The 288,358-nt window shown below is 37.7% G+C and overlaps 1 protein-coding gene across 2 annotated transcripts; it reads left to right on the top strand.

Moving 5' to 3' along the window:
- Positions 1-56,591: 56,591 nt before the first annotated feature.
- On the top strand, positions 56,592-190,966 carry PDZRN4 (PDZ domain containing ring finger 4). Of its 2 annotated transcripts, XM_045873622.3 has the most exons (8): positions 56,592-56,660; positions 124,873-125,129; positions 128,208-128,310; positions 170,418-170,516; positions 173,160-173,222; positions 180,226-180,327; positions 184,917-185,033; positions 188,840-190,966. In XM_045873622.3, exons 1-8 carry the CDS (start codon positions 56,592-56,594, stop codon positions 190,364-190,366), a joined length of 2,337 nt encoding a protein of 778 aa, XP_045729578.1. In that variant the 3' UTR covers positions 190,367-190,966. The 2 variants fall into 2 exon arrangements, with proteins under 2 accessions (XP_045729578.1, XP_064446416.1); XM_064590346.1 differs by lacking the exon at positions 56,592-56,660 and having other exon boundaries at positions 124,904-125,129.
- The last annotated feature ends 97,392 nt before the right edge of the window (positions 190,967-288,358 follow it).

Raw genomic sequence — 288,358 nt, 5'->3', positions numbered from 1 at the left:
GTTATATACACACACACTTTGAACAGAGGCTGTTAGCTATTGTTATTATTACTATTCTAATAACTTAATATAAAACCACTTTGATCCTGAGCACAGGACACCATCCTGCCTTCTCTCTTTCCTTACCTGTAAGGTTTCCTTTGGAGGCCTGTGGCATCTGGTCAGCAGATTTCAGTAGGTGTTCTGTCAATCCATTTGAAGGATTCTCATACTCTTAGTACTTACAAGGGAGGTTGAGATCTTGATCTTTTCCACCCAGATGCTCCTATATGTTCTCATCGTCCTCGTAGTGACTAGCAGTACAGATGGGAGTAAGAGGCTATTCTTGTCAAGAATGTAAAGCCCCAACTGCACTTTTCTCTGGGTGTCTTACTAGGACATGAGAGCCTACTGGTTTTATATCTATATAACTGAGAGAGATTACTCAGGATTCAATTGCAGAACCAATCTTTAAGGTAACTTTCCATTTTCACTTTCAAGAAAACCAGCCAAGCACTTTCAAGTATCAACTTCTCTTTTTTGTTTACTTATTTTTTATTTTTCTCAAGTTTTTATTTAAATTCCAGTTATTTAACATACATGTGATATTAGTTTCTCGTGTACAATGTAGTGAGTCAGCACTTCCATGCAACACCCGGTGCTCATCACAAGTGAACTCCTTTATCCCCATCACCTATTTCATGCATCTCTCCCACCCACCTCCCCTCTGGTCAGTTTGTTCTCTCTAGTTAAGAGTCTGTTTCTTGGTTTGCCTCTCTTAAAGTGTCAACTTCTCTTGCTAAGAAGTATTGTCCGCATTGTATTCACTTCCTGTTATGAGAAATTTTCTGGAAAGATAATTTTCTTTTCTTACAATTAAACTTTATAACTAATTTGTCATATAAAAAGGGTATTGGGTAATCTAATGATTCTATTATGACCGTGAAAATAATGTTTCTAGGTACTATAAACAGTACTTCATTCTATCTGCACAACCCTCAAGGGAAATAGTATTATCCTGGTGTTTCAGGTTAAGAATCCATGTTCAAAGAGCTTGTGTTACATGCCCAGAAGTCATGTGGCTTGCACATACAAAAACTAGAGCTCAAACATAGGTTATTGAATAATTTTAAGAGTTGGATTTCCTATGCAATGAATTTGCTGAAATCTTTAATCTATAAATTTGTAGACTCTCCTAAATTTTTCACTTATACCATTAGACTGCAAATAAGATTTTTGTTTCTCCCTTTCCAAGTCTTTTAGCTCTTATTTTATATATTTTATTATATATGTACAAAATATATGGCATTATATAATTATATATATAGCCCTGACTAGGGCTTCTAGCGCAGTGTTAAATACATTGCAATTACAAAAAGTAATGACAGGGGTGCCTGGGTGGCTCAGTTGGTTGAGCGACTGCCTTCGGCTTAGGTCATGATCCTGGAGTCCCGGGATCGAGTCCCGCATCGGGCTCCCTGCTCAGCGGGGGGTCTGCTTCTCCCTCTGACCCTCTTCCCTCTCTTGCTATCTGTCTCTCATTCTCTCTCTCTCAAATAAAAACTTAAAAAAAAAAAAAAGTGTACATTTGTATGAAGCACTTCCTAAAAAAAAAAAGTAATGACAAAAATTCCTCTCTTATCCTTGATTTCATTTTTATTTTTATTGTTTTATAGATTTATTTATTTATTTTAGAAAGAGTGTCGGGGGCAGAGGGAAGAGGGAGAGAGAGAGAATCTCCAAGCAGACTCCCACTGAGCACAGAACCCGACAGAGGGTTCAATCCCAGGACCCTGAGATCATGACCTGAGCTGAGATCAAGAGTCGGATGCTTAACCAGCTGAGCCACCCAGGCACCGCTTATTCTTGATCTTAAAGAAAAACTTTCAGCTGGAGGGGAGGTGGGTGGGGGGGATGGGGTAAGTGGGTGATGGGCATTAAGGAGGGCACATGGTATAATGAGCACTGAGTCTTATATGCAACTGGTGAATCACTGAACCCTACCTCTGAAACTAATAATATATGTTAATTAATTGAATTTAAAGAATGAGCATTGTAAAAGACAATGGTACTCTACAGAACATCTTAAAGGGTCTGTCTAATTGATTATGACTAAGTTCCACTGGGACTCCAAATTTTAAAGATAGTGTCATGTTCCTAAGAGAATTTTCTGAAAGACTGTGTACATTTCAGCAGGCTAAGAATTCAGATTTCTGCCACAGTCAATGTCAGGGATTGGCACAAGTTGATGGAGAGAACACGAAGCCCTTGTGTTCTGAGAGACAACTTGTGGCAGGAAGAATTTGCTGGGCTTCCTTACAGTGTGACTAAACATGCTGCCCATGTTTTGTGGGCAGAATCTCTATTATTTGTTTCCCAGGAAAAACAATTGTGTGTGTATATGTGTGTACGCATATACATATATTGTTTAACATATATTGCTTACAATATATGTTGTATTGTAATACCATATTGTAATTGTAATACAATATATGTAATACATATATTGTTTAACATGTTAAACAATATATCTCTTATTCTTTAAACAATAAATCTCTTATTCTTTCATGAAGAAAAGCTTCACCTTTCAACATTTAATTCTAAGAATGGTAGGTGCTGTATATTTTCATAGATGAGGAACTGGATTTTTTTCCTATTTTTAAAAGATTTTTAATATAAATAAACGTGACTTTAAAGAATTTTAATATTCACTGAAATCAGCATACAATACTAATTTGCTAATGAGGTATATTATTAAAAGATTATTCTAATGATAAAACAATTTTGCATTCCTAGGATAAATGCTACTTGTTCATAATCTGTAATTTTTTATACATTTCCAGGCTTGCTCTTGGCATCAGATTATACTGTATTTTTTTCTATTTTCTGCACTAATTTGCTAAAGGTAGAAATTAGCAAGTTTGGTAAAAAATGCTCCTGTAAAAGGGTGGCTGGTGATTTTTGAGTGGGTTTTTGTTTTTTTCCTAGTGATTCAATTTCATTCATGTTTAGAGTCTTAGTTAAGATTTCTGTTTACTGTTAAGCCAATCTATGTGATCAATATATTCATTTCATCAAGAATATATGTAGTGTTTACAATGTCTATGCTGATCTGATATTTGTAAAATACCTACTTTATCAATTACATAGAGAAATGTACCCACCTTCCTTTCTACCATTCTGTATTTTTTTCTTATTTAGTCCAATATTGTCAACAATTTGTCCACTTTGCTAGCTTTTTCATATTGCTTTTATTGAATACCTCTTTGTTTTCTGTTTCAATAATTTCTATTCTTACCTTTATTTTTCCCCTAATTCTGCTTCCTTTTGGTTTAATATGTTGATGTTTTCCTTAATTCATAAGTTAAATACTTTACCTGTTACTTATTCTTTGTTTTCTACTCTCCATATATGCTTTCAAGACTACACATTTCCTTTCATATACTGCATTAGCTGCATCCCATAAGTTTTAATATGGAGAATTGTCATTGCTATGACACATAAGTATTTGTTTTTTAGAACTCATTCTTTCATCATAAATTTTTAGAAGTTTTTTCTTTCTCAGACTAATGGATTGTGCCCTCATCCATTCAAATTTGTTGTATTTTTGTCAAAAAACATGGTCTGTGTTGTATTGATCCTTCTATACTTATCGATAGTCTCTTAGTTATATAATATACCTATAACCATTTGTGGGTTTTTTAGTGTGTTTTTAAAAAATGTTTCTATAATTTGAGGGTATAAAATTCTTTCTTTTTCTGTCTCAGTTGGGTACATGTGAGCATAAATGTGTGTATGTATATATACAATACATGTATTCATAATATACATATATTCATACATATATGTGTTCCTATATACACGCATACACACACATATGGTAGATCAGTCTTGTTAGTTATGTAATTCTATTTTGTAATACCCACAGTACTTTTTGTCTGTTATCAGTTTCTTAGAATGGTATGATAAAAGTTTACAGTATGATTATAGATTGATGAATTCTTTATAATTCTCTTAAATTTTTCCTGTATGCCTTGTGAGGAGATATGATGAAGTGCATACATACTCAGTATGGTTGGTTACCTTTTCCTCTTGCACTGTTCCTTTCATTTGTAAGTAAAATTGCTATTTTTTGTTTATAATATTTTACCTTAAAGTCTATTTTGTTTGCCATCAATATTATTAGATCAGTTCTTCTTTCAGTTTTCATTAGACTGAGATCCCTTTATCATTTCCTTTTCAGTCAACCTTTTTATGTCATTATGTTTTTAAGTGTGTATCTTTTAAACAATATATGACTGGATTCTTATTTATTTATTTTAAATCTAATGTCAGAATCTCTATTTATTTATACCATTTTATTTTTTTATTATTATGTTCAGTTAGCCAACATGTTTTTTTATACCATTTTAAAGAAAAATATCAACATAAACCAAATGTCCAAAGCACTATACTCAATGCCTTACAAATACTAACTCATTAAATATAACAATCCTGTGAGCTGGCTAGTATTATCCATCTTTTATAAATGAGGTGTTAAGACCCAGAGAAGTTAAGCAACTTGATCATGATCACACAGCTAGTTAGTAGCGGAGGCTCCCAAGCCCACAGTCTTATCTACTATGCATTGAACTAAGGAATGGCTCAAGCAAAGGAGTAGCCAGGGTAAGGAATTGCAAATTCAGGGAATAGAACCTCATTGAGTTTTGCTGGAACAGAAGGTTCTTTCATTCATGCCTTTATTCACTCATTTGTCAAATATTTATTAAAGGCCAGCCCATATTCTCACTACAATCTTGATTCTTCTTAGAGGCCTACCTTGCAAAGTAGGCTTAGCCTTTATACAGAAGAGGATAGAAGGACTCTAAATTACTTGGCGAAGTTCACAAAGCTCACAAATGTAGTGATCGGCAGTCTCTCCGCTTCTCAAAGGTATACTTTTTCTGTTATACTCTTTGGCATCTTTGTAGAAACCTGGGTCAAAAGATGGGGGAGCTTAGTGTAAACACACTGTTCTTTTTTTATACAGGTCATGTTTTTCTATAACCATTTATATCTCTGTTTGTAACTTTATAGACAAAAGCATGGTAAGAAAAGGTTAACAATAAATATAAGAAAGTACTCAGTTCGTTGGCTAACAAACGCATTTCTACTGACAGAATGAAGCTCATCTTGTTTGGTCAGTTATCATTTTGTAAACAAACAAAACAGGTGATATCAACTTTTCCTTGTATTTCTCCCTCTTGGGGTTTCCACCCGGAAACAAAGTAAACGAACCCAACATATTTGTTTAAGGGCAACCTAAATGAATTCCACTTTAATGTTGTGATTTCATAATGCATTGAGTATATTACATTGAGCCTCAAATAGGACTACTCAGGCATCTGATTATGCCTTTAGGTCATCAAATGTGTGAGACCAATGAAAGAGAACCTTCGGTGCCTTTCTACTCTTTAGAGCACCAAAGGAGGACTTTGGGTACCTAATCTAAAAATTCGTAGCACAATATTTCTTCAGTTTTTGCCATGTAGATGCTCCAGAAATGTGCCTCCTTTCTGCCCAGGACATGACCCCAGCAAAGCTTTCTGTGGAAGAACTCTGAAGGAAAAAGACCAAAAAAAAAAAAAAAAAAAAAAAAATGGAATCTGAAAAACATTGTGACATACTGAGCATTTTAAATTAGTTAGTTGGTAGAAATAAACACTTTCATATATTTAGGGCTAAGGGACCAAATTCAATATTTATGGCTGTTCAAATTGCATTCGTAAGCACCAAGTTATTAGCAAAGATCCATATTCCAGAGAACTTTAGAGCCCAAAAGGATCTGGATAAACTCCTTCTCCTCCTTCAAGGTAAGCTCAAATAACTCCTGCTTTGTAAAGCTTTCTCTCTTCACATGGATTAATCACTCTTTTATCAGTGTTATTGCTTTGTACATAATACATGTTTGCATAATATTTCTTGCATTGTATCATAGATAAATATCTCCTCGTAGATGTTAATTTTGCCCAGAATGTACTGAGACCCTTTGAGATGATTTATGCTAGCCCAAATGAAAAGATTGATACATACACCAAGATGTTATTTTATTTTCTGAAGAGTATTAGGGATGTGTGGAAAACCTTTTTCATCCAGTGGAATACTCAATATCTAGTCATTACAGTAGCTCCTGGAAGAGTCCCTTAATGAACAAAGTATTTCTTGGTGATGAAAGAACCAGAATTTTAAGTGGCTCATATTGGTTTCAGAATAGGGACTGTTTTAAGGATATTTCTTCCAGGCTATAGAAAGATATGGTGAGCATTTCTCATGTCATCCACACCAGAATAAACAACACTATTAACCTCCTCCTGACACTACTTTTCTCCCATTATAAGGCTAGATTTAACTGTGCCAAAAAACTTCCTTTTGGAGACTTCCTGTTCTATTAACTCAATATAGGTGGAGAGAATACAATAGTGCTGAATAGGGCGCCTGGGTGGCTCAGTTGGTTGAGCGACTGCCTTCGGCTCAGGTCATGATCCTGGAGTCCCGGGATCGAGTCCCGCATCGGGCTCCCTGCTCAGTGGGGAGTCTGCTTCTCCCTCTGACCCTCCCCACTCTCATGCTCTCTCTATCTCATTCTCTCTCTCAAATAAATAAATAAAATCTTAAAAAAAAAACAATAGTGCTGAATAATTTTAAATTAGTTACTTTTCTGACTGTATAAAATTGGTCTTGGAGGAGTCCATATGTCCTATGCTCTTGCAGTGACCATCCTACCTACTGTGGTTTTATTATAACTGCTGTCGACCTTATGTCTTGGCTTGAGGGGCTTTTGCTTTGTGCTGTAAAGATTGTATAGTCTAAGGGAAAGAGGGCAGGGACAGCTTAAGTTGTCAAATACAGATTAGAATCTTGCATCTCCTGTTTAATCATCTGTGTGCTGTGAGGGAAACTCCAATTTCCTCATCTGGAAAAGCAAAATAGTAATACTAGAAGAAATAGCAATGCTCAACTCCAGTGGGGTTTAAGAAGAATAAAGGTGATATATGCTAAGTACCTAAACTTCTGCCGGGTGCCTAGCAGGAGCTCAGGAAATAGAGGCCTCCCTGTTATGCAACAGATACCTGGTTGCATTAGAGAATATCATATGCATCCTTCATTCACTCATTCATTCAATAAACTACCTATGTGATGACAGACAAGATTTGAAACACTGATTCTATGGCATTTAATGAATGAAAAGTACATTCTACCAGGGGAAAACAGACCATGAACAAAATAATATTCTATAGTAGAAAATGAGAAATGCTGTGAAGAAAAACAAAACAAGCATAAGAAGATAGGGAGTTTTGGAGAGGGGTTATATATATAAAAAGGGACATCAGGTAAATAAGAGATGACATTTAAGTAAGGGAATGAAGGAGGTAAGGGACCCAGCCATGCAGATGTGTAGGGGAAGGATATTCCATGTAGAGGGAACATTCAATGCAAAATGAAGTGGGCATAGACTTGTTGTATCTGGAGGTCAATGTTTTAGAACAGAGTGAACAGGGAAAATGCAATAGAAAATGAGGTCAGAGAAGTCACAGGGAGCAAACTGTGAGGAGCTTTGTAGGCCATTGTCAAGACTTTGGCTTTTACTTTAATTCAGATAAAAGCCATTGGAGGTTTGTACAATTCTGCTGTATATCTACTCTACCTTTTATCTCTCTGACTGCTCTTTTGAGAAATGCATTCTAGAGAAACAAAGATGGAAGCAGGAGAACATTTAGGAAACTATTGCAATAACCTAGGTGAGAAATTACCAAGTGGCAGTGAATGGTGGTAGTGGGAAACATCCAGATGCTAGATATATTTGTGAGAGCCAACAGGATTCAGATGGATTAGATATTGTACGTGAGATGGGAAAGGTCAAGGATATCTACAAAGGTTTTGACCTGAGCAGCTGAACAGATGGATTTTCCATGTAAAGGGCGAGGATAGTGTATTACTTCTTTTTCGTGTGCACTAATGATACTTTTCTCTCCGTATGGTAATCAGCAACTATTGATGACTGACTGATTGTTTATGGCCTGTCAGTAGCACTGATTAACCTCGTCATAAATTGGGTGTGATGGTTGAGATAATTCCACATGTTGTAGCCATAGATGGTTATGGTTGGATTGTTAAATATCTCTGCAGATACTTAAAATTATATGAAAAAAAAAGAGGAGCAATAAATGTTTGTTCATACAAAGAAATCTGACTCTCTTTAAAAATACTCAGGTCTAAAATGTAGTAAACGCAAAGGGCTCTGTGATTTTATATAAATAGTACTATAAATTAGGAAGTTAATACCCTCCTAAGTGAAGCAACATCCAATTACAACCAGTGAATCTAAATGAACGTTTAAAGATGAAAACCACATCTTGTTGTATTACAGAAATCTTTTAAAGACTTTCTCCAAGCTTTTAAATTAAACTAAATGAAGCCCTAATTTAGAACAAAAGATAGTGTTTAAATGTAAACAAGTATACCTATACCTCTCCGACAGTCCAGCATTTATAAATGAAAGACATTTGGAAAGCATCTAGTTTCACCTCTTAATTTTTCCATCTGAGATACTAAGATAAAGAATCAAACTGAGTTGGCCAAGCTCCCAGGAGTAATTAATGGCTAAGGGAGATGCAAACCCGCATTTACTTGTTCCTGGCCCACTGGTCTACTATACCTCGTGTTTGTTTTTATTTTAATTAGTCTTTCTTAATTTTCAGGAAAATTAGAGATTTTCAAACACAATTCTCTCAATCTCCCAACCGTGTAGACATAATTTTAGAGATAAAGTGAGCCAAGTGAGATACTTCACTATCTCTGTTACGCTACATGGACACAGGTTTCCAGATACTGTTCTCTAGTGACGGACTGGGACTAGTACGTTCTCAACCACCCCACCCTCCTCTGACATCGCCTTTTGTGCGGACCACACAGAGGTCAAAGAGAAGCTGCCTTCTCCAATGGTGTGATCAGACATTTCCATTTCTGTATTCTTCTGGGTTTTGGCACTTTTTACAAAAAGGCTGAATGTAATCCTCACATTTGCCATGTTTACACTCAGAGTACAAAGTAATCCAGTCTTGAGCGTGTGGGGATTTCAATAACATCCAATGTTAGGTAACGTTGAAAATGATAGATTATTCTTCAAAAAAGATAAATAAATGGCTCGAAGCCAATAATTCAACACTTTCATGTCAGCTGTAAAGAAAGGATGGTAAATCTTGGTTAGATGTCTGAGATTAAAACCCTTTTTATAGTTGAAGACAGTGATATTTTTAACGACATTAATTTACAGTGGACAAACTGTGGATTTTTAACCCTGATAATCTCACCATTTATTAGACTTGAAGAGTAGGGATAATTAAATATTACTGCCCAGAAGAGTTGCTGTAGTGTTGTTTATAGGCACAATGAGTATAAAAAACTTAACTTTTTATGTTCAAATGAATATTAATTCTTGCTTCATTAAACGCAGACTAGAAGATTTGCATTGATGCTTTCCCTCTACCATTTCATTTTCCAAGTTGTTTGGTTGCTCATTTGTCTTCATTGTTTTATTTTGCTTTGTTCCCAACCCCCAAACAACCCATAAAACCTCCCAAGTGTTGAGAAGGAGCCTGAGGGTATTTTCTGGAGGAATTGTACCCTACGCTCTCTAAGCAAAATAGAATTTTTGCTTGGTAGCCTGGTGATTGGAAAGAACTTCTGCACAGGAAAAGGAAAAGGTTTTTTGATATTTCCAAACTGATGATTCATGGGGCTCAGATCATACATATCCTTCTAATCAGGCTAAGTAACACATCATTATCACATCGATATTTGACATACTCATATTGCAGTAAGTCCTTTGATAAGAATAATGTGACAGTGGTCTGCAGGAGGTTAAATTTTATAAGCCCCTGTGGTGCAAGCAATTTCAGAAGCAAGTAAAACCAAATAACCAATGCAAACAGCTTAGCAATAGTATTTATTGTCATTTATTTTAAAACAACAAAAAGGTAGCACGAACAGTCTTGTTTTTTCTAGTTCTAAGCATAAGTTGCAGATGCACCAAGGAAATATGATTCCATCATGAACAATAAAACAAATGTTGCAAATTCTACGCTGTAGTTACAGTTAGGGTCTCCCTCCACCATTAGCCCATAAGTGGATGTGCAATTTCAAATGTCTTGGGACTATTGCAACTTCCTTCCTTTCAAAAGAGTCCAAAGACTCAGTTTCTTATTAAAATTCCATGCCTTTATGCTTCATATTTCTTATGCCTCCACCTGTTATGTCACCCTGACTCTTGATAGAAACTTATTTGGATAATGTCTGGAAGCAAAGCGTTCTCCCCTCCAAAAAGGTTAGGGATGGAGGCACTCTGTCAATACCTGACAGGTGTAAATTTTTTAATGTATGAGCAGTATATGAAAATACAAATCACCTCGGAGAGCCAGCCTAAAGCAGACTGAAAAGCTGTCATAAGCAATTTTCAAAAGGCATGAGTTATTTGGTTCGTTTCCAAGGGGAACAACTCCACAGGCATAAATTTGTGAATGGTACTTGGCAATCTTAACAAGTCCTGCTCTCCCCAAGCTTCCTGCATGGCCAACATTTGATGTGGGCTTTCTGTTCACCTGCACTCTGAGACCAACAGGATATCAACGTGAGAACTGGGGAGAACTTGAGCCACCTCACTTACTGAGGCACCCACACATCAAGGGACAAATTAAATAGCCTCCCAATCTGGGGCATTTTGAAGAAGTTTGCCAACAGATTCTGTACAGACTCTCCTAAGACACACCAACTCATTAAGTGTCATAATATTGGGGAAAATGATAGTCTTTTCAATGAACCCTCCCCCCGTCACTAGTGTATGTGCTGCAACATTATAAGATTTTTTTTTTTTTTCTTTTTTGGCCCTGGGTTCATTGAAAAATCTTTACTAACTGAATCTCCTTCCCTCTGGTGTGAGAAGGCTGACTTTAGCAAAGGAGTGCATGATTGGCAAGTCGGTTCTAATTGAATAAGTGTCAAGGTCAAAATCCAACAAGTGATGAAGATGAGGAAGCCCTGGAGTGATGTTTGTTTCAAATTATATTATATATTTTTTAGTAGCACAGGGCTTCAGGGAGAATATGTAAAATTGAAAAAGCAAGGAAGTTACAGTATAGCTTTATGTTCTGTCCACTGAAAGAAAGAAACCTATATTTTGTAGTTCTTAATAAAATTAGTCCACATAAAATGTACTGATATCAGAATTCAGCATTTGGAGATGAATTAAATCATGAATGTCTCCCAAAGGATTCGCTTTGATGGAAGAATAAAATAACGGCTTTGGTTCCTGTAATTCAGGATTCCCCATTGGCTCCTGCTGATGTTCCCCTAGGACAGTGGTTCTCCAAACTACTTTGATCATGACCCAGAGAAAGAAAAAAATATTTATTGGGACTCAGTATACACAAAGATACACACAACCACAACTTAAATATGATTCAAAGGAGACCTACTCTTATTTCCTGTGGTGTACTTTGTTACTCCTATTCTATCTCAAGATTTCATTTAAAGGCTGATAATACCATACTAATTTGATGACACAGCCTACCAGTGGTTCACAAAAAGCTGTTTGAAATACATTGCACTGAAAGCCTTCTTATTCCCAGAATATGCTGTGTGTTACTCCCATTGGACCTACATTTATGCTGGTATTCCTTCCAGAATGTCCTCCCTTTACCTAAGTCCTAATCATCCTACAAGTGTCCAAGGAGAACTATCACCTATGGAATCCTGGAAACACCCTTCACCAGCTATTTCTTTCCACAAGGTTCCTAATGGAGGTACATGACCAACAGAGCTGCAAAAGAACATTTTATTATTGGCTGTGGCTTTCACACCAAGCCACAAGGTGAGGTAGCCCAGATTGTTGAGAAAAATTGCTTTATCTAAGTTTAGAGTTAGCCTAGAAGCAAAAATCAAAGCAATGCTCTTAGTTACTGTATTCTCATACCATATGCTATAGGCATTCATTGAACGTTCGTTCGTTCATTCATTCATTCATTCATTCATTCAGAAAGATTTACTGTGCACTTGCAATGTCCCAGGCATTATGACGCTGTGATGGTGGCCTATCACCAATACTTGTGCAGTGAAAAAATTCTGTTCCACTAAATCCTTCAGCTCCTCTCTTTGGTTCCTTAATTGATTGCTCATCCCAATAGATAGTACTTCCCACATAGTGGGTATTTAGAGGTAGTAGTTTCCCCTCTTTATTTTTGGTTTTGTTTTAGAGAGGGAGTGGATGAGCGGGGTTGGGGGGACAGAGGGAGAGGGAGAGAGAAAATCTTAAGCAGGCTCCACGCTGGGCCCAATGCAGGGGGCTCGATCTCAGGACCCTGAGATCATGACCTGAGCCAAAATCAAGAGCTGGATGCTTAACGGACTGAGCCACTCAGGCACCCCTCCCCTCTCTTAAAATCATGTTAGACTGTTCTATGTAGTACCTACCACAAAAAAAATTATTCTTTAACAATGATTTTTTTCCTCAACACTATACAGTTGGCCTGAGACTAGTAATTAGTTGTTGGGTAAATGCATGAACCTATTGGATTTATTTAAAAGGATTACTTTGTAATCCTTCCTATTTGTAACTATTGCGTAACCCAGTTAATTGCAGCAAGTACATATTTGAAAACTGAGTGGTAGGATGCCTACTCCTAATGAAAACAAAAAAGTGGGTTTCTATGGGTCTTATGAACTCAGGAAAGAGTCTATAACTCTTCAAATAACTATGGAAATGGTAGCTTTTCTGGTTACATATTGCTGTAACAGAATGTTTATCCTAGAATACAAATGGTAATTATTCTGGTCACCTATCACTGCATAGCAAGTTCTCTAAATTTAGTGACTTGACACAATAACCATTTTATCTTATCTCATGATTTTTGTGGGGCAAGTATTCCGGCAGTGCCTGAAGAGTAAATCTTCTTTCTGTATTTGGCTGGAAGATGGGCTGATCTGAAGGACACAAGACCACCTCACTCCCATGTCTGGTGCCTCTGCCTTGGCAGGGTTGGTTGGGCTCCTTGAGGGCTGATCACCAGCCACCTAGCTGGGGCATCTTCATAATGGCAGTTTTAGGGTAGTCAGATTTCTTACATAGCTTATCACGACATTCCCAAGGACAGTGTTCCATGAGTGAGTCTCAGAGGGATAAAGCAGAAGCTGTAAGACTTTGTATGCTCTTGACTCACAAGCCCCAGAGTACACTGTTTCCACCTTCTAGGAACAGTGTATTGGCTTTCTATTATTGCATAATGAATCACTCCAAAAGGTAGCAACTTAAAACTGCAAACATTATTATCTCACTGTTTCTGTAAGTCAGGAATGTGGCAGCATTTTAGCTGGCTGAGGCTGGCTCTGAGTTTCTCCTGAGATTGCAATCTATTGGCCAAGGCTGTAGTAGTCTTACTTCAAGACTCAGGTAGGAAGACTTTGCTTCCAGTGTCACTTACATGTTTGTTAGCAGGCCTTAGTTCCTCACTGACTGATGACCAAGGATTTCAGTTCCTCACCAAATGGACTTCATCATAGGTCCCCTGGGTAATTTCATAACCTTGCAGCTGGCTTCTCCCAGAGCAAATGATGGGGAAGGGGGCGGGGGGAGAGGGGAAGAGAAGAGGGGGGAGAGAGAGAGAGAGAGAGAGAGAGAGATGCACCCAAACCAGAGCTGTGGTTTTTTATAATCTAATTTAGGAGTGGCAGAGTGTAACTTATGTCATATTTTATTCATTAGAAGCAATCAGTTAAGTCCAGCCTACAGCCAAGAGGAGGTAAACTGTGTTCCACCTCTCAAAGGGAAGAATATTGAAGAAATTTTGTAACCAACACAGTCCACTTTCTGTCCATAAACGTGTTTACATTACTCCCCCAAGCAAAATACACTCACCTCTTCCACAACCTCCAAAAATCTCATCCATTACAGCATCAGGTCTAAATCCAAAATCTCATTATCTAAATCAGATCTAGGTGTGGATTAGTCTCCTCTGTGATAGGTTCTTAAATCTTCTTGAGTACAGTTCCTCCTAATATGTAGATCTGTGAAACTAAAGATGCAGATTATCTGCTCCCCACACACCCAAAATACAATGGTATTACAGGTACCAGATGGCTAATATAGACATTCCCGTTTAAAAAAATAGGAGAAATGGGAGATACAAAGGAATGACTGGTGTATAGTAATGGTGAAGTCCCTTGATTAAGTCTCCAAATCTGAGAATGATTCTTCGTAGCTCTCAGCCCCACTTTGCAGCTCTGAGTCATCCTTCATTTTCAAGAAAGTCCACATACACTTGCAGCTGGTAGTTTTCTTTGCCTGCTTCCAGCAGGTAGAACTGTGGACGTTCCAAAGCCACATTTCATTATGTGCTATCTCTGTCCCTTTCAGTCTAAGATGATGATGTGTCCACATAATATAATTCTTTTAAAACTGTGAGTCTCCTATGAATCTTACTGGCCTCTATTCTATTCAGCAAAGGCTACACTCAAAAATATCTTTCAACTGTGAACACTGAAGAACAACAAACACCCTTAGTCTTTCTAGAGGTATAATTGTTGAGTTCGAAGAGCCATGTATGGGAGCACTTCCGATCTCCTTAGAGGCCTTCTGTTTGGCTAAAATCCTGAGGCACCCCCTTGGATCTTTCTGAGATCTTTATAGCACATCTCACAGGTATACCCTTCGCTTCATCTTTGGGCCATGTTTTCTTGGCAGTACCCTGGATGTCATCTTTTCTCAGAAGGCATGTCTTGATTTTAGTATCATGTGCCATACAGAAATGGTAAGAATTTTCAAGACTATCAATTCTCACCTCCCTTTTACTAGTCCTTCCTTCAGTTCATCTTTATTCTCTTGTATTTTACCATAAGCAGCAAGAGGAAACCAGAAAGCAACTTTAACACTTTACTTGGACATGCCCTTAAGTGGATCACCCAGTTGATAAGGCAATTCACTTATTTCCAAGTCATCTCAGGTAACCAGGTTGCTAAACTTTACTGCCACTCCATGAGAAGGATCTCCTTCCCTCCGGTTTTCAATAACATTTACCACACTTTCCTGCATGTCCTCCACTACCGTCCTATCAAAGATCATGAGACAGTTTCTTCAAGGTACTTTAGGCTTTTACCACCACTATCCTAAAAAGCTCACTGCCTGGTTTCAATGCTATTCACATATTTGAGAGTTTTTTGTTTGTTTTCTGTTTTTTATTTTATGGCAACATTCCACTCCTAGGTATCAAAGTACTAGTTTTCTACTGTTGAATAAGAAATTAACCAAAATCTTAGAAGTTAAAAACAACAAACATTTATTATCTCACAATCTTTGTGGGTTAGGCATTAAGAAGCAACCTAGGGGGCTGTCTTCTGTCCCAGAGTCTGTTGAGAGATTATGCTGATGTAATGGGGTGGGCCACAGTCTCACCAGAAAGCTATCCTGGGGAAGATCCATTTCCCAGCTCACATTTGTAAGTAAACTACATGGCTCTTTAAGTCCATGGCATTTTCCATTGTCTATTTAGATGCTGTCTTTTAGCTAGAAGATCTAGAACATATTTTAAGAAAATTACAAAACATTATATGAGTGCACAGTGAGAAAAGTATTTGAAAACAAATTTTAAGGCCAATCTCACTAGCAGTTATCTTATGGTGAAACATACTAATTAGAAATTATTACAGTGTAATACAAATAAAAACTTTCCAAATACAGTTTTTTTATAATAATTACTTTTTATTCTTTTGCTCATGGGATGCAGTTTTAAAGCGGCATGTGTGGTTTGGTGGGTATATACATTCTACTAAGCATTAAGTGCTTGCTTTAAAGTATCTCTTTTTGGAAGTTCTACCTTTAAATCATTCTCATACTTGACTTTGTTAATTAAAAGAAAACACTAATGAGGGCGCCTGGGTGGCTCAGTTGGTTAAGCGACTGCCTTTGGCTCAGGTCATGATCCTGGAGTCGCGGGATCGAGTCCCGCATCGGGCTCCTTGCTCAGTGGGGGCCTGCTTCTCCCTCTGACCCTCCTCCCTCTCATGGTCTCTGTCTCTCATTCTCTCTCTCTCAGATAAATAAATAAAATCTTTAAAAAAAAAAAAAAGATACAGTTTCAAAAAAAAAGAAAACACTAATGAAATATTGGAATTACTTTATTAACTTCCTCTTCCTTTACTTTAGATAGAGTTGTGATTTAAGGGCATGTTTAGTTCTGTGCTCTAATATACCTCCATTCTATTTTTCAGTCCAAAAATAGGCTCAACAAAGGATTCTTTCTTTGTCCCATGTTTGTAAATGACTGGCAAAGTGAGTATATCTTTTGAAAGCAATTTCTACTGTTATAACAAGCTGGAATCAAAATGGCCAATCTGTAGTAAGCCAACCCTTATTAACTTGCACTAAATTATTTTCATTTGGCAGATAAAATAACCACTTTTCCTCTCTTAATTAGAGTTTGGTCTAATAGGATTGACAAGTCAAATTAGAGGGAAAAAATGCTATATTTAATTGCCTTTAGAATTCAGTATTTTTTAAAATAGATTCTGTTTTGAGAAGGTTGCCAAGAAACTTGGAGAATGCACATTTTGTTTACTCTCTTAAAAATAAAAACAACTCTAGCCAATGGATATCCCTAAGTTGTACTATTATATATTACTGTCTGTGCCCTTATAGAACTTAGACTGTTATTAGAAAGTGGTAATGTATTTTATAAGGCACTTATGTTCTCTTTTTACTCTTCTATTTCATGAAAGGAAGTTATTTTGCCCCTTGGGACTCTATCTTTTGGTAGAACGTACACAAAATTGCCATTTATAAAGAAGAGAGGTAATGTGGTTAAAACACACACACACACACACACACACAACAACAGGCTTTAGAGCCATAAGTACTCAAGTTCAAATCCTGACTCAGTTGCCTACTGGCTGGGTAAGCTTGGGCATGTTATTAACCTTGTCTGTCTCTGAGATGATGTGAAGAGTGGTGGTATAAATATGTAATGCTTCTAGTAAAATACCTGGTACATAAGATATGCTCTGTAAATCTTGGTTGTGATTACTGTTACTACTCTGTTCTCAATATCACACTACATTTTAAAATACAGCCACATTGACAGACCCCATCTCCTCTGTGTCCAGGTCCCCAGGTCACAAACCCAGCTGGCATTGAGAAAAAAAAAAGAGAGAGAGAGTGAATAGGTTAAGCAGTCATGAAACTAGAGTTTTAAATTAGCTTATATAGATTGAGAGAAAGCATGAGCGGGAGGGACAGAGGGAGAGGGAGAAAGAATCTGAAACAGACTCCAGGCTAAGTGCGGAGCTCAAAGTGGGGCTCGATCTCATGACCCCGAGATCATTACCTGAGCCAAAACCAAGAGTCGGACACTTAACTGAGCCACACAGGTGCCCTTAGAATTTTTACTAACACAGGTGACTGGAAAATGATGGGGCTTGCAGAAGTGTCATTGACGGATGGGACCCTAGGACAAAAGTTGTATGAAGTCAGTGATTAGGGAAAAATAACTAGTTCAAATCTGGGAAGGAAGTGAAGGGAGAGATAGGAAGGGAAGAACCTTGATGTGATGTCCCTTTACTTAGAAAATCATAGGCCATCCCTTGAAATGAACAGATCAAGTCATAACCAAAAGATACATGATGATATCTTTAGCTGTTCTAATTTGAATCAAGAACTAATGACTTACAAATGCCCAACCTTATAACTACTGTGTGACTTCCACTTAGTAAATTTTTGAGACTCTTGTCAAACATTGAATATTAGACAATTTTAATTTATATTGAAATTGAAGTCTAGTCAATTTCCCAAGGGGTAGAAATTCAAGGATCTAGATTATCCTCCCCATTTCTTCTATACGTAGTATAAATAAATTATATTATGAAGGTATTTATTCAAGAAATTACAACAGTGACTGACATAGTAGGTGCTCAGTACTTTTTTGATTACACGAAAATTGACTTAATTCAGTTGAGCATCTTCCCTTGTGTACTAATTCTAAGGTAATTTTACTAGCTTAAATTCAAAGAAACTATTTTCATCTCATCTACATAAATTTATCCATAAAATATTCTCAGCTATAAAACAAGCACTTACAAAAGACAACACTTTTCAGTACTTTTACTTATTTGTATTATTATTAAGGATTTGAGTCATTCATCTTAGGAAATATTAGAAACCTAGCAAGGCCTAAAAATGAAGGGTTTACTTTATGTACCAGCATATGCAATTCAGGAATACTGATATTTTATTTGATCCACTAAAATTCAGTAATTTTTTTTATTACACAAATAAGACACGTTGTCAGAAATACAAACGACCAAAGTATATAAAAAGAAGTAAGAAAAAGATTATCTATAGTTATTCAAAAAAATCACCATTAACAGACGTTATACGCATAAATAACCACGTAGGCTCACATAAAAAAGACAAAAAGAATGTTAAAATTCATATGGCAAATTGGGTCCCTTTATCCTGTTTCTTATTTCTTTTACCTATTTTACCATCCTATGACAGTTGTCTTCCTGGGGTTTTTTTTCTATCCAACACACTTAAATTTTTACAGAACTATGGGTTTTTAAAGGTTTTATTTATTTATTTGAAAGAGAGCGCAAGCACAAGCAGGAGGGAGAAGCAGACTCCCTGCTGAGCAGGGAGCCCGATGCAGGGCTCAGTCCCAGGATCCTGGGATCATGACCTGAGCCTAAGGTAGACACTTAACTGACTGAGCCACCCAGGTGCCCCTAGAACTATGGGTTTTTTAATTATTTCAACCCATAGTGACATATGATATTGATGTCAACAGAAGAGAAAGAAAAAAGCAATCGTTTCCTCTTGTATTTTTTTCTTAATTGTTTCATGGGCCTTTCATTTTGGAGTAAAATACTATTACTCCTGCTTGGGTAGATGCTTCTACTCCCTGTGCCTAATAATGAGGACTCCCTGCATCCTGCAAAGGGCACTGCAATAAGGAGAAGGCTGTCAGAGGAAGAGAATGTCCTGGCCCTCTGTGGCCGCTTCATATGTAAAATGGCGTTCTCTTTGAAACTCAGGCTCTGGTGCAACTTTTCTAAAGGGATACTGGAGCAGCCTTCAGTTATGAAGCAGTTGTCAGATAACTCAGGTTCTGGTTGCAAGACTAAGAGAGCAATACGCAAATACATTCTCTTTGTTTCTATATCTACTGAATCTGCAGTTTCTGAGCAGCATTCTTCTCCTTGTTGTGCATTTAACTTAAATCTGACATAAACCATGGATGAATTTTGTAATAGTCACTACTGGTACTTAAGTCCCAGAAAGGCATTTTGGATAGGCTAATATCAGCAAAATTTTAGTGGGTAGTCAGGGAATGATACAGAAAACATGTAATTGGCCTCCATGTGAAACAGTCGACTAATACTCTTCTGATGGGGTTTCAGATTCATCTAAATTTGAATAATCTGTGTTAAGTGATTTACAACACATTTGAGGCACCATCGAGGGTGCATTTTGGGCAGAAGGCATAGTTTAGAAATTAAGACTTCATGGGTTTTTTTTTTTTTCTTTCTGTTGGAAAATATACTACATATGTTCTGTTTTGTTCTGGGATTGTCAGCCCTAAAATGTTTACAGGTTTCAGCCAGGAGGAGAAAGAGAGGGTGAGTGAGGGGGTGTAGCCAGGGGAAGACAACTCCATAAAACTGCCCCAGTGCATCATTCTACCTTTTCTTACAGTGGGATCTAACCTAACTCTCACTGAAAAATAATTTCATTAAGACCTATCCTATAAAAGTGCCTTTGCAAGTCATATAAAACCATCTTTCTATAAACATGTCCAAGAGCTAAAATAGTTCTGGAGAAGTATAACCTCGTTGGGCAATTAGACCTCCCTTTACCAGCACCAGTACCCTTTGTATTTTTGAGGTAGAGCTGAATTTAACAGTTGTTAGGCTTTTTTTGTTGTATTCTTGTGATTCTGGATTGTATAATAGAGTTGTCTTTCACATATATTTAGGATCTTAGTATTTTAAAAATTCTGCCTAATGACTAAAGTGTATGCATTATAAATAGGTGGCTAACCATAATGTGCTTCACATGTAGCAAAAAAACACACAAAAATCAAGCAAACAAATAAAAAAAAAAAACCCTCACTTGCAATTCAAATGTTCTGTGTAAATGGTAAAAATTTTTCCTTCTGATTCCTTTGATCTGCTTGCTAGATAAGTTTAAAATATTCATGAAGCCACAAATTGTCACCACTTAACACTGTGCCTGACTATAGCCAAACAAATAAATATACCATTTCCCTCACTCAGGAAGCAGTTCATGAATGTCTACTGAGAACGAAGGGAAGCTATTCAAAATTGAAAGTTTCTCTCCAGTAGCTCATGGTAATAACATCAGTTTCTCTAACATCTATAATAAACATGTTTCAGTTGTTTTTTTTTTAACTTGTTCTTGTATTGGGCTGTGTGTTAGATTTAATAGTTTTATTATGAATGTGTGATTTATAAAATGTTCTCTTCCAGTGTATTTGCTATGAATTTGTAATCTAGTCAGAAACCTCAGAATCTGGGGCACCTGGGTGGCCACTGTGTCTCTCTCTCTCAAATAAATAAATAAAATCTTAAAAAAAAAAAGAAAAAAGAAAAAGAAACCTCAGAATCTGCTCCCGTTTCTGTCTCTTTTGTCTCAGCTTTCTCCATAGCTTCTTGAATCCATCCCCTCTTTGCCATTCCTGCTTCCTACTGTGTCTAGTTTGTTATAATGGCCTCTTTATGGGCTATTCAGTCCACTATTCAGTATTGCCAGAATTTCTCCTTTCCAGAATTTCTCCTTTCCAGAATAAACCCAAACATACTACTTCACTTGATACCAACTATATTATCTGCAAGATGAAGGTGAAAGTCCAGAATGTATCACAAAAAGACTTTACAATCTATTTCTGATCTTCATCCTAAAATCTAATCTCCTACAGTTCTTCCCAAACTCTTTGTCAGCCAGAAATAGTTCTCTTCATTTTGTGAACCCATAAATTCCTCTGGGCCCTTGCACATTCTATACTTTGCATCTACAGGGCCTCTTCCTCTTTTCTCTCTATGTAAAAACAGACAAGTTTGGTACCCAGTTTGTGCGCCCCTCCCTTATTACAGTCCCACCTTTCCCACCCATGGGGCAAGTTTTGAGTTTGTTGAGCAATAATACTCTCTCAAAAATCAGAATCAACCATGATTTTTTTTTATTCTTATGTTAATCCCCATACATAACATCATTAATTTTAGATGAAGTGTTCCATGATTTATTGTTTGTGCATAACACCCAGTGCTCCATGCAGAATGTGCCCTCCTCAATACCCACCACCAGGCCAACCCATCCTCCTACCCCCCTCCCCTCTAGAACCCTGTTTGTTTTTCAGAGTCCATCCTCTCTCATGGTTCGTCCACCCCTCCAATTTTCCCCACTTCATTCTTCCCCTCCCGCTACCTTCTTCTTCTTCTTCTTTTTTTCTTAACATATATTGCATTATTTGTTTCAGAGGTACAGATCTGAGATTCAACAGTCTTGCACAATTCACAGCGCTTACCAGAGCACATACCCTCCCCAGTGTCTATCACCCAGTCACCCCATCCCTCCCATCCCACCCCCCACTCCAGCAACCCTCAGTTTGTTTCCTACAATTAAGAATTCCTCATATCAGTGAGATCATATGATACATGTCTTTCTCTGTTTGACTTATTTCGCTCAGCATAATACCCTCCAGTTCCATCTACGTCGTTGCAAATGGCAAGATCTCATTCCTTTTGATGGCTGCATAATATTCCATTGTATATATCTACCACTTCTTCTTTATCCATTCATCTGTCGATGGACATCTTGGCTCTTTCCACAGTTTGGCTATTGTGGACATTGCTGCTATAAACATCGGGGTGCACGTACCCCATCGGATCCCTACTTTTGTATCTTTGGGGTAAATACCCAGTAGTGCAATTGCTGGATCATATGGTAGCTCTATTTTCAACTTTTTGAGGAACCTCCATACAGTTTTCCAGAGTGGCTGCACCAGCTTGCATTCCCACCAACAGTGTAGGAGGGTTCCCCTTTCTCCGCATCCCCGCCAACATCTGTCGTTTCCTGACTTGTTAATTTTAGCCATTCTGACTGGTGTGAGGTGGTATCTCGTTGAAGTTTTGATTTGGATTTCCCTGATGCCGAGCGATATTGAGCACTTTTTCATGCGTCTGTTGGCCATTTGGATGTCTTCTTTGGAAAAATGTCTGTTCATGTCTTCTGCCCATTTCTTGATTGGATTCTTTGTTCTTTGGGTGTTGAGTTTGATGAGTTCTTTATAGATTTTGGATACTAGCCCTTTATCTGATATGTCATTTGCAAATATCTTCTCCCATTCTGTCAGTTGTCTTTTGGTTTTGTTGACTGTTTCCTTTGCTTTGCAAAAATTTTTTATCTTGATGAAGTCCCAATAGTTCATTTTTGCCCTTGCTTCCCTTGCCTTTGGCAATGTTTCTAGGAAGAAGTTGCTGTGGCTGAGGTCGAAGAGGTTGCTGCCTGTGTTCTCCTTTAGGATTTTGATGGAGAATCAACCATGATTTTTGATCACAATGATCAGAGACTGAAAGGTTGTTTTCTATTTTGTCTAAGAAAAACATCAAAAGAAATTACTAAGCCCTTTGAGGGCAGGGTCAGTGTCTTATGTATTATTTCTCTGTGCCCACACAGCACCTCCTGTAGTGTTTTGTGTATAACGTGAACTAGATTGAAGAGAAAAGTTATTATTATGTCCTCAGATTTAGGGACTTGATATCTTCCATGTCGACTTGGGTCTTGTTGTTGAGTGATACTTATTTACTTAATAATTCAAGTCATAATTGTTCCTGTATGAAAAAGTCTAAAAAGGAAAGCCATAAGAAGTTTTAAAAATTTTTAAATTGATGGCATGTCTTCCCCATTTTACTCATTCAGTTGAACTAAAGCCAGCTTGCTAGGGACAGGCAGCATATAGCCGTCTAGCCATGTCATGAGAACTTATGATCCCAGCATACTTGATACTGAGAAGCAGCAGCTGGTAAACCTCAGGATGAATGTTTGGGAAAATATCTGCTCTTTTTTTGTTTGGTTGGCTTTTCATTGCCTTTATTTTCTTTTTATTTCTATCATCTTTTTGTATCATGATTTCATTTTTAAAGATTAGTTGTGAACTAGGAATGCTCTTTTTAGCAGCACAATTAAATCAGGAGATTTTGAGTCATATTCTGTTCCCTTAAATACTTGTCAGATACAAGATAGTTCCATCAGGAACAGGAGGAAAAGGAGAGGGAATACTTTGGTTATCTTGGAAAAAATGTAAATAAATCACAAATTAAAAAAAAAAAATCACACATGTCCCTAGCTTCAAGGTTTAAAGCCACTGAAAAAAAGATATAGTCCAATTTTATGATAAAAATTATTTTGGATTCTAAGAGTTCTTGATGTGATAAGTAGATAAATGTACTAGAAATATAAGGTTGGTTATGGTGGTGAGTGGGATGACAAGGGGTAGAGAATAACTAAATATATTGACAAATGTCAGTGAAAACTTTCACTTAAAATTTCAATCAGAACACCATGAGGGTGGGCACCTGGGTGGCTCAGTTGGTTAAGCGACTGCCTTCGGCTCAGGTCGTGATCCTGGAGTCCCGGGATCGAGTCCCACATCGGGCTCCCTGCTCGGCGGGGAGTCTGCTTCTCCCTCTGACCCTCCCACCTCTCATGCTCTCTCTATCTCATTCTCTCTCTCAAATAAATAAATAAATAAAATCTTTAAAAAAAAAAAAAAAGAACACCATGAGGTTGTTTTTCTGATAACAACTCAGAGAGAAAGAGAGAGAGTCTTTACTAAAGTCTTCTGAAATGGTAGGTAAATTTTACTTAATACTGGCATATAATTCATTCACTCAGACATTTTTGTTAACTACTTTTTATGTGCCAAGCACAGTGACAGTCATCAAAAATGTAACACTGAATAAAATATAGACCCAGAAGTAGACAACTAGAAAGATAATCTGCAATAAGCCAGGCATGGTATGAAGGGAGTAATTGTGGGTTCCGAGATGTGGGTAGCATGGCATCTCTGTGATGCCTTGTCTTACTGTATAAGGAGTTAAATTGTATAAGTTGACGAGTCCAGTAATTGTCAACTCTGGCTGCCAGTCCATACCACTTAAGAAGCTTTAAAACAAGTCAGGTTCCTGGGCCCCATCCCTGAAACTCTGGTTCCATACATCTTTGATATTACTGACTTTTTTCAACTTATCATTTTTTTTTAAGTTTCCCAAAGTATGAATTGATGATTGCTATAGGTGAGTACTAGGTATAGGGGGCTCATTGGACTATTTTATTTTTATGCACACTTGAAGTATTCCAAAATAATTAAGATTTAGAAAAGAAGAAGAAGGGGGCGCCTGGGTGGTTCAGTCGTTAAGTCTGCCTTCAGCTCAGGTCACGATCCCAGGGTCCTGGGATCGAGCCCCGCATCAGGCTCCCTGCTCAGTGGGAAGCCTGCTTCTCCCTCTCCCACTCCTCCTGCTTGTGTTCCCTCTCTTGCTGTCTCTCTCTCTCTGTCAAATAAATAAATAAAATCTTTAAAAAATAAATAAATAAAAAGAAAAAAAGAAAGAAAAGAAGAAGAAGAAAAACTCTCCCAGTCACTCGGATGTACTGTCAGTTTTGGGGCTCACTGAGGAAAGGCAGGGAGGAGGTTAAAGGGAAGACAATCTAGATACCTGACAGGTACAAATATCAGTACATGAACTCATGGATTAAGGTAACTGTCTATTGCCTTTGAGAACAATTAATTTGTTTAGCACTCCTTTCTTTTATTAAGATATTTTTATTTATTTTAGAGAGAGAGAGCATGCGTGTGAAAGGGGGGAGAGGCAGAGGGACTGGGAGAGACAGAATCTCAAGGGCTTGATCCCACAACCCTGAGATTATGACCTGATCAAAACTAGAGTCAGATGCTCAACCGACTGAGCCACCCTGGTGCCCCACACTCCTTTTTTATTGTATTCTGGAAACTTAATTTCAGTTAATTAAGGGCCCTGACCCACTTTCTCAAGATTTTGGTCTTTGTTGGAGCTCCTATTAGTATAAGGCATCAGAAATGGGTATCTGAAGGAAGTGAAAGATCTATACACTGAAAACTATTAAGACTTTGATGAAAAAAATTCTTGAAGATAGACAAAAAAAATGGAAAAATTTTCCATGCTTATGGATTGGAAAAATTAATGGTGTTAAAATGTCCACATTACCCAAAGCTATCTACAGATTTAGTGCAATCTCTTTCAAAATTTCCATGGTTTTTCTTGCAGAAAAGAAAAAAAATCCCACAATTTCTGTGAAACTATAAAAGATCTCAGATAGCCAAAAAAATCTTGAGAATGAAAAACAAAGCTAGAGGCACCACACTTCTTGATTGCAAACTATATTGCAAAGCTATAGTAATCCAAAGAATATGGTATTGGAATAAAAACAGCACATAAATCAATGGGACAGATTCAAGAACCCAGAAATAAACTCATTCATAAATGATCACTTAATTTTGGACAACAGAGTCAAGAACATGCAATGGGGAAACAGTAGTCTCTTCAGTAAATGGTATATTGGGAAACTGAATTGCCATATGCCAAAGAATGAAAGTGAACCCTTATTTTATACTATTTACAAAGATCAACTCAAAATGGATTAAAGACTTGAATGGGGATCAGAAACCATAAAACTCATAGAAGAAAGCAGGGAGTAAACTCCTTGCTATTAGTTTTGGTAATGATTTTTTGAATTTGACACAGAAAGCAAAGGCAACAAAAGCAAACATAAAGATGATTTCAAACTAAAAAGCTTCTGCTTAACAAAGGAAACCATCAACAAAATGAAAAGACGTCCTATGGATGGAGAAAATATTTGCAAACCATATACCTGATAGGGGTTAATATCTAAAATACATGAGGAATCTTACAACTCAATAGCAAAAAAACAAATGAACAAACAAACAAACCCAAATAAGCCACTTAAAAAAATGGACAGATAACCTGAGTAGACATTTTCTCTAAGAAGGCAGACAAATGGGCAACAGGTACATGGAAGGGTGCTCAACATGACTGATCATCAGGAAAGGCAAATCAAAACCACAATGAGATATCACCTTATACCTGTTAAAATGGCTATTATCAAAATGATACATGTTAACAAATGCTGGTGAGGATATGGAAAAAAGGAAACTCTTGTACACTGTTACTGGGGATATAAACTTACATAGCCATAGGGAAAACAGTATGGAGTTTCCTCAAAACATTAAAACTAGAACTACGATATGATCCAGCAATCCACTTATGAGTGTATCCAACGGAAATAAAACCATCATCTCAAAGAGTTAGCTATACTTCCATGTTCATTACAGCATTATTTACATTAGCTAAGGTATGGAAAGAGCCTAAGCGTCCATCAGTAGATGAATGAATCAAGAAAATGTGGTGTATATACACAGTGGAATATTATTCAGCCTTAAAAATGAAGGAAATCCTCTCATTTGTGACAACATAGATGAACCTGGAGGATATACTAATTGAAATAAACCAGACAGAGAAAGACAAATACTACATGATACACTTATATGTGGAATCTAAAAGCAAAAGTCAAACTCATAGAAACAAAGTATGGGAGGATGGATTAGCCTGGTGGGTGGGTATTGAGGAGGGCACATTCTGCATGGAGCACTGGGTGTTCTGCACAAACAATGAATCATGGAACACTACATCTAAAACTAATGATGTAATGTATGGGGATTAACATAAGAATAAAAAAAGAAAAAAAAAACTCATCCCCTTTGGTGGAGTCATTAGGGTTTCTATATATCATATCATGGACTCCTATTAAGTGAAAAAGTAACTGGGAATGCAGGATAGTGCCATCTCATTTAGATGAGAGTATACAGATATATTGAAAGATAATTTTCAAATTTTCTAAAATGTTTTGCTGTTAATGTATCAAAGGAATTCTTAAATATGGTTTGTTTTCAAAAAAAAAAGAAAAGAAAAGAAACAGAAAGTAGAAAAGTGGTTGCCAGGGGCTGGAGAGTGGGGGAAATGGTGAGAGGTTGGTAAAAGGGTATAAAATTTCAACTATAAGATGAATAAGATCTGAGAATCCAGTGTATAACATGGTGACTATAGTTGATAACACTGTTTTATACAATTGAAATTTGTTAAAAGAGTAGAAATTAAATGTCCTTACCCCCCCAAAAAATTTAAAGGTGAATATGTGAGGTGATAGATATGTTAATTAACCTGATTGGGGAGAGAGAATCCTTCCAAAATATATACACATTTCAAGTCATCATGTTGTATACTTTAAGTATCTTACAATTTTATTTGTCAATTATACTTCAATAAAGCTGAAAAAAAGAAATGAAATGAATGTCTGATCTTCCATGTCTTCTCCTAGCTACCTGTCACCTACTGAAAAATCCTCATTCTGACCTGGTTTTCAGGTGACAGTTCAGGTAAGTCATTGTTGAGAATATCCTCATTCAACCTGATAGGCCATTTCAGGTATAACTCAGTTTCATTTACTTCCCTGCTGCTCTTCAATGAATTCTCTTAAAATACATTGTCTAGTTCCTGATTGTTTTCCCCCTCTGTTTACTGTCAACCACATCCCCAGGGTGAAGCTTTTGAAATTCAAATGACAAGAATTTGCTCTTTAAAAATTTTTTTTAACTTCCTGATCTACTGTTTCATTCCTTCTTGACAGTAAAAAAGGGGGGGGAATTCTATGTTAATTAAAAGGTGGGGGTAACAAAGAGGTAGAAGGGGTTGGGGCAAACAGAGACTCAACATTGATATTTTAAAATTCCTGCGCCATAAAACAGTGTAAGAAAAGACCTAGAAACAAAAGAATTCATGTACTGATCAGGAACCTAAAAAAAATAATTCAATCTGGCCAGAGTTTTGAGGAAATGAAGTGGCCAAGAATGACACTAGAAAGATAAACGGTGAAGTTTGGATTATGAAGGGGCTTGCATGTTATATAAGATGATTAAACTGTATCTTGAAGGCAATGAAGAGGCATTAGAAGGTTTAAAGCAGGAAGGTGACCTGCCCAGATTTATGTTTTATAAAGATTAATTTAGTTGCCTTATAGAGTCTGGATAGGACGAGACTGAATGCAAGTAGACAGTCTTCCACTGTAATCTAGGAAAGATCATGATGGCCTTGGACTAGGACAGAAAAATGGAGCAATATGAAAGATATTAATTAGATAAGATTAATAGCACTTAGTGATTGATAATATAGATGACTCTCCAGTTTCTAGCATGGGCAGTTGGGTAAATGGTGTTACCATTTTTTAATAAAGACAGTAGTTGGCTTAGGGAAATGGTAGGTGCACAGAGAAGGAATTCAATGAATTGAATGAGTTTAAGATTGAACATGTTAAATTTGAAGGGTCTTTTGGCCATCCCACTAGAAATATAAAAACATCCAGTAGACCTTTGGCTATATAGGTCTGGAGCTTTTCATAGAAATCTGCAGAGGTATAGATTTGTCTGTTATGGGCATGTACAAAGGGAAAATTGAATTTCCCATGATTCAGGTTAATTGAAATCTGGAATATCAAAAGCTTTGCCACAACGATCCTAATAGTTAAATTCGGTTAAAACTACATAGTACAAAACGATTGGAACTATGACATACTATCATTATTTGCTGGAGTTTACTTGTTATATCTCCCTCCTCTACATAACAAGAAATGTTGAATGTATATGGTTTTTTAGTTTAAGATGAATTAAAATCAGTTTTGGATCCCTTCCCTTAAGATAATAGAATATCATAAAGCTAGGGCTGGGTATCTCTGGCCTTTAATAGTCACTAGAGAATTTGGATAGAAACTTGAAGATGAGTTGCTCCTACAAGTAAAGAATGTGACCTTTAGTATCTATTCCTATAGGATTTCTTCTATAAAGTATTGAATGGATGCAAAATCCACCTTCTGTTCTCTTTGAGTGATGATACATTCTGTAGAAAGACTAAAATACCAGTATTAGATAAGTCTAACAAAGTATTCTTGGTAAGAATATGAAATACTAAATACTTAGTAAGAATACAAAGTATTCTTTAATAGGAATACTAAAACTCTTGATTTCCAGAATGGTTTTTTAAGAGCAATCTTTATTTATCAAGAAAAAAGAGAACAAGGAAATGGAGCAGTTGAAAAAGGAAAAGAAGGAAAAAAATCAAAGCCTACTTGTAGATAGCAAGGTGGCTCCCTTCATCTTGACCAGGTTATTATGATGTTCTCAATTTGTTTTGATATGGTATTATTGTTCTACACTCATCCAGGACAACTCATTTTAACCGTACCAGCTTATAAACCTCTGCTGAGTGTGGAGCCAAAGTTAGGAAGATACTTGTCAACTTTAAAAATACTTTATTTAGAAAGATAATTTTAATTTGAAAACATCATATATATGTGTGGGTGTCTGTATGTATATAGATAGAGGATAGATGATAGATAGATAGATAGATAGATAGATAGATAGATAGATAGATAGATAGATAGATAGGTAGATAGATAGATATAGTATGTGTGGCAACAAAAAATATATATATAAAAGAAAAATGCAACCCCAACTCCATCTTCACAGTGTGAATATTGCACTGATAAATGCTACAACCTTTAGTCATTCGAGAAATGCCTGATTTGTGAGTATCGTTCCTCCTAATGAGTTGTGTGTTGTAAGGCAGAACTTATATTCCCCATGGACCCGGCACTCTCGGAACTATTAATTTATCTTTTATGAATTAACACCGCCTTTGTTAATAGTACAGGGACCAGGCCTTGGCAAAGTCTTCATCCACTTGGGGAAAATACTGAGCTAATGTATCTCAATGTCATTTTAGGTTAGTACTTTGGGTACCAGAATGGACTCACTCTGAAAACCCTCTTCTTTATAAGAAAGCTTCTAAGTTCTGTGATTTAGCATGAGCCTGTAGTAAGCAGAGAGCTATTTGATGCTGAATTCTGAGCAAAGGGTTCTTTGTGGGAAGGTCTGTCAAACAGCGTAGTTACCATGGCAACCCTGGCTAGATAACCCATTTGGGAAAATACTTGTAGAACCTAACACTCTATCATCTGTCATCCAATAATTTCATGTTCATAATAACTAGAAAATCAATGGCTATCCTCTGAGACAGTTTGTGGAAAGGGCAGGCATGGTATTGGCAGCGCATGGCTTACATTTGCATCTATGTGTTGTGATTCTCGTGCCGGGTTAGGAGTGTGAGAAAGAACTTGTTTGGACTGGCACAAAGATTAAAGGCAGATTCAGTTCTGCAACCTAATTACAACCATAGTGTTTACATGTACAAAAGAGAAAGAACCAAATGGCATATTAACAAAGCATTTGCTAGACTGTTAGGAAGTAAGGTCCACCTATTATTAACATTTCACATTTTAAAGTTCTGCAGGAAAAGACCAGTCCAAGTTACCACGTGACTGGCATGTACAAATTTGGTAATGTAAAAAGCATTTTTCTTATCTTTGCTTTCTAATTAAACTGCTTATCATTGTAGAAGCTGTGTTACCTGGATGTTATGTATAGAATATAAAGTGATCATAGAAAAGTAATTAAAATTCTTAAACATGCAGCCCGTTGACTTTACATACAATTAGTTTTTAGAGTGTGAGGTTTAATAAAAAGGCAAGTTAGCTGAGTAGAGAAATATACACTTAATAATTACCGTGACAGTATTTATCAACTGGAAAAAATGCCAGGAATAATTTCTGTAAATGGATATTATAAATAAGAAAGCATGATGAACTGAGAGTATGAAGTGAGTAGAAGAGAAAATTAAGCATTTTGCATTCTATAAAGGGATATTTCACCTTTGTGGAAACATCTAGAAGATACTGATTCATACATTATGAAAAGCTTGTTGTTTTCAATTTAAAAAAAAGAAGATGTTTGTAAATTGCTTTTCTTTCAACACAACAGGTTTTTATTTTAAGCTGCTCCTGGTGATGTACTAGCATATAGGGGAGTTGTATTTCTGTGAGTTTACAGAGTTCAAGTTTTGTCAAAGTGGAAGGGTGGAGCTGGTTAAAACATAACCTTTTTCAAAATAAGAGATGAACTCTTCTAAAGTGAAAATGGTATTTTATCCAAAGGAGGAATAGTTCTTTAAAGAGCAATGCTGAGGGGCGCCTGGGTGGCTCAGTCGTTAAGCCTCTGCCTTCAGCTCAGGTCATGATCCCAGGGTCGTGGGATCGAGCCCCGCATCGAGCCCCGCATTGAGCCCCACATTGAGCCCCACATTGAGCCCCGCATTGAGCCCCGCATCGAGCCCCGCATCGGGCTCCCTGCTCTGCAGGAAGCCTGCTTCTCCCTCTCCCACTCCCCCTGCTTGTGTTCCCTCTCTCGCTGTGTCTCTCTCTGTCAAGTAAATAAATAAAATCTTAAAAAAAAAAAAAAAAGCGCAATGCTGAATGTGAGCCTATTAAATGGGAAGATTATATGGCCCTTCTTAGTCTAAAACCTGAGGTCAACAGAAGACTTTTCAAATCAGAATTAAACTCATTTTGTTTTCCATAAACACTTTGGTATTCTTGTTGAATTTTCAAAGATCTGGTTGAGCAAATTTACTGTTTCTCCTTTTCATCTTATTTTCTCTTCTGAACTTTCTCCTTTCTCTCTCTTCATGTCTTTTCTTTCTTATTACCTTTTGGATTAAAGGATATTGATTTCTATTATTAATGCTTGCTTGAATGAAAAATGGAAACTTTTGATAGCTTTTAGTTTTAAAATTTTCTGCAGATGTTCCAAACTACTTGAGTGCATAAGTGGAATCCAAGTGGTATCAAAGGCAAAACTATTTCTATTATGGAATTAATTTTGGCTCCATAAAGTTTTACTTTTAAAAGAGCATTGATTACATTTTTAACAACAGAGATTTAAAAACTGAAAAAGTTGAAAATGATAAAAATTTTTTAAAATCATCTGTCGTCTTTATTTTTTTTTTTTTTTTTAAGATTTTTTTATTTATTTATTTGACAGAGAGACAGCAAGAGCAGGAACACAAGCGGGGGGGGGAATGGAAGAGGGAGAAGCAGGCTTCCCGCCGAGCAGGGAGCCCGATGCGGGACTCGATCCAGGGACTCCAGGATCATGACCTGAGCCGAAGGCAGTCGCTTAACGACTGAGCCACCCAGGCGCCCCTCATCTGTCTTTAAATAAAGGGATTTACCATACTTTAGTTTTAGGAAACAAAATTTAAATACCTCTTAAAAAAAAAAAAAACCTGTTATTTTCCTAAAAGGTTAAAAATCTATACTATTTTGTTATTCCTTTATTCATGTGTTTATTACATATATTTATTGAGTCCTTATTAGGGCCCCAGGCTCTCTGCTGAGTGTAGAAGTTACAAAAAGCCCAGAGTTCTATCCTCAAGTACTTGTCAGGCTGTTGGGGAAAACAACAGGTCGACAGAGGGATTCACAGTGTGCTATGGGGGCACTGAGGGGAAGTATTTCATCTATCATTTCTTTTTTTTTTTTTTTAAGATTTTATTTATTTATTTGAGACAGAGAGAATGAGAGAGAGACAGCACATGAGAGGGGGGAGGGTCAGAGGCAGAAGCAGGCTCCCTGCCGAGCAGGGAGCCCGATGCGGGACTCGATCCCGGGACTCCAGGATCATGACCTGAGCCGAAGGCAGTCGCTTAACCGACTGAGCCACCCAGGCGCCCTCATCTATCATTTCTTAGATGCATTTTCCCCTTATTTTAGAACTTACTGAGATGAGGTCATTTCTGACAATTATTTTTCGGCACTTCAACTATTTACCACTTTATAAATGAGATGCAGAAATACCAACATGTGGAAAATTTCTCTGTATTCTCAATAAAATTCGGATATTAAAAAAAGATTATTTTTCGGTATTCTCAGTGACACTCAGAGACAGCTAGTATCGGCATACGTATTAATTTTGTGGGCTGTCTTAATGAAATACCACAAATCCAGGCGGTTTCAAACAACGGAAATTTGTCATCACTGTACGGTCTGCAAGGCCAGAAGTCCAAAATCAGGGTGTTCTCACGGAAGCCTCTGGGGAAGGAACTTCCTTGCCTCTTCTAGCTTCTGGGGGCCTCCGGTGTTCCTTAGCTTATGGCAACATCATTCCAGTCTCTACCTCTGTCTTCTTATAAGGACACTAGGAGTCCTAACACTCTTTTTTTTCATTTTTTGTTGGACATGGGAATGTGCAGCCTTCTTTAGTATTTTTGTTTTAAAACCACAGGCATAAAGACTTCCTAAAAACAGGGGCGCCTGGGTGGCTCAGTCGTTAGGCATCTGCCTTCGGCTCAGGTCATGGTCCCAGGGTCCTGGGATTGAGTCCCAGATCGGGCTCGCTGCTCGGCGGGAAGCCTGCTTCTCCCTCTCCCACTCCCCCTGCTTGTGTTCCCTCTCTCGCTGTGTCTCTCTCTGTCAAATAAATTAATTTTAAAAAATCTTTAAAAAAAGACTTCCTAAAAACACTCTATATTCTCATGTACTGGAAATACACACACACAATTGCAAAGATAAAAACAGCTATTTTGAAATTTGAAATTTTTGCATGATAATTCAGCCTTTAAATACAAGCCACTGCTTGGGATTCTTTACCCTGGGCAGTTCTGTCATTAACATATCTACGCTACACCATTTTACTATTGAGCCTTCTGATACTGTCCTGGCCCAGGCTGTAGTGAAATATTGTCATATTCGTAATTTAAATGATGTAGTCTTTTCTTTAGCATTTAGAATGTCAGAAAGTATATTCTGTTGCCCTATGTAGGAAGAAAAATGCTGCAGTGAGATGTAAAGGAAGACAGATTTAATTTGGAATCCTGTTCTGGCTTAATGGTTCTGACTGTTGAGTCTGTCGTGGGTGGTCTTAATTTCCTCATCTTTAAAAATGAGAGGGCTATTGTCAGGACTTACGAACATAACATGAGAAAGGGCCTCTTTCATGGCTGGGCACCTAGGAGCTACCTGGGAAAGTGTTGGTCAAATCCAGTTGGGAATTTGCAATAAGTGGAGCTTAGGCTTGTAAAACCTCATGTCCTAGAATGTGAGAATAAACAAAACCAGTGTGACCTGCAGATATAACTACAGCCACTCTATTTGCTGCACCCTCCTTTCTAGCACCACTCCCTTAATCTTCTCACTGAAGATAGGAAACATGAACAGGAAGTGGAAGATGGAAGTCCCCATGTGCCACAGTAGAGATACGCGAACTTCCCTGGTATTTATCTTCAGTCATGGGTTGGGACAGTAAAACTTGTACCTGTGACAGAAGTAACATTGATCAGACTGACTTCTCTGGCTGAGTGGAAGACAAAAAAATCAATTGATACAGGATTCCTTGTTTATTGGGCACTCATCAACAAAAGCACAAACACTGCATCATGGGTTTGACTTTTTAGCATGGTAAAGAACTTGGAGGATAAGCAGATTCTGGCTCATTGTATCCTACTGGGTTATTGTTTCACTGGGCACTGCTTAATTGAAGCAAGAATGCTACTTCAAGTAAAAGATATCAAAAGACATTTCATTTAGAGCTAGTTAATTCTTTACAAGGCCCTATAGGTAAACAAAATAGAACAGTGATATACTTCTCTTTTCTCTTCCTTCCCCTATTAATTTCAGTTCTTAATGTGATCAGCAGCTTTTTCTCCCAGGTTATAATAGCTGAGAAGAATTCTGCTTGTTAACAGGAGACAAGGAAGTTAAGAAGGTTAGAAAAGACGGCCAAGAGCCCAAGATCTCAGGCTAGTTGGATATATCCTATTTGTTTCTATATGATCTTAGGTAAGACAAGCTCTCTCTCTGGGGCAGTTTTCTTTAGCTGTAAAATAAGGAGATTGAACTAAATCAACTTCAATTCATATCTTTAGGGTCAGGGTCCCCTCACTGAAAATCTGATAATTCCTATAGATTTTTTCCTACCATATCTGGATATACAAAAATACAATTTTATGTGTAATGTAGTAATCACAGAACCCCTTGAAACATATATGGTCATAGCCGGTCTCCATTCCCAAGGTCACTTCATTGTCCAAATGACTGCTTCACCTCCAGTCATCATGTCCACTTTATTTCTGCTGGGAAGACAACAGAAAGGAGAAAGGCATGATGAAGAAAATGAGCGAAGGGCATGCGCCAGCAGTGATTTATGGAAGGTTCCTGGGAATTGCCACATGACATTTTACTTACATCCCATTGATCAGAAACATGACTACACTTGAGAAATGGACTTTGGGTAATCATGTACCAAGTTAAAAATTGGGAATTCTTTTATTTTGGAAAATGGGATATGTGATATAACAACATCAAAAAGTTAGAAGGGGGTAAAGAGCTAAATTGTCATTATCTATTATAGAATTTCAATACTTAATATCTAAAACTTAAAAAACCTAGGCGTGGGTGCCTGGGTGGCTCAGTTGGTTAAGCAACTGCCTTCGGCTCAGGTCATGATCCTGGAGTCCCGGGATCAAGTCCAGCATCGGGCTCCCTGCTCGGCAGGGAGTCTGCTTCTCCCTCTGACCCTCTCCCCTCTCATGTGTTCTCTCTCTCTCTCTCTCAAATAAATAAATAAAATCTTAAAAAAAAAAAAAAAACCTAGGCGTAGGCACTTAGTTAAGAAGATTAGCATTAATCAAATTTCCAGAAAAGTAATTAAAACTATGATAACTGCTATGATGGAAAAATGCAGAATTCTACAAAGATGTCTAGCAAACAGTCTCATCTTGAACTTCAAGAAAGGTGGCTTTGTAAGGTGAGTAGGCATTTATGAGACAAAGAAAAGCATTCTTTATTCAAAAAGACATGCATAGCCAAAGGTCCTGAGGTAGCAGGGAACAGGGCAGAGCACATTTGTAGACCTAAATGGAGGCTAATGACTGAAGAAATTGCACCAAGAGCTGAGACTGGAAAACCACAGATCTAATCACTGCTAGGCCTTGCAAACGGTATTATGGATTTAGATATTTAACCTTAAGATACCAGGAATTCACTAAAGCCTGAAAGCAAGGATATGGTGTGATTCAGTGTGTATTTGAAAATATACCTCTAGTCTAGATGAACTATAGAAAATTTGTGGAAGGTGTTGGAGGGGGCAGGACATATGCCATGAGACTACAGTTCATATAAGAGATGATAATTTCACCTTGGTTGGTTGCAGTAAAAAATGTAGACATGTGAATGGAACTGAAAGATACATAGAAGGAAAAGTCAATGGGACTTTCACATATACATATATGTGTGTGTATATGTGTGTGTGTGTGTGTGTGTATGTATGTATATGACTATAAAATTCAGTTACTGGTTTAGAACTTTGCTTTTTCTTCTTAAGGTCTAGCAGTATATGCTGCCCATATATAAATAAAAGTTGAATGAATAAATATCTTAGCCTATAAATAGGAAAATAATGATACCATCATACTTATAAAGCTAATAGCCTTTGTTGTAAGGTATCCAACATTTTTGGTGAAATTTCAACTTTGGGAAAGTATCGTAGTTAAATACAGAAACATTTTTCTTCTGTATTTAAAGGAAGAAATTGGCTACCTTATGGTAGATAAAACATAATTATTTGGAAACAAGGAATTGTGTCCAGAAGGCATGTTTACCATAGCAACCTTAACACTGAGTTACAGTATGTCTTTCAGTTTTATAAGGGGTAATTTATCATGGTAAGAATGTGCTGAATATGTCACATTTTACTATCTGCTTATTTAGTTAGATAATCAAGATCTTGACTCTCAAAATAGAATTATTCTCAGTTTTGACTATTTTCCTGCTTGCAAATATAATGTGTGTATACTTGATACTCATTTTAAATTTTAAACAGATTGAAACCAACTAAGTCTAGCTAGCACATATAGGACCTAGAAGCAAAGCCATATTTCAGTTTTTTTCCATGACTTTACAACTGTGTGATTGATGGAGACCCAAATATTTCCTCTGAGATTGAAACAAATTTTTTTCCTAAACTGAGCCATTAAAATTTGAGAATTTAAACATAGTATAAATTGGAAAAGAGTATTTGAATTAAAACATGAGCAAATGTATTAAATTTATTTTCATAGTTGTTCCTATTTTCCCCATATACATATGTATCTACAGTAGTTTAAAGTTTGGTAACTAAATTTTTATTTTAGAGATAATCATTTTTCTTCTGTTTTACATAAAAGAATTTTTTTTCTTCTTTCTGAAAAACAAGAATGGCAAAAGAGGGACTTTCTTTCTGATTAAAAACATTTGGGTTTTTCCTTTCCTCAACATGTATTTTTTATATACAGCTGGAAATTTGGACAGATTTAGCCACAGGAGATGGCTACAGGGCCTAGAATGAATTGTTTGTTTGTTTTTCCCCCCTGGGTAGACGTTCTACTTTTGTGTAGGTTGATCTGAAAGTGTGTGTCAGATTAGGCCTGTTCTTTTATATTGCAGCAAGGTGCTCGAGTTGAGTCCAAATATATGTAAACTTTTCCTAAAATACTATCATTTTAAGCAAGGGTACTTGCTTAAAATCATCATGGGCCTTGATGTTTAAACTCAGTGATCAAATCATCTGTCTTCTTCTGCTCCAACTGCTATAACTTGGTGGCCTGTATACAACAGGAATTTATTTCTCACAGTTCTGGAGACTGGGAAGTTCAAGATTAAGGCACTGGCAGATGCGGTGTCTCATGAGGGCCCACTTCCTGGTTCATAGATGGCTGTCTTCTCACTGTTTCCTCACTTGACAGAAAGGGTGAGGGAGCTTTCTGGGGTCTCTTTTATAAAGGTACTAATCCCTTTCATGAGAATTCCACTCTCATGACCTAATCACCTCCCAAAGGCCCCATCACCAAGTTCCAACACATTGGGCTTGGTTTCAACATGGAGGGGACACAAGCATTCGATCTATAGCAGCATCTAAAGAATATGTTCTGAAAGAGATCAAACTTTGACTTTCTATATGATAGCCTGATTCTGGTGTTTAATAAAACAAAGAAAGATGTAACCTCTGTTTATCACTTTCAGAGATGGGATATTGAGATTGAGTGCTATAGTCTGACCAAGAATGATTTCTTGGTTGGAAAGGAAATTGCCATATTTCCTCAATTCTAAAGAAATACATTTTTAAAAAAATATTTTAATGTTTTTGGAAAAGGAAAAGGAAAAGAAAAAGCCTTGTAATTCATATACACCTTTAATGTTGTAGTATTTTCTTTTCTCCTCCCCCCACAGAAGCTGATAGTAAATTTATGGTCATTTTATGGGCAATGTATGTTTGGCCAAAGGAAATCTGGTATGTGCCATTGTCAACACAAGCCAGATAGCATTAGCTACTTTCAGAGAGGAGCAATTGGCCCATCCATTGACAAGGCTAATGGTTTAAGAGATTTATGTATGATGTTCTTCCTTAATTTGGCCACTATTTTAATTTCACATATTTTATTCAATCATCCATTACTACTTATTGAGTATCTGTTGTGTGCCAGGCAGGATTTAAGATACCAGAAAGGCAGAGAAAGTGCTTGTCCTCCGAGAGGTGACAGTCACCAGGCAGTGAGGATGTGTTGTCAGAATTCTTGTAAAAGCAATAATCAGAAAGGGGTCTGGAGGTACAGAAAAGGGAGCTTCAGAAAGAAGGGAAAAGCTCACAGAAAGGGGAAAATTTGAATTCTCGGATAATGATATTCAAGGTAAAGGAAAAAACATGAAAAGTATACAGCGTTAAAAGTGTGCAAGTGCATGAGAATGTTGTACAAAGGCAAGACTGTACAGTGTTTGTTGGGTGAGTAGAGGAAGTTGAAGTTTGAAGCTGTAAAGCACTTTGTGTGGGTCTTATTAGCAACACTATCATATTAACACATATGTGTGTAATATTATAAATTTAACACATATTATGTGTGCAATATATACATTCATTCTACTATATATATTGACATGTATATATTATATTGACATACACACACACACACACACACACACATATATATATAAAAGATGACAATCTTAGTCCAACATGTTAACTCCCGATAGACATGTAACACAAACCCCAATCCAATTAATTTCTTAATTACTCACCCTTGCTACAGATAATAAACAGTCTTTACCTTTTATATATGTGGTATATAACTAGTGTAATTACAGATTCATGTATTTTTATTTTAAAAAACTGAATGTTGAATGACAAAGTAAAATTTATGCAGTTCTAATAGGGTTGTTGTTTTTTTTCTTCCTGATTCTGTGAGCATTCTTCTGCAGCGGGTTATCATTTATTTGAATTTGTAAGTGACATTGACAAACAACAAAAATACATCGATCCTTGCATGTATTCACTCTTTTTAAAATAGAAACATGCTTTAAAATCTAAATTGAAAAACTTGGAAACATTGCTTTCATTCTATGGAACATTAATTGAATGTAAAATGTCATCCTAAATGAATCATTGGTATCATTTCTGCTGGTACATTATCTGGAAAGAGTAACTGGAAGAGAGATCCTGTGATACACATTTTCAAACACTAACAAAGGCATTCTAGCTTACATCAAAACAAGGAAGTAATCATAGTTACTACATATAGATACCAACTTTAAAAACTGCCCTTAAGAAATTTTATTCCTAGTAAAAAAAATCCCTGACTTTTAAAAATTGTGAGATCATGTTTCATGCAAATCCAAAAGCAAGCTGCCTCTCTATAAATAGTCATGACTTTGTCCTACTTTAAATGGTTAAACCAGAGATTCTGTGAGATTCGCTGCATTTTGCCTATGGCTACTTTTCTACAATGAAATTTCAGAGTTGGCTGTTATGTAAAACAAAGCAATTTCCCTGCAGTTCTCCTTGGAGGACAGCTCTGATATATGAAGGAAGCATTCATCTATTGCCACTTCCCTGACTGGACACAGCAGCAGGCAAGGGAAGAGGGCTTGGCTGGAGAAGAATAGTTGGGTGACCAGCGTAGGGTGTAGGTATCAGTGGTGGGGTGACTTCTGTCTCAGATCCGCATCCAGCTGACGACCCCCAGTCTGAAAACCAGTCAAATGTGACAAATCTCCCCTTGCAGTTTGATGGGATGCCCTGCTTGACTTCTTGTAGCCAGAAGAAAAGCAGATTTCAGATTAAGGCTATGTAACTCCTTTCAGAGAGAAAGCAGGATTTTCCATGCTAATTTGTATTATTTTCCATAGGAAATGAGAATAAAAGAGAAATCCTTTGTTAAATGGGGTTTAGCAATAACCGTGTATTAGGAGCCTTCCTGTTCTCCTTGTCTTCTCGTCTTGAACCCTGGTGTTTATATCCGTTGTTTTGGTTTTGTGCTTTTTTAAAAAGCATGGCTTCTGTGAGCGTTGCCATAAAGCTGTGGTTGGACTACAAAGTGCTGGCTGCCAAGCTAGTGGTTGCGAGTGCTGTAATCCTATTAAGTACCTGTACAATAGTAGAGCCTCTGGTGCAGGCTGCAGTCGGTGTGTGTTCGTGTGCTGTGTTGGGACCTGGGATCCATGCACACAATGAGCCGGGGCAGCTTAGAACAGACCTAAGACCCCTCAAACAGCTGGCCCAGTAACTATACACTAGTCAGTCTTGGGAGAGAGACTCGTGGAATAACATTAATTTTCTTCTCTAGCAGACGGTAAGGTAACCGAAGCCAGGTTGATTGTGCTGCCTTGGGATTTTTACCTAATGATCTTCTGGAAAGCAGGTGCATTGGCAGGGATTTTAAGCTTATGAAAACCCAACTAGTATTACAGAGTAAACTTTTGCTGCTGTGGGGGTTTATGGGAGTGGGGTGCATTAGTGTTAGATCATTACAAAGCATTTTGCTGACTACTGCAGAATTAATGGCACTTTTATGGCTCGCGGTTAATGACTGTCAAGAAATAAGAGTTTATATCTGTTCAAATTGTAATTTTAAATCAAACTAGCCAGTTGTCAGATGCACCCAGTACAAGAGGAGTCCTTCTTGGTAATATTTGGTGTTTCTCTTACATTTATCATGTTACTAGATCGTTGCTTGGAACCTCCGTTGTTTTGTAGATGCTTGATGTTAAGTTTTATCATGACAAAAGCAAAGCAAGTTGTCACTTCTAAGAGGCGATTTCCATGTCCCTGTGGAAACTTAGTTTTCTTCAGCATTGAAATACTTGAAATTCTTGCTATTTTTTTGAGTACCTGTTTTTTAAAAATTTAACTTCAAGAAAACCGTAACCTTACTTCATACATCACTGTATGCAGGGACATCTGATATGAACTCATTCAACTCTTCTTCCCTCCCACACTTCTAAGTTGTCCATATCTTTCCTTATCTTTGTCTTCTGTCTGAGAAAACAAAAATCTCCGTCCACTCAATGCCTGTTGCCCTTCTGTGCCTCTCATCCTCTTCGCTCTTAGCTCCTCCACATTTGCATCCCTCTCTTCAACATCTTCAAACTCTTCTTTCTTGGATTCACTCCTACTTGAAAACAAGCAAACCCTTCCTTGATCCTGCTATCATCCTACAGTGTCATTTTAGCTCCCTCTTCTTTCCCTCATAACTTCCGGAAGGAATGGTCTTCATATGCTGTCAGCACTTCATCCTTTGCCCCATGCTTGTTTTCCCTGTGCAGCCTGTCCTGCCTTACTCTAAGTAACTCTCCAGACGACTGATAGATTCCAGTCAAGTCCAGCATTCCCCACACAGCACCCCTGCCTGGAATTCTCAGCCACACTTAACCCTCCCGACAAGCCCATTTTTGAAACCGTATTTCTGTGGCTTCTCGGCTCCCTTGACTCCTGTCTTTTTTCTCTGACCCTTCCTCTTCCAATTTCTTTACCAAGAGATATGCAGAGTGCCAGGGTTTTTGTTTTGATTTTGGTTTTGTTTTTTTTTCCCCACATCTTTGAATGCCTAGCTCACTACCTCTGTTTCAAATCTATATTAGTGACTTTCACATCCATATCAGTATCTTTGTTCTCGCTAGTAAAAACTTCAACTCCATGAAGGATAGATACCCTTATTCTTAGAAGGACCTCAGTGGTTGTACCCAACTCCAATCTGTTGACGTGGTGTCTCTTTCTCCTGACTTCCTTATTTCTATTAATTACACAGCCTTTAGCCCAGACATCCAGTCTTACAAATGTACTCACTATTGATTTCTTCCTGCCCCTTTCCAATCACTTAGCAGGGCAGCTTTTTCCTATCTCTGGAACATTTCTCTCATTTCCTCTGTACATCCCTTCTTTCCATTTCTTTTTTCCAAGACAACTCACACATTATTGTAAAGGGTTTCATTATTATTATTAATACTGTTAAAGATTTCTGTTTGTTTCTTCCAGTTCAGAACTCTTGAGAAATTAAAATAATGACCTAGATATTGGCGTGCCCTTGCGTAGAAATCTCCACTAGCTCTTCATTACCCATTGCAGAAGAAGCAAATACCAACTCTCAAGATGCTTCACCTAAAAAGGTCAAGTTCATTTCTCCTGAGAGGTCTCCACACTTCACCCTGCAGACTAAATACTACACCATTCCCTAATGTCCTCATGCTTCCTTAAGTGTTCATCTTTTCTTCACTATTCCTTCCCCTGACAATTTTTCTTCAGCTCCTCCATGGCCACCTGCTAAAGATATCCTACCTCGTGATATTTTTCTGAGACATAGTCAAAAATTACCAGCGATAAAATACATATACATGTATCACATCTTTATAAGTAAATGATATGTAAAGTAGATCTCTCAACTAGCTAATATCCCACAGTGATTAGTATACTATATCCCTACTGAGGATTCTGTTTGAATGATTTATTTATTTAATTATTTAAGGTTAGTAGAGTACCCATGTGTATCAATAAATACTTGTTGAAGGAATAGATGAATTTAACTGTTTTTAATTAGGATCTCTTGGCTCATTACCTTGGTATTTCTTGGGCCTGACAGAATTATCAATTTTGCTTTTATTTGTAATTTTATCCTCTCTAATTTGTATGCCATTTTATATGCTACACCTATGAAAATAGTTAAACACGTTTATCATTAAAGCAAAAACTGAGGAGTCAACACAAATATAACTCATGTTCATATTGCTAATTATTATTAGAAGAGAGCATTGTGTATCTACCATTACATGACAGAAATTATAAAATACATTCTCAGTCAAATGAGCTGTATGTCACAGGTACCTAGCAGATTGTTTGGCACTTTAATGAACTTTTGCTGCTTATCATTATTGTAATAAATTTCCAGTAATAAACTCCATTAGAAATCATTACTAGTGTCCAAAATTTTATAAATATATGTGTATATATAAACATATATACACACACAAAATAGAAACACATATATCTTACATACAATGGAAATTTCTTTTGTCAATGTGACATTTATCTAAGACATTTACAATATGATTAGCCAAGTTTCTGTCTTCCAGTATCGTACTCCCTTTCATGTATGTTTATTCTGGCTTTCCTGAACTATTATATCCTGATTTCATTTGTTCAACAACTCCTTGTTGCTGGTTAAAAATTGACAACATAGGCTCAACTCTGTTTTTTTAATGGTTTTTTGTTGTTCTTTTGCACTTCTTAGCAGTAATTTAAGTTAGATACATCTTTAAGCTTCATTCTACGAGGACAATTTTCCCCCAAATTTTGCTGAATCTGTGTAATCCTGTCCCTCTGAACTTTTGCATATAATATTGTATACTTAACAGACATACTGCCGTGAAAATTTGCCCAACTTCTAGTATTAGTTCCATACTCACAAGTCCCCAGATCAGTTTTTACTTTACCTTGCTGTTGGACTCCCACCCCTGCAGCAGTTAGAAAGTTGCTATTAACATTCTTAGCTGTTAAGACTTTGAAAGTTAGTAATTATAAATTGGTCAAATCATTCAGAAAGTGGTAAGAGTCTTTGGGAGCTGGGCTAGGAAAACATGGTCTTCCATGAGGAATAGTCATTTCACATAATCCCATCAACCGTGCCATGAGACAGAAGCTATTCACTCCATTTCACAAATGAGAAGCAAAGACTCAGAAAGTTAAGCATGGTTTTATAGTTCAAATTGTAGAGCTGGGACTTACTTAACTCCATGATTTTCTGATTTTGAAGTCCATGTTGTTCCATTACTTTTTTTGTGTTGAGAAGTTCCTCATGCTCTTTCTAGAAATTCTTATTCTCTAAACCACACTAAAACTATTCCATCCTGTGACTGGTTTCCTTCAGGCCGTACTTTTCTTTATTTAAAAATAATTCATCACTTGATTAGGAATCAGCTTAACCTACTTATGCTATTTTTGTTTGCTACAGATTTGATGTCTTCACCCAATTAAGATGCAAAATCCCTCTGAGCATCAGAATTTCTGAAATGGGCATGGTTTTTGCTCCAAGGGATCATTAGCTCTATATGACCATACCATGCATATATACTTAGACTGCTTATGTAAAACTGTCCTCATGTTGGATTTATTCTCCCTTCACTCAAAAACAACAACAAAAATACTGCTTATCTTACGGTTAAACAAATGATCTGATGAAAATCTGAATGGCTTCTAGGGGAAACTTGACAATTTTTATACTAATATTTCTGAATATTCATTTAATTTTGCTAGGTAATGTCACTATATTTCTTCATACAGAATTGCTTAAGAGGTCCCTAGAAGCCATCATGACCTGTTATTAAGTCATGATGAGTTGAGCTCTTTCATGCTAACTATATTTGTTTCAATACATGAATTCATAATTGTTGTATTTGAATCTTAGTCATGCTAAGCTATGCTGAGGTAACAAACAGTTTTCAAATTCTTAAAGGCTTATGAAGTAAAGGTGCATTTCTCCTTCATACAAAGTTGGATGCAGGTCTAAAAGCTCATCTGAAGAACTTTCTCAAAGTAATGAGTCAGGGATCTAGGCTGTTTTTCCCATGTGATTCTACTACATTGGTATCTTTTGCTTACAAGCATGTGGTGGATACATACGATCCTTTCCCGTTGGATTTAATCACCAGACTTATGGGTCTAGTCAACCTAACGAAGAAGGAGGCTTATATGTAGCTGGTGAAAAACAATTTTAAGAATTCCAACCTGAGGGGTGTCTGGGTGGCTCAGTTGGTTAAGCAACTGCCTTCGTTGGCTCAGGTCATGATCCTGGAGTCCCAGGATCCAGTCCTGCATCTGGCTCCCTGCTCAGCGGGGAGTCTGCTTCTCCCTCTGACCCTCCCCCCTCTTATATACTCTCTCTCTCTCTTTCTCTCTCTCTCAAATAAATAAATAAAATCTTTAAAAAAAAAAAGAATTCCAACCTGAAACCACAGTTTCTTAGGTTCACCCTCCATTACCATTCCTTTGATACCATAAGGTTTATGACCTCAACTCCCCTAACTACTTGCTGCTTCTTGTGAAACAGATTTCAGATGGCAAAGCTAAGCTCCAGACAGGTTGAACTTGGTGTCTAGAGATACTGAAAATTGGATTTACACTTTTATTCAGATCAATTATGGTGCATTATAGAAAGTTGTCTCATTAACATAGAATACAGTAAGCAGTCACTTAATTCTCTTCGCCTGGCACCAATACCTAGAACCTGGGCCACTGACTGTCCCACTAGGGACGGTGGATTCCTCATGCTTAGTCATATATCTGATCCCAGAAGCTGAAAATCAGCCTCCCCACAGGTCTAGTAAAAATTTGTTCATGGGTGCAGCCTATAGGTAGGACATGTCTGGTGAACTGCAAAAGGAGGCAATGACTCTGATCCAAGCCTGAGCCTACCACAAATTCCATTCACGGGACACACGGCTAAAGACCCTGTACTATATGAAGTGGGTCTTGCTGCCTTACTTCCTGAGAGAAGTAGTGTATTTTTTCAGAAAAGGCAGAATCTTAGAGTTAGGCCCATTTCAATTTAAATCTCAACCTTTCCACTTACCTATGTGACTTTGATCAAATTACATAGTATCCTGAGCCTGAGTTTTTATGTATGTGAAAAAAGCCACATAGATCTCACAAAATTTTGTGAGACTTACAGCACCTTTGATATAGTAGGTGCTTTGTAAATGTTACTTCCCTTTTAAAATTAGTAACAAAGACCCAGTGATCTTCATAATCATATAAGTAACCATATCAGAAATTTAACTGATCAGAGGCATTCAAGAGTGTCTGGTTTAACATATGACATCTATATTTGGAGGAGGGAAAGGGATGAAGATATACATTTATGTAGACTTTCTGTGCATTATTTGAAAACGCATAGTCTCAGACCTCATCCCTGATTTGCTGGCTCAGAAGCCCTGGGAATAGGGCCTGGACATGTGTAACTTGAAAACAAGCTTCATGAATGATTCAGATGCATACCCCTAGTTAAGTACCATGCTAGAGGCTGACACGGGGCCTGGTAAATAGGAGGTGCTCAACAAACATTGATGGAACTGAGGGGGTCTGTATTTTGGCCCAGTTCCTACCTCTTATAACCATTAAACCTCTTTCTTCTCTTTCTGCCTGCCAGTCCCTATGATATCAACTATTGTTTATCTTAGAGAAATTCAGCCCTTCCCAGAGAAAAAGCGATGTTTCAAAGTATCCAGCCATTTGCGGAAATGTAGACAAAACAGTAATATAGCTACATGCTTTTTAAAATATCTTCACAACAACAGAATTTAGAAACTTCAGCAACAGTATATTGTAAGCTGTAATAATATAGCTAGTATTTGTTGAACATCTACATGGAGCAGGCTAGAGGTAAAGCACATGTTCTCAAAATCCTGTGGTAGGTAGTGTGAATATCTCAATTTCACAGTGAGGAAATGGAAGCACGCAAAGGATGTGTAACTTGTTCAAGCTCATACAAAAAAAGTTTTTGAGTAATGTTCAAAGATATTCCTAGGTGACTTTGAAGTCTAAAAGAACTCAGGGGCTCATTCTGATGATTGTGGTGTCCTGGGCCAGAATTTGTATATAGTCAGGCATTCTATATTATTAGTTCACAGAAACTGATTGATATGATATTAACATATTGATTTGTAGTGCCAGTGTTTCAGACAACCATATTAGGACCATTTCCATGATAGAAAAATGTGGCAATGAAATGGGAAAGTTCTGAAGGCACCAAGACCACAATAGTTAAGTGATTTTCTAGGACCCTGAAGGTGGCAAAAACTTTAGACCTTGAGCAGTGTATTAAAATATCTCATCTCTTTGCTTGCTATCCACTTACCTGTTTTATTTATCCTTATATTTACTTGGTTATGTATGCATATAAATAAGCATGCAAGGAAAGAATAGATAATCCAGGCTCTAGAATATCCAAGAAGGACGAGCCGGTTACCACTCCCTATCATACCATCCTGTGTTAATTCCCTACATAACCCCTATTATTGCCTGGAGAGTTTATGTAATAGTTATCTCTTTATTTGTTTACTGCTTTCTCTCACCAGTTTTCTCCATGAGCTCTGGGACTTTGTATATCTTAAATATCATTATAATCACTAAATAGGTGAGCAAAGTCCAAAGATGAGGGAGGCATGATCATGTATAATAATACCAGATAGAAAAATAGAGTCTGGAGACTGTTAAGGTCAAGACAGAAAGAATTAAGGGTGCCTGAGTGGCTCAGTCAGTAGAGCATGTGACTCTTGATCTTGGGGTTGTGAGTTCAAGCACCATGTTGGGTGTAGAGATTACTTAAAAATAAAACCTTTAAAAGAGAGAGAGAGAGAGGTAGGTAGGGAGAAATATACCAAAAGACATAAAGAGTGGTGCTAGAAGAATTGTGATCTCTGCACCTAGAGTAGGAATAGTCTGTTTTATGTTCTCTTTTGCTTATGTGTGTGTCCTTGTGTCTGTGTGTTGGAGAGAGACAGAGAGACAGAGGTAATAGGTTAGGGGCCAGGAAAGTGGGATTATAAATGTGTGTTTGTAGATAGAGTAAAGCAAGAACCCAACAGTTGCTTCCTTATACTATTGTAAATTCTAAAGGTTCATGAGTGAATGAAGGGTCTAGCTGAGAATAAACAGTAACCTAACATAGGAGAGTGGTCTGGGAAGGGAGAAGGGAGAGATTGAGCAGTTCCAAATGACTGTGCTTGGTCATTAGATGAAAGGGAAGAGGCAAGGCAGACTTGACTTCCTGAGGATAGTCAGCCCATTCTTTGATAGGGAGCACATGTAGAGCAGTCTTGGTGGAAGAGCATTATGACTTACGTTTTGGTAAGTTGCATTTAATGTGCTATGGCCAACCCAAATGTTAATGTAGTAGTCGATGAATAAGTAGGTCTGAAGGTTAGGAGAGAAATTAAATCTAGAGTTTTAAATTTGGGAGTTATCAGCAAATCTATACCTTCACCTTTCTCAAAATTTCCAAATTTACCTGTCTTATGTAACTGTTGATGATTATTCCTTAGTATGGAGATATGACTGCCCTACTCTCAATGCATATATTCCCTACTCTAACAAATATTAAGAAGGAAAAGTTATTGGTACATATTCAGTGCAGCGATACCCCATCACCAGTGGAGTGGAGTAAGGTTATGAAATTGCTTAGATTTATTCAATCTATTTTATGCAGCCATGCTTGAGGACGCAACTTGGAACCTGGGAGTTAATTTTAGACTCCACTCCTGGTCCTCAGGGAAATTCTTACATCTCAGTGTGCTACAGGCATCACCAGAATGCCTTCTTCTAGCCATCTAGGAATTTGTCATAATGATAACTATCTCCGAGTGACAGGCAATAAAAAATACTGTTTAAACAGTGGATCCAGACTGCTTGGTTTAAGTCCTGGTTCCTCAATTTACTACCCATGTAACCCATCTGCAACCCATGTCAAGAGGAGATATTGATAGTACCTACCTCAGAGGGTTGATTTGAAGATTCAGTGAAATTAATAATATATGGTGCTAGAACAATGCTTGGTATAGAAAAAATACTAAATAAGCATTAGCTCTTATTTTCAAAAATATTTAGGAATTTTCACCATGTTCTACTCATAGTACCATTTAATAAATGCTGGCTAAACAGAAGTATTTACTGAGCATTTTCTTTTTTTTTTTTTTAAGATTTTATTTATTTGTCAGAGTGAGAGAGAGAGAGCACAGGCAGGGAGAGTGGCAGGCAGAGGGAGAAGCAGGCTCCCTGCCAAGCAGGGAGCCTCATGTGGGACTCGATCCCAGGACCCTGGGATCATGACCTGAGTGGAAGGCAGACGCTTAACTGACTGACCCACCTAGGCACCTCTACTGACTGTTTTCTAGACTAGTTTTGTAGAACTGAAAATGGTGATGGTAGTGTTCTGGGGAAACCCTAAATATTACCTATGATGTTGCTGAACAGTGTGACATTACCAAAACATGATACCTTGGCAAGTGTATGGCCAGTTGGCCTATAGATGACCAAATCAAGAAAGTTAGTATTATTCTGGGATAGATTAGTAGTCATTAAAATTCCTCAAAGAAATAATATGGGACTACCTACTTCATAATTATATGAATCTTGCTTCAGATGTTATCATTGGCTTATTGCACAGTTATGTCCACATTATTTATACATTATCAATTAAAATAAATAAAGAGAACATCAAGGTTATTACTCTGAATATATTACATTACATCCTTCACACAGGGTATGTGTGTACCCCATTTATACACATAATGGGTACTTCTGTGCTGATGTCTTTTATATAAAGTGTGGGGAAACAATCTTTGAGGTGCTCTTGAATGACCAACATAAGTGTACACTAGCAAATGATGTAGACAGAATATGACTATAAAATATCAACCAAGTGAATTTCAAATAATGTAATAGAGATTTATTATGACTGAAAAACTATAATGAGATAACCTGGAAATCTAAAATAGTGATCATTGTTACCATTATCATACTACTTGTATTATTACTCGTAGCCAATACGTTACTGGGCATGTACTATATACCAGGTGTACCTGACACATAAGATCATCACAACAACTATAACCCTTGCTATAACTGTTTGGCAGCTGCCATTATTATCCTCATTTTAAAGATGAGAAACCAAGAAACAGGGAAGATAAGCAAAAATAACTTGCCCAATATCACATAGACAGAAATTAGGGAACCTGGAACTTCAGGGCAGACTGGCCCTAGAACCCATGCTGAACCAGCACACCAATATGGACAAGATATTTCACAGTTTACGAATCCCTTATGGATTTTTTTTTAAAGATTTTATTTATTTATTTGAAACAGAGAGAATGAGAGAGAGAGAGAGAGAGAACACATGAGAGGGGGGAGGGTCAGAGGGAGAAGCAGACTCCCTGCCGAGCAGGGAGCCCGACGTGGGACTTGATCCCAGGACTCCAGGATCATGACCTGAGCCGAAGGCAGTCGCTTAACCAACTGAGCCACCCAGGCGCCCTCCCTTATGGATTTTATTGCATTTCATCTTCACAATCAGCCTTCAAGGTGAGTATTATGTCAGAGTGTAAAGCCATACAGATAATAGTGACAAGTCTCAAATGGAAATCCTAGTCATCTTCCTTGCGATCCATACCTTTTTTCCATTGGAGTCTCATCTACTAACTTGACAATTCCTAAGAGTTCATAAAGGGGCAAAGTACTCTTAGTTCTGCAAGCCACAATTGTAGATACAAAATCAACGTGGTCAGCTAGTGAGTACAATGTGAAAAGGATGCTGGGTTATACACTGATATTTTGAGCTATAACCAAGCAAGTGGATGACACATGGGCACTATCAGCAGGAGCAATTTTGTAAATTCATGAGAGTAGTTGATGTTGCACAGTGTTGTGAATAAACACTGGATGAAATCAAAGGGCAAAGGCTCTAGGTCTCCTGGCATTGGCAATTCTAACACCTAATGATTTCTTTATTAATAAAGAAAGGATAATATCTGACATATTTACCTCAGAGACATTGTGAAAATCAAATAAAAGGATGTGTCATTCCAGACACCTGGAAATCCTACACTACCAGGCTGGTGCCCAATAAATATCATATGTATTCAATAAATGAATACATGACTCATATGTGGAACAGAATAGAACTTTAAGGGTGTATATTATATGTATGCATAAGTGCACAAATAATTGATAAAACACATGTGATCATACCTCATTTATTTGTATACTTGTCACAGAAATTTTTACCTCATAAACTTTTAATTTGATGTTTCTAGAACTAAACTAAATTAAATATCTTATGCTTATGGTTCTTCAGTCCTTTGACTTAATATTCTTGAATTAGCCCTATTGGGGAAAAAATTTTACCTAGCAATGGGGTATAGAAACACAAACACAAAATTATGTCACTTTGCCAGAATCAGGTCTGTTTTAATCTCCCAGTCACACTCATTGGTTCAATATGCCTCTATTGAAGACCTGCAATATGAGAGACACCGCACTAGGATTTTGAGGAAGTCAAAGGGCAATTGACCACTTCATCCCAGTTTGCCCAGGACTTAGATTACTACTGCTCTCACATGTCTTAAAGTTTAACCAGCGGGGTAAAGCATGTATATAAAGATGATGTGAAGTAGAAATGATGTGTAGTTTGAGATGGGCGTGGATAAAATCCACTGAGCATTCAGTTCAGTAGTGAAGAGATCACTGCTTCAACTTCATGAGACCAGGGAGCAGAGCACATTTCAACTGGACCACAGAATGTCAACAGACTGATTGTGAAGTTTCTGAAGAATATGCAGCGTGAGGTACAATCTGTAGCAAAGCTAGGAAGACGGGGACCTGTACACAGCAGTTCAGCTTTGCTGGAGCTTGAAAATAGAAGTATGCACTCAAGTGACCAGTTTGCCCAGGACTGAGGGGTTCTGGGATATGGAATTTGGGGAGCTAAAGCCAGAAGAGTCCTGGGCAAACTGGGATGAGTTGGTCATTCCTAGTATGCACTCTAGTACAGTGTCCAGTGATTGATTATCAAGGTGTATTAATAAGTGAAGGTATTTAGCTGTGACCTATAAAAAAAGTCAATGCTTTGATAAAGTTTAATTTTAGTTTAGTTATTTATCTAAAACATAATAGAGTTTTTTTAAACAGAAATAATCACTTCCCTTTAGACTAGATCTATCTTTTTAAAAGTCAATCTCTTGTTCTCCCGCTCCCTCTCTCTTCACTACTTTGAAATACTACTCTCCATGTCCTCAGTCATCAGAATCAGGGAAAGGCATATTGATGTGGCTCTAACTTGATCTGCAAGAGAGATAGCTCAGCAACTTATCTATTGAATTCAATCACAGAATATGTCATTGGAGAACTGAGTTCAGATCTCTTTACTCAGTTTGATCTTGGGTAAGTCGCTGTCTCTCTGAGCCTCAGGCTCTTCATCTTTGTGTTTGCATATAAAACCTTAGAAAATGTTAGGCAGCTAAGTGTCTACTCAGAAGTGCCCAAGCATTCCCTAAAATGAATGCAGGATTTTTATCACTCAAAACAATGTGCATACCAAAAAATGTAGTTTAGTAATGCCTTTTTAAAAATGTCATTAAAGTCTCCTTTAATCTGGAGACTTCCTCTCCATAATATTTCCCTTTCTCTCTCCCTCTCCCTCTAAGAAATGGGAATATGTATCTGTCTATGTCAGGTTACTCAGTCTGAATTTGGCTGATTGCATCTCCAGTGCATACTTCTATTTTCAAGCTCCAGCAAAGCTGAACTGCTGTGTACAGGTCCCCGTCTTCCTAGCTTTGCTACAGATTGTACCTCACGCTGCATATTCTTCAGAAACTTCACAATCAGTCTGTTGACATTCTGTGGTCCAGGGTATAGTTTAATATTCTTCTCTGTTCTCTGCATTCCCTCTAATTTGCTCACTTTTGGAAATGTTCTTTCAAGAGTGGTATCATTTTCTTCTGTCAGATTGTGTGTGTGTCTGTGTGATGTTAGCAGCCATTAATTCTCAGTACCTAGATCCATTAATTAAGGATTTCTGGCATGAGCATGTTCTATCATTCTTTCTTCACTTATTCGATGGAATAATTCTATAAAGAGAAACTCCCTCTCACCTACTCTAGTTAGTGTTACCGTTTATTTGGAGAAGCAAGATAAATTCTGTATTCCTTCCTTTCAGTTACTGCTGGTTTAACCCTCTTATATGCCAGTCTAGATCTTGATGATCGTATGTCCAATTTTGTAAGCCATTGCACTTTGGGAGAATAAACTAACACAAATTAAAGGCAATAAAAATAAATAAGTATATTTTGAAATACATACCCAACAAATGATTTTGCACTTCGGAGAGTATTTTTGTATGGATACTTGGAAAGATGGTCGTCTATTCTCTGCTTACTTTTATTTTTATTTATTTTTTTTACCATTTAATTTAATTAATTATTTATTTTTTAAGTAGGCTCCACACCAAACATAGGGCTTGAACTCATGACCCTGAGATCAAGACCCAAGATCAAGAGTTGTATGCTCTACCGACTGACCTACCCAGGCACCTCTCTGCTTATTTATAAGCCACATTATCCCATATTATTACTACCCAAGACAGGTAGTATCTAATCCATTAGTATTTTTAAGACATTGGATTCACTCATTTGTCCCTATCTACTTCAGACTTTATGTTCCAACATAAGATTCTGCAGTTTAGTCATTGGAAATCCTAAAGCCTCATATTCTAATTAAATTTAGAGAACTTTGGGGCACCTGGGTGGCTCAGTCGGTTGGGCGACTGCCTTCGGCTCAGGTCATGATCCTGGAGTCCCGGGATCGAGTCCCGCATCGGGCTCCCTGCTCAGCGGGGAGTCTGCTTCTCCCTCTGACCCTCCTCCCTCTTGTGCTCTCTGTCTCTCATTCTCTCTCGCAAATAAATAAATAAAATCTTAAATAAATAAATAAATAAATAAATAAATAAATAAATAAATAAATAAATTTAGAGAACTTTGGAATTATGTGTTCCCTTTTTCTAAACACCCTTCAATTTAATGGGATGAGCCCATTAGTAGCAGAAGATGGAATCCTTCCAGAGTATATGGGCCACGGGCAGCATTTGATAAATGATTAGAGAAGCTGCCCTTGCTTCTTGAAATAGAAACAAAAGAACAGGGGCACTAGTAATGAATACAGCAAACAGCCAAGAGAAATTGCTGAATGAGTAACTTCAATTTGAAATTGCTGACTTCACTGGAATGCTCATTCTTCACTTTCTGATGACTAAGAAAATATTTTTTAAAGTTATAATTGTTTCTTTTTTTCTTTAAAAGCTGACTACAAAATATTCTGGGAAGAAAGCTCCAATAAGCAGCAATAGCTTTAATAATTAGGTTTCCTACTTAGCTTTCAAAACCTGTCTCATAAAGAAGTTTTATAAGCAGAGGAAGCAGACACTTTCATTGATGGATGGGTGAACCATCCTTGCCTTACTGCATTCTAATTCCTTTTAAAGTACAGAATTTAAACATTTGAAACTCATTAACTCTTTCGTGGTTCAGCAATACAGAATCCTCCAAAGAAATAGGCAATGCTCACTTTAAGGATGTGGACTCTAGCATAAAACACCACCTTGGAAGTGGTGCTAGAGACTCAGAGAAAATTAACATTTTTTAAAGCATCAAATATGTATAATCTACCACAGCACCTATGGAAGATTGCTTCTGTTCATCACTACCCTTGATTCCCATAAAAGGTCCTTTCAGATACCTCCTTGAAAACATTCTTTCCGTAAAGGAATCGCAATAGTTAATATCTACTACAAGTGATTTCAAATTTGCAGGAAGTCCTGGTGAACTTTGGTCACATGCGGTATTCCCCATTATGATGCCACTTTCATGTAGGTCTCTCAGCTTGGCTTTCATCCAGGCTGTTCGGTGAAATTAGGCCCAGAAAATCGGATTATTACATCCCAAGGGAAACCACTGATAAGCAGCAGATGATTGCTCATCTCCTTGCTACTTGCTGCTGTTGAGGTGTTACTAGTTGCAAAGCCAATTTGTTAACAATTAGTACTCATTAGAATCATTTCCTGCTATCGATCCTAAACATTTGACAAAGCGCTTTTAGGAAATTGGACCCAAAAAAATAGCTCTCCATAAGTGATGAGCAATTAAAAATCTTCAAGATCCAATGTAATTCCAAACCACAGTCATCAGTTTCCAAGTAATTATTTTTGCTTTGGAACCCACCTGCTATCCTGTCCAGTTTAAAGATGTGCTGGAACAAGGACATACTTCTTAATTAGCAGAGGTTGTGTTTAAGTCAGAACAGGAACAAAAGGAATTTTCTTTGATTATCTGCTTTAGCTGTTTGTAGTATTCCTATAAAGGACAAAAACTGCCAGCTTGCAGTACAATATATGTATTTGTGAGAGTGTGAAATTAAATGCATTACTTCTATTATCTAAAGATCTAAGCTTAGTTTTTAAGTCTGTGTTCACCTTTGTACATTATGAACTCTAAACATAGAATCATAAATGGAGTCATTGTGCATTACATTAGAATTTAAATATTTCCATTGTCAGCTCTCTGAAAAATTATATATGACTTTAATAAAATTAACATAAATACTATATGCATTTGAAATTTTTCTCAGAAAAGGCATTGTATTTATCTGATTTTTAAATATAGACCCACATGCATTATAGTGCTGCAAATTCATATTCAATAGATATGCCCTTATTATCTAATTAAAATATTTATTATCTGTACAAGTATCACCTCCTCATACTTGCCTAAATGTTCTTTATTTAGACTAAGAAAATATGTTTTATTTCCTCTCTGGTAGGTAATGGTCTTTACACATAAACTATTCGGTGTTTTCTATTGGATCAGAATTAAAACTGAATGATAGCCCCCATCTTCTGTTCCTTTCCCACATCACTCCCAAAATTCTCCTTTGCTTCTGTGTTTATTTTGTAAATTTAAATAACTGCTCCTATTCCTCTTCCCCTAGACTTACTAATCCTGCAAATATTTCTTCTAATTGTTGCAAAACATGGAGATGTGAACTAAGTATATTTCTGTTTCTGAATTTCTTATTCCCATATTAAAACCTTACGTCAGTAGAGAAATTAAGTGTATGTTCTTTTTTGAAATGCCCTATGCTCAACCCCTCTATCCTTAATAAACAGAGAGGGTATTGACACAAGTGAATTTTGTTTAACCACACTACATTTGCTTCTTAATTAGTGAATATTCATCTGTCATCAGCAGCAGCTATGACACCCCTCCCTGCTAACATGTTCTGTCATAAATAATCAATGAGGCACTATTAATATTCATGAGCTGGAATCTGTGTAGTCATGTGCACTGATGCAGAGACAGGGGGAGTGTTGCCATGAACTGGCTGGAAACTCTGTGTGTGTATCCGTGAGTGCAAGATACTTAGGGAAAGCGAAGAAGAGCATGCTGCTACACAGCTCCCTGGCTTGTGCTTCCAGCTAACAGCGGTTTTTCTGTGTTTCTGGACTGAAGTGACTGATGAAAAACAGTAGTCAAGTCTGGAGGGTGATTCCCTTTCAGTTCACTTGCCTTTCAGTTCTGGGGAAATTAGAAGATTTGCTCTCTCTCTCTGCTTCTTAGAATGGGCTGCAATTTGTGCACTTTTCAGAAAAGAGAGGAACACTACAAACTGCTGTATGAAGTTTCCCAGGTGAGTGCAGGGTCTGATACCAGCAACTCAACAGCCAGGCTTTGTGTTTGTCTGCAAGATGGTAAATGCATTGTGGCTAGCTTTATTTTTTCTTTCAGTAGATTTCAGAATTGAGGGCAGACTTGATGGTTGAGGGCTTTTTATTTTGGCTTTGGGCAGCAGTTTTTGGCTTCCTTGCCACTCCCCCTCCAGATGACTTCCTGTGGGATTCTTTTTAACATTTTTTGTATCTGCTGCCAAGATGTCAGTCAAGTAAAAGGAGTAACACTGTAATATTTTGAGACACCTCTTCATTTTGGAATAGTGTTGACATTTGAAAATCAAGTGTATCATTGCTACATTAATGTTGGGATTTAATAGGTCTGTGATCTCAGTTATTTTGAATAGACAGGAAAAGTTTCTTGCCAAATCTTGTTAGCCAGAGAAATTATTTGATTAATTAGGAATTTTTGCTTTGGGTTAAGAGAAAGACCTGGTATATTTGTATTATATGAGAATATATATATGCCTTGGCTTAAAAAAGAGATAAAAGGATTTTCTTATCACTTGTTCTTAGATCCTTTTTAAATTTTTTTTGTGTCTCTTTGGTGTTAGAAATTAATTTCAGGAGCTTATTACAATATCTGCTTGTGTCTTAGGGAGAAGTGTGAAAATTCAGTTGTCCTTTAATATATATCCGAGGGCTTTTCAGAATAAAAATGAGAGAAACTGTATCCCTAGCCTTTGTAGTTTTCACAGAATTCTATTAATTCACCATTTTATTTAAGCAGGTTTCCCTGGGGTGCATGCTCAAGTCCAAATTTGTTGTTTGGCAAAATAAAGTTTATTCCGTCCTTTTTCCAGTTTGTCCCAGATGTGAGATACTGCTACTTTTGTTTTTAGACAATTTTGCTGATGAAAGACAATGTTTGGGATGTTGGTGGTCTGTGGGCACAGCAGTAGCCAAGTGCCCACTGCCTACTGGTTCCCTCAGATTTCCCCCTGACGTGATTCATTTCACAGTGGGCTAATTACAAAGTGGATTTGCTACACATGAAACAGCCTCCTCAGTTGCAACGTTAATGCACATTTTCATGGTAATGTGATCAGAGGCTCATTAGCCAGTTTCCAAAATGATTCTCTGCATTAATTAAATATAAAAATGACTCCTTTATCACCATAGAGAGGAAAAAGAAGATTAACATTGTTAATTACACTAGGGGCAATACCTTTTGCTTAATTTTTTTTTGCTACAAACTTGCAAGGATAGGCTAAAATAATATTCATTTCCTAGATAAGCTCTCATCCACTTTGACTCATGAAAACAGTCTCTAGGTGGAACACTTTCCTTTAGTTTGGAGTGTTGGAGTTTGAGTTCTAGTGTTGATTTTCTTTGGGTGGTAGAAGAGCGGGGGAGTGGGTTAATGAATCTATTTTTTGCCCTCTGAATTACTAAATTGATATAAAAGTACAATATGGAGGAAGTAGTAGGTGACATCCTTCCTGATTTTGCCTAGGTTAAGCTGTTTACATTCTACTAAGAAATCAGGCCGGCTTGCTGCAACCAGGAAGGACTACTGTATTTGTTAAGGAGCAAGAGTCTTTGTTGTGGATTTTTAAAATGCTTGTCTGTGAGTTTTGCCTTTAAGTGCTTCCTAAATCTTGAGAAAATAGATAAGCCGTACTCTTCATTGCCTCCACCTATACTTCTCCATATATTTATTTTATTCTCTCTACTACTGAGTTGCAGTACTTGTGATCTTTAATAAAGGGGGTGAAAAATGAAGTATTAGCTTCCATTTAACTGGCTTTTATTAGATAAGTTAAAACCCCAGCTTAAAGGTCTTGCATGTGTTTTCCAGGGGGAGCCCTCCTACAGTTTGTCCCCAGCTTTGCGTTCTATTTTATTGAGTTAATGGAATAGATAAGATATCAAAGGAAACCAGTGATAGGCTCATATAATATACACTGGAGCCCCGTGTGGTGCTGCAAACTAGTTCCTATTTTTATTTGGAGGAGAGGCAGCTCAGAGCACACATCAAAGTGAGCATGTTCTTAACCAGGTGTTCAGGAGGGCACATAGCTGCCCCCATAAGAGCGGATACTATTTACAAAAGTGATTGAGTTTAGAAGCCTGAGTATTTCTAGCTGGTATATTAAAATGAATTAGCTCACACAAACATTAACACCTGATTCTCCAAATCCTATTTATTTCTAGACTTGTAATCCTCAGGTCACCTACCTTCTTGTTTCTTTTGTTATTATTTCTTAAAAGCTAAGGCAAATTAAAGTTTAACCAGGACATGTGAAAATTTAAGATTAGCAGTGAATCCTAAACACATGGCCAAGAGCAAAATATGTATTTCTGTGTAATGGAATCAGTATGAGATTGAACTTTTTCACATTTCCTTTCTATATTTAGCAATCTGATAACATGGGCCATGTAGAATACAGTTTTAGGTTTATAAATGTAGTAAACAAAAGCAAATGTGCTCACTGAGGAGTCTAGAGAAACTATCAGAATGTTGTGCTTAGGTGTGAAATGAGGTCAAGTTTGTATTTTGTTGATATTTTTTGCTCCTACAGAGGAGCTAAGACTTTCAATTGGCAGAAGAGAGGGAATGTCGTTTCAAGAAAATTATTTTCGGCTGGAGTTGGGCCAATCAGGCTCCAGTATGAACACAGATGGGAAGAATCTAGGGTTTGGGTAGATCCAGTAATCACACCAAGCAGTTTTCATGCATCTTTATGCGTCTATTAACTTTTATATGTGCCTGGGACATAATTGCTATCTGCAGTGATTTATTTTTTTCCAAGTAGGTTATTTATTAATCTCTAAAGAATTAATAAATGAGTAATTTGAACAGTGCCCTTCTATGGACATGAACCAAATTACCTGTTTCATATTAATCTGATTCAACAGCCCTCCTGGACCAAAAGAGCTTCAATAGCTTGTCAGTCATTTCTGAGCTAGTGACAGATTTATTTCTGAGTGGAGATTGTAGGATAATACCTAAATCTTTTGACTTCTTAGTTTGATTTTTTCATACATAAATCAAATATAACTTTTTGAGTGGCTAAATAATAGAAATTATCAATGGGGTGTTAATTGGTGTTGAATAACCTGTTCAAAATATGGGCAAATATTTAAAAGCTCATACTGTTAACACAGAACTATTTATAAGATTTCATTAAGATTTTCTAATGTGGTATGTAAGATTCCCCTCTTACTCACTTGCCAAATTAGAGAAAAGAAATTGCTTTCAGTCTCAGGAAAACCACAAGTAGAATGGTGCTAGCTAACCAGGCTGTGTCGTCTTCTAAGAGGACACTGTTGCATGACACTGAGTTCATTGACTCAGTTGACTGTTCTGGCACAGCTCGAAGGTCTCCCCACAGCCTGCATCCATGAATTAGCAACATGAACTGCAACAGACCCTGCACTAAAAGTAACAACAATGGTAATATTGAGAGTGGCTGATAGTGAACACTTACTATATTCTAAGCACTATGTTAGCACTTTTTTCCTAAGCATTGTCTACTTTCATCTTCGCAAAAAACCCAATAGGGAGTTATAGGATCGCTTCCCATAATTTTTAAATATGTGAAGATTTCCTTTACCCTATACTGAGTTTCTTAAATCTCACTTAATCTCTCTTCTCTAGTTACTGTCCTGTATCCCTCAGAAATGTCTTTTGTCACATGCTATGTAAACACAACTCATAAGGTCGTAACCTCTTTTCCCAAACTTCATCCTGGCCCCACATTCCTTAACACCAGTGAAGGTCTCACTGTCCTTGCTATCAATAAAACACAAAAACACTGAATTAAAATGGTACTCCTGTCTTCTTGATCCACACAGTGACTTTCTGGTGATTTTCCTTTTGCACATTCCCCAGCATCATTTCCAGCCTTCCCAGAATCACAGTTCCTTCTAACTCTCTCTAACATCATGGTAAGAACTTTCCCACTTAGAATTTGTCAGTGTGCTGGTCCACCCTGATTGCTGTTGCAGGAATAATATTCCTAGAAAGTACCCAGTGGCTCCCGGTTACTATAAAATAAAGTACAACTTCTTATTCCAGTATATTCAAAGACCTCATGAGCCTACCCTAGGTTCTTTCCCATCTTTCTCTCTAACTGATCTTCCCAAAATGCAATTTATAATACCCCAACACCAGTCTTTTAGCTTTTGTTTTTAAGTCATCTTTCCAGCTTGGCTCCTTATAGCTCAGCTCTTTTTCTTTAGCTTCTATGGCACTCCCCCCACATCCACTCTTTTCTTCCATCACTGGCTGTACCTACCCTGCCCCTTTGGCTCAAATGTCTCCTCAGGCCAAGAGCTTTTTGCAATTAATTGATTTTTTTAAGTGTATATCTTTCCACCTTGGAACTCTTGCAACATTTTATTCTTTTTTAGGGTTCCTTTTTCATGTTCATGCATCTAGTATTATAGTCAGTTCCTTGTGACTGGGTTGTGAGTTCCTTGAAGGCAGGTCGGGTGCTTGTCTGTCCTTTGACCCCCACCTGCCTGCAGATGCTCACTGGGGTCAGCCACGATATCTTGCATACCCGCAGCCTCTTTAGAGTAAACTGCCCCATCCATAGCTTCTGGTAAAGGACCATATCTAACTCAGCCTTGTTTTCTGCCCCATGCCTAACAGCTAATGAAACCAGGGCCAGTCACCTGGTGCATAAAGTTGAGGGTTCCATTAGGTTGTTTCAGTCTCAGAAATTTATGCTGGGAAACAAGCTGTAGTAATGGGATTAGGCTGAGAGGATGACAGAGAGAGGATACTGTAAGCAAGTTGGGGTCTGTGAGGCAGCCCTACAAGAGAATTGGAAACATGTAAGAAATAAAGCACATGGGCCATGAGAGAGAGAAGCATAAAGAATAAATAGGTCCTCAGAGTAACCTCATTTTTCCAGTTCTAATACATTCCTATAATAAATCCACATCTCATTTATTTGAATGAGGTGTCTATTCCTTACAATCAGAAGAACAAATGAGGACACATCACAATAGCATCTTGTTTTTGTCAACTACCTGGCACATGCCTGAAACTCTAGACATGCAGTTCAGTTCAATAAACTTTCAGTAAGCCCTGATTGCCTGATATGGGCCAAGTCCTGATCTTTGTCATGGAATGCAGAGACAAATGTCACAGTGCTTGCTTTTGAGAAATGCACAGTCTGCAGCAAAGACGCATGAGCAGAGAATGTTCATACAATGTGATTAGTGAAGCACTGAATCAACAGAGATGTTGCCAGACTGCTACAGGAGGGCAGAAGTGCTCAACATGCTGGCGACTTGAGGAGTAGGGGAGGAAAAGGAAAGGAAACCAGAAAGACAGAAGGGTAACAAAGGTGGCAAGCAGATGATAGGTGTGAATGGACTTGGACTAGGAGAACTATACTCTGTGTTACTAAAACCTAAAGCCGGAGACAGGCTCCCGGGACAAGACCAAACCCTAGAGAGTATTCCATGTCTGGATTTTCTGTTTGTTTTTGTTCTGAAAGGAGAGATCACTCTGAAAACAGGGAAGCATGTGGACTTGGTTCTGGTGTGTGTCCGGGGGCAGGTGAGCTTGAGTTGAGGATGGTGTTCTACAGCAAGACTACAAGGGAGACCAATGTAAGGCTGTTGCAGATGTGAGTTAGTGGTAGAAAGAATGTAAAAGGGAGGAAAGGATTGACACCCATTAGGAAGTAAATTTCAGTAAGTTTCTGGCTTGTGAGACTGGGTAGGTGCAGCGAAATTTACCTAGAGAAGAGAAAGGGAGGAGAGTCCTGGGAAAGGGAGAGAAGAGAAGGCTGTTGGTTTCCTTTCTGGGCTACCTAAGCAATGTCTGGCAGACAGCAAATGTGCAAAGCAAAAACTTGGCACATATATATGTGTGTTAGATGAGATCACCCAGAAAGATATAAAAAGTGAGGAGGAAAACTAAGAAGTATTGAGAAACAGGAAAAGGGAAAAGAAAGGAAGAAAAAGCGAAATTGTTACAGAGTGAGAAGGAGACTGAGCAGAAAGTTGTGGGAGAAGCCAACAGGAGTTTTAGAAAGGAGTGGCCACGGTGGTCAAACACACTAGAATGCATGAGAACCTCAGCCTCTTAGAATTCGAAAACACATCATGTGCTCCCCCAGCTGCTCAGAGTGCTGTCAATGAAAAACTTGAACCATCAGCCCCTTCAGGGACTATCTTAGCTGCAGAGAGTTCCTCACCCAAGGTTATTCCCCTCCCAGGAGGCCCCCCTCCAGTGACAGACTGATGCAGGTGTATAACACCTGGCCATCTTAGCCTGGACTGGGACACTCCAGGGTGGGGGTGGGGGGGTGGGGGGCAATTCCAGCTCTAGAGCTCCCTGCAACTGGCACTGGGCCTGCATCCTAGTTCAGTTCTCCTGCCCACACCTGCTGCCTTCTTTTCCCTTCCACAAAGGCAACACTCCTTAGCAAACATCTTGCACACTAACTCTATCTCAGCTGGCTTCCTGGAGAGCCTAACCTGGACAGAAGTCAGTGATGATGATTACAGAGCATTGCAAGACAAAAATGTGGACAAAATCCTGTAAGCACTGGCTTCAAAGAAGAGTTCTGCTGTACCCTCAAGAAGTTTCTCTGAGATAAGGCAGATGATCAAAAATAGAGTTGCTGCTAACATTGGAGTATAGATTTTCTTAGCCTTTTTAAAAATATATAAAATTACTTAAAATTGTGAATGTTAAAAATTAAAGTCATCTTTACTTTTACTTTCAAAAGTAAGATCAAGTGATTTCACATATTGAGCCATGTTATTCAGATAGTGATGATAATATAGTGATTAAGAAATAAAATATGTCCAGTTAGCTAGAATCTCTCCTTATCCAAGACTTTTGAAGAAAACCTTAAATGGTAGAGTGTTTTTGATGTGCAAAAGGCCTGTTATAAAAGTAAATAGTTTTAATGATTATAATTAATGTAGGTAATTTTAGTAAGGAAGTGGCTTTCCCTACTGGAAGGATCAGAATATCACATATTAAAATGTCTACATTTAATTTCTCCATACTCTCACCACTTATTGAATTGATCTAGACCCAGGAAAAGGTCAACCATCTCTAATTGTCTTTCTATTTAGATGAAATGCTGTAGGAAAACATTTTCACTGACTCTGTGTTATATGCAAGAACACATGTTGCTGAAAACGTAGCTAATAGATAGGCTGAGATATTTGACTCTTCAACTCAATTTGCTGGTTAAGTAGGATAATCTGATTAACAAATTCTTTAATTTCTATTTTTGTTGAAAATATTTCTAAAATACATGATCTTATTTACATAATTACTTAACATATACACATTTGTTATTCATTTCCAGTCATGTTAGATAGTAACAAATGAGCCACATTATCTTTAGCAAACAGTGGATCCTGAACTTTACAAGAGAAACTGTTTCTGAAGATTGATAGGGAAAAAAATCCTTCCATGACAGCCAATCACTGTCTGATACATTCATTTTATAGAAGTGGATTTTCATATATTGAATTTTCACAAGTCGTTTAATAGGTATTCATTTAATCTTATTAAATTATTAAGAAAGCACAAAAATTAAATCACTAGGTACTCAAGAAGTGGCCCTGAACTGTGGTTCTGGGAAGGATCCCTGTCTCAGAAACATTTATAATTTGTGGAGAAAAGGTGAGCAGGGGCCCAGAACAGGATCCGTCTCAAACACCTAGTCTTTTGTAAAACTCTTTTCTCTTTTCTCCTATGATCCATCCTAGGGCACACACTATGAGAATTTTAGGTGTTACTCTTAATAAATGTCTTCTTGTGGCTCATGAGGATTTAGGTATCACGGGATAGTAGTTTTGTCTTCAGATTCAGAAGTCTAGATAATTCTTTTCTTTTTTAAGATTTTATTTATTTATTTGACAGAGAGAGACACAGCTAGAGAGGGAGCACAAGCAGGGAGAGTGGGAGAGGAAGAAGCAGGCTTCCTGAGGAGCAGGGAGCCCGATGTGGGGCTCGATCCCAGGACCCTGGGGTCATGACCTGAGCCGAAGGCAGACGCTTAACGACTGAGCCACCCAGGCGCCCCAGAAGTCTAGATAATCCAAGTGCAGCTGTGATTTTCATATCTAAATGCAACATTTCCAAAGTCATCAGTATAACCTGTCTCATCTCCATCTCCCTTCCAGCTGTACTCATTTCTTCATTTTTACTTCTATCAATCTCAATGTGGAATAACAGCTTTAAAAGCGTTATTATGAAAAGTTCATTGTTTCCTTCAACAAAAAGCTTAAAAGGTAGCAGCCCCATATTCTCCTGTGTTTTCACATATAACATCTAATTGCTAATTTGTGCCATTCTGTAACAAGCTGTAAATCTTGCTTTATGGTTGTTTGGGTCCTAGTGAAGCATCCCCCACCCCCACCCTCCGCCGCACACACACACACTTCTGCTTTATGTAGCTTTTTAGAAATATTATAGGAAATTTTTTTTTAGAAACTTGCTCTCATCTCAGTGGAAATTAGATTTTTCTGAACTAACCTCTCACTTCCAAGCCTCTTAAGCATCTGTTTCAGGTACCTTTATTAAAACAGCACAACTCTTTCAAGGATGTGTGAACAGAGAATTTCTAAAATACTTACTGTTGTTTTAAAAATAATAACTCCACAGATGAAAGACCACTATTATAATCAGTGATAGTAATTTTTCCTATAATTGAATCATGGTAGAATTCTGATATGAATATTTTTTAAAATAAAAAAGTTTGGGAAAGAATATTTCTCATTGAATAACCACAAGTAATTACTCTGGACCCGCTCTGTGTTCAGTACTAGGCTAGATAGCAAGAGAGGAGACAAAAGAAGCACAAGAGGCCAGTCTTCAAGGTGTATTATTATGAAGCAATTAGAAAACAAATGTGGAAATTTATGACCCTAGCACCGTGGACATTGCAGAGAAAGGACAGTTCTGTATGGGGAAGGATAACCTAAGGGTCTTTATGAAACAGCTTAGCAATGGTTCTTATTTCAAATGGCCTAGGTTAGGAGCCAAAGTTCATTTTTTAATTCAGCAAAATTACCATATATCCATTCAGTCAAAGGTAGTATGTTTGGTGTCCAGGATGTATTGTAAAAGCAAAGTCATAGAATATGACTAGTAGGACATATTCGGGGGAAAGTGGGAAGAACAGCCTGGCTAAAGCAGGATATGGGATGAGGATAGTTGAGTGTCTCGATCTCCAAGCAAACATGAGTGGATGTGGTGCGATCCTCACTGCAGGGCATTGTATACCCTATGGATACAATCAAAGAAAGTGTCTGAAGTCAACTTAAATAATAGAGTATGTGTAAGTATTGTTTGCTTGGCACTTTATTTAAAAGAGCACAGCCATGGTTTCACCTATAGTGTGGAATTCAAAAAAACACAACAAACAAAAAGCAGAAACAGACCCATAAATACAGAGAACGAACTGATGGTTGCCAGAGGAGAGGGGTGGAGAATCGGCAAAATGAGTGAAGGGGAGCAGGAGATACAGGCTTCTGGTTATGGAATGAATAAGTCATGAGGATAAAAGGTACAGCATTGGTAATACAGTCAATGGTACTGTACTAGTGTTTCATGGTGACTAATGGTAGCTATGTTTGCATAGCATGAAGTATAGACCTGTGAAATCATTATGTTGTACAATTAAAATTAATGTAACATTGTGCGTGTCAACTATTCCTCAATAAAAGAATTGCATATATTATATAACATTACAGTTGTTTGCAGATATCTAGAAATATTGTTTGTACTCAGTGTGACTTAAAAATTTGAGTAATTCTTAAGACTTGTTATTTAATATGTTAATTTAAAAGCTCATATATGATTTTTAAATGTTTTTATAAATATATATCAATATAATTAGAAAAAAAAGAGCATAGCTTGTTGAGTTGATGCATAATGGATAGATTTTGCCATTCATTCCCTAAGTATGCTCTGTGTTTCCTTCGTGACTCATGTTTATCATGTTTGAAGTTGGTTTTGCTTATGCAGCTGAATCTCCGTGTTAAGACAACATGAAAAATAGTGAAAACGTTTTACTCAGTTGGCACATGGGGTGTTACTGTTTGATGAGTGTGTGCTAAATACCAAGCACAATGTGGTACAAAGGAGAGACATTGTGCACAGAAGAAAGAACACAGGCTTTGGAATCAAGCAAGAAAACACCACTCATTTCCTCTCTGAGTTAATTACATAATTTCCTTGTAATTGTTTGTTTAATCGATTAGTATCAACCTTGAAATGTGTTGTTGGGGATTAAATTAGATCCTATATTCAAAGGGCATAACCCATTACAGGAATACCATAAATGGTAACTTTTGAGATTATGATCTCATTTCAGTCCAACAGTGACCTTGTGAAATAGGTAACATCTCCATTGTCCCCATTTCACAAATGAGAAAATTGAGGCACAACGTAATCAAGTGACAGATTCATATTGTCAGCAAGTGGAGCACCTGGAATTCAAATCAGGACCTGCCTGATGCCAAAGTCCCTGTTCATTTTATTATAAATACCAAATATCTCTCCCCTTGAGCTTTCCATATTTATCCACTGGACTGATCCATAATACTGAGTACCTAGCCCAGAGTAGTCTTTCAATAAATATCTGATAAAGGAAGAAGTGGAAGAGAGGGAGGAAAGGAAGAAGAAAGGAAGGGAAATAATAGATGCCACTTGTAGTTCTCCTTGTAAGGGTCTATAGAGATGCCCTTTTTATTATAAGGAAGAGAAACAGGTCCTTCTACTACCTCTTTCCCACTTAAATCAAATTATCTCACCTATGAGAGCCCATCAGTATGGGAAAGTGGCTTGTCATTCCACTTTTGAGACCCTGAAAATCTTTTCCCATCTTTGCATAAATCCATGCCTGGCATGAAAAATCTTTTTCAATCTGCTATCTCTCCTCATATTCTTCTTATATGAAAACAATGTGGTTTTTCCCATCTCTTTGCCTTTTGATACAATGTCCTTTTTGCCTAGAGTGCTTTTCACATCCCCATGCATATAAAAACCTTAATCCCTTGTGACTCAAGTCAGGGTTTGCTATCTGGGAAAGCAAGACAAGGGAAGTCACTCTTCCCAATGCTTTTATTCAATGGTGTTTCACAATTTGAAATACAGTCACATGCTTCTGGATTTATATTTAGCTTTTCTCCATCTCCATGATTCTATGATATCGTATAGTGCCTGGAAAAGAGCAGGTACTTCAAGCAGTTGACTCAAGGAATAAGAGCGGGGGTGGGGGGTGGGGGGTGTTTAGCTACAACTGCATTCACAAAAGAAATCTCAATGTATTATTGTCTCCAGTATTCACTGAGTTCTTTTTGAAAACAAGATAATTCAAGAGACTACATGTTCTGCATTTTCTTGATTTTGAAGATGTCATCTATTTTAAGGTATTGTTAATTGTAAGGCTCATCATCAAATTTAAGAACAGCTGTGGGCATGCAGGGTTGACAAGCTACCACCTTTAATATGCATATTGATTGCAAGCTGCATCCCAAATTCAGAAAGAAGAAGGTATGGGGGAGAACTTTGTGTCTTGGAATTGAGGAAATTTGGTCATTGCTTTTCTCAAAACAAACAAACACTATTGGCCCTTCCTGCACAGTAGGGACTGTACTCCCATTCCTTGACCTCTTCTCCTAAACTGAGGATTTTATTACCCAGGTGGACCCAGCATATCAGGTTCTTATTTCAAAGTCTCCAGTCATGATGGATAGTGATAGAACTTTGATTTCTCAACTGTCAAACCAGCCAATAAACCTAGCCGTTGTTGCTTCCTAGAATTTGCCCATTGTCCTTCTACTCACTTAAGTTGTAGCCCTCCTGAAAGCTTGGGTCAGGTGTTACCTTTCCCATCTTCCCAGAGTCTCTGAACTTGAGCAAGCCCCCTCTTTTGTCTTCCCAAGGTACCCAGTGCTTATCTCTGTCATAACATATACCAAATGGTATTATTTCTTAGTTAACTTGCTTATGATTTTCATTGGTTTCTGAATCTCTCTGGTAGGCAAAAACCCTGTCTTCAATCTAACCCAGTGCCCACATGGACGTTTCTTGAATAAAAGATGAATGACTCAATGCTAAATGAATTCTGTGTCGAGGCCAATATGATGAAGGCTACATAAAAGCGAAATAAGGTGGAATCTCTACCCTCAAGGTGTTTACTGTCTGGGAATACACTTATTCCCAGTTAGCTATAGTGCAAGGTGCAATATTAGTTGAGAGAGAAGAACAAAGTATCATGAGATGTCATGTTAATGATGATTTGCTATAACATAGATGAAAACTAAAATACTTAAAATAGAATGTTATATATACATTGTATAAAGCAAAACAGTGTTCTGTGTGTGATTAAATGAATCAATTATTGATTTAGTAACTGTCATGTTTCTAAATTTGTTGCCTTCTATGTTGTAAAATTGAATTAGCTATTTTATGTAAAAATGGCTGAATACATACTTCTGTTTATTTTACATGATTTATATCCATCACTGACATAATACAGTATGGCAAAATTATTAAACTATTCATTTTACATACGTTCCTCCTTAGTATAAAAAGAATTCAAGGTGATGATTGTAAAATGTACTGGAAAATGCCTAAATTTTCCTTGATGATGATTTCTTTGGGTTTCATAATTACTTTAGCACTAAAATGAAAATTTCTCAAAGTGCAGATATCCCAATTAAGATCATATAAAGCAAACAGTAGCCTAAGAAAAACATAAAAATCATTTTTAAAACTTTAAGCTCTAAATAAAACCTAGTCCAATTCAATAATATACTAAAGATATTTTCCCCGTAACTCAAAAACCATATTTACTTTACTCATTATTCATTATTACTTATAAAAGTTAGAAGATTCTTTGAGCCATGAGAAATATAATGAGAGTAAAGATAATCCCTCTCATATACCCAGTATCGGTGAAGCTTTTCAAGAAACTATCTAACTCAGTGACCCACAGGTAATTCGAGATAGAAAACTCAGAGAGGGGAGAAGTTAAGTTTTTGAATTTGAAAAAATTCTTTTCAAACCAGGATTAATTTCCTATTCCCATAAACATTAGTTCTGAACCATGACAGAAATGCTCTGGCACATTCCATGTCAAACAGAGTCTTGTCCAGATTCTAGGGTAATCTGAAGAGGGAGGCAAGAAGGGAGGGTATTATTACTGTCTTGCTTATGATGACCATTTAGGAAATATATATAAGGGTGGTGTCTCTACCTGAGGGTCAATCATTCAACCTTCAGGAATTTGTAAAAATTAAGTAAAAATTTTGAAAACTTTTCAGAATTTCACCATATTATATTTAATGCAGTAAGTAGAATTGAGAGAAAGGGAGACAGTGACAGTATTGCTTTTAATATACTCATATTTCACAGGTTGTGAAATTTAGACCAAAATATCTTAGAAAGATATCCTCCTGAATTGGTGTAGACTTGATGGCTTAATTTAGTCTTTTCCATTTTCATCTTCTGAAATATAATGTCACCAATAAATACCCATAACCTTAGCAAATGTATAAAAATTACAGATTCATTTATATGATGTTCCTATGCACAGTAGATTATTCACAGATATATTTAAGTGGAGTCTGTAACTGTCAATTCATTTTCAGGTTTGTGGGATCCATTTGGATACTAACATCCTAAAAAGTTGTTCACAGTACATTAAATATTAATATAAAGAAGCGGCCTTACCGATCTTTCATATTGTCATTCCAGCCTCTTGAAAGCAAAGTAGGTCCTAGATTTCAGGAAAATGAAATTGTGGTTTTATAACCGATTAAAAACAATAGTGATAAAAGCATTTAGAGCAATGGGTAGAGATAAATAGCCTCCCCAGCAATTTCCATGTAAGATCACATTCATGAATTGATCTTCTTGATGGATTATCATTTTCTGACCAACTGACACTTTGTCTGTGACCGATGGACATGACCTGTTGGTATCACTGAACGCACCCAGCAACAATATTATCAATGCGTTAATGATGGCTTCCCAGTGCTTTCCTCTTCTTCCTCCCACCATAAATACCTGGTTCTCACCTTGCACAGCAACCAGAAAAATCATTTTAAAACTGGCCCCTCACTTTGAAGTTTGCTTTGATGGCTTTGAAGTATTCACAGGTTTCTGGCCAGTATTATCTCTGTTTCATACATCACAGAAAATCCTGAGAGAGGGAAAAACATTTATTAATTTGAGATGTCGAATCTTCTGTTGATATTTTTCAAATAGGCTTAGTTTTCTTTTTTAATATCCTGTTATAAATTATTGCTTTTAGAAGGTGCATATGAGACAAATGGCTAACAGGACTTTAGGGAAATATCTACTTATATTATTAATAATATCATAGTATTCATAAGTGGGGACCAATGGGTGGTCATATGATGCCTAATGTTGCCTGGAATTCCTCAAAAAGGAAACTGGCAGGCCAAGCAAATGGTACCTTAGCCCATGAGTGCGTTAATATGCTTTGACTGGTTGCTGGATACACGAGGATATAGAGGCCCACTAGAATCAAACTACATTTAAATTATTAAATGTAATATGCTTTAAACTTTAGGTTATATAGAAAACATCTCCTTGTGTCAGTCCTAACAAAGTAATAGTATATTACCCCAATTGTGAACCTCAATATCCATAGTCATTTCATCCAGCCAGCATTTAAATTATCTTAGCTCTCTGTGAAGAAAAATGGCTGTTTGGTTATATATACTGTCTTAGGTTTTGTGGCCTGGGAAACAGACTCTGAGAGAGACATTTGCATGAGAGATGCTGGGAGAGTTAGTTGTCTCCAGAACCACACCTGTGTGGAAGTGAAGGTAGAGGAAAAGCAGCCTGTGGTACAGTCTCAACAGAGACCTCAGCTGATGACAGGGGGCGGGAGGAAGCCAGGATGGCCCTTGGGAGTTGTTCTCAAGTGAGGCAAAGCCGCCATGCTTTGTACTCCTGCATTGGGGAATCTTTGGATGTGGTGGCCCCTGGGGAGTGGGCGTAGGTTTGAACAAGGCAATTTGCTTTGACTGAGCACAGGTCCCAGAGCGGGACGAAGCTGTGAGACTGCAGCACCCAGTGTCCCCGGGGGGCTGGGAGAGTGAGTGTCTTGGTCCTGAAGGGGGGATTTCAATGCACAGCAAGCATCCACCGCATCCACCCATTCATCTTGTGATATGTGAACATAATTTCTAGGCTATAATAAAACTCCCTCTTCAAAGGAGTTTTAATCACTTTTAAGACAAGGTCAGGTTCCTTAAGGTTAGATTGTTCTTCTCCTCTTTACCCACTTTGTTGCTAGATTAAATCATTTTCTGGAATTAAGAGTGTCATTGAAGCATATTTTGAGAATGTGACTTTGAAAGTCTGACCTGTAGAAATGTGATAAATTGTGTCTGGAGATTGATTTTGCTGAGTGCTAATACCAAATCATGTAGCAACATAGTTGCACGTACTAAATACTGCCCAGGCCATATTGTTGAACTCTGCCTGCCACGGTCACCTCATCAGGATGTTTTCTGTCCTGTGACTAGTGGCTTCAGATGTACTCATCCATCTTCTTGCCCCATTACAGTTTGTGTGACTGATGTTCTGTACCCATTAAAATTGATGGAAAAGAACAAAAAGAAGAAAAATGTGCCCTTCAATTGATTGCTTCTCTGAAAGAGCAAATGAGAATTCTCTAGTACCAACAAGAGATTTAGAGTGGTGGGTTTTCCCCCATTTATTAAGTGCTTTAATTAGCTAGGTTTACTAAACAGAGTCTCCTATTTATAAGAGCCCATTATTCAGTGTGCTTTAAAATTCAACCTCCTGAAATGTTTGATCTTTATAAGATGAATTTAATGGCTGTAACATTGTTTATAGTCAGGAGTTATTTTGGTGAATTCTCAGTACTAGAATCAATTAAATCAGATGCCTTCCATGTCAGACTTTTTTTTCCCCATCTAATAAGCTATCATAATGGCTCATTTTATGTTCTGTGATAGCCAGTAATTAAATTGACCATTATTGTAAACTGAAGCCAAAACCATAGTGATTTTGGAAGACCCAATCTTTTTAGGTTTTTCTTGGATCTATCGTACATTATCTTGGTGTTCAACAAATTGCAGAATAGCAAAATATTTCTGCAGTGCTCACAAAACATTTGTTTAATTACAATATTTAATGTGGCGAGAGGGAGAAACCTGCCCACTGGCAGTTACCAGGCTTTGGCCCCACACCTCGTTCCCACTCATGTTCCTATATTTGAGTCAGACAATGCAGTGTAGACTTACCTCTTAAGAGACAGGAGAGATTCACATTTTTTTTAAATAAAATTAAAAATGAAATAAATTTGACTAAATAATATGAAATAAATTATGCTGGAAGTCCCTTGAGAGAATCTGATTGCCCACGGCTCTAGGGAATAGTTTGGGTGCTATGGATAATATGGTCCCATTAGAGCCAGTAAAGTAAAAGAATACATTCTTCCATATTGACTTGGTCCCAAGAATGGCAGGAGCTATTCCAGGACTTTGACCACAGGGGTTTATCTATGAAGAGCTATCAAATTGGATGTGGCCTAGCTGATCTCCATTTTCAGCAATATTAATTATCATGTGCTTTACAAATAGTTGGACCAACTGTGGAGCAAATGGAGCTAATCAGACTGGAATCATGCCTTTCATTTATGTAAACAATGGTCTCAACTAATACTATCCAATAGAAATTTCTATGTTGATGGAAATGTTCTATGTCTGTGTTGTTGACTGCAGTCTCCACTAGCCACAATTGGGTATTGATTGGTTAAAATGTGGCTAGTGTAGCTCAGGGAATGAATTTCTGATTTTATTAATTTTACCCAATTTAAATTCAATAGTCACATGTGGCTAGCAGCTACTGTATTGAATAGCACATGTGTAGAAATTCTGAAAGAATCATATCCACTTTTTTATTCTATGCTAGCATTTATTAAATCCCTTGTGCATTTTTCTTGAGGGAGGTATTTTGTTTAAATATGAAATGCTTCTTTAAGAACTGAAATAAAATATAAGTTCAGAAAACAAACATAAAAATACAAATTGCATGGAATAACCTGCAAAGAGGAGTCTTACAAACTGGAACACTAAAGGAACCCCCTTATATAACAGTGTTCAGTAAATATTCTTGGCACTAAAATTTCACAGGAAAAAAACAGCTTTGCCATTTTATAACTTACAGATCTTGAAAGCCTGAAATCTGGGTCATTATCCTGTAGCAGTGGGAATAAAGAATGAATTCATTTTCATCCAAATACAAAAGAGTTGCATTTCTAGACCTCAAAAATTTATAATCAGTTGGGGCGTTCTGAGAAAAACAGTTCCTTTTCAACTGCAACAGCAAAAATAAATAAAATAATAAAATAATTTTAAAACAGTATAATTAGGGAAGCACTTTGTACTGAACCTCCTTTCATACTTTTTTTTATTATGTTATGTTAATCACCATACATTACATCATTAGTTTTTGATGTAGTGTTCCATGATTCATTGGTTGCATATAACACCCAGTGCTCCATTCAATACATGCCCTCTTTAATACCCATCACCAGGCTAACCCACCCCTCCACCCCCCTCCCCTCTAGAACCCTCAGTTCATTTCACATTCTTCCCCAATCTTAGGATTCTGCCCATAAATCACATACATTAATCTGAGAAATATTTATGAAGTACTGTTTCTTCAAGGCCCTTATTAGTCCATTTTGGTTCTAACAATACTTTCTATTATGTGATTATTATGTTATAGGTATTTGGTATTTATCTCAATATATGTGCAACTCAGACTCGCCATTCAATAGTAAACCCATTTCCTTTAGGTATAAATGCACTCTTTTTCCCTGGGAAAGGGATCACAAGCCAATCATTCTCTTCAAATCCTAATTTGTGAGTCACCGTCTATTCCTCTGTGCCCCTCATCTGTTCTCCGAGCCACCACATCCAAGCTGTCAAATCCTGGATTCTTCCTCTGCCATATTTCTTTTACCTCCACCCCTCCTTTCCTTTACTACCAATCTTCTGGATTTATTGAACCCACATTTTCTTGCCACTCATGACCTGTCTCCTTGCTTCTGGTCTCTCTACTTCAAAATCATCTTCCACCCTGTGGCCAGTACACTGTCCTTCTGATTCTTTTGCTCAGAAGTCTCTAGTGACATCTCTCCTACTGTCTACAGGACAGGGTCCACCACCTAGCTCAGAGAACGCTGAATGCCGAGAGCTTTCCACAGTCACCTCAGCTGGAACAAGTTTCTCTTCCCTATGTTAGATCACTGAATTCAGGACTTTAGAGATTGCAAAAGATTTTCAAAATCCCCCCCACCCCACCCTATATCTTTATGTTTCCCAGAAATTCTGTGAGATCTAAGTTGGACAGGGAGAATTGTGTCCCTGTTTTGTAAAGAAGGAAACCAGGTTGAGGGGATGAGAGAATAACCAAAGATTACACAGCCAGTAAGTGACCCAATTTCTGGATTCATTCCATGTTAATAAAATAAATGTTTCAGTAGAAAATAATAATAACCCTAGTGCCTAGAAGAAAGTCTGGCATAGAATAAGTGTAAAAAAAAAATAAATGATGTTTGAATGAATGAGAGAACGAATGAATGAGGACACCTTGCTGAGGCTCTTTGGAATATGATGATCAGTGTTTGAACTGGATTAACTAGACAGTAAACAGTCACTGGATCATATGAGCACAAAGGGTGCAGGCAAATTTGAGAGGACAATTAGGAAGGTATACAAAAGCAAGGATATACATGCTTCAGACAGTGGGACAGTGGGACAGTGGGACCCAAGATAAAAAGAAGAAAGTGAGATAAATTTAAAAGAAAAGAGTTGAGAATTACTACTTCTTTTTTTTTTTTTCTTTTTTTTTTCTTTTTTTTTTTCTAAAGATTTTATTTATTTATTCATGAGAGACAGAGAGAGAGAGAGGCAGAGGGAGAAGCAGGCTCCCAAGGAGCAGAGAGCCCGATGCGGGACTCGATCCCAGGACCCTGGGATCATGACCTGAGCCGAAGGCAGACGCTCAACCATCTGAGCCACCCAGGCGCCCGAGAATTACTACTTCTTGATACTAATTTTGAATGTGAGGACCAAAGGAGAAAGCAGAGACTTGGTGTGTGGCTGAGGGTGGTGCCCATTCCAGAAAGAGAGAAGCCTGGAGGAAGAGTTGTTTCCCTTGAATACAGATGAGCCTTTATCTGTGCTAAACCCTTTGGCATCTGATTATACTGTATATTGTCTCGTTCTCTTTATTGGATCCACGTCTAATTATTCACAGGCAAAAATATTGTTTTCCTTTATCTTTTAATTCTCTATTGTTCCCATGGCACCTAGTCCACTGTCAGGCAAAAAGTAGCCCCTCCAAGTAGTGTGGAAATTGATTAATTTGAATATGACATAAACACAATGTAATTGAATTATCCTGCATCCTTCATGAAAGTTTAACTTCAGCACAAGTTGTACAACTGCAGTAAACAGCTCATCTCAAAAGTACTGGCTGCATTTTTCCAAAATGCATTTTGCTGCTGATGCTTTTAAAAGCAGAATAGAAGTGCATTAAGCAGCACTAACTCCTTCATAGAGGAAAAATTGCTTGGATTCTAAAGACTTTTTTTTTTTTCTAATTTTCTAGGGAGTACTAAGGTGAACATTGAAACTTCCTCTACCTTCGGGCACCTAGGGGGCTCAGTTGGTTAAACATCTGCCTTGGGCTCAGGTCATGATCTTGGGGTCCTGGGATAGAGCCCTGCTCAGCAAGGAATCTGCTTCTCCTTCTCCCTCTGCCTTCCCCACCCCCCGGCTCAGTTCATTCTTTCTCTCTCTCTTTCTCAAATAAATAAATAAAATCTTTAAAAATATAAATAAATAAACTTCCTCTACCTTTATAACAAAAAGCTTTCAAGTTATAGAGCTATGAGTAATGTCTTTCTCCCCCCGGCCCTGTTTTAAGCTATAATAAAATAAAATGGCTGGATTATTGTATGCATTTTAATCATGTGATTGATTATAACTACAATCCCTAGGAAACTAAGACTTTATCCATTAATGCTTATTTTCATTGTACCAATATCAAAAACATGGCATTTGTTCAAATGTAGCTCTTATAAATAATTGGATGCATTAATGAGTTTTTGGTAATATGAGTAGTAAATTAACCCAGTGGTTGATAGTGACTGTCCAATTAAATTCAACACAGATTTCGAGTGCATTCCAGGTGTGAGGCTGCTAATATAGTGGGGCTCCAGAGGTAAATAAGTAAGACAGGACCTGCAACACTCCAGGGGCTAAACATTCTTAAGATAAGTCATTATAGTGAGAGAAAATGCAACCAATGACCAGGAAAAGGAGGGGAATTGTAACTAAGGGAGCCACACCAAATACAAAAGCAAAAATAAAACCTCACAAAGAACATGCCATTTGAGCTGAACATTGAGCAACCAGATGGGGGTGTGACATTCTGGCCATAAAGACAGTGAAAGTGAAGGATCAGAATTTAGGGAATCTCAAGTGTGTGAGTCTGGTGTGGGTGGAACATAGGGGACTTTGGGAAAGGCAAGAGGAGTAAGTGACCAAAAAGCAGATTCTGAAAGATTGTGGCAGCCTGAAGGGAGTGAATTTTCTTCTATGTGCAGTTAGAAACCTTCACATGATTTTGTTTTTCGAGAAAGGGGTGGTAAGATCAGATGTATGGCTAGCTCAAATGAGTGAAAGTTACTATTAGCCAGGTAAGTATGATGTTCACACTAGTTTTTAGGAGTAGAACCATTTTCCCCCCAAATGAAATGAGAAGCTTTCATACATAAGACAGAGTTGCCTGGCTGAGTCTGAGAAGTTGAGGAGGGTGGACTGAGCATGCCCCAAAGTAGCCCCTGAGGCTCCTACAGGTGTGAATGGTTAGGAGGCCAGAGGTTAACAGAAAAATCAAGAGAACTGATTATAGGGGCCAGGACTGCCTTGGAAAGGGTGGCTGTAAGAGGGACCCATGCCAGAGCATCATGATTCAGTAACTGACTCCAATGGAGATTAGGGAGAGAAAGGAGGCAGAGAAGTTTCTGATGGGATCGACTGAGGAGAGGGCAGTGGCACTAAGATCAGAAACACAGGAGATAAAAAAAAAAAGAAAGAAAGAAAGAAAGAAAAGAAAAAGAAACACAGGAGTTGGAAGAGCAGGTATTCAGGAATAAAGGAAGACTTATGTGTGAGACCTGAATTCCAAGGGTTTGTAGAATAGTGGGTGTCAAAAACTCAGACTAATATTGGCAGCTTAGCTCACTGATTTGAAGGTGTTAAATATCCAATTACCCGAAATCGTGTCAGCACTGTCCAGGTTTAAGTAAGGTGATGTGTTTGTATTTATTACTTTTTTTTTCTTTAGTATATCCTGGAGCTTTGTTAGCCTGATCTTTTATACCAACATTTCAAAACAACTTGAGAAGGTACTAGAGGAGAGGCTTGACACCTGGCATATGATCCAGGCTGGTGTAACAAATGTTAAAATGTGTTTTCATGGGCAAGTTAAAAATGTGCAGTTTAGAGAGTAGTTGAAACTCCATATGCCTCTTTTGGCCAACACAGTAATGCAGCTTGTGGAAATATAAATGAACATTCAGAAATTGGAAGCATGCCTTTGTCTAAAATCTGGGCCATATTTAAGCCTTCCTATACACTGCAACCTTTCAATTAGCCATTACCAGATTTAAGTGTAGAAACATTTAGCTAGTGTTGGATTATTCATCCTGTCTATAGCTGAATAGATTCCATAGCCAAAGAGATGCAGTGTTTTTAATAGCTTTTATGAGCAGACTTATGCACCCCCAGATTCTGTTATTTCAGAAGCTCTTATGAACAAGGCTCTAAATTGTGAATGCTTATTAGACACTATAAATCATTTTGCATTGCAATAAACATCAATTAAGTGTACTTCACATGCCATAATGCATGGACCAGATTGATTCGGTAGACAGCACAGCTCAGTGTTACCTACAACCAAGGGTATAGAAAAAGAATAATAAATTAACATTAGCTTAAGAAAAATGAAAACTTCTGGGACAATTACAGTTTTACTGTTTTGACCGAAGGGGGAAAAATGACCTTTGTTCCAAGAGATGTGACTTGAACAATGCTATTCTGCATGAAATTGAGAAATTGCATACCTTCCCAACCTGACGGATAGTTTGCGTGAGATCTTAGTTCTGCTTCATTAAGCTCTGGTGAATGAGTGGTGAATTTTCGCTATTTATACATTTTCTGCCAGGCTATCATAAACATAGCCTGCCTAGCACATGTTTTTACTGTTGCATTTTAATTTATATATTGGTTGCAGCTTTGACAATTTATTCAATTGAATAAATACACTCCTTTTTAAATAGGTATTAGGAATAGGTAAAAGTATACACTTGGTACTTTTTATAATGTTTCATGTTAAACATATAGTCTTTAACAGTTCTAAGTGTTCAGTGAATGAAAATAAACTTGTATTTAACTGATTTCAAATTCTCTAATGCATAAATTTTAACAGGCTAGACGTGAAGCTTAATAGAGAGGCATTTCCTAAACAAACTTTTTCTTGTTCAATTTGAACAAAGCAAATCTGGAGAAAGTGAATTGTTCACAGATGAATTCACTTGGATTTTATTTTGAGAAAAAAATTTGCAGCAAGCTGTCTGCACCAGTCTTCTTAAAGCCTACTAGAATACATTTCTTAAATATCCAAATGTGTCTTAGAAATGGTGTAGTATTTTGAAGTAACATGTTACTAGTAATTGTATAAATGTGTGTGTGTTGGAGTAGGGGTGGAGAAAGAGGAAGGGAGAGGGGGAAATGTTATTCTATAACTGCACTGCTCCTCCCTTGCATTCTGCTATGCTCTCTTGAGTGGGAATGAAAAGAGTAGAGTTATGCCTCCCTGTAAAACGCACATATAACCCTCGATGAGTGGGTTCATGGAGATGTGTCTGTCTGTCACCAGTAGACACCTCCATGTTGCTGGGCTGAGGAACAACAGAGTGCATCTTGAGGGTTCATTGGACTTTCAGAGTGTTCGGCCTGATTCCTTCATCTGCAGGGGTCTCTACTACTTCTGTGGCTGTCCCTTCTCAGGCACAGCTGTGTAGCATCTCTTCTACACTGGACAATGTTCCGCAGTTTCCCGTGTAATAAAGTGGACACTTTCCCTGAGCCTTGGCCTTTGGAGACAGCCCAGTCATTTGACTAAGGCTGCAGGGAGACAGTTTATGCCAGCGAGCCAAAGACGAGTAGCACAGAAGCAACCACTGAACTATATGGGCACAACTTCCCTAAAGAGATCAGGGAGGAGGCTCCTGACAACCACACCTCTACACATTATTATCCCGCTGAACATTTAATATAGATATGTATTAGCCAGATGTAACCTATATAAAAACAGGGAATGACATTGAAATGCTCCTTCCCTTATTTCCTTACCTTTATAAAACCCTGCCTCAACTTCAAGACCCAGTTTAAATGCCACCTGCTTCATAATGACTTCTCAGAGCCTTAAATAGAATAAATGGATTCTCCTCCAAAAATCCATAATATTGTCTGTGCCTCTGTTATTGGACTTTTAGCAGGTGCTCTGTATTTTCATTGAGTACGTGTCATCTTTGTCCTCTAGAGCAGGGCCTGTCTCTTTGATGTTTGCTTCCCTTGCCCACCCCACTCCAAATCACACAGAAGAGTGCTTTGCATGTAGTAGACGTTCAGTAAAATGTCATTCACGTTCACATTCAACAACCCGCACGTTGTGCTTCCAAGGGTTAGCCTTTGATAGTGGCACTGATCGCTTTCAGTCTCATATAATCTATGCCATGTACATCTTTTCTGCCAACTGGCAGTTGAGGTAGGCTTCTAAACTTGATTTTCAGTTCTATTCAGGATTAAATACAAGTAAATTAACTTCTAAACCAAAAGGTCCTTGAGGGAAATATCCACTTCATGTATCATTTTTTTATCCCACAGAGTTGCTTAATACAGAGCTTTTAACAAAATAGGTATTCAGTGTTTGTGGAACTAAACTGTTAAGTCCGGAATACCTGTAAAACTCACATGGAGCCTCTCAACTGCTGCGCATGCATTTCTTATGTATATTTCTCATAGAAAGTTAATGTACCAGGAAGACTTCATTAAGTTTTCATTATGCTTTAACTCTAAAAAGGTATTGACATGGTTTAGAAGTCATTGATCATTAGTCACAAGATGCTGCTAATCTCTCTACCTGAGTAAAACAAATGAAATTACCCAGGTAAAAAATTGGTCATCACTTAGTCATTCCTTCAGAAGAATTCCTACACTATTTTTAAAGATATGCATACAATGACCCCTGCCTAGATTCCAATTTTTCCTAGCCAATCTGTGAGAAAAAGGCAGAAATATTATCAAACTTTGCCAGATCAAGTAAAAAAAAAAGTCAATGAAATTTTTTGCAATAGATAGAATATGTCATAAAAAATTGATGAACACAATTATGTTAGTAATTCTGTCATTTTTTAAAGAAAATAGTCTTATAAGGAAACACAAGAATTATAGTAATTCAACAGTGATATTAACAAAAGCAATTGACTGAGTGTAGAAGGACTGGGGTCCAGCTACTGCCATATCCTGGGCACATCCCAGTTACCTTGCAGCCAGGATGGGGTCATGTATCCTGACATCACTTCTAGTTAACAGACACAACCCATGATTCCTTGCCACCCTACTGCGAAATACATATTCCTAAAGAATAGCTAACTCGATCATTCCATACTCAAAAATCTTTACTAGATACCTCTTGTCTGTAAAATTGCAAAAACAGTTATGATTAACAAGGGCTTTAAGAGTTCATTGCTTTGATCAAACCCACCTTCTCCTTAACCTGTATTTCCCAGTTCCCTCAAATATACAAATGCCAGGCTGGACAGCTGACTTCCAACTTTATTTTGCATGTTGCCCATTCCATGGTCTCTGCCGAAAACATTTTTCAACCTGAGGTATGCCTCCCCAGCCCTGAAGGCTTTTCTAAGTTCCTCAACTATACTTTCTCAGAGTCCACACTACTATAATGTATAGTATAATGAAGTTCTTCGCACACTGATTTATATTAGAGGTATTCAGATTTGGGGTGGGGGGGCTCTCCCTCGTATTATAATATCTTTGAAAGGAGCCCTGTCTTGGATTTTTGTCTTTCCACAATATCTACTACAATGTCTTACTCATTGTGGATATAAACCACATAATCCTTAAGTCAACAAATAAGAACACACAGCACCTTGGAGGGCACAATATACACAGCGGATATATAGAAGCTTAGAATGAGAATATTATATGGTGATCACCACATTTATCTCCAACATGTGACTCCCTCGATAAATCAGATAGTAGGGTGCACTGTTATATATTTAATTTTAAACAGAAATGGTAGGTTACTCATACTCATTTGGCATTAAACAAGGGTCTGTTTCCTATTCCTGTTGAATTGATCATCAGAAAGCACCTGGATTTAGACACAGTCTCTGATAAATTGGAGGACGATATACTTTCCTTCCAGTATTTAAAGATCCTGCATCAGTAAGATATAGATTAGCCATTTCCATCTAAAAGGAGGCTCCAATCTGGCCAAATGTAAGGGGGATTCCGTAGAGAGGGCACCCCGGCTCTGGGGCACAGAGGACAGCCAGGCCTCTCATGACTTCCACAGTGAATCTATTGTGAAGGTTGGATTTGCATCTCCAAGGACACCATGGGAATAGAATTCATTTACTTCCAGAAGTGGTTTCTTTGTCCTCCACACTCCATAGCACCAGCCATGTTCAACTAGAATAGTCAAGTGCTCATATGCCAGCACAGTCTGGAATGAACAGAGGAGAAAAACACATTCAACAGATGACACAACTGATCTCTGCAGAAATCCAGCTGAATGCCAAGAGAATTAGACCAGTTCTGGGCTTTCACTGCACTAGCTTCCAGAAAAAATAGAATGTGGCTCTCATATGTTGGTCAATTCTATAAAGTAGAAAAACTCAAATGCAAGTGAAGAGAAGGGCCACCTGTGCCTACTCACCATTTTGGTTACGATGCGGTTCAGTGGAGTCATTCATTCAACAGTGGCTGGCGAAGCACCGCTAGACGTGGGAGCAGAATACTTAGAACATAATACGCACAATTAATATGCATTCTGAAATCGTCGTTGTCATAGGTTTTTTCCTTAAGCTTTTTTTTGCTATATATTGTTACTTTTCCTCTTCTGAATTAAAGACATATTTTGCTGTAGGGTTTGCATATAAGAATCTGTAAGTAAAAACAACCAAATACTAACCTACATATTTTTAACTCTTAAATTTACTCATCTGATGAATTCACTCATCACTCTTACAAAGAGTAAAGACAGCATGGAATAATCAAGATATGTGATAACTGGCTCCTGTTTAGAACCATTTGGGTTCCATTTCATTGTTAATGTGTGCATGAATGTTATGGTGTCTCTTTTACTTTTTGTCTGCTAAGATAGTGAGTGAGTGTGAATGGACAAATGTCTTATTCTCAAATTATACTTCTTTCTCTCTAAAGGCATGAGAGCAACCTTTAAGTACCTGCTTACATCATTTGTTTTGTATGTTGTGGGGGGAGGAAGGACCGTATATGGGGTCAGTGTAGAAGAAATGATATGTTTAAATTACGACATCCAAACGCATCAATAAACAACCACAGAGATTTCACTTCCACCTTACTATGCATCTGATAAGTTATTTTTCTTTTTTCTAAAATATTTTTTACAACCAAGATACTTACAAAAATGTGCATATTCCTGAAAAATTGAGTAAGCAAAGAAAAGCTAGGAAGAGATATTATATGAACAAAATTAGAAATGGAAGACTATGTTGAAAAAGAGCAAATATGCCCATTTGCTTCGGTCAGATTAATGTAATAATAACATCATTATCTTTTTGTGTTTGAGCAGTGTTCCTCTTAACACTGGGTTCTTTCCCTGTCTTCATTCCACTGCAATAGTCTTGCTCTATGTCTGGACAATTATAGTGCTAACTAGCCTCTCTCCCTGCCTCCAGTTCACTGTGGAATTGGTGATGAAGAAGAGAAGGGTGTGAGAAATGTTTATTTAAGACAACTCCAATTTCCTGCCAACTGTTTATTTTTAGAATCTCGCCCAGTGATACTTAAATATAGCTTAAGTTACAACGTCACAGTGTTTTCACTAAATACATGCATGACTCCTTTTAGCGTTCTTTTTTAAAATAGCCTTGGTTTCAATGCCATTATCGGTTCATTATCAGGGTATTGTTTGTTTCATTGTCCAGCATGACTGTCTGATAAAATCCTTAATTATTAAATATCTGATAATACTACCCAAACTGCTTTAATTACAGCAGACTTTGTGCCTTGTTTTATTACATTTCATGCCAGAATGAACCTGGCCAGGATCTTTAATAAGGCCATATTAAATCCAGGCTAGAGGTTAAAACTCATGAGGCAGCCTTGATTCTCTGCCTATTGTGTAGAGAATCTCATCAGAAAAGCCCCAAACTTCATTAAAGACCGCTGGATGTGGGCCCTCCTATATTACCATTTACTTTAAGGGCTATCACTCAGGGGTAATTATTGGTGTGCTCCTCATGATCCCTGTTATATTAAGGCAATTTCTACACCTAGGTTAGGCATTAATACCGCCATTATCTCCAACACAAATCCCCTGACAGTTAGAAAAGCAGGAGAAATTACAGACGGATTAATCTCTAGTGCCCGTCCAAAAAGAAAACCTTCCCCTAGAGGATAGGGAAGGCTATGTTGAACTCAGTTAAGCTGTGTTAGATGTAATGAAAAAGAGCCCCCTGTGCCTGCCTCTGTCGGAGACGTTAGATGACCCTTTCTCAACTTGTCAATATCCCTTTTGGGCTTTCCTTCTCTCCACTCCTACAAGGCTACTCTGAGTCTCATGGCATCTTTAAATGATTATGTTTGTGCTTAAAAAAAGAGAGAGAGAGAGAAACAACTGAGCTTATCCATGTGGGAAGGCTGGACAAAGTAATCCATTTCGTACAAAAAGCAGAAGAAAAAAAGGAGCCCAGTGTTTTCATAAATCCTTTATATTTCCAGTGTGTTTTTCCAGATGTGTTTGTGGGTCTCTCACCATGAACCATGCCTCAAAAAGCAAATCCTAGAATGAGGACAGAGAACCCCACTATGCATAAAGGAGTAGGAAGACAAGAGGATGCAGCGACTTGGCAGGTCATCCCCAGTGCACCCTGCTTCTCCTGATAAGGATACCTTTGACAGTGGCTGATGCTGCTGTCGACGCACCTCTGTGCGTGCTGCAGAATCACTGGGCTTTGGGAAGGAATGATAAGGAACACAATGAATAACTAACAAAGCTCATTTGATGAATGCAGTCATTTGCGGTACAGCGAAAAATAGCTTTGCTCCTGACGGGAGAGTGGCATACCTAACCACAAATATTATTTGTATCCTTCAATGACATATAAGGGCAATAGTAGACAGGGTGAGAGTTTGGTGGGCAGGAAGTCTTAATTTATTACATTGTAATAGTGTAGAAGATATTGACCCAGAAAAGAATTTTTTTAATGCTGTTGGATTCAAAAACAAATGAGTTTTTCGGGGTTTGAAGAAAATATTTGTCATAATATCTTCTTTCAAAAACCATTAGAGTTGAGATCAATATCCCATGTGTCCTTTATATAAAGGTGTTAAGGGATGGGTCACAGTTGAACTATTTGCCTCCATGCTACCGAAATGCTGTTTCTCCTCACTTTATTCCTGTCCTACCCAATAGGACAAAATGAAAGGAGGTTTTTTTGAGTGTACAAGGTTGAATGTGAGGGACTTTTGGGGTTCTGAACTCTTTCGGAGGAAACAGTTGGATATATTTATCACTCTGATGTGGTTTTAGCCATTTGCCCAGAACACAGAAGTGGTTTGCAAGTTGACTAATCCACTCTCACCTTACCACAAACCAGAAATATAAAACTGTGACCCTCAGCCAGCCAGGAGCTGCAGCTTCACCCCTAGTTTTGATCTACTGTCTAGTGATAAGGGGTAGCTCCTAAGTCATAATGCAGAAAGCCCCAGGGAGCTCTGCACTTTCTGGCCAAGTAGTAGCAACTATCAAGTGAGAAATCACTGATTCCACAAGTCATTTCTAATTCATCATGTGTTCCCTTTTTTGTTGGTGAATTAGTTGCTATTCTGACTGCAAGTTTCTTTTCCCTTTTAAATGACTTAAGTAGTGTATACCTTCTATAACTTCTGATGATAACATTCAGTGAACAAATATATGTGAACACGAACCAAGTGCCACATATTGCATTTCACTGATGGAAAAATTGAGATGACATCTCTCTTCTAATGGAGGAAGAAAGAGCATACAAATAATTACAATGTAAGGTGAGTGATGCTGTCATTGAAGTATGGGCAAAGTACCATGAGAGCAGAGAGAAGAAAGGGACAATTTCAGAGAATATGCAGCTGATCCCCAGAATTGCGGAATCCAAAAATGAGTCAGTGAATATGTAGAAGGACCTCCCAACTTAAGCACCTTTCCCTTGGATAAAGTGATTGGATCAGAAAATGTTTGGGAAAATCTTCCATGGATTTAGATGTACCTTAGAAGGAAACTCTTTTTCACCTATAGAAATTAAGGGAGTGTTTTCCTGTAAAAGACTCCAAAGTATCGTTGCTCTCTATATACCAAGCCAAAAACATTGAGTTAAATATGAACTAACTGAACATCAAAAATAGGTATTCTTTTTTTTTAAGATTATTTATTTATTTGAGAGAAAGAGAGACAGAGAGCGAGCACGAGCTGGGAGGAGGGGCAGAGGGAGAGGGAGAAGCAGACTCCCCACTGAGCAGGGAGCCCGATGTCTAACTCGATCTCAGGACCCTGGAATCATGACATGAGGCCAAAGGCAGACGGTTAACCGACTGAGCCACTCAGGCACCCAAAGACAGGTATTCTTGACTGAACTTTAGCTACAAAGGAAACCACCAGAAAGACTCAAATGTTCATTTCCTTTGCTAAAGGTGTACTTTCTTTGCTTGCTCCCATTTATCCACTACAAATATATTATGCTTAAGTAATAGCCACACTTTCCTAAATAAATTATTATCCTGTTTCTTCCTTTTGTGGTGTAGGAACTATGATTAGCATTTTTAAACTTTCTGGGTCTTTTCTCCCCACAAATGTAACATACACTTACTATAATGCAACCTTTGCATAAATGCATAACATACAAACTAAATGTATTCCATAATTTCTTTCCCTAATCTACAGTGACTCATTAGAAATAATCAGGATCAATTCTATCACAAACAACCTAGTAAATCTCTTTTTGCTCCCTTTTGTTTTTTGCCTTTGATTTTTGTTAGTCATCGGACCTGGGGCTGAGTCATAGCTGTCCTTTCCTTAGGGATATTGTGGTACTAGTTTTCCAGAATTTCACAATGGGACACTAAGTGAAGAAGTAGTTCTCTTCAGAACTGGGGGTTGGGAGGGATGGGGTGGCTGGGTGATAGACATTAGGTAGGGTATGTGCTATGGTGAGCGCTGTGAATTGTGTAAGACTGATGAATCACAGACCTGTACCTCTGAAACAAATAATACATTATATGTTAAAACAAAAGAAGAAGAAGAAGATAGCAGGAAGGAAAGAATGAAGGGAGGGAAATTGGAGGGGGAGATGAACCATGAGAGACTATGGACTGTGAGAAACAAACTGAGGGTTCTAGAGGGGAGGAGGGTGGAGGGATGGGTTAGCCTGGAGATGGGTATTAAAGAGGGCACGTACTGCATGGAGCACTGGGTATTATACGCAGACAATGAATCATGGAACACTACATCAAAAACTAATGATGTAATGTACGGTGATTAACAACAATAAAAAATTTAAAAAACATAACATAATAAAAATAAAATAAAATAAATAAAATTTAAAAAAAGAACTGGGGACAGTGTTTAGTAAACTGACTTTCCTTCTAAATATTTTAGTAACATCATGTTGCCTAACTAACCAGCTACAGATTAAGGTCTTTAAAAAAAAAAAAAAGTATGCTGAGAACAGCTGAGGAATTACAAAAAATTACCTTAATTAGTGAAAGAGCTAGATGACTTGATATTAGCCAAAAGTATAAAATCAAAGACTATCAACTTATCTTCTTGCTAGTGGCTTGTCTATGTGTATCTCATTCCAGATGTGCATAGATTATTTTCTAACTTCTAATTTTGCCTACCAGTGAAAAAATAAATAGTTTGAGTTAAACACATTGACTTGTATTGTCGTGTTCCTCCTACTAAGTAGACTCTGTCATAATTTTTGAAAAATTTCTGCCTAAAATTTGGATTTTTTTCCCTTTATGTTTCACATTAATCAGTCCAGATCCATCTCTTGCTGCTGTTAGTGTGTCTGCTAATTCTTATGTGCCACAGACTAGAAAATCAGATGAAATCTTACTAAACTGGTCTGTAAAATAAGAGTATATCAGCTCAGAGTTAGATCTTAGAGATTCCTCTTTGCATCAGGCCTTGTCATTTGGCACAAGGAGTTTCTGACATTTATTTTCAGGGTCCTTCCAAACTTATTTCTGGGTCTCTACTGAGCTTTTTATGAATTTGCCAGAAATTTTCCAAATTCGTTCTGGATTTTTGGCTATAATTGAGATCTCTACATACAATCTTTCACCAAGTTCCATAATTAAATAAATCACTTTCATTCTTAACCAATTGGTGATAATGGTGATATGAGAGGTCCAAATAACTTTGATAAAGATGCTCCTCATGGAAGAAAAAAAAATCTGGGATTGGGTAGTCTCTTTTACTGGCAGGAGACCTTCCTCCATGTGATTCGGGGACCCAGGCTCCTTCCATCTTGTATCTCTGTCCTTCTCCCAGCGGCTTCAGTATTCTTAGCTTCCAGCCCATAGAGAAGGAAAAATAGGAGAATAAAAAAACCCGACCCACTTCTTAGAAGTCCTGGCCAGAAACAATAGAGATTTCTTCTTCTCTTACTCTGTTGGTGGTAACAAGCCACATGACCACACTTGGACACAGTGGAGGAGTCAGGAAGTGTAGTCTCTGGCTCAGCAGCACCCCAGCCACAATCCCACACCGGCAGAGGGGGACATTTTGGTGGAGAGCTAGACATCTTAGCCATAGGTAATAAACAACCTAGGAATCAGGGGAGATGTACAAATAGATAAGACTATGTATATAGAATAAAGTCATCTAGCTCTACCAGCATGCAAATTACCTACTTAGCAACCCTCTTGATTGAATTAATCATGTGCTCTGAGTATTGTTTCCAGGAGTGGTGATGGTTTGCAGTGACCCCCTCCCAATAAGAAAGCTGCTTGTGTAGAGCTGTGGTGACAAAGAAACTCTCTTACTGACAAAATGCACCCATGTGGCAGCCTGCATGAAACAACTCAGATGTTATTAAAATATGCACATAGCCCAAGAACAAGAGTAATTTTTGAAACTATTTTTTCTTCTCTTGCTAAAATTATTTAAATATTTTTATTTGGTTTAGCTATTTATTGTTATACCTAACAGGTGATTCAAGGAGAAATGTGAAACTCAGTCACTTTCTAAAATGAATTAGTTCTGTTGCCACATCTGAAAATATATGAGGGTGGCTGAATTTAGCTTTCAGAAAGGATTTTTTCTTTACTTTAGCAGAGAGGAGGATTTATCTATTGCTTTGTTTTTTGTATCATTGCCTTCTAGATAGAAGGTATTTAATAAATATTTGATGAATTTAAATAGGCCTTTTGATGATGCTGATGATGATTGTGATGATTTTTACAGAAACTCAGAGATAGTTGTATGGATTAATGAATGCAGGTTGAAATTGTTTTAGCTCTTATGATGACCTATATCATCATAATAATAGTCATTATTGTGATTATTATAGAGTGATGATTATAAACATAAATCACTGATAAAAACATACCAAGAATATATTTCATTTAAAATAGAATGTGCTGCTTTTATAAAAATTTCTTTATAGAAGTCCATTTGCTTTAAGAATACATTTTAATACTTAGGATCCCTTTAAGCATAGTTAATTGTATTTCTAATAAACTTCAGTACAAATGATAGGTGACAAATTATATCATCAGTAAGTCAGTTCAAGGAATAAAAAGTACATCCATTTAATAACTATTATTCTGTAATACTTATTAAAAGACCCAATTCTATTTGAAATATTTCCTATCACACAGTGCTATTTGTTGATCAACTGTGACAGAAGATGATAGGTAGACTTTCATGGATAGATATTATTTTGCTAGGGCACAATTCACCTCCTCAGTAATATGAAAAACTAATGCGCTTTCTTTTTTTTTTTTTTTAAGATTTTATTTATTTATTTGAGAGAGAGAGAATGAGAGAGAGCACATGAGAGGGGGGAGGGTCAGAGGGAGAAGCAGACTCCCCGCTGAGCAGGGAGCCTGATGCGGGACTTGATCCAGGGACTCCAGGATCATGACCTGAGCCGAAGGCAGTCGCTTAACCAACTGAGCCACCCAGGCGCCCGCGCTTTCTTTGAAATTATTTTAAAAGGAAGTATTACAGGATCATCCTCTCTCTTTCCCTCTGCCTCCCTCTTTCTCTCTCTCTACCATGATTTATGTTAAGATAACATTAGCTAACATTTACTAAGTTTTTACAAAGTATGCCAGGTGTCCCTCTAAGAGTTTTAAACATATTAACTCATTTGATCTTCCCAACAGACACATGCGATGGTAGTAATATCACTTCCATTGTAACAGGGAGGAAACTAAGGAATGGAAATGTTAAATAGCTTGCCCATAGTCTTCACACTGCTAACTGGTAGAGTAGAACTTGAACCCAGGAAGTTAAACACCAGAGGACTTGCTCTGAGCCACACTAAAGCTGCCTCTCTATTCAGAACAAGCAAAATAGTGATTTTAAGGTATTTTTTACATAATAATTTTTGCAATGTAGCTAAGTAAGCACGGTACTACTGAGCAACTAATAATCACATGGAATGTGTATGTATCCCATTACTACATATAAAAGACAGAAATAATAGTAGCCATTGTTTTTCTTGATTTGAAAAGTGTTTTTTTGATTTTAGAAGACTTTTAGAACAGTTAATACTTGAGGGAAGGGGGACAGTTGTGTTATTTTAATCAGTCTTATAAGTTAACTGAAATAGTAAGATTTTTTTTTAATTAAAGCAGCCTAGACACCACTAAAAATATGTTCAATTGAACCATATAAAGTCATGGTTTTAGTGGGTCAAAAATAGTAACATATTGGCAATTCCACATGATTCATCCATTGCCAACTGAATAGCCCAAGTATTTATTAAATGGTGGGTCAGAAATATTGATGAAGAAATGCAAAGATTCAAAAGGAATAATATGTGGTCCTGGTCATGAGGTTTTCAACGTGAATGTGGGAACAAGGCATACTTACCTGTAAGTGGAAATTATAGCCCTCAGGAGATCATACAGAGTGAAATCACGTCCAGCTACGCAGCCTAGAAAGCTTTCCCTATAAAACCAGTAGAGGCACAAGGGCAGGAAGAAAGCTCCCACCCTTTTAGAAAGGACCTTGTAACTTCACTGTCCCCCTAAAGAACACTTCTGTGTGCCTGCCTTACTTCAGTAGCCTCTGCCTATTGGCCCCACAGAAGCTGCACACACTCTGAGTCTTTCACCCTGATTCAGGCTTGCACTGTTGCTAACAACTGCAGTCATGCACTTACCGACTCCTGGTGGGGCACTGGTAACCTGCGCCAAAACCCAACCTCGGTGCCTCCTTGTCTCTATCTCCTGTATTCACTGGCGCTGTCCCCAGTACCCAGGCAGATGCCTTGATAGGATTCATCCTACCAAGTGGTCAGGTTATAAATATCATATAATAAAATCTTTCAAAGTGACCAAAACAGTTAGTGTTGTAATCTGAAGGAGTGAGGGTCTTTGAGAATCAAAGTATTAAGAGAAAACTTCACTGACATGGGTAAGCTTTGAATGCAGTTTTTGGAAAGAGCGGAGTGAAGGGAGCAGCACAGAGGGGTACATGGCCTGCAGAAGGGATAAGAGATCATCCAGCTGGAGCAAAGAATTCACGTAGTTAGAGATAGAAGAGAAAATGGCTTAAAACAGTTTGTGTCAAATCCTCAGTGTTGGGCTGAGGGTGAGTCACAATTACTCCTAGCCACCACATTCTGAGCACCTGCTAAGTACCAGGTATTTGACCTATGACTTCTCCAATTGTAGTGAATTAGAGAAATGAATTATCAATTATGTAGATAACAAGTCGAGATCCAGAGAGGGTAAGGGTCTTACCAAAGCTGAATTTTAAAATTATTTTCAGTTAGTCACTTTTAAAACATTTACTGTATAACAGGTTTAGATCTGAGTGCTTAACAAAAATTAACTCATTTAAACTATGCAATAACCTAATGAGGCAAGTACTTGCATTATTATTGTTTTCATCTTCTGTTAAGAGTTAAATGAGATACCTAGGGGTTACCTAACTTGCTCGAAGTCTCACAGTTTATAAATGGTGGAGCCAGGATTCAAATTCAGGAAACATTGTTCCAGGGTCTGTGTTCTTACGTGTTCTGCTAATAGTCATAAAACCGAGGGGTAGAGAGACACCAAAGGTTGTGAGCAGGATAATTACACAACCAAAGTGGCATGTACGTATTATTAAATACTTAAATGGGAGGTCGGGTGGAAGATTACATCTATAATTTTAATCTGCGTTGATTGAGGGTTAGGTTAGGACAGTATTGGTGAGGACAAAAAGAGAAAAAAAATGTGAGAAATATTACAAAGAAAGAAGCAATTGTGAGAACTAATTGGATATGAAAGTTAAGTGAGAAGGAGTGAAATACGATTCTGAGGATGTCTGTCTGACTAGCTAGAATTATGATAGAACTATCTGAAATAGAAAAAAATTGCAAGAAACATTTTGTATCTGATTTTGTGCCCAGGCTGGAAAGTCCAAGTAGAAGTATCCAGTGAACCACAGGAGATAGATAGCCCAAGGGTCCATTTTGTATTTAATGTGCTTATATTACATTCCATAGTGTGTTTGTGGATCTGTTTCTCCTCCCTAGAAGTGATTTCTAGGCTCTCATCCCTTAGATTCATCAATGCCTAGCACTGGACCTGGTAACATAGTAGATGTTCAATAAGTATGATAGAATGAATAAGAATTACATAGATAATAATGATAGCTGCAGCCTTGAGTCTTTAAAAAAAAAAATAGCAGAGAAATGAGGCCCAAATGCCCGATTTCTTTCTTCTGGAGATTGTAGTCTCAGCTCTATATTTTCTTAATAGAATCTAAAACTTGCAACCTATGATATTGTAGAGTACAATAAATCACTGGGCGTTTACGAAATATTACCTTAGAATTCTCTTAATGGTTTAGTAGTTGGAATCGATACATGCCTATTACTTTCGTTTCTTTAATTATGTTTATCTAGAACACTTGATTGCAAGGCTGTAAGTGGCGTGGAAACACAAATTCTTTGCAGCTCCAAATGGTATTGTAGGAAACTCTCAGAAGAACATTCATGTACTAAAAGTGACTCTTAATCCTTGATTATAAATAGCAATGCGTTTTGACGCTGTAGTCTCCTGAATCTAAAGCACTCTGAAAAGCAGACTGATGTGGTTCGAATTTTATTTAGTTATTTATCTAATACATAATGTCATGAGAAGTATGATTCCTCCTCTATGCTTATCATGTTTGAGATATGTTAGAATCCTGGAATTCCTGAGTTTTGAACAGAATACTTACAGGGCCTTTTCTACTTCATTCCTTTTGCTCTTTTCTCCCTCTGTTTTCATGTTTTGGCCTCCAGGGGTTTATGTTGTCTGTACCATTCATTTGATATGTGCCACTTGGTATTTTAAGCTATCCTTTCATGCACAGGGAATTTCAGCTCCTTGAGGAAACGGTGTCTCAAGCTTGGAAAGATTCTTCCCAGTGCCTCCAGCCCACATCTCTACCACACCTGCACACACACAGAACATGACCGAATGCCATTAATGGTTGACAGCCTTTTGAAACCAGTCTTTTAAAGCCCCCTATACATTGATTATTGTGATTGTACTAACATTGTACATAAAGAAAGAAACAAGGGGCACCTGGGTGGCTCAGTCGTTAAGCATCTGCCTTCGGCTCAGGTCATGATCCTGGGGTCCTGGGATCGAGCCCCACATCGGGATCCCTGCTCAGCGGGAAGCCTGCTTCTCGCTCTCCCACTCCCCCTGCTTGTGTTCCCTCTCTTGCTGTGTCTCTCTCTGTCAAATAAATAAATAAAATCTTTAAAAAAGAAAGAAAGAAAGAAAGAAAGAAAGAAAGAAAGAAAGAAAGAAAGAAAGAAAGAAAGAAAGAAAGAAAGAAAGAAAGAAAGAAAGAAAGAAAGAAACAAGATATTGAAAGGAAAATTGTAGAAATGTGCTTGAAAAACAAAGTCCTTTCAGGGATTGTTATTACAAAACAATTTCTATACATACTTGTTTCTCTTTACTAGGTTGACTTTGAATTTATAATAGGTGATGATCTTTGCAAAATTGACTGAAATGATTCATTTTCATAGTATATACATATTGCTAAAGAACCAGCTTAGCAAACCAGGAGTAGAATCATAATTAGAAATTAAAATTAGGAGTTTTGTATCTCATTGTAAGTTGTTGGATGAGACCTAGAATGAACTGGTGTTTAAGTGTCATCCCTTATACTGAATTAGGAGACCACTCCAAGGACCTTTGTACTTAACAATGCTTCATCCATTCAGTCCTCTTCCAATGTTTGTTTTTGCCAGGCATCAAGGGCTATACTCCCTCTTCTTCAGACTCCTCCTCTCCCAGGAACAGTTAAAGCTTTTGGACTACTCGGAGAGCTTTGTTTGCTTTATTTGTAAAAAACTCCTCTTACCCAGGTGTTTCACTCTTATAGGAAGGTGACACCTTGTTGACAGCTCTGATAGTGAAGGAAAATTGACAAGTCTGAACACCTAATGTCCTCAAACTACCTGTTAATGATTGTGGTGCCCATGCCTGCCTGGCGGCCTCAATCTCCAATTAAGCATCTGTGGAAGCTGGAAAGCAGGCCTCTTAATTGGGAAGCTGAAGATGCAAGGCAGGTTGCAATTTCTGCCAAGACATGTATCAGTCTGGCCAAGCTTCCATCCCTGGCTCTCACACTTGCATTTGTGTTTTTGTGATTCAGCAGTCCCCCAATTTTGCAAGATAGGGAGGTTATTTGGCGAACAGCTGAATATGTGAAATTATTTTTCATGAGGAACTTTCAGCTCCATAAATAACCTCCTACCGAATCAGGATCTGTGACGAATTTAGTCCTAATTGCACCTTATTCTCACTCTTCCCCCACAGCTCCCATTAAGATATATTGTCTAGGACACATGCAGGAGATCTGTTTGTAGCTATCTTTTACATAGAACTGATTGTTTAATTGCAGATTAAAGATTAATGCACGTATAATGATTCCATGAGGACACTTCAGACAAAAGCATTCTGCATCAGGCTGCCTGCCTCCATTTTTCAATTTGACCATAAATTTGGCTGGGAATTAAATAGTAAGTAGCCGTGATTGCAACTCTGGTCTCTGAAGGCACTCACGGGAATGAAAATAAATGAACAGGCTCTCACACAAAGCATGTTTCATTATGGTCATTAGTGGGCAGGTTCTCAGCAGTATTGAAGGTGAAATTGTCTAGAAGAGATGTTGGCACATGTCTGTTAAGAATAGCTAAAAAGTATGGTGAAAAGTATGGAAGTGGTCTTGTTAGGGAAGGATTGCAGCATACATTTTGGAGCTTAATTCCAAAAAGTTTGTTACTATTGCTTAAAAGGTTTTGGACATTAGCAATTGGTTATTTGTGCTACAGAACCACATATATGTAAGCTTATTTTGTATAGTTTCAGAATTGGTATGATGTAGAATATGTACATAAATATAAATGATGGTTATTTGGCAAATACACCAACTCTGCATAAAACAGCCAAATAAAACTCTTGGAGGTAAATGTGACATCATATGAAAAGTCCACAGGGGCTTTTACCATATATGTGGTAATGATTTTGACTGGGAAATGCTTATCTTAAAAATTCTCTTACGTTTTTCAAGCAAGAGAGTTTTTCCTTAAACCTTTGGCTTTGTGACATGTTGTTCATCCATTGTGAGAATGAGATTAAATTTATTTCATCATTTTGTTCTCTTATCAGTGAGCAAATTAACCTACATGACTGTAAATAAGAGGACAATTACGAATTTAGTCCTAATTGCTGCTCTAGTCTTTTTTCTTGACCACTGGCTCTGTGCCTCCAAATGACATATTTCATCCCATAGGTACTTTGAATGATATTACACCATGAACCATGTTAATTAAAGATCCCTGTGCATATACTAGTTTATTTGAATTATTTGGGAAACTGGTTTTCTCAAAAATTCTATACAAAAGAATACACATTTAATAGAAAAGTTACTTCAAGACCAGAGGCTGTTCCTATTATATGTTAATATGTTTTAAAACATTCTTACCTGTTGATAATTTATGTGGAGCCAAGACAAATACTAACGTCTGACAAGACACAAACTTCCCTTCATGTTCTCCACAGTTTTAAAATCCTCTTACACGAAGGAACAAACACAACTGTGATAACAAGTGACCAATAACGAATGGGTCAGAAAAGCTAAAATGTTATGTAATCACAATGAGTTTGGTCCCTTTCACACACACACACACACACACAGACACACACACACACAGTTCCTAATATCCAGAGAGCTCACCTGGTGAAACTGATGGACCTATGCTAAAGCTTGATGAATGTTTTGTTCGTACCACATTGCCTCAGAAACACACATCCATTGCCAAGACTTAACAGTTGGTAGAGAGGTTCCAAGTCAGAATTCTAAGGGAAAATGATAGTGTTTTTAATTTCTAATGAGTTAAGAAAATAAGGACCAAAGCAATCCCGACCTTGCTTCCCAAAATAAAAGCAAGCAATTGTGAAAAAACAAAACGTTTTTGTTTCTGTTATAGAACTCATTCAAATCTTCAACATTCAATTGACATGAAGATTTCAGAATAAGAAATAATGACTTTTACCAATGGCATATTATTGAGATACAGTTGGCGACACTGGCAGATAAAAAGAATGTGATCATATCCTGACTTGGATGTGGGTATATGTTTTCAATTGATGCACAGAGGAAAGGCTGACTTCCCCTTGAGACTGGGGCAGTATTGATTTGTCAGGAAACTAAAGTAGATGACATGGTATTTTTTCATTTCTTTTACAGTCCAATAGATCAGTGAATATAGTTATGATAGTTATTATGATAATATATCTATCCATTTTTACTTGACTCCATTATTACTTCAGAACTCTACTATGCTGAGAGAATGATTGAGTAACTTCTCATGTGCATGGGATTATTTTATGAAAGAGGTTAACCAGCTGCTCACCATTTTCACTGAAGAGCGAGCAAGAAGAAATAGTTTAAATTGATGTCGCTGGTCTCTAAGTTATATGGGAATCATAATCATTGACATCATCATCTGTCCAAAACCTCCCTACACATGAGTTCCAGCTGTACACAGAGAAAAGCCCTTCCTCTCTGGAAAGGTGGTTAGGTGCCAGGAAAGCTCAACAAAAGAAATTCCAGAACACACATTTGTGTAGATCTCTTTATAGAAACATGAATATAGATATATCCCTTTGTTGAAGATTTCAATAACAATTTTATATGAAAAGAGTCCAGAAAATGTGAGAAATGTGGGAATTAACATTGCACACATTAAAACACATTTTCCATCCTTAAAACCACTCATTGGATCCACCTGACTGTTCTATCCACTCTAACTTTCCTATTAAACATGAATGAACATCACTGATCCACAACTTTCTAAAACTAAATCAAATGACATACTGTAATTTCCATGAATCAAGATAGTTCATCTCTTGTGACCATGTAATTTTTTGCATGTTTTATGTCTGTATGTTTCATGTTCATGATACATTAGCATAGGATTTTTCTTCTCTAAATTAACTATTACAATTAGAAATTCAAGGGCATGATCTTGGATATGTTAGCAATTCCTCTCTCGGTCACAATAGCCATCTCCTTTACCAGCCACCTGTTGAGAGAACAGCTGGCCTATTTATTGCCTCAGTGACCTTCTGAGGTGAGGCTAGTTTATCAATCCCATTCTAGTTTTGATCCTGTTCACAAGACACGAGTCTGACATTAGCTGACTACTAAGTCACCAGATGGCTGGGATATTGTAGACAGTCCAGCTAAGTTGGAATTGAGATTTGGAATTCTTGGATAAAGTTTCCTCCTGCCCCTTTGTTTTATGTCTACCTATTATACTAAGAACTTAGATTTTTAGTGGAGTAACAGATCTTGCTGAGATTTGGATCCTTTTGAGAGTAATTGAATGGCAAAACATCATGCTCTGAAGGAATAAAGTTGTTAGCAAGTAGGTTTTATTTCACATCCCAGATGCTCTGTGTGAAAGTTTCCAATACCTTTGCACCTCTACACAGCGTAGCTTTAACGAAGGTAATAAATAAAAACAAACTAACAAAAGCAACATTGCTATTTAGTGGTTTCCCAATGTGAGGTCCCATTCCCAAAAAAGAAAACTTCCATGTAAATGTTATTATAATTTCTTAAGTCCTCCCCTATTAAGATATTCTTTCCAGATAGTCAACACAGAGCGAGATAGGGGAGGAAAAGTAGGAAGGGACGCTCTGTTCAACTCAAAGGGCACTCTAGGTTGGTAATGCTGATATTTTGTAGAACGGGGAACAGATAAAATTTCAATAAGGAATAAGATGGAGAAGATAAAAGAGCTTTCAAAACATGACTAAATCATTATTTTTTTGGTAGATTGAGAATTCTCATTCTGTCAAGCCAAGAGAACGTAAAAACCAAAATGAAATCTTAAGTTACAGATGTACATTTTTTTCTAGTAGGTCGTATTTCAAAATTATCTTCATTTTGTTCTCCTCTGTGTAAATGAAGGTGAGCTGCACGTGAAGACATATGTGGTGGTGAAAGGATGCCTCCACACACATGTACCCCAAAAGAGATCTATTCCACTACTTCCCACAGTGCCTCCTATTTCCACCATGACAGTGCTCCCCAGTGAGCTAAGTCATAATCTCTGTTTCTACCAGCGTCACCCATCAAAGGAGGAGCACCTCCTAGACCTCTCTTTTCTCTTTCACCCCAACTACCCATATGTAGACACTCAGCTCAGCAGCTTATTTCTCAAAACTTCAGATTCTCTTCCTTCCAACATAGCCTATAGAGTACTACCAAATTAATCTTAAGCAGGAAGCAACTTAAGCTTCTTTGCTTAAAACCATATTGCCTACACAACCAACTCCAACTCCTTAACTTGGCATTTAACTCCTTGCAACTTACTCCTTACTACCTTTCCCTGTTCCCTCTACATTAAAACTTGAGTCTGGCAAATTGGTCTTATGACATGTAGTTTTCCTTCATGTGTGTCATTGATCCAGCCGTCTTTCCTAGCCTTTCCTTTATTTTCCATTTAAAAACATTCTCTTTAAACCCACCTTAAAAACAAACCCATAAGCTCAAATCCATAAAGTTCCCCTTGATCATCAGTAATCCTGAGTTTTTAAAATTCCTATAGCACTGATTGTTTGCACTACTAAATTAGTATTTAGAATACACTACATTACATCATTTTTATCTTTTTCATGGGCATACCCTATCTCTCCAAGTAAATAAAGAGGCTCCCCAGGACAAAAATCATATTTTATACCTATCTGCCTGTCTAGTATCTATTACATTGCCCTACTTAGATTGGCCATTCTCTAGATGTTTGTGGGTTATAAAGATCAATTTACCAGGTTAAGAAGAATGAGTTGATTATAATAATACTTTTTATCTATTGAGGGTGTTGCAGTTTTGTCAGTTTTTATGCTTTTTGACTGCAAGTAACAAAATACCCCACCAAAGGTTTATTAAATAAAGGAATTCAAGATCATTTTGATCACATCAAAACATGTTAGGAATAGTTTTTCCCAGCCTAGATCAGTGAATCAATGATGTGTAGGCCTTAGGTTAGCTTCTCTGTCTTTATACTAACCTTCTCTTCATTGTCACAAATAGCTGCCATAGCACCAAGAATCACATCCTCATATATCCAAACCTAAGATGGAAAGACAGAGAAGGTGTTCTTCCTTGACATCTCTCTTTTATCAAGATGAAAAACCTAGAAGCACTACTTTCATTTCTCCCAGGAATACTTTAGCCCGGTGTAGGATTATATGCCAGTCTCATAGCTATTAAGGAAGCTAGAAAAGAAGTATCTGAAGTAGTTAGCCCATATTATGAGAGCTGGGATTCTACAAAAAGGAAGAAGGGAATGGATTCTGGGTTGGCAACAAATAGTATCTGTCACCAGGTAAGATTCAGAGTCAAGTAACGATGGGGAAGTACCTACAGTACCAGGATCCATACTAGTTGTTTTCCCATATGTTATTTATTTCTCCTAGCAATCCTATGAGATTGGCAGTATTTTCCATTAACAGTTAAAGAAACTGAGGCTCAGAGGGGTTAGAGAGTTATCAAAATCAAGTAGGAGAGATGAGATTTAGGTCCATCTTATTATAAGGCGAAGGCCAGGGCATTTCCCATTGCACCTCAGCTGAGTCTCAAAGCAGAAAATTTTAATGATAGGGGTACCTCACCTTCAGCTCAGGTCATGATCCCAGGGTCCTGGGATCAAGCCCCACATCGGGATCCCTGCTTGGCGGAAAGCCTGCTTCTCCCTCTCCCACATAAATAAAATCTTAAAAAAAAATTTTTTTAATGATAGGTAAAGAAGGAAAAAAACCTAACCAGAATAGGATAGGGAGTACATCTGCTATCTAGTAAGAGGGGAACAAGGGACAGTACAAGTGGATTGGCTTTCTGACAGTGAGACTGCCTAGCAGGAAGTGGGGAAATCATGGCATCCATCAGAGTTTAGGCAAGGACCAACTCTATTGAATATTGAAGAGGTTTTAAAACTTTTCAAAATTATAAAATTATTTCTATTATGTAAACATAAAAATAACTCCTTGAGAAACTTTATTTTGACATTATATATATATGTGTGTATATATATATATAATATATATACACACATATATATAATATATATATATAATTTTGAGAAGCAGCCATGAAATAAAATTTTTCAGGAGATATAATTTATGTAGAATCTGAAAAATAGCCTGTATTTTGGCTGAGCTTTTAACTATTCTAAACATATTATATTTTGTCCTCTTTGACAAAGTGTAGATAGTAGATGTCCTCTATAACCAAGGTTTATGACTTTTCTTTATTTTTAAATTTTGTCTTTTAAGGTTATCCAAAAAGTAGCAATTTATTTTTGTTCTCTCAATAAGCTTAGATGAGACTTCAAAGAGAAGTATCTCAAAAAGAATGAAAAATAATATATGTCTCTTTTGAGATTTCTTTGGATTCTTATGGTGCCTTAGGACTTCTATAGAAGAGCAGCATCCTAAACATCTTTCTTTTTTCTTTCTCTTTCTCTTTCTTTCTTTCTTTCTTTTCTTTCTTTCTTTCTTTCTTTCTTTCTTTCTTTCTTTCTTTCTTCTTTCTCTTTCTTTCTTTCTTTTTTTTGAAGCAATTGGGGAGGAGAAAGGAGAGGGTGGCTGAGATTCCTCCAACCTCCCCATCTAGATAGCTTCAGAGAAGTGTGTAGAATTGATGTATGGCATGCTGTTCCTTTGTAAAAGCATCAAAAATATTAAAATACTACTATTATCTGTGCTTGGCCTCAAGCTTCCTTTAATGATCCTCCCAGATCTTGCAGGAAGTCAGACTAAATCGAATGTATGAGTTCAAATGGTAGCAACACAGTGACAATTAATGGTTCTTGTCAGGATCCTTACATTATGGCATCTAACTGCTAGTCTTTTTTCTCTCACTCAAAGGTTCTTGGGAAGCTTATTAAAACATCTCATCTTTGCTCTGATATGCCCTCTCAAAATAAAAAAATAAACAACTAATCAAGTAGGAATCCTTTGTGGCTTAATTCAGAGTCCAGTAGCACACACATTACATTTATCTGAATAAAGCCCTCTTTATCTGCCATTTGAACTTATATCCTTTTCATTTAAATTTTGGGGGCTCTTTTTTTCAGGGGACCTTCCACGTGTTCATTTTTTATTTTTGTTAAATTTTATTCTGTCTCCCACTCTGAAAAAAAATACATTTTTAAAGTATCTAAATAGATGAAAATCACTCAAGAGTTTCTGTGTAAGATCCTGCTCCTTCTGTTAGACCCATCAGAAAAGTTTAACAAATTATTTTTAAAAGAAAGAGAATAATGATCTGTATTATATAGCGGATTCATGAGTGTCCTATAGCAAAACTGAAGAAGTGTTATTCCTCATAAGTAGGTTTTTTGGCCCTGGTATAATGTGAAAACGAGAAGAGATGTTTGGAAATACTCAATCCTAAGAGATCAAAGCAAATCCATGTGAATTTTTGACCATAAACCTACCTTAATCAACACTGCAGGATTGAAGAGGTCATTTACATTTGCTAGCTTCTTCCACTAAAACCAAGTAACTTGACATTGTCAACCTCAGGGCCTTTCCTCATTTTAATACAGTAATTCGGAGTTTTGGTTCAAATCCTAACTCATTGTGAACTAGCTCTGTGACTTGAGATAAATCACTTAAAATTGCTGCATCTGTTTCTCACCCACCGAAAAAGTGTATAATAGAAGGATCATCCCACCACAAGGAGCTTTTTTATGGATTACATGGTTACTGCATGTAAGAAAAATTTAACACTTGTTGACTAGTAAGTTCTAAATAAGTGTGAGCTATTAGAATTATTATTTTCCATATTTTTGTCTCACTTAAGATAACCGTGACCAAACCAAGGAGTCCAAAGTTCCAGTAGATTTCTGTTACCCAAATTTGCTACAAGTTTGACTGTATAACTTTGGACCACTCCAACCCCTATGATTCTGTTTCCTTAACTCTAAGGTGAAGTTTTTGGTCCAAATATTCTTTGAGGGCACATTAGCATTTTATTCTGAAATCATCATAAGACAATAAATACCAGAGAAAAGAATGTGGTAGATCAGGTGTTCCTTCACCCCAGTCCACCAGTGACTTTTTGTGTTCTTTCAGACTGTTAACCTCCCCTGGCCATCAAATCCTGGTCCCTACCATGCTCCTCAAGTCTGACTCCCTAAGCACATATCTCATGCCTCAAACCTGACACCTTCTCCCCAAGCCCAGCCTCCCCTTGGAAAAATGTACTTATCCCAGATCCAGATTTCTTTTTTTTTTTTTTTTAAGATTTTATTTATTTGACACAGAGAGACACAGCGAGAGAGGGAACACAAGCAGGGCGAGTGGAGAGGGAGAAGCAGGCTTCCTGCTGAGCAGAGAGCCTGATGCGGGCCTTGATCCCAGGACCCTGGGATCATGACCTGAGCCGAAGGCAGACGCTTAACGACTGAGCCACCCAGGCACCCCCCAGATCCAGATTTCTTAACGCCTTAGCATTGACACTACTTGACTTGATTAACTCATCTGTAATAAAGTGCAGTGGATGTTAATATGTTTCCATTCCCAGACAAGATATGTGGTTTTTTAATGAAGCTGGGGGTAGGGACAGGAGAAGGGAGGAGTTTCTGGTACCATGGCAGAGAAAGTTATTGAGAGAACAGGAAGAAGCCTATCTCTGGGCAGGAAAAATTGAATTATCCTGTATTTGGTGTAAGCCAAATCAGACTGCCTGTACCCCTTACTTGTCCCAAGATGACTAGATGCTAAAGACTGACTGACCCTATGGAGTAATTCCGGTACAGAAATGGCACGTCAGGAAATTCCTGGCACGCCAGGACTTACTAGACGTGTTACTATTCTTACTGCCACCTGTTTCCTAAGTTATTGCATGAGTTTGCTTTGAAATAGAATTAAAGGCAAGGCTGTTTAAAAATTCCTATATCTGCCTTTGCTACACCTTAATCTCAAAAATAAAACTTAACAATAAATATATGTAAAGGTTTGTTATTAAAATATTTTTAAAATGTAACACTTGATGAGATAAACTAAGACAAAATACCATTTAGAGGAGAGAAGAGAAACTTAACTTTTAATATTATGTAGAAGATCATGGCCCATAGTTTTCAGTTTTGTATAAGGCAGAATAATGAAATATCATGGACCTATGTTTTAACATAGTGCTATTTAAAAAAACACACATTATTTCAACTCTTTGTTGCTGAAAGTGTTCATGTACAGCCTAGATGACCGCTTGGCATAGATGCTATAAAGGAGATTCAGATACTGAGGGGAAGTTAGAGTGATTTCCAAGGCCCATTCTAATACTGGCAAATTACTTTAATAAGACTCCTATTCTGTTAAATCTACTTATTTGAAATACTTCTTGAATTAAGTTAGGGATAGAAAAACCAGGAAAAATATAACTTGCTGGATATATATCTTAGATTTGGAGTTAACCCACCTGGAGCTCAAATCACTTTGTTTACAAATACTTTATTATGCAACATAAACAGAAATATGTAACCCTTATCTCTTTTCTCATCTGGAAAATAGCTGTAGTAATAATCCCCAATCTAAGAGAGTTATTGCAAAAATTGAATTAAACAAGATTGTATCTGATGCATCATGCTCGACACGGAGTAAGAGCTCAGTGAATGAGGCTTTATTATTTGGGTGGCCAGTCTATCTAGAGATTGCAAGAGAAATGGTCGTAGCATAAAAGGAAACAGCTGGGAGAATATGGGTGATGACAGAGAAAGAAGGAGGCAGACCGACCAAGATGGGACAGTAGAGAATAAAAATGGGGAAAAGAAACGAAAGTAAGAGAGGTGGGGAAAGATTCCTGGGAAAGACACCTCAGGATCAAAGCCCGGTCCATACAGTAGCTTGTATGTGTCCAATTACTGTGAGTTTGTCCATCACTCCTCTCCCCCTGCTCACTCCTCGGGTCCCTTCTCCCCCTGCTGTCCACAAGTAAACAGAGCATGTCACCTGTGAGCCTTTGCAATGGCTATTTCTCTCCTTGGGTTTCTTCAGAAAGATATATTAGCATTCTTTATCTCTTAATTAAATCTCTCCATAAATGTCTGGCACCTTCTCATTGAGACCTACATGGACCACAAAAGGAAAAATTACAGCTCCCCTCCCCCAGTCTCAGGCCTCCTCATGCTGCTCTGTTTGCTCCATAACACTTAACAAATAATTATCTTTCTATAGCACTTGACCAGTAGATGATGAATTTATTATATTTACTGCCTGTTTGCCTCACTAAAATGTAAACTCCATGAGGTCAGGGATTTTGTCTGACTTACTCATTTATATTACCTCAGTGCCTAAAGCTATTGGCACATGCCTGGTGCTCAGTACTTTCTCTCTCTTTCTCTCTCTCTCTCTCTTCTCTCTCTCTGTCTCTTTTTCTTTCTTTAATTCACAAATGAAAATTGAAGGAAAAAAAGGAAGAGGAAACTAATCTCAGATTCAGGAAAATTATTCTCTATTTTTTTTTTGTTTTAATTAGTATTCCTAGTGCTTTGACAGGAGCATAACATTACGCACTAGAAAGGACTCAACATCTGATTATATTTTAAATTATAATTTTTAGCTTTGAGTTTTAATAACATCATTTGCCTTCTATTCTGCTGTAGCCAACTCTAAATAGATCTAGAACTTGAAATAGTATAAGCAGGGGAACCTCAACCTTATGTATTAAAATGTTTATATTGTGAACCCTAAAAATGTGCTGGTTTCCAAAAATTAGCTAATTATACAAAATACGTATTTACAGAGTTGGTTATATACCAACCCTATAATGTAATTCATAAGGCTTATCTCTTGACATCCAGTAGAAATATCTGAAGCCCTGGTATCTAGCAAATAAAATCTCAGTGGAAGCAACTGGTGTAGACAAAGCACAGGTTTCATCACATTTCATCAGCCTTTACTGTATCATGTTCAACCACCCTAATGAAGTAGGATGGAGAATGCCTACTAGCTAAGAGGTGAGCCTTTTCTCAAATGGGAGTTCTAAAGTTGAGGAAGTAGTTCCTTGTTGGATAAACATAGTAATTGACTTTTATAGCCTTTTAGAAAATACATATGTATGTATCTTTTCGAAAAGTAGAAAGAAATATATTACATATGAGTGAATGAATAAGAAATGAGTCTGCCATGTTTCTTTCTATCAGCATCCGAAATAACCATATGCGGTCATGTCAAAAGCTCCAAGTAGTTAAGTACTATTTCCAAAACAAATGTTACAAAGTATTATTGTTAATCTGGTGATGTTTCACAGCCTTTGAGTCCTGCAAAAGGATATTTTACCCTCCCTTCTCCATTCCTTTCTGTAGCATTATAAATCCTGCCCCAAGTCAGCAATACAGTGAAGTGTTCAGATATTCAACATAGAGCAGAACATCTCAAGAAAGAGAGTATGGAATTTCAAACAATTTTTAAATTCATATCAATGATGTGGTTAGGCTATTATTTATTAAGGTGCCTATTATAACCCTATGTAGGCCTCCCTACTTGAGGACGATGTGAAAAACTTAAGTAGATTTAAAGAAATTATAAATTAAGTAAAAAATAGAAAATAAGATCTATACAGAAAAAATTATTCCAACAGGGTATTTATTAGAATAACCATGCAGCAGGTCTTCTGGAATCCAGGGATCCTTGTCTTCTCTATCCTTGTCATATGGCTATCCCTGGCAAAACATGATTTTACCACTTTAATGACAGCTTAAAAAATCTGACAGAGAGTAGCTGAGGGGCAGGTGACCGCTTCTGAGTCTCCACATGAGGATAGTGCCAGAGTGAAGAACCCCGACAATCACACTTAACTTTTCCTGACTGGCAGAAAAAAACAAATGTAATTAGAGCCCTGTTAAATAATATTGCTTGCTATTTTATTCAGATATATTCCAGGTCCATTTTTTTCCTCTTAAAACATGACTATATAGGGGTGCCTGGGTGGCTCAGTTGTTAAGCGTCTACCTTTGGCTCAGGTCATGATCCCAGGGTCCTGGGATCGAGCCCCACATCGGGCTCCCTGCACGGCGGGAAGCCTGCTTCTCCCTCTCCCACTCCTCCTGCTTGTGTTCCCTCTCTCGCTGTGTCTCTCTCTGTCAAATAAATAAATAAAATCTTTTTAAAAAATGAGTATATATATAATTTAAAAATGAGAAAAATAATCCATGAAACAGAGGTAAATTTCCATCCTTCAAGTTCTACGCCCTGCAGTGTTTCAGCTCTCTCATAATAAACCCGGGTCTCTGCGACAACCCCCATTCTTCAACCTTAATGAAGAAAAATACCACTGATATGAACCCTAAAACGATGGTTCTCAACTGAGCGTGACTTCACCCTCTATCCACATGGCAGTGTCTGAAGTCATTTTAAGTTGTCACAAGCACTGGTGGTGTGTGCGGGGATGTTACTAGCATCGAGTGGGTAGAACCCGGCGAGGCTGCTAAACACCATCAATGCACAAGATGGTCCAGCACAACAGAGATGTCCAGCCCCAAATGCCTGTAATGCCACTGTTGAGAAAGCCCCCCCTAAAGGATGCTGTGCTAGTCAGCATCCAGTCACTTCGGAGATCATTTCTAGTGGCTGGTCCTCTGTGTGCATCTTGTATTACAGTAGTTGTAGGGGTTAGGGAACAGTAGATGCGGCTAGAACTTACCTCCATGTTTGGAATCTTAGTTCACACACAGTGTCTAATTCAAGCAATGGTAGGAAGTCAACTCACCATTGTCTAAATGTATTATTTTATTTTATTTTATTTTATTTTATTTTATTTTATTTTATTTTATTTTATTTTATTTTATTTTGAAAGACTTAGACGTCATAAATTTGGGATATTTTACTGAAGTTCTTCCTCTTCAACATAGAACTCTTACTTTGTGAAGCTGTCATTCGATAAGTCTAGGACATTAGCGAACGTTTCATAGTGACATCAATTACCCATAATCCTCAGCTTTTTAAAAATTACCAAATTGATTATTTCACAAGGGCCAAGTTCAGCCAGTAGTTCTATTTATACTCTGGTTTCTAGTTAACTCAGCAATACTTATCAGAACTTGAGAATCGATCATAGATTCCATCTTGTTATCATTGCCTTCTTTGATAAGTAGTTTTGCCAAGAGCATAATATTTGGATTTAAAATAACAACCATTTTCTATATCCTATACAGTGGTCAATTTATGCAGGCAACAAGATGAAAACAAAGGAGAGATACCTCGTGGTGGCATAACGAGAATGCTGAGAGCCAGTCAAGGCTTTTAATCCCAGATTTAACACTTGTTGTATGACCTTCATAAAAATCAATTAAACCAATATTTACCTCTTATTTAAGATGTGGGTAATACTTAAATCTCCTGTGAGCAGTGAGATAAATGTTGGTGAGGCAATTGATTAATAAATTGCTAAATAGACTGTGGATATCAAGCACTAACTCCCCTCATCTGTAATGACTTCATATGTATTTGAAACTTATTATGTTTCCAGAGCTTACATGACTTTCCAAGTCTACATTGGTAACAAATGGTCTAGAATGGGGCTTTTTAAGTTCTCTAACTACCAATCCAATGCTCTTATTGTGTACAGATTTACTTTTTCAAATTTGTTCCATCCCCAGATCTCGCAAGTGCGCTTTCTCAACATGTCTAAATATGCCATAATTATCACTCCCTGATAAACATTGGGTAGAGAACCTTCTTGAATGTTGTATAGATAATGAAGTATATGTAATTTCCACATTTTTGTTGAATTCCTCCTCTCTCTCACACATTGATTACTTTTTATATATTTTTCCATCACTTTGTCATAACAACTTTTAGAGTTATTTTAGAACATTACTGTCACCAATGTATAGATGTAGAAATCAGTGTTCAGGAAAATCAAGTGATCAATCTGAAGTCACATGGCTGCTAAGGGGTAGAGTTTGGAACCAAACCCGGGGCTAAACACTCATACTTTCCCCTTATACTTTATTCTGCCTTTGTCTATTTCAACAGTACATCAATCAATATCTTTTCATATGCTGTTTAAGCAACCCAGACTCTCAAAATAGTACTTTCTGTGTTTCCATGATTATAGTGCTTATGTTCTGGTCCCATGGGTACATCATCTCTTAAGTTCACCTGAGTCAATAGACTCCTTTCTTCAGGAATGTCCCACCTCTAAGATCCTCTACTTTGAACTTCTGCTGTGCAAATCTCCCCCCCACGTTTCAAGAAATTCCCACCCCCTACCTATTGGTGGGATCACACCTCTCAGAGTCCATCTTCTCAGCCCCAACAGGTATGAGTTATTAGAAGGACAGAGCAGAGAGGTCTTTGGTACTGTGAGTGGCACAGAATGTTTGAGGGTGAGTATGGGTGCTGCCAGGGTCTTGAGATTTCCCTACTGAGTGAGCAGCACGTCTGCCATTTTACTTTTCTGAGAAACCAGTGAGTCACTGTTCAGACACACACACACACACACACACACACACACGTTATCCTAGTACCATATACATCATCAGAGAAAGTTGTCTAAATTGTTAGTTTGGTTCAAGCAGGAAATGAAAACTTCTGTGAAAACTGGTGCAAGTAAGGAAACTGCGGATGCCGCCCTTCACAGTCCAGGTGTATTTTTCTTCCCTGTGCCTTCAGAGACAATTTTAGTAGGACATTGAGAAGGCCTATGTCAGGAGCTACTAACCAGTCACAATTCTAAAAAGAAAAAAACTATCTTTTTTTAAAAGATTTTCTTTATTTATTTGAGAGAGAGCAGGAGCGGGAGGAGGGGCAGAGGGAGAGGAAGAAGCAGGCTCCCCACAGCACAGGGGGAGCCCGATGCGGGGCTCGATCCCAGGACCCTGGGATCATGACCTGAGCTGAAGGCAGACGCTTCACCGACTGAGTCACCCAGGCGCCCCAAGAAAAAAACTATCTTGTCATGTTTTTAAAATTGTCATTAACACTTTTGTTCTCATTGGAAATTGCATGTTATATTATACACTGATTAAGCCCTGAAGATGTCATTATGTATTTAATAACTACTTTTGATCATATAATATCAATGGTGGCAAATTTTTATCTCTGTGCTTTCTTTTCTTCTTCATCCGGTTCCTAGACATTTATTAATGCCCAGTATAGTCTGAATAAAAATATTTTCACTTGATATAATTTTAATAACCTAATGCATATGTTTCTTCATACATATTCATATGAAGACCAGATAACCCCCAGAAAAATGGAACGTATGCTATGAATTGACTAGTACATCAAGTGATTGTATCAGATGCATACAAAAATGTGTGTTCTCCATGATCTTAAAGATGTTTTTTGAGTTAAAGATTTATATATTCAGCAACTTGTAACTCCCGCATGCTACTGTAAAAATCTTAAAAATATAAAACAGCAATGGCAAACTGATAGTTAATTTTCATATACCCAAACATCTTTAAAAGATAGGAAAAACCTACCTAAGTTAATTTAATGTGTTATCTGTTAATTTATTATGATATCCCCTTTATATGCAAAACTCTTGAAATTTAAATCTTGCTTATAAGAAGAAAGAAATTTTAGATCATATGAAAAGCAGATGACTACCTATTGTTAGAGAGTTTCTCTCAAAAATTAATGAAAGTGTCATAAGAACAAAAATATCCTATGGAATCTTGAAGAGCAGAGAGGGTGTGTGTGTGTGTGTGTGTATGTGTGTGTGTACTCATAAGACACTATCATAAGAAAGAGGGTGTTCCAACTTGGCTCTGTGATTTGAGCATATTAGCAGGTTGCAGGTGGTAGAAATCTGATTCTCTGCCATTTAAAAGGAAATGAAGGAAGGAACAGTTTTAAGCAGAGACTTCAGGCTTGCCATCCTGGCATTCATATTAAGATAGAGCTACCTGAAGTTCCTCTGAAGTATGAGAGCTTCGTTGTGCAAGAAAAATCAAATTTCACTTAGCATTCTACTAGAGACTCTTTTTGAATTATTCTTTACCTCTTTGAAATGTCCAAGTCACTCTGGGATCGCTATGTGTAAGCTGCCACCATGAGATGACATTTAAAACAAATGAAAGAGATATAGACAACATCCTCTCTAAATAAACAAAATCAACCTCGGCTTGAAAGTTGGTGTGGAAATGCTTGTTTTCTGTCCCACTCTTCTGTGCATATGGCATTCTGGAAATTATAAATTCTGTTTTACAGAACTACAATATTTATTACCAGAGGAAAATAGATTATTAATTACAGCCAAAGGCTGCTTTGATTAAATATACAATTAATTAGCTATGCTAAGCTCATCCATCCCAGAGCTCCTAATATTTTCAGCCCGATGATTCTTCTAGTACTTTTAATTAAAATTGTTTTAAGAAGCCACAAGTTAGCTGCATGTGCACTTAAACTGAAGTTATCTCTTCAGTGTTTCACTGATTTCCGTATGCCATGTAATTAATCTTTAGTGATTAAATGTACATAAAATCACCGGAGATGCAAGGTAATTTGTGCAGACATGGAACAATGGAGAGCTTTTACTAGGACTCTGCAGGATTGTTTTCTCTGCTGAAAATTCTTTCAAAAGCATACAGATGTTAATTGTTTGAAGGATCTAAATTAAAAAAATTTTTTTGCCCCTCTCCCCCACTCTTCTAAACAAAGGGAAGTAAAGTCAACAGTATTAGTGTAGAAAAATGTTTGTGGCAATTTACATTTAATAAATTTGATGACTCTATCTGAATAGTTACATTCACTCTATTACTCTGTCTTATTTGCTTCCAGAAGGAGACATAGAGCCATGTGAAACAGTTTCCAAAAAGTGTCCCCAAATACTATCGGCTGATTTTTCATGCATGACTCAGCCCCAAAGCCTGGAGCTGGTTACCATTCTCCCTGAGGCCCAGCTGCTAATTTTGTGGAAGTTCTTTCTGTTTGAATCACTTGTGATTGTGTCCACTAAGGTAAAACCCTGGGAGAACCCAGGTGGTCTTTTCCCCCTGGAGACCTCATCCATCACATCTCAGAGGCTGCTGAACTGTTGTGAGGCATTAACAATATCACATGACACGTGAGCAAGGCTGGGCCTTGAACTGGGGATCATTTTTTTTTCTTTCAAGATTTTATTTAAATTCAAGTTAGTTAACATATAGTGTAGTATTAGTTTCAGGAGTAGAGTTTAGTGATTCATCACTTGCCTCTAACACCCAGCGCTCATTACAACAAGTACCCCCACTTAATGCCCATCACCCAGTTACCCCATCCCCCCACCCACTTTCCCTCCAGCAACCCTCAGTTTCTTCCCTGTAGTTAAGAGTCTCTTATGGTTTCTTAAGGTAAAAGTTCAGTACCAGATTGACAAGCTCTTGAGTCACCTCCTTGTCTGAGCTTTACCTGATTCACTTACAGGGAAAAAGCAGAAAGGGGATTCTTTTTACCAAAGTTTTAAGTAACGTCAGGGGTTATATAAGAAATAGTACTTATTCATGCTTATGCATGTTGTTTATAGATTTTTTAGAACAGAGGAGGTTGTTGGATAGCATCTTTTCTAGCCTATTTATTTTGCAGAAACATTTTTTCACTTTCCACCTGGAGTTTTCTTGTCCAGGGGACATAAGTTAAGACAATTATCCATACTCATGAATGCCTACAGTTCATTCACTACTTAATTTGAATCTTGCGAACTATTTACTAAAAGAAAATAGAAGAATAAATTTCCCACCAATCCACCAATCCTCTTGTCCCATTTTTAGAGTTTCTGTGTTAAAACTCCTATAGATGTTTAAAAATAATTAATATGAATTTATAGAAAAATCTTGTTTTTTTTTAATTTAGTATTGAGCAAGTTGCTTAACCTATTAAGGTTTAGGTTCTGTATCTATAGGATGAGTATGATAATATTTTTCCACCTCTAGTAGCAGATAGTCCTGAGTAGAACATGTGGTAAATAGTAAGCCCTTAACAAGTTTTTATTACTGCTATGGTCCTTATTATTCATTTCAAGGTATACTTAGAGACAACCGCATCAGTGAAATTACTGGTGCAAATTCCACCTATTTGATATAAAATAGCAACTGATGCTATTTGTTTAAGCAATTACATTTACTTCATTTTTTGCCTTAGGCAGCAATCTCTTCTGTTGTTAAAGCCTATAAATTTGAGGAAGTTGGAAGCATGGTGTTAGAAAGGTTATGGGCACAAGTTCAGGTGGCTTTGTTTGCGGATGTAGAAGCTTGCAAATTTCCCTGGGGACTTGGCCTTTTTTCTGTAGTTTCATGTCATTGACTGAGCTCAACAAGTGTCAGAATGAATTCAAATGGCAGAATTGATTGCTGAAAATGATTTAAACCTCCTGCTTCTCCTTGGTTGATGGCTTTGTTTAGATTTTGTCCTGTCCTTTCAAACTGGTATAAAATACCTTCCATGTTCCAGGCACTAAGTTAGAGATGCTGATATTGAAAGAGACAGTTATATATCATGCAAGTTCTACTTTCTTATGTTAATCCCTATCTTCTGAAATTCCTATGTATTCACTTGGGTAAAATATCTTTCTAAGGTTATATTCCACACAAAGCTATAAATGATTCAGGTAGAAGACCCTAGAAAATATAAAGGTGTTTGTGTATGAGTTTGTGAGTGTGTGTATGTATATGTGTGTGTGTGTGTGTGTGTGTGTGTGTGTGTTGTGTTTGGTAAGACAGTTGGCTACTTGGCTGGGTGGGTACTAGCCAGAAAGAGTTTCAGAAAATTGGAAGAGGTAGTTTTTGAGCTCTAAGATAATCAGAAAATATAGGTCTGTAGGGGTAGGCGATATCTACTTAGAATGCCTTTATGCCTTCCTACTTAAAATTCAACTTCTACAGCTTGTATTTCCTTACAGTGTGGATTTAATTAATTGGAATAGAAACTGAGGCTAGGCTATGCTAGACAATCTGCTAATCTGATAGGTCTCATTGGAATAGATATGATTGAAAGGATCAGAGCACTATTTTACACCCCTGTCCATCCTCTTCCAGTTGGACCATCCATGCTGTCCCTGTCTTGATCCAGGCACTGATCATTTTTCCCAGTAACTTCCTAACTGGTTTCCCTACTTCCATTCAGCTACTCCTCACCACAGCCTTCAGTTATCTTCCCAAAACCTAAATGAGCTCTTGCTACTTTTCCAAAGAAAGGAGCTGTTTAAAACAAATATTTTAGGGATGCCTGGGCGGCTCAGTCACCCAGTTAAGCATCTGCCTTCAGCTCAGGTCATGATCTCGGTGTCCTGGGATCGAGCCCTGCATGGGGCTCTCTGCTCAGCATGGGGCTCAGCGGGGAGTCTGCTTCTCCCTCTCACTCTCCCTCTGTGCTCTCTCTCTCTCTCTCTCCTTCTCAAATAAATAAAATAGTTTAAAAAAATAAAAAATAAATAAAACAAATACTTTATGGGGGCCTATTGAGGACCCTGGGATCTGTGTCAGAGCCTTCTTTCCCATTTCTTTGCCAGACGTTTACCCAAATCCCCCATAGTCATAACAAATCTCTCTTTGGTTCCCAGAAGACTTGCTCTTTCATGTCTTTACCCTGGGTTTCCTTTCTTTTCTGCCATCTTTGCAACTTAGGAAACTCTTCATCTTTTAAGACCCAACTCAAATATCAAATCCCTGTACTCCTGGGTATAGTCAGCTCTTTGTGCTCTCACAGAATACTGTTAATTACCTTTATTTCAGCTCTTTACAAGTTTGCTTACAATTGTGGATGTATATGTTGTTTTTCCCTAACAGGTTGTGAAGGGCAGGTGCCTTCCCTCACTCAGCCTATTAGACTCAGCTTCCACAACTTTCAAATGGGGATATAATACTTACCTCACATGACTGTTGCTGAGTGTGACTGAGAACACATGAGCCAAGTGCTTCACACAGTTTCTGGCATGTTACGAATGCTCACTCAGTGCTAACTGATACTACTGTTGTTGTCACTGCCGGGACTCTAAGCACAGGTATTAACTTGTATTCCCGGAGATCACCTAGTCTCCATCACTCAAGCGTTAGGAAGGCAGGCAGGCAGGCAGGCAGGCAGGAAGGAAGGAAGGAAGGAAGACTCAACATCATAGCACTCTGTTAGCTGCCTTAGCTGTAGTATTTATTTGATCCTATCCACAACTCTGTGAGGGCTATTAGCATCTCCTCTTCCAGACAGAGAAACTGAGGCTCAGAGAGGTTAAATAACTTACTCAGAATGACACAGCTGATATGGTAAACTGTTTAGATCCCAGTTCTGAATGCTTCCGGCATTGTGTTCTTTGACAGATGGGTGGGGCTTATGAGCAGAGCTTATGGGTAGGGCTCGCCTTTGTATGCCACTAAATTTTTACGATATATTTAAGTGAATGGAATAATATGGGTAACTGGCTGCACCATGGAGGTGGGAGTGAAAGGAAAGCAGTTTGCATGTAAACACAGATAACTTTAATGACAAATACAATCACATTTGTTTTTACATGGATTTTGATAGAGAAATATGTGAAAATTTAACAAGTGTTTATTGAGTATCAAATATGTGCCAAGCATGTTTTGGGGCCTTTAAACTATAGCACTGAACAAAACTGTCACTGTTGTCACTCACAATGTTTTTCTGCCTGGACGCATTTAAGTAGGGATTGCTTTTATAGATAGGGTACAGCAAAACTCTGGTGAAGATGTTGTTGGCATCTTTGATGTTCTTATGACAGATGCCATGTTACAAATAACTCACTGCCTCTTTAGTCCCTTATTAGTAACTATGTGGAACACTTTTATTCCTTTCATTTAACAGGTAGTTATTTTTGGCACTTCTTTGGCATCTTGCTAGTGTGGCTGAGACCCAAGGTTATATTCTTGATATCCATAGATGTCCGAATAACAAAAAATGGGACCCAGGGCTCTTGTCCAGGGGCTAAGAGCACATTTCCTCTTTTTCAGTGGACATAAAAGATGAATTGCTCTAAGTCCTCAGTTACTGATGCTGTTTATAGTAATTTTTTAAAAGAAAATCTAGGTCATTTAATTACGATGAAGTTTTTTTCCCAATGAAGTAATTTCAGTTCATTTTAAAAGCATTTGCCCTATATATGCCTTATGTCTTTACATCCGTAGACCCACTGCAGAAAATTTTATGTCTGCATGAGAATTTCTCATTAAGTATGTTTCTCACTAACATACTTGGACCTGATGTGTCAAAACTCAATGGATAGGTTTATTAATAATCAGCTTCATCAGCTTAGTATTATCTTAGGAAGTAAAAGGTCAGTAAGTAGTTGTTATCCTACCATTTTATCAGTGGACTCTCCTTGAAAGACTTCAAGTCATTATTCACTGCTTATAGAGTCACTTGAGATATAAAAAGTCTTTTTATAGTAATGAAAGAGCTCCCACAATTAGCCAGAAGGCAGCCATCTATCTTTTTAAATAGCTCAGCTTGGAGGAGAACAGGATTTCAGGTGATATTCAGTAGATGAATTGTTATGACAATGATAAAGTTGGTGATACCAATCTGTGTTTTTTGCTGTAGGGATGTGTGTGTGTATGTGTGTGTGTGTGTGTGTACTCATGCACATGCACAAGAAAAAAAAAAGACATTCAGCGCAGAGTGGAAATTTATTTCTCTAAAGATATGCAAATCCAGAAACAAACTCTATGTCCAACAATTCCTTATAATTATTTTTTTAACTCAAGTGATTACAACATGAATCTGTTTTTAGCTAATAACAAATACAAGATTTTGTAACATTCATTTCAACATAATTTCAGGCTTATCAAAAGGTTACAAGAATGGTACAAAGAATTCTCAAATATCATTCATCTAGATTCCCCAAATTTTAACATTACCTTCCATTTGGTTTAGATTCATCCTCTCCCTTTCCCCTACCCCTCACCCTCTTGCTTTCATGAAGTCCTCAAGGATAAACCTCACCAGTAACAGACAAATCCATATTACTTGCCTCCTGCTAAGATAGACAGAAAGACACAATACCACTTCTAGGCATTCTTGCCAAAAAATACAAAACCTGAATCTAATCAAGGAGAAACACAAAGACCAACTGAGGGAGATTCTGTGAAATAACTGTGCACATCAAATATGTGAATACTTTAAATTTGCTCTGTGATCTCATTTGTTGTATTTTCATTCTCCCTTAAAAATGCAACTTCTGCTAAATCCGAGACACTAGAAATTCTATTTTTGATGCAACTAATTTTGATAGTGAACTTAATTTGCAAAGATGGTAAGTTTTAGCTTTTGCCTTATTTTTGTTTTCATTATTGTCTAAATCAGATGAGTTTATGTCTAGTTGTATCAGGCAGGGTCCCAGAAGGAAATGGAAGGCACACTTGAAGGAGTTAATGGAAGTGACTTTAATGAGGGAGCAACTTCTAGGAGGTGTGAGCAGAGTTAAGAAAAAGAATTTAGAGAATCACAATAGAAAGAGAAGTCCTTACTACCCACAGACCTGAAAGGGGAAAGTAAACGAGGGATGTGAACAGAACCTACCAAGAGCTGGTGTCCTGAAAGCCAGGTGGAGAGGAGCCTGGGTAAAGACACAGAGTACTAGCTCTCTAACCACTAACTGAACCAAACAAACATAAAGCAGAGAGCCTAGTGATGCAGTATACAGTGGTCTGTGTCCAAGAGCACTGAGCTGGACAGAGAAGAGTAGACTATGTATAGTCTACTCTATACATCTGATGGACAAAGAACCACCAGCTCATGTGCCAAAGAGGAGATACATCCATTTCTTTATTAACATGAGGGAAAATAAATGTATTTATAAAGAGGTAAATAAACCTATGTTGTATAGACTTCAATTTATTTCCTTCAGTAAGAATCAAAACATATCATGACCTGTTCTTTTTTTTTTTTTTTAAGATTTATTTATTTATTTGAGAGAGCGAGAAAGTACATGAGAGGGGGGAGGGTTAAAGGGAGAAGCAGGCTCCTCGCCGAGCAGGGAGCCCGATGCGGGACTCGATCCCGGGACTCCAGGATCATGACCTGAGCCGAAGGCAGTCGCTCAACCAACTGAGCCACCCAGGCGCCCATGACCTGTTCTTTAATAACAGGAATAATTTATATAAATAAATACTTCCAAATGGGAAAGCTCAGAAGAGAAGAATGTGGCAGTGAGCCTCAGGAAAGAAACAGAAAATACAGAAAAAGGGGTACAAAAAATGAAACAAAGAAAAGATAATTGAGGGAAAAAGCAATTATGACTGATGCATCCCCAAGATTTCCTATAACCAAAATTATAAATTTGGCCAAGAATAGTTCTGATAAATTCACAAAGAATGGGTCTATAATATCTTAATAAGAAAAGTTGAAGGGCGCCTGGGTGGCTCAGTTGGTTAAGCGACTGCCTTCAGCTCAGGTCATGATCCTGGAGTCCCGGGATCGAGTCCCGCATCGGGCTCCCTGCTCAGCGGGGAGTCTGCTTCTCCCTCTGACCCTCCTCCCTCTCATGCTCTCTGTCTCTCATTCTCTCTGTCTCAAATAAATAAATAAAATCTTGGAAAAAAAAAAAAAAAAAAAGAAAAGTTGAAGATGAGTCTCACTTGTATTCAGGAACACCTCACCATCAAAGTGTGCTGTGAAAGGGGTCAGGAAGTAGCATACTATCACTAGTAGTGACCACAGTGTTACAATCAGTTAGTTAAATGTAACAACAGGCTTTTTAGATATCTCCTTGGGTTACTGGGGATCTGCTATTCATTAGTATTATATATATATATATATATATATATATATATAAGCATTTTTAATATATTCACTTTCTTAGGTTGTAAATGTGTATCATGTCACACAAAGGTTAATTAAGAGCAAATCCCACAATGTCACAACTTATATAGGTTAGGCAACAGTCTTTATTGGGAAAACATACAAGTCAGGAGTGAGCAGCACAGGAGTCATGTGGGACCCAAAACGGCTGGACATGCATTAGGTCTGTATTCCAGTGGAGGAATCCCCACCTACTGTGGCTTTCTCTTCTTTGGGGAACATTATTAGTAAGGAAACAGACTACAAGAGGTTCAGAATGTTTGGGTTAGAAGTTAGTTCCATTTGGCTGGGAAAGCCAGTTGCCTAGCCCTGGGGGACTCTGGAGCTCACGGGAAGCTGTAACACCCCCACACACCAGGAAAATGGAGCTACCGGTCCCTCATAGTCCAAATAAGCCAAAAGGAGCCCCAGGATCACTTTTGAATAAATCTGCTTATTATATCAGATGTGATAATTACATCTTTATTCTCTTCCCAAAATCCAGTAATAGCACTTTCAATGCAGAACATTGTACTACACAGACTTTTGTTATAATGCCATCTAACACTTCTTGTATTCTTATCTTCTAAAATTACATGATTATCACAAACCCACCAGTGATTATTTTGTTCATTAATAACATTTAAAAAGGTCAAAATTAATTTTAGTCAATCTCTTACTAGGCTTTCTTCATATAATTTTGACAATTCTTATTCTGTGCGTTCTTTTCACTATAAATATTTTTATACTGTGCTATGCTTAATTTATATGACAGATGTCCACACAGAAGCAAACATACCAAAGTTTCAAAAAAAACATATGCTTAAATTCCTTAAAATTGATTGAACAATTGTATATGACAAGTGTTTTAATGACTCTAGGGTTTGGATTATTTTAAATTTCTTCCATACCAAACATTTTAGCAGTAATTTAAATATTGTTTCCTCCTTCTATAAAATGTTACTAGAACATGTTTTTACAACACCTCCCTAATTATCAGGTGGAGAATTTGATCAGCATTCTCATAGGGACTTTAGTCAAAATTAATTCCACATTTATTTGTGAAGGGGGGAGATCTTATAAACCAGCATGCCCAACTAGAATTATATTGCTTGGCTCTGAGAGTCTAAATGTAAACCACGGTGACAGTAGTTGATAACACTCTATTATATAATTGGAATTTGCAAAGAGAGTAGAACTTAAATGTTCTCACCAAAAAAACTAATTAATATGTGAAATGATGGATGTGTTAATTAACTAGATGGTTGGAATCCTTTAACGATATATACATATATCAAATCAACACAATGTATATGTTAAATACAATTTTCCTCGTTGTCTATATCTCGATAAAGCTGAAAATTAACAAAAGAATAAATGAATGAATGAATGAATAAAAATTTTGTAAACAAAAACAAACAATATTCAAGTGCTTTATACTTCTCAATTTGAAATTGGGCTATATCAATTGCACATAATCTTAGGTATTCTATACTTCTTCTATTGAGTATTCTTATCTGTATTCTCCTATGAAAGGCACAGATGCATAAAAGGCCTTATTTTTCACAAGAGGGAACAGAGGTTTAGAAACCCTCATCATTCCCAAACAGCTGACTCTGGAAATGGCAACTCACCAGGGTGACTTGGTTATTCATGCACTTGTTTGCACTTCAAAAGGAAAAAAAGAAAAACCTGTTTGTTTTCTGATACTCAAGAAAATTTTGCATGTGGCTGGATTTGGAGAAATAATCAAAGTAGCGCGCAGCTCGTATCCAAGCTGAGGCCACCAATCACTCTGGGGAGGTTGCTGACAAGTAGCCCAGATTTTGCAGTTTATCCAAAAGGGTAGCTTGTTCCTTAAACAGAAGCCTCATCAAACATTGGCGTGATGTGGTTTACATATGAAAAGCTATATTCTTTACTTAACATTCACAAGTTGCTTATGGATTAATTAGCCCATCTGCCACAACAAATGTATTCACACATCTTTTGCTGAAAAGCCACTACTTTTCTCCTATCCCCTTATCCCTATCAATATAATGGAAAACAACTTTTTAGGAACAAGACACTTCTTTTTTCATACCTGTATATTTTTCAACTTCAGTGCTGGGGTAAGAGGGAAACCTTCCCAGAGGATAGTTTCCCATGACTGGCTTCTCGTTTAGTCGCCAGTCATCCGTGTGTTCGTTCCTCTGAATGTCTTGCAGCTACTTCAAGTTTGACATGATTACGGCTACTACTCTTGCCACCAGCTTCCAGTCCCAAATGTAGTTGTTACAAGGACAATCTTTTCATCCTAGAACTTTTATCATTGGCATCTTCTTTTCCTTTCTTGAGCTGTGGCCAATTCCGATAACCTCGTTAGAGGCAAAGCGCACTGGTTTCTCATTTATCTCAAATCAGGTGGCTTAATCACCTTTGGAGAGTCCAGTCGTCCCACTCTGGGGCTGCTAGCCCCTTGTCAAATAGTGACCGCAGGAGTCTTTTCAGTTATATTCCAGTTGCTGTACTCTAGTTGCTCAGTGGTGGCAGAACCGAATCTGTTTTGACCACAGTTATCAATGTGCCAGACGTTATAGTAATAGAGGGAATTACCTCATAGATCTTCCTGTTTATTAGGATACTCTAACCTCTCACCTGCCATTCAACACCAGCTTCATTAAAAAGTCTCTTTCTCTATGCCGTGCTTAAATCAAATCGCCAGGCTTTTTGAAACTCTTCTGCACGTAAACTTCAAACTCAAACCCCACAATGCATTATTTCTCTTTTAATTTTCAAATTACTTCTCTTCCCATCAATTTTGCTCCCAACTCTTTTTATCCACTTTTTCCTCCTGAAAGTCAACTTCCCTGTTATCTTTCTGGCATTTTTGCTTCCCTCCTTTTACTAGGCACCCAGAACATTTGGGGTCTACACCCATGACTACCTACGTTAGGTGGGATACCTATATAACAGAGGGCTTCCCCATCTCCTGTCTCATTTCAAAAAACATATAAAAATTGTATGTAGTTTGTACAAAAGCAAGGTTGAGGCAGAGAGGGAAGAAGGGATGGGCAGGAGAGGAAGCAAGGGAAGGAGGGAGGGAGAGAATACGATGGGAAAAAAATGGAATGATAAGGATAAGGCACCATGAATACAAGACACCATGTTGGTTTAAGACCTGGCCACTTGGGAAGAATGAGGTTTGGCTATTAATTTATTTGTTCATTTACTACAAACTTTTTTCTATAGGATTAAAACCTCAGATATTCTCCCAATGTTCTTCTTCCTGGCTGTAACCGTTGATAACTGAGCAAAAGCAACTGCCACAAAATCCCAATTAAGCTATTCTTTTTTGTTGTTGTGAAAGGCATAATTTATAAAATGGTGACCTTTTGGTAGGCTAACAGTATGTTGATGAACTTCAAGTGAAGTGAAAAAAAAAAAGTGTTTTGTATCATCAGTGCTTACATTTTCTAAGGGATCACGTGGGACAGTAGAGCCTTTAAAGGTCATAGACTTCTTTACTTTGAGAGATATTAAATAGCTTATGAAAATAGAGGTCAGCTGCAGGATAACAGGAAGAAAAGAGCATTCCCAATGGGGAGGCAAGATATTCGAGATTATATTGACCGTCCTTTTTTAAGATTGTATTTGATTGTCCTTTAAGCAAAAAAATGAAATTTGCATATAGATGCTATAATTGTAAATGAATGAATGTACAGGGTCTTAGAATCAATAGCTATTGATCTTTTGCTGTAAGAACGCTAATATTGTCTGCATAAACTAAACATTATAATAAGAACTAATTATTTCACAGCCTAAAATACTCTTCAGTAATTTTTATGTTTCTGCAGAAATTGTTATACTTTTCTGGATTTTGCAGAAATAATTAGTAATCAGTAAAGAACTCACTTTTGAAAAATTATTCTTGCTTTGAAAGTCACTAAAACAAGTAAGAAACAAAGAAATACCAAGACTGCATTGTAGGCAAGGTGCTGAGCTACCTAGAGGAAGAAATAGGATAATGGCATTAGTCTGTCCACTACTTAATGACACACAATTTATGCACTAGAAGGATTTAATGTGTGACTGGAAGACGCCCTAGCCACAAATTATTTTTCCCTTTCCCCTCAGATATTGCTTGAAGTCGTTCAAAAAGGGCAGTCTTCTTTTATTCTACCACTATTAAGGGTTATTTTAAATGCAAGGCTTATAGATTATGACCAAGAATTCTTTTCAGAATGAGAAGGATATAAGACTTTGCAGGAGTGGATATTCACTACACTGAAGGGATACCATAAAGCAGAAGCCTAGAGACAAAGGGCAATTTCTCCCATATAGATTCTGGCAGAACAATCTTGTCTACCACTGGATCATCTTCTACAACCCTGGAGTTCTTAAATACTGACCACAGTGTGAAACATAAAGAATGATACCAGCCAACATGAGAGGTTAGATTTTAGGTTGTGTTTCTCTGTTCTTGGACTTTGCTTACCATCTGCTGATTACACATTCTCAGGGGAGACGGTGGTGGCCCCAACCCAAAGTGCCCTAGACCAATGGCTCAAGGAATGAATGACTGTGTCCATTGATGTCCCTTGTTCACATACTCCCATATGCCCAAAGTCATCCAGACATTCCAAGGTTGTACCAATACCAATGCAGCAATAATGTTCAACTTTAGTCCCTAGAGAAAAGAATCAGAGTGAGAATGTACAGATTTGTGAATGTGTGCTCCCGGTCAATAACCATTCGTATCTTCTACTGAAGTTTCTTACTAGTGATCCAAGAACTGTACTGGGACATATTTTGCTGGTGAGGAAACTTAATTGCTCAATTTTTGAAGGCACATTAACTGTTTCAGGGCCCACTGAGTAAATTAGATCCTCCAGGTCATTAAGCCTGTCTCAACATGACATGATGATTTCTACCTGGCATTGTATCATTTACCCCCAAACACCCCACACTTGCTCTGAGCACACACATATTCTTTGTTTACTCAAGGAGAGAGAATGTGCTCATTTGGATGTCAGCAATCGCTCTCTGACTGCAACTCAGCAACTCCCTTCACTTCTTCTTGAGGCACCCAGGGATCTCTAAGGATTTGCTGGTGCGTAGCAGTTAGCAGAGCCTCCCCAACAGGCAGATGGCTTAGTTGTCTAGAAATAGTATAACTTCAGGGGTTTTAGGCACAGTATTGTGCCCCCAAGTATCTCTTCCTATTTGCAAAAGCCAACATTATTGATTGATCTAGGGTGGGAATTGTGAAGATATTTCAGGATGCTGTAGGCCTTTATTAAAACAACTTCCACAAAAGGACTCTGTTATCAGGACCGGTTTTAGGGAAATAAATTGACAGCTATTTGAGAGCAGTCTGTACTGCCGCTGGAAAGGGTATTTAGAAAAGTGTGTGGGTGTCTGGAGTGCCGCAAAGGCTGGGGAACAGCACTAGCTTTTGATAATTAGGCATGGGAGAGTCTCACAAAAAGAATGATTTTCTCTCCCAAATGCCAGTGGTTCGCCCTGCTGAGAAGCAGTGATGGGGGGCAAAGGCAAATATCCCTCTCTCTCTGTTATGTCCAGGGCTACCTTGGAGAGTCATAAATTGGTATAAATTAAAACAGGTGAGGATCCAAAGGAACATAGTATGCTCAGAGATGTTTTAGAGCAGTGCTCCTTTCAAGTGCATATAAATCAGCTGGGATCCTGTTAATATGCCAGTTCTGATTCAGCAGGTCTGGGATAGGGCCAGGGATCCTGCATTTCTAATAATCTCTTATGCTCCTGCTTATGCTGCTGGTCCACAGACCACACTTTGAACAGCAAGGATTTAGAATAGAATGTACATGACGATAACATGATCTTGGATTTAAAAACGATGAATATGAAAGAAATTTGACAATACCCACAAAGTTAGATTTCAGGCCAGTCAGACTTTGATTAAATATTGAAAATCCCACCAAGAGATGGATAGAACATTTTTTAAAAAAGAGATATACTTAACATTTCTACCTATCTGCAGATTTTGGTGAACGTTTTCTGAGGCCGATGTGTGATTTAAATGTTTAAATCTTTACTAATGATCCTGACAGAATACTTCCTAACCAAACAAGAAGCAACGCGTTTTCCTGATCTTCTTCACTTCCGAGTATTGGTGAAGAGTTCAATAAATGTCAGTGTCTGATTAAATATTGCTTTACAAACTTCATATCAGAGCTGGCTTAAACTTACCCTCCCCATCTTTTCTTAATCTATGATGACAGCCTCTCTGTTCTTTCCTCTGAGGTGAGCAATGTCCTTTTATCTTCACAGGTCAATGGGAAGGATCTCTCAAAGGCCACCCATGAAGAGGCCGTGGAAGCTTTTCGAAATGCCAAGGAGCCCATTGTGGTCCAGGTGCTAAGACGAACACCGCTCAGTAAACCAGCCTATGGAACGGCCCCAGCAATGCAGCTCATGCACGCCAGCACTCAGACTGACATCACCTTCGAGCACATCATGGCTCTGGCCAAACTTCGGCCACCGACCCCTCCAGTGCCAGACATCTGTCCATTCCTGCTCTCAGACAGGTATTGTTCTTTTCCTGTCATTGTCCCAAAAGCCCTATTTGTTTTCACTCAGCATTTCAAGTGGGTGTTGGAGAGAATCAGTTACACTAGCAAGCTGACAGTTACAGAGAGAGGCTCTCGGTTCTCTTTGGAAAATGTCTCCACCGTGTCTATATCCAATTAGTTCTCAGCTGGCCCTGCTAGCTACTTTCCCTGACCCACACAGTTGCTTCACTTTAGGAGTCATGCTTGCTGAGGAACAATGAAAAATTCTGGCTCTGATTAGTTCATCTTTATATTTCCAGCCATCAGAAACCTCATGCTACTCATGAGCACTGGTCAGGGAAATAGCTTTTCTCACCAAAGCTGCCAAAAACCTTATTAAGACTGAAACAGAAGTGGCATGTTGGCACTCTTTTCTCCTCTGTGGGTCGCCTCTCTCTCTTTCACTCTTTGCTTTTCTCTTCTTTAAAGGAAAAGCTAGGAAATTAATTTAATTAGAGTGCAATTCTCCAAAGAAAGCAATTACCCAATATATTGAGATGTCAACAAAAGATTCTGGTTGTCACTAAGTATAAGAGCTGTGAAATAAGGATCTATTAAAGGAATATTTCTTCCCAATTTTTTACCTAATTTAAAGGCAGATTGAGAGATTTTATTCAAATAATCTTACTTATACAGTCTTGTTTCATGAGGAAGTATGTTTTGCCCCATACATTTTATTCTGTGAGCTTTGAAGCAAATATTCAAACATTAGGGAGAGTTTGATTTATAAAAACAATAGTCTCTTTAGGCTGCATTTTCACTGCCTACTGCAATCCATTCTGCACTTTGTAAAACACTTCCCTGCCCTTTATTGGCTTTTGTTAGGTTCATTTCAGTGGTCCACAAGTGTACATTAGAATCACCTGGGAATTTTGAAAAGCGGTATCAATGCAATGCCTGAATCCTACTTCAGACCAATTAAAAAGGAGTTTTTAGAGTGAGGCCCAAGGGCCAAAATTTTTCCAAAAATCTCCCTAGGCAATTTTAAGGTACAGCCATGTTTTGGAAACCACTCCTTGAAACTTCAAGTTCCAGGAGGGCAAGGGCCCTGTTTATTTTGCTTCACTCCATCCATGCAACCGCTTCTTATCAAATAGCCCCCTTTATCAGGCACTGGAACTAGGTGCTGGGCATAAAACTGGGAACAAAAATAAAGTCACCACCTACCTTCTAGAGGAGGAGATGAAGAATATACAAGCAAACAAATATTTAATATTTATGAATACCGCCTCACACAGAGTAGCCTTCCAATAAACACTCTCTTGGAGGAATAATAGCTAACATTTATTAGCTAATTAGGCATGTTTTAAGTAATATTACAAATGTTTTACATTTATTAACTCATTTGGTCCTTACAATGATCTTTTGAGGGAGTGCCTTGTACTATTACCATCACAGATGAAGGAAGATGTTAAGTTATTTGGCCAAAGTCACATTGCAAGGAAGTGATAGGGCCAGACTTCTGAGCCTAAGAGGTCCGACCCCATTACCCACTCTCTTAACAGGTATCCTATGTCACTCTCCATAAGTCCTGCAGACCTTAGCTTAGAGGTAACCCCTTCTAGTAAACTTCCTAGAGCAGCAGTAGGGACATCCCCCCCATCTGCTCTCAGATTCCATATTTCCCCTGAAGTATCACATTATATTGACATTCCCACTTTACTGCTCTACCCAATGAATAGAGCAAGAATTGATTGGATTTGGTGCACCAATAGATTTCCAGCACCCAGCAGAGGGCCTGGCATCTAGTAGACAATAAATGTTTATTGAATGAATAGGTGTTCCTCATGGCAGGGCTCCCTTCTTACCAACTGAGAGACAAGAGAAACACATTAAGTGCCCAAAGCAGTAAACTTAATGGTTTACCAATCCAAATGGGTTTTCAGAGCCAGTCCAAATTTAAGCAAGGACAGTTTACCTGTTAGACCAGCAAGCAAGATGTTGCATGTACTACTTTTGCTATTAGGGTTCATGTCGATTAACCCTATATGGAGATGACAGCCATAGACAGCAGTGAGAAGGGACTGGTAGAATATTTACATTGACTGTATGAGGACACCAGGATGCATCTCTCGTGCATGCCTTTGGACTAGAGATAAGGAAACTAATTTATACTACTAACTCCAGTTATTCGGTAATGTCCACACTGGCACAGCTTAGAGGTCTCACCTGCCACTAACTTGGTTAGTTGCACTGAGTCTTTTTCACTGACTTCTAGAAATAGAGATGCCCTCATTCTCTTTGCTGTTAAACTGTACTTGACCTTCCTATGGTCTAATGTATAGGATCCATATCATAGCTTATAGTAATTTTAAAGCACTTCAGTAAATTACTTAAAACATTTTTCCGAAGTGAGACATGTAAAAGTCATGTACAATGCCCCAGGTCCCCCTCATTTCCTTTAATCCTCTCTGAATTTTTGGAAGGGATTATGAAACCCTGTGACTTACAGGAATTTCCAGTGAGGTATCACTGTGAATGCTGATTAATATTTGTGCACTGGCCCTCTATCAAAGAGGGGGAAATGTGGGTTATGAGGGAGAACAAGGAAGGAGGTCTTAAGGAATGAGGGCAAGGTGAGTACATTTTACAATCTGAAAAATAGATGCTTTTGAAAACAGATTTCAAAAAACAGTTTGGGGCTGTATATTATGAAATGGGTAGTACTCTGTTACAGAATCCCCCTCTTTGGGTAGACTGCAGTCTCAAAGGCCACACATCCACGTATGGAGCAAGTCACATTTGGTGGAATGGAAGCAGGCCAGGGAGTATTAAGCGCCACGGCCTGTCAGAGATTTCACATCAGACTCTTTGGAGTGCTGTTCTGGCCATGGGTCCTTACTCTTGGTATTCTCTCAGAAAATCAAATTGATGGACCTCATGGAGGGGAGAAAGAAAAGCAATTGCTCTTTCTGAGCTTTTAGTTCACTCAGAGGCTGGATCACTACAGGTTTTATGGCAAAGCAGAGAAAACAAGTGAAATTCTAAAATCAGTTTTAATCTTGAAAACAACCCTTTTGATCCATTTCTGTCATCTTGCTACATTCCCCATAGCTGCCATTCTCTTCATCCGATGGAGCATGAATTTTTTGAGGACAATGAGTATCTTTCCAGCTTGCCTGCTGATGCAGACAGAGCAGAGGACTTTGAATATGAGGTAAGATCATTTTTACACCACTTCACATTTCTTCATGAAGTTATGGTCAAGGAGTTTTGCATAAAAAGAAAAAATTAATTTATTACTGTGAGAAATACTTTGTCTATTACATATTGAGGTTAAGTTCTTTTAAGTATTGTTTGTTTGGGCTGTTTGTGTCTAATATTTTAAATACATTGGAGAACATTTTTATAATATAAGCTTGAAAATAATTTGATTGCATTTTTGCTGATTTTTATAAACAGCATTATGGCAGCCCCAGGTTTTCTTCTTTCTGTAATATAAAATAATTTCCAAGTGGAGTTTGAAAAAGAAATTATATTTAAAACCAAGATTGTGCTTACTATTTTCATTCATCGTATAGTATTTTGGTTTTAATTGATAAACTAAATTATTTTATATTAGTTATATTTTCTTTCACTTATTCAATGTTCTCTTTGTGACTCAAGTATATACCATCAAAAGGAGTTTCACTGACTTTCTAGAAAGAGAAATGGCCTAATGCCCTTTGTTGTTTAGCCTTTATACAGTATATGTTAGAGTATCTGTACTGTGATATATAACAATTCCAAAAGCCCATCGATTAATTATTTAAAAGCTTTCACAAAAGTTAAAGGATTTATCCTAATATTTCCTCTGCTGTTGCAGTCTATAAATCTTTGAAAGGTTTCAAACCACTCTGACATTTGGAAATAAAGTAGATTGAGGAGGCAAAGAAGCTTTGGTAAACAGGTAGAGAACCCATGATTATCTGCCCTTTTAATGCTTTAGATGATGTCATACAAGTTCAGCAAAATGTTCTTTTCCATTTTACAACCAGGAAATCCTGAAATCTCTTCCCTTAGGAGGATCTGAAATCAAATAAGGCCGATTCAGTGAAGCTCACCTAAAGCAAATAGACGTTTATTTGAAATCTTCCCCCTGCAAAAGTCATTGCTGGGGATTACAGAAATCATTATTTCTTTTCGGCCAGAATTTGGAAGTCTGTGCAATGATACCTAACATCTGAGTGGATGGTTTCAGCATTGTTGTTCCTACGAATTTTTTTAACCCTTCTCCATTAAATTGATTGAAAACTTTTATTTTATAAATCCATTCAGTGACTGGTATGCACTGAAATATCCATTAAGTTTTGTATTCTCATGAAAAATAAATTACAAAATTTAGTCACTTACCCAAATAATTCAAGATTAAATGATGTTTTTCTTTCAGCTAATGAATACTTTGGGTTTAGGGACTGGAATTACCTAGATCACTTCAGCTTTTTATTTAGTTTGTGCCTTCAGACTTTATTAAAATAAATCTGTGTTTAGGAGGGAGAGCATGGAAGAAAGACTTGCTTAGGTGGGCAGGTTAACAGTAAAAATTATGTTAATTAATTAGCATATCATTGAATATTCCAATGTAGACAAATTTCCTTACCTTTCTATAGGGCTTACTGTGGCTAACCCACATCCTCTTTTTTGAACAATGTAAATCCCTGATAGATGCCAGCCTCAGTATGATGACAGTGGTAAATGCTCAGACAGGTCCTCTGTAGCCTGTAATCTCAACTAATCACAGCATCATAGTCATTAATTTGCTGTCAGCTGTGATTCTCTTGCCGAAGGCATCTTTCTGAGTGATTGAAATAAGAATGAATGTTCCTGTGAAATTTAAATAAGGAGGAAGTTACGGTGACAGGCTTCAATCACGAGAAAGGATGCATGTGAAAGCATCGTACATGGTTAAACAGGGGGGTGGGGACATGGGGGAATATCCCAAGGATAATTTACCAGGTTTCAGAGAGAATAATGGCTCTACCTAGTACTCCTCAGTCTGTTCCGGGTATGTGGCAGAGTGGCACCCACCATCCCTCATGGCTGTGTGAGATTAGACGGTAAAATCTAGTCCACGGCTGTCAGCAGAGCTGATCGTGGATACCACATGAAGTGGGGAGATTTCGAAATGACAGTCCCACTCCTGCACTATCAAACTTAGACGCACACTGGTCAAGGGCTTCTGTGACCAGCAAAGATGACCTCAGCTCCTCCGGAAGCTCTGAGGATGCAATGGGTGAGCCCCTTCCAGAGGAACTTCTTCCGCGCCACTTAGAGACTATTACAGGAAGCAGGCCCAATGGCCAAAGAGAAGGCTTCATCTCAGAAAAAGATACTCATTTCTCCTCAACCTAAACACGAACACACATCAGCAGGCAGTCGGAGAAGTAGAGGAAGATCCCCTTTCCATCTGCTCTCACTCATTTCTACCTTCAATATTTAATGAGTACTTAAAATAGGCCAGGCTCTTATCTAAGTGGTTGATGGATGAAGCCCCTGCAGGGGCAGCTTAACCTGTAGGGGAGACAAATAAGGAAAGACACAATACGTTCGGGGATGGGACGTGCTAACGGAGAGCAACAGCGTGGGTAATGGAGAATGGAAATGCATGGGCTTGGGACGGGGTCCTGCTCTCTTATACAGGGGGGCCAGGGAAGGCCTCTCTCATAGGAAACTTAAGGAAAGAGAGCTAGCCATGTGGGAAGGGAAGGTACAAAGGACCTGGAGCAGAAGCATGCCTGGCGTGCTTCTGGACCAGCAGAGGCCAGGGTGCCCTAGCAGCCTGGATGAGGACCAGAGCGGTAGGAGGAGAAGCCAAAGGGAGGAGGGGCTTATGTTGAGGCACCTTTTACTTTTACCCTGAGGATGGGAAGTTGCTGTAGAAGAGCTGAAACCCTAGCAAGATCCCTCTGGCTGCCAGATGAGTCTGACGGGGCCGGGTGGTGGGGGAGGGGTAGTAAGCAAAGGATGCAGCGACACAGGAGAGCAGAGAGGGGGATGCACGGGAATGGTGAGGCAGAAAGGGCTGAGGCATGGTCTGGAAGGACAGCACCCACTCCTTCGCACAGGGCTTTGTCTAAATGCCCGTGTTTCCATTATTTGCTTCCAAGTTGGAATTTGGTCTGGGCTACGGTGGTTTTTCTTCTGGACTTTTTTAAAAGCAAAATATCATAGGCCAAAGGGAAACACAGCTTCTGGCATCCACTCTTTAAAAGACAGGAAGTGCATAGAACCCGCATTTCTGAACTTGCTAAAATGCCGACTGCATCTGCAGAGACGCCTTTGTAAAGGCCTACTTGCTATTGACTCAGTGAACCAAAGCTGATCTATCTTGTGCATACATATTTAGGGACTTTGAGTGCATGGATTATTGACCCAATAGACCAAAACAGATCTGACTATCTTGTAAATACGTAGTTAGGGACTTTTTAACATGCAGATTATTGCACTGATAGACCGAAACACCTCCCTTCAGAGCCATGATAGGCAGCAAATGCTTCTTTGGAGATATTCATAGTCAGTGTGTCAATGTTATGGTGACTCTGGTGTGTTAGGGACCTCTATGAAATTTTAATGACACCCATAGCTCACCATGGCCTATCACCACTTTGCCTAGGAAAATTATTTGACTGGCTTTAAAATTTCCTCACGGTGCTTCAGAAAAGTCTCAGAGGACCAGCCTGCATTAAAAGACTCACAGCTTTGAATGTGTTCTCTTTCAAAAATGATGGCCCTTGTTCTCTAATTAAAAATGATAAAGGATTTTAATTTTATTTGTAAGAGGAGGAATAAAAATATCAAAATTTAAATAATGCACCCATCGTAAGAGTCAGGGTGCTCCATGCCACTGAAATACCACTGAGGATTAAGCATCTTCTCTTCTTTATTTTCAACTTTGTGTACTTTTTTTTCCAGAGCCAGCTAAAGGTTGAAATAAATCATAAATAGCCCTTAGCAAGTCAGAGGCAGATCTCAAATCCAGCCTCTACCAGAAATAATTTAAAGGGAAAGGCTTCAAGAAATATAGAGCCCTTTCATCCAACCCCTAATAAAGATATGTTTGCCCCTGCCTGAGTGCAAGGAAGATGCTGAATTTTCTGCAGCATTTACCATTAACTCTCAAAAGTCGGTGGTGATAGAGAAGAGTCAGAGAAGTAATACTGGACTAATATTAAAGTCCAACATTTTGATAGTATAAAACGTTAGGTTAGCCAAGACGAGCAAATAATTTAAGCAACATTTCAAAGTCTGGTGATTTTCATCACCAGAAATGCAACTCAAAATCATTTCTACTCCTCCCCCTGAGATCAGGCTGAATACCCAACAGCCTGAATTAAGTGCGCATCGAGTTCCCCTTCTGCATACATGGTCATCAAAATGAGAAGGAATTTAGAAGTTGGCTTGAAGAGGTATTAAAGGTAGAAAGGAGAGGAGGACAAGTGTATGTCAGAGTTCTAGGTATATATCAACTGTAAACCACACCTAGGCCCCTATCTAGAAATAGGAAAGAGCATTTAGCATATTAATTGGCAGTTCTTATGCAAGGCATAAAGAAACCCTTGTGCTATGCTGAGAAGTGTCATTTTGCAAAATTTGTTTTCCAGACCTGGATCCCTGTGAATAGGTGCAGAATATTGTGATAATCTAAGTAATCTCTCTTACATAGTTAAAGAAAAGAGAATTATGAATCAAGGAGATGGTCATTCAAGAAAATAACAAGAGGATAAGCATTAACTAGATTTCAGTCATATTTTTCGAGCAGCTTCATGACTTGTGAAATGAACTTAGGGAAAAATCTAGTGTGCTTGTGTAGAACTTGGTGGCTCCTTTCTAGGCTATGAGGGTAGAGACCTTATTTGCCTGTTTATCATTGCATCACATCACCCATTTCATAGTGGGTGCTCATATTTGATGAATGAATGAAGGAGGATTCCCGTTGATATCTGCATGGACCAACTTTTGAGCAATGCAGTCCTTTGTACCTTTTTGTACAAGGGAATTGGAAAGGAACCTGGGACCACCATGCAGTTACAACAGATATCCTCTCCTTTTCTCATAGATATATGTTCTTTTTTTTATTAAGTTTGTACTTTTCTGCAATGTCTCCCTATTTGCCACACCTCTGCCCCCAGTCTTTAGTAACCATCTTTTGACTCTGACTCTCTGTTTCTGTGAGTTTGACTTGTTTTTTCTTTTTTTAGATTCCACATATAATGATACTGTGCAAATTTATCTTTCTCTGACTTATTTCACTTAGCATAATGCTCTCAAGATCCGTCTCTGTTGCAGCAAATGGCAGGATTTCATTCTTTCTTATAGACACACACACACCCGCCACATATATAAACCACATCTGCTTTAGCTATTCATCCACTGAGGGACACTTAAGTTGTTTCCATATCTTGGCTGTTGCGAATAGAGATACTTGTTCTTTATATTAGGGGTTCTAATCCAATCATCATGTTTCAGTTCAACACTTCTAAAGAAAGGCCCAAAATGCAGGAAAATGAGGAGAGATAAGTAATGAAATAGAATTTTAATGGTCTCCATGCAAATTCACCCCTGCTAATTATCATCTTATAAGAATCTCATACTTGATATGAATTTGATGTAACTCCTAATCCACCCCAGTACTTCCTTTATAACTTCCTCACCAAGGGATCATCCTGCAAATTTGCGAAACACAACAATGGACACAGAACTGAGAGCCTCCCCAAGTAGCCAACCCTGACTCTGACAGTCTCTGGGAAAGGTGTCAAGGAATTTGAAAACCAATGATGGAAAGAATATGTTTGGTATGAAACATAATTTATAAAGAGATGATAATATTATCCATATGTGCGGTGGATATTTGGGAAAAGAAAAAATAGTGCATAGAGTGTGAAAGTGTAGCATTTTCAGAATTATTTTGACTCACTGCTTGCTTTATATTTCATCAGTCCCTTTTATTCCACTTGTTAGTCACATTTTAGAATTATTAATGAAATATCTGAAATAATTTTATACCACTTACCACTGGGGCAATAAAATCATCCATTTAAAAAAATCACCTTAATAAGTTTCATTCTTGTGGGAAATTTATTGAATTGAAAACTCATCTAAATGAAGTGTGAAAATATTTTTATTACTTGAACATTTAAAATAAGATGGTATTCTATCAGAGTTGGTCCATTGAAGTATGTTTTCATGACACCACCATTTTCTCAAATTATAGCAGATTAAAATCTTAGTCATTGAGGCCAACCCAGAAGTTGTCATGTAGTGGGGCTTGTATTTCTAGACTCTCTGGGGCATGTTTCTCCTTTATATCACCACTGCTTCCTCCCTTGTGTAGGAGATTATCTCTAGGCTCTTTCTTGGTCTCCTGGAGCCAGTCTCTAGCCTCTGCAGTCCATCCATTCACCACTCGCTGCCAGACCAGCCCTTCTCAAATGGAGTTCTCACTGGATCACTCCCCCATTCTTCATCTAGTATGACTCTACTCCTTGAATTAACTTTAATATTCTCTGCCTGGCATTGAAGGTCCTTCATCACCTGTCACCCCCCTACTTTTTCAGGCATCTTGGGGTCAAACTCTGCAGCACAGCAATACTCAGAGACAGCTGGGACGTTCCTTCCTCTGCACCTTTACTTATGAGAATTTCTGCCCCTCAAATGCCTTCCTCACACTGTCCCACCACTGAACTCCTATATCACATTCTATAAATTTTTTTTTGCATTATGCCTTGGCTTATAGTTATTTATGTACTTATATTTTTCTTCTAAATGTTTGTCTTTTTTAAAGATGTGACCACTTCTAATTATCTCTCTATCACCGGGAGAGCCTACCTAGCACATCCCTTAGCACACGGTGGGCGTTCAGCAGCATTTGCTTGAGGAGTAAATAAATTACTGACCATTGCTGCTACTGTTATTTTGTAAGTGTCCCGCACACTTACAAATCCAAAGAAAATTTGGATTTTATGTTGTTGTTGCCATTCTAGCAAGGATATGCATGGTTTTTTAAAAATATTTTATTATTTATTTATTTGACAGAGAGAGAGAGAGAGCACAAGCAGGGGGAGCGGCAGGCAGAGGGAGAGGGAGAAGCAGGTTCCTGCTGAGCAGGGAGCCCGATGTGGGGCTCAATGTGGGGCTTGATCCCAGGACCCCAAGGGATCATGACCTGAGCGAAGGCAGACGCTTAACTGACTAAGCCATCCAGGCACCCCAAGGATACGCATGTTTTACCTCACACTTAGAGGCTGGAGAACCCTACTAAACAGACAAGCTAATTTACATAGGTAAAGAATGACTGGAATTCAGCTCCTGTTAGGATAACCATACATCCTGGTGTGCCCTAAATTGTCCCCATGTATGGCTAAGGTTCCAGTTTAATTATGAATAGCACCTTCTTTCATCTTCAGGAATGTTCTAGCTACATACTACATTATATGGTTGACCTAGTCAAATACTTGAACCTTAGTTGAGGCTGAGACTTTGTAATCACATTTTATATAATACTAATATTCCAAGCAGAGGTAACTCAGAATTTCTTAATTTGAAAACCCACGTTTGGGGGCGCCTGGGTGGCTCAGTCATTAAGCGTCTGCCTTCGGCTCAGGTCCTGATCCCAGGGTCCTGGGATCGATCCCCGCATCGGGCTCCCTGCTCAGCAGGAAGCCTGCTTTCCCTCTCCTACTCCCCCTGCTTGTGTTCCCTCTCTCACTGTGTCTCTCTGTCAGATAAATAAAATCTTAAAAAAAAACCCATGTTTGTGAAATTAAAGGATTTTCCTAAGTTGTGATTTTCTATTTAAAAAAGAAAAAGTTATCCTTAAGAAGTGACTAGAAAGAAAATGTCATAAAGTTGGAAATAGCCATCAAAGTTGTTCTAATTCTTTTAGATTTCTTACTGGAAGAAATGAGATTAGTATTATTGTTAATTTGTTCATGTAATTTCATAAAATAAAGATGAAGCCCATCTATCTTTCACCTCACTGATTATGACAACACTAAACTTTATTTCCTAAGAAAACAATGAAAGGTTGTGTTTAAGGTGAATATTTGCATATCAAATCATATTCCCCAATATCTTCTATTCTGCTTTCAAAGAATGTTTTTCATAGGGGCATAGAAAGGCGAACTGTCTTTTCACTATAAAGCAAATTCCTGATAAGGATTCTAATGTTGATTTCAGAGGCAATATAATCTAGTTGAACAAGCCCAAACAAGGAATGTGGTCCCAGTTCTAGCTCTGTCTCTTAAAGGGACCACTTACCTCCTGAGTCATAGCATCCTCACATGTGAGGTCCATGGGGATACCAATATTAGTTGGAATGATTTGTCTCATCTTGTTCTCCCATGTAACTCACTTGAGCAAAATGAGACAAATGCATAGTCAGACCCTTAAAATTTTACAAAAATTTTAACATTTCAATCCTATCAACCCCCATTTTACAGGTTTTTATAGAGAGCGTACACACTCATAAGACCACACATTGGTCTGTGTCTAGTACCATATTTTACCAATGGGTAAGAAAGTAGCACACCTCTCCATATTATCTCTGGCTTTAGCTTTAGTGTTTAGAACAAGCTGACCCATAAATATTTGCCAAGTAGAAATGACAGATGCAGGCTGTAGGCACTACAAATTATTTTATTTAAATACAGTGTTTATTTTTTTAATTAGGAAAATATAGAAAATAATTCCAGTTTGGATTTTTTTTCCACCAAATAATTGTCTTTGAAAAAAATTTTGGAATCTTTAAAGAGGATGTGTTTTATATTGGCATGACAGTTCTCCCCTTTCTTCTTCAGGCTTAAGCTCTCGGTAATGCTCTGGTGCATAATTATATAGTGAGTTCACTGGTATTCACTATGTATTAAATAATCAAACTTAATATAAATAAATATAAATAAAAGAGACTCTTGCATGATCAATATGGATGGTGCGTTATGAGCCAAGATAAATCCAATACATGTATTTGAAGTCCAAAATAAAAATTTTAAGTACCATTATCTGCAGTTGTACCATTTGAGGTAACCACAGTTAACACTTTGTATGTCTTACTCATCTATGTACATTGTTTTTCCTATAACTAAAATTTCATCTTTTTGTTGGGTACTTACATTTTTTTCCAGGGTTTCTTAGCTATAGGAAACTAGAGTGAACTACGTTATGCATGAAACTTCATCTGCATTTTATTTTTTCTAGCTTTATTGAGATATAGTTGACATATAACATTGTATAAGTTTAGGGTATACAACATGATGACTTAATATATGCATATACTGTGAAATTATAATGGCAATAAGATTAATTAACACCTCTAAATCTCACATAATTACCTTTTGAGTGTGTGTGTATGGTGAGAACATTTAAGATCTACTCCCTTAGCAACTTTCAATCATATAATACTTGTTTTTAATTAAAGTCATTATGCTGGGTGGTGGGGGGGAAGGATGGGGTGGCTGGGTGATGGACATTGAGAAGGTTATGTGCTATGGTGAGCATTGTGAATTGTGTAAGACGGATGAATCACAGACCTGTATACCCCTGAAACAAATAATACATTATATGTTAATTAAAAAATAAATAAAATAAATGGCCTTCCACAAAATAAATAAATAAAGTCATCATGCTGTATGTGAGGTTCTCAGAACTTATTCATCTTATAGCTGGAAATTTTTACTCTTTGACCAACATTTCCCCATTTTCCCCACTCTCTAGTCCTTGGCAATCATGGTTCTACTCTGTTTTTGTGTTCGATTTTTTTAGGTTATACCTATGAATGAGAACACAGTATCTGTCTTTCTTCATCTGGTTTATTTCACTTAGCATAATGTCCTCAAGGTCCACAAATGTTGTTGCAATTGTCAGGATTTCCATCTTTTTGTGGCTGAATAATACTCCATTGCAGGTATATACCACATTTTCTTTATCCATTCATCCATCAGTGGATGCTTATGTTGTTTCTGTGTCTTGGCTATTGTGAATAATATTGCAATGAACATGGGAGCACTGATATCTCTTCAATATCTTGTATTCATTTCCTTTGGATATATATACCCAGAGTGGGATTGCTGGATTATATGGTAGTTATTTTTCTTAAATTTCTTGAGGAACCTCCATACTGTTTTTCATAGTGGCTGTACCAGTTTCCATCCCGACCAAGAGTGCACTAGGGTTTCCTTTTCTCCACTTCCTACTAAGACACTTATTAGGTTATATGTTTCTAGGAAATTATTCATGTGTCTTCTAGGTTATCCATTTTGTTGGTGTATAATGGTTCATAGCAGTCTCATGATCTTTTGTATATCTGTGGTCTCAATTATGTTTCCTCTTCCATATCCAATTTTATTTATCTGAGTCTTCTTTTTTCTTAGTCTACTAAAGGTTTATCAATTTTCCTCATCTTAAAAAATCAGCTCCTATTACTATATGACCCAGCAATTACACTACTAGGTATTTACCCCAAAGATACAAATGTAGTGATCCAAAGGGGTATGTGTACCCCGATGTTTATAGCAGCAATGTCCACAATAGCCAAACTATGGAAAGAGCCAAGATGTCCATTGACAGATGAATGGATAAAGAAGATGTGGTGTATATATATATATACACACACACAATGGAATATTATGCAGAATATTATGCAGCCATCAAAAGGAATGAAATCTTGCCATTTGCAATGACGTGGATGGAACTGGAGGGTATTATGGTGAGTGAAATAAGTCAATCAGAGAAAGACATGTATCATATGATCTCACTGATATGAGGAATTCTTAATGTCAGGAAACAAAATGAAGGTTGCTGGAGTGGTGGGGGATGGGAGGCATGGGGTGGCTGGGTGATAGACACTGGGGAGGGTATATGCTATGGTGAGCGCTGTGAATTGTGTAAGACTGTTGAATCACAGACCTATACCTCTGAAACAAAAAATACATTCTATGTTTAAAAAAAAAGAAGACAGTAGGGAGGGAAAAATGAAGGGGAGGAAATCAGAGGGGAGACAAACCATGAGAGACGAGGGACTCTGAAAAACAAATTGAGGGTTCTAGAGGGGAGGGGGTGGGGGGATGGGTTAGCCTGGTGATAGGTATTAAAGAGGGCACGTATTGAATGGAGCACTGGGTGTTTTATGCAAACAATGAATCATGGAACACTACATCAAAAACTAATGATGTAATATATGGTGATTAACATAACATAATAAAATTTTAAAAAATCAACTCCTACTTTCATCTATTATTTCTATTATTTTTCTGATCTCTCTTTATTTCTGCTAAGAAAAAAGCTAACTTTGGTCTTAGTTTGTTCTTCTTTTTCGGGTTCCTTGAGGTGTAAAATTAGATTGTTTATTTGAGTTCTTTCTTTTCTTAATGTAGGCATACATCACCCTAACTTCCTTCTTAGGACTCCTTTTGCTGCATCCCATAAGTTTTGGCATGTTGTATCTTCATTTTCTTTTTTTTTTTTTCCAATATTTTTTTTATTTTCCTTTTGAGTTCATCTTTGACCACTGGTTAGTCAGCAGTGTGTTGTTTAAATTTCCACATACGTGTGAATTTTCCAGCTTTCCTCCTGTTATTAATTTTTAGTTTCATACAATTGTGGTCAGAAAAGATACCTGAGGGGCACCTGGGTGGCTCAGTTGGTTAAGCGTCTGCCTTCACCTCGGGTCATGATCCCAGGGTCCTGGGATCGAGCCCCACATCAGGTTCCCTGCTTGGCGGGGAGCCTGCTTCTCTCTCTCCCTTTTGTCCCTCCCCCTGACCATGCTCTCTCACTCTCTCTCTCTGTCAAATAAATAAATAAAATCTTTAAAAAGAAAAAAAGAAAAGATACTTGATATGATGTCAGTCTTCTAAATTTGCTTTTAGTTTTTTAAACTAACATATAATCTATCCTGGGGAATGATCTGCGTATGTTTGAGAAGAAAGTATATTCTGCTACTGTTGGATCAAATGTTCTATATATGTGTGTTAGGTCCATTTGCCCTAAAGTATATTTGAAGTCCAATGTTTCTTTACTGATTTTCAATATTTCAATATTTCTTTACTGATTTTCAGTGTTTCCTTATTAGTTTCTTATTAATGATCTACCCATTGTCAGAAGTAGGGTGTTGAAGTCCTCTATTATTATTGTATTGTTGTCTGTTTCTCCCTTCAGATGTGTATTTGCTTAATATATTTATGCTGTAATGTTGAGTACATATTAAATTTACAGTTGTCATATCCTGTTGATGAATTTACTGCTTTATCATTATATAATGACCTTCTTTGTCTATTGTTACAGATTTTGATATAAAGTCCACTTTATGAGATATAAGTATAGCTATCCCTGATCTCTTTTAGTTTCCATCTGCATAGAATATCTTTTTCCATCCTTTACTCTGTGCCTACATGTGTCCTTAAAGCTGAAGTGAGTCTTGTAGGCAGCATTTGGTTGGGTCTTTTGTGTTTTAATCTAGCCAGCCACTCTGTGCTTTTTGTTTGGAAAATTTAATCCATTTACATTTAGAGTAATTATGGATAGGTAAGGATTTAGTAATGTCATTTTATTAATTGTATTCTGACTGTTTTATAGCTCTCTTATTCCTTCTTCCTTTCTTGCTGTCTTCCTTTGTGAATTGATGAATTGACTTTGTGGTGGAGGTAAAAATAAGAACAAAGAGACAAAAATGTTTCTTAGCTAAATATTTGACAAACATAAGATGTTACAGTTATTCACATAAATAAATAAGCCCTGGGTCTCAGTTTCTAGCCTCTGCACCTCCTCCATTTGCCTTATTGTATGATTATTACTTGTTCCCACTTTGGGCTCCCCCATAAATCTTTGAGTTTTTTCAGCGTGGAGGACCTTGTCTTATGCATCTTTGTCTTCCAAGTACCAAACACATAATGGACTTATTGAAACAATAACTAAATTTTAAATATACTTTCAGGCTAGCAAATCTGAGGCTTACATGACTCAGGAGGTTTAGAGCTACTGCTCTTTAGATGTTCTCCTTTTTTCATATTGTTGTTTCATTCCTCAAATGAAATATTAAGAAAAATATAACTTTTTCTAGTTAGAATTAGAGCTTATTATTTACTGTTCTAATAAGCATACCTAAATATATCTCACACACACACACACACACACACACATTGTCACAAAGCCTCTCACTCTGTCTCTTCATTGGCTAGTAGGGTGTTTAGAATGTGGTGATGAAGCAATTAAATTTTTTGGCTTGTTTTAAACCAGGAGAAAAATGTCTATTATAATAATGATGTTTACAGGTGAAGCACTGGATGGCAGTACTTTTAAATACAACAAGAAAATATCTACACCCATAGTCATCATAAATGGAACAGATTGAAAAAATGCAAAAATGAATGGCACAAAGTTGGTAATCACTTTGATTGAACTGAGATATGATACTTAACTATATAATCGGATTTTAAATGACCAGATTTCATCTCTTAGGACAGGACATTTAAAGCAATATGTGTTTGTACTTGGTTAATGCAAGTTATAGAGTCCAGTGTTTCAGAAGCCAAGCCTAATTGTGAGTTGGAGTTCTACAGCAGAAATTATTCACCAGCCAAAGTTAAAATTTGATCAGTCCTACAAATACTCTTACCTGTGTTTTTATTTCATTGTCCTTGCCTTCTTGTAGATATTCCCTTTGCATATTTCTGTTTGTTTTTCAGTAGCAAAACCTTGGAAGTTAAATCTGTAATTTTTTTCTTTGTTCTGTAAAACACATTGAAACCATTTGCTCTTTCACTTTCCTGCCGTCAGGTTTTAAAGTCACAGATTCCACTCAGTAGGAAGTGAAGGCTTCTATAGGAAGCAGTAACAAAAGTGGGATTGCTATAAATAGCTTATTTTTAAGAAGTGTGTACTTTAAAAAGGAAAATTATAAGAGCTCTCCTTTCAAATGTAAAAGGATATTAGTATTCAGGTCATAATAAAAGATATTAGAGGCAAAACTTTAAAATAAAAATAGATAAACACATTTAGATAAAGAACAATTAAGCGGTATTTGGACAGAAGAGAATTAAGATTAAGAGAACTTTGACGTGGTGGAATTTGAACCACAAGAAGACCTAGAAGCACACCTGATTACTTGACAAAGAAAACTGAAACCGAAAGTTAAAGACTCACCTACCATAGCTAGTTAGTAGCAGATACTAGACAAGAATTTCTTCTTTTTTGTAAAAGAAAAAAAAAGTTTTTATGATTATAAAAATAATAGATGTTCATTATTTTATTTCCTTATTCAAATTCCCTCTCAGCATGTAATTGAGTATGTGTTCTTTCCTAGAGTGTATAATTGTCAAGAGTATATAATATTTCACCTTCTTTTATAAACAAACTAAAACTAACATGTCCTATAAAGTGTGATTACCTGTGATTTATGAGAGAGGTCTAAAACTCCTAAATAACTATTAGAAGGATAGCGTGTTTTCCGAGGATGTTTATGAGTAACCAAAGGATCCATGGACAGCTGTTGAGTCTTTTTGCAGCCAGGAAGTTCATAATCCTTAAAGAACTTTTCCTTCCTTTGACTTATACATGAATACCTGCCAAATAAAGACAGTTGGGAATCCTTTTAAACAAAAGTTTTAAATGTGCTTTAGGAACATGTGAGCAATTTAGTTGGGAAATTTAAAAGAAACCTGTGATTCCGTGACTGGAGATATCACTAACTGTTTCTAGTTAGGAAAGATTTAATGGTTTCCTGTCTGCTATGTACAGAAATTAATACAATCTCTTTCTCTAAAATGAAAGTGAAAGGGACTCCAAACTTTGGTTTCATTCCTTCACATAACCCAGAGTTCCTATTACTTACATTCTTCTGTGTTGACTTGAAGGTTTAAATTTCCAAATGCTATGACTTAGAATTTTTCCACCTTAAGTATTTTTAGTAATGAAATCTCATGCAATAAAATCTGTTGTTGGATGGGTAAACAAGTTCAAAGATCTTGAGTAATTCATGGAGGTGGCAGCACATGTGAATATTCAATTAGTTCTACTATCTGACTCTCATAGGAGAAAAGCATTAATATCCCTTTTTCAAAAACCAGACTGGCTATTCCAGATTCTGGTTCTATTCCTTAAGTGTGTCAAAAACAGAGAAAGCCATACGTTCTCTCAAGGGCTTTTCTCAGGTACAGAGACATTACTTACAGGGTTATTTCCTGTCATTTTTCTTAATGATCTCGAACACATACACAACTCTATAGTAGTCATATAACAAAGGGTAGGCTTCTGCAATATAATAATGCTGGCTGATCCATACCTGTTGGATATCAGATTAATCACCTAAAAAAGAACATTTTCTGGCACCCAAATTATTTTGCTTATATTCCAACTATATAAAATAAATTACCTTCATTAAGACCTCATTTATTGTCCCCTATAAATAACCTACCATTAATTTGCAAGAAAACCCCTCAAAAAAATTTATTCCCAACAAATCAAGGTCTGGTTGTATCACTCTGATGGGAGGAAAATTGTATTTAGGTATATTTGGAATCAGCCTGAAGTGGGCTCAAGTCAGACTCCACTGCACAATACCTGTGTGATCTCTCTGAGCCTCAGGTTCCTCACCTGTGCAAAGAAGATAACATTAATAAAATGTTGTTGTTGTTGTTGTTGTTTTAAGAAAGCTCTACGCCCAGCATGGGGCTTGAACTCATGACCCTGAGATCAAGAGTCACATGCTCTACTAACTGAGCCAGACAGGTGGCCCAATAATAAGTATTTAATATTAAGTGACATAATATATGAAAACATGTAGTACAACAGTTGGGATGCAGATTAGCTATAGATATAGATAGATAGATATTCTAGCATTTAACCATTGTGTCAATTTCCTCACCATGAGTGGAGAATATTTAAGGAGACAGGAGAAAATGAACCTTCAGAAGAGAAACAACATGTCTTATGGATGATAGGGTCTAGGCGAGCAGTTGAAAGGTGAATCGTGAGCTACATACAAGGAATAAAACCCTGAGTGCCCCAGCGGACCCAAATATACTCAAGTGTCCTTTATAAAAAACAAACAAATAAAAAAAAAAACCCTCAAATGAAGCCTGTTTTGATCTCTGACTTCTAACTTCTCTCTTCTTTTCCTGAACATCTTTAAAAAATAATTCATCTGCCACTTTTTTTAAAATCTCATTAATTTCTCAACCCATTAATATGTAATTTGAGGATGACAATTACCAGTGGAATGACCAAACCTAGCTATACCTTCTACTTCCTTAACTTTCAGCCACATTTGATGCTATTGGCCATCTGCATCTTTTTGAAATGCTCTTCTTCCTTTGCCTCCAGAATACCACCCTGCCTTACTTAACTTCTAAGTAAGAAATCGGATAATTTCTAATCCTATGACAGCTCTCCCCAGACTTAATTCAGTTTCCCATCTCTAAGTTTGGGACTACTGCAACCTTATCTCTAAGGGCTCTGAGAAGGGGTAAGCAGGCTGACCTGTGGCTATTAGTGTTCTGAACTAGTGGGGAGAATGGGACTAGCAGAATCATCAGTGTGCATGACACCAACACCCTCTTGTGTATCCAGAGACTCCAAGCTCCGAATCTTGCTGGTTCAGAGTTGCTCTAGAATCAACTCCTTGGTTCTCATTCTTTGTTTGAGCTTCAGGCTTTAATGTGATCTCTTCTGCTCCAGAGATTTCTCACAGTTTCCAATCCATGAAGTGTTCTTTTTCTTCTTTTAAAGCATGATTTTTTTTTAATGGATACTTTTCTTATACATTCCTGGGTTTGGGAGCAGGAGAGGAAATTATTAGTCTATGTTAGCTTCTATGTATACTAGTTTCTCTTTCAACTTTTGTCTCCTTTCTTCCAACTTTGCATGTCTCTCATGTTAATTATGTGTTCAGTATTTGTCTGTTGAGTGACTTTTTTGTTATTGTTTTTAAAAAGTAAGATGAACTAAGTATTAGTTTTGTTTTTAGACTAAAATAAGGGCAACACTAGTAGTAGTAGTAGCAGTAGAAAGTGGAAGACAGGGATAGATCAGAAGCATATATCTCAGAGGCAAGTTTGAAGACTTGATAATTGTTGGAATGGGAAGGATTAAGGAAAGGCCTGGAACAATATTAGATGTTCTTATTAAACATAAATTACTGCAAATTAAGGAAATGTTTGCCAATATTTATGGAGTAAAAAGTGTATCATAACTTAAGTTTCATCTATACCTTACATCAGAAACTCATTTCAGACCTTAATTTTACAACTTCGTGCATGTTGTACTCAATGATTTAAAACTGTACCCTAAAAACTGTGGGTGAGAGTATACATTGGTGCAGCCACTATGGAAAACAGTATAGAGGTTCCTCAAGAAGTCAAAACTAGAACTATTCTATGATCCAGCGGTCCCACTTCTGGATATATATCCAAAGGAAATGAAATAACTGTCTCAAAGAGATTATCTTGGAAACAATCTAAGTTTCCATCGTTGGATAAATGGATAAAGGAAATGTGGTATATGCATATGATGGAATAATTTTCAGTCATAAAAAAAGAATGAAATACCTAGTGCTCAGTGAAATAAGTCAAAGACAAATAACTGTGTGTGCTCACTTATATGTGGAATCTAAAAGAGCCAAACTCAAAGAAATAGAGAGTAGGATGGCGGCTGCTAGGGACTGAGGGTTGAAGGAGATGAGAAGATGTTGGTCAAAGAGTACAAACTTCCAGCTATAAGATGAATAAATTCTGGGGGTCTAATGGTGATGATAATTAATAGTACTGTATTACATACTTGAAAATTACTAAAACAATAGATCTTAAATGTTCTCCCTACAAAAAAAAAAAAAAAGGCAATTATGTGAGGGAATGGAGGTGTTAAGAAACCTTATTGTGGTAATCATTTCACAATATACACAAATCATCACATTGTACACTTTAAGCGTACATGTTGTATGTTATCATACATGTTATCAACATACAACATGTAAGTGTAAGCTTTTTTTTCCAGCTTTATTGAGATTGATAATAAAGAGATTGAAAATAAAGCTGGAAAAAAGCTAATAAAAAAATAAAATTCACTCTAAGTTCTCAATCCTTCCCTGCATGCAAATACCGATCATGGTACTCCCATAATATATGATTAGACATGCAGGATTTTTACATTTTTACATTTTATTTTTCATATTCCATTCAATTTTGCTTTTAGAGCAAAGATTTTGAAATGACTTCCACTTCTACTGTGAAATGAAGATGTTTTCCTTTCATCTGACTGGCCCAGTTAAGTTCAGAAATACTTTTGAGCAATATGATATTTCAGATGCTGTGTGAGCATTGGAGAGCCAAAAATAAATAAGATACTGACTTCCGTCAAGGAGTTCACAGTCAGATGTGGAAACAGAAAGTCATATATAGTTACACTACTGTGAGACATGCGCTATAATATGCAGAAGTGGTACAGAGAAGCCAGTGACTTTTTGAGGCGTGGTCAGAGAGGGAATGGCACCTGAGAAGAATTTTGAACAAGCAGATATTTAAGGGGAGAGCAAGAGCAAACACACGAAGGCATCAACAGGCACAGCCCGTTCAAGGAACCGCAAATAGTTCAGTCCAACTGGAGAGTTAAGTTTTGAGAAGTAAAGAAAGATACAGGATAAGGCTAGACAAGTAGGCAGGGCCAGATAAGGAAACACCTTTTTTTTAAAAAAAAGATTTTATTTATTTATTTATTTGAGAAAGAGACAGGGAGAGAGAGAGAGCACAAGGCAGGGGAGGGGCAGAGGGAGAGGGAGAAGCAGGCTCCCCTCTGAGCACAGAGCCCAATGCGGGGCTTGATCCCCGGACCCCGAGATCATGACCTGAGCCAACGTCAGACACCTAACCAACTGAGCCACCCAGGTGCCTGGAAACACCCTTATCTTATATTGTAATGAACAACTTGGACTTTATACTACAGGCCATGGAAGACAATTCATGTTAGAAGAGGCTCGATGGAGTCAGATTGGTGTTCCAAATAGACCCAGTTTTGTAGGCGTGTGTAGGACCAATTTGGAGGAACGAAACCCAAAGAAGAGACACCAATGAGGGGTCAATTTCTATGGGCCAGGTATGAAATGAAAAAGATTGGAACTTAGGTGGTGGCAATGGTAGAGTATAGAATCCAATAAATAAATAGTTGGCTTTTTTAAATAAGCAAAACTTATGTAGGTGGACCATTATCTTTCCCCTGCATGACAAGTGGTTAGGAGCCCTATTTTCTTTACAGCCAGCTTCTAACCAAAGTCATTCTGGCAAACTTGACATCAGGCACGATCTGTCCTCTTTAATAAATGTCCCAGGGAGTCAAGACGGTCACCTGTCAAAATTGATAAGTGAGGCAGCAGCAGGGACGGCTGCCTTATTTGTGAGGGCTCAGCAGCCAGCGCATCCAGCCTGTTTACCTCTAGACTGGTCTGTCTCGCTCCGAGACTTTTCTATTTCCACCCAAATAGCCCCAGAACACACTGAGGCTATCCCTACCCATGTGAGCTATTCCTTCCGGGGTGGTCTGCAAATGTGGAAGGAGGATAAAGAGGCTACTTTCATTAAGGTTCCAATAACTTTAAAAGGGAAAGTGTGAATTTGACCAGTTCTCTGTAGGCATTTAGCAAAATAGGTAGTAAATTCTGTGAAATAGAAAAGCCCAAGGGATTACTGGGCAGTGTACTTCTAAAATCCTAAAATGCTCATACCTCATGCATGGAAGGTATCTGAGGAATAAGGAGCCATTTGTTGATTAAAAGGACTTAGTCTGAACAATAGAGTGACTGGTGTTTTTAAATTAAATATACAGGAAGGCACTTAAACCTCATCTTCTGCTTTTGTGAAGGAAAGAAATGAGAGTCTCAGAGGATCACCCCCGCGCTGATGAGAAGTCCACAGCACAGTTCTGTACAATAAACTTTTTCTTTCTCTTCTCTTCACTAATGGGATTGTGGTTCTCTATGTACACGAACACGTTGCTTGCAAAATCTAAGAAGGAAAGAGCCAAAATCTGAATAGAGAAACAGCAGGACTTTGGTCTACCCATGGTATGCTCATTAACAAAACTTCCGTTCACGGTGGAAACTCAAAACTTCTTAACATGGGCATTTTCTTTAAATGAGATGCTTGCAGCAGCTAGGAAAACTCTAATTATGGCAGGCATCTCCTACTTCTCATCACCAGACCATCCTGCCTCACATTATTTACCTTAGGAAACCGTATTTTGAAGCTTAAACTGATCTTTTTTTCTCTAGAAAGCAACTAATGATTCTTTGAAACTACAGTGATCTTTTCCTTCCATCACACGGCGGTGAATTGCAAGGTGTTCCCCGTCACACAAGTTTTCAACAATTGTTATAACCCTGGCAATGTTTTAAAGGTTTTGCCTTTCCTCTGTTGCAGATATTTGCCCAATTGACAGTTGAAATTCAATTTTTCATTGAGTTTTTTTTTAAGTCCTTCCTATCATACGTATGGCCTTCACATTCTCCTGCTGAGATTATTCCAAGACCTAATAGACTCCATCATTAGAAAACATTTTATAGTACTCAAATTGGCTTTCCTTATGTTGAATTACATCCAGTGTTTCCTCTCCATTGCCCATTATAGAAGTAATTTGCAGAATTTCTGCATTTTAGCCAAGAACGTACAGAGGGAGTGTCTGCCTGGGGTGCTAGATACCAGTGGCTTTGCCAAGCTGGAAAGGACAGGGCCCTAGGGCTGGTGTATGTTCCAGAGGACTGTGTTTGTGTATTTCTGAATTTCCATGTGTACCTAAATTACTGTCTCTATATATTACACATGTTTCTTGTCCCCCTTAATAAATTCATGGACACACATGCTTGCATAGGCCCTTTCCCACATACTTACTTGTCCTAGATTAGATATTGAGGTAAATTTGGATACGCCTAGTAGTATTAAAAGACTAACAGAATAGCACTTTAGTGCTACAGTAAGATGTGCCCATGTGCCTTCATTTGTTTGTAAAAACCGTATCCCTAATATCTAGTATCAGACACACTTAAGAGTGTTTTATAGGAGTGGTATTGGGTTTTTGCATGCATTCATGGAATGTTTATTTTTTACATCATATGGGATAGTATAAAAGAAATGAGTATAAAATAAATGCAATCTCTGCAATCTCTGCCCTCAGTAAATTAACATCTATTATTCACTTTAAGTGCACAGATAACAGTTACCCGTTTCCTTAGAGAATGCCTATGTTTAGATGAAACATGGACACTAAAAAAACAGTATGTATATATATATTTTTTTGGCTGTACTCTCTCCCCCAGTTGTTTGGGGTCTTCCAGACACCTCTCAAAATCCTTCCAGAAGCTTCTGAGAATCCTCAGGGTGGGTCTTCTATGTGCTCTCAAACTGTCTTGTTGCTACCCAATAAAATCTGACATTTTCTTTCCTTCTGGCTTCAACTGTGATGATCATATCCTCTGCTGGACCTAATGTTCTTGATGCCCACTCTTTCCCTCTCTCCAGTTCTGACTGGCCCACACAGGTTGCTCAGGTCACTGCATACACACCAAGCTGTGTTGCAAGAGTTACCTCAAGGAGAAGTAATGGTTGTCTATCTTTATGCTTTTGGTGTCATAAAGAGCTAAGATATGTCTTCTGCATTCACTTTCTCTATTGTATTTTTAGGATAATGGCATAAATCTGTAAGGGCAGATCTAAAAATAGTCTCAATAATGCTATGCTACAACATCAACTTGCCTCCAAACAGAGATGCAATAAACACCTGTCTAGTCAACACCCAGCTGTAGAAAAAGAACGTTACCCTGACATTGCAACCCTGTGCATGCCTCTCACTAATCCTGTCTCTTTACCCTCTCCCTCAGAAGTAAGCACTATCCTGAATTTTATGCTTATCATTATCTTGCTTATCTGTATAATTTTGTGACCTAAGTTTGCAGCTCTAAATAATCTGTTCTTTAACTTCACATCTTTAAGCATTTTTGCAGCCATACTGAATGTATTCTTCTTAAAGTTGTATTTTTTTATTCAGAATTATGAGCCTAGTTTCTGGTTGATCCAAGTTGTTACATATAGCTGTAATTCACTAATATTCACTACTATTATAGGATTACCATTTATGAAAATGGCATAGTTTATATACTCACTTGGTGGACATTTGAGTTGTTTCCAGCTTTAAATTTTACAGTGTTGCTATGAATATTCTTTCTTGTATAGACTCATGCATAGTAGAGCTTTCTAGGGGAACTCCTGGGTATAAGATATGCACATTCACTAAGTAGTGAGTGCCTGAGCTGATTTTAACTCCTACCAACAGTGTGAAGGTGCTTCTAGGCACCACATTCCCAAAAACACTTGGCATTTTTAGACTTATGATTTTCTCCAGACATAATTTTCTCCAGTTATCATATTGTGATAGTTTTCTCCATGTATCATATTGTGGTTATTTAAAATCTCCTTACTCCTAAAAAGATTAAAATAAAATCTACTTTCTCCTGATTATTAATAAGGTTGAGCATCTTATACATTTATTGGTCTGTTCAGTTTTCTTCTGTATAATGCCATTTTGGTATTTGCTCATTTCAATACTGGTTTTTTATTGATCGATTTTTTTTAAATTCTTCATATAACGAATTGTGAAATCAATCCTTTATTTGTATCATCAGTATTATTTCTCAGTTTGTGACTTGTCTTTTCACTTTTTCATGATATCTTATGCTAAAAAAAGTTCCTAATTTTAATATCATATAATATGTTAATATGCTTCTTTATGGTTTATGCTTCTTGTATCTAGTTTGAAAAATCTTCCTGCTTTTATTTTGTATTCTAAATTTTTAAAAATAATTTTGCTCTTCACTTTAATCTTTGATTCACACAGAAATTTTTTTTCATATTTTTATTATTTTTTTGTTGACGTGGTGTGAATGAATGAATAAAGGAATCTCAAAAAGATGAATGGGTGAGGAGAAATATGAAGAGGAGGGAAGTTAATTATTTTTGGCTTTTTGAGTTTTTAATTCTAGTTAGTTAACATACAGTGTTATGTTAGTTTCCAGTGTACAATATAGTGATCCAACAATTCCATACATCACCCAGAGCTCATCATGACAAGTGCCCTCCTTAATCCCCATCACCTATTTCACCCATCCCCCCACTCCCGCACACAGAGATTCTTTTTTATTATGGTTGGAGCTTGGAGCCCAAATTTATTTTTTTTTTTCTATATGGATTACATGTTCTCTTAGTACTACTAATTGAAAGTCCACATTTTGCTTGATATGTAATCACAACTCCATCTTAAATCAATTTAGTTGGGTTTTTTTTGTAAAGATTTTATTTATTTATTTGAGAGAGAGAATGAGATAGAGAGAGAGAGCATGAGAGGGGGTAGGGTCAGAAGGAGAAGCAGACTCCCTGCTGAGCAGGGAGCCCGATGCGGAGCTCGATCCCGGGACTCCAGGATCATGACCTGAGCCGAAGGCAGTCGCTTAACCAACTGAGCCACCCAGGCGCCCCTCAATTTAGTTTCTGTGTAGGTGTAAGTCGGTTTCGGATTTCTCCTGTCTGTTCCCTTGGTCCAGTTTGTCAAATTGCATGCCATACTATACTGTCTTAAGTTGTACTGTAGCTTTATTTGAAGTCCTGGTAGCTGGCTGGATAATCCTCTTACCTTATTCTTCACAAGTGTCTTCATTCTGCTTTGTCTTTTGCAGTTCATGTAAATTTTTTAATTAGCTATGCAAGTCCATAACAATATTATAGGGATTTTGAATTTGTTCATCAATTTGGGAAGAATGAACTCCTTATCGTATTGATTCTGCCAATTCATGAACATGAGCTCTCTTTTTCTCTAGGTCTTTAATATCTTCCAATAGATTTTATAATTTTCTCCATAAGGTGCCTACACATCTTTTCATTAGCTTTATTCCTAACAATTGCTATTTTTTTCTGCAATGTTCCATAGTAGATAAGAGCTCAGACTCTCTAATCCAGTTTTTCTGTTTTCTAGTTGTGTTATCTTGAGTAAAATCACTTAACCTATTTGTGTCTCAATTTTCTCATAGGCAAATGGGGATATTTGTATACCAAACCTTTAGAATTATGAGAATTAAATATACTGTAAAGTGCTTAAAACACTGCCAAGCACAAATTAAATTTAATGTGTTTGCTATTACTCTTAAGGAGAATTTTTTCATAAGTGATTAATTCATACTTGAAAATAATATATATACTCCGCATTTATTGAGAATACTATTCTATAGCTATACATTAGATCAAGCTTGTTAATCATTTTGTTCAAATAGTCTATATCCTTAAACTTATATTGCCTAATTTATCTATCAGTCAACATTATAGTGATAGATTCGTCAAAATTCTAATTCTATCATTTTTGCTTTCTACAACTTGAAGTCATAATTTGAGGTGCATCCAAGTAAAGAATATTTATTTCTTCCTGGTCGATTTAACTTTTCTTAAAAAAATTATGTAGTGACTCTACTTCTTTGATGATCTTTGTTCTACGATATATTTTATTATATTGTTAACATAGCTACATCAGCTTTCTCTTAGTCTTTCATGACATACCTTTTGCCACTTTTACTTTCAGCTTTTCTGAACTGTTATTTTTTACATGTGTTTCTCATAACCTCTTGTTACAAGTGTTTTTTGTACAATTTTTGTATAGCTGGATTGTTGTTCTTTTGCCCTAGTGGTGGTGGTGTTTTGCTTGCATTTCTATTTTGTCATTTTATGTCTTCTAGCCGTATCATTTAGTCTATTCATATTTATTACAATTATTTAGAAATTTGGGCTTACTCCCATTATTTATTATATTGCAATTCATTTATTTTCTCTCTTCTGTTTCTTTTTCATCTTTTATGTGGCTTGATCATTTATTTTTCACATTCCATATTTTCCCTTCTGCTGGATGAGAATAGATACTATTTCTGTTCTTTTAGTTCTTATCTTAGAAATCTTAATTCATTAATTTTTATAATTAGGCAATATTTTAACCCTCCTCCTAAGTAGGAATACAGGGACTCAAGAACACTTAAACTCTAACCAGGTCCCTCCTGATTTATATGTTACCTTTATAAGCATTTTAAAAATTTTTGGCCTTATTTTAACTCTTTAAACCATTATACACAATATAACTTGTTATATTTGTTTAAATTATTTTTTCTTTTCATTTCTTTTTGCATCTCAGACGTTACACCTGAGTTTGCCTTCTGACCTTGAAATACATCTTTTAAAGTTTCCTATAGTAACAGTGTGCTCTTGGCAAAATATTTTAGGTTTTTGTTTATCTGAAAATGTCTTTATTTTACTTTTGTTCTAAAAAAGATGTTTTCCTTGGGTATAGAACTCTAAATCAGCAGATCTTTGCCTCAGCATAACAAAGATACCATCCCTCTGTATCTTGACTCACACACAATACAGATACAATTCACAATAAAGACACTGATTCCTTAATCAGTGGATTAATAGTTGTCATCAGTTCAGGAATATTCTCAGTCTTTATCTCTGTGTTTCTTCTATTTCCTGTTTTTCATTTCTTTGTCTCTGTGTGTGCATTCTAGATAATTTTGTCAAGTCTATCTACTAGCTCACTAATTTCTAATTTGAGTAATTCTCTCCTCAGATATGTCTAATCTGCTATTAAACACACCCATTAAATTTTAATTTCAATTATTATAGTTGTTATTTCTATGATTTATGTTTTATATTGGTTATTTTTATACCCATTCTTTACTCATATTTGCAATTCTATTTTTTTCATGTTAAATTCCCCTATATATATTTGCAATGTCTTTCTAAATAGGACACCTGTTTAATTTTTTTTCTCCTGTTGAACCTCACTCTTAGTGCATTGTTTCTTGTGTGTTTTATGAAATTTGACTGCAAGCTTATTTTTATTCTAACTTTATCTCTGGACTCTTTGAGGCCTGAGTTTCTCCCAGAAAAGTGTAAATGTAAGTTTGTTCTTGCCAATATTTGTCATGATCATTCCCATGTTATAATAGTTCTTTGGAGTCAATATTCCATTGTTTAGATAGTCCCTTATTTAAGAACTCCCATATTGTGGACATTGAGGACATTTATGATATTTTGTTATTATAAATTATGCAGTAGTGAACAGATGCTGATATACTTCAGGTTAATTTTGATGATGTTTTTGTATGTAGTTACCAAACCAGACTACAGAATACATAATGCCATGATTGAAGTTAATTTTCAAGTGGCCAAAATGATCAGACTAATCTCATTAACAACAAATAGAGAAATATGCCTACTCTTCAAAGGCCAAGGAAAAAGCAGTTTCATAAAGCAGTTGGGCAAATAACCATAAAATAATTTTAATAAATATGTTAAGTAAATAAAACATTTAAAATTAACCTGATCATTTGTCTATCCAATATCATAAAATACTTCTCAAATTCCTTTAAAATGATCAAAATTGGCATCTTGATTATACAAACATACAATTATATGTCTACGCATCCATCACTGGGAAAATTACACCATGTAGAATAAAAACCAATACATATGTGTGAGCATACATACATTCTTATTAAAATTTACCAGCTCACAAAAGTCTATAACAGCATTCATTTTCCATTTTTAAAAATAGATGGTAAGATAATATTGGTGCTGTTACAATCCACCATTAATTATGAGTCCTATGGGGACAGATAAGAACTGTGAATAAATTTAGAAAACATGTATATATGGGAAACAAAACAGATGAACATATGGGAAGAGAAAAAAAGGAGAGAGGGAAGCAAACATAAGAGACTCTAAAGAGAACAAACTGAGGGTTGCTGGAGGGAGGTGGGTGGGGGATGGGCTAGATGGGTGATGGGGATTAAGGAGGGCACTTGTTAGAATGAGCACTGGGTGTTGTATGTAAGTGATGAATCACTGAATTCGACTGAAACCAATATTATACTGTATGTTAACTAACAGAACTTAAATAAAAATTTGAAAGAAAAAAGAAGCAAAAATGAAAATATGTGCATATGAAATTATGCCATTCAATGATGTTATATACGTTTTGGGGGAGCTCCTCCAGTATTTAACAATGTGCATACCTCCCCAAAATGAACTCTCTCCCTTCTAAGGATGAGTGTTAAAATTCATACCTTGCTTCTTGATTAAAAAAAATGTTTTCATCAAATAGCTTGAATTTTTTGGAGAAAAGGTAAAATGTTGAGAAAAGCATAAAGCTTTAACTTCAACATTTTATGACCTGTTGTTATATTTTGGAATAGATCTATTTTTAGGGTTTAATTTCCTTGGTTAGATGAGAAGTATCTATAGGGATAAGTAGACACATTTAGTTATATGAAAATGCTCCTTTACTAAACAGTAACAGAAAAAAAAACCTGGGGAACGATTATTGTGACATTTATGGGATTTTGACAGGTTTAAAAATCTTGTACCTTTTCCTGTTATCATGACCATGGGAAAAGCTCCCAGCCCCACTATAAAATAGCTTAGAAAAGACTTGCAATAATAGCCCGGTGCTTCATTAGAAAAGCCTGTATTTCCTGCTTCGGTAACCAGCTGATGGAAATAAAGTTCATCTTGTCAACAGGTTTATTTATTTCCCATTCTTCTTCTGCTTTGCTAATCTTCCTTTTATGTTTCCTTAATAACACATACTGGAAAAGTTCCTGAATGCTTTTCAAATAAAAAGAAGTTCTGAGGATTGACAAATTTCTGTTGTGTCAACATAGACACGGGCGTCTCCCAGTCTGGAACTCAATGTATAATATCTGAAAAAGATAAATGTAGACCCTCCTTTCCTCGTTCATCAGATCAGGAGATATTCAGGTCTACTAATTGGTTTTAATGCATGTTATTAGAATTTTATTGCCAGTACAATAAAGACACAGTGCATTTCATGTATCATAATAGACTGGCATTAAAAAATAACTTAGGGGAGCTGGCTCCAAAAAGAAGGGATAGAAAAGTAAAAATCTAGAGTTGGTGCTATCAAATGAGTTCTTTGGACACTGGGGTCGTGACCGGCGGCAAAATGTAGAACTTAGCAAATAGGAGATAATGCATAAATTCAGGATCATCTGTCGCCTACAATTAATCAGTATGTATTTACCAAAAAAAATATTATTACACACGTGCTACTAATCTGGAGATGTGGAACTCCAAGCATCTTTTAATAAATGATCTTGTGGATCAAATGTCTTACTGATCATCAAATGCTGGAATAAAGTACCATATTTTTGTGTGGTCATAGTAGGGCAGGCAATATTTTGGATTTTCGTAATAAGAAAAAAATTTAATTCACTATTTGATCATATTTTTAATTGGTGTCTTAAACATTGGGTATAAAAATATGATATGAAAAGAGTCCTTGTTTTGATCCACTTCCAGGAAAAATTTATTCTATAATATGTTTTATCACATAAGATCTTTGTAGTTTCTGTGCAACTTTTACACATAATCTGCCCCACCTGTGAAGGGAACAGTGGATTTGCACTATTTTTCACAAAAAAAAAGTCATTGCATATCAACATATTGACACAACATGAAACATGATAAATGGAATATTAGCTGATAAATTTAGATTAATACTCCATGCAAGTTCAAAAGATAGCTTTTGTTACCATGTCCTACATGTTTTCCTTTCATTAACCTTTAGCCCAAGTTCACTGTAAATCTATCATCTCTACTAAACTCTACACCCTTTGGAAGAGTCTTTCAGTCCTACCAAACCTAAATATGGTCCTTCTTGGGTTTATCTTTTTTTTTTTTATGTTATGTTAATCACCATACATTACATCATTAGTTTTTTATGTCGTGTTCCATGATTCATTGTTTGTGTCAGATTACAGCTCTGTACTTCTTCATTCTGCCTTCTTCACCACTTTGTCCTTACCCATGTATCCTATCTCTCAAGGGGTAGGGAGTGTCTCACCCTCTGTGCCAAATACTGAACAGGGCTTACAATATTCCAAATAGTTGACAGCTAATGACATTGTTTCCCATTAAGATAAAGCAGTGATAACCATGATACCTTGTCATCTGAAGTTGATATTTATAACCTATTTCAGTCCTAGGTTACTAATTTCCCTAGAAAATGCTCCTGAGGATCATTTGTGAATGTTTAGATTTTGCTTTTTCTTTCTTTCCAGTGCTTACTCTGCCACTTCAGGTAGCTGTAAATGATCTGTACAGACCCTTATATTTAGGTAAAAGACATTTTGCCTTTCTCAAGGAAATGTCTGCCTCTTCAAAATGATTTTTTTTTTTACTTTGAAACAGCATCCTAAACAGTAGATTGTATCTCTTTAGCTGATCTCCTTTACTGAAAACATGGCCAGCTCAAAAGCATCACAAGAAGTACAGCCATTGAATGAGGGACTACCAAGGCACAAAGGGTCACCCTGTCTTTTTCCACTATTTACTTTGCAGAAAGCACATGGCTAATATCAAAGAAATGCTGTTAACACCCTCTTTTGGAAAACTGATTTTTCAGTAATTCAAAGAAAAGATAGCTTACAAACTCCATGAGTGGAGATACAATAAGGACAGCAGGACCAGGTGAATAGCTGTATTATCTAAATGAGAACACGTATTTGAGCCTCTCAGGGAATGCACAGTACTTTTCTATAAAAGTTAGTGTGCTGTTCGCCCTTTTTAAATTTACTGTATATGAAGGGATGAAAGAATACTAAAAAAAAACTTCAACTCATGCCCTTCTCTCCTAGAGTCCTTTATTCATCACCCTGATTCAGTGTGTGGTGCAGCTCATGTCAGCTGCTCAACCTGGTTCCCACCTACACACATCCCACCTGTATACAGAGCTTCAATCAGCCTCTATCGTCCCCCGCCATGATTTTGGCCTCTCAACACACTCTCCTCCCTACACACTCCACCCCCCACTCCATGTCCTGGGAGAGAATGACTTAAAGAATACTAGAAGAACCAGGGAGATAACCATGGAAAAAAGCAATTGTATGACAGTCAGGAGGCCTGGTTTCCACTCAGCTCTGCCACTGAATTACCCTGTGAACGTGAGAAAGTCATTTACATTGATGGATCAGAGGGCAAGTTAAACTGTGGCTAAAATCCCTTCCAAATAATTCTATGAAATAAATTGATTATATTATTTCCTTAAAATTTAATCAGTATTAAAAATAAAGCAGAAGGAATTTGTGCTACTGCCTCAGTTGAATATCAGAAAAACAAGTCTTTACTTTCCCTCAGTTGTCCTAATTTCATAACTGTTCGTGGTTTATGTATGAAAGAAAGCCTCACATTTTTCATTCTGACCTCCCTGTCTCAGTTTCCTTACTTATAAAGTGGAGGAGGCAATAATATCTCCTGCTTAAATTTGTTAACAGTCAGCAGGGGGTAATCAATGTACAGCGACTGGCGGTTTACCCAACACAGTAAATGTGAGCCATTGTTGTTGTAATTCCCAGGGTTAAAAATTAAGGGAGTGTGGTTCCAGAAAATATATGAAATTTAAGAAAAAAGTAGTTATCACACATCTGATGAGTGCCAAGATACATAGTGATGCCAGATCAGTCACTCGTCTGCAGAAACACTTCCAAAGGCTTCCCACATCACTTGGAGTAAAGCCAAAGTCTTTATAAGGCCTGCCAGGCCCTGTGTAGTATGGAGCCCCTTCACCTCTGTGATCACATCTCCTACCCAACCCCCTCTCCCTCAGCTCTAGTGAGATTGCCATCTGACTCTTCCTCCAACTTGCCAGGCACACTCCTGGCATTTCCACTGGATGCACCTTCTGCCTGGGTTGGTTACCCCACATGACCACATGGCTAAATCCCTCATCTCTTTTCTGATTCTGTTCCAGTACCTTCTCCTTGATGAAGCTCACCCTGACATCCTATTTAAAATTGTAACCTTTCCACTTACCACACTATCGTGAGTTCTTTTATGCTTTGCCTCAGTCTAGACAATGAGCTCTTAACTGACCACTGTACTAGAAAAGTCTATTGATTAAAAAAAAAAAAAAGATTTCAAGTAAAGAAAACAAAACAAAAACCTGTGTTCAATTTCTGATTTAGAAAAATAGTTGCTAAGTGACCTTAGGTAAATTACTTAATGCTGGCCCTGAATTTCCTTATCTATAAAGTGAAATTATAATATCTACTAAAATTAACTGGAACTGTGATCCAAGAGACAGAAGACACAAAACAAATGCTTAAAGAAAGAGAGGAGATGAAGTGGCATACCAAACTGAAAATGCCAAGAGTTTGCTCTTTCAGGCATAACTTGGTCTGAAGGCTCAAATGATGCCACTAAATTTCAGTCTTTCTCCATCTTTTGGCTTTTATCTTTTCTTTGTTAAACCCATCCTCAGGCTCTGTATATTGTGGTAAGATAAAGCTTTGAGATGCTCTTGATCTACATTCTTGCCGTTTTAATTACAACAGGAAAGACAAGTGTTCTTTTCCCAATAGTTTCAACAAGTCTTGAGACTAATTTTGATGGGCTTGAACTGGATCAAATACTGATCCCTAAAACAATCCCTACAGCTAAAGAAATAAAATACACTAATTTGCTACCATCTAGGTCACATGCCTACCCCTGGAGCTGGAATTGGACCTGAAAACCTATAGAATGGGAAAGAGAAAGATATAATTCTGCACAAGAAATTTAGGGTCATGCTTCCAAAAACAGAAAGTGAATGCTGAGTGGGCCAGAAATTCCTATACAATGTATAACCCTGTCATATTTTTGTAAAATTAAATGAAATATTATTTGTAAAACACTGATGAATAGCATTGATACGTAAACACAATGGTCAATACATAAAAGTTTCTAATGCTGAACACAGTTCTTGGCATATAGCAGGTGCTAAGAAAATGTCAAGAGAGTAAAATAAATAAGTAAAAACTGAATCTGCTAGAGGAATTCTTAGAATGAGTAATTTATAGATAATTTTGCTTAATTTTCAGTTAACTCTAGTTAGTTACAATCTCTTGTTGGCAGAGACTGTAAGAAATTAAGTCACATCTATTGTTTTCACAGCTTTGTGAATGTATCCTACTGAATCTAATGCAATCATACAAATATAGGAAATGTAGAAATACAAATACAATACAGATAGAAAAATAGAAAAAGGAATTTTAGCCTATATCCCAACCCACTATAGCAGTTAATTCATACAAATATAGAAAAGGCAATTTTAGCCTACACCCTAACCCACTATCGCAGTTAACTCACCCAACAAATAAATATGGGGCTTCACTTAAGTTTTCAGACTATGCTGGCTCTGGGAATGTAAACAAGAGGGCATGGCACCATCCTTAAGAGCTGTATTTCTTTGTTTAACACCTAAGGATTGTAGTATATAACAATAAACATAGCAAAGACCTGTTTATAGCATAGGAAAAAAAAACAGACGATTTTAAAAAGTAAGCAACTTAGTAAAATACAGATTTCCTAATAAAAAAAAAAAAGAAAGAATAAGTGATAATAATTTTCAAGAAGTTGTTAAGCATCAGTAAAATTCTGATAGAGAATTTTAGGGGCCCTACATAAGAAAGAGGGATGGGGAGGGATACCACCTAGAAAGTATCATTTAAGCTGAGAACTCAAAAGGAGAAAGAACTTTACATGGAACTTGAGGAAGGAGCTGTTGAGAATTCAGGCTTGGCCTTTAGTGAGAACTTGAATCCCAGCTCTGCCTCTCACTTGCTGTTTGAATTTGGGCAAGTTACTTCACCTCTCTATGCCTCGTTTTCTTCATCAGTAAAATGAAAATAATAGTAACTGTGTTAAAGACTGTTAAGACACTACTTTCATCCAAGCTCTCATTTCCTCTTGCAAAACTGGTAACCTTCCCCACTAGCCTTCCTGACTCTTCACCCCTGCAGCTCACCCATTATGCTACCGCTACAGTCATTTTTCCCCACTGCAAATCAGACTGTGTTACTTCTTTTACAGTGACTCCTCTTTACTTTTTGCAAAATCCAAATTACTTAGTATGGTGTGCGCATCCTTCCATGATATGGCCCTTGTCTACCTCTCCAGTTTTTTTTTTCCACCGTGACCCCTCACCCACCCTAGTCTTAAACCCTTAGGTTCATACACATTAACTACTTAAAACTCCTGTAACATGCATGCTGTTTCCTATCTCTGTAACCCTTGTGTAGTCAGTGTTCTCTGCTTGGAAATTTGGTCTTGGTGAACACAAGGGTCAATTCTGTTACCTCTTCCAATGCACTTGTATTAGCTTTTTCCAGCAGACCCCAACCTAGAGCAGATAACCATACCATATGTATTGGATTTCCAATTGCCTCACCCCATATAAATGATAGTAATGCTTTGTGGGTGTGGCATGGCAATGGGAATGATCTAATAAGGAAAGAGAAACTGATAATACAAGAGAAAGGGAATAATTTAAAGAGAAAAGGTCTTGAAAAATAAAACATTTTAAAAAGAGGAGTGGTTTACAGAGCATGAGTGGAGACATTGGCCTTTGAGAGAGTTGGGCCTCTCCCTTTCATTGTAATAGAGGGACAGCCCACAGGATTGATACAGGTGAATTTAGGTTGATACACTGAGCAGAAGGAAGAAGGAGCAGTTTCTATTTCATGGCTTCTTTTTTCTTCATGAAGCATAAGATAGGATACTACCTAAAAGTGAAGGGAGAGAAGACACTATAGCAGAAATGCAGAGAAAAGAGGTATAAAATACAAGTCTGGGAGAGTGGAAGGTTGAGGTGATAATAATCTTCATCCAATGGGCTCCGAGGCAAGGTCATCAAATGAACGTGGGTAGGTCCTATTGGAAATTTGAGATAAAGAGGAGCAACTTGACAAGGAAAGTATAATGTGATTGTCGGACAGCATTGATGGTCTATTTGACATCTGTGGTAATGAATTTGCAGTTAAAGAGTCAGTTTGGTCAGCATGGTTGTGCATTTTCCTCCAGGGCCATGCAGCTGCTCAGGTGGGAACATAGGGAAGTGATATTTGGTTTTACCCATGATTGCCTTCTTGCCGGATGATACAGTGGAAGCAAAGAACCACAAGGGAGTTGTAGATTTTTATTAAAGATTATCATGGGTAACTGTGATTCCAAGCTGTTCAAGAAGAGAGGAGAGGGCATGAGGGAATTATTGAATGTGAAAAGTGAAAGAGCAAACATGCTAGAGTAGGAATAGTAATCTGTGCTGATCAGACAGTAGAGCAACAAAAATGGTATTTTAAAAGAAAAGCAACTATGGCAATAAGAGTTCATGAATACTCTTTTCTACACATTGTTTATGACATGTTAAACAATTTTGAGGGAGACCCCCCCCCCACCAAGAACTAACATATAAATCAGAAAATCTAGCCACAAAATGATGGTAGGTATTTAGCAATGCCATTAGTAAGCTAATAAATGATCATGTTCATGTCTGTTCAAAACTCAAGAGTCACCTGTGAATAATCCTGGATTTCAGGGTTTCTACAAAGGTAAACCACATGATCCTAATACCTAAAAGCAACTGCAGTTTTCTCAAAAGATACAACAAAAAAATTACTGATATAAACGGAAGTTTTCCCCTAGTTTCACATGCCATTGGTCTTTGTTTTAGACAGAATGGGACTGGGTGGGAGCCCATCAAAGAACAGCTTTCCATGCAGTTGGCATGATTCTCTAGTTGATGCGATAGAAGTAACTACATAGTTGAAGTATCACTTCTCATCTACCTTGAATTTAAGTCTCCCATTTCTATTCCTGGTCCAGAATTGATGACAGAGACTACCAATTACCGGCTTCATGAATCCACCCTCCCCCGATTAACAATACACACAAAATTAATATTTCTTTGTTAAGGTATAAAATCCATTCAAAATGAGTAATTTATGACTTCCTAAGATGACTCAAAGCCCACAGTGAGAAGCAGACAACCTGGGCCTAGAAAAATGTGACTTCTTTATTTCCCAAAGAATCCCAGAGAGTTCCTAAGAAGAGAAAATTGGGATATTAAAAGCTGCCTGCCTGGAAGGCTGGTTCAACATCTGCAAATCAATATGATACAATACATTCATAAAAGAAAGAACAAGAACCATATGATCCTCTCAATAGATGCAGAAAAAGCATTTGACAAAGTACAGCATCCTTTCTTGATTAAAACTCTTCAGAGTATAGGATAGAGGGTACATACCTCAATATCATAAAAGACACCTATGAAAAACCCACAGCGAATATCATTCTCAATGGGGAAAAACTGAGAGCTTTCTCCCTAAGGTCAGGAACACGGCAGGGATGTCCACTATCACCATTGCTATTCAACATAGTATTAGAAGTCCTAGCCACAGCAATCAGACAACAAAAAGATAAAACACATCCAAATCGGCAAAGAAGTCAAACTCTCACTGTTTGCAGATGATATGATACTTTATGTGGAAAACCCAAAAGACTCCACCCCAAAACTGCTAGAACTCATTGAGGAATTCAGTAAAGTGGCAGGATATAAAATCAATGCACAGAAATCAGTTGCATTTATATATACCAACAACAAGACAGAAGAAAGAGAAATTAGGGCGCCTGGGTGGCTCAGCTGGTTAAGCGACTGCCTTCGGCTCAGGTCATGATCCTGGAGTCCTGGGATCGAGTCCCGCATCAGGCTCCCTGCTCGGCAGGGAGTCTGCTTCTCCCTCTGACCTTCCCCCCTCTCATGCTCTCTCTCTATCTCATTGTCTCTCAAATGAATAAATAAAATATTTTAAAAAAAAGAAGAAAGAGAAATTAAGGAGTCGATCCCATTTATAATTACACCCTACACCATAAGATACCTAGGAATAAATCTAACCAAAGAGGCAAAGAATCTGTACTCAGAAAACTATAAAATACTCATGAAAGAAATGGAGGAAGACACAAAGAAATGGAAAAACTTCTTCCATGCCCATGCACTGGAAGAACAAATATTGTGAAGATGTCAATGCTACCTAGAGCATTCTACACATTCAATGCAATCGCTATCAAAATACCATCCACTTTTTTTCAAAGAAATGGAACAAATAATCCTAAAATTTGTATGGAACCAGAAAAGACCCCTAATAGCCAGAGGAATGTTGAAAAAGAAAAGCAAAGCTGGTGGCATTGCAATTCCGGACTTCAAGCTCTATTACAAAGCTGTCATCATCAAGACAGTATGGTCCTGGCATAAAAACAGACACATAGATCAATGGAACAGAATAGAGAGCCCAGAAATGGACCCTCAACTCTATGGTCAACTCATCTTCGACAAAGCAGGAAAGAATGTCCAATGGAAAGAAGACAGTCTCTTCAACAAATGGTGTTGGGAAAATTGGACAGCCACATGCAGAAGAATGAAACTGGACCATTTCCTTACACCACACACAAAAATAGACTCCAAATGGTTGAAAGACCTAAATGTGAGACAGGAGTCCATCAAAATCCTGAAGGAGAACACAGGCAGCAACCTCTTCGACCTCAGCCACAGCAACTTCTTCCTAGAAACATCGCCAAAGGCAAGGGAGGCAAGGGCAAAAATGAAATATTGGGACTTCATCAAGATAAAAAGCTTTTGCAGAGCAAAAGCAACAGTCAACAAAACCAAAAGACAACCGACAGAATGGGAGAAGATATTTACAAATGACATATCTAATAAAGGGCTAGTATCCAAAATCTATAAAGAACTCATCAAACTCAACACCCAAAGAACAAATGATCCAATCAAGAAATGGGCAGAAGACATGAACAGACATTTCTGCAAAGAAGACATCCAAATGGTCAAAAGACACATGAAAAAGTGTTCAACATCACTCGGCATCAGGGAAATCCAAATCAAAACTTCAATGAGATACCACCTCACACCAGTCAGAATGGCTAAAATTAGTAAGTCAAGAAATGACAGATGTTGGCAGGGATGCAGAGAAAGGGGAACCCTCCTACACTGTTGGTGGGAATGCAAGCTGGTGCAGCCACTCTGGAAAACAGTATGGAGGTTCCTCAAAAAGTTGAAAATAGAGCTACCATACGACCCAGCAATTGTACTACTGGGTATTTACCCCAAAGATACAAATGTAGTGATCCGAAGGGATACATGCACCCCAATGTTTATAGCAGCAGTGTCCACAATAGCCAAACTATGGAAAGAGCCAAGATGTCCATCAACAGATGAATGGATAAAGATGATGTGGTATATATACACAATGGAATATTATGCAGCCATCAAAAGGAATGGAATCTTGCCATTTGCAACAACGTGGATGGAACTAGAGGGTATTATGCTGAGCAAAATAAGTCAGTCAGAGAAAGATATGTATCATATGATCTCACTGATATGAGGATTTCTTAATCTCAGGAAACAAACTGAGGGTTGCTGGAGTGGTTGGGGGGTGGGAGGGAGGGGATGCCTGGGTGATAGACATTGGGGAGGGTATGTGCTATGGTGAGCACTGTGAATTGTGTAAGACTGTTGAATCACAGACCTGTACCTCTGAAACAAATAATACATTCTATGTTAAAAAAAAAAAAAAGACGATAGCAGGAGGGGTAAAATGAAGGGAGGGAAATCAGAGGGGGAGATGAACCATGAGAGACTATGGACTCTGAGAAACAAACTAGGGTTGGGGGGGGTAGGGGGGGATGGGTTAGCCTGGTGATGGGTATTTAAGAGGGCACATATTGAATGGAGCACTGGGTGTTATACACAAACAATGAATCATGGAACACTACATCAAAAACTAATGATGTAATGTATGGTGATTAACATAACACAATAAAATTTAAAATAAATAAAAATAAATAAATAAAAGCTGCCTGCATTTCACAACAATATCATTGAGAAAGAAAACGTAGCTAAGTAAGGACCTGAGGTTAAGGATGTTAGTGGAAAGATATGACCATCTGCTCTCGCTTTTACCCTGCTGTCTCTACAGAAACATGATTTAGTTAAAAGGTGCAGAAGCTTCTTATGGGTGTTTGGAAATGGAGTGTGTGAGCCTGATGTTGTCCTAGTGATGTGGGTATTCCAGGATTTTGTTATTTATTTCTTAGTAAGTATTATACCTGGTTTTCACTATTGAGGAGATGATGATATTGAAGCAATATTTTCATAGTAAATTCTCTAGCTTCCCTTAGCTGTGGGAGTTTAAGTTTTTATACTTCCCACTAATTCTTTTTTTTTTAAATAAATGTTTTGTTAGAACAAGTCAGCATGGCATTCCACTAGTTACTAATCAACATTACAAAATGTAAGACAATGATACATGATTAATACTAATCTTGTATAGTAGTACATTTGTTGTCTGATAAATATAAACCAGGAACACAAATAAAAGAAAAGGATGATATCAACACAAGAGACCCCCTGCCCCAATCTCCCAAGATTGTCAGTTGACAGTTGACATCAGTGACCATCCTGTCTGGCCCTGGGTTGTTTCAGTTGTACTGACTGCCTCTGAATTTTCTTTTCATGGCACGGGCCTCCGAGCTCTCTAGAGTTTGCAAACAATTTGCCTTTTAAAAAGCCACTGTAGACACTTTCAAGCCTCAGTTCTTCCTCCAGCAACAGAGTCCTATCTAGAAAGCAAAAGTTTTTTCTTTTCTTTTTAAGTTCCCTGTTCCTCCTTAGACCCAATCATAAAATATATAAAAATTTCACAGTACTGTAGGGCAACTGATTTATGTATAGATCCCATTCTTTCTCTGACTGGAAGGATGTTTCACAGCAAGCTTTACTAACTAACCTTTTCCTCCACCCTCAATCTCCATGCAGTCAGTTTCTCACAGGATGAGGCACTATGATTTTATTTTTAAAGGGACTTTATACATGTTTCCAGAACATAGCATCTTAAAGCACATTTAAGCCGAAGGAATGTAGTTTTACCAGGTATATGAAGCGATTCTTCCACTCCAGTCACACATGTCTTAAGGATGGCTAGCAGTGCCATCGTGCATGCCTGGCTTTGATTCGTATACACCTGAGAATTGTCTGTGGGGAAAATGTACAGAGGTAGCATTTCACTTTTATGTTTTTCATCAAACAGCTTCCTAGGGACAGAGGGAAAGGTATGAAAGTTGTTAGGGAAAACATTCTCTATTACCAGGAGGTTGTTTCTTCAGAAGTCAGAGGCTTGTGTGCTTTGTGAAAGGAATACGAAATTAAACCTGTACTAGAGACTTTCTTTCAGATAATCAGGCTTTACAAAGCCACCTTTGCCTCATACAAACAAGATGCTCTACAGGTATATGCTTAGAAGTTATTTTATCATAGAATTAAAGGAACTTTGATTCTAAAATGTATGCTTCTGTGTACTAGTGTGAAATATGCAGTGTCTGAAACATTCTCAACCAAAGAAAGAATGGCAAGTCCACACTTGGGACTGGTGTTGGATGGTTTGTGGGATCCAGGAAATCTCACTTGAGTCTCCCTCCCTCAGCGACTGGAATCCTACCACCTGAAGTTTAGTCCTTTGAATTAAGGCTTTGTATTTTCAGTCTTCATTAATACGAACCAAACCCTAAGTGGGCAATATTTAAAATAATTATTAATCCAAGAAACATACTCTTAACTATAGAGAATGAACAGATGGTTACCCAAAGGGAGGTTGGGGGGAGGGATGGGTGTAATAGGCAATGGGGATTAAGAGGACACTTACCAGCATGAGCAGTGAGTACTGTATAGAAGTATTGAATCACTGTATTATACCCCCGAAACTAATAGAATACTGTATGTTAACTATACTGGAAGTAGAATTATAAACGTAATTAAAAATAATTATTAGTGATGATCTCTTTAAGAAATATTTATCACTTTTCTTTATATACTAAGAGCTACTTGTGAGAAAGTAGAAGGTAACATTAATTGCCCACTTTGCTAGGGGATAGGTAGATAAGATGGCAAACCTGAAATTCCACTGGCTGCCTACACAGGCAGACCTCTAGCAACTCCAGACAGTTAGAAGGAAATAGGAGGGTGTTGAGTGTCTTAAACGTGGGGTATTAAAAAACAAAGATGTTATAGGTAACTTCGAGACCTATTCTGCAGCTTTGCTTAGGTCCGATAGGATGACAATATTGAAAAATTATGTTGACCTCAGGATCTTAGTCTTCTTTCCGTTGTGATTCTCAAGTTGATGCTTTGATTTGTGGTATTGAAGTCTTATGCCCTCTGTGTCTTCATAGGTTGGTTCCATTTTATTGCAGAATATTTTCAGTGTGCATCTCCTAAACAAGCACCAAAACCATGCTGCAGCCTTGAGAATGTCGAGAAAACACTTACAAAACAAGGCTCCCTCTGGAAATGTCTTCCCACAGCACAGGGACTTTCTCCCCTGCTATCAGAAGGACACTGAAAGTCAGTGCACAGCTTTGACTACAGCTCCTCATTTGCTTTAATTTAAAGGTCCCAATCTCAGTTCCTTATGGAGTGTTTAGGTTTCCTTGTAGGCCTCTTAGGAATCATAAGCTTCTCTACTCCTTAACCGTATACTGCATTGCTGTAATTGAAGCTCTTTTGTTGCTGTAATTTCTTCCTAATGTTACAGCTTCAGTCAAGTATTTTTTTTTTCCCTCTGGAGGCATTAATGATTGCCAGTTTTGAAAATACCCTTGCTGGGTATGTACTTTTTACTTCCGGTGCCAAATCACACCACTGTTTCCTATTCTTCCTCAAGGTGAGAGGACTTTCCACCTTTTTTTCTTTACCGTTTAGCATACACCATGCCCTTTTTATCCACTGGAGTGGAATTTAGAGTATCTTTGCCAACCAGTTACAAAGTCGTTCTTCATAGTTTCATGGAGTTCACCAATTTACAGTACGTATCTCAGGACAGAGGGTCTAAATTTTGTTTAATTTGCTATCAGCCTTGAAATTATTGGTCGCTAGAGCTTATGATAGTCAACCCTTACTAAGGATTTACCTATGGTTTATAGCATGTCGTTAAAATAAATGGTTATTTTCCAATGACAAGGCCTGCCCTGAGATACAAAATTGAAAGGGAGGATCCTTCTTCAAATTCAACAGAGTGTACTGGAGAATATCCTCTTGTTTGAAGTTAAGCGAGTTTTTCTTTATTTAATCCTGGTAACTATTTCTAATAATACACCATTGAATATATGCTTATTATAATCAAACTTCAAAATCTTCTTTTCATTCACATACACACATGCATACACACACATACACACACACACAAAACCTATCTCCCATTAAAGAAGGAAGACTGCTTAATTACTGTTTTTACAGAAAGTTACGAACATCAGGAAAGATCTGAAATAGAAGCAGCCACCCGTTAGCCTGGATTTACTGAGTGCCCACACTATGCCTATCCCTGTTCTAGGACCTGGAGAAAGCTTTAAGCAAGGCAGACAAATTTGTAGCTCCCACAGAGTCCGAGTTCCAGAAACTTAATCCAGACTTCTCTTCCCATTTAAATTTACTTTGTTTTATCTTATCTGATATTTACCAAAGGACCTTATATTCTTCATCCAATAGGAACAAGTTCTCCATGATGAGAACACCAATTTGTCTTTTAGTGCTTGGAATTATGCAATTTATCCTAAAGTCATCTGTTTCTGAGAGTAGTACAAGTCTATTTCATTATATAAAAATGAAATACACTGAAATTTATTATTATTTTACTGAACATAAATCAGGAAATAGATTCAATATACATTACCTAAGGACTGACATTTCAAGCCCCTTAGCCATGTGTTTCAGTAAATGTGTTTCCATGTTCATTTACTGCCTCATTTTGAATCATTGCCTGTTGATGTCTCTCCCTTCAGCCTGGATGAACCATTTCATTCCAAGGGTGAGAGATTCTACAAAATAATAGAAAGCCTTGGCCTGAGCTATACAAAACACTTGCTGATTATCATATTGTATAGAACTCAAAAGAAGGATTAATACAGGGCCCAGTGTAGTCTTTTTTAATTTGAACTTTGTTTTGTTTTATTAAAATACAAATAAAATCACAGTAACTCCCAGTATTTTTATGAACATTTTTCTACTTACTTTGACAGTCTCAAATATCTTACTGATTGATGCATATTTTATACTTTATTGTATAATTTTTAGGCTTTAAGTTTATGATTTGATACAAAAGAATTGCACTTTTCCACCTATACAATGAAAATTTGAAACACTGGCTTGAGTATACAGAAATACACATTGAAGGTACATTCAGATGATTTTGGTAATGTAAGTTAATTTCAAATGTTGGGCAGTAATTATGAAAACCTCCCAGGGCGACCCAGAGAATATCAGTGAGTTCTCCATTCTGCTGTGGGATTTCTTTCTGAGATAAATGTCGTTCTGTGTGTGTTTTTCTCTCAGGAGGTCGAGCTGTGTCGTGTTAGTAGTCAAGAGAAGCTGGGCCTGACAGTCTGTTACAGAACGGATGATGAAGAAGACACAGGCATTTATGTCAGCGAGGTAAGAAATGCTGAGGAGGAGAGGTAGGGGGAGGGAGACTGCGAAGAATGGAGTCAAATGACTCACGTCAAGAAAATCCTTGGGAGGCCTGAATGTGAAGAATTGGCCATGTTCCAGTCCTTGTCACTTTCAGTTAAGAAAGTAAATTATGTTGCCCAAGTAATGTAATTATTATCAGCTTGTTTAATGGGGATGCTTTCACCAGAGAATCCCAGTAAGGAAAACTGCAAAAATGGGAACGTTGCCTAAATTTGAATAAATTCCCCTAAGTATGCAGAAAGTCAAACAAAGTTTCTGATGGGCAAACATTCATCCTTCCATTCCTTTTATTAGTGCTGTTAACAAGAGCATCGACTAATTGTTTTACATCTAATATCACAAATATTACACATTTTACTCTGCTGGCAGGATTGATACATTTGAATATCCAAGGAATGTATCTATGAGTTTGTTTCATTCAACCCCTATAATCACTCTCAGAAAGTTAGGTACCTAAATGTGAAACACTCTTCTTAGTGTTAATTACTTTGAAAAAAATGTGAAGCAAAATTTATTATTATAGGTGATCTTTTAAGACTGGCCAAAGAATCATTTTGTGAGAAGTAGTAAGGTATAATTTATTTTAATTATATGTACATATGACTGAAAATTATATATATGTGTATATATATCCGCAAACACATACGTACATAGATGTGTGTGTATTGCCTAACTCCTCCTATATATGTATCTACACACACACACATAAATGTGTGTGTGAAACCATGTATATGTATATGTATATGTGTGAAAAGAAGTTAGACAAACTAGATACTAATTAATGTCTCATGCTGGTCTTCTTGGCCGTGATCTTAACAACATTACCTGACTCACTGAGCTTCAGCTTCCTTGACTAGAAACTTGGTACAACAATGTTTATCTCATTGCTTTTATAGAGGTGTTTAGAATATGGAAAAAATAATGTAATTAATGCACTTAGAAAATTACCCAGCGCTATATGGTGATTAACATAACATAAAAAAAATCTACATTAAAAAAAAAAGAAAAGAAAATTACCCAGCTCTGTAAATGTAAACGTTATTCTTTATCACTTTACCGAAGAATTTACTGATTGGATCTTGCAATGGAAAAATCTCCAGAGAATGTTTGACTTATACACCTCTTTTGAATGGACAGCTATGGTAATCCCTCCAATTATGGTGAGGAAATAGTCGCAGAATTGTCTTTTGTAATAGGCACAGAGGTACAAATGTCAAAGTTTGGCATTAGTTTGATTACGGTTCTGTAGGCAAACTTTTAGATTGTGAACGGCTTCTCAGTAGGATACAGTTGATTAATCATACCTCCCTTCCTTCTAGTAAGTCTCTATTTACCATTTAAATATGCCAGCTTTGGAGCTTAACTTTCCAGGGACAATAAAGAAGCCACAGGAACTGAACATATGTACTTGGAAGGAATATTTTCCTTATACTTCTTACATGTAATTAAAGTGTCTTTTGTTCTTTTTTTTTAAAGATTTTATTTATTTATTTGAGAGAGAGAGAATGAGAGACAGAGAGCACGAGAGGGAAGAGGGTCAGACGGAAAGCAGACCCCCCGCCGAGCAGGGAGCCCGATGCGGGACTCGATCCCGGGACTCCAGGATCATGACCTGAGCCGAAGGCAGTCGCTTAACCAACTGAGCCACCCAGGCGCCCCAAAGTGTCTTTTGTTCTTGATTGATCACTTAAAATTCACTTATTAGGTGGCACCACCTAATAAGAAAGTAATACCTAACATCTGGATAGGATGGATCAACCTCATGCTACACTAGAAATACTTTGCTTAAATTAAAGCTTTGATGGAGTAAGCTCAAATAAATGGCTTTGAGCCATCATTCAAAATATGATAGACAGATTTACCCCCAGTGAACTGTAACTCATCACTCAAGTTTGGCCCATTAAAATGTTGGTAAACTCCTAATAAAGGCTTAAATATCTATTTATTCTAAAATATTTTGTAGTTAATACACTTCACCCTATAATGTAGAGCCTAGTAATAATCTACATGGATAGGATTTTTTTTTCATTTTTCAAGCAACATCGATTATAAATCTCTTTCTAAATTAATGTGCTCATGAGACAGAAATTTCTTTAATAAGTATGGACTTACAGTATAGCTCTCAGCTTTTCTAAAACAGCTAAACCAGGATTTAAAGATCACCCTAGTAGAAAGCAAATTTCCTGGGTTCAGAGAATCCTAGAATTAACATCTGCTGAAAATCATGTCAGCTGAGGACCATGTCTGACAGTTTGGATACAGAAATGAGTGAATGGAAGTTAAAAAAAAAAAAAAAAAAGGAAGAAGAAGAAAAAAGAAAGAGAGAGAGAGAGAAAGAAAGAAAAGAAAAAGAAAGAAAGGGAAGGAGAGAGAAAAATAGTTAAGTTCTGCTCTAGTTCTCTTTAATTTTATTATTATTAATTCTAAAATAGTCCACTTATATTTTTTGAATCAGTGATTTTTGACAGAAAACCTTGGCATGCATTCTATAAATCAGTAGAGAATTTTGAACCAGGTTACTAAAAATATTTTTTAAACCCTATTTTTAAGTTCCTGGGGGAATACTGCATATCCAGTTAAAGATGTATGTTTTCTCCATTACAGGTAGATCCAAACAGCATTGCTGCCAAAGATGGCCGAATTCGAGAAGGGGATCGGATTTTGCAAGTATGTGGCATGGTCATTTCCTTTAGTTTCCTACCATTTGTTCAATAGTTTCAACTTTATTTAGTTTTTTATGAAGTGTCAGAGGAAAGAATTTGTCTTTCCTAGATGATAACATCCACAAAACAAAAAGCTATTGTTTAAAAAAAATTTTAAGCAAGGATGGTATTATTCATTAAGAATTATTGGCTAATGATTAGTGATTAAGGCATAATCTCTGGACTTGGATAACTCGGCTTCACCTTTCAGCTCCACCACCCACTCGGCCACCTTACTTTGCCTCTCATCCTAAGTCTGTTTCCTCATCTTAAAAAAGGGCAATACTAAGACATATTGTTGCAGAGCTTAAATGTGATTATACGTGTGATATGCTTAGCACCGTGCATGGTAAGTAACAAACATTAACTTCTAGTGGTACTGGCAGCGGCAGCAGCATGTTACTGCTGCCTATTCCAGAATAAATTAGGTAAACGTGGATTCCTATGTTCCATGACAACCTGAAAGTCTAGAAGTCTGAAGAAATTTGATTTATTTACAGTTGAGTGGCTGGAGACAGGTGGGGGGAAAATGCTTTCTTGTCCGCGTGGAAATGTGAAAATGTAGAGACTGACTACATTTCAGTTTAATGGGCAAGATGATAAGCAGAACATCAGGGGGATGTGGAGCTGGAAAGAATTCCAGGCCAAGTTAGGACTAACCTTGAATGCCAAAGTTTCTCTCCTATAGCTGCCTCGACCCTTTCTATCTCCTCTGAGTCTTTTCCCATAGAGAGTACTGCAGAAAGACACACAGCTCCCCAGCTTGTGTGTCCAGATTAACCCAAAATAAGAGCCGAGGCCCTTCAGGGTTGAGTTTACTGCAGATCGCACAACTACAAAGCCGGGAAGATGACTCAGAAGACAAATCGAGGAAGTTATCAACTGTTCGAACATTCTGCATAACTTTTAGACTTTGTGACAGACCCACAGTTCCCACTTCTCCTTCCTAGATGCGAATGCCTGACGAATGTTGCTTTGCATCCAACAGGAATGGATTCGACACTCTGCCTAGAACCAGGGCTTCAAAAATAGACAAGATGCCACCCCGCATTTGGGGCGCTCCCCATGCAATTAGAAAGATAGGTGCACACACAGATGATGACGAGGCAGTGGGGCATTGTCATGATCACGGTGCACCAGCACAGCCTGGGACCCATACCACAATGTTATCCTGCCCAGCCTTCTGCTCTTCTTGCCTTTCTTCAGGGCTCCACTCACTGATCCACACCTCTTCTTCATACCCTTTCTCTTCTCTAGCTAGATGCTGCGGAACTCCTTTTTCATCAAGTACCTTCTCCTAAGACTCCAATTAGGAAACAATAAAAAAGTCTGAATTAGTGGTCATTCATGGCCCTACTAACTTCAGGAATATATGACTTCTATTTCTATAGCTCCTTAAGTGGTGACCTGTAGTTAAACAGAATGGACTGTGTCATTGGCTCTATCAGGGGAAGGGAGAGTGAATCAGGAAACCAAGGCATAGTCTTGTTTGCTACCACATTTTCAGTGTCTTTCTCAATCATACATGAATAAATGAATGAATGAAACAGAGGTATTCAGTGGAGAGAGCGATAGGATAAATGAATAAAATCTGCAGTAAAGTTTTATTGATCTAGCCTCATTAAAAAATAAGGATACCATCTTTGTGTATCATCCAGATAATGAAAGCTTCAAACATATTTTATTATTATTATTATTATTATTATTATTATTATTATTATCACTATTTTGATTTGGAAACAATTATAAATGTATTGTTCACCTTGTTAACCTCTACAGTTGAATATACTCAATGGAAAAGAATGTAACCTTCTTATGATGCTCAAGGTCATGTTGTGCCCAGCAATCATTACACGATGCTATAATACAATAAATACTAAATGGTTAAAAGGTCTGGAAGATTTTGTGCCCCAATTTGAAATCACCCTCATTGGCCACATTTTCTGATGTGTTGCGTGTATTTTTTGTCATTTTTCTCTTGTTGTTTCCAGCTGTCACTTCTTTCTCTCACCATCTACTCTCCACATTTGACACCTTCTACTGCAACCTCACTGGCTCCCTCCCTAATTTCCAGCTAACCACTTTCCCATAAGCTAAATCTACAAATACAGTCATTAAAATTACATCTATTAGTTCTATGAATAGAGGTAGATAGAAATAAAATATATGTATTTTCATATATACATACTATCTGTTTTGCTACTTCCTTATTCTTGGCTATATTAGAGGCAGATAAAGTTTTCAGATAAAATATTTGCTGGATAATAAGGCATTCCTTAATGGAGTTGGTTCATTGAAGAAACAACAGCGGGATTGACAAAATGCTGTTGTCTTCCTGATTACTTTATATTCAGTGACAAATATGTCACACTTAATGAACAAATACATGTCACATTAAAAAGCCTAGAATTCAAGTCTGTTTGCACACATAGGAAACAAAGAGTCTTAAGGGTGATGGTGAAATTATATTAAATAAAACTGTGACAAAATTGTACCCATAGACAAACAGCTCCCATATGGCTGATGAGGAGATTATGGGATACCCTGTAATGAACAATTAATGACTCCTGTCTCAGGGAGATGAGAAGTGGAGAAAGAGAGGATTTACTTCTTATCCTTGGAGTTTCCTGGCTGGCTTTTATTTAAATGAATCTCTTTAGAGCCATTGTGGTTTTAATTTCCTGTTCATGATGACCTAAGGAGAGTACTTCTATGGTCCTGTCCTAATCGTGTAGCTAAAATTTTCTAAAGGTAGTACATCGCGGGTCTGTTAGATGACCTCACCCAGGGACACCACCCACACACGGGTACTCACACGAGATTGGCCCAAGGTAGAGATTGTACAGAAGAAAAACCACGACCCAATTTCATGAGAACACGTTCTAACTCTCGTGTGTTTTTTTCTCTGCAAGTGCTTGACAGTTCTATATACTGTGCCATTGCCACAAGCTTGTGGTACCAGATGTGGCCTCAGGAATTCATATGGGGAAGTCCTCTCACAAAATTGCAATGCTGAGTGAAGGCAGGCTTTTCTGAGCTCCACCGAGGAAAAATTAAAGACCACATATATCCATGATCAGAGAGGGCTGTATTCTCACTTCCTCCTTGGGATAGTAAGCGTACAGTATTCCATGTCAGCAGCCTAATCTCATGTTGGCCAAAAAAGTCAGTCATGTTCCTAAGGATTACTGCCTCCCTGACAAAACCCTGCAAAAACTCAAGCAGTGGGACAATAAGACTCCTACTGAACTTTCTTTCTTTTTCTCTGCCCTATGCATAAACTTGTCCCCAGCATTTGTTCCTACACTTTTCTTTTCTTCCCTTTGGAGAATTGTTTTCCTCCCATTTCTGTTCTGTCCACCTCTGTATCTCTGTATATTATTTACCTTCCTTCCACACTAAAATATAAGCACACTTAAAATACATCATGCCTCTTTTGCCTTAGGTTCCTGGGTTTTCAAATAAATTCCATAGGTGGTCAGATGCCAAGAATTTTAGTTGCCCACCCACCTCTGGTACATCAATATAGGAAATCTAAAAATTGGCACATTCATGCAAAAAAAGCTATGTTAAACCATTTCTAGGCTTTTAGGGTTCAGCACGTATATGTGCGCACACACACGTACATACACACTCATATGCACATACAAGAGATTGGGCCTAAAGTGAGATTTTGGCTGATTTATCTTTGTAATGCCACAAATCTCTTCTAAGTCAAGGCAATATCTGCTTTGAAATCAATATTTACATATGGCCATGCACAGAGAATGAGACAAGACATGTTCTCTAGTGCAGTTTTCCCTCATTTATGACAAAAGTTGCATGTTGCCTTTCTCCTGGTTCTCTTTCCCTCTCTTTTCTTAAAACTAAAGTCTTCCATTAAACTGTGGAGATGCACTCACTCATTTATCTCCTCCGTGTGATTCTGGGTCCTTCACCTTTATGTCTGCCTAGTGTTTTCAGGCACAGCAAACCGCTTTCCCAGAAGCAATCTTGTAGCTACGAGACATCCTTCAGGAACAAGAGCAAATGAAGGTTGAAAGCTCTATCTGATTCCATTCCTCAAAGCTTTTCATTCTTTGCTGAAGAATGAACCCAGGGCTGCATTTCTTGCCCCAATATCATTCTGGGTATCAGACTAATGTCTTGAGTTCAATAGGATCTACCAGCCAGTTGGCTAAAGTGGCCTTTATTTTGAAAAAAAAAAAAAACAATAAATTACATTTTAACACCAGACCTCTGTGGTGAATTCATTTCCCTCCACATAGGATTCTGAATGGAAATGTGTTTCTACAACATGGGATCTGTCCTTCCAGGACAAGGACATAATGCTGGGACTGGAGACCGTAGCTCAGTCATGTGGAGTTCACAGAGGAGAGAGACAAATACCAAATCTAATGGGACTACAAATCAAACACACCATGTTGTTTCTTGATGCTTCTCTAAGAGTTAAAAATACAAAGGAGAGAGAAGTCTTTTAAAGTAGAACCGTGTTTGCTACTATGGATTTAATTGTTGTGCATGAATTTTACTATATTTGCTTTATTTAGAAGAAAAAAGTCTTTACTGAGGATTAAAATATAAATATAAATAATGATAGTAGTAGTAGTAGGAATAATAATACTAACAACAACAAAAATATCAACAGTACCATGTGCCAGCCCAGAGCACTTCCTGGATACCAGGCACTTGTTTAAACCCTAGACATATATTAACTCATTTAACCATTACACGAACACTCTGAGGAAAGCACTATTACCTGCACTTTAATATAGGAAACATAATAGTAACATTAAATAAACATGAATGAAGAGTATTTAGGTTAATGGTAAGTGAAATTTAGATGAAGAATTCGGATGTATATACCTGAGTGAAAAAAGCAGGGAGCATTAGATTTCACACAGAAAAGGTGAATCACGTCTGAGAGCATCCAACTTACTCTTTCTAGGATCCAGCATGCCTGATAGTGGAGGGAGGATGGACGATTAGGTCCATAGTGGATAGACAAATAGATGCACTGCAGATATACTATTAAGAATTACTGTGAAATGGACATAAGCCCCCAAAGCTCACAGAAAGTAAACATTTTCAAGTCATTATTTTCAAACTACACTTCACTGGGGATGGGGGGGGGGGTGTAGTGGAATCCACCACTGCCCATTTATCTTTATTTGAGAAGAAGCCTTGGATTCAGCACAGAAATAGCTTTTCAGATGTATATTTATGAAAAACCACAAAATAACCTTTCCAGTCATTAGTTCCTGTTTTGGAATCATAGCTTCTGTTTTCTAATTTGATGAATTTTATTGTGAGTTGCTAAAAGAGGAAATGAGCTTGAAACTTGTAAAAGCTGAATTTCCTGTCTACATATATAACTGAAAAACGAAGGTGATATTCATTTGATCAGAGTAAGAAAATACAACATGTGGTTGTATGATTTCTCCCCCTTTGATTATTATGTATTGTCTGCTTTCTTTGTGTTCCATATGTGTGATAAGAGTCTAGGAATAAGGATCATTTATTGTGGTCCAGAGTTGAGATTCCTGGGCTTGTTTCAGTAATTATATCTGCCCTCATGTATCAGCCAGAATCCCAAAGATCCACAGGAAGAAAGTCTCAACAGTCCACTTCATGCTTTTCAGCAGAAATCCTTAGTGAAAGATGTTAATTATTGAAAAATTGGTCAGTACAGCCACATTTTCTATTTAATTTATTGAAATAACTAATACTTATTTTTAAATTTTTTTTAAAGATTTTATTTATTTATTTGACAGAGAGACAACGAGAGAGGGAACACAAGCAGCAGGAGTGGGAGAGGGAGAAGCAGGCTTCCCGCGGAGCAGGGAGCCCGATGCAGGACTTGATCCCAGGACCCTGGGATCATGACCTGAGCCGAAGGCAGACGCTTAACAACTGAGCCACCCAGGCGCCCCAAAATAATTAATACTCATTTTAGATATAATTACTTGATGTCTTTAATTGAAATTTCTTTCTGCATATTTTGATTCTGTACTATGATCAAAAACCTCATTGTCTCCATGGATTTGAACAATCAATAAAATAAAATAAATATAAAATATCCAAAGAAAGAAGTTCAGTTAACTCAGAGCTAAATACCTTTGAACATGAAAATGTAGCTTAAAATACTTACTTGCTCTGTCCATAGAATTTAGAAAAAGGAATAAAGATATATTTTGAATTCCACCAGTCTTTTTAATCAAAAGTTTACTCAAGCTGGTTTTTTGCAAAAAGCCATTTCTCCTCTGTTAATTTTTTTTAAATTAAGTACACTTAAGAGATGAGCTGTAAAATACTTCATTAGTTTTGTTGTTTGAGGAAATGGACAAATCTTAGAAAGAACTGGAGTATTGATAAGGATGTTACTGATGAACTGTCCTTCTTTTGATTAGTGAATTTCACGCACTGAAAGATATCCCGAGAGTGATCAGGGCAACTGAGTCAGACCCACACAAATATGAGATGATTAAATGAAAATGCAATCAGCAGTGGCCTGGGAGCACTGCCTGGTGAGAGATAATACTGTAGCTCTCTAATTGGCTCATAGCAGGCATGCAGGATGACAGATTTCAGTTGTGGGATTGCCAGTCCTGCTTCCCCCAGCACTATTATCTCAGAGTGACACTTCCATTACTCTGAGCGGAGAAAGATGAACGTCACCTGTCAGGGGCTGGTTAATTGTGTTGCTAGATGTATGTTACCAGGGTGCAGGTTGGACATTTATGAACATAACTGCTTCCTCTGATGTCCGCCATCCTTCAGGGATCGATATGGCTCTTACAGTAAGCACGTAATTGAGTGAAGGCACTTACCACTGAGGGGCTGAAGATGAGCCCATTGTGTGAGCTTCATTGTCCATACATTCACCATAAATGAGCTGATATTTCCCATTTATTGTGTGCAGCATTGTGGAAATGGAAACTAATGTGCCACTTTCATTTGTTTTCTAGATAAATGGGGAAGATGTCCAGAATCGAGAAGAAGCAGTGGCGTTGCTGTCTAGTGATGAGTGCAAGAGAATCGTGCTGCTTGTCGCAAGGCCCGAGATTCAGGTCAGAGCAGAGATCAGAAATCTTGAGACTGAACTTGACATCCATTATTTGCTATTCTATGTCAAATCAGTACCATGGCTATTGGTAAAGCCAAGTATGCAAAACATAATTAAGAGCCATCTTTCCTAACTTACCAACCTTATCAACCTTATCTTTTTGAAAAAAAGAAGGAAAAAAGCACACAGGATGGAACCATTATTCTCTCCTTCCACTTGCCAGTTATTTGAATGAATGCATAAATGAAAACTGGTTGACTTTACATGATTCTTAGTTCTGTCTGGATCCTTGCTTTAGGTTTCTATCTGAAAATACTTAATTGGCATATTAAGGTATCTTGAAAGAATCTCTAACGAGAGAAACATTAGCATATCCAGCTATCAACTTAAATCTTTTTAGAAGAACGTTATCAAATAAAGTGGCCTATGTAGCATGGAGCAGTTCCATGTGTAGTAAAGGAATTTTTTCTAAGTGCAGTGTGACAAAAACATCTATCCGGCCAAAAGCAAGCGAACAGCTTCTGGAGGACTTGTTTTTTATATCTTTAACAGAGGGGAGATGTCATGAAAGTAAAGGAAAGGTAATGATGGAAGAAAAGTGCTACTGGTCCTTCTTTTCATATTCTTTTCATACCCCACCACAATGCAGAAAGGACAGCACGTTGTCACCTTCTATCCATCTGTCAGTAGTTTGAGTGAACTTGCTTATGTCACCATTTGACTCCCAGGTTATTGATCTGATATTTTTCAAACTCAGTAACTGCATGCTATCTATAAATTAAATTGAGTAAGTGTATTTCAGTGTCAGACCAAATCCTGACTTGAATATAGTGGTTATAAAAGATCACCCTTTCCGCATATATTCCCTTTATGCCCTTGACCACTCTAAATGGTTCCCATAAAGCCTGCTATAGCCCAAGGCAGAGTAAAGTTACACACCTGAGGTCTCAGGAGTGGGGAAGGGAGACTACACGCCTGGCTGGACTGCCTGTTGAGGAGTGAATTTAAAAATACAGAATACGTATGAAAGTTCACTAATGAGCTGGAAATTTTGCAAACCAGTTAGTCTCACTGATCCCATTTTCTTGAAAAAGAACACAAGAAAGGGGCTAAACACATGTTAGTGAAATTCATGGTAAACGGAAGAGAACTCCGGGGTCGTCTCTGTCATAGAAAAGATATTTCGATGTTGTAATCTGGTTTCCCTGCCCTTTCCATGTAACCTGCTAGAGAACCTCATTAATTTAGACTTAAAGCATTTCCTTAAACTATGCCACAGAACAGCTATAATGAACTGTGGAAAGAATCGAAATTAATGACATAAGACTAGATCCTGTTAATCATTGAGAGAATACATATGGTTGGTAGAACTGGTGGCATTTTCAAATACCTGACTACACTCCGGACCTAGTAGAATCAGTGTTGGAGGATGAATTTCCAAACAAGACTTCCTTTCCACAGTTGAGAAAAGATGGCCGTCTGACTGCAGGATACTCTCCATCCTGTCAAAATCAGGATCTGCTTCAGCTCCTTGATCCTAAAGAAGCCTCATGACACTGGAAAAGAGCTAATTGCCTTTGGAAAAGCAGATTTCTAGAAAAAGAAAGAAAGAAAATGAATCTTAACACCATATTTTAAAAATCTAATTTAAGCAGTACATGGTATAAAATGGCAAGAAAAAAAAAAGATCCAAGAAAACCTTGCCTTTATTTCACCTGTATTTTTTTTTATCAATTTCAATGTATCTTGTTATTGCATTTTTTGCAAATGAATTTTACTCAGTGAATATGTGGGCGTTGCTTGTGTGCTTTTTCTAGCCTTTTTCTTTTTTTAATATTTCAAATACTCTCTACATTCTTGGGAATGAGCTACAGATTTGCTGGGGGCAGTCTTGTACATCAGTGCAATATTTTTAAATAACTCATTTCTTTCATCCCCTGTCAACTTTCTTTCATTTTCTTCCCATTTTCTTCCTCAGACCATTAAAGATACTGCTATTCTCTCTGCTTTCCCTTGGGACATTGGGGCAGAGAGGGCTCTCATAAGAACTTGTAAACACTCCTCCTGAGACAATGCAGGTTGTTCCTTTCTCTGAAATGCCACATAAGTTCCACTGCTGTGCAAACACGTCCCAGTTCCATAGAGTCCTCCTTTCCTGCAGCTCAGCTCCAGGGAACGGTTGGCCTGTGGCGGAGTCTGAAACTCAGACTACCGTGAATGCATGTTTAAGTGGAAAGGGAAATACAACAGGGGAAGGAAGTGAGCAAGAAGCTCTCCTTACTCACTTGCAGTGTACACCTCCAGCCAAAAGACTTGTCAAAGTAGATGTACGCTGACTACAGATGGCGACTCAGGGATCTGTGGGATTAGCTAATAAGAAAAGAGTTATAGGGAATCATTAATCTCTACTGTTTGTTCCCCTTATCCTTCCCACCCCTTCATTTAAATTTCAGAAGACTCTGTTCCATCATTCACTACATCTGTGCAAGCAAATATTTTGTTTTGACCTGATTAAAGAAAAATTCCTTGGTGTGCTTATAAAAAGTAAACATGTCTATCTCTATGTAATTTCTTTTGGCGTCTGGAGTTTGCAGCCTCATGACACTTACAAGGGATTAAAGAATATAAAACTGGGACCCCTGAGTGGCTCAGTCATTGAGCGTCTGCCTTCGGCTCAGGTCATAATCCCGGGGTCCTGGGATCGAGCCCCGCATCGGGCTCCCTGCTCAGGGGGGAGCCTGCTTCTCCCTCTCCCTCTGCAGCTCCCCCTGCTTATTCTTGCTCTCTCTCTCTCTCTGTCAAATAAATAAAATTAAAAAAAAAAATGTAAAACTTAGACAATTATAGATTGAATTTGAATTTTTAGCCAGCTTAATTTTCATAGTTCATGTGCATATCAAAGTCAGTGACGTAGAACTTGCTCAAGTTATTCAGGCTACATTAAGATAAATGAGGATGAATAAATGTGTCTACACTTTTGGCCTCAGTCAAATTTGAGTAATTTATGTTCTAGTAGCCTTTAATAAATATCAAGAAAATAACAACTACCTTCATATTAAGTAATATGATGCATATATGCCCATGCCTTTTCTGGTGCAACTTAATGTCCTCTCAGAGTTTATTTTGTTTTCAAGTTTTACAGTTTCAGTTACTTTTAAGAGCTTATTTTGCCATTGTTGAGTGGTGAAAACACCTCAAACTATGGCTGACCCTTGAGCAATGCAGGCAGGGATTAGGAGAGCCAAAGTCCCCACCCAGTCAAAAATTGGTGTGTAACTTCCGACTCCCCAAAAATTTAACTACTAATAGCCTACTGTTGATTGGAAACCTTACTAATACCATAAACGCTCTATTAACACATATTTTATATGTCACATGTATTCTATACTATTCTTACAATATAGTAAGCTAGAGAAAAGAAAATGTTATTGAGAAAAGCATAAGGAAGAGAAAATAGATTTAGAGCACCGTACTGTATTTATTTTTTTAAAAATCCGCATGTAAGTGGACCCACGCAGTTCAAACATCTGTTGTTCAAGGGTCAACTGTATTGTCAATTTTGGCTCATTAGAAAGCTACTGTTTCTTTTAACACAGAGTAAAACAGAGCATGGACAATAATTCAGGTAATTTAATCAGCATAGACAGCTAATTTATGTAATCCAGCTCCAGAAATCCACTTTGAGGCAAATTATCTGTATTGACTGTCAACACTCATCATATTAGCAAGGTTTCCCACTTCACTTTGTATTGAAAAGTGAAAAAGATTTATTCAGTTTAATTTGTGTAAGACTCCCACCAGAATACTTGCATCCTGAGCCCACAAACAAAACCCTGCATGCTCCACACTGCTCCACTCCCCTTAGATGCAACGTTTCAGATATATAGATAGATTGATATTTATCTATTTATCTATCTATCTATATATATGTTTTTTTTTGTAATTCAGCCTACCTGAAAAATGAATCAAAATAGACATGGCATAGCATCACCTTTTTTTTTTTTTGGCGGGGGGGAAGAATAACTTAGAATTTTTCTTTTCTTCCCCCCAGATAAAATAAATGTATTGGTGGCAAGCAGCCATCTTGTTAACTTGGAAGCCATCTGCCTAAAGATAAAAAAGCAGGATGAGGGTAGCATCAGTGTGTTCTGGGGGTGGGGAACACTTTGTATGTAGTCTCATTGGGGGTTTTTATTAAGGAAAAAAGCCCAATTGTCTCATGGTCCTATTAGTACCATTGCAGTGCTTTAACACGGGCACTGTTGGAGGTAGTGAACATGACAGCTGTGGATTATGCAATATGCTTTTCATATATTTTGAAAGATGGTAATGTTCTGTGCTTTGAGATCTACTTGGTTATGAGAGAAAATCTGTAGCTCTGTTTCAGGAAAGGATAAAAGGCATACGAGTCCTTTTTTTTTTTTCTTTAAATCATCTTTTCTTCCTTCCGAGAGGTGAACTTATCAGAGGCTGGTATTCTGAAGAGAATCATTATGATAAAAGGAACTGGTCAGGCATCGCCATTTAAGTTTCCCCTCTTTTAGCATGAGTTCCCACTAACCTAATATAATGTACTAATGTATTCTTTTGCAGCTGGATGAAGGCTGGTTGGAAGATGAAAGGAATGAATTCTTAGAGGAGTTAAACTTGGAGATGCTGGAAGAACAGCATAATGAAGCGATGCAGTGCACGGCCAATGAGGCGGAGCAGGTAGGACCAACGATTTGAGCTACATCATTTGAAATGTTGCTAGTTTTTTTTTTTCTTAATACGTAACCATAAATGGAGTAAAAAACAAAAAGAGTTTGATCAAACACCTCTGTAATGGTAATTTTTTAGAGGAGATGGGCATCTCAAGTGAAGCAGAGGGAATAAATACAATTTTTTTCTATTAAGATCTTTCTAGCTTGGAAAGACTTGGGACCATTGTTGCCAGAGTACAGTAGGATTCAGTGTTGACCCAGGTACCGTTCGACCTAATTCAGAAGCTTAACAGAAAAATGTGCATTGCTTTTCAATATGCCAGCTGGAGACAAACTATATTTCATGAGATAATCTCTCTCCAAAAAAATTAATTTTATAATTTAAAATATTAATGTGTCTATTTGAATATTTAGGCACGTATAAGATGATGATGGCATGATGTAAGCCATCAATCTTATTTATGTTTTTGGTATCGTGGTCCTACCTATATACTCCTCAACAGGAGTCACTCTATTTGAGATCACTGATATCATCTTGCCTTAGGGTCACATAATCATTCAGCCAAAAATGCTGAGCTCCTCATATGTCCCAAGTACCACACTTGATCCTGAGCATACAAATTAAAATGAAAAAAGTTTCTGCTCTTAATTAATTCACTGCTAGTGAAAGATTATACAGGGGCCTGTGGCAAACTGAGTCTTGGGATTCTTTTGTGGTTGTTGTTGTTCCTACGGGATAAAGACAAGATCAATATATCCGAGACTTTTTTACGTTGAATTCATGTCAGTCATCTGCCTGATATAATTTTATGAACACTTCTGCTGTCAGTTTATTGATTTGTTTAATTATCACCCTGGTCTCAACATGAATCCTAACACATTCTAAAAGATAGCTTTTTTGGTGTTTTGGGGTTTTTTTAAGATAGTTTTAAAAAATCCTGGACAGCTAGGCCTAGGGACATGAAGCACAAACCTTCTATCACTTTACCAAGTTGCATGATGGAATATGTTGCCATGCAAGCATTCCATAACAGAGATGTGTGCGTGTGTGTATGGGCACATGCCCGTATATTAAATAAATCATTCTACTGCAGACTACGGTGTCAAAGCCATGTGCGCTATTCTCTGTTCTGAGCACGGATGCTCACTGGCCACTTCACAAGCAGTAGTTCATGCTCAAGAGCGATGCTGCTACTGTGGGATTGCTTTTCAGTATAGGTGGGGCAGATTGAGATTTTTATGTACGACTTCCACGCTGGCCACAAATAAAGATATTTTTTGGTGGCAGCTGCTGGTTACAAGTAAGAAAGTCCTTGCTCCAGGCTTTTTCTCTCTTAGATACAAAATGTGACCTGATACAGAATTGACAGGAGGATGTTGGAATAAAGAAAGAAGGGAGAAATCCTGTCCAGGTGAAGTGATATGGTGTCAAATGCTGCCTACTCATCAGACGTAATACAAATGCTTGGTCTTTTGAGGTAACACTAGATGTCCCTGAGGTTAGATTCTCATTGTGTGGAAATTTTTCTTCAGCATGAGACTGAAAAATGATAAGAAGTACAGAAACCTTTAAAAGTCCTTTGCCCTTATAAACAATAATACTACATTAGAAATGTCTTGGTAGAAGCATTGCCTGTCACCATAATAATTCCTTAGGGAAATAATAAATGATAGAGTGGCATTACATCAGAAACTAGGAATTCTAGGTTTGGGAATGGAAAACGCTTTTTTATTTTCACACTTGCTCGTAAACCGGTGACTAAAGAAAGGGAAATTCGATAAAAAAAACAAAACATATATCCATGCTTCAAAACTAAAATCCATATACACATTAAAGTTTCACTTTACATACCCTGTCCTTGGTGTTAGGACTGCTGGTGGCACGTCGTGGAGCATCTCCCACAGCACAGTTCGTCTGTGTCCTTGGCACTCCACATAAAAATAAGATAAAAAAAAAAAACTAGCCTTCTTGTATTTTTAAGCTCATTAAAGATATGAAAAATATAAATGTGGGCGCCTGGGTGGCTCGGTTGGTTGGGCGACTGCCTTCGGCTCAGGTCATGATCCTGGAGTCCCGGGATCGAGTCCCGCATCGGGCTCCCTGCTCGGCGGGGAGTCTGCTTTGCCCTCTGACCCTATCCCCTCTCATGTGTTCTCTCTCATTCTCTCTCTCTCAAAATAAATAAATAAAATCTTTAAAAAATATATCTATAAATGTAAATAATGTAGTGTATCAACTCAGATGTCCAATATCAATAATATCCTCTGGGGGGTTTATGGTACATGTGAAGGTCACCACACTGGATCCTATTGTCAGCTTATGGCAAGGAACATACAGATACACCAAGCACTCCACTGTTAGTTACAATTACTTATTTAGAACATTATGTTTTTTATCAATATGATGTTTAAAATCTCAGCATATTTTCACCAAATGAGGAAAACTATTTGAGGGAAAGACTGGGAATCCTTAAATAACGTTATACATGCTCATGTTCTCTCCTCTGCAGTTTATGTTAAGTTTTGTTCGGCCTCTGTGGAAGAAAATAAAGCCATTTTCTCGAGAGACTCTTTCACACCTGTTTTAGAATATCGTTTCTCATGCATTCTGTCCTTCTTTAACACTAACAGGCTTAATTATATTTAATTGTATAATTACACCTGCTAGAGGAAAATATATACATAAAATGGTGAGTAAGTTTACACATAAAGGAAATACAATGTAAAAATTGCCATGTAGACTAATCTACGATAAGTGATGGAGGAAAAAATAATTTTACCCTCTTCACAGAGAAAGAACGACATATGCATCCTCTTAGGAAAGCAACAGTTAATTGTTCTGCCTGAAAGCCATAAACTACCAAGGAATAAAGATTACATATGATTGTGTATTCACAAATATGTCCAAAATATATTTTTTATATATTATGCCCATGTCTGGCAATCAGTGCTGCTCCGATTTTCATGAGAACTGTCACTTTACTCTGAATAGAATAAAATTCACCTCTGAAGGAAATAACCAGTCGAGAATAGAAAAATACTTTTAAGTAACCCAAAGCAGTCCTAAGGTGACTTTGTTGATTTTGAGTAATGTGATTTGGAGATGCATGGAGGTCAGGGCGCACGTATGCAGGATTATGGCATCCTGAACGTTGAAGAAATCCTGATTCTGGGGGATGGCACTGGCCTTTTCTACTTTTCTCTGGGTCACGAATAAGCTGAATCCATCTGGGATTAAAGTTCCTCATCGATAGAAGGGCCGAGGTTCCAGTACTAACCTATTCTTGAAATACTGTGCTGTCTGGCTTACCATTACCAGTGTGTTACTAGATCAGCGAAGTTTCTTCTGAACTTAAAGTTCAGGAAAAAAATCCTCATAATAAGGTGATGCGGCTTCAGCACTCCAGGCCTCCATACTGCAGAAGACCATTTAGATCACCTGTCTCACTCATCCTTTTGTGTGTTACCACCTCAGAGACTCATAAAGTCACCTCATTTACACACCTTCATGCCAGTTTCCCAAGTAACAGAGAACCTTAAGGTAAGAATAATTCATTTAAATGAGGCCTGTTTTATTTATCCCCAAGTCAGGTCTCCAAGCAGTTTTGGTTTTCTTTATTTCAATTCATAAAAAGCTACCTTGAGCAAATTGCCTTTATTTCTAAAATGGTTAAGGATGCTAAAATTAGAACAGCTTTCTAGGAACCACACCTTTGCCAAGAAGCATCGTTTTTTTTTCAAGCAAGTTTTGCAACAACTGGTGTTTTTCCAAAATAACTGATTTCCTTTGATCTCTCAACTTTATTTTCTCAGCCAAAAAAACAAGAAGAAGAAGAAGGCACAACAGACACAGCAACATCGTCCTCCAACAACCATGAGAAGGACAGTGGGGTGGGGCGCACAGATGAAAGCTTGCGGAATGATGAGAGCTCAGAGCAGGAGAATGCAGCTGAGGATCCCAACAGCACATCTTTGAAGAGCACGAGAGAGCTGGGGCAGAGCCAAGACACTCTAGGAAGCGTTGAACTTCAGTGCAATGAGAGCTTCATGTCTGGCGAATACATCGACTCCGACTGCATTGGCAACCCAGATGAGGAGTGTGAAAGATTCCGACAGCTCTTGGAGCTCAAATGCAAGTTTCGAAACCCTGGAGAGTATGACCTGTATTACTCGAGCAGCACAATAGAATGCCATCAGGGGGAACAAGAGGGTGTGGAGCACGAGCTACAGTTGCTTAATGAAGAACTAAGAAACATTGAACTGGAGTGCCAAAATATCATGCAGGCTCACAGGCTCCAGAAGGTGACAGACCAGTATGGAGACATCTGGGCTTTGCACGATGGAGGATTCCGGAATTATAACACCAGCATGGATATGCCACGGGGAAAACTAGATGACATCATCGAACACCCAGAGAAGTCAGACAAGGACAGTTCTAGTGCTTACAACACAGCAGAAAGCTGCAGAAGCACCCCACTCACTGTGGACCGTTCCCCTGACAGCTCCCTTCCAAGAGTGATCAACCTCACCAATAAGAAAAACCTGAGAAGCACAATGGCCGCCAATCAGTCTTCTTCCGGACAGAGCAGTAAAGAGTCGACCTCCACCAAAGCCAAAACCATGGAACAGGACTGCAGCGTGGAGGGCAAGGAGAAGATTTCAGAAAGCAACAAGCTTTCTGATCAGGAGAAAACCAGCAGTGAACACATCCCTTACCTCTCTCCTTACCACAGCTCCTCATATAGATATGCAAACATCCCAGCGCATGCCCGCCATTATCAAAGCTACATGCAGTTAATTCAACAGAAATCTGCAGTTGAGTATGCTCAGAGCCAGCTGAGTTTAGTGAGCATGTGCAAGGAGGCTCAGAAGTGTTCAGAGCCCAAGATGGAATGGAAGGTGAAAATCAGGAGCGACGGGACACGGTACATAACAAAGAGACCAGTGCGAGACCGGATTCTGAGGGAACGTGCCTTAAAGATCAAGGAGGAGCGCAGTGGCATGACGACAGATGATGACACCATGAGCGAGATGAAAATGGGCCGCTACTGGAGCAAAGAGGAGAGAAAGCAGCACCTGGTTCGGGCCAAAGAGCAGCGTAGGCGCCGAGAGTTTATGATGCGGAGCCGCTTGGAGTGTCTTAAGGAGAGCCCCCAGAGTGGCAGCGAGGGCAAGAAGGAGATCAACATCATTGAACTGAGTCACAAAAAGATGATGAAAAAAAGAAACAAGAAAATTTTGGACAACTGGATGACAATCCAAGAACTGATGACCCACGGGGCCAAATCTCCTGATGGCACACGAGTTCATAATGCCTTCTTGTCAGTCACCACTGTATGACCGAATGAATGGGATGCAACTGATTTTAGGAGGGTGCTACCAGTTTGGGTAGAGTATGATTGCCTCGTTCAATGTGGCGTTTTTATATATATTTTGCGACTCTTTATAGTTTAAATTTTTTGTAAGCAAAAATACCTGGTAATTTTTCATTTGTTTTTCATATACTGGTATCTTCTTTTTGGCCGAGATCTTTCTTTAACTTGTGATATATTCATATTACTCATTTATATATATTTAAAAAACAAGCAAAAGGAAAGAAAACAAGAAACTTGAACAAAAATACTGAGGAGCCAATTAATTTCCTATTTTAATGTATCTATTGTAAGTTAAGATCTGGATTTATTTCTCTAGTTTACTTATTTTCTACTTTAAAAACAATTCAATGCCAAAACATTTCTATGCTTGCTTCTTGGCATAATACGTATTAAGTCAACCCCGTTAATAAATCACGTGCCACATCTTGTCCTATACATAAAAACCACCTCTTTTTAATATCCCATTGTACATTTAACACCTAAATGGCCGTTGTCTATGTCTCAGTAAAGTGTAGGTGGACAATCTTCCTGTGGTATGTAGTGACATTGGTCATGTAGCTAGATAATTGTGGTAATTGTGACAATAAAAAATAAATTATTGATTATCCTTAAGAGTTATCAAGGAGTGTTTTATTTTCATTGTCCACTATGGTTACCAGATTTCAATTACTTATATATGTATACTATTTAGAAGACTCCTAATTGTGGATTATAAAATGTGTACATTTTCTATCACTTTTTTTCCAATAAAATTGTCTTGAAATACTTCCCATAGATCATTGTGTCACATATTCTTACCAGGATTCAATTAGATGATATATTTAGAGCATCCAAGAGATGTTACCTAAACATCCGATAAATATAAGTTGACCTCCCCTTTCCTGCCACCCATGAAAGGTAAAGCCAGGAAAAATTTAGGGAAGGACATGGAGAGGGGGTCAGTGAAGTGTCTGAAAATGTTTATAATGGCCCTAAGTGTATTAGTTGGCTTGGGCTGCCATAACAAAATATCCTAGACTGGGTAGTCTAAATAGGAACTTCTTTCTTATGGCTCTGGAGGCTGGGAAGTCCAAGATCAAGATGCTGGCAGATTCAGCAACTTGGTGAGGGCTCTGTTCCTGTCTTGCAGATGGCCACCCTCTCCTTCTGTCTTCAGATGGCAGAGACACAGAAAGGAACCCCTCATAAGAGCTCCACCCTCATGACTCCATCTAAACCTAATTATTTCTCAAAGACCCCATCTCCAAATACCATCACATTAGAGGTTAGAACTTGTTCAAAATATGAATTTTAGGGTGACACAATTCACTCTATAACACTACATGCATTTATTTAGTTGATCATTTGGGAATAAATTTGGGGGAATCATCTTTTTAATAATTTCCAGTCTAGTCAACTATAAATGCTTTCTATGTCAGTTTATGAAAAAGTGAGATTGCTAGATTATCAGATAGGTTCTTTAAATCTAGCTTTTCATCATAAAAACCATATATATGTCAATTGTGGTGCCTCCAGAGTAAAGGCCAAATCGACCATGTACATGCAAACATGAGTTTGATCACATTTTCATTCAACCCAAGAGATTGTTGGAGACATGATGGAGACATAACATCTGAATATTTCTGAAGCTACTTTCCTGTTTAAAAACCAACAGTGGCTTCTTATTAGCTCTTGAATCAGACTCTGATGCCTTGGCCTTATATTCCAGGCCCTCATTCACTTGCCCACTTTGCCCACTGCTCCTCCTTTTCAGGTCTTCTCTGAGTTTATTCCTGGCTTCCCATTTCCACTCTAGTTATCTTATACTATTCTCCTGTCTGGGGTTCCTGTGCCAAACTCTACACTTCCCTTAGAGTGTAATCACATAGATGTTTTCTCTTTGGAGCCTCTTTTGATGACACCAGATTTTCTCAGCATTTTGGCATACACTGTGATGCACCTGCGGTATTGTTTTGCCTTCGTTTTTTTAATCCTGTTATTTGAATCACATACATAGAATGTATTGTCTCCCTACGTGGATTTTAAGTTCATGGAGTTTGGCCCTTGTGTCCCCCCTCTGTCTTTGTAAACCTCTGTAGAATGCCATTTGAATAATAATGAATGCTAGTTGAATTAAATTATTATATTCATTTATCTCTCTCCTCCACATCTGGTCCTTTTGTTACTGTTTTCCTTACTCTTCTACCTTTCCAAGTTCTTACCTCTTGAAGGGCTCTAACATAGATGGAAAAAAATGAATCTTAGTTACATACAATGAAAAGCTGGACTCGGAAATTTTAAGATAAGTGATAGTAATAGCAACCTAAGGCAACTGAAAATTTCATCAATTCCAACTTTAGCCATTGTTAATACAATCACTGACTACTCTGAATGCACCTGGAGTTTTTAAAATAAGAATGTCTATCTTAAAAGCTCAGTTCTTTCCTGACTTAATGCCTGTGGTTATTGTTTATCCTCTTGACATAACAGGGTTTAAATATTCACTGTATTCAAATTACTCCTATAGATAAATGTGATTTGGAACCAACGTGTAGATTTTTCCAGAAAAAACATGAACACATCTCACAGAATGTAGTGTTTCCAAAGTTACCAGTTTAATTTTATTTTTATTAAGGCCAAGTGTTCTTGCCAATTTTTAAAAAAGTGTGATGTTGGTATTTTTCATGTCTGTGTTTATACATTCTACAAGTTGAGAAATGTCTTTTTCAAAAATCAGTGAAAATCTGGAAGTGTTATGTTTTTATCTTTCTACGTAACCTATCTTTGTGCTAAACATGTTTTTTTAGTAAATGAATAATAAATCTGTTGCTCAGCAAAGAAAAATAATTGGTTATATGTGAGATATTTTACTTCAGAAGAAATATGTGAATGTAAAGAAGAAAAATATTTTACTTGGACATACCTTTGAAATTCCATATTTTATTGCTTTTTATACTCAAGATGTGACAGAAATTGATGGTAGGATCCACGTGTGAATGACCAAGGGGGTGGAAAGGAATGCATATTTGATGGGTATTTCTTTGCTGCATGCCACGAAGAAGGCTATTGTTGCCATCTTCTTTTGTGCAGATTATCCTTCTCTGAAGACATAACGTGGGCTGAGGGAGGACTCCTCTAACGTAGCCTTTCTGCAGCTACCTACTGATTTAATCCATGTCTTATTGGTGTGTCTAGATCTTCTACCTGAACACATTCCTTTTATCTCTCCAATGAGCTTCTGTTCTCTGCTTCAAATTCTTTGCTTTGTGATGGGTGCCATTGTTCACCTGCTCTTTCACGCTTATCACCTAAGTCTGCTTGAATCTGATCAGTCACAAAGCAGTGTTATTTTTTGTTTAAAATGTGTCAAGTTATCTTCAGTACCCTAAATCACCTTTGGCTGGACTGTCACTGTTTTGTGCCTAATTACTTCAGCAGGTCTCTGCCTGGTCTCCCTGTGCTCCCTTTCCCATCTATCCTACATATGGTGGCAACACCTGACCTCCTAAATGTCACTTTCCTCACTTGCTTAGGTACCTTCGAGAGTCTTTTCCTGAGCATGGGATACAATCTGAGTGCCTGAGACTATTATCTAAGAGGATTTCCATAATTTAACTTCAACCTGTTTTCCACCTGATCTCACATTTCTCCCCAGGAGGGACTTCCAATTCAGACCTCAGGAAACCTATGCCTGGGGTAGATGAATAATTTGATGCTCCTTCAAACTAATATTTTTTAAATTCTAATTAAATTTATTTTGTATTAATTTATTATGCTCTTATTAGTTAATATCCATTATTTTTCTATTTCTATTAATAATCATTAATATAACTGATGTAATATAACTAAAATAATAGCATCATAATTATTATTAAATAATTTTTATTAATTTTCAATTAATAAAGAACACTGTGACAGGTTCACAGACTAATTCACTTCTAAAAAAAGAAAAACAGTTTAAAAAAATTTCCTCCAGCAAATTATTTCTCACTTATTGGAAGGTTTGTTCTTTTTTCAGTTTTCTATCATTCTTTTTCAAAATGTATGTCTTTGGAAGTACATTAAAGGACTTGGACTTGAGATAGAACAAACCATGTCCTCCTATAAATATGCATGATATGGTTTCAGAATTTCAGTGAGGACCGACTACAGGAAGGCGCTGACAAAAATAATTGACCAAGATAGTCACCTAGTGAGGAGAACTTTGAGATTTTTTTTGTTCTTTTGTTTTTTGCTGTTTCCACTCAAGTGGATGGCCTTTCTAGCCAAAGCGGAGCCAGTTCACATGGCTGCCCCACTATGCTTTTGCTTTAGTCAGACATGCCTCCCCACAGTTTCTCAAAGACACCATTCTCATTTCCAGCACCACTCTTCACTTGTTGTGTTTTGCGTGTTAGACAAAACCTCTTTTCTCCTTGTCCATCCCTCCAGCACTGTTTCTTTCCCCTCTTCCCATCTCTCCAGGAGACCTGCCCTAACTCTTGCCAGCAGCCACTCTTATTTCTAAACACTCATAGATGGTATTGTCTTAACACTCACTTGGCTTTCTACCCAATAATGTCAAATAATTTTTTTTCCTATAGTGTGTCTGTCATGAGTATAATGTGTTGCACAGTTAGTCACCATTGCCACATATGTCCTTCTGGCATTTCTTCTGTTTTGCCAAATAGCAGCTGCTCAGGATTTTGGGTGCCATGCATTTTTTTACACATCCTAGTCAATGGTGTTGTATTGCAAAAAAGCGTTGCATCTGGGTTCATGGGCCATCTCTAAGCTAGAGTCCTGCTTGTTATTCAGTATCCCACTACATATTTTTAACTTATTAATGTCCACTGCTTACTTTCTGCCTCCCTGCTCTGCCATTTGCTAGGTTTGTATTCACAGGCAAGTTACTTAAGCTTGCTAGTGCTTTGGACAGTGGAGATCATTATAGCCTTTTTCATAGGTTGAGAATTCTATGGGTTAATACATATAAAGAAGCTAGGTAAGTACTGGCACAGAGTGCACACTCAAGAGATGTTAGCCATTATTTTTACTTATAGGTGATGTGTATCACATGTGGCTGATATGCCATGAATTCCGCAGCTACAAAGCCCTAGATTCCGGATGCAAACGTGTGATAATCTGCCCCCAAAGTTTCTCTTCCTTCCACTGTTTCCAGCCCCCCCATTAAATAAGAATGGACATTAGAGTTAATAGCAACTTGTTCATGAAGCTCCATAAGTTCTGCTCCAAATGGAAGTTCAGACACTTGACACCATTTTCTTTGTGTCATCAAATGTGCTGACTTTCTTCTCTTGGTTCTACTTTACCAGTTAGCCTATTTTTTTAATTGCATGTTGTCCATGGTGGGGAATTATGATGGTAGATTTTGGTTTTGTTTCAGCTAAGCAGTATATAACTACATTCTGCATCAAATTTATTATCACCCCCTTTCTACTGGGCTGCTTGCCACATCCACAATCAGAAATGTGCCATTGTTGTAAAGAACCTCTTGATATCAATTTACGGGACTGTCACTAATCTTTACAGCCTGGTATCTTAACAGGAAGCATAGTCAATGCTACCTATTCAAACCTAAAATTCATTTGAATAAGAAATCTAATAAACCAAGACATTTATTTAACTTCATTCACTCTGCGGTGGTGATAAGAATAGATTCAATGGGATGCAACTGCCCAGCATATCTTGGAATATTTGTCAGGCACTCTAGAAAGCAAAGCCTACTCAAATGTTTCCATACATCAGCCCTACCCTGATGTTCTCATTTTGGTAGGGTCAGTGAGTATAGCATAGATTGCTATTTGTGTCCATTTCATTTAGCCTGACTTCTTTTTTTGAAACAGAGGACACTAATCAGAAAATCAATTGGATGGAGGACACAAAAAGTAGAAATGGTGTAAAACACTTAAAGAAAGGAAATGTGTTTGGGAGCCTACAATGTGTAGTATGTTAGGTGCTTTACATGGGTCATTAATAAACTTCTTGTCTTGAGGAGAGGAAGTAGGAGCACCTGAAATCTGACTTTAATAAGAAGTCAGCACAGAATCATGGAGCCAGTGAGGAACACAGGAGGGTTAAGAGAAGTGAGGGCTTCTTCCTTTGGGCTCCCATCACCTTAGGGAAGCCCTCTCTGCCCTCATAGCCCTGCATGATGACTCACCCATGGGACAGTTCTCATCATTTCTATGAATCTTAAGCAAGTTATCTTCCTTCTTTGAGTCTCCATTTTCTCATCAGAGAAATGATAATATTGGAATAAGTGATCTCCAAAGCCCATTTTTTCTAACATTCTAAAAATTGGCAATAAATAATAAAACATTTTATTCCATATTTCCTTTTGTTGCACCCATACCACAGTTTGTTATGGAGCTATCTTAGGTAAATTTCATCATCTGCCTCTAAAGCAAATAAGGACATTTTCAAAAGGAAAAATAAGAAAGCAATCCATTGGTGTAAAATAATGCCTACAGACTCCTTCCATTATTCACCAAAAAAAAATTTTTTAAAGCCATTTTCATGATGGCTGCCACCTTCTGAAAGACTACGTATGCCTGGTACATTCTAGAACATCAAGGAGTTGAGATTTAGAAGAGAGACCTAGATCTGCAGAATCTTGTATATTTATAGAGAAGATGGGAAGGGGATGGGCTTGTGTACCATTTGGATAAATCTTGGCTTTGCAGATGAGGGTACAGCCCTGCTGATATGAGAAAGCTTGTTGAGAGGCTACATGGGGGGAAGCTGCCATGGGTCCTCTAGCAGACACATTGGCTAGTTTCTCACACAAGCTATGACTGGAATTTAAGTTACGAGAAGGGTGGGAGAATTGGGCAGGAGACAGGTCATGAAGAGTTTCACATGCAAAGAAGTTGGGAGAAGTTAAAGTGATCAAATTTACATTTTAGAAATATCCATTAGCAATTTAGCCCTTGTATTGGGTGCAGAAACATTTGGAGGAAGGACAACCAGTGAGGAGGCTCTTTGTTCCACTGACATGGGAGAGAAGAGAGAAGAGCTTGAAAAGGGGGCCAATAAGAGAGGATCTGACAGATAGTGGGAACTAGAAATGTAGATTTAGATGCAGTTTAGAGAGGCAAGAAAAATACAGAACCCCAGATAAATTCAAATTTCAGAAAATCAGTGAATTATATTTTAAATGTAAGTATTCATTGGAGACATATTAAAAATTATAGTTCATCTGAAATTTTCATTGAATTAGGCACCCTGTAATTTGTCTGGCAATCCTATTAGGAAAGTAGAATAGCCAGGTCTTGGGAAATGACAGGATATAGAATAGGAGATAAGCAGAGGGAGGAAAAAGTTGAGGATATTGTCCAGGTTTCTGGTTTTATTACTGAATGAATGATGGTACCACTCAGCAGAACATACTTAGCCTGAGAACGATGGTCTGGAAGAAAGGGTAAACAATTCAGTCATGGGTATGATTTCAAGGTGCCAATAAGACAATCCAAAAAGAAATGTCTAATGGGCAATTTAAAAAGCAGATATGGAGACACCCGGGGGGCTCAGTCAATTAAGGGTCTGCCTTCAGCTCAGGTCATGATCTCAGGGTCCTGGGATCGAGTCCCAGCCCACATGGGGCTCCCTGCTCAGTGAGGAGTCTGCTTCTCCCTCTACCTGCCCCCTCCATTTGTGCACTTTCTCTCTGATAAATAAATAAATAAATAATAAATAAATAAATAAATAAATAAATAAATAAATAAATAAATAAATAATAAATAAAATGAATTTTTAAAAATAAATAGAAAGCAGATATGAAATTTAGAATAGGAGACAGGGACTGGAGGAATATGTGCTGGGGGCACCAATCATACCATCCACTGGTTTTCTTTCTTTTACCTAGACTCCTCTATGGCCACAAAGGTCTGGTTACCAGGAGAGGAGCAATGAACAGAAACCTAGTAAGTGTCAAGGAAGTGAGGGATATATCAAATTTTCATCCCCTTTCTTCCTCCTGTGCCCTGGGGAGCGGGGGGTGGTTTGCAAATGTCATATCCCTGATTCATTAAAAGTAAAAGGCAAGAGCATCCCACTCACATGTCCTCCCAGCATCTCTGGAGCCACTTTCAAGCCTGGAGAATGGATTTTAGAAACATCCCCAATAGAATCTGGGAAACACCTCATAACCAAATGCTAAACTATTTCTTCAATGAAACATATGACCATTTAAACTATAAATAATCCCATGCAACTTCAAGTCAGATTTTGCAACCCAATTATTTATGGAAAAAATATTTGGTGATCAGAGATTTATGAATTTTAGATTTTCACTTGAAGGATTATGATCTTTATTTACATCAATGATAGCATAAATGAACAAACCGTTTTTACTTCATATAATTCCATATTAATCAATAAAGAGCTTCCTCTTTCGTTTGCCTCCTTTTTAAAGGGAATAGTATTACACTGTATTGATATACCATAAATGTATTCGTCTATCACCCATTTATGTATATTTTGATTGCCTCTAATCTTTAACTATTGCAATCAATGCCTTAATTAATAACCTTATAAATATATCATTTCCTGCATGAGTGAGTACATCTCAGATAAGCTTCTAGAAGTAGAGTTGCAGGGTCGAAGTGTAGGTACATTTGTGATTTTGATGGTTACTATCATAAATACTACCCTCCACAAAACTGGTACAGTTTCAACTTCTACCAACAGAATGTAAAAGGACCCACTTTCCTTCCTTCCCTGCTATGACGTTTTGGGTCTGTTTGCCTCCCCGTGCATTTCCCTTCCCCACTCTGCAGATGCCCTTGGACTATATGTCCAAACTCTTGTGTCAGCTGGGCTCAGTCTTTGTAAGCAATGACAGGAGAAAGGAGGACAGGAGGAAGGGAAGGGAAAGCCATGGCATTTTCCTTCTTCAGGGAAAAAAGACAGGTTTTGTGCAGCTTCAACATTCAGAGGTTCTAATTTAAAAAATAAATTTAAAAATTATGAGTTCAAGGGGCGCCTGCGTGGCTCTGTCAGTGAGTGCCCAATTCTTGGTTTCAGCTCGGGTCATGATCTCATGGTTCATGGGATTGAGCCCTACATCAAGTTCTCTCTTTCTGCCCCTCCCCCGACTCGTGCATGTGTGCACGGGCTCTCTCTCTCGCCCTCTCTCAAATAAATAAATCTTTTAAAAATTATGAGTTCAAAATTAGACACAAGAGTAAATATTCATTAGAAAGTAGAAAGGAAGTACAAACTACTACAAATTTTGTAAACTTTACAAATATGACAAAATTTTTAAATTAAGATTTGATTAATTATCTGCCAAACATATATGTTTAATATCTATTCCTTCTGTGTTTTGGCTACCTACCCTTAGATCACCTCTTTACATGACAATTATTTTGTGATTATTTGTATAGAGACAATAGAAAGGTAATTCAATTTTTCCTTTATCATAGTTGATCAAAATTTGATTTCTGGTAGTTTAAAACATTTCATTTTTTGAACCTATATTGGTAATGTCAAATAAATTTTTAGGATTATCATAAAATTTGGGAATCCTTTTTCAAGTTTCTTCCATACATGAGCTAAAAATCTTTGAAAATTCTACCCTAGATTTGCTTCTAATTCTGTATATTTTAAAGCTTGTTTCTCCTCCACTACTCCTGTACTTTTCCTGCTGGGAAGTGTAGGACAAATTCACAGCACAATGTGAGCTCTAGCCCTTCTCTTTTGTATAGTATCGCATGGTGAGTTAGAATAGAATAGAGGGTATTTCTACAAACAATTCCTATGCCAGGACAGCTAGAAATAACCTAATACGTATATAACAGAAGTAATTATGTCATTCACCTCTTTGGTCTGAGCCTCAAATATCAATTTAGTCTGAGCTCCAAAATGTCCACGGCCCTTCTATCACCACCTGACAATGAGGGGAAATGTGAAAGAAGGTTGAGTGAATAAAAAGCAGTAGTCTTAACTGATGACAGTTACCATATCTTAATTTTACAAAAACATGTGACCATGTGAACCCACCCCCTGAGCCTCTCCCAGGGTCTTGGAGAACAGTTGAGTGACACTAAAGCTTAACCTTCATTGGCCTCTCCCGCCTCTCTACCTTCCACGGCTATAGCTCCCAGCAGACAAGCCAACCTCGGCTCCAGATTCCAAGGGACACCAGCCACTGAACACCCATTAACACATGCCCGGGAATGATTGTGGCATCCCACTATTTCTAATTTCTAGATTATCTCGTTCTTGACTTTTGCATCTCCCTTGATGGTTTCCCTGTGTTAAACTCTCTCTTATATTTTTACCTTTTCAATTTTATTTTTATTTTTTAGTACATCGTAAGTTTTTAATGTAGTGTTCAATGATTCATTAGTTGTGTATAACACCCAGTACTCATCCCAACACGTGCCCTACTTAATACCCATCACCCGCTTACCCCATCACCCCACCCCCCTCGCTTCTGTAACCCTCAGTTTGTTTCCCAGAGTCCAGAGTCTCTCATGGTTTGTCTCCCTCTCTGATTTCTTCCCATTCAGTTTTCCCTCCCTTCCCTGTGGTCCTCCACGCTATTCCTTATGTTCCACATATGAGTGAAACCATATGATAATTGTCTTTCCCTGCTTGACTTATTTCACTTAGCATAATCTCCTCCAGTTCCATCCAAGTCAATGCAAAGGGTGGGTGTTCATCCTTTCTGAAGCAATTGCTATTCTCCTGCTTTGACTCTAACCAATATTGTTCTTGGTACTAGATATGGTCCCAGTAAACAGGCCCCCACATAAGATTCTAGAATAAAGTTACTTTCCTGTTTGAATGTGAACATATTCATGCCCTCCTTGAAGATGAAAAATGAGACCTTAGTAATGTGGTCATGCAGTATATCACCTGTAGTCGCTTAGGATTAATTACCTGTCAAAATCATTATTTGAAAAAACCAGATAGTTGCTAAGTTGCTCCACTTGTCCACTAAGGGAGTGTTGATGATTACAAAGAATGTGGAGTAAGGTGACTACTTTTGACAGCATTAGGGAATCTATAAGGGGGAAAATATTTGGAATGAAGGCCTGCTTTTAATAGAGACCCATCTATGACCATCAGAAATAACCACTAGCAGTCTTACGTGTACCTTACTGAACAAGCTAAGCTTAAGAATATCTATGGCATCCATATTTCCCTTTCAAGTAGTTTTTTTAATTATTTACTAATGACTTATATTTTAAACTTTTGTACCAGAGTAAAACACATGTAGAAAACGCTATAAATTATTACAAAATGGACCCACCTGTATAACCATCAGATAGAACATGACCAGCACTCCAGAATCCATTACCACTCCCTCCTTTCCAACTGTAAACACTATCTAGGCTTCTAACACTACAGATTAATTTTGCCTGTTATTGAAGTTTGTATAATGAGGGTAATATATTCTTTGGATCTGGCTTCTTTTATTCAACATTTGGCTGGTGAGGTTGATCCATAATGTTAGGTGTATTAGTAGTTCATTTTCATCACTGTGCATATTTGTTGTGAGATTACCACAGTTTTTATATATCTGTTCTATAGTTGAGCATTTGGGTTGTTTCCAATTCCTGAATATTACAAATAATACTATGAACATTCTTGTATACATGGCACAATCATTTCTATTGGGTATATACCCAAAAGTTGAATTACTGGATCTTAGATTATATATGTGTTCAACATTACAGATATGAAACAAGTAATTATAACAATTTATATTCCCACTGGCAGTGTATGAGAATTCTCAATGTTCTGCATAATTACCAATGCTTGATATTTAAAAAAAATTTTGGCAGAATTTATTTCATCACAGTATTAATTATTCATGCCAGTTCAGAGCATCCTAAGATGATAAGAAATACATATTTTTAGTAAGTACACAACTCAATTTGGTGCCCAACAATTTTTTTAAAAATGTCCCTTTATTGTTCTTTCCCTATTTAAAAAATTTTAGCTTCGTTGAAATATGCCAATTGGCATACAACATTGTATGATTTAAGGCATACAATATGATAATTTGATACATGTATATATTGTCAAATGATTACCACAATAAGGTTAATTAGCACATCCAACACCTCACATAATTACCATTTTTTTGTGGTAAGAACACTAAAATCTACTCTTTTTGCAACTTTCAAGTATACAATACAGTACTGTTAATTATAGTCATCATGCTGCACATTAGATACAAAGAACTTACCCATCTTACAGCTGGAAGTTTGTACACTGTGGCCAACATCTCCCCCATTTTCCCCACCTCTGAGCTCCTGGATACCACCATTCTGCTCCATTTCTATGAGTCTGGCTTTTTAAAATTCCACATATAAGGAGATCATACAATATTTGTCTTTTTCTGGCTGTCTTAAGTTCTATCCATGTTGTCACAAATGGCAGGATTTCCTTCCTTTTATGGCTAAAAAAATATTCCATTGTGTACCTATACCACATTTTCTTTATCCATTCATCCATCAATGGATACTTACATTGTTTCCAGGTCTTGGCTATTCTGAATAATACTGCAATGAGCATAAGGGTGTAAATATCTCTTCAAGTTAGTAGTGATTTCATTGTCTTTGCACATACAATTGACCCCTGAACAACGTGAAGGTTAGAGGCACCAGCCTTTTGACTCCTCAAAACTCAACTACTAATAGCCTACTGTTGACCAAAAGCCTTACCAATAACATAAACAGTCAATTAATACACATTTTGTATGTTATATGTATTATACATAGTGTTCTTAGAATAAAGTAAACTAGAAAAAGGAAAAGGGTATTAAGAAAATGATAAAGATAAAATACATTTACAGTACTGTACTGTATTTATCAGGAAACAATCCTCACGTAAGTAAACCTGTGCATTTCAAGCCTGCGTTGTTCAAGGGTCAACTTCATACCCCAAAGTGGGATTGCTGGATTGTGTGGCAGTTCCATTTTTAGTTTGGGGTGTAACCTCCATACTTTATTCCATAGTGGTGCACCAATTCACATTCCCAGCAATAATGCACAGGGGTTCCCCTTTCTCCACATTCTCACTAATACTTATCTCCTGTCTTTTTTATGGTAGCCATTCTAACAGGTGTGAAGTGGTATCTCATTGTGGTTTTGATTTGCATATCCTTGATTATTAGTGATGTTGAGCACTTTTTCATGTATTTGTTGGCCATCTGTATGTCTTTTTTGGAAAAATGCCTATTTAAGTTATTTGCCTCTTTTTAACTGAAGTATTTGGTTATTTGCTATTGAATTATAGTCATTTTTTCCCATAGGTCACCTTCTGGTACTGTGAAAACCCATATCCCTATCCATAGCTAATTGGAGCAGAGGGTGGACATCTAACCAAGGGCATCCAAACTGAAGGCCAGCCAAATGACTAAGAAGTGATCTGATTTGGCATATAAGCATTGTCCAAACAAGAATAATGATCAAGTGGATCAATGAGATTTGCTAAAAACTACAGCTGGAATTTTGAGGAGATCATCAGTTACTAGCTGATGTATGCAGACATGCATAGAGAAAGAGAAAGTGTCTTTATAATGGTGAAGAACTAGAGTAGGGGTTTATGCATTCTCAAAATAGGAAAATCTTGTGACTATCTAGTTGCTATCTCCATAATGCTTGACTATTGCAGTTCAAAATGAATTCATACTGATTCATGATGAATCACCATTATTATACAAACCTAGGAAAGTTTCCATTTACTGCAACCAGAAGAATCCACCTAAAACAACGTCCTTCTAAACCTCTTTCTATGCATATGTATGATTTTTTAATAAAATCAGATCATATGATACAAACTGTTTATGTCCTGACTGATTTAATGATATATTTTAAATATCTACCTATAACAATAAATGTGTATATGTAGCATTTTCAGTGTTTAGAGTATCTATTACATGGATAAACCATAATTTATTTAACAGTTGCCTTTTTTTCCCTTTCTTTTATTGTTCGCTGCTGGTATAATAAATAATGATTCAATAAACATACTTGTTCATAAACCTATGTATACTAATTTGATTATTTCCTTTGGATGAATAACCAGGAGTAAGCCTGCTAAAGAATGATGTCACTTATAAGGCTTTTGAATTATATTCTTAAAATATCCTCCAGAAAGTTATCAACAATTGCATTCCCTACAACAATGCATGAAAGTGTACAGTTGTATGGAAAATAAATAATTATTTGCTTAGGATCTCACTATCTCTGAGGAGAATCTCCAGTTGTAGTGACTACATTTGCCAAGGGAGGCCTATTACTGAGGGAGCAATTTGGAGGCAAATGGGTCTATTGAACATGAACATGCTAAGTGACTGGCCAAATTTTCAATAATTTGATGGATGAAAACTTGCTAGAGACACTGCTTTCTACACATTTCTTAGTAAAAATAGTATACACTTCCAGAGGGATAATCAGACTTTCTTTCATATGTGGGTTTTGCTTTCATACGTAGTTTGAAAGTTCTAACAAATGTTTACTTTCCTTCCAAAATATATTTCCAAAATATATTTCTAAGTAATGGAAGATAAAATAAGGCATTGTTAATATAATGATATTTTCAATTGTGTGAGTATATATGTATGTACTTGCCATATATATATATAAAATCTATATCATTTATACTATATATATATAAAATATATATCATATATACCTGTATATATATATTTATATACATGCACACACAGAGAGAGAAAGAGAAATAAATATTTGTATAAATAGTATATGTGTGTGAAAGAAAGAGTGTATATTTGATAGATCTAAGAGGCAAAGTGAAATGATGGCAAGTATACTGAATTAATAATCAAAATACTGGACTCAGCTCTCTACAAACTTTGTGAACTTGAGCAAATTACTTGACCTTTAAAGGGTCAATAAAATAAAAGAATCAAGCAAAGGATATAGTCATAAGAAATGAATCAGGCATATTAAAAGGAGACTAGAGCTGTGAATTTCTTAAGAGGACTTAAAAAGTTCCAATGATTTAATTTGCTATCTGTGAAACTTATGACTTAAGTTGTCTTCTAGGTGACCTGATGAAAGCCATACGTGATGGCTGACAATCAGCAAGAAGACCAAGGTTCAGTCCTGTGGTCCCATCATGTCATTAGCATTACTCAGGCATTGCTGAGCACTGACTTCTCAGTGAGAATCCTGTCAAGAAGGCTGAGTGAATCTTCAAGACTACCGTTTGAATTTAGTCCTGAAAATGTTAAGAAGCATGTAAATAGAAGAACCATTCATCTTCTTCCAAATGAGGAGTCATACACTGGGAATTAAATTTTTATGCTGGAAGACAAAAAAGTTGACACTGTATTTATGATGGCTGGACCTTCTTTGGCAGGAACTGCAGGAAAAAAGTGTAAGTAGGAAGTTGAGCAGTCAACAAGCTCATGAAATTCACTAGAGATCAAAACAGTCCCTTTTGGCACTTTAAAGGCTTTCCTCTTATTTTCTGAGGTTCTTTAACCTTGCTGCCAGTCTCAACTGTGCATAAATACTTTTGTGGCTTTGAAATCACCATCTTAATGACATATAGATGCCATACAGTGAGCAATATGAAGTGTATAAATATTCATATCAGTCAAGATGCTGTCACAACTTGGACAGGATGGAATCTCCCAAATTAAAATATAAAAAGGATAATTCCACTTCCCCTCCCCTTTTGTCTTTGACTCCGTGGTTGAATGAATAGTGAGGATAAAGAAGTGGACCCTGAAATTCATACCAAGTTTCAGGTGTAAGAAATTAAAACTAAGGACCAGTTCAACCCCGACAGTTTAATTTACTTCTCGTAAGATCTTTAATACCAAACTTATCAGTTCTCTCTGTTAGGCATTAACTTGTTAAATGAGTCTTAATTATACATAAGCAGATGGAGATTTGAATTAAAATTACCTTACACTCGAGTGGCTTTAGTTCATTATAACATATCTTCCTCTTAATCATTTAGGCAGTCTCATCATCTTTCATATAGAAAGTTATTAAAATATTCCAATTTCCATATTTCTTCAGATACAGCCACCATTAAATGGCAAGTAAGGCACATTAGTAGGTGACTTATACCATCCAAGAATTAGTGAATTATTCATGTCAGAAACAATTTTTGTGCTTTTCTGTCATCTGTAGCATTTTCTTTTAAATACTTTATATTTACTTGATACGTGGAACCTCACCTCATTTAATTTTAAGTACCAATTTTAATTCCATTCCATTTTCAAAGGGATGATGAAAAAGGACACACCATCAGCTTTATTTCACACTTTGGTTCATCAGAGTCCAGAAAGTGGGGGTACAGGAGCTAGTTCCTTGAAAACTTTCATAAAAGGATCAAGACTAAGTACTTCATTACATCAGCCTTCAAAAAGACGGCTGCATTCCAACCCAATGTACCCCTGAAGAAAACATGACACTTAAAATGAGCTCCCGTGTTGCTAAATACTAAGAAACATAACTCAGTAGTAATTTTACCCCTGGAAATGAATGTTTCTAGACTTAACAACCAAACCTAAGATTTTTTTTTCCTTCCAAGTTGCTAAAAATATCGAGGCAAGACTCCGCCCAGATATTGTCCAAAGGTCCACGACTCTTGTGTACAGTAAGACTAACTTAGGCCAAGTGGTAGCATTTTCATATTCCTGAAAGTGAGAAATTTACAGCTATTCCCTTAGGAACCCTTCTGAGAAAATTTCAAAGCCAGACACTGCCATGCCTTCCTTCAGAAGTAGAATTCCCCTTAGGCTGTTATTTTACCCAAGTAGCCAATCAGTATCCAATAATGTTCTGTTCCAGAGGCGTCCCTGGATTGACAGTAGCAGCAGAATCAAACCAGACAGCTGACAAGAGTGGAAGATCCTGAGTCTTGGCTGAGTCATCAAGACAAAAGTTCAGTCAGTCTTGCCAAGCATTGTCATATTTTATTTATAAAATGAAGCAGTATCACCCTTTATGTTTGACAAAACTCAGTATTCAGCACAACTTCTGCACCTCTCCAGACTGTGTGAGTGAAGACAAACGAGGAGTCTCAAACCCACACCTATTGTGAAAAGTAGAGTAAACTGGGCCTGATTGCTCGGTGAGTTGTAGTAGCCTCCAGCAGGATCTCAGTAATACCATACAAAAGAACAATGATTCGGAGAGACTACTTCTTCTAATGAAATGAAACTTTCTCTACCCAGCCGGCAAGAGTTATGCTAATTGCAGCATATTAGCAGTTTGACGTCACGGCTTGCTAACTAACACACATTTCTAAAGGAATGGAAAGTAAGAAATCACATGTATACCTTAAAAGCAAATATCAAGCAGATAAGATGTAATAGAGGCATTCATCCCATTCTGCTTTGTTTCTTCTTGAACAGAGCCTCCACTTACTTACAGACGTGCGCACGCACACACACACACACACACACACACACACACACCTTTCTCCAGTCCTCATGGAGAGTTGTTTTCTAAACAGGCTGGGGTTTTTTGTTCTTTTTGTATTTGTTTATTTTCCCTGATCTCATACACTACTGATTTGCTTGAAAAACAAATATATAAATGTAATGTGTTCTCAAATTGATCAATAATTTTTAGAGGCTTTGAAAACTGTCCGGCCCGGACTGTTCCCTGCCAAGGGTGGGGATTTAAACATGGTCACTTCTCCACTGAAAGCCCATATATTGTTCAGGAATCCTCCAGCCAGCTCATGCTCTAGACTCCAACTAATTAAGTTTTCGGCTGCTGCCATTGAAAGCTTTAGTCAGGTATAATTAAAACTGAGCCGATGACAGCAGTGGCATTTGTCAGAATCATCCAGTGGTTCAAATACCAGTTCTGACAGAAATGTCAAACTGATAGCACTCCCATCTTCCCAGTGCATGCAAGGGAAAAGCAGGGAGGACTTTTATTATAAATGCTTGGCTGATAACCTTTTTGAATCCCAGAACACCAAATGCCTCACATGAAATTTCATTACCCTGGAAGAGAGAATTCAGCGCAGAGATGCTCCCTTCTCATGGAGTAAAGCTCAGTATAACACGATGGTCTTTACTTCTGTTGGGTCTTTTAGAGAATTCTGAAATATATAAACAAACTCACAACAGGTAGTCATGAAGAAAGGAGTATTTTGGTCGTAGAGGCATCAATCTCCTAAATGAAAATTTTCTCAGTTAAAGCTATTATCAATTAAATGTCTAGATACATTGTTTGATTTGTTTCAGTGATAAAAGATAACCCAAACTAGTGAAGGAACCATCCTGAAAGGGGAGAAGCCACAAACCCCCAACACAAACCATCATTGACTAATTTTATGATCTATTACCTAGCATAGTTCTTGGTAGGACTCAGCGTTATGTTTGGTGAGTTAAAGAGTGAATGAATAAATCAGTGAATGAATATCACACACATTCTGAAGAATACATTTCTACATCACCAAATGAAAGTGGTTGTAGGAAGATAACTTTGTGATTATTTATAGAGGTGAGAAAGACGAGAGATGGAAACAAGTGATTTGTCTCCCTTCTCATTCTACGTGAGTACATGGTATGGAAGATCGGATAAAGTAATAAATATAAAACACTTTCGTCAGTCTTATGGCCAAGAAAATAATCACTACTATAGCAAATATGAAATGGTTAAGTTGAAACGCTTGAGCTATTGCATCTTAAAGAAAGATTTAATATTGTACACAGGGAATGTCATGACTACACATTTTTTCCACCTTGTGATACATTTCTTAGTTATATCCCAAGAAAAGGTGTTGTGTTCTATGAAAAAGATATTTAAATGACAGCCTTTGCACGTGGACATAAAGCTATTACAAATAGGAAGGAGAGATGAGAGAAAGTTGCAGTTGCAGAGAGCTACAATCCAGATAAAAAGTCAAATAGATACCAATATGCCTGGCACATGGGAGAGACTCAATAAGTACTTGTTGGCTAGTAGAAAGAAAACATAAAAACAAAAAGGAGGAATTTGTTTAGAACAGAGCTCAGTAAGCCCTTAAAGAGTAGGTGAGATCCTAGGTCATAGATGGAAACAGACAGGTGATAACTAAACCACTCACCATGGGATAAAAACAGGAAATGTGGAATGAAGAAAGAGAAACACTGAAAAGAAGGGAGGGAGGGAGAGAATAATTAGAGCCCTATGCTAAGAAGTAGAAACCTTTGAGAAGTGGCCAGTGAAAAAATTCTTAGTGATCAAGGGGCTGAAGGACTTTTGAGAACAAGGATCTCAACAAGTTTTAAGATGTTTGCTTCTCTATGCTTTCAAATCCTCAGTCAACTGCAACCAACATCAGTTAAGGTCTATCACACATATTGACTAGGGGAGATTAAAGCAGGGGACCACATCTAGTTTTATATGCAACAGAGAGAAGTGAAATGTGAATAAGATAAAGAATTCAATGGAAGCAGAAGCCCAGACCCAGAAATGAGCATGAGAATGCAAACTTCTGGGAACTTATGAAATATTAGGGCAGGAACTGGATTTCTTCAAAACATAGGAGAGTGTTGAGTCAACTGTGTGTAAACATAGGCAGGGTGATTTCAGCAAATACCTGGGTTTTGCACTCAGTAGTTTAATTAATTGAGTTATCTCTCAATTCTTATGTATTTTTCATAGTCATTCATTTAATGGCTCCTCACCCAGTATTGTTATATATCAATGTTTCCTAAAATATTTTGCAAGAAAGACCAGTCCTTTAGTATATCAGGTATCTTTAAAAACAAAAACAAACAAACAAAAACCAAAAACAGTTGGGGGAATGTGATTTAAATTCCTTTGTTAAACTAGTTTGTAGATGCTAACATGAACAAAATAACACATGATTCTTCACAGCAGAGTTGCTATAAAAGTCTTAAGTATGCTTATCTTCAAAAGACCTGTTATATTTAGCAGTGTCACCTAAATATATTCAAATTGAACTATTTCCATAGAACATCTTAAAAGACTCATCAGCACTCTTTGAGAAATATTGGCCAGTATTGGTTGAATCATCCCATGAAAAAGAGATTAGCCCATTTGGGGCATGGATGCCTTTAAGAACACCTTGAAAGTTTTAGACTACCCCCCAAAGGCATACCATTCATACACAGAGAAATATGCATAAGACTTTGAAACAGGAATAGGGAGTAGAAGATCCTAAAAGTCAGAGGATTTTTAGATATTTAAAGGATATTTATTATATAAGTATACCACAATTTATCCATTCTACCTTGAAGAACACTTAGGTTGTTTATCAAGAATAATGTTATCAAGAATAATGTTGCTGTGAACATACTTGAACACATCTTTAGATTCACAAATATATATATATTTCTGTTGCAAAAATTAAGTGTAGAATGACCAGATTATAGAGTATACACATATGCTCAACTTTAGTAGATACTGCCAAATAGTCTTTCAAAGTCCTTGAACCAATTTGCACTTCCACTGTCAGTGATAAGGATTTCATACACTCTTCTTGTCAATATCTTTGGCAACACTCCATATATCACTTGATAATGTCGGTTATTTTTATTTTAGCCATTCTGGTGGGTATATAAAAATGTATTACTATGGATTTAATTTTTATTTTATCAATAAATAATGAAATTGAGCACTATTTATATGTTTAGCAGCCAGTTGGAATATCCTTTTTAGTGAAGGGCCTGTTCACTAGTTTTGCTTATGTTTTCTTGTGTTTCAGCATTTAAAGTCCCACACCTGAGAAACCCCTCAGCCTGGGTGACTTGGTTAGTCACTTTAATTTCAGGACCAGGTCTATTGTTTCAATCAGGTACATCTACACCTCTCTGTTTTGCATTTCATTAGAATGTACCAGGCAACAACAAAAACGTAATGTCTTTTGATAAATATAAGTTCTAGTGGTATGTAATGTAATTTATTAATCCTTTTCTTTGTAATTTGTGATTTACCAGTACTGTTGAAATCAAGTCATACTCTATGTTGAATCTTATTTTTTTTAATCTTTTACAGTTAGATCTGCAGCCTACCTGGTATTATTTGTCTATATAGTGTGAGGTAAGGATCAAGTTTTTTTCTTTTTTTTTTCATAAAGATATCTGACTGATTGATCATTATTTATTGAAATGAATATACTTTTCTTACTCTGAAATATGACTCTTTATATGCGGGTCAGTTTCTGGACCCTATTCTTTTTACTGGGTGGGGAGGGACTCTATTCTGTCTACTGCCCACTTGTCTATCCTTGTACCAAGATTACACCATCTTGATAATATAACTTTGTACATTTTTATATCTAGTAGATCTAGTATTATAACTTGGCTTTCATTCTTCAGGGTACTCTTGGCTTAATTTGCCCATCTGCATTTTCACAAAAATGTTACCATCAGCTTGTTATTTTCGGACAAAAGAAAAAAAAAAGTCATGATTTAATTGGGATTGTATTGAATCTGTCACTTCATAATGACTTGACCTCTTTATAATATCTGACTTTCCAATTCATGAATATGATATTTATAGTTCTTTTTCAAAAGCTTTAATTGGACTTATCCTAGGTATTTCATATTTTCAGTGCCTTTGTGTATCATTTTTTTTTAAGATTTTATTTATTTATTTATTTGAGAGAGAGAGAGTGGTGAGGGACAGAGGGAGAAGCAAACTCCCCCACTGAGCAGGGAGCCTGACACAGGGCTCGATCCCAGGACTCCAGGATCATGACCTGAGCCAAAGGCAGACACTTAACTGACTGAGCCACCCAGGCACCCCATGTGTATCATTCTTTAATTTCATGTTTTTGGGGATAGCATTTTGCTTGCAACGGCAAAACTAATTTATTTTTGTATATTGATCTTACATCCAGTGACCTTGCAAAATTTGTTTATTAATTATAATACTTTAATTGTAGATTCTTTTGGATTTTCTATGTAGATAATTATGATGCTTACAAATAATGCCAGTTTTATATCTTACTTTCCATCTTTTACACCCTTTGTTCCTTTATTATTTTTTGCACCAAATAAAACCTCTAGTACAATGCTGAACAAAAATAATCGTGGTCATCCTTTCTTTGTTCCCAACCGTTTAGGGAAAGTTTTAAATATCTCAGTATTAAGTAATGTATTTGCTATAGATTTTGTTTCTTTAGGGTAATCTTTATCAGACAGGAAAGGTTTTTTTCTATTCCTATTTTACTAATAGTTCTTAATTATAAATAGATGTTTAATTTTATCAAATGCTTTTCCTGCATATATTGAAATAATCATGATTTTTTTTAATTTTATTAACATGTTATATCAAGTGACTTTCAAATGTCAAAGGAAACTTGCATTCCTGAAATAATATCAATATGGTCTTGAGTATTATTCTCTCTGGACTTGGCTTTGTACTGTTTTATGGGGAGTTTTGCATGTATATTCTTTGAAAAGATTAGTCTGTAACTGTCCTTATGATATTATTTACAGGATGTGGTATGAAAGTTATGCTGCCTTCATAAAATGAGCTGAGAAGTGTTGACACTTTTTTCTGTTCTCTGGGATATTATTATCTAAACTGACATTATTTCTTTCTAAAATGTTTACTAGAACTCAACAGTGAATACATTTGGACTTGGAGTTCTCATTGTGGTAAGGCTTTTATTTATAGATTCAATTTGTTTAGTAAATATAGGATTATTTCTTCTTCAGTGTGTGTAAACTGTTTTTCTAGGAATTTGTCTACCTCAATTAAATTTTCAAATATATTTGTTTAAAGAACATCAAAACATCGTTATCTTTCTTAATGTCTGTAAGATCTATTGTAATGTTCCCTTTCATGTTTCTCATATTGATAATTTGGGCTTTGTTTAATCTTTTTCTTCATCTGTCTTACCAGGAATTTATCAGTTTTATTATTCTTTTTGAGAAAACAAGTTTGTCATTGTTAATCATCTCTATTATACATTAGTGGTCTTTTTAAGATTTTATTTATTTATTTATTTATTTATTTATTTATTTATTTATTTATCAGAGAGAGAGAGAGCACAAGCAGGGGGAGCGGCAGGCAGAAGGAGAAGCAGACTCCCAGCTGAGCAAGGAGCCCAGTATGGGACTCGATCCCATGACCCTGGGATCATAACCTGAGCTAAAGTCAGACGCTTAACTGACTGAGCCACCCAGGCATCCCAATATGTATTAGTTTTCTTTTCCCTCCTTCTTTCTTTGTGTGTGGCATACAAGAATCGTTTTATTCTCACTGATTATGTGGGTCAGGAATTCAGACAGGGCACAGCAGGGATGACTTCTCTGCCACCCCGAGTCTGGAGTGTCACTGGGAAGACTCAAAGGCTGAGGCTAAAAAATTTGAAGGTGATGCTGTCACAAGTCTGGAAGTTGATGCATACTGTCACTTGGGACCTCAACTACAGCTGTTAGCTGTCACACCTACATGTGGCCTCTCCTTGTGGCTAGTTTGGGCTTCCTTGCAACGTGACAGTTGGGTTCCAAGAGCAAGTATCCTAAGAGAACCAGGTGGAAACTGTGTTGTCTTTTTAAAAAATAACAATTTTACTAAAATAAAATTCACAATTCACCATTAATTTGTTTAAAGTATACAATTCAATGGTTTTTAGTATTATACATAGAGTTGTCCAACCATAATTAATCACCATAAATAATTTTAAAACATTTTCATCTCTGCAGAAAAAATATTTACCATTTTCCCTGAATCTTCCCATCCCTAGGCAATGAGTAATTTACTTTCTCTCTATGGATTTGCCTATTTTGGACATTTTATATAAATTGAATTATATAATATGCAGTTTTTGGGTCTGACTTCTTTCACTTAATTTTCTTTAAGATTCATCCATGTTACAATATGTATTAGAACTTCATCCCTTTTTATGGTCAAATAACAACTCATTGTATGGACATACCACATTTTGTATAACCATTCATCAGATGACAGACATTTGAGTTTCCAATTTTGACCATTATGAATAATGCTGCTATGAACAATCATATAGTCTGATTGTGGACTACCCATTTTCATGTCTCTTGATTATATACCTAAAAATGAATTGCTGAGACATATGGTAATTTATGTATAAACTTCTGAGGAACTGCAGATTGCTGTTGTTGTTGTTTCAAGATTTATTTATTTATTCCAGAGAGAGAGTGAGAGCATGTGAATGGAGAGAACCCTTAAGCAGACTCCCTGCTGAGTGCAGCACCCCACTGTGGCTCAATCCCATGACCCATGAGATCGTGAGGTCATGACCTGAGCTGAAACCAAGATTCAGAAACTTAACTGACTGAGCCACTCAAGAGCCCCTGCAGGGTTTTTTCTGTTTTGTTTTGTTTTGTTTTGTTTGAGATAGAGCAAGAGTGAGCGAGAGCGAGAGAGAGAACAAGAGAGCACAAGCAGGGGGAGGGGCAGAGGAAGAGGGAGAAGCAGGCAGATTGTTTTTAAACTGTCTTCACAATTTTACATTCCTATCAGCAGTGCATAAAAGTAACATTTTGTCCACATTCTTGCTAACACTTGTTTTCATTAATCATTTTGCTGCTTGTTCTATCAATTACTGAAAGAAAGAGAGGTGTCTTAGAATCTCCCTCTATGATTGTCTCTGTAACTTTCTCTATCTTTAGCTCTATCAATTTTTGTTTCATGTATTTTGAGGCCTCAAAATAATCATTAACTATTAAATTGATTAATGCTCTCCCTGGATGTGTGTATTCACATTCATCCTGAGTGAATGGAAGTTATAATACACATTATTGACTTATTAAAGTCTAATATAACTTACTACTTCCCAAACAATGGAAGGAGCTTAGAACATTTTAACTCTATTTACCCATCTTCCATCCTAATGTTATGGTTCACATGTATTATTTCATTTATTTTTAATAGCTTTAATCAATCATTATTCATTTAAATCTATCCACACATGTACCTGTTTTATTATTCTTCATTCTTTTTTACACGTCTATTCTGTGTCCCCATATAGTTCTCTTTGTATTTACTGTTTGGGGATCACGGCACTTCTTGGATATGTTGCTTGATATCTTTCATTTGCACAATTTTCTCATGTTAATCCCTCAAATTTTTTTTCTCCCATTCATTCTCTCTATCTCTTCCTTCTATTTCAATTACATATATGGTAGACTTTTTCTTGACATCCCATATGCCTCTAATGATCTTTCCTGAACTTTCCAATCTACTGTCTCCACTTTAGTCAAGATATTTTTTTCTGACCTGTATTTCACTTGAATAATTCTCTCTCCTGCTGAATCTAACCTGCAGTTAAACACACCCATTGATCTCTTAGTTGGGAGTATTTATTTGTCAGTTCTGTATTTCCCATTTGATTCTGGGGAGGGTATATTTCTACTCGTTTCTGAAATTCTTCACCTTGTTATATAATTTCTAGAACTTATGTTAATCACACTCATTTTAAGACTAATTACTCCAAAATCTTTATTTTCTGTGGACCTGTTTCTATAGTTTGTGGGTTTTTTCTCTTGGCTTCTAGTCAGTTTCCATGTTTTTTATCTTGTTTTTTATTCTGGATTATATATTTTTTGCGAAAAACTACAAAAGAACTTGAGGTCCTGGATAATGGCTCCAGAGAACATTTACTTTAGCTTCTTAAAGATACTTAGTTCCAGGAAGGATTACTTTATTATAATTATGGATTTAGCTGATTCAAGGCTGAGTCCTTTACTTCTTATTCTCACTCTATACACTAGGAGTTTAAATGAAGTCCTTTAATTAATTCTATGGATTCTTAACATTGAAGACAGTTCAGATTCTAGGCAGCTAAAAAGAATGACAAGTGCCCACCTAGCATATTATCTAAAAAGTGTAAAGTCTAGGATAGTATGCATTCTACCAACTCTTAAATACATGTATAGTTAAATGTATATAAACTAATTTGATCTGTTCAGAAATAACTTACCAATGATTGTCTTGATGACCTTACACATTCATCAAATATGTGACTCTACATTTTATGCTAAAGAAATGATAGAAGATTTTCTTGTCATTTTTATTTTCCTAACTGGGAACCCCAAGTGATACAGTTGAAACAGAGAAAAATGTACATTTCTTTTTTCTGGAGTGTAAGCAGTTGAAGAGTATCAATAGGGTCTAGAGCAGTAGATACTAATATTTTGGAAGGAGATATGGACTCTTTTTTGGAACCAGTGAAAGCTATGGACTCTCCCTCCAAAAAGAGAAGTATACAACCCATATTTACATTCAACATTATGGGTACAATTTCAAAAAGCTTAGCGTCCAACTGGAGCTCATGAGTGAACCCAGTATTAAGAATTCCTGCTCCAGGAGCACATGGGTGGTTCAGTCATTAAGCATCTACCTTCAGCTCAGGTCATGATCCCAGGGTCCTGGGATCGAGCCCCTCATCGGGCTCCCTGCTCCGTGGGAAGCCTGCTTCTCCCTCTCCTACTCCCCCTGCTTGTGTTTCCTCTCTCACTGTTTCTCTTCCTGTCAAATAAATAAAATCTTAAAAAAAAAAAAAAAAGAATTCTTGCTCCAGAGGGGAGGTGAGGGGAGGAATGGGCAAAATAGATGGAGGGGATTAAGAGGTACAAACTTCCAGTTATAAAATAAATAAGTCATAGAGATGAAAATACAGCATAGGGAATATAGTCAATAATATTATAATAACGTTATATGGTGACAGATGGTGACCACACTTACATTGGTTAGCAATGAGTAATGTATAGAATTATCTAATCAATATGTTGTATATCTGAAACTAGTAAACATTGTATGTTAATCATACTTCAATAATAAATAAAAAAAAACAAAAAGAGAATTCCTAATCTAGAACAAAGAATATTTATTCTTTATCTTTAAGAATGAATAAAAAGATAAAATGTTGGAGTTTCATTAAATGCTTTCTTATTCAACACTTTTCAATTATGTGTGTCGCAGAACACAAATATTCCATATTTGCCTTTTATTTTACCAGAGAATTGACGATTGAGAGTCACTGATCAGAGAGAGGGAAAAAACTCACTTAACCTTTAGATTTTAAAATGTAATGATATATAATAATAACAAACATCAATTTTGCAAGTACGTACACTGAAGGAAGAACACGTTCTAGCAAATTTATTTCAAAGAAGAATAGGAGGGTCAAGGAGTTTGCTCCTGACCCACAGTCGCAGAGTATGAGCATAAGGCTGTATCTTGTTCATAGATAGTTCTTGGTAGGTCCACACAGTAATTTCAAACATTGGAATTGGGAAATTTCACACACAAAAAAAATTCTGTCTCCTCTTAAACGGAAGATTCAGACATAGTTGGTCCATACTTTGATGTAGCAACAATCAATGCATCTGAGTAGCCACTGCGTGTTTCCCCAGTTCACTGCAATCCTCAGAAACACCGGCTTCACTGTTTCATGCATTTCCAGTACATGGCTGGCCTTAGTAGGCACTGGAACATGTGACGCATTATGGTCAGCCCTTGCATAAATGAATGTTGACCCAGTGTCACAGAACACTCTCTGCTGGGCAAGCCTGTCTTGCCCATGTCTGTCCTGCCTCTAAAATTATACCTAGCTTCTTGACAGGAGTTTCCAGACTCATACCATTCTGTCTGAATTCATCTCCACTCAGTTTTTTCCAGATAACTTCCAGCTGACCTCCCACCATGCTCTTCCGAGGAACAAAGCTTCCTAAAAGAATGTGGAATGAATGATTGTGCCTGGACCGCTAACCTCAGGGTTGACAACCTCTGTGGAGTTCCCATTTCTCTAAACCACTTTTTCTTTCCTTGTTTTATTTTTTGTTTTTTTAATTTTGACCTTCATTAGAAAGGTTAGTATACTTCATCGGGATGCTTAGCGTTGAGAATTATGTCCAAAGGACTATATTTCTAAGTGAGAATGTCTTGGAGATCACTGTTAGTATTTGTAGTGGAGCTGGGTCAAAATTAACATATTACAACAGCTTATGTCAGCCTGGGTTGCAAACTTTCCACAAGAAAGGGTAGGCCGAAAGGTCACACTCATCAGCTCATACCACAGAGAATTGCAGAATCCTAAAAGATGATTTCTTCCCTTTGCACATAAAAGTCACTGACTCCTCTGGCTTCAGCCACCACCCCCTCCTGTCCATACACAGGACGTCCATACACACCACTTCCCACGCAGTCCACACTAGTTTCTATCCCCTCTGTTTCTGTGAATTTGATTTGCTTGGGTTAGTTTCTGGCTCAATTAAATACGTGTTACATGGTTCTACATTTTGTTTGTTTGTTTGTAGATGGAAATGCATATTTAAAACCTTAGAGAACCCCTAGCCCAGACCTTAGCTATGACTGTGGTTAATAACAGAGTTCTCACTCATGATGTCATCTGGGATCTGTGCCTGTGGCCTGATGTGCTAGCCATAAAACCTCCTTAACACCTCCCTCCAGTATGTAAATACCCCAAGAAAAGCACTTTCCTATTTCAGGCCCTGGATTGCTGGTGGCCGGCCCAGGCTGCACGCTCCAGCCAGCAGCTCAGGGGTGGGAGGTCAGCGTGTGGAGGGACCCAGGTGGCAGCACAGGTAGATGCTCAGTGGATTCTGCACTCAACTAGAAGGCCGAGCCTGATGTGGCTGCTCAGTCAGCATGTTGTCCAAATGACAGGTTATTTTCTGTTACTTGTCTGCCGCTGTTGGCTTTATTAACCTTGAGGTTGGTACTGAAAGATGCCCTCACTTTACCCCTAATGCTACTGCACTAATCCTTCCAGGTGAGAGTGCAGTGCCTCTGAGAGCCGGGCTGTGTCCTCAGAGAACAAAAGCTGAGGAGAATTTAAAGCCTCTGGCCCTGGGCCTTGGCTTTTCCCTTTCTCTGCTGGCTCCCACATCTGCCCCGGACAGCACATCAGTGTCTTAAGGTACAAGACAGTTGTCTAAAAGGTGCAGCATCTGGAAAACATTTCAATCTTCAGGGGTCTCAGAGGGTGTCAGAGTTTCATGTCACCAGATTTATGTTTGCTGAGCCTACCCACTTGAGTTCGCAAAAGGTCATCTTTTTCAGTGGGGTCCCATCCTTTCTATACCCCTTGTCCCAAACACCATCAATTCATATTACATCCTGAAACTCTAAATCAATTAATCTCTCTCTCTCTTTCTGTCTCTCTTCTCTCTCCTTCTCTTTCTCCCTCCCTCCTTACAAAGCGTGCTGTCTTTCAATTAACATAGTGATGACCTATTGTCACCCGTTACCATGCTAATCCTGAGCTGGTGTGAAATTACTTTATAATAAACACTATGGAGTTCTGACTTCCAATTAATTTTTCACATGCTGCGCTAAATCAGATTAATTCTCCCCCTCTACCATCACTTTCGACCACAGACGTAATTCTTTCCTTATAATGAAATGGAGGATTAATTTATATGAAGCATATCTGTACACATTTGCAAATAAATGTAAAGATAAACTTTATGCCATATTTGCATTGTGCAGAGTGGGGCATTAGTGCCGACTCTCTGAGATTACTTTCTTGTGTTCACTGGGGTGGGCAAAGATCTTTCCAGTTGTTGTTGTTCCTCTGTTAAATTCTAACGAAATGCCTCCATGAAGAATAAGCAAAGAAATGCTCACATATGCCACAGTGCTGAGAGAGTGGTGCCTTTTCCCATAAATCGTACAATGCCGCATTAGGAGAAGCTGAAGGAAAATGTAAACACTCTGAAATGGAAACAATAATCATTAACTACTAAATTGATTGGTTCTCTCCCTGGATGTGCACATTCACATCCATCCTGAGCAAATGGAGGGAGGGTAGCTTTTTAAATGACCGTTAAATTAAAGGAATTGGATGACAATTTCAAGCACATGATAGCTCGTGCCTTTTTAAAACTAATATAGCCCCTGCACTAAATTATATTTTTGGCGAAATAATTATTTTCATCTTTGAAACTCATTATTAGAATGGAGTAATGAAAGATGAATGTAGGCACACACAAAATGAACAAATTTGTGTTAAAAATATTAATCATACTACCCAGATGCTGGGCTGTACTTTTTCTTCTATCAGTCTCCAGTGTATTTCATTCAGCTTCTTTTATTACTACAAAATATTGATAAAAAAAAATTTCCCCAACACATATTTTCTTTTTGACACCAAATGAAAAAAACTGCCAGAAGAACTAAAGGTATGGCACATATAAAAGATAAATGTGTGCTTATCAAATCCTCTTAAACCAAACCTTTGTTAATCGTAGAAGAAATAAAATCTTGTTTAGTGTTGCAATGATGAAAATACTCACTGCTGAGTTATTTTAAGACAGACTAAGCAAATTATGCTTGGCAAACATGGGAAATTTATTAATTCCTTCAACAGGTGGTATTTGATCCCTGCTATGTGATAACCACTATGTTAAGTACAACTGGTAAAACAATAAGCAAGACAAATTCCCCTGCCCTCATGGAGATTCCATCTAAGGGGATGCAAACTTGAAATTATAAAAAGAGTCCATCACCATCTTCATGATCATTTATTGAGCTCTTACTGTATGCTCACCACTGTACCAAATGCTTTCCTACTACATATTTCAATTATCATGATTAATACTTTCCCTCTAAGTTATTATTATTGCACACATTTTATAGATGAATAACTAAGGCTTAGAGGTGAAGCAATTTGCCCTAACTCTTCAGATATATAGTGGTAGAACTAGAATTCCAAACTGAGGTTTTAGACTAAAATTCCTGTGCTATACTGCCTCTGACCTTCATTGTCTCAAAAGTACGTATCATTATCTTGTATTTGTCCAAATTTTATTTTTGTTCTATGGTGGGTAAAAATAGGAGCAAAAGGGACAATTACCCACCTAAGGAGATTTCCAGTCTACTGGAAGAAAATTAAACATTTATGAAACAACTATTCTTAAAATTTCTTTGGGGCAGGTAAGTTTATATGAAGTGTGCATATTGATGGGAAAGGGGGCAGGATTATTTGCTGACATTTATCTCTGTTTGAATAGCATATTCAGCTTCTATGACTTTACTCACTATACAGTGCATTACTAATTTAACAGATGATTTCACAGAAATATTGAAATAATTGAAATATTGAAACATTAAACGTGGCCATTATATGCTATACAATGTGCCCTGATTTCAGTTCTAGGGAACTGTGAAAGGCTTGATTCCTAGAGTCGAGGATGTACAGTAGTATAAGAATAATCTGTTCCTTGAGGTTCAAAAAAACTTTACCAACACTTTACCAACAGCATTTTTCACAGAACTAGAACAGACAATCCTAAAATTTGTATGGAACCACAAAAGACCCCAAATAACCAAAGCAATCTTGAAAAAGAAAAACAATACTGGAGATATCACAATTCCGGATTTCAAGTTATATTACAAAGCAGTAGTAATTAAAACAGTAATGTACTGGCATAAAAATAGATGCAAAGATCAATGGAACAAAACAGAAAACCCAGAAATAAACCCACTATTATATGGTCAACTAATCTTCAACAAAAGAGGAATGAGTATACAATAGGAAAAAGTCTCTTCAACAAATGGTGTTGGGAAAACTTCACAGCCACATGCAAAAGAATAAATACACAAAAATAAACTCAAAATGGATTAAAGACCTAAATGTGAGACCTGAAACCATAAATGTCCTTGAAGAGAGCACAAGCAGTAATCTCTCTGACATTGGCCATAGCACCAAATTTCTAGATATGTCTCTTAAGGCAAGAGAAATAAAAGCAAAAATAAACTATTGGAACTACATCAAAACAAAAATCTTCTACACACCAAAAGAAACCATCAACAAAACTAAAAGACAAGCTACTGAACAGGAGAAGATATTTGCAAATGACATATCTGATAAAGAGTTAGTATCCAAAATATATAAAGAACAGAGATAATTCAATACCCCAAAAAAACCCAAATAATCCAATCAAGAAATGGGCAGAAGACATGAACAGACATTTCTCCAAAGGAGACATACAGATGGCCAACAGACCCATGAAAAGAGGCTACATCACTTGTCATCAGGGAAATGCAAAGCAAAACTACAATGAGACATCACTTCTTACCTCAGACAGAATCTGTTAGAATGGCTAAAATAAAAAACAAGAAACAACAAGTGTTGGTGAGGATGTGGAGAAAAAGGGACACTTTTGCACTGTTGGTGAGAATGCAAACTGGTACAGCCACTGTGGAAGACAGTATGGAGGTTCCTCAGTAATTGCACTACTGGGTATTTATCCCCAAAACACAAAAACACTAATTCAAAGGAATACGTGCACCCCTATGTTTACTGCAGCATTATTTACAATAGCCAAACTATGGAAGCAGCCCAAGCATCCAATGACAGATGGATGGACAAAGAAGAAGTGATAATATAGCCATAAAAAAGAATGAAATCTTGCCATTTACAACAACATGGATAGAGCTAGAAAGTAAAATGCTAAGAGAAATAAGTCAGTCAGAGAAAGACAAATCCCATATGATGTCACTCATCTGTAGAATTTAAGAAACAAAACAAATGAGCAAAGGAAAAAAGAGAGAGACACACACAAACCAAGAAACAGATGGTTACCAGAGGAGAGATGGTGGAGGGGATGGAGAATATTGGGGATGGGGATTAAAGAGTACACTTATCATGATAAAAAATAAAAAGAATAAAGAGAAAAAAGAATGTAGAAATACAGGATAAGTAGACAAGAGAAAGTGAAATACAATTTGAAACAGCTCAATATCTGAGCCAACAGAACAGGACTTAAAAAAAACTTCACTTTGGAGCTGTATGTATGGACTAGCACATTTTATTTTATTTTATTTTATTTAAAGATTTTATTTACTTATTTGAGACAGAGAGAGTGAGAGACAGAGAGCATGAGAGGGAGGATGGTCAGAGGGAGAAGCAGACTCCCTGCCGAGCAAGGAGCCCGATGCGGGACTCGATCCCGGGACTCCAGGATCATGACCTGAGCCGAAGGCAGTCGCTCAACCAACTGAGCCACCCAGGCTCCCCTGGACTAGCACATTTTAAAAAGGATCTTCTGGATCACTCTGGTAATCTCTTTCATGGTATTATTAAATCTTGTTATTTATATTTTCTTAGATATTGCATCCTAGTTTTCAAATATATTACCATAAATATAATAAAAACATATCATTATAATTTACTTAATCCTGACATCTGCAGTTATTTCTAATTTCTAATGTTTATTTTATTCTATTCTTGTTTCTTTTTCTTGTTTTCACTTGCTTGGTTTCACTCATGGTTTATCTCTCTTATGGTTTTTTCTTGTTGTTGTTTATCTTTTTTATGGCTCTTCAAATTATTCAAACGGATAACTCTTACGTTTGCTTTTCATTGCTCATGTTCTTTATTAATTCATTCATTTCTGTTTTTATGTTCACTAATTATTCTATTTGTTCAACATAGATATATTTTTCTTTTTCTAATTTCTTGAGTTGAATAGCAGTTCCTAATTTTTAGTCTTTAAATACCATGAATTTCCCTCCTTGGTTGAATCTCATAATTATTTTCCTAGATATTCTGTATTTTAAGCAGTTTTGAATTCCTCCTTTACCTAAGAATTTATTAGGATAATGTTTTCCAGATTACTCAGGTTTTTCTCTGTTTATACTTCTAGTATTTATTTTTAGTTTTAATAGAATACAATCCAGAGTGTTATCTAATATTTGACCAAGTAGATACTTGAAATAAAATGTATTTGCTATTTGTATAGAATAAGTTGATGAGTACCAATTTAAACAAGTTAGCTATCATTCAGATTATCCATGCCCCTCCTAGTTATTCTGTAAGCATTTTATGTGAAAATAACTAAGAACACTCTATAAGAGCTTCTAATGTTATCATATTTCTGTTCTTTTTCTTAAAATTACCATAGCTGTTGCTTTTAAATTTCAATACTGTGTTATTCAGAGTGAATTCAGTATTCGTGGTAGTTGTGTCTTCAGCAGTAAAACTGACCCTCTGGTCTCATTTAATAAACCAGTACTAGGATATTTAGTGAGATACAGTTTGTAATAGAAAAAGATCCAAGATAATGTGAAGGTCCATAAATAAGGGATTAGTTAAATGATTTATAGACATAAATACAACCAAGTATGAATACTCACCGAAAATAATGAGGAAACTTTACATAACAATCTCGAAGATTTATTTCCAAGTGAATAGAGCAAGATGCAGAATTATGTGTAAAAGATGGTGTCAAATGGCACCAGGTTCACGGAAAGCAGAGAACCACAGTGCTAAGAACTCAAGTTGTCACATTAGTCGGCTTAAATGAATCCTGGCTCCAACTCCTACCAGCTGGGTGACCTTTGGCAAGTTACTTAACATCTCTGTATCTTCACTTGTACAATGGGAACAAGAATTAAATACCTATCTCAAGCATTTTGGGAAGGATTAAATGAATTAGTACAAGAAAAGTGCCTAAAATACTGCCTGGCACTATGTCCTTAATAAATATTAACTTGTTAATATTTAAAGCAAAGAGAAAAAGACAAAAGAAAAAATACCCACATGCATAAATATGTATATTGATATATACTAATGTGGAGTTTGAAGGTAGAGTGGACTGAGCAAAATCATCTCTCATCTGTCACCCCTTCCTGTATCTCTGCTTTAACAAGATGATTTTGCAGTTCCTTCCAGTGGGACGAGGAACCTATTTGCTCATCCCTTGAATCTGAGCTGGCCTTAAACATTAGAAGGTGGCAGGGGTGACTGCTAGTTCAGAACCCATGTCTATGAGTCCTTCTGTTCTCTTTCTCTCAGACTCTGGCCATGGCCACCATGAGAACAAGCCCAGCTTAGCCTGCTGAATGAGGAGAATCTGCATTGGAGGTTCTCGGCATCCAACCCATCCCCAGCCAGATAATCATAAGTCAACCAGGGCCTAACCAACCCCCAACCATTGATGCATGACTGAACCCAGCCAAGACTGAAAAACTGCCCAGCTGACTCAGAAAACAAAAGTACTTACTATTTTAAGTGACTGGGTTTAGGGTGGTTTGTTATATATCCAGCTAGCTGATAGAGAAGAATATATGAGAACTAACATCAAGGATTATCTTGGAGTATGAATTTTGTTTGGTATGGGTCAGGATGGACTGAGAAAAAGATTTTACGATAGAACCTCTAGGCTACTTTTTTAAATGAAGTTCAGGTATTACCAATGTTTAAGTATCATTATTTTTAAGAGAATAAATGAACCATGCACTCCCTAATTCTCACAATAGGAACTAACTAGATCAAAACTAGATATCTGGTATGATTCTAAACCAAGAAAGATGATATAGACCAGCCTCTATGTGGAACTTGAAGATAATCTTGTAGTGATAAAGGTGTGTGTTATGAGGGAAGAGTCCTGTCATGGCTTCCATTCCCACCTCAGCCAAACACAGGACTCAGGAGAGACACTTTGAAGAGGCATACATTGAATTTGTATGACTTTTTGGCCATGCTAGCATAGTGACAGGACAATTTTTACATACGACAAATTAAAAGAGGTAGAAAGAACACAAGTTTCAACTATTTTAATTTACTGAAGTGATGCAACTGTGTGGATTGCCTAAAACTCCTTATTTTGATGGATTTTAAAAAGTTAGCCTCTATATTTACCTTTTAATAATTGGCACGCATGATTACCACATAGCAGAGTAGGACGAACACTGACTGATTCAGAGTGTAAAATATGGTCTTTATCATCAAGGAACAGTGATAGAACAATGAATTGAATGAATAACCATGTAAAAAATACCTTAGAGTCTCTTTATTACAGTTTCCAGAATATTTGTTGTCTGTAATCTATAGTCATTTTTTTCAGCTTTCTTTTCAGTTTTATTGAAGCAAAACTGGCAAATAAAGTGACAATATACTGAAAGTGTTTAACATGATGACTTGCTGTACATTTACATTGTGAGAGGATCCCACAATCCAATAACCGAACACCTCATCCATCACCTCACATATTTACTTTTTTTCCTTGGTGAGAACACTGAAGACCTCCTCTCTTAGCAAACTTCAATAGAATAATACAACATTATCAACCATAGTCACCATGTTCTACATTAGCTCCTCAGACTTTATTTGTCTTATAACGGAAAGTTTATACCCTTTTACCAGCCTCTCCCTCTCTCCCCGCCACCAGCCCCTGGCAACCATCATTCTACTCTTACATTTCTATGAATTCAACTTATCATACTATAACCTGTGAGCAAAAATATCACTTAACTAAAAACTAGTGAATAATAAAAGAAATAATAAATAATAAAAGAAATCAGGCTACCTAAGAATTAGTGTTAGACATCACTTTATGTAACATTTAAATATGTAACATTAAATATGGCCATTGTCGATAAATATTGACTGAGCTTCTTCTAAATGTAATGAACTATATTTCAAAAGAATGAGACATGATCTCCCTCCTTAAAGAGATTATGAATCAGACATTACTATTGAAAAGAGAAATATTAGCCTTTTTAGTATTGTCTATGTGCCAGATGAGCGATGCACATCATAACAGGTATAAAAGCTAAGAAGAAAGAGCATTTGCTCAGTGTAGAGGGAAAGGGAAGGGCTGAGTGCTGAAAAGTCAGTAGGATTACACATGCAGAGAGATTACTGTGGGGTACTGCAGGTGGAAGGGATGATGTGAACCACAGGCCTCAGATAGGACAGTACCTGTGTGCATGTACACGCACGCAGGTGTGGGTCTGCACATGCACATGTGTGTGCATGTTACGAAAATGCACACATGCATGTGTGCATCCATGCTACTGAAATGCATACGTGCATGTAAATATATTGATATGTACTCCCATTTATGGTAAGTCCTTTAATTCACCCACAGTCCACTTGGCTGAGCTCCTCGATACCTGAAACCTCATACTTGTCAGCAATTGGCATGATGGCTGGTACATATTAGGTGCTCAGTAAATATTGCTGAATGAAGGAATTATTGAATGAATGAACATTGTAGAACAGGTATGAAAAACCTAAGGCACAAGGTGTGGCTTTGCCAAATTAAGGAATGAGTACAATGTATTTCTGACAGTGTTTTCTCCTCTATTTCCTTTTTACTCAAAGTCATCTATGGACCAGCAGCAGCAGCATCACCTCGGAGCTTATTCACAACCTCAGGCCCCACCCCAGATCTACTGATTCCACAGCTGCACTGTAACCAGATTCTCAGGTGATTTGTGCACACATTAACTGGAGAAGCACAGTGCTATTTGGCACCGCATCCTATAAGGGTAAGAAGATGAATTAAAGAATTCTGGAGGTTTGTGAAAGAGAGAAATGAAGAATAAACATAGAGACATGGGTGGGAAGCACTTTGAGGAGACCATAAATTCAAAGCTAAGGAATTTAGCTTATAAATCAGGGTTTCCAGGGGCACCGGGGTGGCTCAGTCAGTTAAGCGTCTGCATTCCGCTCAGGTCATGATCCCAGGGTCCTGGGATTGAGCCCCGCATCGGGCTCCCTGCTCGGTGGGAAGCCTGCTTCTCCCTCTCCCTCTGCTCCTCCCCGCCCCACTCATACTCTCTCTCTCTCTTAAATAAATAAAATCTTTAAAAATCAATTGATCTATTAATCAATCAATCAGGGTTTCCAAAATAGAGTGTCTTGACCTCAAAAGATGCACTAGGCAATCAATCCATTGGATGTGGGAAGAAAATTTTAGAACTCACTTACATTTAATTTTTATCTAGAAATAAGAAAGGGATTTGATCGGAAGGGGAGACGAACCATGAGAGACTATGGACTCTGAGAAACAAACTGAGGGTTTTAGAGGGGAGGGGGTTGGGGGGATGGGTTAGCCCGGTGATGGGTATTAAAGAGGGCAGTACTGAATGGAGCACTGGGTGTTATACGCAAACAATGAGTCATGGAACACTACATCAAAAACTAATGATGTAATGTATGGTGATTAACATAGCATAATAAAAAAAATTTTTTTAAACTAATGATATAATTAATGGTGACTAACATAACATAATAAAATTAAAAATTAAAAAAGAAGGGGATTTGACTTACTAATATTTAATACTCAAATAGCTGCTCTCTCACTTAGTCTGCTTGTCAGGTTACAACTCAGATATGTAGCAGGGAAAACCACAATTTGAGTGGCCGTGTTCATACACTGGATATTGAAATATAGGCAGGCTTTACTTAAGAAAACACCTGCATTGATTATGTTAATTAAAATAATCTTCCCAGTGGATGAGTAGTTTTAAGTGATTCCTGAGCAACAACATCTACAAGTATGTACATGAGCACATACACGTGGACACACACATGCATGCACACACACATGCACATCAGATAGCGGATTTAAAATGCAGCCCAGGTGAACAAGAAAATGGCAGAGCTAATCCTCTTAACATCTGATAAGAGTTCATAGCCACATTACAAGGGGAAAACAATGACAAGCTCACCAAATCTGACAAGAAGGCAGCCAACAAATGAAAAATACAGCTGCTTTTCAAAAGAGAGTTATATTATGAAGCCGGCATGTTGAAAATGAACGTCTGGAAATGTTTCCGTAGATTGAGTTTTTGTTGACAATAATAATGTAAGTTTGTCTTCTATAAAAACTTGCATATCTGCATATTTAAAACGCTTGGAAGCAAATTTCTAACATAAAAAAAACCCTTCTAAATAGAATTATATTGAATTTAAAGCAATGTAAAAATTCAACATCTTCTGTTTAGTTTGCCAAAAAAACAACTGATTGACATAAGGGAAGATGAAAATTTCTGAATTGGCTTTAAGCAAAAATGTTGGCTTCACTGTTGGCTGGGATTGAATAATGAGTATTGCACTTTAGTAAGTGTAGCCCATCTTGAAAGACTTCAGTTTAAATGGACAGATCCTTGTAAGGTAACTTTCTCAAATATGACATAATAACAAGTACTTAAATAAACTGAATTTAAATTTAAAATAATCATAAGTTATGAATCAAAAATTTTAAAAATAATTAAACATTTAGCCAACTTGTTCTCTCCAAATATATTACAAGAGCTAAGAAGTTTATGCCATTAATAAATATTAAATTGACATACTTAAATATATACTCTCTCTACATCAAAATTTGCTTTTACCTTTGGTCTTAATGAGAAAGGAGTCTTTCTCTCATAAAAATCTGGAGATACGTTGTCCCTGCACATAGCACTCCTTCTTGAAGGCATCAATCTCTTTTTTGCTTTGGGGCCTCCACCCATGCATCCCTATTCCTTTTGTGTATGGAGCCCTCCTCCCACCTACTCTGAACTAATTTATTCTCAACTATCAAGTATCAGTACAGATATCATTCTTTAACGACACCTCACCTGACTCATCACCCAATAAAGTCCTCCTTGCTAGGATCTCCTGTGTTTTGTTTTTTTTCCTTTCTGGCACTCATCCCAGTTTGTCACTATAATTATGCATGTGTGTTTGTTTAATGTCTGTGCCCCTTGCTCCCACTGGAAGGCAAGGACTGTGCATGTGTCACTCTCATATGAGTACTCATTGCCCATCACAAGGCCTGGCAAGTGCATGATGAACAGTTGTTGAAGAGCCATACAGCTCACAGTTGTTGAGCTCTGACCCCGTGCCAGACACTCTTCTAAGCTTTACATCCTCGTTTAATGCTCAAACTCTACTAGGTAGTTGCTATCATTAGCCTTATTTTACAGATGAGGAAACGGAGAACGAGAAGTGAAGCTACAACCCAAGGTCAGTTCATTGATCAAATATTCTTTGCAAATTTATTGAGCACCTACTGTTTCAGGCACTTAGGCTATATCAGTGAACAAAAGAGACAAAATTCTCTACCCTCAGGAATCCTACCATTTTGTGGGCAGTAAATGAGGAAGCCAGGACTTGGATACAGCAGTGGCTGGGGAGCCTGAGGACTTTAACCTACTCTACTCTCCTCCCCTCACACCTTCTGAATAAGTCTTGTGGAGAGAGGAGAGACCACGATGGATGTTTCACTTCACAAACCACACTTACCTACCTTCAGGATATTCATTCATTCCATTTTTGATCTGTTTGTGCTTAAGTTTCTCCTGATTTCTCAAAGAAAAATAACTATAAAACTCATTGTAATCTTCCATTGAACCTTATTTCTTTTTATATCCCCAGTCCCTTGCATCTGCTAAACACATAGTGCCACCAACATACACATTTATTGAATGAATGAGTGAACTAGTGAATGAATGAATGAGGAACAATAAATGGTTCTCTCCTGTGCGTATTACCACCTGACTATTAATGTGAAAAGCTTCTCTTGATTTTTGGTTTGATTTTTTAGGCAATAGACTCAGTACTCAGCTCACTAAAACCATGACTTAACAAATACATGAATATTTAGAGTGGTAATCGGTGTAGTTTTCACCCCACAGGGAAGACAAGAGCATTGTGGAAAGTCTCAGGAGAGGACAGAGGCACTAATCTGTAGCTGTATTTGACAACAGAAACTAGGCATCAGGGATTGGGAGGAAGGGAAAACCAGAAAGGAGGGAGAAAGGAGGGAACACAGAGAATAAAGGCACCAGTGAGAGTGAATACAGGTAACACAATATCATGATCTTATTATAAAAGAAAAAAATTGGTTACAGAATATATTCCTCACCTCCGTCCTTTCCTTGAATTTTTTCATTAATAGACGTAATTATTTACATTTAATTTCTATTTGGTTCGATGTTTAATTTTTATGCCTAATGAAGTATTACCACTTGAATAAATAATATTTAATGTTTATTAACAGGAATTCAAAAAGCATAAACATTCACTTGTTTGATACACAATGTCATGAAGAAGGATATTACTTAAATGAAGCTTCACACTTTGACCCTATTTCCATCATACTTAATAAGCTGATCATCACTATATTCTAAAAAATGTCCTGGTGAATTTTTCAGAGGGCTTGAAAGGTAGGGGAAAGAGGAGGTGAAGAAAAGTCATCTTGCATCCCAGGAAATCCTTCAAAACACAGCATTTCATCACTCACTTACCCAGGATTTGACCCCCATGGTAAAGTTGCAGAACATATAACAAAGTGATACTGAATCAGCTGTTAAACCCTTATCTCACTCCTGACTTTTCCTCATTGGTGTTAACTATGAAATGGGCTAATCTGCTATCAAATTCTGGAAAAGTGGACTAGCTTTGTGCACAGATAAAATGCAATTCCTTTTATTATTGAGTTTACTTCCTGATTTTAAACATTCCTTTAATTGATATGGAGCATGCATGTCATAACAACATATTGGTGACTGTTGGTTTAAAAAGCAAGGTTCTGGAATATTGTTTGTATTTGCACAATTCCAAAGCAGAGTTTTTGAACACTAGTTCTATTCACTGGTGTAGAATAGTCTCCACCCTTGTTTACATATTCAGTCATATCCTCGGCTACCCTTAGATACTAAAAAGCATTGTAGAACCAAATTCCAATCTGGACTGTAAATCTTGAAAACAAAAAGGTGAAATTCACTCTTTCATGCTGCACACCACTCCTCTTTCTTTCTTTTTTTTCCTTTTTTTTTTTTTTTAATATGTTGGCTAACTTAACTATTCCTCTTTCTTAAGGGAACAGTGGGAAATCAGGGAGAGGGATGAAGACAGAGGAATCTTGCATCCTGACAACGTCAATTACTTAGTAGCCATCAGAACGTACAAAGGTCATTCTTCTCCAGACCCTTTCTTGAATACAGAAAATTGACCAAACAAAAACAGCCAGTCTAATCCTAGCTTTTCCATGTTCCCATACTTTCTGAGATACCACCCAGAATGTGTGTAGCCTTGATAAAATAGCAAGTAAATGCATGTAATAATCTCTTTAAAGGGAGGTCAAGTTCTTTTCCCTGAACAAGGGGCCTTCAAATAATAAGAAAGCTGCAGCCTTAAATATTTCAGAATAAAGCCTGTAACCTTCACAGAGACTTTTATTCCAGCTGTGTTCATATTCATTATGACGACTCTGGAGAACAGCACTGCTCATTTTAGATGATGACTACATAACTATTCATTTATTCTTAATGAGTTTATTCCACCAGGTATATGATGAACTCTAAACAAATAGTGTCATTGAATCACACATGTCAATAAATTTGAGTACTAAACTGATTCCACCTAGCAAAGGTAATGATAAACTAGGAGGAAAGAGAGCTGTGTCTAATTAATGAAAATGCCCTTTGTATTTTCTAATGGTAGAAACATTAACTTGAAAATGGCTTTCCCTGCAATAATTTACAGACAAGCACTCTTTAATGGGAAAACAATTCAAATTTATGTGCAATTGAACTACAATTATTTGATTAACTTTATTAAATTCTTGTTGATTCTACAGTCTGGATGAAGTGTATCATTTTTTATAAGTTTCATATATTGCAGTTTTAAGTTTTTTAACCTCAAGATTCATTGATCCTGAAAATGTCCTTAGGAACCTGGGTTTTTTCTGTCTAGTGGACCGAACTGTGCTGTCTGGGACTCATTTCTCTTGTCTCTTTCCAAAGTGATAATCTTATTTTCATATTCAAGAAGCACTTGAATTAATTTTGTGGTAGAATTCACATAATTCTTTGCTGCTTTTGTGTAATTGAAACTACGGGAAACACTTGACTGAAGGAGACTCCATTCGGATTGAATTTATCTATATGCTTAAGTTTAACTGGGTAGTACTGATGATTCAAATATTCTCTGCTGTATTTTCATGTAGCAAGAAAGGCTTATATTGAAAAAGAGAGAAAGTTCCCAAATCAAGAACCTAAATTTATACATTAACAAACTAGAAGAAGAGCAAATTAAATCCAAAACCAGCAGGAGAAAGGAAATAATAAATGTAAGAGTGGGGAAAAAATGAAAACTAAAAACAAGAAAACAGAGAAATAAATAAAACCAAAAATGTAGTCCTTTGAAAAGAGTGGTAAAACTTATTAATCTCTGCTTGGAGTGGCCAAGAAAAAGAGAGTGAATACATAAAGTACCAATATCAGAAATTAATAGGATATATCTTCACAAATATTACAATATAAAAGGATAATAAGGGAATATTATTAATAACTCTATGCCCATAAGTTCAACAACTTAGATAAAATGGATGAACCCCTCAAAAGATACAAACTATAAAAACTCACTCAAGAAGAAATACATAACTTGAATGGTCCCAATTGATTTTGTAGTTAAAGGCCTTCCAGCAAAGAAAACTCCATGCCCAGATGTTTTACTGGAAAATGTTATGGAACATTTAAAGAAGAGTTAATATGAATTATACACAATTTTTTCCAGAAAATAGAAGAGGAGGGAATACTTATCAAATCTTCTTGTGAGGCCAGCATTACCTTGATCACAAAGTCAGACAAACGTATTACAAGAAAAGAAAAAGAAGAACCGATCAACATTCCTCATGAAAATGGGCAAAAACTTTGAATAAAAGGTTATCAAAATTGAGTCTACCAATATGTAAAAAGGATAATACATTATAACAAAATGGGCTTTATGCTGAGAATGTAAGTCAGGTCAACACTGAGAAATCAACGTAGTTCAGGATATTAACAGTTTAAAGAAGAAAAACCATATGATCATCTCAATATATGCAATAAAAACATTTGATAAAAATGCAACATTCATTCATGACAAAAGAATAAAATACTCTCAGCAAACTCAGAATAATAGGACGCTTCCTCATCCTGATCAAGAGCCTCTACATAAATCTACATCTAACATTATATCTAATAGTGAAAACTTAAATGCTTTCCCTCTGAGATTGGGACAAGGCAAGGATGTCCATTCAATACAGTACTGAAAGTGCTAGTTAGTGCAATAAGGCAATAAAAAGAAATAAAAAGCACATGTATGAGAAAGAAAAAAATGAAACCATCTCAATTGCAGATGGCATGATTGTCTACGTAGAAAGTTCTAAAGAATCTACAAAAAGTCCTCTAGAATTAATGAGTATAGCAAGGTTACAGGATATAAAAAATCACTTGTATTTCGATACACTAGTATATGGTATGAATCGGAAACCAAAATTACAAAATAGTATTCTTTAAAATAGCACCAAAAAATGAAATACATGATACGAATCTAACAAAATATATTCAGGTTATATCCACTGAAAACTACAAAATGTTGATTAAACAAATAAAGGCAGCTATATATACTGTATTTATGGGTTAAAAGACTTAATATTGTTAAGATGTCAATTCTCCAAAAACTATCCTGTAAATTCAATGCAATCCCATTCAAACTTCCATCAGAATGTTTTGTCATTACAGATAAACTAATGTAAAATTTTTATCAAAATGCAAAGAACCTTAAAATAGGCAGAACTATTTTGAAAGTTAGAGGGCTTACACCACCTGATATCAAGACTTATTTTTTAAAAAGATTTTATTCATTTATTTGAGAGAGAGAGAGCACAAGGGGGAGGAAGGGAGTGAAGCCAGAGGACAGAGGGAGAAGCAGGCTTCCCGCTGAGCAGGGAGTCAGATGCGGAGCTGGATTCCAGGACCCTGGGATAATGGCCTGAGCCAAAGGCAGACGTTTAACCAATGGAGCCACCCAGGCGCCCCAAGACTTATTTTAAAACTCCAGTATTCAAGGTAGCATGGTATTGATGAAAGGATACACCCATAGATGAATGGAACAGAATCAAGTCTAGAGATGGATCCATACAAATATGGCCAATTGATTTTTAACAAATGTGCAAAAGCAACTAAAATGTGTAAGAGGATAGTCTTTTACACAAGTGATGTTAGAACAATGAGAGTTCTTAAATATTATTCTAAAATCATGACCCGTAAAAGAAAAGCATTGATAGACTGGTGGTCATCATCAGAATTTAAAACTTTGGCTCTAGAAAGACACTGTTGTGGAAATGAAAAAAGCCATATACGGAAGAAAGTATTTGCAATCCACACATCTGACAAAAAATTTATTAGAAGAGTATTTAAAGAACTCTCAAACCCTCAATAAGAACACCCGTAAAAAAAAAGTGGAAATGATTTGAACAGACACTTCACCAAAGAAGATATAAGGATGATAATTAAGCACATGAAAGATGCTCAACAGAACTCATCATTAGAGAAATACAAATTAAAACCACAATTAAATAGATACTACTACACATCTATTTGAATGACTAACAGAAACAAAACTGACAATTCCAAATGCTGATGAAGATGCAAAGCAATTTGAACACTCATACATTGCTGGAGGAAATGCAAAATGGGATAGCCACTTTGCAATTTGATTTGCAGGTTTCTTATAAAGTTATACTGTTTGACCCAGAAATTCCACTCCTAGATATTCACCCAAGAAAAAAGAAAACTATGATCACACAAAAACCTGTATGCAGATGTTTAAACGACCTTATTTATAGTACTTTAAAACTAGGAACCACTCCAAAATCCTTCAGCTGGTGAATGGATAAACAAACTCTTCAGCAATAGTAAGGAATAAACTGTTGGTATAACACGGATGGATCTCAAATGCCACACGCATGATGAAAAAAGACACTCAAAAGGCTATCCACTGTATGTTTCCATCTTGAAAAGGCTCAACTAGATGAAGACAAAATTTTGACTATCAGTTATTGCCCGAGGTTAGGTTGGGGAGAGGTGTCAAAGGCTCAAAGGCAGGATGAGAGGACTTGGCGGGGGGAGGGGCAGTGCGGTTGTACTGGTAGTTATATGACTACGAATTTTTCAAAACATACAGAAGCTTTCTGATATAAGCAAATTAAAATAAAATAAATCCATAGAGATCTAGTTTAAAAGAATTTCACCGGGTAGTGGGTATTAAGGAGGGCACGTGTGGTGATGAGCACTGGGTATTATATGCAACTAGTGAATCGTTGAACACTGCATCAAAAATTAATGATGTACTATATGCTATCTACTACGAAGTAGAAACAATGAGACAAGTTAGCACAGCGCCTAAAATATAATCAACAATAAATAATAGCAGGTATTATTTTTATTAGTTTGGAATGAAAGGAGATTTTTAAAACAGGAAGATGGTAAGTGAACATGATAATAAAAAATTTATTAATTAAAAAATAAACATAGAAATGTACAATATCTAAGATGTGAAGGACAAAGCAACTTTCACAACCGTAAAAAAAATAAAATAAAATAAAGAAAACCTGAAGAAAAAAAAAGAATTTCACCTTACCTTGTATTTCATCTTATATTTCAATTTGCCTTATTTTGCCCCTAAATAAACTCTTTACTATTAATCCATCACTATCGGTGGAACCACCTTGCTTCCGATTCTGGATGATCTTTATCGCCCTATCTTTGACTTACCTTTTTCTTATATTCTCCATCACCATCTCATTTGCAATCAATTACTGAGTTCTTTTTTTTTTTATTTTTTTATTTTTACTTTTTTTTTTATTCTTATGTTAATCCCCATACATTACAACATTAGTTTTAGATGAAGTGTTCCATGATTCATTGTTTGTGCACAACACCCAGTGCTCCATGCAGAATGTGCCCTCCTCAATACCCACCACCAGGCTAACCCATCCTCCCACCCCCCTCCCCTCTAGAACCCTGTTTGTTTTTCAGAGTCCATCGTCTCTCATGGTTCGTCTACCCCTCCGATTTCCCCCGCTTCATTCTTCCCCTCCCGCTACCTTCTTCTTCTTCTTTTTTTTTGTTTCTTAACATATATTGCATTATTTGTTTCAGAGGTACAGATCTGAGATTCAACAGTCTTGCACAATTCACAGCGCTTACCAGAGCACATACCCTCCCCAGTGTCTATCACCCAGTCCCCCCATCCCTCCCACCCCACCCCCCACTCCAACAACACTCAGTTTGTTTCCTGCGATTAAGAATTCCTCATATCAGTGAGATCATATGATACATGTCTTTCTCTGTTTGACTTATTTCACTCAACATAATACCCTCCACTTCCATCCACGTCGTTGCAAATGGCAAGATCTCATTCCTTTTGATGGCTGCATAATATTCCATTGTATATATATACCACTTCTTCTTTATCCATTCATCTGTCGATGGACATCTTGGCTCTTTCCACAGTTTGGCTATTGTGGACATTGCTGCTATAAACATCGGGGTGCACGTACCCCTTCGGATCCCTACTTTTGTATCTTTGGGGTAAATACCCAGTAGTGCAATTGCTGGATCATATGGTAGCTCTATTTTCAACTTTTTGAGGAACCTCCATACAGTTTTCCAGAGTGGCTGCACCAGTTTGCATTCCCACCAACAGTGTAGGAGGGTTCCCCTTTCTCCGCATCCCCGCCAACATCTGTCATTTCCTGACTTGTTAATTTTAGCCATTCTGACTGGTGTGAGGTGGTATCTCATGGAGGTTTTGATTTGGATTTCCCTGATGCCGAGCGATATTGAGCACTTTTTCATGTGTCTGTTGGCCATTTGGATGTCTTCTTTGGAAAAATGTCTGTTCATGTCTTCTGCCCATTTCTTGATTGGATTCTTTGTTCTTTGGGTGTTGAGTTTGATGAGTTCTTTATAGATTTTGGATACTAGCCCTTTATCTGATATGTCATTTGCAAATATCTTCTCCCATTCTGTCGGTTGTCTTTTGGTTTTGTTAACTGTTTCCTTTGCTTTGCAAAAGCTTTTTATCTTGATGAAGTCCCAATAGTTCATTTTTGCCCTTGCTTCCCTTGCCTTTGGCGATGTTTCTAGGAAGAAGTTGCTTCGGCTGAGGTCAAAGAGGTTGTTGCCTGTGTTCTCCTTTAGGATTTTGATGGACTCCTGTCTCACATTGAGGTCTTTCAACCATTTGGAGTCTATTTTTGTGTGTGGTGTAAGGAAGTGGTCCAGTTTCATTCTTCTGCATGTGTCTATCCAATTTTCCCAACACCATTTGTTGAAGAGACTGTCTTTGTTCCATTGGACATTCTTTCCTGCTTTGTCGAAGATGAGTTGACCATAGAGTTGAGGGTCCATTTCTGGGCTCTCTATTCTGTTCCATTGATCTATGTGTCTGTTTTTGTGCCAGTACCATGCTGTCTTGATGATGACAGCTTTGTAATAGAGCTTGAAGTCCGGAATTGTGATGCCACCAGCTTTGCTTTTCTTTTTCAATATTCCTCTGGCTATGCGGGGTCTTTTCTGGTTCCATACAAATTTTAGGATTATTTGTTCCATTTCTTTGAAAAAAGTGGATGGTATTTTGATGGGGATTGCATTGAATGTGTAGATTGCTCTAGGTAGCATTGACATCTTCACAATATTTGTTCTTCCAATCCATGAGCATGGAACGTTTTTCCATTTCTTTGTGTCTTCCTCAATTTCTTTCATGAGTATTTTATAGTTTTCTGAGTACAGATCCTTTGTCTCTTTGGTTAGATTTATTCCTAGGTATCTTATGGTTTTGGGTGCAATTGTAAATGGGATTGACTCCTTAATTTCTCTTTCTTCTGTCTTGTTGTTGGTGTATAGGAATGCCACTGACTTCTGTGCATTGATTTTATATCCTGCCACTTTACTGAATTCCTGTATGAGTTCTAGCAGTTTTGGGGTGGAGTCTTTTGGGTTTTCCACATAAAGTATCATATCATCTGCAAAGAGTGAGAGTTTGACTTCTTCTTTGCCAATTTGGATGCCTTTGATTTCTTTTTGTTGTCTGATTGCTGTGGCTAGGACTTCCAATACTATGTTGAATAGCAGTGGTGATAGTGGACATCCCTGCCGCGTTCCTGACCTTAGGGGGAAAGCTCTCAGTTTTTCCCCATTGAGAATAATATTTGCTGTAGGTTTTTCATAGATGGCTTTTATGATATTGAGGTATGTACCCTCTATCCCTATACTCTGAAGAGTTTTGATCAAGAAAGGATGCTGTACTTTGTCAAATGCTTTTTCTGCATCTATTGAGAGGATCATATGATTCTTGTTCTTTCCTTTGGTAATGTACTGTATCACATTGATTGATTTGCGGATGTTGAACCAACCTTGCAGCCCAGGGATAAATCCCACTTGGTCATGGTGAATAATCCTTTTAATGTACTGTTGGATCCTATTGGCTAGTATTTTGGTGAGAATTTTTGCATCCATGTTCATCAGGGATATTGGTCTGTAATTCTCCTTTTTGATGGGGTCTTTGTCTGGTTTTGGGATCAAGGTAATGCTGGCTTCATAAAATGAGTTTGGAAGTTTTCCTTCCGTTTCTATTTTTTGGAACAGTTTCAGAAGAATAGGTATTAATTCTTCTTGAAATGTTTGGTAGAATTCCCCTGGGAAGCCATCTGGCCCTGGGCTTTTGTTTTTTGGGAGATTTTTGATGACTGCTTCAATTTCCTTAGTGGTTATAGGTCTGTTCAAGTTTTCTATTTCATCCTGGTTCAGTTTTGGTAGTTGATACATCTCTAGGAATGCATCCATCTCTTCCAGGTTATCTAATTTGCTGGCATAGAGTTGCTCATAATATGTTCTTATAATTGTTTGTATTTCTTTGGTGTTGGTTGTGATCTCTCCTCTTTCATTCATGATTTTGTTGATTTGGGTCATTTCTCTTCTCTTTTTGATAAGTCTGGCCAGGGGTTTATCAATCTTGTTAATTCTTTCAAAGAACCAGCTCCTAGTTTCATTGATCTGTTCTACTGTTCTTTTAGTTTCTATTTCATTGATTTCTGCTCTGATCTTTATTATTTCTCTTCTCCTGCTGGGTTTAGGCTTTATTTGCTGTTCTTTCTCCAGCTCCTTTAGGTGTAGGGTTAGGTTGTGTACTTGAGACCTTTCTTGTTTCTTGAGAAAGGCTTGTATTGCTATATACTTTCCTCTTAGGACTGCCTTTGCTGCATCCCAAAGATTTTGAACAGTTGTGTTTTCATTTTCATTGGTTTCCATGTATTTTTTTAATTCTTCTTTAATTTCCTGGTTGACCCATTCATTCTTCAGTAGGATGCTCTTTAGCCTCCATGTATTTGAGTTCTTTCCGACTTTCCTCTTGGGATTGAGTTCTAGTTTCAAAGCATTGTGGTCTGAAAATAGGCAGGGAATGATCCCAATCTTTTGGTACCGGTTGAGACCTGATTTATGACCTAGGATGTGATCGATTCTGGAGAATGTTCCATGGGCACTAGAGAAGAATGTGTATTCCGTTGCTTTGGGGTGGAATGTTCTGAATATGTCTGTGAAGTCCATTTGGTCCAGTGTGTCATTTAAAGTCTTTATTTCCTTGTTGATCTTTTGCTTAGATGATCTGTCCATTTCAGTGAGGGGGATGTTAAAGTCCCCCACTATTATTGTATTGTTGTCGATGTGTTTCTTTGCTTTTGTTATTAATTGCCTTATATAATTGGCTGCTCCCATGTTAGGGGCATAGATATTTACAATTGTTAGATCTTCTTGTTGGATAGATCCTTTAAGTAGGATATAGTGTCCTTCCTCATCTCTTATTACAGTCTTTGGTTTAAAATCTAATTTGTCTGATATAAGGATTGCCACCCCAGCTTTCTTTTGGTGTCCATTAGCATGGTAAATGGTTTTCCACCCCCTCACTTTCAATCTGGGGGTGTCTTTGGGTCTAAAATGAGTCTCTTGCAGACAGCATATCGATGGATCTTGTTTTTTAATCCAGTCTGTTAGCCTGTGTCTTTTGATTGGGGCATTTAGCCCATTTACATTCAAGGTAACTATTGAAAGATAGGAATTTAGTGCCATTGTATTGCCTGTAAGGTGACTGTTACCGTATATTGTCTGTGTTCCTTTCTGGTCTATGTTGCTTTTAGGGTCTCTCTTTGCTTAGAGGACCCCTTTCAAGATTTCCTGTAGGGCTGGTTTTGTGTTTGCAAATTCCTTTAGTTTTTGTTTGTCCTGGAAGCTTTTTATCTCTCCTTCAATTTTCAATGACAGCCTAGCTGGATAGAATATTCTTGGCTGCATATTTTTCTCATTTAGTGCTCTGAATATATCCTGCCAGTCCTTTCTGGCCTGCCAGGTCTCTGTGGATAGGTCTGTTGCCAGTCTAATGTTTCTACCATTGTAGGTTACATATCTCTTCTCCCGAGCTGCTTTCAGGATTTTCTCTTTGTCTATGAGACTCGTAAGTTTTACTATTAGATGTCGGGGAGTTGACCTATTTTTATTGATTTTGAGAGGGGTTCTCTGTGCTTCCTGGATTTTCATGCCTGTTTCTTTCCCCAAATTAGGGAAGTTCTCTGCTATAATTTGCTCCATTATACCTTCTGCCCCTCTCTCTCTTTCTTCTTCTTCTGGGATCCCAATTATTCTAATGTTGTTTCGTCTTATGGTATCGCTTATCTCTCGAATTCTGCCCTCATGATCCAGTAGTTGTTTATCTCTCTTTTTCTCAGCTTCTTTATTTTCCATCATTTCATCTTCTATATTACTGATTCTCTCTTCTGCCTCATTTATTCTAGCAGTTAGCGCCCCCATTTTTGATTGCACCTCATTAATAGCCTTTTTGATTTCTACTTGGTTGGATTTTAGCTCTTTTACTTCTCCAGAAAGAGTTTCTCTAATAACTTCCATATTTTTTTCAAGCCCAGCTAGTATCTTTAAAGTGATGATTCTGAACTCTAGATCTGACATCGTACTAATGTCCGTATTGAGTAGGTCCCTGGCAGTCGGTACTGCCTCTTGTTCTTTTTGTTGAGGTGATTTTTTCCGTCTCGTCATTTTGTGCAGAGGAGAATAGATTAATGAGAGAACAAAATGCTAGCAGAGTAACCACGTCCCCAGAAAATATACTCTAAACAAATCAGAAAAGACCTGAAGCAGTGGGATAAGAAGGGGAAAGAGAGAAAAAAGAAAAAGAAAAAAAAAGAAAAAGATAAAGATAAAATCAAAAACAAACAAAACAAAACAACAACAACAAAAGAAAAACCAGAATGTGATCAAATATGATCTATATGGTATATAGATCAGTGCGACAGACTAGATTTGGGGTGTATTTTGGTCTTTTAGAAGAAAGTGTCTCCCAAAATTTTAAAGAAAGAAAAACTTATATATGTACAAAAATAAGGGTTGATATGATGAAAGGATGGAAAATGACTGTAAAAATGGAAATTATAAAAAATTTTATAAAAGGAATTGAGAAGAAGTTGTTTGAAAAAAGAAAGAAGAGGATTTAAAAAAAAGAAAAAAGACAAAGAAAAAAAAAGGGAGAGGATGTGATCAGGCAGGGGAATAGAAAACACCATATACTAGAGATTTAGGGTATATTTTAATCTGTTAGAAGAAACTATCTCAAAATTTTAAAGAGAGAACAACTTATATATATAAGCCAAAAATACGGGTAACTACTATGAAGGGATAGAATATGACTCTAAAAATGAAAAATTAACATGTTTTTTTTAAAAAAAGGGATTGATAAGATGTTGTTTGAAAAAGGGAAAAAGAAAAATTCAAAAAGAAATAAAAAGACAGTTAAAAAAAATTAACTTTAAAAGACTAAGGAATCATGGTAAAAAAGCCATGAATTCTATGTGCAGGAGTCCCCTAGCGCTGGAGTTCTGCCGTTCTCATTGATCGGTAAACTTGGTCTTGGCTGGCTGTTCTCGCTGATCTTCTGGGGAGGGGCCTGTTGCCGTGGTTTCCAAATGTCTCTGCCGGAGGCGGAATTGCCCCGCCCTTGCCCCCTCCCGGCTAAGTAATCTGCTCCGGTTTGCTCTCCGGGGCTTTTGTTCCCTGCGAGCTTTCCCTACAGCTTTGGAGGCGGAGAGTGAAAATGGCGGCCTCCCAATCTCCACCCCGGAGGGGCCGAGAACTTGGGCCCCGCTCCTCAGTGAGCCCCCAGAGAAAAGCTGTCAGTCACTCCCGTCTCCCTGGTCTCTGGCTGCACTCCGTGCTCAACCGGCCTGTGACCGCGCGCCTCTATCTCTGGCACCCGACCTCCGTGAGTCTCCAAACCCAGCAGATCCCTGCGTTACACTCCTGCGCCTCTCCTCCTTCCAGAAAGTGGTCGCTTTTCTGATGAGAGAGTTGTTGCTCTTCTTTTCTTCGATCTCCTGTTGGGTTTGTAGGTGTTCAGAATGGTTTGATCCCTATCCAGCTGAATTCCTGAGAGGAGACGAAATCCAGGTCTCCTACTCCTCCGCCATCTTGCTCCAGTCCAATTACTGAGTTCTGCTGGTTTTTCCTCTGTAATAGCTTCCACATTCACCTTCTCTTTCTCATTTCTTCAGCCACGCTTTCTCCTTTTCACCCATCATTGTATCCTATTAGCTAGTTTCCCTGCCTAAATACAGTAAGCCTTGTGTCTTTTTGTAATATTGTCTTTAAATATCAGTTTCTTGCCTCTGATCAAAAACCTTCAGTGGTTTCCCATTTTTCTATTACATTTGTTCCCAATGCCTCAAAATTTTTGACTATCCTACATATCCTTTTCCATCTTCCTGTTTTAAAAATCTCCTTTCATTCCAAACTGATAAAAATAATACCTGCTATTATTTATTGTTTATTATATTTTAGGCACTGTGCTAACTTGTCTCTTACTGTTTCTACTTCATCATGACAGCAATCCTGTGACATAGACTTAACCCACTTTACAAATGGGAAAACTGAGGCCAAAGAAGACTACCCCACACCATCATTTAATTGCCCTCAGCAAATGCTTTAAAGATCTTTTTTCTTGCCACAAATCATACATTGTTCCATAATTACTCTCTAAGATCTTTCACATGTATATGTTTTATTTTCTCCCACCCCGCAATCTGACTTATTCATTCATAGGAGAAAATCACAGAGATTTAATGAGCACCTATATGCCTAGCAATGAGCAGGATAGGTCAACTGCTTCAAGGTCACAGCAGATTCCTCGAGAGCAGGAATTGTTTTTTCCCTTTTATTTTTTCCCTTTCTCCCAGCCTCCCAAAGAACCTAATATGCTGCTTTCCATATGCTTTCAGGATGGATGAGTGAATGCACTGGTTTGCCTTGGTCACAAATACACAACATCTGAGAGCCGGCAAGGGCTATCACAGCCCTGTGAAATTTTATGTTGAAAAACTGCTAATGATGCCATCAGACCCGGTGTCCTTCAGGGGAGAAAATGAGCTCTTGAGGCAAACATATAGAAGCTGCAAACCATTTGTAATCAGAAAGTGAAGTATGCAACAAGGGATGCTTGCCAAGCTCAAGGACTCAGTGGCTTTAATGAAGGGATGGTATTACCAGTGGAAATCAAACCTGCCTACCAGCTGGATTATCTCATCTACACAATGAGCTTTACTGGCTGATAACCACAGGGTCCTGAGAAATTAAGCAGACCCACAAATTACCTGCATAACATTCTGGCTAGATGTTAGAAAGTTGAATTAATTGCCTGAAAATAAATGAATGGGGTAGGGCCAAGAATTGCGTCATTAGTATTCAGTAACATGGCTGTTTTAGGAAGAAAAGGAGAGCGGGAGGAAGGCGAAACAATGGGAAGTAGGGAGAGGAGGGGAACTGGGAAGAATAACGAGAGAAATCGTTATTTTACAAGTGCATTATGGGCACCCAGTTTTTCAGATTAGTTACAGAATTTGCTAGCCTAGCCCAATTTCACAATGTGAAGGTAGAACTCCACCTGTGATTTCTAATGGAGCAGACGCTCCGGAGAGCCCAACAATTAATACATGTGCAAAATAGAAATCGATTAAGCACATGGACACTTTCCCTGCATTTCCCAAATGACAGCAGAATTCAGGTGTTGTCGGAGTTTGGGTTTTTTTGTGTTTTTTGTTTTGTTTTGTTTTCTGGTAAGAAAGCAGGAAATGGAGAGAAACGGTGCCCATCAGGTGCGCCACTCAAACATTTTCATCAGTGGCTTTATTCCAGCAAACACTACAGCTAAAGCCTGAATCCTCCAGGCATAATTACATTTTATCTTACAGTATCTTTCATTTCTTCGATTAATAATTCTGCTCAGTCTTAAAAACTACAGTTGTGAAGCCATGTCTTGGGATGCGCATGTGCACAACCAGCTGCTCCAAGACTTACTGTTAATGCATCGGTTAAAGGATGCTGTTCAGGGCGCCTGGGAGGCTCCGACGTTAAGCATCTGCCTTCGGCTCAGGTCACGATCCCGGGGTCCTGGGATCGAGCCCCGCGTCGGGCTCCCTGCTCGGCGGGAAGCCTGCTTCTCCCTCTCCCACTCCCCCTGCTTGTGTTCCCTCTCTCGCTGTCTCTCTCTCTGTCAAATAAATAAATAAAATCTTTAAAAAAAAAAAAAAAAAAAAGGATGCTGTTCCTCGGCAGCCCCTTGGAAAAAAGCCATGCCAAGATCATGACATGAAGGGGATGTTGAGGCTAGCTTGGTGGCCAGACACTGAGATTGGCAAGCAGCTCCCTGAAAGAAGAGCTTCTGCCAGTAACTCATCAACGGGTGGCAACTTCTGTTTGAATTACAATCACTTCCTCAAGTCAGGTTTGTTTGTTTGTTTGTTTGTTTGTTTGTTTGTTTGTTTGTTTTTTCAGAATCACTGACTTTTCAAAGCCCTTTGCACTGATTTTATTTAAACCCTTCAGTATAAACCCCGAAGTCTAAAAGTAAAACTGCTACAATTTGGTTTTGTTCATTTGTGGGCTCATTTCTTTTGTTGTCAGGAGTGGTATCTCTTTTTATGATGTGTGTGCCTTGAGTAACTTTCAGCTAAAATGCTTTCTTCAGGGGCGGCTGGGTGGCGCAGTTGGTTGCATGTCCAACTCTTGGTTTGGGCTCAGCTCATGATCTCAGGGTGGTGGGATCAAGCCCAGTCCAGGCTCCACACTCAGTGGGGAGTCTGCTCAGGATTCTCTCTCTCCCTCTCCATCTGCCCCTCCTCTTGCTCCTGCTCGCTCTCTCTCTCAAATAAATAAAAAGAAATAAAATCTTTTTTAAAAAAATGCTTTCTTCATTTTGAGTACTGAGAATATGCTCATCCAGGAGACTTACATCTACATTTCTCTTCATTTTAAGGAGATTTCATCTAATTATCCTCACCACAGCTTTTAGACCATGAGGCACCTTAAAATTATATATTTTTAAAAAACAGTATTTTTATGTTCCCTCTAAGTTCTTTTGTCTTTCAAACATCAAATAGCTTGTATTTTGCTTACACTTTTCTTTTTCAGTAACTACTAAAATACAGCTATATGCTGGCAATAATCTTAAAAGCAAAAACATTCTCTCTGACCTACAATATATCTTGGGTGAGGATGTCTGCTTTGCTTTCTTTATATCCAGTAACATAAAAGTGAGTATCTCTCTTTATCCATGTAGCAAAAATATTTTTAACCTCACTTCAAAAAACAAAGGAGATTTTGAAGCAAGAAATCAATCATCACCAAGTATACATCGAGAATCTATTTTAGGTCCTAGCCTATCCACTGTGATTATGTGAAAGAAATGGAACTCCAACTTCTTTTCTTTATTTCAAAGAAATTGGGCCCAAATGATTATGCCAGTGATTCAGGTGTTGCCACATTTTTTTCCCAAGGAACAATCTGACTGCATATTTCAGCTTGTCTCAGGTTCAACCAGAAAATTCTCATTCTTAGGACGAGTCTGTCAGCCCCAGGATACAAGCTTATGTGTTCATGTTTGCCCTTGATTTTTCATGTTATTTTGAACTTGCTGAATTCCTTTATCAGAACGCTTTGGGTTGTAAATATAAGAAAATCCATTCCAAACTGGTCTAAACAATAAAGAGCATTTATTGACTAAAGTAACTGAAAAAGTCCAGAGTTAGTGTTGTAATCAGATTTGGTTTGAGCGGAGTACAGCTTCTCTGTTTTCTTTATCCCTGTCCTCCTCTGGATGTCAATTTCAACCTTGGAATGGAAGAAAGAGCCTCTTCTCACACTGTTTGTCAAGGGGTGGCAAACTACAATCCATAGTCCAAATGTAGTTTGTCACATGTTTTTATAAAGAAAGTTATACTGGACCACCCTCTCATTCATTGACATGTTGTCTATAACTGCTTTCACACTATAAGAGCAGAGTTGAATAACTATATGTAGCCCACAAAGCCTAAAATATTTTCTGTCTGCCCCTTTATAGAAAAAGTTTGCCTTTCAGCTCTTTTTGTGGCTCTTTCTTGAGAACTAGGAAACGTCTTTCCCACAAATGTCAGTAAGTCTCTTACGACATGGTCATAACTGAACCAGTCTGTGTCCAAAATAATGCCAAACTCTGGTTGGCTCCAGCCCACTGTGGCTCAGAATATGGGATTGCCTATAGAGTAATCAGATTAATGATCTGTATGGGAGAAGTTCATAGGAGTAGATATGATTGCTATATCATTAGGACAGAGTGAAATGAAACTGCACATGGTGTTACGGATTGAACTGTATTCCCACCAAATTTGTATGATGGAGTTCTAAACCCCGGCACCTCAAAATGTGACTGTATCTGGAGATAGGGTCTTTATAGAAGTAATCAAGTTAGAATGAGGTCATTAGGGTGGACTCTAATCCAATGCCTGGGTGGCTCAGTTGTTAGGCGTCTGCCTTCAGCTTGGGTCGTGATCCCAGAGTTCTGGGATCGAGCCCCGCATCGGGCTCCTTGCTCCGCGGGAGGCCTGCTTCTCCCTCTCCCACTTCCCCTGCTTGGGTTCCCTCTCTTGCTGTCTCTCTCTCTGTCAAAAAATAAATAAAAATCTAAAAAAAAGAGACAAGTTGGAGACATCTCACATACAGCAAGAACACCATGTGAAGATAAAGGTGAAGATTGGGGTGATGCTTCTAGAAGCCAAGGAAAAACACAGGTTGCCAGCAAACCACCAAAAGCATGGGGAGAGAGGTATGGAACGAATTCAGTCTCCTGGTCCTTAGGAGGAACAATACCTGCTGACACCTGGATCTGATACTTCTAGCCGATGAGATAATAGACTACTGTTGTTTAATAAACTCAGTTTGTGGGACTTTGTTATAACAGCCCTAGCAGGTGAGTACACCTGGGATGATCATTAATAATGTCCACTACCATGCCATAGATTTCCCCTATCTGGAAAGTGATCTGAAAGACCACAAGAAACAAAATATCTCTTGAATCTATATGCAAATGACTTCCATGGTGACCACAGCCTAGTGATACCATGATAGCAAAGAGTACATGACAGGAGAAAAAGGATGCAGCTTGGGACAGACCAGCACATAGACAAATAAAGAACACACCTTCCAGATAAACTTAAATGGTGTGAGAAGACTCCCTGCCCAACAGATTCCCTCCAACTGCTTTCTCCTTAACCTTTGGGCATTGTCTGATTTTTTAAAAAACTATCCTTTATTATAGTGTCTAAATCTACCAATCAGAGTTTTGTGTGGATTTCAAAGCACTCTCTTATTAAAAATAAATATCCTGGGCTCCTGGGTGGCTCAGTTGGTTAAGCATCTGCCTTCGGCTCAGGTCGTGATCCCAGGGTCCTGGGATGAAGCCCCTCATGGGGCTCCCTGCTCGGCGGGGAGCCTGCTTCTCCCTCTGCTCCTTCCCCTGCTCTCTTTCTCTCTCAAAAAAGAAAAAGAAAAAGAAAAAAGAAAATAAATAAATAAATATCCTCAGAGGGCTTCTATCCATTACTATTCACACCATTGGCACTGAAAAGAGAGATCTGAGGTTTGAGAGTGAGAAGTTAAAGTCAACAGGAAAACCAAATATTATTTCCATATTGCAGACTTGAGTGAGAGGAGTTAAAAACACCAGGCCACTGATGCTGTAGTCCTAAGATGTATTCATTCAATCGCTCACTCAACAAGTATTTATGGTATTCCTATACTCATATTAAATGTTATAAATACAAGAACAAAATAAACATGGTATCTATCCTGACAGAGCTTAGAGTTTAGTGGGGGAGAATGGTACAGAAGATAAACAGAAAACTATAGTATAGTGTGGTTAAGTGCTAGTAGAGGGGAAGTTTAGGATTCTATGGGTACATATGCAAGGAATGTAATATGACTGAGAGTCAGGGAGAGTTTCCTAGGATAGCATTTTATAAGCTAAGACTTGAGAATTAATTCGGAAATATTCAAGCCAAAAAGAAGGATATGGTTGGGGGGGGGGGGGCGCACCTGGGTGGCTCAGTCAGTTAAGTGTCCTACTCTTGATTTCAGCTCAGATCATGATTTCAGGGTTGTGAGATAAAGTCCCACATCTTTGGGTCTGCTGATGATTCTCTCTCTCCCCCTGCTCCTCCTCCCCCACCTCCACTCCACAGGGGTGCATGCGCCCTCTCTCTCTCTCTCTAAAAAAAAGAAGGCCATGGGGGAGGATAGGTGAGGTCTTGGGTAGTGGTAAAAACCATCTTAAAAGATATAGGCTTTATCCAGAAGAAATAAAGAGCCATGAGAAGTAATATAATCAGACATACATTTTAGAAAGATGACTGGCTACTGAGAGAAGTCAAGAAATCATGCTAGGTTTGGCTATGCTCTAACAAGGAGTTTTTTCTGAGTCATGTACAAAATATATGCTCTTATGCATGAAGCTTTATCCCTCAGTTAAATCAAGTTAAGGTTGTCAGTTAAAAATTATCCAAAGCTTTACCCATCTAAAATAGTCAAGTTACCAGTCATTTTAAGCAAGCAAAAACAATTATGGTAATGTGGGAAAGTATTATAAAGGAGTTTTCTTCATGAATGGAAATACCATGACACAACCTCTAGGCACAATAATTTAACTTTGTCAGTGATGATCATTTTTTAAAAAATACAGCTTTTCAAAACATGATTCTGGAAATAACACTACATGTAGAAGGTATTGATATTAAACTAGCAGAATATTTTCTAAATTCACTGAGGTAATCAGTTACATTGGCAGTGAATCCCACCTTCCATGTTCACACCTTTATATAGTCTCCTCCCCTTCAATTTTAAAGGAAACTCTAGTTTGCTTTAACCAAGAGAATTTAGTAAATGTGTTGCTGTGTGAGTTCTGGACCTGACAGCCTGTGTCTGCATCTTGAAAGCCTTGAGTCACCTCACAAGATGTCTAGCTACTCTACTGAAGAGACCATGGTGGGTAGACCCTGTGGAGAGGCCCATGGAGAGAAGGTCCCTGAGATTACGGGAATAGAGTCCCTCCCATTCCACCAGCCTAGCCAAGCCTAACCCCAGATGCGCCACAACCGAATGCAGCCACATGAGTAACCATTGGAAAAACCATCTGAAGAACCACCGAACTGGGCCCAGGATAGGTTGCAGAATTGTCGCAAATAAAATGGTTGTTGTTTGAGGCCACAAAGTTTTGTTGTACAGCAATATATAACTGAAGCACTTACCATCATCCTTTTAGAAGCAGAAATAATAATTATTATCATTAATTTAAGGAAAAAAGAAACTGTCCCCAAATGTGCACATATTTATGCCATATATATGACATATATATGATGAAGGTCCAGCCTTCGTGACATCATGATTGCACTATTTCAACAATATCCTACACACCTGCCTACCTACAGTATAATGCCTATTGGATAATGTACAACTCCTTAGAATGGGATTCAGCTCTTCCTACTGAATGTCCAGCCTCTCTTTCACCAACCACAACCCCCTACTCTAGTACTAAATTTTGCAGCTGCACCAGGTACCTTCCCATTCTCCAAACACACCTTGTGCCTTTGCTCGTGGGGTTGTCTCTGTCTGGAATGTCACTATCACTCCATTCACCGGAATCTCATTCATTCCATCAAGCAAACCCCCACTTATTCTTGGACGATAATTCACACATGACACATGTCATAGAATTTATGACATAGAATTTATGACACAGAATGCACACATGACATCATGTCCAATAATAATAATTACTATTTAATCCAATAATAATTACTTTTATTATTATTTAGTCCAATTATTTTTGTGTCAAGGAAGAAAACTGAGAAAGAGAATAAGTGACCTGTTCTGAGTTCTACAGGATCTTCCCCTTTAACGTGTAGCTTCTCAAAAAGCCCTCTTCTCAATTTTCTGGTGTAAAAGGTGACAAGAGGAGAAGAATGGGAGGGGAAAATGGAAAAGATATGGAATAAGAGAGCAATCCTAAATTTAAAAACCAAGCCCACTAGACACGTAGTCTGGCATCTGGCTTGGGGTAAACAGAGCAATCTCTGCTCTTGTTCTATTATGTTGTACACTGTGTGTATGTGTGTAGACTCATAGGACTAAGAAACCTGGGAAATCTGTAGTACGGTAGATAACTATTAATGACCGAAAGTCACTTCTACCAACTTCATGTTACTCTCATTACCTCATTTCACACTGCATGTTTCTGAGAAAATATTTTTCAAGTCAAACAGGAGTGGATCAGCTTACAGAGTCAATTGACATCAACAGGCACCCAGTTGACTCCAAACCTGACTGCACAAAATGATAGTACTTCAAGATTCTCAAGCAGATAAGATTTCCCAGGTGAGGCGTTACTAGAGGTGCCTAATACTAAGGTCTGTCAGGTTCTTTCACACTGGCCCAGGGCTTGTGCCTTCTGAGGCATTTTATAAATAAGTAAGTTGCCCTATTCTCAAAAGACTCTAGGTGGAAACACTTTAATAAAGCAGACCTAATTTTTCAATCTCACCTTTTGTAACTGGGTAAGAATGAGCTATTCTTCATGTTCTTGTAGCTTGACAGGAACAAGAAAGTGTACCAAATCATTAATTCTCTAATTTGCCCACATAACATAAAACCAGCTGGCTTTTAATATTTAATTAAATTAGTGTGCTCCCCGACTGAGTTCTAATATTTCAATTTCAATTTTCAGCACAAAGCTAATATAAAACCAAAAAAGCACTGAGTGATGTGGAAAGGGAAAATGTGACCTTGACTGGATAATGTGAAGGCATCTACAGATGAAAAGAAACCTTTTTTTTCTTTCAGCAATATAAAATGTCCAAAGTTAGCATCCTGACTAAAAGTATCTCATTCTCTTTTAAGAAGTAGCATCATGTGGCAAAAATATGTGCACATTTGGGGACGGTTTCTTTTTTCCTTAATTAAGTCTTTTGTCCACTTGTTCTTTTCTCAAGAACGAGTCCCAGGCATTGTACCAGGAGTTCAAGTGTGAGGATGAAAGGCATTGTCTCAAATGGCAAGATTTCAACAACGTGGATGGAACTGGAGGGTATTATGCTAAGCGAAATAAGTCAATCAGAGAAAGACATGTATCATATGATCTCACTGATATGAGGAATTCTTTTTTTTTTTTTTTAAGATTCTTTATTTGTTTGACAGAGAGAGACACAGCGAGAGAGGGAACACAAGCAGGGGGAGTGGGAGAGGGAGAAGCAGGCTTCCCGCCGAACAGGGAGCCCGATGCGGGGCTCGATCCCAGGACCCTGGGATCATGACCTGAGCCGAAGGCAGACGCTTAACGACTGAGCCACCCAGGTGCCCCGATATGAGGAATTCTTAATGTCAGGAAACAAATTGAGGGTTGCTGGAGTGGTGGGGGGTGGGAGGGATGGGGTGACTGGGTGATAGACACTGGGGAGGGTATGTGCTATGGTGAGTGCTGTGAATTGTGTAACACTGATGAATCACAGACCTGTACCTCTGAAACAAATAATACATTATATGTTTAAAAAAAGAAGAAGAAGATAGCAGGAGGGGAAAAATGAAGTGGGGGAAATCGGAAGAGGAGACGAAACATGAGAGACTATGGACTCTGAGAAACAAACAGGGTTCTAGAGGGGAGGAAGGTGGGGGGATGGGTTAGCCTGGTGATGGGTATTAAGGAGGGCACGTATTGAATGGAGCACTGGGTGTTATACGCAAACAATGAATCATGGAACACTACATCAAAAACTAATGATGTAATGTATGGTGATTAACATACAATAAAATAAAATTAAAAAAAAAAAGAAAGGCATTGTCTCTACCGCTGGAGGAGCTCACTGTCTCTACTTCTTGCTAGGGATCTCGTAGACAGGTGTGCATGCGGTCTTGGAAAAGCTTAACCTTTGAGCTTCCAGCCACCGTCTCTAGAATGGCTACATTAACAACACTTAGCTCACTCGATCCCTGTGAGGATTACATGACATCATGTCTTGCGACAAAGCTTAGTACCTCATAGAGCAGCAATAGCCTGATAGTCAAAGTCATGAGGTACTTTGTGTAGGTTTTTTGTTGCTCTTAGTGTGCAATTGTATTTATGGGAGGCCAGGGGGAAAGGATCCTGCTCTATTTTCTAATGGGTCACTTCTCACTTACACACAGTTAAATGGGCTGACATCTGGCCTCAAGAAATTCAGTTTTGGGGTGCTTTTTCTGTAACTCTCCTTATGAAGTGTTACCTGCCTTGACTAGCAGATTTTCACAATCAGGGCCAGTGTGTTTCTTGTTTGTTTTAATTGGATTGGATTATGCTAACCTTACACTAAAGGTTTGTCTTAGCTTTTTGTGGTGATTTTATCCCCATGTGTTTAGGATAACTGGTGATTTTTTGTTCGTCTCTCCTATTTCTTTGTTTTTTGTTTTTCTCTATTACCCTGAATTGGGCTGATCTTCTTGCTCATTCGGAGCATTCTGGGACCCCATGGTACAAAGCTGGTAGGTACAGGTGAGTGATGAAGATGCCCGAAAAAAATGTTCAGTAAGAACAGACTGTGGATGTCACCATATGGTGTGTCTGGCCTCATGGGGTAGTGGTGGAGTGGGCCTGGGCCAGCATTCAGAGTCAAGGCCAATAGATATATATTGAAGATGATCCATGGGCCTCAGGTAATTTCACAGGGGACCCAAACTTCTAGTTTTTCCCTGCCTTTCCAATTTGGCTTATGGCATGGTTATTCACTCAATTGCCCAGACAAGGTTTCAGAAGCGTCCTTGATTCCTCCATTTTATTTCCCCTCTCACTCCATGGATCAACTGCTCGTTTTGCCTCAGAAACTGAAACCACTTGGCTTCTGTTCCCTCTTTTTCATTCTACCTTCAGTACCTCAGGCCCAGCCTTCGTGACATCATGATTGCACTATTTCAATAATATTCCACACACCTGCCTACCTACAGTATAATGCCTATTGGATAATGTACAACTCCTTAGAATGGGATTCAGCTCTTCCTACTGAATGTCCAGCCCCACTCCAGTACTAAATTTTGCAGCTGCACCAGGTACCTTCCCATTCTCCAAACACACCTTGTGCCTTTGCTCGTGGGGTTGTCTCTGTCTAGAATGTCAATATCACTCCATTCACTGGAATCTCATTCATTCCATCAAGCAAACACCCACTTATTCTTGGAGGAGAATTCACATGCTTCTACTTCTCTATATAGCTTTCCATGGCCCTCCAAGACAGGATCAATCATTCCTGACTCTTTGTCCCTGTGTCCACATACCCACATTTTTTAAATTTATGCATCATTTTTTTCAACTACATAGTGAGGTGTGAGAGAATGAGTATATTCTCTTGAAAATCTCTCTATCTCTAAATTCCGGAAAAGTGACTCATAGCCTAACTCATGGACATGTTGAACAAGTGCTTAAATTGAATTGTTGAATTATATTTTTTCAAATCAGCAGGTAGTCATAGTCATGACTTGAAACTGCCTCTCCTGAACTTTATAGTATATGATTCATTTTTTTAAATGTTACTTTTCTGATTATAAAGGTAATATAAAGTCACTGCAAAGATTTAGAAAATACAGAAAAAGCATAAAAAGGAAAATAAAAATCACATGATAAACCCCCAATCAGAGATAGTTAACATTAATAAGTTGATGCATGCCCTTTCAGTACACTTATGATACATACAAATTTTATGCTAATTTTGTAACACCTTTATCATCATTTAGGATAGCAAATTTACTCTCCTTGAAATGACAACGTATGTGTCACTATCAACTGTTAATTTATTTCATCTCCAGGGGTCTGTATATTCAGCTCCACAGTTTCTGTATACTGAGATAGAATCTCAAATGCTATCCAAAGGTAAGCTTGTTTCTATATACATTTTATATATTTGAAGTTGTACTACATGAATGACTTTTAACTTGGTTTTGGTTTTTTTTTTCCACTTCATGTTATACCATCATCCTCCCTGCTATTAAGTATTCTTCCCAACATGACCTTTAATGGTGTGTATCATGGACTAAATTGTGTGCCCCTTCCCAAATCATATGTTGAAGTTCTAACCCCCAGTACCTCTAAATGTCATTGTATTTGGAGATAAGGCCTTTAAGGGAGTAATTAAGTTAAAATGAGACCAATAAAGTGGGTTCTAACCCAATCTGATTGATGTCTTTAGAAGAAGACATTTGAACACACAAAGAGACACAGGGGTGTACATGTACAGAAGGATGACCACGTGAAGAGCCAGCAAGAGGGTGACCATCGACAAGTCAAGGACAGAGGCCCCAGAAGAAACCAAACCTGCTGACACCTTGATCTTAGACTTCCAGCCTCCAAAACTATGAGAAATTTATGTTGGTTAAGCCACCCAGCTTGTGGTATTTAGTTATGGTGGCTCTAGCAAACGAATATACTGTATGTTGTAAAATTTCATCATGTTGCTTCATATAATTTATTTAATTCACCTACTGTTGGATGCCAATTTCTCCTCAATAGAAGAGAACAACAATCGTTGTTGTGATGTACATCTTCAAAAAGAAATCCTTATCAGATTGACTATTTCCTTAGAAAGCCTTAAAATATGTCCCAGTACAAAAACAACATAAATTTTTTTCAGAAAAATTTAGACAATATAGCAAAAAGAGAAAAGTAACATAATGCTATTATCCAAATACAGGTTATAGGTTGTATTTTCTTCCAGTCCTTTTTCTCCCCCCTCATTTGGGTGCTTTAAAATATGATTCTAATATTTATGAATTTTGACCTTGCCTTTTAAATCTAACATAAGCATTATTGCATATTTCATATTATTTCATATTACTCTTAATAAGTATTTTAATGGTTCCATAATAGGTGGGCTCATTAAGAAAAGAAAAACTGAACCTTCCCTGACTACTCTTTTCCTTGTATCTGGTGTTTGGACTTTGTAGTAGTTAGAGTGTACAGCCTAAGCTGCTAGAAAGAAAAAGAGGAAGGAAGGAGGAAAAGAAGGAAGGAAGGGAGGGAGGGAGGGAGAAAGAGAGGGAGGGAGGGAGGAAGGGAGGAAGGAGGGAGGGAGGGGGAGAGGGAGAAGGAAAGGGAAGGGGAGTGGGAGGGAGAGAAAATAAAAGAAAGACAAGACAAGACAGTGGCTTAACCTAGATGGGAGTTTATTTCTCGATGATGCAACAGTCCATAATCTGACAGGGATCCGAGACTGGTAGTATGGCTCTGTCCTCCTCCACATGGCTTCTGCTTGTGTGGCCCAGGTTGTTACGCTAGCCCTCATTATCTGCCAGGCAGCAAGAAGTGGGGAAAGGACCAAGGGGGTGCCCTCACAATCTTCTTAATGCCAGGACCCAGGAGTGGTACACATGTCTTCTACCATATACTATTGGCCTTAACTTAGCCTCTTGGCCACATCAGCAGCAATAGATGCTGGACACTAACCTTCCTTTACAAATAAAAAAGTATACTGAATCCGATGACATTTATGCAATGCACATTGTGTGCCCAGGACTTTCAGCAGTTACATCCTTTAATAATCTATTACTAGATATTATCATCAGCATGGTAGCTGGGGGTCACTGGGACTCCAAATAGATTAAATAACCTGACGAAGGTCACAGCCCCTCTGTCATCCAGCAGCATCTAAACCCGAGTCTGTGTGATTCCAAAACTACTGCTTTTCTGGCTGCATTATTATCACATTTCCTTATTAACCTGAAAATTAAAATTTAAAAACAGGTACAGGGTTTCCTTCTAAGACTTTTGAATTTTCTTTAAATAATTCTTATTGGAATTAATAGTCTGTGTCATGCCTCCAAATACAGACTCAGTAGAAAATATTGTTAGGTGGTTTTAGAATAAGTTCGGTGTCTGGATTCTGAGACTACTTGAAGTAAATAACGGCTATTTATAATCCCTCAATTTGTTCCCATGTAAATCATGGCAGTGATAGTTATTGTTTTTCAAATGTTTCCAGATCTCAGAAAATAGACCTTTTTGTGACAAAATAAACCGGGATGGGGGTGGGGGGTGGGGGGGGGGGTAGAAAAAACACTCCTCTATACTATTAGCACAATAATGGTGATATTGTTGTTTGGCTAGGGGCAAGGTCAAAGGCATAATCACAGGAATTCTACCCTTTCTTCACATAATGAGAAAATAAATAGAAACATGGCAAAATGGACTTGCTTTTTAGGAAAACTAATGAGGCAATCAGCTGCACTGCTCTCCGTTGGGGAGATTGCACTGGAATCCAAGCACCTGCATTCACAGAATGGACACCTTCATCTCTGGTTTGCAGGACACGAGATGGGCCAAAAGGGAGGAACATCCTCCTGCATGCCACCGCAGGGTTTCCCCAAAAAGGAGGCCCGGGCTCACAACTAGGAGACATGAAACAAGCCAAACAAAGGGACATATGGAATATTCTCCTCTTAGGAGACCTAAGCCACACACCAACCCCTCCCTTATACGGTTCACAAGGATGAGTAAATTAGATTAGGTTACAACCTCGGTCCTCCCCACACACTGTGTTGCTTTCTTGAGGGGGCCAGGGCTTAGTGCCGGTATATGGGAAGTTTGGTGTGGGGGAGACTGTCAGAGAGCAGTTACTCAAAGAGAGGCAGCTGCCCCCCACCATCTCTTCAGGGCCACTGTAGACAGATGAGGAGCCAGGAAATCAGTTCCCTGTTTGCAACCCGCCCTGGCTTCCCCTCTTCCCCACCTCCAGCACCACCCCCAGGAAGCAGGGAACTTTCTTAGGTTGGGAGAGAAGGAACCTTTTCTCACGAGGCTGCCTATGTGTGTGGTAAAGCCAACTATAAATCACGGACACGCCAGCAAAGTGGTGAGGGCTTACAAATCCTGTGGCCTCTCCGTAAGAGCGGAAAGGGTTAATTGAATAGAATATACAATCATTAAAGAATATGAGTCATTTTTTGGTAATATTTGACATTAGCTTCTAAAAGGCTTCTGGTGATTATGTTTTATTACCTGGTTTGTTCAGCATCTATTGTAAAGTGCTGTTAAATTATCATGAATTAGCTTTCGTTCCACAGAAGTGTCACCTGAATGTACTTAGCTGGCTCGTCAACGCCACAAATGTGTAATTATTTATTTTATTAAGCAGTTTTGTTGCCTTTTACACATTACAAAGTGCTTTTTCATTAGTCGTACTTGAAAAAAGAAAGTTAAATTATTGTACAATGTGGCGTTCTTAGATACGGTATTTTACTCACAGAATTCCAAAATTCTTAAAGGTTTCTTGGCCCTCTGATACTACTTAGAATTTTATCTTTGATCTACAGATCAAAGACCATAGTGAGAATCTTATTAAAGCTATGAAACTTCTCTCGATAAAATGAACATAAACAGAGAATGTTACATAAAACTCCAGGACTTTCATGCATCCCTGGAAAGCTATTCTGTGGACGCCCAGGTTAGGAAACTCTGAGGTAAAGGATTTTGAAAATTCTTGTTAAATTATGCAGAACAATTAATTTTCTGATACTGTACCCTGGACTTTTTCAGGTATTGCTGCAGTAAAGGAGAGGACAAACATCTATCACTGTAATGGCAGCAAAAACAGAGGTTATTTCAGTTTGGATTTTGTTGGTTAAAAAAATAATGCTCCAGTCCCTAAGCTTCCCGTATGAGCCAAGGATATATTGTCCAGCACTTTTTCCCAGTTGAATTTCATATGGAAAGAAAATTACTTCAGTCATTTCAACTATGCCATGTCTTAAAGAATTGAGAGAGCAAGTCTTGGTGTAAAGTTATTGAGTGTTTCCTCTGTGGTCGACACTGTGGCCGACATTGTGCCAAGTGCCTCCCAAGCATCGTTGCTTTTAATTCTTAAAACAAGCATACGAGAAAGCTACTGTTTGTATCGCCCTCTTGCTTGTAAGGAAAGCAAGAGAAGCACAGTGACTCTGCTGAGGTCACATTGTTGGCATATGGTGGGGCTGGGACTCAGTTTTTCTTTTCTAATTTGGCAGCCAGGCAAAAGCCATCAGAAACAGGTGCCTTTTATCTGAAGTTCTGATTTCAAAGAAACAAATGATCTAAATCAATTTGCACCTGCCCTTGATTTTGTGCAAATTTATTTATAAGGAATTGTGAAGGAAGGGGAGATAGTCCTAAATTCAGAAAAATTTAAATAGTCTTAAATCAAGCATGTAACACGCAATCCCATTTGTCCAGAAAAAAAAGGCAAAATGCAGAACAGTAAATCTTTTCCATAGCAAAATTATCACAAGGCTACGTGTAGTCTTCCAAGCTCGACTTTTCCCCTCTGAATGGAAACTGCAAATCACCAGGTTATCATGTGCTCTAAGTAGTGAGTCCATTAATCTCTTTCACTCTTCATTTGCCTCGGATCTGATTTGACTTTGTGATAATGCATCGCTCTGATCACCCTGTGCCCTCCTTGATATGGAGTCTTCAGAGAAAGCTACAAACAAAGAGGGCTGGTGGCTCAGTCCTAAAGGGGTCTTAAGACGAGGAATGACAATGTTTGCAAGCATCTTCAACATAATTGTGGTACCCAAGAGAACTTTCAAGATATAAGCCAGCAGTAAAATACTTGTAGAACTGAATAGCAAAGCAGTAACTGAAAATGAATTATTATAACCACTCCAATTCGGTGTAAAGTTTTGCTTCTAAGGGCATAATACTCAGATACCTACTGAGTGTATGCATATGCATCTAACTATGCACCACAGTGGTTAATCAAGTTAAAACTCAAGGTTGGGGTTTTTTATTTTTTGTTTTTTGTTTTGTCTGTTTTGTTTACATGAGAAGGGGAGATACAGAACAGCTGAATTACTCGAAGTCTCCCTGAAAATGGGTGGCGGTAGGGCACAGTCCAATGTGCACTATACTTTGTTCTACTCCAGTCTAGACTAGGGGTAGGCAAACTTTTCCTTGAAAGAGCAGATAGTAAATACTTTAGGCTTTGCAAGCCATACCGTCTCTGTAACAACACTCCGCTATGCCCCTACAGTGTGGAACCAGCCACAGACAACAACAAATCGGTGTGTGTTCCAATAAGACTTAAGTTACAAAACAGACGGCTGGCTGGCTTTGGCTGGCAGATGGTAATTTGCCGACCCCTGCTCTAATTACAAATTCCGTCATGGCCACTTATTAATTATAGGCTTTGATCTAGTTGTTTAGTCTCTCTTAACCTCAGTTTCCTCCCCCCAGTGAAACACACTTTTTCCCACAGTGAAAACAATGCTTCTCGGATAGATTTTCCATAAGTGGTTTAAATAGAATAGGGTTCGGGGAATCCCACTCTTCAGGTTTATAAAAACATATATAAGTACACATGTATATGTGTGTAATGTATTGACTACCTATTCTGTGCTAAACACTGTATTAAATGCTTTACGTATATTGTTAAATTTAATCCTCATAACTGTCTTTCAATGTAGATGCCAGGTGATTGAGAAACATTAGGGAGCTTGCCAAGCTGCACGGCTCCTGAGGCGTAGAACTGCAATCAGCTGCTTATATAAGCTTCACTCATGCCTCTACAATATGCTGTCTTTCCATGGTCCTTTATTTTATTATCTTATTTTATTTTATTTTTATTGTGGAAAGAACATTTAACATAAGATCTACCCTCTTAACAAATTTTTAAGTGTGCAGTACATTATTGTTGACTATATGCACAATGTCGTGCAGCAGATCTCTAGAGATTATTTATCATGCTTAACTGAAACTTTATGCTTATTGATTAGCGACTCTCCATTTCTCCCTTCTCCCAGCCCCTGGAAACCACCATTCTACTCTTTGCTTCTATGAATTTGACGATTGTAGATAACTCCTATAAGGGGGATCCTGCAGTGTTTGTTTTTGTGTAACTGGCTTATTTCATTTACCATATTGTCTCTCGATAAGGACCTACTGGTGATCTTCTTGAAGGGTCATGAGGGGCAGGGAATGCCATGTACATGAACTATGAGTCATTTTTTATGGAGGACAACCTCCTGCTCAGATCCAAACATTCACAGGGCTATGTTTTGCTAGTGGGTGAAGTGATAGTACGAAAGTTTCAGATGAGGGTCCTCTCTCATTCTATGCCTGCTTACTCTTTTCACTTTTAGCTCCAATGACTGGCAAGAGGACTCTGGTTTTCTCTCTTTAAGGGAAATACATGGGTTATCTCCTCTCTGATTTCTCAAAAGCAGCCTAGCCCAGGCTATTTACCAAACATAGACTAAGCAGCCTAGAACCTCTCAGTTCCACGCACTAGAGCAAACTGATAATATTTTACGATCTTATCCCTTTTACTCTTTTTTTTTTTTTTACTCTTGATGTGGTAGATAAGATTCACATTCACTTTTCCTGGCAATGCAATGGTAAGAGCTCATCCTCAAGTTTGAGATGTCCAATAGGCATAGATACAAGGAGCAACAAGTAGCAAGTTCAAATATGGCATTAGGCCTAAATTGTATTCTGTTATATAGTTTTTATCAAAGCTCAACATTAAAGGCGGGGAAGTTTTCTTAGATTAATAAAAAACAGTACTTCTTTTACCATTTGATCACATTCTTTGTCCATGAGATCCCTTGTCAGGGAATGCCAGGGAGGAAGATGGAAGAGGAATGCCAGGAAGATTAATTAATTAATTAATAAAAACAAATAATAAAAACAAAAACAAACCATCTTACATTAAGCAATTCAGATGGGGTCTAGTTCCTCCATCTCTCTCATATTCCTCAGTCATTGGCTTCCACCCTCATATTCCACTGAACCTTCTACCATTAAGTTTACCAGTGGCCTGCCTCTATTCAAGTCCAATGGCCACTTTTCAGTTCTTAATCCACTCAATCTTTCTGGGTGATTTTTTTTTCTTTCTTCTTTCTTTCTTTCCTTCCTTTCTTTCTTTCTTTTTTAAGAAACCCTCTCCTCTTTTTAACTTCCTTGTTCTCTCATGAGTCAAAACTCAAATGCCTACAGGGGCCACGCCCATGACATAAATTAATGGTCTCATGTTATATTCCTTCACCACAGATACATTTTGTTCCTATATCAAACATGTAAGAATATTCTTGTCTTTCACAACTAACATGGTCTTGCCCATTGGTCTTGAAACCTATGGCCCACATGCCCTCTTTTCTGTATTCCCACTTTTGATGGAAACATGAATATAAGACTTGTTCCACTTTCTTCTTTTTTTTTTATTATGTTATGTTAATCACCATACATTACATCATTAGTTTTTGATGTACTGTTCCATGATTCATTGTTTGCATATAACACCCAGTGCTCCATGCAGAACGTGCCCTCTTTAATACCCATCACCAGGCTAACCCATCCCCTCCCCTCTAGAACCCTCAGTTTGTTTTTCAGAGTCCATAGTCTCTCATGGTCCGTCTCCCCCTCCAAATTCCGCCCCCCTTCATTCTTCCCCTCCTGCTATCTTCTTCTTCTTCTTTTTTTTTAACATATAATGTATTATTTGTTTCAGAGGTACAGGTCTGTGATTCAACAGTCTCACACAATTCACAGCGCTCACCATAGCACATATCCTCCCCAATGTCCATCACCCAGCCACCCCATCCCTCCCATCCCCTATCATTCCAGCAACCCTCAGTTTGTTTCCTGACATTAAGAATTCCTCATATCAGTGAGGTCATATGATATTTGTCTTTCTCTGATTGACTTATTTCACTCAGCATAATACCCTCCAGTTCCATCCACATCATTGCAAATGGCAAGATTTCATTCCTTTTGATGGCTGCATAATATTCCTGTGTGTGTGTGTGTGTGTGTGTGTATCTTCTTACCTATACTGTAAGAAAAGCAGCTGTCACCTGTTTAAATAGATGGTAAATAACACCACTCAGTCCCAGGACATTGAATTATGGCAGAGACTGGGGCAAACAACAGCCCACATACCTTCTCTGATGAGGGAGTTTCTACCAGCTCCTGGTTATTATTCCCAAGTCTTGTTAATTGCAATATATGCTAGAACTCCAATTTTTTGTAAATCTCTTAATTCTTAAATGTTGGCAACACTGTGTAGGTCAAGCTTAACAGCTCTGAGTGTGAGTTTGGGGATGCTGGTTTGCCACATTTGTGGTCAGAACCAGATTGTTTCTTCACTGACACTTTTTTACCTGTGTATCTCCTGGCTCCTCCCTGAGTCATATTCTCATTCCAAATGCTTCTCTTGAGAAAGTCCATCTCCTCTGCCACAGCTTCAGCCCATAGCAGTTTGTTGACTTTATTCTCCCACATTATATTCTTCCTTGTGTAATAATTATTTATGAAGTTGTCTTATCTGCCTCAATTGCTAATCACTATATTACGGGTAGTGACAGATTCTTATTTATATGTGCATCCCACATAGCACTTAGATACACTGCTTTGCCCACGAAAGTTTTGTCATAAGTATGTCTTGATTCCTTAATATTTAGCCTCTGAATTTCTGTAAAGAAATACTTCTTTAAAAAAATGGCTGCTCTGTCAAATTGTCCCAGGATTATTGCCGGGACCCCACTCTGCGGATCTCCATTTGTGTAAGGCAATAGTTCTTCCCTCAAATTCCTGCGAAATCCATATAGTGCCAAAAGCAGCCTTGTTCCCTAGGCTGGTGGCTTTGCTAAAAGCAAGAACTATTTTGTGAAAAAATAAAAGTGGTCCCATGGAAATAAGTTGGAGAAATTCTGGGTCAAACAATGTTTAACAGATTTCTTTACTGCAGCACTTGCCGTAGTTTTTACTGTGCTAAACTGTACTGTGATTATCCAAAGAAGTCATTGAGTGCTCTTCAAACTTTTTTGACTCTAGTATCTTTTTGTGAGGATCATTATTTAAGATCTCAGGGACAGCCACAGTTGGGCTTAAGAGTCAAAATGCTTAGAATGTGAGATCTTCTATGATCTGTCCCCTCATCTATATGTTCAGTGTTGTTTTCTACCAGACAAATCCTCCACCCATTCCAGGACTCACGTTATCCTTTGTTTCCTAAATGTGTGCCATCCTACTTCAGCACATTTTCTCTCAAAATTTTCATGGTCTGGAATAATATTCCACCTTCACTAAACCTAGTTAAGAGTTCCCTATCGTTTAAAACCCAGTTAAATGCATACTTTCCTAAGAACTCATCAAACACCACTCCTGCCCTGTTGACCTCTCTTTCCTCTAAATAGCAGCCACATTGTCTTCATCAAGCCTCTGATACATAAGATAGACTATGCTAACTTTGTTTATTGTATTTGTCAGCATGTATCTCCTCTTTCCCCTTTAGATTATTATTGACTTCAGAGCTCTGTCTTTTAACTCAGTGCCTTCTTCCTACAGGAAATTCAATCAGTGATTTTCATGATAAACTAAAATAACTTGGAGACCTAAATGCATATGACTGAAGATTCTGAGGAGTGAAGGGTAGGAAGAGACTGCTGGTGCATGTGAGGTTTGAGTGAAGCACAATTTTCCCAGCAACCAGGGGTACAAGAGAGAAAAAGTTCTCTCTGGAATGAAGACTTTCAAAATAAGAAAGGTAGAGGAAAGAACCTTCAAGAAGGGAAAAGAATATTCCCTACTTAGAGGGCAGGAAGCACTCTCTAGGGGAGAAAATTTTATGTTGAGACACCTTAATCACACCGTGGCGATTTTTAAGTCAAAGACTCTCATGCAGGGTAGAGTCTCACAATTAAGTCTTGCTGCAGTTTAGCCTGCTTCTCGTGGGGATTTAGTAGATGTTGTTTTAAATAGAGTCAAAAGCTGAAAGAGTACCTTCTGGCGTTTTGAAAAGGCTAGACAGTCAAAGAATGTATGAAAGTGCTCTCGTAAAATCAGAAAAATTTTCCTTCTACTTGCAAGATTTCAGGGGTGTATGCAAAACAAAGCACCTGGTGGCTATGAGTGAGGAATAAGAATGGAGGATAGTTACAGTGTGTTTCTTTAAAGACCCCATATACCACCAGCCAGGGAGGGATCACTGGGGCAGGGATGGGGAGGGCTCCGGGAAAGCTGGCATGCTAGGAACAAACTCAAGACCGGCTGGAGCCCAGGGTTGTAAGTGAGGCCTTTATTGTTTTTCTCATAGCTGTTATATCCTGGGAAAAGCAGGTTGTACCAGAATGCAGTACTTTATTTCCCAATAAAGTCAATGTGGCAGAGTCGAGAAATTTATTTTGCTTACAGTTGGATTTCCTGGCCTGCTAATTTCTCAGACAGAGAAGAAAAGGAATTTGAAAGTGAGAAATATTTACTTATGTAGGAATAAATATGCATGAAAATGCTAAACAAAAGTGCAAAACCAGTATTTATGCCCATTTGCATGAATTTTAAAGCAATATGAATCAAGAAAGCTCTAACATCATCATTCTGACTCTCTGTAATGGGACAGAGAGTAAAGTAATACATACACTTAAAATTTATTCTCTGTATGAATAGATGTACATTATGTGGATGAATTTCTTTATGAAATAATTGACTATTTTTTTCTTGTAAACATAATAAAAACAGTTTGAGATCCTCAAAATTAAGAGATCAAGCTAGTGCATAACAAAGTGAAACCGTCTAATCTGTGTATGTAAATGAGGTGACAGCAACACATTTAGCATCTGTTAAACTCACAGTGTATAATATCATTTCATGAGGTTTGAAATACAGGCAGGAGGATTATAAAGGGGAATACCTGCCTGAGAGAACCCCGCGTGACATTTTTCATTTCATATTTACACTCAGCTATGTGTGTAAATAAGCAGGTATTTTAATCTGTACCAAATGAAAAAACATATTGCACTAGTTCGAGTTTTGATGCACATGGTTTATGTACATAGTTTAATTTTGGAAAAGAAAATGATGGAGAGCCTGGAGATTATCAAAGTTATACCTAGAGAAATGAGAAATTATCACCTTAGCCACCTTCCCCGTTAAATAGAAGTCCGTCTGGAAATGCATCCATTTTTATATCAACACAAAACACACTGCCGCCTGGTAAATAGTTACAGGTTGCGAAATGTAGATTATCTCTAATTAACAAAAAGAAAGACGTTGCTTTTCAAAGTCTGGGAATGTTATCTTGTGATTTTGTCATAAATGATCTTTATTTAATTGTTCCATTTTTAAGGACTATTTATCTTGTTTTCACCTCTTTGATTGCTTCCTTCCAGTGCCCTGTAAATTGGCACCACTATTAGCAACATCACTAATTTCCCCTAAAGATCATCTGAGCTCTCAAGCCAAAACATTGCACTCCATTTAATTTTATCATAAAACTGAAATGGTTTTAGATGGATAATTTTATCATCGTTAATTCAAGCCTCAAAGGTAGCCAATTTTTTTTTTTTTTTACAAATAAGTAATTGCTTGGGCTGAAAATTGTAACTGCAATATTTCAAAGGGAAGATAATGTTGAAATGGTGTTGGTTATAATAATTAAACCCTTTGTTCAATCAAAAATAGACCCTTTAGCTAAAGGGCAGTAAACTTCATGAGGTATATAACAAATCATGTTTCAATTTATTGAACACAGATATTTTTTTTTCCCTTCCCTGTGTTTAGTATTTGTCATTTAGATACATAAATAGAGAACTGGATTCTGAATAAATTAGGCATAGCGATAATTTGTGGCAGCTCTGATAAATCATATATATATGCACTGTGATTACATGAAATGAGAGGACCATCACACATAAGGCTGACAAATTGCTCCAAGTCCACAAAGGGTTGCTTCTGAAGACCAGTTCTCTTTTCTTTCTCATTCAGGCAACAACAGTAACTGTTTAACTAGAAAAGCTTTCCCTAATATTTCAAATGAACTTTACAGTATCACCAGAGCGAGGTGATGTACGATCACCAGGATGAAACACAGCAAGATAACAAATATTATTCAAAAGACGGAACTGAAAACTGAAGGTGTATAACACATTTCCTCGAGAGGGAGGAGACTTGCCCGGCTGCGGAGGAGAGGAAATGATAGGTAAAAAGGTTGATAAAATCAGAACAGAAAGCCATGGCCCGAGTGTGAAGGGGTAAAGATGAAGTATCTAATCTATAAACAGTGGGGGGCTGCCTTCGTCAGTTGGGGCTGCTATAACAAAGTACCCGAGACGGGGGGCTTATAAATAACAGAAATTTATTTCTCACAGTCCTGGAGGCTGGACCTCTGAGATCAGGACACCAGCGTGGCTAGCTTCTGGCGGGAGCCCTCCTCTGGATTGCAGACTGCCAACTTATTGTACCCTCACAAGGCATAGAGCAGAGAGAGGAGGCAAGCGCTCTCCTGACTCTTGTAGGGGCCCTAGTGCCATTTATGAGGGCCTCATCCTCACAGTTGCCTTCCAAAGGCTCTACCTCCTAATACCATCACATTGGGGGTGGGGGAGCAGGGTTTCAACATATGAATTTGGGCAGGGGGTGGGCAGGGGGGAAACAAAGAGTATGTATAGTGCATCACTGTGGTTTTTGCGTAGGGCAGCATTTTCTGGAGAGTGATCTAGCGCCTGGTGGCAGGAGACACTGTGCAGAGAAGGGTCTGGGTGTAGGGGTGCACTTCAAGAATAAACATAGTGGCTCAGGAGTACAGTGAGAAGTTGCTGAGCACAGCTGTTGGCAGTGGTCATGGCTAGGGAAAGGTATTTTGAGAGCTCTTGTGGAAGAAACATGGACAGGCTTTCTAATATATATGAATGTTTGAGATGATTCTAGAATTAACAACTGGGGAGGCTATTCTGCCTATCAGTTGAGATCCTCTAAAGTGTGCTACAGTAACTAAATCCCCAAGTCTCCTACGCTCAAAATACCAAAGTTGTTTTTGTTGTTCTTGTTGTTTATAATTCCCTCTCACACTAACGCCCGTGGTGGTCAGCGGGGTCTCTGCCCCACACCGCCAGCCTCCCTCGGGGACATGCAGCCCTGCTCATAACTGACTGCTGCAGAAGGAGAAGAGAAGGGGAAAGCACACTGTGTCTCTTAGGACACATTGTCTGTCAAAGCTTCCACATGGAAAGGACAAATGGGACCTCCCGTCACATTTCATTAGTCAAAGCAAGTCACATGGCTCTGCCTGAGTTCAAGGGGATGGATATTGGAGATTAGTAGTACAGTCTACCACTTTCTCTTTTCATAACAAGCTGGGCATTTGATTTGTGAGAATATTTTTTTCAGACTACATTCTACAAAACATGAAATGCAAAGCTATTTTCTTCTCTTCAATGACAATTTCACGTGGACCGACATGGAAGGAAATAACAATGTAATTAAATACTAAAGAATGTCCCTAGCTGTGTTGATTTCATAAATATGCAATCTCCAAAATCTGTGGTTTGCCACTTAATAGGGCTTTCTATAAATTAGTTTCTTATGGGTGCTGCAACGAATTTCCACCAACCTGGTGGCTTAAAACAACAACATTTATTCTCTTACAGTTCTGGACATCAGAAGTTCAAAGTCAGTTTTACTGGGCCAAATTCAAGGTGTCAACAGAGCCATACTCCCTTGGGACCCTCTAGGGGAGAACAGGTTACTGGCCTCTACCAGCTTCCGGTGGCTGCCAGCATTCCTTGGATCTTGTTTGCATCACTCCAGGCCCCATTTCCGGTGTCACATTGCCATCTCCTCTTTCTGTAAATTCTCACTCTTATAAGAATTCTTCTGATTACACTGGATCCACCCAGATAATCCAAGTCCCCATCTCAAGATCCTTAACCTAATCCAACAGCAAACTCCCTTTTGCCATGTAAGGTAATATCCACAGGTTCCAGGGATTAGGACTTCAGTATTTCTGGGGGCCATAATTCAGCCTACCATACTCATCGTGGCACAGTACATTATTTCTCATGGCTCCTATTGTGTTTAGATAAGTACATGCATGAAAGGAAATCAGCCAAAGCACCATTGCCATAAACCTGTATTCAAAAATGTCAGGCTTGAAAAGACTCTAAAGGAATATTCTAACTTGGGGAAGGAGGGTGTAACTTTGTGTAGGGCTGACGGAGGAAGGGTCGACTGAAGTTCACTTGGCTTTGGGAATTGTTGGTCAAAAATGGTTCTTCAAAGAGAAAAGATCGCTCCTACAGATTAGCAGCCATTGTTTGCCCAGTATGGCCTTTACCTGGACGGATGGAAACAAACAGTCAGGGACTAAGATCATGCGCAAGATCAACTTGCAGATGAAGGACAGTTGCAGGTGAATAGGCCAGGTGGGAGGGCCACAATGAAAAATTCTCAGGTTTTCTGTGTCTTTTACAAATAGAACAGAGATAAAAATTAATCTGTATTTGTTCATAGACTTCCAGTTGCAGAAGGGCCATTGTCTAGGGAATGGAGGAACTTCTCCTACCATCCAGGATGTTGCTGTGTAAGCTAGACTCCGCTTTCTGAAACTTTTGTCATATTGATCTGAGGAGAAAGAGAGAAATCCAGAAAAGCCAGGCATTTTTATGTTAGAAAAGGCAAAGAGCTTTCCGAGGAAGAAAATAAGAAAGCAGAAAGTAAAGGGAGGAGTTAGGGTGGGTTAAAGGACAAATGGGAGAAATGGGGTTAGATAAATTTAAATAATCTTTCTTACTGTTAGGGAGGCAATTTTTTCTTACTGTTAGGGAGTCTCTTCTGAAGACTTCAGAAAATATAAATTGCCAAGACTAGAAGCAAGTTCTCTGCAGAGAGACTTTCCTCTAATTATCTGGGCTTATACATCAAAATCTGTGGAATAATATATATTCTAAACTCCAGCAACTCTTCTCTTGAATACTTTTATGTGGCATATTGGAGGTTATATGCTCCCTCATTGGGCAAGTATTTTCTAATTATAATCTTACCTTTTCTTTACATGTAAAAACCTGATAATGTTCGTGTGTGAAACCAGTTGAGGCATTTAGACATATCTGAATGACCACATCAGAACAACCAAGCAAGGATCTTAATGATTACTCAGCAAGTAGCCATAATTAGAGCCAACAAGAAATGAAGCAAAAAATCAAATCATAAATTTGTTCATATAAATAGACAAAGTGTTGTAAGATTTCATTTGTTCTTGGAAATCATATCTGTCCTGAATTCAAAGGATGCTTATGAATACTACATTCTAATTATATTCTTAAACAATCTCTCAGTATCCTGAAATCATCAAACAAAATATTATGTGTGGAGTAAATGTGATGAGACTTTGCCTAGGTTTGAAGGGCAAGTTTACTCTGGAAAGTAACTGGATCACTGAGATCCTCAACCATATATGATAACATATAATATGTTTTTGGATTTTTCTAGAGATTTGTTTACAGCCCTTGATATTCGTTTTATTTGGAGATCACTAAATCCTCAGGGGTTACTCTGAGTAGCCATTGCATTCTGTTTGGTAAAGAAACAGTGTCAGAAAAGTGATGTCATTTTTGTCTATTGCAGAACGAGTTCTAGAACCTGGGTGTCCTACTACTACTTCCACACTGTCTCATAACCAACTCTCTAAAAAACAGGCTTTTTTGTCTTCTTTTTTGACTGGGAAATAACTCATACTTACAAAGTCCTGAGGGCATACCTCAATTCCATAGTCCACACAACCCAAAAAACTCAGCTGAAAATTGGTCTCTGAATACAAAGGCAGTGCTGGTCAAAAGTAAATTCTGGGGTTGTGGGCCACAGAAATCCAGTCTCATTTCCTATGCCGAAGACCCTTATGCTGCCTGATTTTCTATGCAGCTCAAGTGCATATTCTTACCGCTCAGATTCTGAATCCAAAGAAAACCCCCCAAAAATGTTCAAGCAGCCTTTCCTGATGGTTAGTGATGGCAGCCTGTTCATATGTCACAGAAACCCTTTAGCAGATTGTTCTAAATTTATTAAGTATTTTTAAGAAAATAGCAACTTAAATTTTATTTTATTCACTTATTTATTTTTATTTAATAAAAATCTCTATTTGATATAAGTTTGCATTTGGGGCATGTTGTATTCTCGAGAACTTTTCTTTTTTTGATCTTTTTTTTTTTTTACATTAAGGTCTTGAACTCTTCTGGTTGAACTGTGGATATGAAAATAGCTCTACATGTAAATAGCAAACGACTGCAAGTGGGTGACAGCTTTAATGTGAGGAGGACATTCATAATCACTTATTGACTTCTCACTTACATACACACACACCACACACATAATCTCCACCTCATTCACTACTCTATTTATTGTGCAATATATTTTCTGCATCGATTATTATATACTAATGGGCTGTGTAATATCCTTTCCAGACTTCATTGTAGGTATTTTATAAAAATGAATAGATTCAATTATAGAAAAAAAAATCAAGCTCTTGCCTACTGCTGTTTATTTTAATTAAAGTAGTTAAAAATTTACAATTTGCACTCTTTGGTTTGGATCTAAGCTATGTAGGGCTCTGATTCCCACTGGCAACTCTTTGTGCATGACTTTTCCTTTTTAGGTAGGCTAGCATGTGAATTTCTGGGGTTATGTGGCACACATTCCATTTATAGCACATTAATAAGCATTTGTCATCGTCAGATGTTGCAGTTGGAGAAAGGAGGTTTCATTCATTTATTCATCCATTCCACAAACATTTATTGCTTGCCTACTACATACAAGGCATTGTTTTAGGCACTGACAATAGAGCAGTGGGGGAGCAACAACAACAAAAAAGATAAATATCCTTGCTGTGATGAGGCATCCATTCTAATTGGGGAAGACAGACAATAAATAAATAAACAAGTAAAATATATAATATGTCAGATGTTGATACATACTAAAGAGGAAACAAAGGTACAGAAAGAGCTGGGGAGTTCCAAGGGGGGATAAACTCTTAAAACTGGTAATAAGTCGGTGGTATCATTCCTGAATAGATCCAAGGAAGATGAAGGAGTAGCCACACAGATACTCAGAAACATGATAGGCAGAGGAAACAATAAGAACAAAGACCCTGAAACAGAAATGCACAAGGTGTCTTAAGGCAAGCCCAGAAGGAGTAGAGTGAACAAAGGGAAGAGTAATAGGAGTTAAAGACAGAGAGGTAATGGTAAAAATTATATAGGGTCTTGCAAGCTACTCTACTTTTGGTTTTACTCTGAGTGAAATACAAACACATGATTTGACTTACCTTCATTCAAAATTTGATAGAAGTCCAGTGATGCTCCAGGCAGATGTCTTCTGCATGGTGATTCAGGGATCCAGGCTGCCTCTATTTGTGGCTTCATTATTTCAACACTCAGCTGACATCTTCACTGACAAGGGGAAAGTGAACTGGAAGGTCCACAGGGGACTTTTGCTTCTACTCAAACTCCATTGCCAAGAACTAGTCAGAAGCCCCGGGAAATATAGTCCTCCCAGGAAGGAAAGAAACCAGAATTCAATGAGCAGTAGTAATGTTTACTAGTGGGGGCAAATGTAAAAACAGAAAAACCAGGTAAGAGAACATTACAAACATCCAGAAAAAGAGATGACAGCTGCTTGAACCATGCTGGTAGCAGGAGTCAGATTCTGGGTGTATTTTGAAGGTAGAAAGAGTAAAATATATTGATGGATTGAATGGGGGATTTTAGAGAGGAGGTAAATTGGGAGAATGAAGTTGCCATTTACTTGTTGGAGAAGACTTCAGAAGTAATATGTTCAAGGGGCAATAGAAAGAGCTTGGTTTTGACAGGAAGAAATAGAAAATTTGAACAGACCCATAACCAGCAAAGACATCGAATCAGGAATCAAAAATCTCCCAACAAGCAGAAGTCTAGGGCCAGATGGCTTCCCAAGGAAATTCTACTAGACATTCAAAGAGTTAATACCTATTCTTCTCAAACTGTTCCAAAAAATAGAAATGGAAGGAAAACTTCCAAATTCATTCTATGAAGCCAGCATTACCTTGATTCCAAAACCAGACAAACACCCCACTAAAAAGGAGAATTACAGGCCAATATCTTCAGTGAACACGGATGCAAAAATTCTCAACAAGATATGAAATCGAATCCAGCAGTACATTAAAAGAACTATTCACTATGATCAAGTGGGATTTATTCCTGGGCTGCAGAGGTGGTTTAATACTCACAAATCAATCAATGTGATACACCACATTAATAAAAGAAAGGATAAGAACCATATGATCCTCTCAATAGATGCAGAAAAGGCATTTGACAAAATACAGCATCCATTCTTGATAGAAAAAATCCATCAACTAAGTAGGGAATAGAGGGAACATACCTCAACATCATAAAGGCCATACACAAAAGAGCCACAGCTAATATCATCCTCAATGGAGAAAAACTGGGAGCTTTTCCTCTAGTCAGGAACAAGACAGGGATGTCCACTCTCACCATGATTATTTAACATAGTACTGGAAGCCCTAGCCTCAGCAATCAGACAACAAAAAGAAATAAAAGGCATCCAAATTGGCAAGAAAGAAGTCAAACTTTCATTATTCACAGACAACGTGGTACTCTATGAAAAACCCAAAAGACTCCACCAAAAAAAATTGCTAGAAGTAATACATGAATTCAGTAAAGTCACAGGATAGAAAATCAATATACAGAAATCTATTGCAATTCTATATACCAATAATGAAGCAGTGGAAAGAGAAATCAAGGCATCAATCCCATTTACAATTGCACCAAAACCCATAAGATACGGAGGAATAAACCTAACCAAAGAGGTAAAAGATCTGTACTCTGAAAGCTATAAGACATGGATAAAAGAAATGGAAGATGACACAAAGAAATGGAAAACCATCCCATGCTCATGGATTAGGAGAAAAGTATTATTAAAATGTCTATACTACCCAAAGCAAACTACACATTTAATGGAATCCCTATCAAAATACCACCAGCATTTTTCACAAAACTAGAGCAAACTGTCCTAAAATTTGTGTGGAACCACAAAAGACCCCAAATAGCCAAAGCAATCCTGAAAAATCAAAGCTGGAGTCACCACGATTCAAGCTATATTACAAAGCTGTAGTCCTCAAGACAGTAGGTACTCTCAGAAAAACAAAGAACAACAGAACAGAATAGAAAACCCAGAAATGGACCCACAACTGTATGGTCAACTAATCTTCAACAAAGCAGGAAAGAATATTGAATGGAAAAAAGACAGTCTCTTCAACAAAAGGTGTTGGAAAACTGGACAGCATCATGCAGAAGAATGAAATTAGACCACTTTCTTACACCATACACAAGAATAAATTCAAAAATAGATGAAAGACCTAAATGTGAGACAGAAAGTCATCAAAATCCTAGAGGAGAACACAGGCAGCAACCTCTTTGACCTTGGCTATAGCAACTTCTTACCAGACATATCCTGGAGGCAAGGAAACAAAAGCAAGAGTGAACTACTGGGTCTTCATCAAGATAAAAAGCTGCTGCACAGTGAAGGAAACAATCAACAAAACTAAAAGGCAGCCTACAGAATGGGAGAAGATATTTGCAAATTGCCTATCTGATAACAGGTTAGTAACCAAAATCTATAAAGAATTTATCAAACTCAACACCCAAAAAACAAATAACCCAGTATAAAAATGGGCAGAAGATATGAATAGACATTTCTGCAAAGAAGACATCCAGATGGCTAACAGACACATGAAAAGATGCTCAACATCACTCATCATCGGGGAAAAACTAATCAAAACCACAATGAGATACCACCTCACACCAGTCAGAATGGCTAAAATTAACAACACAGGAAACAACAGATGTTGGTGAGAATGCAGAGACAGGGGAACCCTCTTACCCTGTTGGTGGGAATGCAAACTGGTGCAGCCACTCTGGAAGAGAGTATGGAGGTTCTTCAAAAAGTTAAAAATAGAACTACCCTCCGACTCAGCAATTGCAGTACTAAGTATTTACCCAAAGGATACAAAAATACAGATTCAAAGGGGTACATGCACCCTTTGAATGGTATTTTTATGGTGGTATTTTGGTGGTATTATGGTGGTGTTTTGATAGGGATTCCATTAAAAGTATTTACCCAAAGGATACAAAAATACAGATTCAAAGGGGTAGCAGCATTATCAACAATAACCAAACTATGGAAAGAGCCCAGACGTCCATCGATAGATGAATGGATAAAGAAGATGTGGTATATGTACACAATGGAATATTACTCAGTCATCAAAAAGAATGAAATCTTGCCATTTGCAACAATGTGGATAGAGCTAGAATGTATTATGCTAAGCAAAATAAGTCAGAGAAAGAAAATATCATGATTTCACTCATGTGGAATTTAGGAAACAAAACAAATGAACATATGGGAGGGGGATAAAAAGAAAAACGAGAGAGGGAAACAAACTGTAAAAGACTCTTAACATTTGAGAACAAAGTGAGGGTTGGTGGAGGGAGGTGGATGGGGAGAAGGGCTACATGGATGATGGGTATTAAGTAGGGCACTTGTTATGATGAGCACTGGGTGTTACATGCAAGTGATGAATCACGAAATTCTACTCCTGAAACCAATATTACACTATATGTTAACTAACTAGAATTTAAATAAAAATTTGGAAGAAAAAAAAAAGAGCTTGGTTTTGAAACACTAAATTTTTCATGGGACATCCAAGTTGAGATGTCGAGTACACAGTTGAGTATATGTGTCTGTAGTTCAGGAGAGAGATAAATTTAGGAATCATCAACATGGTGATAGAATTCACAGCTACCTGACACAAGAGAGATAGATACCTAAAGAGTGGGTATAGATCGAGAACAGAAAAGGTCCAAGGGCTGAGCTCTGGGCACTCCAATGTTTGTAAGTTTGGTAAATGAGAGCGACAAACAAAGGAGCTTGGGAAGTAGCAGCTATGAAGTAGGAGAAAAATCAGTAGTGTGTAGTGTTCCAGAAACTATGTGAAAAGGGTGTTGCAAGGAGAAATTTATCAACATTGTCAAATCCTACTAATAGCCCAAGCTAAATAAGGGCTAATAATTGACCTTTTATTTAGCAACATGGAGGTCATTACTAACTTTGACAGGAGCCATTTTGTGGAATGATAAGGACTCCAGTTGGAGTTCTTTAGGAGCAGAAAAATGGGGTGGTAGTTGGAGTGGGCTGTGGAAGAAATTCAGCATGGCTTTATGCTGATGAGATGATACACAGGAGAAGCAGGGGGAATCCCTGGGGTAATGTCTCAAACGGCTTAGAAGGAAGAGGGTCTGATGCACTGGGGTGGGTGTTTGTCTCTGACAGGAGCATATTGGTTTCATCTATGGAAGTGGAAAGATGTCAAAGTGTGTGGGTACAAATGCAGGTCGGCGGGAAGTTATGCTATTGGGGAACATGTGGGACATTCTTCAGAATGCTTCTACTTTCTCAGTGAAATAAGAATCAAAGTCAACAACTAGAGTTAGAATGAAGGAGGTTTGAAGAGAGAAAAGGCGATGACTTCTCATCTAGATTTGTAGCTGAGCAAATAGGATTTCCAGGCTGCTCTGCGGGACCACTTAAAGTCAGACCAGTCAGCATACTTGCACTGCTTCTCCCATGCCATGATGAGCTGAGGAGCTATAGGGGCAAATGTGAAATAGGAAGAAAGTTGGGTTTTAAGGAGTCTCATTTTCATTGATCAGGATCTTGCCATTACTATTCTTGACTATTTTGTCTCCTTTCTCACAGATGTTCCTGAGATTTGTGAATCAGTCAATATTTGCCTCCCACATTCTAGTCTAAATTCACTTGCTCTCACTCCTTTGGTTCCAAACCCATTATCTCTACCAGGTTCTTCCTTAGCCCCTATCCCTTTTGCCAAGACTTTGTTTTATTTCCACTTGACCTCTGAAGGACATATTTCCACTTGACCTCTGAAGTACATAGGTCCAATTTTTCTCAAGTGCAAGCTCAGCAGTCTCTCTAGGCCAGCCTCCCACTTCTCTGCCTCTCCCACTCTCCTCATGTTAAACCCTGTCTGCAGCCCCAGGTCTGGATCATACTCTCCTTCAGGGAGCTCAGAATACAGATTTGAGCAAAGACTCCTACCACAGAGACCTATCCTCTGATAAAATAAGACTGAACTGAGCCCCACTGAGGAAAGAAGGTGGGGGTTTCAGGACCCCATCTTACCCCTCTGCTTTCTGAGCCTCATCTGCCTTTCTGCTTCATCCAGAAGCCAGTTCAGAGACAGTTTGGACTGTGAGTGATATGGGGTGCCAGACTGCATCATGGAGTCTGTGCTCCTTACCTCAAATTGGACCAATTCTTTCACAGCCCAGATGGTTAACACTGCTGTGAAGGCCTCGTCAACATGTTGAGTTTACCATCCCGAGTAACTTGCTCCTGGGGAAATGCAAGAAATTGTTACCCAAACAAACAGGAGGTCAGCTTATTTAGTTTAAAAAAGAGAGAGAAACAGATTCTCTATAGAAACATTTGGGCAGGTTTCAATTTAAGCAAAAGGCATTTCATTCATTTCATTTTAATGGTTTCTGTTGAATAAGCATGAAAAATGGTTTTCATTAGTCCTTCCTCCACATTAGACCTGACAAGCAGGGGGAAAACATGAATTTTTCCTGTACTTAACAAATATTCTGTAGTCATATGGAGCAGCAGGAGAGATGCAAAAGGAATAGTAATTTTGCAAAATGAAAAGGCTTGGGCCAAAACAGATCATTTATTCCCAGGAAGGAGCAAGAATATGCTAGCACATGATAAAAATAAACTGATGAAATCTCTAATACTGGAGATTATGATTAAAGACAATTTATAATCGGTCTGGAAATGAAGTGGGGAGGAATGCTTCATTTTCATTATTTGCTTCAACCTTATTTATTTTCTCACGCCCCATTCATTCAGCAGGGGACCTCCAACAGTCTCTCCATAGGTAGAACTTTTTGCTTCATGCCCTGGCTAATGCTTGCTACCACATAAATAGCTTATTTCACAAGCTACTTTTCGTGCTGGGTCTAGGATTTTAACACTAATATGATTTTCCTTTCTTTTTAATGCTCTGAGATTAATTGTACTTGTGGAATATCTAGTTTTGAAATGTAAATGCCTTTGACATTTTACTTTAATTCCAATTTGGATGGTAATTTAAGGGTTTAATTAATAATAAAGATGAATCAACCTATAATATGAATACATAAACAGGGAGCAGCAATTGACAGAAATGAAAGAAAATTTTTCTAACGCATTCTCTATAGATTCTCATTGGCGTGGGCGAGTAGTGTGTGCTTCTGAGTCTCATCACACAATTAAGAATAGAAAAGACACAGCTTGGAATGTTGCCTATTCGCAAAACAGTTTAGACCAGTTAGTGGTGCTGAATACCAGTAATAATAAATAGGAAGAAAATGGCTCTTTTGAAGAAAGAGTGAGTAAAACAAATAAGCATTAAAAGTCTAAAAGGGATGCTTGTCTCAAGTTCGCATAAGCAAAACCAAGTAACTCAGTAAGGTGTAACAGAATTTGTACTGAACTCTAACCGTAAGCCCAGGCATGTGCTAAATACTTTACTTGTCTTGCTTGTTAATGCTCATACAATGCAATGAAATAGATCTATTATTATTCCTAATTTACAGATGAAGAGACGGAAGTTCCAGAGAGGTGAAGTAACTTACACAAGATCACACAGCTAATAAGTGGCCTGGACAGGATTTAAACTCAAGTCAGTCTGACTCCAGACTTATTTTATACAAATAGATCATTTCTTAAAATCTATTTTTTCTTTATTAAAAAGTCCTCTTAAAATGTACAGAATCGGGACGCCTGGGTGGCTCAGCCACTTAAGTGGCTGCCTTTAGCTCAGGTCATGATCCTAAGGTCCTGGGATGGAGTCCGGCTTTGGGCTCCTTTCTCAGAGGGGAGCCTGCTTCTCCCTCTGCCTGCCCCTTTCCCTGCTTATGCTCACTCTCTCTCTCTCTCTGATTTCAAAAAAAAAAATTTTTTTAATAATAATAAAAAAATGTACAGAATCATATTAAGTCTGATAATGAAATTGCACACCAATTAAGCATCAGATATATATCGGCACCATTCGTGCACATTTGAAAATATTTCCCTGAGGTTGCACTATCACTCCTCAGCCTATTTGTACCACTTAACCTGTGCCTCTTCAAAGCTCACAGGAAAGCATCAGCATTGGTGACTAGCCTGCTTCAAAGGCTGCAATTTTCTCACCAAAAAGTTGGAGTATTCACTCCAGGACTGAATCGGACTGAATCACGTAATGTGCACCAAGGAAACTGGCCTCACCTCTTCACTGTGGGGACATGCACTCTCCAACTCCCTGGGAATGATCTGGCATGGTATATTCCACTGAGTTGTTCTGGGGCATTTAAAGTAATATGTTCAGCGAACAGAGGCAAAATTGCATTTTTCTTTGCATAAACTGACATGTCAAGGAAAGACTCAGTCTTTTCCTTTGGAAAGCAGGAGATGGAGAGGAGTTTTTTAAGAAAAAAAGAACATAAATAGGGAAAACTAAGTAGATAGTAAGTTAAAAAGTATTCATAAGCTCTTACATTACTATAGCACTTCACAGTTTATACAGTGCTTTCAGATAAAATTCATGCATTTTGCGAATGATCCCTTGAATTGGGTGAGGGCAGATATTATCACACTCATTTAACGGAAGAGACAGAGGCTCAAGGTCAAGCTGTTTGTCCAAGGCTATGTGGATTTTAAGTGATAATATTGGGCTCCAGCTCAGGTCTTATGACTCCATCAAGACTTAATATTGATAAGATGTTTATTGTCTGAAGGCTTTTATGGACAATTATTTTATTAAACAGAAAGCTCTCTTGGGAGTTTTCCTGAAGATGAATGCTTTCTCCTACATAACTGCTCATGCCACAACATCTTACACTATGAAATTCTAATGATACGACATCATCATCACCTTCGTCTCCAGCTCACAACAAATACCAATTAGTGCCAATGATGGATGGGCTCCTCTGTGTCAGACATTTTCAAATAGTGACTTTTTCAGTCATCACAAAAACCCTAATGAGATAGTATCATTATCCCATTTCCTACAGAAAAGGCTGAGAAAAGTAATTATATATGTATAATATATAAAAAATTATATATATATATATATATATTTTTTTTTTTTGAGAGAGAGAGCGAGAATGCACATGAGCATGAGCAGGAGGAGGGGCAGGAGGAGAGGGAGAAAGAATCTTAAGCAGACTCGATGCCCAGTGTGAAGCCCCACACAGGGCTCATCTTATAAACCTGAGATCATGACCTGAGCCAAAATAAGGAGTCAGACGCTTAACTGGCTGAGCCACCCAGGCACCCCAGAAGAAATAATTATCTTAACAATGTTATTAAGTAACTAGGCAACACTGTGGTTAAAACAAACAATAAACCCTCTGTGGTTTTTAACTGCATGGGTGCATTTATTACTTGCTGGCTCTGCTTCCTACCCTGCTTGTTCCAGGATCCAACCTGTCAATGCATCCCTCCCTGAATCATTGCTGGGCTCATGGCAGAGACTGGAATGGACAGTGGTTCTGCTCAGAAACTCATATGCCTCTACTCGCAGCCTGCAGCAAGCGACCTGAGCAGGTCTGACATCAGCAGAATGGGGATGTATCATCTCCCCATACAGAGGAAGCACATAGTTTGGACACTATCACACTTCACCGTAGTCTATAATTGGGTTACAAATATTTGCTTCTTCCTTTACTGGAGTCAATCCCAAAGTTTTATCTTAACGTAAGACCAAACTGAAAGTCTAGGATTTTGTGATAGTCTCTATATCAGGTCTGGGTATGGCTCGAGACCCATGAACAATCCATCAATCATACATAAAATGAAGTAAGTCTGCTTCACACACAGACCAGTGCTGTGCGGGCTGGCTTGTGTCTCCTTAGGAGAGTCAACCGTTACATTTTCAGGAATTTTGCAAATGTCACATTAGTAGCTTAAAATTGGCCACAGTTTGGAATTATTTACACCACAGAAATGGGCAAATGCTAGAAATCAGGGCTTTTTTTCCCTAGAGAGAGAGTTATTACACATTTACCAGCATATTACTGTACATTTGGCATATGCTGGTGGCATAGGAGCTGACTGATGGTAATAAATTCTCCTGTTTGGAAAGAAGACAAATGGAAACCACACAGCAGTCATGGACCCATAAGAATCCTAGAATGACATTGGGCAGTCGTTGCAAGAGCCCCCTATCCCGGAGGTGGGATTGCTCCTTGATTAACTGCTTCTATGCCCTGGAAGTAACTCCCCAGGCTACTGTTCTAACTGTTCTCAAGGACCTTGCCTTTGTCCCCTGGATGATCCTTTATTTTCCTTTTCCTCCTTGGCTCTATCTAAAATACACATTGGGCACTGCCCTCCTTGGAAGTGGTGTGGCTATTGTAACCTGCTTCTTGCCCACAGAAGATTGGCTCTGTATCCCTTTAAACAAATTCCAGCCAGTTCCATATGCCAGGAGCCACACCTCCAGTTCTTTTCCAGATATGCCCCTCTTTAATTGCTAATGATTCTAGTCTATCAGGCTCCTGTGGGAGAACCTGGAAGTCTCTTTATCCTGAGCCATGTTTTCCATTTGAAAAGATTTCCTGGACACCAGCTGAATTGATTCAGAGATTTCAACAAAGACCATGGCAGTCATACCCTTGGATTGGTTTTTGCCAGAAATCTGGGTTTCATCAGCCTTTGTTGCTCAAAGATTTTCTCAGAAGTTTTATCGTTTTTTAAAAAAATTTTTAACACGATAGGTCCCAGAATTTCTGGACTCTCTCTCTTGCTTTCTACATTTTCTTGCAAATCAGTCAATTCTTTCCTAACCTCATCTCAGTAACTTGTCAAATACAACTTAACAGTGAACAATTTATGCTACAAACATTCTATTTTCTAATTGCTTCACCTACAGCCACAAGTTAATTAAATACCTTACCTGCTTTCCAAGCTACTGTGGGCAACAGTGTTGCTAAATGTTCCACCAGTGCCTTCGATGGCTTCCTGCCTGCAATAACAGTTTCTTTGCCTCCTCCTGGCCAGCCCCCAAAACAGTTCACATATTTCAGGGGTTTGTTTTTGTTTTTTGTTTTTAACAGCAGGGAATTGTACTTTCAGGGCAATTTCTGTATCACCCTGAATAGGCTAGTTTGATGGTAAATATATCCCAAAATCTCAATGGATTACACTAACTGAAATTTATTTAAGTTTATTTCACCTTTGTTAATGTTGGCTACAGGAGGAGGTGGTCCTGCTCCACATCCCCTTCATTCAGGGATTTGAGCTAAAGAGTAGCCTTTATATTTTTGGTCTCACAGCAGAGGAAAAAGAGCATGTGTAGCTGACCATAAAATGGATCTTAAAGCTCTGTCACTTTCGCTCATATCCCATTGACGAAGAAAGTAACATGGATGATGGGTTTTGGATATCCCCCACAGGGAGAGCCCATAGGAAAAAGTCTGTAGAGAGCAGGTATTTTGGAATAATATGCAGTATTTTATGGTAGTAGAGTCTATCTGACTCCAAAGCCTGTGTTCTTAACCACTGTATTATACTATTGCCTCTCCAAAATATGACCTAGCTTCATTTTGTTGGTAGACTAATGACAAAGGTTCCAAGAATCCTTTGTGACACAGAGCAAGCACTATTGGGCTTTACCTGCTACAGTTCCCAAGTGACACAAAGGCAGCGACAGTCAAAGCTTCCAGTCATGCTGGAATTTTTCTCAAACTAGCTTGAGACACAATTCATTTTGACCAGAGAGATTTAAGGGAAGGCGATTTTCCCACAGTGCTGTAAGGTGCATTTTTGCAACTTCTTTAGAGCAATGAAAAATTTAAGTCCTAAAAATTATGTTCTTAAATGATGTTTTTCATCCTGAGAGATTACTTGTAATTACTTATCATTAGCTATGATTTAAAGCAGTTAGAGGAATAAATACTTTATCCCTTCTATTTTATAAGTTGGGAAATGTAAACTGTCATTTATGTTGGTATAATAAAGTAGGAGTTTAAAGTAATTATACAGACATGTTTCTTTGTGAGTGTGTGTATATATGGTTTTCTCCTTCCTCTTCATTTAGCTGGGGCAAATCCAGCCCCAAGATCCTGACTCTCAAAAGGGTCTTTTAAAAGAAAGAAGTTTGGACTGTATGTTGGAGCACTGTTTTTATTGAAGCCTTGGTTTGGGAGCCAGAGCACCTCAAATTCTCTCCTTATGCTCAATACACCTTAGGTATACAGTGTAATGTGAGACTCAACAGAGGCAACAGGCGAGTGGCAGTGTTACCACTGGGAGAGCCTGCATTGTGTGAATGGAGATCTCCATTCTTGGATTCCCCGTGAAAGATTTACATGAGGATCCACACACAAGTAGAGACAGCCAGAAGGAAAGTAGCAAGCACAAAACAATTTATTAAGAACAGTACACTGTCTCCTGAGAGCAAAGCCGAGCAGAGTACTTAGCCTGGCCTAAAAGCAACATAGACCAGAAAGGAACACAGACAATACACAGTAACAGTCACCTCACAGGCAATACAATGGCACTAAATTCATATCTTTCAATAGTTACCCTGAATGTAAATGGGCTAAATGCCCCAATCAAAAGACACAGGCTATCAGATTGGATAAAAAACAAGACCCATCGATATGCTGTCTGCAAGAGACTCATTTTAGACCCAAAGACACCTCCAGGTTTAAAGTGAGGGGGTGGAAAACCATTTACCATGCTAATGGACACCAAAAGAAAGCTGGGGTGACAATCCTTATATCAGACAAATTAGATTTTAAACCAAAGACTGTAATGAGAGATGAGGAAGGACACTATATCCTACTTAAAGGGTCTATCCAACAAGAAGATCTAACAATTGTAAATATCTAGGCCCCTAACATGGGAGCAGCCAATTATATAAGGCAATTAATAACAAAAGCAAAGAATCACATTGACAACAATACAATAATAGTGGGGGACTTTAACACCCCCCTCACTGAAATGGACAGATCATCTAAGCAAAAGATCAACAAGGAGATAAAGACTTTAAATGACACACTGGACCAAATGGACTTCACAGATATATTCAGTACATTCCATTCCAAAGCAACAGAATACACAATTCTTCTCTAATGCCCATGGAACATTCTCCAGAATCGATCACATCATAGGTCACAAATCAGGTCTCAACTGGTACCAAAGGATTGGGATCATTCCCTGCATATTTTCAGACCACAATGCTTTGAAACTAGAACTCAATCACAAGAGGAAAGTCGGAAAGAACTCAAATATATGGAGGCTAAAGAGCATCCTACTAAAGAATGACTGGGTCAACCAGGAAATTAAAGAACTAAAAAAATTCATGGAAACAAATGAAAATGAAAACACAACTGTTCAAAATCTCTGGGATGCAGCAAAGGCAGTCCTAAGAGGAAAGTACATAGCAATACAAGCCTTTCTCAAGAAACAAGAAAGATGTCAAATACACAACCTAACCCTAAACCTAAAGGGGCTGGAAAAAGAACAGCAAAGAAAGTCTAAACCTATTAGGAGAAGAGAAATAATAAAGATCAGAGCAGAAATCAATGAAATAGAAACTAAAAGAACAGTAGAACACATCAACGAAACTAGGAGCTGGTTCTTTGAAATAATTAACAAGATTGATAAATCCCTGGCCAGACTTATCAAAAAGAAAAGAGAAATGACCCAAATCAACAAAATCATGAATGAAAGAGGAGAGATCATAACCAACACCAAAGAAATACAAACAATTATAAGAACATATTATGAGCAACTCTATGCCAGCAAATTAGACAATCTGGAAGAAATGGATGCATTCCTAGAGATGTATGAAATACCAAAACTGAACCAGGAAGAAATAGAAAACCTGAACAGACCTATCACCACTAAGGAAATTGAAGCAATCATCAAAAATCTCCCAACAAACAAAAGCCCAGGGCCAGATGGCTTCCCAGGGGAATTCTACCAATCATTTAAAGAAGAATTAATACCTATTTTTCTGAAACTGTTCCAGAAAATAGAAATGGAAGGAAAACTTCCAAACTCGTTTTATGAGGCCATCATTACCTTGGTCCCAAAACCAGACAAAGACCCCATCAAAAAGGAGAATTACAGACCAATATCCCTGATGAACATGGATGCAAAAATTCTCACCAAAATACTAGCTAATAGGATCCAACAGTACATTAAAAGGATTATTCACCACGACCAAGTGGGATTTATCCCTGGGCTGCAAGGTTGGTTCAACATCCGCAAATCAATCAATGTGATACAATACATTGATAAAAGAAAGAACAAGAACCATATGATCCTCTCAATAGATGCAGAAAAAGCATTTGACAAAGTACAGCATCCTTTCTTGATTAAAACTCTTCAGAGTATAGGGATAGAGGGCACATACCTCAATATCATAAAAGCCATCTATGAAAAACCCACAGCAAATATCATGCTCAATGGAGAAAAACTGAGAGCTTTCCCCCTAAGGTCAGGAACACAGCAGGGATGTCCACTATCACCACTGCTATTCACCACAGTATTAGAAGTCCCAGCCACAGCAATCAGACAACAACAACAACAAAATAAAAGACATCTAAATTGGCAAAGAAGAAGTTAAACTCTCACTCTTTGCAGATGATATGATACTTTATGTGGAAAACCCAAAAGACTCCACCCCAAAACTGCTAGAACTTATACAGGAATTCAGTAAAGTGGCAGGATATAAAATCAATGTGCAGAACTCAGTGGCATTCCTATACACCAACAACAAAACAGAAGAAAGAGAAATTAAGGAGTTGATCCCATTTACAACTGCACCCTAAACCATAAGATACCTAGGAATAAATCTAACCAAAGAGGCAAAGAATCTGTACTCAGAAAACTATAAAATACTCATGAAAGAAATGGAGGAAGACACAAAGAAATGGAAAAACGTTCCATGCTCATGGATTGAAGAAAAAATACTGTGAAGATGTCAATGCTACCTAGAGCAATCTACACATTCAATGCAATCCCTATCAAAATACTATCAACTTTTTTCAAAGAAATGAGACAAATAATCCTAAAATTTGTATGGAACCAGAAAAGACCCCGAATAGCCAGAGGAATGTTGAAAAAGAAAAGTAACACTGGAGGCATCACAATTCTGGACTTCAAGCTTTATTACAAAGCTGTCATCAAGACAGTATGGTCCTGGCATAAAAACAGACGCATAGATCAATGGAAGAGAATAGAGAGCCCAGAAATGGACCCTCAACTCTATGGTCAACTGATCTTTGACAAAGCAGGAAAGAATGTCCAATGGAAAGAAGACAGTCTCTTCAACAAATGGTGTTGGGAAAATTGGACAGCCACATGCAGAGGAATGAAACTGGACCATTTCCTTACACCACACACACAAATAGACTCAAAATGGTTGAAAGACCTAAATGTGAGACAGGAGTCCATCAAAATCCTAAAGGAGAACACAGGCAGCAACCTCTTCGACCTCAGCCGCAGCAACTTCTTCCTAGAAACATTGCCAAAGGAAAGGGAAGCAAGGGCAAAAATGAACTAATGGGACTTCATCAAGATAAAAAGTTTTTGCACAGCAAAAGAAACAGCCAACAAAACCAAAAGACAACCGACAGAATGGGAGAAGATATTTGCAAATGACACATCAGATAAAGGGCTAGTATCGAAAATCTATAAAGAACTTATCAAACTCAACACCCAAAGAACAAATGATCCAATCAAGAAATAGGCAGAAGACATGAACAGACATTTCTGCAAAGAAGACATCCAAATGGCCAACAGATACATGAAAACGTGCTCAGCATCACTTAGTATCAGGGAAATCCAAATCAAAACCTCAATGAGATACCACCTCACACCAGTCAGAATGGCTAAAATTAACAAGTCAGGAAACAACAGATGTTGGTGGGGATGTGGAGAAAGGGGAACCCTCCTACACTGTTGGTGAGAATACAAGCTGGTGCAGCCACCCTGGAAAACAGTATGGAGGTTCCTCAAAAAGTTGAAAATAGAGCAACCAGGGCACCTGGGTGGCTCAGTCGTTAAGCGTCTGCCTTCGGCTCAGGTCATGATCCCAGGGTCCTGGGATCGAGTCCCACATCGGGCTCCCTGCTCAGCGGGAAGCCTGCTTCTCCCTCTCCCACTCCCCCTGCTTGTGTTCCTGCTCTCGCTATCTCTCTCTCTGTCAAATAAATAAATAAAATCTTAAAAAAAAAAAAAAGAAAATAGAGCTACCCTATGACCCAGCAATTGTACTACTGGGTATTCACCCCAAAGATACAAATGTAGGGGTCCAAAGGGGTACGTGCACCCCGATGTTTATAGCAGCAGTGTCCACAATAGCCAAACTATGGATAGAGCCAAGATGTCCATCGACAGATGAATGGATAAAGAAGATGTGGTGTATATACACAATGGAATATTATGCAGCCATCAAAAGGAATGAAATCTTGCCATTTGCAATGACATGGATGCAACTGGAGGGTATTATGCTGAGTGAAATAAGTCAATCAGAGAAAGACATGTATCATATGATCTCACTGATATGAAGAATTCCTAATGTCAGGAAACAAACTGAGGGTTGCTGGAGTGGTGGGGGGTGGGAGGGAATGGGGTGGTTGGGTGATAGACATTGGGGAGGATATGTGCTATGGTGAGTGCTGTGAATTGTGTAACACTGATGAATCACAGACCTGTACCTCTGAAACAAATAATACATTATATGTTAAAAAAAAAAAAAAGAAGAAGATAGTAGGAAGGGAAAAATGAAGGGGGGGAAATCAGAAGGGGAGACGAACCATAAGAGACTATGGACTCTCAGAAACAAACTGAGGGTTCTAGAGGGGAGGGGGGTGGGGGGAATGGGTTAGCCTGGTGATGGGTATTAAGGAGGGCACGTACTGAATGGAGCACTAGGTGTTATATGCAAACAATGAAGCATGGAACATTACATCAAAAACTAATGATGTAATGTACGGTGATTAACATAACATAAAAAAAAGAACAGTACACTCTCAAGGTAGGAGAGCAGGCAGGACCAGAAGTGGCAACTGAACTAGGGTTAAGGGTATCTTTTCTTTTTATGTTTGCATAGGTTATGGGTCATAGCTTGGGTGGTCTCTGACTGAGATTGTTTCCAATCATCTAAGGGACTCCTCCCCTAAGGGAGGTTTGGGGCGGGGAG

This window comes from Mirounga angustirostris, unplaced genomic scaffold (assembly GCF_029215605.1).
Source record: "Mirounga angustirostris isolate CCGP_5_RB_7025 unplaced genomic scaffold, mMirAng1.0.hap1 SCAF_5, whole genome shotgun sequence".
Taxonomy (NCBI): Eukaryota; Metazoa; Chordata; class Mammalia; order Carnivora; family Phocidae; genus Mirounga; species Mirounga angustirostris.
This window is presented reverse-complemented; position numbering and strand designations above follow the sequence as displayed.

What these genes read in the sequence shown, in the direction of transcription:
- PDZRN4 (XM_045873622.3), top strand. Translation starts at nt 56,592, where the DNA reads ATGGGCTGCAATTTGTGCACTTTTCAGAAAAGAGAGGAACACTACAAA. An exon ending in TGCTGTATGAAGTTTCCCAG is followed by an intron (nt 56,661 to 124,872) that starts GTGAGTGCAGGG and finishes TTATCTTCACAG; the next exon opens with GTCAATGGGAAGGATCTCTC. An exon ending in AAGGGGATCGGATTTTGCAA is followed by an intron (nt 173,223 to 180,225) that starts GTATGTGGCATG and finishes TTTGTTTTCTAG; the next exon opens with ATAAATGGGGAAGATGTCCA.